Source organism: Protopterus annectens, chromosome 4.part0 (assembly GCF_019279795.1).
Source record: "Protopterus annectens isolate FY-2018-M chromosome 4.part0, PAN1.0, whole genome shotgun sequence".
Lineage (NCBI taxonomy): Eukaryota > Metazoa > Chordata > Ceratodontiformes > Protopteridae > Protopterus > Protopterus annectens.
In genome coordinates, this window is record NC_056733.1 from 1,386,262,539 (window position 1) to 1,386,550,896 (window position 288,358).

Here is a 288,358-nt window from a genome sequence, read left to right on the forward strand (position 1 = left end):
AGTAAGAAATAAAAAAGAATTTGATAAGGAAAAGAGTTAAAGAAAAGAACATTCAACAATATAAGGTTTAGAGAAAATAAGAAAGGCAAGGGGTAAACCTTTTATTATATTAACTGTTCTTAAAAGCTGAAAATATTAGCTTTAAATGTGAACAATATGAACAATCTTAAGTGGAGAATAGGTATATTACAATGTGTGCTGCAGTAGAGGCACCTATTATTGTTTTAGAAGATATAAAGATTATTAACAGAGAAAGAAAGAACACAAGCTGAAAAACTGGGGAATGGTGCTGTAGTTTGGAACATGGGGAAAAAACATGCTTAGGCATATGTATATTATGTCAAGAAAGTATTAAAATATTAGATGTAACCATAGTGGAACTAGAAAGAATTACGGTAATAAATTTGAGATGGAAAAAATATGTTTATAGAATTATAGATTTATATGCATATTTAACAAAAAAATAGAGAGAAAGGATGTTTAAAACTATTCTTGAATATGTTTGTGTAAATATGGACATTATGGTGGTGGGTGATTTTTGTAATTTAAGAAAAAAATAAAAGCAAATGTGGTGTTAAAATGGTTAAAGAAATTATGAGAAGTGAAATGTGTATGGGAGAATAATGACTGGACCTTTAAAAAAAATGAAATTAGGACAGAAATTGGTTATTTTTTAATATCTGATAGTTTAAAAGTTATAAAAAGGAATTAAGTATGCTGGATTTTCAGATCATGTGGCTATATGTGTTAAAGTACAGGAAATAAAGAACACATAACAATAGGAAAAGTAATACATAGAAAGAATGAAACATAATTAGATTTAATAGAGAAAAAAGAACTTAAGGAATTATGGAAAATCATAAGAATATGGAACAGTTTTATGAGAATTGGACTCTTTGGAGGCTTAATTTTAAAGAGAAATATAAAAAAGTGCTTTTAAAATGTATAAGGAAGAAAAGAAGAAAAGGAAACGAGTGATATAAAATATTAAGTCAAGAAACATTTAAAGACTTAGTAGAGACGAAAAAATCCTTTTATGAAAAAGAAAGACAAATATATAAAATTAATCAAATTAAAACTAACAACTTGTTATATAAACAAAAATATTGTTTACAAGGAAAGAAAGAAGAGGCGGCATCATATTTGAGTAAAATGATAAAAGAAGGAAAAATAATAAGAGAATTAAAAAATAAGGAAGGTAACCAAATAAGACAGCAAGAAGGAATATACTAAATAATTAAAGAATATGTATTTGAATTATTTGTTAAAAGATAAGAAAACGTAGAACAAATTTATAAAGGTGAAAATTAAATAATTAAGATAATGAATATTTAGAACAAAAAATAACTAATAAAAGAATTGAATGAAATTCTAAAAGATATTAACATGAATTCTGCAACAGGGTTGGATGGAATTGAATATGGTATGTATAAAAAATGAAAGGGTGGCAAAAATATTTTTATAGAAGTTATGAATGAATGGTTAGAAACTGGAATTAAAGAGAAAGAGATTTAAAAAGGAAATAAAGAGAAGATAAAAAACTGGAGACCTATAACATTTAATAATACAGATTATAAAATTTTTATGAGAATAATGACAAAAAGGTTACAAAAATGGATAGAATATATGATCAAAATGTATTTGCAAGAAAAGAAGAAGGAAATCAAAAGTTATTGTGAATAATTAGGGAAATAGTTGATGATATCATAAATAAAATGTAGATGCAAAGGTTATGATAGGAGATATAAGTAAAGCCTTTGATAATATTCACTATAAATCATTATGGGGAATTTTGCAGGCATGTAATGTAAGCAAAAATGTTACAAGTAATAAAATCTGTTTATGAAAGGAACTATGTGAAACTAAATGTAAATGTCTGGATTGGGGAAGAAATAAAAATAGAAAGTAGAATAAACCAGGGCTGCCCAGCTAATAATGTAATTTTCTCATTAGTTATGAATGCAGTAGTGAAGGAAATTAATAAAATGCCAAGTATTGGTGGATACAAAATGATGAAGGAAGTGGAATTGCCAATAATTAATAATTATGTGGATGATATTATATTAATTGTAAAAAATAAAGTATGCCTGGAAAAAAGTACATGAAAAAATTAAATATAAATTAAAAAAAGTGGTTTAAGTATAAATAAAGAGAAAAGTAAAGGATTTGGCTTTGAAGGTATGATAAGAGATATTGGGTGCAATGAAATATATATATATATATATATATATATATATATATATATATATATATATATATATATATATATATATATATATATATATATATATATATACATATATATATATATATATATATATATATATATATATATATATATATATATATATATATATATATATATATATTCACTTTATAATCCCAAAATCCTGAAATACCGAATCTCAGAATTACCGAAATCCCAAAAGCGTGAATTTTGAAATTGAGAATCCTACACTAACCAGACACCACACACATACACAAACACACACCTTCCCCCAAACACAAACACACAAACCTACACTACATACAAGCAGGAGGGCAAGCATCCCTGCACCCCCCATGTGGGGGCTGCACCCCCTACACCCTCCCTACTTAAATATTCTAATGCCAGGGTCACACTACACAGGCAAACACACAAAAACACCATCACACACTTACATTCCCCTTGCACACACAGTCACAACACACACTGACACACACTAAAGCCTCTAACCAACACCCTTAAACATAGATAGTTACCTGGACTTCCATTCAAACACTGCAACACCAGAAGTGCTACTTCAACATCTCCGAATGTTGGGATTTTAAAATTCGCACTTCTGGGGTTTTGGTATTTAGAACTTTCGGCTTTATGATCTTGGGATTCTGAAATTCGGTATTTCAGAATTTCGAGATTATAAAGTGTTTATATATATATATATATATATCTTGGGAATAATATTTGGAAGGAATGAATATAGACAACAACAATGGGATAATTTATTCAAACAAGTAAAGGATATGAGTAATTTTTGGAAAGCATATAGATTTTCATATAGGAAAAAAGTACACTTGTTGAACACCATGGTAATAGGAAACAATGCTATATTATTTCTATTAAGTATGAAAAGGAACTAATGATGATTATATTTTCTTTTATATGGGGCTCTAGACTGAATCCAGTCAAGAGAGGGATTATATATATGAAAGAAGAGCAAGGAGGCTTGGGTTTAATAACCCCAATAGTACATGCAGCATTTTTAATTTTGTATAAGGTATTAAAAGGAATTATGAAGAAAAATAAAAACATGATAGAAATTATACTATAGTATAAATACAAAGAACTGTGGGAAGGAATGGAAGTTAAAAAAAGAAGTAAAGGTATTGTGAATGAAGAAATGAAAGAGTAGCAAAACAAAATTGTGCTATGGGACATAAAAAAGAATATATATGAGAAAAATAGAAAGGTATGGTACCTCAATATCATGAACACATTTTATTGCATTCATTCATCCATGGAATGATTTAGAAATAGTTAAGAAAAAAGTCTTAATGATGAGATATAATAACTATAAAAAGATTAAAGAATGTAATGATTTTCATGGAGATTGTTAGAAAATTGCTGGTTAAGGCAAATATGCTTTACAAAAAAACAGAAGATAGTATATGTAATAAATGTGGAGTTTGAGACTACTGGGCATGTATTTTTGAAATGTGAAAGAGTTACTTTGTGAAAACAAAAGAAATATGTCAACATAATAGGGTGAAAAGTTTGTTAAAATTTGAGCAAATAAATATGGATATAATAGAATTTGTTTATTATGGTGCACAAAAAGAGGCAGAAGTGAAGAAAATGGACACAATAATATTTTATTTTTCATGGACTATATGGAACGAGGGACTAAATGAAATTAAATACAATGGAAAATGGACTTTGACAAAGATTTTGTAGAAAATATTATTTTGCTTGTGGATAAACAAGTGGGGAGGGAATGCTTAAACTGAAGTTGATAATGTATGGAGATTTGTAAAAAGATTTAACTAATGTAAATATGCAAATATGTAAATAATATGTAATGTATATATCAATAAAAAAACCCTACTCGTAGCATACAGGGATGCTGTGTGTTGTTACAATTCCTGGTTTCATTCCAGGCATCTAGGTGGCTTAGAGAAGCAGAAAGGAATATAGCAATGATGTTTAGCTGAGAAGGAATGAGCAATGAATGAGAGATGATTGAGGATTCTGCAAAGTTAGCGGAGTCCAAACATAATATGTTAATAGAAGAGAATACAATTTGATGTGTAGAGAAGTCAGTGAGAGCAGAGCAGAAGGGTCAATTGAAGGAAAACAATGAAATGGAGGTGGTTGAATCTTTGCAGGACTTGGAATACTTATTTCAGAAGGGTTTGTTCAAAGGAGGCAATGGATCTCAATTGGAGTGTGTAATTACAACCCTCCAGTTGGGAGGATTGTGGGACATTTACTTGAAAGAAATATTGAGTTAGAGTGACCTGAAAGTTAGACGGCAGCATCATTGGGCAAAATTATGGACACAATACAGGAGGATGAGGTGAGAGAGATTGCAGAAAAGAAAAGGTCATGTGCACAGATGGTAAAAGAAGGAGAGAGATGAGTGGAAAGAGGAAGAGAGATGGCAAGAAAAACAATTGTGGAAAGGCTGAGAAGTAAAGAAGAAAAAGAGCTGGAAAAGTATGAGGTTTGGGAAACAGCAATTGGAGCTTTGGGTACTTTACCTAAATAGGTAAGAGCCTTTATACATATAAATAAAGAGACACATTCTGACATTTTGTTTGAGACAGGACAGTATATGGAACAATTCCAAGAGAAATTTTAGAGTAAAAAAGACTACACTCCCTGGAATTTATAAGTAGTGCAAACATTTAATAGAGAGACAAAAAAAGATTTTTGTGTAATTTCGAACTGAAGCTGAGAAAGAAGTGTTACAAGATTATTTAAAAACTGTATGTAAAGAAGGTATGGACACTACAAGAATTTCTGATGATAGAGATTTATGGACTGGGGGATGGGATTGTGGGGGTAACTTTCAAAATGGAAAATAAAAAAAATCATACAAGTTCCAAGTGTGATAAATGTAGAAGGTAACAAAGGTTTTGTTAAATATAGGGGGAACTGAAAACAAGCTGTTTTGTGGAAAACATGATCACTTGATCAGTAATTGTGACAAAAAATGTTTTATCTGTGGAAAGCTGGGGCATGAAGCTAAGAAATGTGGTATGATATCTAAAAAATGTGGGTAAACTGGACATGCATAGATGGATTGTGAAGAAAATACAGAAGTTAAAGAACAAGAACAGATACAAGAATGTGTATTGTATATAATATAGGAAGAAGTATGGAAGAGGAACATGAAGAAAAGATTTGTACACAAGAAAGTAATAAAGATAACATAGTAGATGAAAAAATGAAAATAATGAAGGGGATGAATTGGCACAGGAAACAAGTGAAGATAAATATGTAAGTGTTGAGAGAGAAAAAAAGAATTCTATAGGGAAAAGAGTGAAAGTAAAAGGAAATTTAAAAGTGTAACTGTGAAAGAACATTAAAAGATAAAGGGTAAAGATGGAAGGAGACAATAAACTTAATTAAAAGGAAGACAGATGTTCAAGAATTGGTGTGTTTTGTAATAAAACATAAAAGTTTTAGATTATACTATAGGAGAATTAGGTAGAACTGTGATAGACATAAAGTGGAAAAAAGATGTGCATAGAATTATTGCAATTCATGCATATGTCACAAAGAAAGGAAGAGAGAAATGAAAAGAAATAATGTTATCTATATGGAATAAAACATTGGAGTTATAAAAGAAATGAGATAAAAACAGAAACTGATTATTTTGTGATATCTAATAGTCTGAAAATTGTACAAGAAGGAATAAAGGAAACAGGTTTCTTGGACCATCTAACTATATGGGTTGAAGTACTGGAAAAGGAAGGATTACATAAGACTAGGTAAACGCATTAAGAGATCCTGGTGTACTAGCTGCTGTAGTCAATTTCCCAATGAGTACACCTGCCTAACCCTTCTTAATTGAATCTCCCACCCCTTTGCAGCTTCCTCATGGCAAAAAATACAAGAGTATGTCTTTCTACTGTGGTCTGGTAAGCTGTCTCAAGGTTCCCAGGAGTTCATTTCTGGTCATGCGACCTCTTTCCCCTTTCTTTTACAGCCTGTGTCCCATTGCTACTGTATTTGATTAAATTTCCCTTCATTTCTGCCTCCTACTTGGATTGTATCTGCCCTTTCCCTATGATCAGCTCCCTCTCTGAAGTTACTTATTCTCCCTCAACAACTGGTGCCATTTTCAAACAGCCATTTTATCCTTTTGAAGGGAATTTCCTCTTCTCCCTGAGTAAGTGTGCACACCACTAAACTGTTATATATAAAGCTGTTATGGTTAGATAATTCTGTATTTTTTATTGTCTGTATACTGCTTTTGTTATACTGTGTTTTACTTGGTGCTTTAAACTGTTGAATGTTGCTATAAATTTTTAGTTCGGCACAACACTCTTCTGATGTTGGTGATATCTTCCAGGCTATGGATTTGAGTGAGCATGCTACCAACATACTATTTCCACCTAAGTTTTTCAGTGTTATTTTTCTGGTTGTTATTGTTCTAACTGCTTAAATAAAAATGTACCATGTGGTCTGCCTCTTTCAGATGCAGTTGTGAGGTTCTTTATCATGCAACTGTAACCTCGAGGTTTTTGCAACCCGAATTCCAATTTTCACAACCAGTGTTTAAAGTATTACCTGTATGTTTTTCTGGGCACTACTATAATTGATATACTGCTTTCTATGCAAGTATTTTTGGGGATGGTCTCTATTATATCTGCTTTGTTAGTTACAGCAAATTTACTATAGTTAAGTGAAGAGGACAGTGCAGTTGCTATAAAGTGCATTATGTAAAGTGTTTTTACTTGCTATACAGTTTTCTACTTACTGCCTCATATCTAATTAAGCTGCTTTGTTTGTAGAGCTAATTTTACTTAAGTTAACTGACATGTACTGCGCTGTTGTGCTTTTATTGTTAAATTTGTATACACTCCCTTAAAAGGCTTACAGTAACCAATGTCTATTGATTGCATTTTGTATAATGATTTACTGTATATATTGTGTTCTACTTCTGCCTCATTTCTGATACTTCTGCTGTACTAATCAATCTCCCTTCTTTTAGGGTCTCCTACTTTCCCCTCCGCACCCTCCCCCATCTTTGTTGTTGCTTCGCTCCCTCAAAGCCCTTTTATTAACAACCCTGTCTTCTATCCTCCCTGTCTAGTTCTGCTATTACTACGATGAGACACTTCCTCAGCAATCATATATCTGCTGTCCTACAGCCCTCCTAAAACCCCTGTCCTAACATTTTATTCCTCTTACAGCTGCTGTAGTCAATTTCCCAATGAGCACAGCTGACTAACCCTGCTTAACTGGATCTCCCACCCCTTTGTAGCTTCCTCATGGCAAGAAATACAAGAGTTCATCTCCCCTGCAGGGAAACTATTAATTTCAGTAATCTTCCTGGTGTACTAGGCAAGTTTCTCTACTGAAACACTTTAGTGCTTATTTGACTAGTGGCACGTTCGCTAACTCAAACAAATAGTGTTGGACTCCCCTAACCTTTCCCTTGAACTTTCTTCCTCCATTCTTCTCTCTTTTTAGCTACTGCTAATACCAAGAGCTGCAAAACTGTACAGAACTAATAAAGCAGCATTTGTTAGGTTGTTATTACCTGCATAAGTTTCTTAACTCAAGGAGCTGCCTGCTCTTAACTGCTCCACTGTCTTGAGGCACACATTGCTAACTGATTGCTTCTACTGTGGTCTGGCAAGTTGCCTCAAGGTTTCTGCCTGCACCATCCGTCCTCGCTTCACTTGGGCTCACTCCATTCTCTAATACTCTGCCCCCATTCCCACTCACCCCCACATCAATTACCTTTGTAACTACAAACCATAAACCAAAAAAGACGTGGAAAGCTCTCCAACAAGCACCAACTAAAAACACAACGAGGGCAAAAAGAGCTAGGAGAGTGAAACGAATCATCAGGACAAAAGACTTTATTAATGAACAACCATAAAAACTCTATCATAAACACCTTAAATCCACATGCGTTTTCGTCCTAATCACTGGACTTCATCAGATGTTTAGTTTACAATAATTGATCACCTTTATACAATCCATTAAAGCCACAAACCAATAAAAATAATAAAAACATTAATTTCATTTTGAATAAACTAATCATATTTCACTTGGGCTCATAATTATTAATCAGCATTACTTCATTTCCACTTGGACTTTATCATATTATTTAAAACAAAACATATTTAAGTTACTATTCCGTATTATCTCAATGTCATAGTATCACAATAAAATTCCATTATAAATATAAATAAGTTGATAAAAACTACATAAATTATGTTGTTAAAAAAACTTTTTAAGTTTCATCTATTTTAAAAACCAAATTCCTAATCCTACACTGCCACCTTCTGCTACTTTTAAATATTGCATCATCTTTATTAAACTTTCATAATTTAGCTGCTCTCAACTTCAAAAGTGGAAGCATGGATACATATTCATTTAGACCTGGGGTTTTATTTGCTTCCAAAGTTACTTGCCACCATAATTCCTTATATCCTATTGTGTCCTCCCAAGGGCCACCTCTGATATCACTTTTAATTTGTTCTAAAACAAAAAAGTAAAATTTATAACCCTCACATACATTAGAATGTTTATACAAGGCATTTGTTTCTTTCCCTTTTTTATATCATAGATATGTTCATAAATTCTTCTCTTGAGGGTTATCTTCGTTTTGCCCACATAAAAGGAGTTACATTTTTTACACGTGGCAAGATATACTAAACCCCTAGATTCACAATTAAAAAAACCTTTACTAATTAACCATCTTTCTCTACTTTCTAAATAAATTTTTCCTTCTTTAATAATATATTCACACTGGTTACACTTCCCACATTTATAAGTACCAGTTATTTTTCTTTCACTTAATTTACCAATTTTATTTTAGTCCCTCTTACGTTCTAAAATTTCCTTAATACTACTAGAATTTCTAAAAAACACCTTAGGTGTGCTTTTAGGGAAACCCTCCAAATCTGTAAAAGAAGTAAATATCTCCCATTCTTTCTGGAATATTGCTCTAGTATTATTATTTAATGCATTATATTCCAAAATAAGGGCTTGTTGGTATTCCCCATTAGTATTCCTTCCTTTTGTTCCTACCTCATAATTTTCATTATCTTCTTTCACCCCTAAAATAGGTTTATATCTATCTAGTCTGCCTTTTTCTACTTCGGATCTTATATTTTTAATAAAGTCCTTGGGGTATCCCCTTTCTAAAAACATTCTTTCCAATAGGTCACACTCCATAATAAAATCAACAGAATTACTAGTCATACGAGATCCCCTCACAAATTGCCCTTTCACAATGTTTTTCTTACAATGTGCAGGGTGTGCACTGTTGTAATGCAAGTATGAGTTACAGTAAGTGGGCTTCCTATATACTTTAGTTTCCAATGGTTTATCCAATTTATATAATTCTAAATCCAAATACTGTACTATATTTTCAGAAATGTTATGTGTAAACCTAAGGAAATCAGTGGTCCCATTAATATAATTCATAAATTCTTCAAATTTTTCTATACCCCCTGTCCAAAAAATCACTATATCATCTAAAAATCTCCTATATAAACTCCAACAAGTATTAAAGTTTGAGTTAAGAACATATGCTTCTTCCCAGTTAGCTAATACCAGGTTTGGAAAGGTGGGTGCACAGGCCGCACCCATGGCCACTCCTTGAATTTGTTGAAAAAATTCACCATTGAAAAGCAAAAAATTGTATTTCAAGACCATTTCCATCAAACCTGTGCAAAGCACCTTTTCTCTATGGGTTAAATTTTTATCCTGGAACACTTCATCTTCAAACATTTTCATACCTGTTACATAAGGTATAGAGGAGAAAAGGTCCACAATATCTATTGTGACAAACAGTAGGTCTTCATTATATAAATCTGGTGTAATTTCCCTTAGTAGATCCCAAGAATCTTTTAATATAACTTTTTTACCTACCCAAATATGTTTAGTTTTTATGTCTACATATTTCGTTAAAGGTAAGGTTTTTGAACCATCCGCTGAAACAATAGGCCTCAGTGTGGGGTCCATTATGTCTTTATGGATCTTTGGGATGCCAAATATTACAGGTATTTTTGGCTTTTCAACCTTCAAATAAGAAAATATTTTACCATCTATAGTATTAGATATAGTATAGATTCGTTTCACTCTCCTAGCTCTTTTTGCCCACCTTTGTAACTACCCATCTTAACCCCACCCTCCTTAATCCCCAACTTCCTGTACTCCCCAACCAATCCACATCCTACCCTTCTTAAAATAACCCCTCCCACCTCTCTGGTCTCTGCACCTAAATCCTACCAGCCTTACTCACTACTCTCAAAACCCCTCCAGTAGCTTACTATTATCATACACCTTCCCTCTAACATCTACCCCCTTTCTTATTCTCCTCAACCTCCAGTGTGTTCCTCCTTTTCTTCTTATCCTTTCTTCTTCTTGTCCTAAACAATTTCACTTCCTATTACACCCAGCTAAACTTATTCCCTTCTACTCCAACCTTCTCTCATAACACAACTGACACCAACAGTCACTACACCTCTCCCTTTTCACCCTCACTTTTCTCCTGTACCGAATTCAATCTTCCCAAAATCAAACTGTCTTCAAAATTCCCCTCATTTAACATAGTGAAACAGTAAAAAAAGCAATGGAGATCTTGCTTTCTCCGTTGCTTTTTTTTTAAAACCTGTCTTGCTATGTTAAATGGGTTTATATGAGACAGCTTTAAAATAAGCAACGGAGATCTCCGTTGCTTTTTTTTTAAAACCTGTCTCGCTATGTTAAACCCATTTAACATAGCGAGACAGTGTCTTAAAAGTAGAGTTATACTAATGGAAAAAAGTCCGGGCGACCGGACCTTTTTCCATTAGTATAACTCGATTTACAATGTGCACGCTGGCCAATCAGCGTGCACGTTTTGGGGGGGTCATGGTATAATAGAGAATAACAAAGGAATTGAAGAATAATGAAGGAGAAAGAGTGAATACACAAAAAAATATATTTGAGGTAATGAGGAAGTATATAGAGAATACATTTTAAAAAGAAGGAGATAAAATAGGGGCAAAAATGGAAAGTTAAAAAATTGAGTAAAGAAGATAACAAGAACACTGCTGTGGTGAATCTCTCTTCCCCAGTGAAATTGCTAAAACCTGGAATAGCCTTCCTCCTGAGATCAGGCTACAAACCTGCACTTCCACTTTTAAACAACACCTTAAATTATACCTTCTCAACAACTGGCTATGTTACTGCTATAGTCCACTTTGAACTCTTATTACATTATAAGAGCATCATTTCCTTTTTCTTCTTGTTAATTATAAGCCTAATTTCTGTACTCAACTTATGCTCTTTTCATAGATTCATAGATTCATAGGTTAGTACTAAGCTAACTGCCCTTGCGAGCCATTGTAAGCCTAGCCAATTATCCCTTGTGAGACTCAAACCCTGCACCTTATGCTTGTAAGGCAAACACCTTAACCATTAAGCCACCCTTCCAACCCCCTTTTCCGTATGCTCCTAGTGAATACTAATGTGCTAAGGTCACATACTTTTTATCACTAGCAGTCAACTATTTTTTATCTAATATGTGTTCTGTCCCTAAAGTATTCAATAAGTCCTATACAACTATCTTCCTACTTTCACTTGTTTGATCATCTTAATTTTTTTTTAATCATATTACTCTGTACTTGTAAATCTTTTAATTTCTTGGCAACTGTTAATTTGTTTTGACTTTTGTAACCACAGCTGTTATTATTAACTACTGTTGATTTTGTACTATGTTGAGCTTTTCTCCCTTGGCCTCTCCTGAAAATGGACATTAGTGTTCAGTCCGATTTCTGGGTAAACAAATGTAAAATAAATGCATAAAACTGAATATAGAAAAAGCTAATGGGATGGATGGCATTGAGTATTACATGAATTTTTTACATGGAAGAAAGGCAAAAAGTGTGTTTTGTGGCAGTATTAAATTAATGGTTTGAAAAAGAAATAGTAGAAAAAGAAATATGTACTTAGGTCATGAAATTTATATGGAAAAAAATTGGAAGGAAGGATATAGGAAATTGGAGCATATATATTACAACATGGAAGCTTTAGTTAATCGAATAACTAAAGCTCGATCTTATAATATCGACAGCTAAAATTGGCAAATGGCTGATTCAACCACGGGAAACACTTCCCTTGGCAGAATAAAAAAAAAACTTTACATCCAAAATCAAGTGGGGGCTTCACCCCCACACCCCCCATGTGGGGGTTTGTGCCCCCCACACCCCGTACCTAAATATACCAACTCTGAGATCACTCCAAATTGGAGAAACGGGCATACAATACATAATGGCCAAGGGAAGTGTTTCCCTGGGTTAAAGCAGACGTTTGACAATTTACGGTTTCAATATTACAAGTTCGAGCTTTACTTATTTGATTAAGTAAAGCTTCAGTCTTGTAATATAGAACCAAATTGGAGACCAGCAGGGTTGTATAACATAGATTATAAGATATTTATGAAAATAATAGAAAAAATAGGAAATAGTATAAGTAAATTGTTTGATTATATGATTTTGTTAAGAAAAGAAGAGGAGGTCCTGATCTATTATGAATATTGACAGAAGTGATAGATGGCATTATAAATAAATAGGTGGAAACTAAAGTTATGGTAGGAAATGTGAGTAAAGCATTTGATAGAATACAATATGATGGTTTATGGGATATAGTAAGGCATTATAATATAAATGACAAAATAATAAAAAATAATTATGATGATGTATGAGAATAATAATGTGAGAGTGATATTAAATGAATGGTTAAGTGAAGAAATAAAAATAGAGTGTGGGATAAGGCAGCAATGCCCAGCAAGTAGCATTACTAACAATAAGGAGTGGAAGGTATAAGGAATCAGAAATAAATTAGTATTTTAAGATGCTTGGTTATGTATAAATAAAGACAAAAGGAAAAGGATTGGGTTAATGGGTAATACAGAAGGTATTCAGTTTAATGATAAGGTTATAGACCTTGGGGATAATATTTGGAACAAATATGCAGAAAGAGCAACAATGGGAGGAAATTTTACAGAAATTAAGAGACATGTGTATGTTTTGGAAGTCATATAAACTTTCATATAAGAAAAAAGTATATTTAATAAATTCTATTCTTTTGGGTAAAACGGCTTATTTAGCAAGTGTATATGTGATCCCATTTAAGTATAAAAAAGTTATTGTCTATTGTATTCTCAAAGTCAAGGTTAAGTCCATTTAGAAGAGGGGTTTTATATGCTAAAGAAGAGAAAAGAGGATTAGAGTTAATTATCCAATTGTTCATGCAGCTTCCTTGAACCATTATAAAGCTTTGGTAGGAGTAAGAGAATAAAACAGCAATTTAATAGATGCCATAATGAAAGATAAATATAAGGATTTAGGGAAAAGATGGAAAAATAACATAAATGAAAATATAAAAGAGTATAAGAGTAAAATCTATTAATGGAAATTTAATATAAAAATTTAGGGAAAAACAGAAAAGAATGGTATTACAGCAATAACCGACAACTTGGGTGTGGTATATTGAGGATTTACCAACTGTTGGTGTGCTTTAATCATGAGAGTGAAGCTGGAGTGATTAAACAAAGCCAACCGTGGGTAAATCTTTAATATATCACACCACAGAGTCAGTTATTGCTATTATTTAATTAAAGAATTACTTACTTTTCTTAAATAATGTCTTTGTATGATGGCTCTGTGGTGTTCTTCTGCTTTTGTTGGATATCCTGCTGCTTTTTATGATGTACTGCACGTGTTTACATCTTCCTGAGATATCACCAACTTAAGCAGAGGGGGCTTCAATTTAACATCTCATCTGAAGGACAACACACTCAGAAATGCAGTACATCGTCATTATCAGTATACATGGTGGGATAAAAGAACCCACATCTTTCTGCACCAAAGGCAAGTGTGCTACCTGTTGCACCACTGACACTGCAGGCTAATTATAAGAAAAGTAGAACAGGGGACAAGAGCTAATGTAGGCAGGGAAGGTTGTCTTAATGTCAGCAGGCTTAGTTGCCAAGCAGATTAGCAGCTTTTTCAGGGGAGAAAGGGGAGAGCAAATTATGGTAAAAATCAGTTTTGAGGCTCAAATTTACCAGGACGTGGGAACTGCTGATAGAGGTGGTCATCAAGAAAGAGTGGGAATGCATATTGTGGTAACTGTTAGCACCAAACAGTTGACAGAGGAGATAGTAGAGGTAGTAACATGCATAGCCATGAAAGTGGCAAAGAAAAACCAGGATAGCTGAAGACCGTGTTCATAGATGGGAAACATGTACCAATAGACAGCACACTATGAAAAGAGATGATTAAGTATTATGACTGGCTGCAGCAATGGTCGATAGGAAAAGGCCTTAGAATTGCAGGATGTTGGAGATATACCTCACTGAGGTATCAGCCTTGTGCTGTGGACAGACTGTATGTAAGCCACAAAGGGACAGTAGTTCTCAAAGCTCAATGACTGTACCTTTAAACTAAGATACAAGGTGTAGTCCTTGCCTGAGATATAGAACAGGGAATGGTAATCAGGCAGTAGAAAGTAGAAAAAAAGGAACACACTACAAAGCAAAGGAGTACATGTAAGTTGTTCATTGCATTGCTAGGTGCAATTACTATGCAGCACAATGATTCTGGGTAAGAAGATGTGAGAGATGCAGACAGTGATGCAAGACAGAAGGCTGGACATTCCTGGAATCACATAATTAAGGTCCAAAGACAAGGGATCAAGAAAATTGGTAGTGCCAAATACAAAGGCCCAACATTGAGGACACATTTCAAATATTGCTCCTACTAACTTAGAAAGTTGTTAGAATAACTTTTTTGTATTAGCATGGATTTTTTGAAGGACATGAAGTTTGACATTTAAATGTATGTTATTGTTTACTGATGTCAATCTTCAATGATTTACCAGAAAACTACAAATTTATGAGAAGCAGATAAAAAATATGAAGCAAAAATCCTGGCATTCTGCAAAAATCTGCATCAAGTGATATGGAAGAGAGGGATGCAGGCAGAGTAATGACCTACATAAAGGAGGGCATAAATGTAAGGCCATAGAGACAGAGGAAGAACACTAACACATGAAGGGATCAAAGAAAGAGACAGGCACAGACCCCAGGGACAGTGCTTTATGATACAGAGTATCATCCCCAGGCACATTAAGGAGAAACTAAAGGAGTGAGGTAGGAAGAAAGAGTTATAGTCATGGGAACATTTTCCATAAGTAGACTGGAAGTGTCCAGTCTCCAGCTAGAGAGGGATCAAGAGTTCAGTCAAGTAGACTAATCATGCCTTAATGAACAGAGTGGGTAGAAGGTTAAGAATACACGGATAAAGAGGATTATGTCAGACACTAGGAAAGTGGATTATGATGAACTTGAGAACATAGTTAAAGGTGAGTTTGGGGGGCAGGGAACAGACTGAGGGATGACACAAACTATGCGAATAGCCAAGAATGCATTACCCAGGGCTATGGTCGAGTCAGAGGAAGAGGCAAAAAGTAAAAAGAGGAGAAGACTACTATGTTTTCACGGAAAACTGAGGCTAATGATTATAAAGAGAAGACAAAAAAGAGATGAGAGGAAATGGGTGAGGAGGTGGTAGAGGCACTGTATAGGGAAGGTAAGCAGAAAGACAACAGAAGATAATCAGACAGTAAAAGCTCCAGAAAGAAGGGAGTTGCAGAGGAGGCAACGTTGTTTTTGTTTTGTTTTGTTTTTTTTTTGTGAAGAAAGTGAGGGACAGAAAGAGTAAACACTAGTCTAATTGAAATACAGACTTGCTGTATCCAGGACTGTTTGTAAGCTTCTGAGCCCCCCAAGCCCTTCAGTGTTTATCAGTGGGAGTAGTAAGCACTAGATAGCCTATCTATCACAAGAGGAGTGGTTTCTGACCTAGAAATTGTAGTTTATTGGCTGTTTGGGCAGTTTTTCCTTCTCTTTCAACTTTCTGGTTTAAAAGTCCATGTTTCCCACCTTTCTTGTAACTAGTCTAGTCCAGATACAGATTTGCTGTATCCAGGACTGCTTGTAAGTTTCTGAGTGGTGCCAAAAGCCTGGTCTTCAATTTTTCCTTTAGATCTGCTAGTTCTCTCCTCTCCTGCACTTTTACTAGCTTATTAGTCTAGCACTTTACCAGACTTCTTGTAGCAATTATTGTAGCACACAAAAGTGCTACCAGCACTAAATGTTCTACAAGGAAACAGCTCCAGTACTTATTATTAATGTCCATCCCATCAGGCATGTCTAAAGGTCAGTTCTCTGTGCTTTCTGCTATTAACCTGGTGAACTTGCTCATCCTGAGGCAATGTAACAACTGCCTCATGTACACTGACAACCCTCTCCTCTTACCTCCCAACACTCAAACTTGTGAGAGATGCACTTATATATCCAAATTGGAAGGCACGTACTCTCCAACCAAGACCGGAATAGGTGGTCAAGAGGAGCAGGTCAACACTTGCACCACACCACATGGAACACATAGCCCGCCAGAACACACACACCAGCACTGCCTTCAGATAAAAACACAAACCACACACCCACCTTTGCAGAGGCTCTCAATAAAAATCTACCCAAACAGCAGAGACCTCCAAGGCAGAAATGAACTCGACCACCACAACACAACACAAATCACAAGACACATAACTTTCCTAAACAGTGTGCCACTCAACCAAAGTCCCTAAGGCAAAACAACATGCCCAACACACTAGTCATAGGTGACTCAATAGTGAGGCACACTGATATCCCACTCACTAGGTTTAATAAGGAGAAAGTAACAGTCAGCTGCCTGTCAGGTGCCAGGATCCACCACATAACGCACGCACTCAGGTCCCTCAACAACAGGTACAAATATGACTTTGTCATTGTACATGTGGGTGTGAATGAACTGGGATGTACCTCCCTGGACTATATGAAAAGAGACACGGAGAAGCTCTCAAATTATATAGCCCAGGTGGGTATGATCCTAGCCCTGAGCAACATCCTACCATCACCCAGAATGATACCACAGTACAAGCAGAAAATGATTGATTTCGACAATTGGCTAAGTTTCTGGTGTCATTCTAAGGGGATCCAGTATCTGTCTGCCTGGGAAGACATGATTGACAGACCTCAATGCTTTGCCAGAGATGGCCTGCATCTGTCACCCTTCGGCTTCCGGATACTGGCCAAGGCTCTTGCCACCACTATAGTGCCTTTTTTAGGCAGTGATCCAAAGACCAAATTATCACCGTAACAGCTGCAAACAAATGCAATCTGAGGATCAATGCTAGAAGTCTAAATCTCGAAATGAACTCACTCAAAGCACTCCTTAAAAGGGAGAACATCAACATTTGTGCTGTAACAGAGACCTAGTTCAAGGCAACAGAAAGCACCCCTGCACTACCAGATTATAACTCATTCCACACCTTTTGGCCCCAGAACTTGGACTGAATCTCCAAAGGCAGTGGTGTTTCCATATTCATAAAGGATGCACACACCTCCAGACTGGTAGCCCAATATCATGCATCACAGATACTTCAGGTGCAGCTAACACTGGATAAGACAGCAATTCAGATTGTAGCCTGCTATAGGTCCCCAACTATGTCCCAAGACTCACACACCATGTTCCTAAGCACCCTGGAGAATATTAGGGGACAACGTAACACTCTCATACTAGGCAACTTCAACTACTCCTCCATTAACTGGGAAAACTACTCATGTACCAATATACTTTCAATGTTTCATGGAGTTCATTAATTCCAATGCCCTAGACCAGCTTGTTGTTGCCCCAACTAGAGCAACATTCTTGACCTGGTCATTACTAATATGGGTGACCATTGCTTTACACCAATAGTTGACACCTGTGTGGTTAGATCCAACCACAAACTAATCACCTTGGAAATCCACATCATTCCCACTCCTCCACCCCCCTGCAAAAGTAGCCACAATGAAAAACTTCTCCAAAGCTGATATTGAGCTCCTAAAAACAGAGGTAACTAACTTCATGGCACCCATCAAATGGAGAATAGTTGCATGACTGCCAAATCACACACCAATGCACTGTACAAACATGTACACAAATGCATGGATTTCACCATACCCAATAGAACCAAGATGCTGTCCTCCAAAAAATGGAAGCCAATCTGGTGGCCCCCTGCCATAAACAAATTCTACAACAGAAGGAGGAAACTGATGCGGAATAAGGTGAAGTCCCAAGACTAAAAAAAGTAAAAAAGTACTACCAAGAAACCACAAAACACGGAGCCTAAACACACTCTGTTACACCAGATGACTTGAAGTCACGTACTGCAATAGTTTAAGAACGTTCAGTAATCAAAATTATTTGATTAAGAATAATTTTGATTACTGAACGTTCTTAAACTATTGCAGTACGTGACTTCAAGTCATCTGGTGTAACAGAGTGTGTTCAGGTTCCGTGTTTTGAAGTCCCAAGACTGGAGAAACTCCCTTATGAGCCTCAACAAATAGTTGAGATCCATCATCAAATCCTCTAAAACTAGCTATGAAAACAGAATTGCAGCAGATAGTAAAGACAATCACAAGGCCTTCTATAGTTATATAAAGAATCTCCACGGCAATACCCAGATTTGCTCTGAGTTGCAAAACAATGGTACCTCCTATACAGAGCCAGCAGATATTGCCAGTATATTGGCTGACAGATTCAGTGCCAACTTTACCCCTCTCACCCGCCCCCCCCACAAAGAACCACTGAACACAGAAGGCATTATAACAGATCTGGGAACACAGGTTGACAGCAACCTTTCTTTTGACCACCACATTGCCACTGTGGTCAGAAAGTCCTTCTATGTGGCACATCTCATTACTAACGGTTTTGCATCCAGGAAAAAAGAGGTCATTGTCTCCTTCTACTCTTCCCTCATTAGGCCAGTCATTGAGTACAATGCCCCATTTGGCATGTACCTCATTAGACACCTGCAACAACTGGAGAAGTTGCAAAAGTACCTCACTAAGAGGATCTTAGGCCTTAAACACTTGTCCTATATGGACAGACTCAAAAAACTCCAACTATTCTCTGTCTCATATCGCCTACTTAGAGACGATTTCTGCTTGACTTACAAAGCCATGTCTGACCCAGCTCTGTTATAAATGCTACATCTAAAGAAATCCCAATCCCTCCACACCACATGCTCCAGAGACCTCAACCTCATTATCACAATCAACAGAACATGCTGGAGGTCCAGTTCATAACCCAGAGACTGCCAATGCAATGGAATAGACTTTCCATACATGTCAAACAGAGCACCTCACTGGTCCTCTTCAAGAGAAATCTTGAGTGGATGGGAAATAGAAAATCCACCCTGGGGATCACTCCTAATTCTCCAGTGGCTCTACTCGACAGAGGCACTGGGAACTAAGGTTGGGTGGCATGATGCCAGGGTAATCCTATGGGCTAGGCTTGTAAAGGCTCCAGGGCCATTAGCCTAGTACACACCTATGAAGCTATGAATCTATGAATAGAAGGAGATCCTAGAAAACTGAGACAAAGCAGAGGTATTGAACAAGGGTGCCCGCAGGCAGGTGCAAGGGGGTGCACTTGCACCCCCCTGGAACCGGCTAGCCGAGAAATTAATTTAAATAAAAAAAAAGGTTTTTTTTAAAGGGCGTTCCTCTTTAAGAACGCCCTTTGCATCCCGTGCAGTCGCACAGACACAACAGGTGTTTGCGACCTGTTTTCGTCTTCTGTGTCTGTTTGTGACTGATGGTTTACATCATTTTCTTTCGCGCCTACTGGAGATTTGAATTTGAGGACGTTTGGACTGTGCACATGAATGTAGAAGTGAAAGGTAAGTGTGTCACTCATGCCGATGCCACATGTTAGTATAAATAAGGGTTTCCAAGGGATTAAATATGGATATAGAATGGCTGTTAGCTAATCTCTTTGTGGTGTCAAATGTCACAGACTTTTGTGGTTGGAATTTGTAGCTTCTGTCAGGAGGAGCCAGGTGCGTATGTTATTGAAACCTTCCTTAGTTAGTGAACTCTATTATATTTACGTGAGAAAGGTCTAACAGAGGAAATTGCCACTAAGCTACAATAGAATGAGGCAAAGGAGAGACACTTGTGGTACTTCAGATAAATAGAGCAGATGCATTAATTCTAGTTCACATATTTAATTAGAATCATCTGTCTCGAGATAAGTTGACATCTGCTGTAGAGCAGGGTGGGTGAAACTTACGTAATTCTGTTCCTTTATTATCAAGGCATGCTCAACAGAAACAAAAGCATTTTGCAGGCCAGCAAAAATAGCTATTGTAAGGAGACATTTGTCCTTATTAGTAAAAAAATTGTATTGAGTGCAGTAGAAAGTGCAATGGCAAATCTCATGCTGGGGATCTTTTGGTTAAGGATGTTACTGTTTGTGGATTTGTTTACTACGTTTATCCTCCTCATAAGTACTTTTTGCATAGGGCCTATTGTTAGACATAATACAGACCACAAATAGTGATGCAGCCAATATGAAAATATTAAGGCAATTAATTATTAAGAAAATATAAAGCCGGCCAGACAGCATGAAAGGAGATTCACCGAATCACTTCTACATATCAAGGGTTTATATCCTTAAATTATAAATGTAGAATTATTTTAAGAAGAACAAATGTTGTTTACGATTTAAGAGACACTAAAGCATCACTTGTTTCTAGACTGCCATATGTAAGAACTTCTGACAGACCAAGAAATCCTTTGTATCTTCATTACGTTAAGGCTGGGTTAGTCTGAGTCTGTTACATGTCTTTTTAACTTCCAGTCTGAGTAACTGCTCCAGTGGTACGCAGTGGTAAAGTTCATGCTGAAAGACTTGTTTATAAGAAGACTGACAGTGATGCCTGGGACCCTAAAATTATTTTTAAAACTGTTGCAGAACTAATGGTTGATTATTTTGAAACCTCAATATGTAGAACCTGTAAATCAGATTATAGATGACATAGCTGGAGTTATTCGGTATTCATTAGCCAACAAGCCGAACATTTACACCTAGCCACTTATGCATTTTCATCAGAATCCTTGTAGGAATTCACTGTTGTCTTTCAGTTTAGATCTGTTAACATTAAATTATCAGTTAAATTGTTACACAGACTCTGCCGCACTCTCTCATTGACTTTGTGCATGACCGACATGGCTCTACTTGTTGTGAAGCTACTAGCCCACCATTTAAATTTATCGTTAATATAATAGATAAGTGAAATCAAGTATATAGTGGGACAAAAAGAAAAGTATAAAAAGAATAATGGAACCGAAAAAAAATGATTTAATTAATTATGTTAACTATTTATATGGGTTTTAGTGATTGTGAGTTTTATTCCCAAGAAGACTAGTGAACCAAGGCACTAGGGATTTTTATTGTAACGAACAAAAAAAGTGTTGTCTTCAATAAAAGCAGGACAAGTGTGTTTTGTTCTTTCTGTTTTTGTCCTGGGCTCCTGTGCTAAACATAGCTTATTTCTTTCTCACTCTAAGGTCTCTAATAGAATACTCCTCTCAGTTTTAATGACCTAGGTACCTGCATAATACAAATGTAAATGTGCGCTGTGCCTGAGGCCTGTGCACTTCTAGATTCAGCCCAGCATCTGGTTAGTCTTGGCAGCTGCTGCCCTCTCGTTCTTAATCTGCCAGTGTCTGCAGGATTCTCATTTTATTCCCAAGGCATCTGCAGTTGTTAACCTTTACCTTCCACTCTTTTGGCTTCCTGCTTGAGTTTTTTTCCTCCTCTTACTTACTCTTCCCTCTCTCTTTGCTTCTTCTTCTTCTTTTTCACCTCCCCCTTTGCCTACCTTTGTTATTCAGTATTTCATTGTTTAATGTCTGTAGTGTATATTGTTGTCAATTGCCACTTGCTGAGCATGTAAATTCTATTGCTTTTGTCAAAGCATATTTCTCCACTCATTAGATCATGTGAGCAGATGGTCAATGTATTTGCACAGTACTTTGATATTAATTCAGTCAGTCTTGGATCATTCTATCAAAGCTACACCAAATGGGCTTCAGTTTATAACGTACACCCCAGGTTTGGCAACATCTGATGTAGTTATATTAGTTGTGGAGTAGGAGATGGTGAGATCTAGATAGGCTGTGTGGACCACCTTACCCTCATCTACAGCTTTGGTAACTGCTTCAAAGAAGTCTATCAGGTTTAGGAGACATGACCTACCTTTTACAAATCCAAACTCAGTGGTGTCCAGAGTCTGGAGATTACCAATGTCATTGCTTATAAGTTCCGTGATGATACATTCCATAGCCTTGCAGACCAGGCTCATCAGGCTAATGGGGCAGTAGTTCCAGGGGTCCATGGTGGCTCCCCCTTTGTGGAGTGAGATGACCGTCACTGTGTGCCATTCAGTGGGCACAAAGCCTGAGGTAAGGCTATGATTGAACATGGTACTTGGGTGGGGTGCCAGTTCGTTCTGTAGTTCATGTAGAATGCAGCCTGGGATGTTGTCAGGTCCCATGGATGCTGTGTTCTTAGCTTTGGAGAGTGTGGTTTTTACCTGTGCAGCCATGATTACAGGAACTTTGCATTCTTCCGGTATAGAGATGGGCCCTTTAGGGGGTGAGAGGGGGGTAAAGTTAGCACTGAACCTATCTTCCAGGATATTGTCAATATCAGTTGGTTCTGTACATATAGTGCCATTGTGCTGTAACTCAGAGCAGATCTGAGTGTTGCCATTGAGATTCTTGACATAGCTATAGACTGCTTTGTGGCTGTCTTTAGAATCAGTGGCGATTTTGTTTTCGTAATGAGCTTTGGAGGATTTGATGAGGGATCTCAGCTTTTTCCTGAGGCTGACCACGGAGTTTACTCTTTTTTGCAACAGTTTCTTTCTTCTGTTGTAGAGTTTGTTTATGGCAGGGCACCACCATATTGGCTTTCTTTTTTGGAGGATAGCATCTTGGTTCTGTTAGGAATTGCATGATCCATGCACTCGTGTCAGTGCTTACAAAGTGCATTTGTGTAGGATTCAGCAGTCGTACCTCTATTGTCTGTCTGCATGGGTGCCGTGAAGTTTGCCACTTCTGTCTTAAGAAGAGAGAAGTTGGCTTTGGAGAAATCTTTTATGGTGGTTTACCTAATAGGGGGTGGGGTGGGATGTGGATGTCTAGGGTGATTAGCTTGTGGTCGGATCTGACCAATGATGAACTGACCTCTGGTGTGGAACACGGTTGCCCATGTTGGTAATGACCAGGTCTAGGATATTGCTGCCCCTAGTGGGGGTGTGGATAATTTGATCCAAGGCATTGGAATTTATGAATTCCAGAAAACGTTGAGCAAAATAAGTTGGTACATGAGTAGTTTTCCCAGTTAATGGTGGGGTAGTTGAAATCGCCCATTATTAGGGTGTTATGTTGTGCCCTAATATTTTCCAGTGTATCAAGAAATGAGGAGTGGGAATGCTGGGGCATGGTGGGGGATCTGTAGCAAGCTACAATTTGGATTGCGGTCTTGCCCAAAGTTAGCTGCACTTGGATAATCTCGGATGCATTATGCTGAGCAACTTGTGTGTGGATATCCTTAATGAATATGGACACGCCTCCACCTTTAGTGTTTCGGTCCAGGTCAGGTGGACAAAGGTTGTGGTATGAATTATAGCCTGGTAATGCAGGGGTGCTCTCTGGAGCCTTGTATATGTTTTAACAATTGAAACTAGAACAGAGTTGTGTCCTAGTTGCCTGCTGCACATTTGTGTTGCATGTTCTGAGAGAACGATACTGTCCGTTTTACTTTTTTTTATGGGGCTGTTATCACCCATTAGGGACAGAGTGGCATCTGCATCCATGTTAACTATTGTCTGCCTGGAGGTGGCCTTACCGAAGGTATAACTGCTGTCTGAATTAATTTTGGCCTGTCAGACGTCACCCATTATTTCTGTAGTAGTATGTAGTACTTCTGCTCTGCTCCTGTGTCCACCCCTTGTTAGAGAGCTGTACCACAACAACTATTAACAATTAGTTCCAGCTGGAGTGTTATGATATACACCTGAACTTTTGCGGTCTGCTGAAATACAAGCCTGCACCAGATTGAGTTGTGCTACTGTTTTCTATCTGTGCATATTTCAAATGTTTACATGTAGTTATTAGTATTTTTATTTAAAGTATGTATGCACCCTAAGTTTAAAAGTTTTCAGACACTGTGGGATTGGGAGTGTCTGTAACTTCAATTGTGCTACGTATAAATAATTTGGTTTGAAATATGGAACACTTTTTATTGGACTTTGTCCTGATGTGACAAATTTTAGATTTTATTTTCTTAGAATACCACGCTGTACTCAAGTTTAGAGATGGGTTAGTATTTGTAATAGTAAACTTTCAAAATATGAAATGTGGTGACGTTAGATCTGTTTATTTTATTAAACATAGGGTTTTGTTTATTTAGTAGTTGTTGCCTGATCCTGCTGAAGGTGAAGCTCCAGTAAGTGCATTGTAAAACCCATCTTGGCCAAATAAAGGTATTGATTGCTTCACCTCTGTGTTCCAGCTTCTGCCCATATGCAGATGGTTAAATAGGAAATGGCAAATAGAATATTTTGCAGTACTTATCAGGAGAATTATGTTGTGCTGTTTGCATTGTTGTCACATCTTCAAGGAGTGCTGATTTTTGCTGGTGATCTACCTTAATTGATAAGGAAGCCCCAAACAAATATTTTTTTGGAGAGTAGCTAGCATTACAAATCACAGGACGTCAGACCAAAGGGGGGAGTTGTTGTTGTTGTTGTTATTAACTGTTTTTAATTACTTCTTACTTTGAGGCAGAAATCTGTTTTCTTGGTAGATTAATAGTTATTTTAATGAAGTGTTGTATTGGTCGCATTCAGGATGGATTAACATTGTCTTCTGCAAGTAGTTTTGATTTAAGCATATTGCAAAGTAACTCCCAAAGAGACAGTGTTCTTGTCACTACAGGATGTTTACTAAGGTGAGAGTATGCAAAGAACTACATATATAATGTTATCATGGAGAACATAACATTTACTACAGGTTTAAAAAGACATGGCTTACTAATTTACAAATATGCAGAGAGACATGCACAATATGTTTAACTGTTATGTTCTGGTGTGTATGCATTTTTATTATATGCTGGAATCTTTATTGCTGCTTATCCAGAAAAGCTGTTTTCCAGACTCTAAAGGTTAGAAAGAGGTGTTTTATACACTTCAAGGATTGTGACAAGTTATGAGCAGTTTACAAATCATAAAGCATTATCTTCTTCCCCTGTCATACTGTATTTTTATTTAATTGTTTTATCAGCTAACATTAAGTAATGTGCATTCAGTTACAGAATAGTATAGTAAATTCACAGAGAGCCATTGTTTGGTTTCTGTTACATGATGTACTTTTCTTTTTTTGTGAATCCACATAAAGGTCAGATTTGTTTTTATTTTACATTTGTTTATCGAGGAGGTCTGACTGGACAAAGCTGTCCATTTTCAGCAGAGGCCCAGGGAGAAAAGCTCCAGAACAATTGCTAACATACTATACATAAGATATTTATGTGAGCATTGTGGTTTACACAGTTATAAAATATAGCAGATATATGATTGCATAAGATATTTACATAAGCATAATGGTTTAGACATACAATTAAAAGTATAGTAGGTAGTAACATATGATTGTTCATACAGTATGTTTAGTAGAGATAATGTTGAAGATGTACTAAATATAAGACAAGAAAGGAAAAACTATAAAAACACTAGCCAGATTGTCAAAGCAGGAGAATATAAATAAGTCCATGTGAGGTTCATTGACATTTTAAGGGAAACTGTGAAGACTGTGCATAAAACATATATTCCTATCCATAATTCATACCTCAGTCTCAACCTCTTAGAGCAAAAAATCTGGACAAAGCCTAAAATGATGGGGGAACAACTTGGGACAGATTTTAAATATTGTTCTTACAAACTTAGAAAGTTGATAGAATAATAGGTTTTGCATTACCATGAAATTTCTGAAGGATGTGGACTCTTCAACTCAAATGTTTATCATTATTTAATGACTTCAGTCCTCAGCTATTTGCCAGAAAAGTACAGATTTTAGGAAGAACACAAAAAATTTGAGGCAAAAATCTGGACATTCTGCGAAAATCTGTTCAGTTGACAGGTACAATGGTGCTTACTGCAGTATTACGTTTTCTTTGCATAAACATGTACACAAGCAAAAATCAACTAGTTTTATGTATTTATTTTTTGTTGTTGTCCAGGTTAGCATGATGCACATGTTAATCATTGGTGTAGCTGAAACACATCAGAAAATGTTTTTTTTTTTTATCCTATACCTGACACTTTTTTGTTTGTTTTTGTTCAGTAACATCATTGATAGAAGATCTGCAAGATATTGACTACAAAGGTAGTAGTAGCCCATTGGATTCTTTAGGTTGTCTTATAACTTCAAAGTCAATGCATCAGACAAGAAGCGATCATTCAGATATAGTAGCAATATGATATAGTTCATTACTGACGGCAATTCGTTTTCAGAATTCTTCACGTTGTAGGTTTTGCATCATTTTAAGATGCAGATAAAATAAGTTGAACTGAGCAGTATTAATGGTGGAAAAGCAAGACGTCAGTGAAGAAACTAATGAGTCAAGATAGGGAATAGAAATACTTGTTCTGTAATAACTGTCAAAATCCACACCTACCGTGTTTGCTCGGTGTGTCGACTGCAAATCCTTGGCAACACTAACTCAATACTAAATTTATCTGCTAGTGATCTTGCCTTACTGAGAATGTCATTCCTAAAGTGCCCTTCAGCATGGTTACAGTGCTCCTTGAATATTTCAATGAGTCTGTTGATGTGTTGTTGAGCCTCTACTATATCAAGTTGAACAGACTGAAACATCTGGGCAACAGGCTCAAGAACTGATGAGTAATTTGCAATAATGAAGAGAAAAATAAGAAACGTGCATGAAGAGCAAGCACTGAGTAATATATGTGCATTTTGTCTGGTTTCACCAGCAGTGCTCTTCTGAAGAAAGTCAAATATTTTCTCAAAGTTCTGACTAAACACATGAATGGATTTATATTTCTCGGTCCATCATGTCTCACACAGAAGAGGTATATTTGGTACCAATGCTCATCATTTTGGACTGTCATGGACAAAAGTAATAATCTTGATAACACCAACAGCACTACATATTTCAGGAACATCATTCAGATCATTGACTACAAGGTTTAGTCTGTGAGATGCGCAGTGGATAAAGGCTGTTTTTGGATACTTTTCACAAATCTTTGCCTGACCACCATTCTGGATGCTTGCCATTATGGAGCAGCCATCATAGGTTCATAGGTTCATAGGTTCATACTAGGCTATCTGCCCGAGGGCATTTACAAGCCTAGCCCATAGTTTTGTGGCTTACGCCACCCCTTTAGTATGGGGGAACTATACCCATTATTTTGCTGTGCCTCTGTCGAGCAGTGACACTGAGGTAATCCCTGGGGTATATCTGCGATCTCCCATCCATTGGTCAAGATTTCTCTTGAACAAGGCCAGCGAGGTGCTCTGCCTCACATATACCGGGATTTTATTCCACAGCATAGGGAGTCTTTGGGTGATGAATCTATCCCTCCAGCACGTCGTATTAATAGCCGTGTCGAGGTTTAAGTCTCCCGCCCTTGTGGCTCTGACGGATCTAGATTTTTTGAGGTGCAGCATATTCATTAAATCTGGGTTTGACATGGCCTTGTATGTTAGGCAAAGGTCACCTCTGAGCAAGCGTGGCGACTGAATAGAGCTGGAGTTCTTTCAGTCGGGCAGCATAGGACAGATGTTTGAGACCCTTTATCCTTTTGGTGAGGAAATTTGTGGCCTCTCCAGCTGCTGCAAGTGTCGGGTCAGATACATTCCGAATGGGGCATTGTACTCAATCATTGGTCTGATGAGTGATGAGTATAGGGAGACTATGACCTCCCTTGATCTAGATGAGAATCCCTTCATGATAAGGTGGGCAATGTAGAAGGTCTTCCTAACTACTTTAGCTACATGGGTGTCGAATGACAGACTACTATCAACCTGGGTCCCCAGGTCCCTGATAACTTCTTCTGTGCTCAGTGGATTGCCACCTATTTGGTAGCTAGGGGTAACCTTGTTTTTCCCAAAGGGTATGACTATGCATTTTTTGGCATTTAACTTTAGGCCATGGCTCTGGCACCAGTTATCCGTTTCTGTGAGACCCTTCTGAAGGATATCTGTGTCAGATGTGTTTTCTACTATGGCGCCCAGTTTGCAGTCATCTGCAAACTTTGTCAGCCATAACCCTCCTGTGTTTGCTTGTACTTCGAAAAAGTAGATGCCAAACAAGAGTGGGCCCAGGACTGAGCCCTGTGGTACACCACTTGTGACAGGCTTTGAGTCTGACATGGCGCCAGCAACTCTGACCCTGTGGGTTCTGTCACTCAGCCAGTTTGCAACCCATCTTGTGATGTATGGGTTAACATTTAAGCTGATGAGTTTTTCAATGATACCCGAGTGGGGTATTGTATCGAAGGCCTTTGCCAGATCGAGGTAGGCTGTATGGACTGCCTTTCCCTCATCAATGGCTTTGGTGACTGTTTCGAAAAAGTCAACCAAGTTTAGAAGGCATGATCTGCCTTTGACAAAGCCAAACTGGGATGGATCCAAAGTCTGCAAATTCCCTATCATAGCCTGTCTGAGTAAATTTTCCAGGTCTAGATCACACTTTATGCATTCACTGACAATGACATTTGATACAGACTGTGCATCTCTCACAACAACGGGAACAAAAACCGCAAACTCTTCTCGAATACAATCATCATCAACAAACCAAATGCTCAATGACAACTGCTCAATGTCTAAGATATCTGCAGTTTCATCTGCCAATACACTAAATCCAACTGCCCTGTTTGCTGCACAAACAATCTTCTTTTAAAGTACGTGTTCGTATTCTGCCAACAGCTCATTTGCACCCTATGGGATGTGTACCAAGCATTTCCTGCAGCTGTTTCACTGTGCTGTTCCAGTATTGTCCCACCAGCTTCAATACGAAAATCTAACAAGTAACACAAATTTCCACCAGAGCTTTCTTTTCCACAGAGAGGAATGTCATGGGTTGCACAGTAAATACTGGTAGATACAATTGGTTCCAATTTATTTTGGTTCTTTGCAATTTGTTTTGCTACTGCTGCATCTAGCTGCGGAATAACAGCTGTTTCTGGCTTCTGTCATGTTCGTGTATAAGAAAAATTGAAAGCATCTTCAGTAGAACCTTTGTGCCATGATGATTGCATGTGATTTCTTGCAAGACTCATTGAAGGCATTATGTTTTGTGCACACACTAGTGATGAAGCTGCCTTGCAACCCACGGTGAAGTGATTGAGGAAATAATACACAAGTTAAGCAGAGTGGGCCTTTCAAGAGAGGAGAAAATGCAAGCCACGATGAGTACTGAGACAACCAACTATATCTGAATATAGTTGTTAATAAATAATGACATGCATTTCAGTTTCAGACTTCATATTATTCAGAAAATTCAATTCTAACATAAATCCTTTTATTCTAGCAACTGTCTAATGTGTCCCTAGTTTTGGGTCTTTATCCCCAACATTATAACAGTCTTTGTCCAGATTTCTTGTGTTAACAGATTGAGAGGTATGATGTGTATGTGTGTCTGTATGTATGTATAAGGAGGAGAAAGCATACCCCTCAGCTGTTCAGATTTTTAGAGAATGTCCAGATTTTGCCCCATATTCCTCCTAAAAAGCATTGAAGTTGCTAAATAATGACAGACATTTGAGTTTTAGATGTCATATCCTTTAGAAAAATGCATACCAACATAAATCCTGTTATTCTAGCAATGTTCTAAGTTCATGAGAGCAATATTTATAATCTGCTCCTATTTACTTTAGGCTTTGTCCAGATTTCTTGCACTTGGTTGAGGTGTGTGTTAAAGAGAGTGAAATGTCCTAGAGTTAGCAGGTGGAATTTATTTTCAAGTGCATTTTCAAGGAATTGTGAGCTTCAGGGGAAGAGAGTTTTACTGCTGTTCATGCTAAGCCTACTTAAAATGTGCAACTGTTTTGTTTAGTATCACTATTGTGGTATGGAATTTTTAAAGCAGCACAGCAGGTAGCATACTTGCATCTTGATACAGAGGGCTGTAGGTTCTACTCCCACAACATGTAGATTTGTATTTTAAGGGGGTGTATGTCCTCCTTTGGATGAGATGCCTAATAACTATTAACATGTTTTTCAGCTTGCCACCCATTCCCTATTGCAATATACCAACTTACCATTTTTTTAATATAACATAAGCAATTTATTTTTCAAGGGCTGCAGGCAGTGAATTTGTAGATGAAACACTGAAATATAAAGTTGCTTTCTAGCAACAACCTCTTCACTGGTTTCAGATCTCTTTAATGTGGAATTATTCAGATGAGTTACTTCTGCAAAGATTCTGCATATTGATTGATATTGGTGGATTGTATGACAGAAGTTTGAGTAGAGTGGCCCTTTATGGTTGAAATGTTCTGAATTGGGCAGGTTGTCATTATTGGTTCATATGGTTTCATTGCTTAAAGGAAAAATGTTCAGAACTATAAATTTAAAACACACTCTAACAAGTGGTGCTGTATTGTACAAGGGATATAATTCAATTATTATATAGTATAATTAATACAGTCAGGAAGGTGAATCAAATAACTTTTGAATGGTTATAGAAATGTGTGCAAAGAGTCTATGATTTGAAAACAGCCCAAAGGTAAACTTACCCTGCCACTGGCCAGATGCATTTTCTTTGAATGCGGGTTTCAATGTTGTTTTGGTGAGTGTGGGTTTGAAAGGTAGAGAAGTTTTAATGCTAAGTCTCTTTTCATTGTAAGACTATTGCTTTGTTTAGGTTTAGTAAATGTCTATCAGTGTTTGTGCTATAAAATTTGGAATAAAAGTTGTAAATGAAATCCAAATATCTATAATCATTGTAGAAGTAAAGCATAAAACAGTATGCACGCTGAGAGATTTGAACAGTGTCTATGACAAAGGAGGAAAAATAGCCAAGTATTGGGACACTGGAATGGCTGCGTGGGCAGGGGTGGGGGGTGGGGCTGAGTGGGCGGAGCAGCAGAAGGGGTGGGGCGGCGTGGATGGAGCTTGGGTTTGCACCCCCCTGCAAAAAATCCTGCGGGCTCCCTTGGTATTGAATGTATACTTCAATCTTTACAAAGAAAAGCACAAGAGAATGTTCCATAATTGAAGAAGATAGGTCAGAGTGAGGAAGGAAGTATACAGACACCAGCATAGTGAGGAAGGATGAGAGACAACTCATTTTCTTTAAGGGAAGATAAAGTGTGGCGACCAGATCAGTTGCCACTAAGGGTCCTTAGAAATCTGGACAGTGATGGGACATCCAATTACTGGGATTCCCAACAGATCAATGGCCACTGTAGCATTGTCTTAGTGCTGGAACACAGTAATTGCTGCACCTTAGTACAAGGGGATATATTGTTTAAGAAAAAATGTAGGGAACTACATGCCGTTTAGCCTAAAAACAGTGGCAGGGATACTTATTGAAAGAATCCTGAGAAAATGTTGGCTCCCTCCCCTGAGAGCAGTTTTCAGGAAACCCAACAACAACAACACAGAGCTGGCATACAAACCTTATCAAGGTTTATGATGGTTACAGGAGAATTTAACAAGGTAGTAATGGTAAATGTGGTTTACCTGCAGTTAACAAGGCCTGTGACTCAAAAAGAAGGCTTCCAGAAAAACTGAAGGGATTGGATGCTAGGCTAAGGAAGTGGGTAGTTAATTGTTAGATAGTAGGACACAGAGAGTCATGGTGAGAGGGCCACAGCAACCATGGTGTATTAATTTGGTGGAGTGGAACTGATGGTAAAACAGTAGCAAAATAATCTAAGAATGTTAATGACATATCATCTGGATAGCCAGAACCAGGGTAAGCAGCTAATTCTATCAGCTAGTAGATTGCTAGTGCATATCTTCAGGGCTTAGACTCCAGAAGCAAAGAGGCAATACTTCCACTGTACTGGACCCTGGACCTGGCATATGTCCACAGTTCTGGAGACCATATAAAGAAAAGGATGTCATGCTGAAGACAGGAGTCCAAAGTATGGCCACCCAAAGAGAGCATGGCATGACGAAGAAAGGATATGACCAGAGACTCAAGAAGCTATGACTCTTCTTATTTAGGGACAGAATTGACAAGAGCCCCAGATCTGGGTATAGAGGATCATATCAGGAAGAAGTAAAAAGGTCATTCTGAACAGGAAGGACAGAGAGGGGAAGATGAGGCTCGCTAGTCTTTGGATCTACAAAAGCATTGGGATCCTATGAAGTGGTATGCCAGAATGGGAGTGGAAAGGGAATAAACACAGGCATTCAAAAGGCATAGAAAAACTAAGAAATGCATGAGAGAGAGAAGATAGGAGAGGAAGACAGCTTCAGACTTTAATGTACTAAAAAGGCAGATTAGATGTCTACTGCTATCAAGCAAACATAGGGGAACTGAATATGGATGGATCCCCCTTTGGTTGGCATCTGTTTAGTCAACAAAATTTACCCAGCAGAAATGCTAGTCTGTGATAACATATTAGAACTTATAGATATCTTGGTTTCTGTCTGTACAGCTAAGTAAAGTAACTTCTTAAATTGTGGCAGTTTTGACTTTTTATAATGTTTAAGTAGAACTTATTTTTCATTTGGATGATGGGTATGTCCTCATAAATGGTCTTGTTCACCGCATGCCTGTGATAATTATTGGCTGGATGGGGTGCTTGTACACTGCCACATTTTAAAGGGGAGCCTCTGGATCAATGCATCATCATGAGTCATCATGAGTCTAAATAATGCCATTATTATTATAATGCCAGTGATTTTAAGGCACAGGGAAATAATGGCTCTGCTGGACCGAGGCACAGGGAACTAATCTAAGGGGGGCGGGGAAAGCCAATACATTCTGGCTAGGCTTATAGATGGCCTCAGGCAGATAGCCTAGTATTTACCTATGAACCTATGAACCTATGATACTGAGTCAACAGTGGTATATTACCACAATCTCTTCTCCAGCCTGTCTTAACAAATTTAAATCCCTTATTCTTACTATAATCTCAGCTGCTCACAACCATAAAAACAATGTTATTTAAGATGATTTTAACCTGAAATGACCTAGATGCCTAAGAAATGACATTGCCAAATCCTAGCCAATATCAACCTTATGCAGTTAGTTAATGATGCTTCCTGTCCAAATCTCTGAACCAACAACAACTCCTGTATCTGCTAATGACTAACACCCCTTCCATCATTTCCAATACATACAGTATTAAATCATCCACAAAAAGAAGATGAGAAGTCTTTACAATTTGTTTTCTGGGACCAAAAATGTAGCCATGACCTAATCTGTTAAGTTGACAGCCTTATGGGTTTAGGGCAAGACAAAAGGGCAGCGATGATTAAGAGTCACCCTGGAATATACCCCTTTGATTTTTTATCCCTGGAATAATAATTTGTCCTTTATCATGGCTTAGCTGCAAAGTGGTTTGACACTGTTTTACGGTCACTGTAATGTAATTGATCAGTGTAGGATATATTTTATACATTTGCATGCATTTCTTTATCCATGAAAGAGGGATGCTGACAAATGCTTTTTTAAAGTCTCTCCATGCCATGCTTAGATTCTTCCCCTTTTTACAATTCTCCATTATGACTTTATTTAACAATAAATGATCCATTGTTCCATATGACTTTCTTTTGTTACCCTTTTGTTCTATTGCCATGATTAAGTTTTCTTCTAAATGGCTATAAACTCTATCAGCATCAGTTCCTGTGTATAGTTTATACATTGTTGGAAGGCAAGTTATCGGTCTATAGTTTTTAGGATATCTTGCAGGCTCACTCTTAAGGAGGAGTATTATTTTTCCTGTTGTTAACCAGGTTGGCATCTGTTCGAGGTGCATATATAAAAAATTCTTACCCATGGTTAAATCTTCATGTAAAGACGTTAATACTTTCAGCGAGAAGTTATGTACTGCATCTGGTTTTCCATTTAGGATGTTTTCTTAATTTAACTTCAATTTCTCTGGCTATTACTTCATCCTGTTTCATACCATGTGCATTTGATCTTCTTATTCTTTCTTTTACTTCTTTTATCCATTCAGCAACTTTATGTTCCAAAGGATCTTCATAGATATTTTTCCAAAATGTGTCTATTTCTTCTTTTTTAGTGGCATTTCTATTACTTTTGAGTTGTTTCCCAGTTCTCTATAAAACATTTTTGGGTCATCAATAAATTGCATATTTTGTACTTTTCTTTTAAATTTATCTGCATATCTTCTAAGTTTTTCTGCCTGTGCTGATATCTTTAGTTTATTATTCCCTATACTGTACAATAGATCCTGGTCTGTTTCGACATTGTGCATTGCTTTTATCAAATCTATCTTTCTCAGTATTTTTATTGGTGTTCCCTCTTCTGTACTCTTCTAACAATTACACTTCTTGTCTTATTTGTGTTATAATTTTCTCTATTCAATACTTCCATGATGGCATTTGATTTCTCCCCTTCCTTTCCCTTACTGCCCTGTATTTTTCTGGTAACACTTTAGCTGTTATTAATTTAGCTGCACAATAATATATCCTATTTACTTCTGTTATATCACATGAATATAACATGAACAGTCTTAATTACTGTGTTCATTTGTTTTATCAAACTTCTAACATTTTGGGTTTTATTGACTTCTGTAAACTATTACTTTCAATGATCTTAATATGTCTATCCAGCTCTAGTAAATCAAGCAACTCTTCCCTTAGATCATTTTCTTCTAAACCAAGGGCACATTCTTTGTTGTCCATTTCCTGTGGGCATTCTACAGAAAGTTCCAGAACGTCTTCCTGCACTATATTCTCTTCAGCTTTATCCTGTGTCATCTGTTCATCTTTCATATGGAAACTTACTGGTTTATAACTTTAACTTGCCAACGTTTCCTGTTCTTTCCCTTACTGTTGAACTCCAACTGAACTTTTCTACTGGTTTTCTATGGAAAGCACCAAAATTATCTTCATATGGCAACTTATCAGATGTTTCCTGTTCAACTGGTTTTCCTTAAGTTGGTGAATCATTGTTCAATCATGCTGTGATGCTATCAGAGTTAAATATTCTGTACCAAATCCTTCACTTTGCAGGCAATCCATAACTTCAGTTTCTACTTATTTAGCTTCTCTGTTACTAATGGCCTTTTATACTTTCCCCCGTTTTCTTATTTTTGTATTGCAAAACTTTCCATATCCAGATGCCTTTGCCTGTATTTCTCTTCAAATATCCTTGTGCTGTTTGTTTGTATTGATTAGTTTTGCTTTCTACTTTGCATAAGTATTGTACAATATTAAATCTCCTTTTCTTTCTCGTGCATATTTCTTCTTCAGATATCTCCCGTTCCTCCTGTTTCTCCTTACTTGGTGGACTCTTTGTTCCGTCATGACATAACCTGTGTTAGACTTTTTACACTAAATCCTGCACTTCACAGATAATTCATAATTTCAGTTTGCTATTTTTTTTAACTTCTGCTTTACTAATCTTCTGTTCTGTTTCCCCTTTGTGATTTTATTTTTTGTATTGTGAAATTTTCCATATCTGGGTGCATTTGCCTGTATATCTCTTCAAATATCTTTGGAGCTGCTTTTTTTGTATTTAATAATTTGTTTTTTTCCTTTGCATAAATATTGCATCATATCACATCTCTCATTTTTTCCCATGTCCATATTTCTTTTTTATACCTTTCAAAAATCCCTAGATTCCGTTATTTAGCCTAACCCATTGTCAGATTGTTTCCATGTCTTGAAGATTCTGCACTGTCAGTTTTTCTAGTTCTGGCACAAGTGCACCTACCAGGATTGTGCTTTTTTTGATCCTGGGACTTGTGCACCCAGCTGTCTTTTTTATTTTTTAACCTACTTTTGTCTGTGATGTATGTTATCTAAAATACAGTCTATATATCAGTGTTGTCTTGGTGAGATTTTTTAAAAACAGGGTCCACCTCTTGAAAGTAATTACCAAGACTTGAGGATGAGTTCAGTTCCAGCAATACTACTCTCCTTTGCTTGCTGATTTTATCATCTCTCCAGTCAAACCCATATCTCTCCAGTATAGTATATTATATAGACAGAAACACTGTATTTTCTGCCTCTCACCATGACACTTTGCACCATACCCCTCAATAATATGTAGTTCTCTCAATAATGAAAATGTGAATGCAAATATGAAAATCTGAATCACAAGTAGCAAAGAGTGATTAACACTGCCACCGCAGGACAACCTTGATTAATAATCTTACTGTCATGTTCTTGCTTACACCTTGACCCTTTCTTATGCTGTATGTTATTAATTGCTGGTAACTTAGCACAAAAATGAATGGAAGAGATGAAGTCGATGGGATTGATGAAAGCACTTACTACATTTTATTTTATTTTTCTGTTAAAGCAGGCATTCTAAATGATTTTCTCTGCATCTGCTAGTTTACTAATGCTGGTTAGTGAAATAGCTTGGTAGAAAGAATTTCTGATTCAGAAACAAGGTAAAGCTACATAGTCCAATACCTTATTAATGGCTAATTATCATGTCTGTGACTTAAACACTGTACTGCCAGACTTGACTGTGCTAGTTTTCTCCCTAACAGCCCATACCAAATGTAGACACATACAAAGGCACATGTACACACATAAAGAGGTGCGCGTGTGCACACACACACACACACACACACACACACACACACACACACACACACACACACACACACACACACACACACACAGCCACAGACACTTGCCCATGTGGATTCCCTATATTTACCTCTTGTAGTCTGACCCCCACCTAGACACACCTACATATATCCATTCAGCCACATTCATGGCCTAGAGACTGCACATACAAGTCCACACACATACACACATGCACATGGCTCCCCCATACTTATCTGTACTTGCAGTTTTAGACAAGAGTAGTCCCATTGCAATGAATGGGTGTATGCAGTCAAAGGATGGTGCTCACCTTTTCCTCCCTCTAAAAAAAAATAACTCTGCAGCGCACTTCTCTGAATCATTCTGTTGAGCTAATCTGGAGCAGCCACCATATTCAGGGGAGAACATGTGGCTAATTAGGATTAGTTGCTTCTGTGGACTGCCACATCTGCCTGCAGCTTCCCCAGCATGACCACTCTCCATGCTATGGCCACTGCCGAGGAAAAACATTACGGTAACAGAAGTCTCTGATTCAGTTAATCTTATCATGATATGAAAGCATTCTGAGTTATTGCTTCCACATTGTGGAAAGCCTTTCTAAATGCCAGGGAAATTGTTTTTACTTTATCAAGATGTATTGTTCCATTCATTTTTTTTTTTTACAAGTTATATTTTGTTCTTCATAGTATCATTTGCAATGGTCTAATTTGTGTCCTTTGTTCTTTTTATTAACTGTCAACTCAGTTATTTAAGCTAAGTGATGTCCAAAAATGTTAAGATATCAAAAGGAATGATGGGTGTTAAATGAAAATATATGGAAAAGGCACTACAGGAATGAATTCGTTAAATCAATCTGACAGTGACTGTAATTTGGACACTCATAGAGTGAGGGATAAATAACACACTGGGCAGAAAAAAAAGAGATTTAGTAATTCAAATGTTTCTACTCTGTTATGTAGAAACTGCTCACAAGAATAAGTTAGTTTACAGCAAGCACAAATTGTATGGTCACAGGACAGTAGAGCTAAATCCTGGATCAGTAAAGTACAGATTTTATCATTCAGACATTTTGCAAAGATGTTTATGGATTAATAACTCTCTCAATGTTTTAAAAAATGAAATTAACTTTGTAGCATTTTGTGCTGACAGTGTGTAAATCTCTGTTGACTCTCAAGATCCTGAACTTGTACTTTGCAATAATCCTGGACAACTCTGCTTGGTTTATGCTAGCAGGAAGTATTTGAAAGGCAACTTATTTCTTATAAGACTGTGCAGGATTTTGCTAATAATCCATTTTATCTGCTTGTGTTTTAAATCCTGATCAAAGCTATAGTGATCATTATTACTTATTATATGCTGGAAATGTATAAGCTCAAATACAGTTTGCAAGCTCCCTGCCAGTAGCCATGAATATAATAGTTGAAGCAACATTTAATAATGTGATAGATATTTGCATAAAATGTGCTTGGATTTCATTTTATCTTTGTTGACCGGGTAAGCCTACTGGACAAATTGCCCCTTTTCAGTAGCTTCCTGGGAACACCATCTGGTTAACTGGCTTGCGAAGTCACAGTAGGTAAAGGAGGTTGGAAAGAGTGAAATGCTGCGCAATGGACTAAGTAAGGAAGCAGCTCATTAACAGCTTGCAGCTTTAGTCTGCTACAAGCCAAATAGTTTAGCGAAAATGAACATATGACAAGTGATTTCTTTTCTCATGCAGCTTAAATTGTCAGAATACTTTGCTTGTTTGGGGGATTTGCTTGCCTGTCAAAGTAACCAGCTGCATAAAATGAGACATTTGATATTTTCTGCCTCATTAATGTTGAACATATATCCAAAGTTTACAAATAGGGAGTGCTTGCTAGTTGTGTATATATACGAATTAGTTACACTGGCTAGTTCGTATGGCTTTCTGCTTAATATTTCTTCCCAGAATGATTAGCAACTTTCTCAAGAAGAAAGTATTTGTTATGTTAGTAAAGTTTGATTACTTTTATATGAATGTAAATTTACCTATGTCACAAGTGATAATTCCATAAAGATGTTTGGATAAAAAAGTAGAAGAAAGTAAACAGCATGATGTGTAATCCAAGGCAAATCCAAGCTGAATCCTCTTTGCAATGTGGTCAGCACTGTATTTTTTTAAAAGACTACCACTGAAAAGGAACAGCATTTGATGACAATATTTAAACAAATGCTTAGAATTTATTGGGCAATGAAAGGATAGCAGGCTCAGTTGTTAACCACTGGTGAAATGTTAACAGGTTTACTTGCTTATGACACTAGAGAAAAAGTAGTCCCTTGCTGTGAAAACAAGCAGCATCATAACCAAGGGGAGGTATATTGATGCATCAAGCTAAATCATTATCTTGGATCAGCTCAATGAAAAAAAATGTCACTGAAACTTATTTCAGTCAATATAGGAAAAGATGACTAACACGGGTCCTGCAGAAGGTATAAGTGCATTAATTGTCCTTCTGTAGGTCGACAAACCTCAAAAACACGTGCTAATAGTGGTCCTGTTGGGGGGGTGCAGATATGTGAGCTCTTCTTGTCTGAACTCAAGATGTGTCTCTAGATAAACTGGCTGGTCCGAGTTATGGTTCAGCATACCAGGAACTCAAACAAATGCACGTAATAATACCTGAAAAAATGTTCATAGGCATTCTGGGGCCAAGTGGCACAGGTAAAGGGACCTCACCCCCTCTTGAAGTCTAGTATGGACCAATACCACCCACCCAAGTGGGCATTATTAAACATAGACATTTAAAACATTTTAAAGTATATATTTTATTGGACAGTGAAAGGACAGAAAGCTTAACTGTCACCCATGTAACAGGATTACTTGCTTATGATATGAGAAAAAAAGTAGCCTCTTGCAGTGATTTAAGCAGCACCTTCACCTCCCAAAAATAAGTGGAGTATTTCCATGTCAAACTCACTAAAGAATGGAATTGTGAGCAGCATCACAGACTTATATAGACCAGCCACTTTGGGCATCTACTGTAGTGCACAGTATCAATATAGAACACAAATCACAGACTGCATGCCATGGTAGAGCTAGCCACTCTGTCTAAAATATGGTTGTATTGACTAATATTGCCAAATGCAAATGGATATTTGCCAGTGATAAGTTGGTTGAGGACCTGGCCTACTCCAATCTACGCCAGGGACCCATGCCAACAGTGGGTATATGTCCCTATTGGCCAGTGTGTTCCCAGCATAAAGACCAGTTTCAAAGCTTGGGTTACCTGTCAAACATAAACTAAGAATTGCTACACTGATTGTAGATTCGCTGACAGGATGGAGCTTGGAAGTTGATAAGATGATGGTAAGGAGGAGGCTGGACATCCTATGTATTTGGGAGAAAAGAAGGAAGGGAAGTGCAGCAAAGCTTGGGATCCAGAGTCAACTACTGAGGAGGAGGACAGGGCTGAAATGGTGTGGGAAATGTGGTGAGGTTGAAGCTTCCGAAGACAGTGAGGGATGTCATCAGAATTAGTGACAGACTCATGGCAGTCAGACTCCAGTGTAATGATAGGGCAGTATTCATAATCTCAGCCTGTACCCCACAGCAGGCTTGTAATAGTGAGGAAAAGAGAGCATTCATAAAACAGTTACAGGGCCTACTAGATAAAGCAGGATGACATGAACTGGTGCTGATAATGGGTGACCTGAATGCACATATTGTAACAGACATAAAGGATATGAGGACTGCCTGGGTGCACATGACTGGGACAAAGGAATAAAGAAGGAGGAGAGGGCATTCTAGAGTTCTGTCTGGTGATGAGCACATGGCTCAGTAAGAAACAACAACAGAAACAACAGTTACAAGATCACATACAAGAGTGACCAACATGCAATTCAGGTAGACTTCATTCTAGTAAAGTAAGGGCAGTGGTAAAATTAGCAATTGCAAAGTTATTCCAGTGAAACAGTCAGTGTACAGCATAAACCACTGGTTGCAGCAATCAGTGGAAAGCAGTGGTTAATGAAGGCTCTAGGTAAACAGACACAATTTTGAAGATGTGGAAGCTGACTGGAGAGAAATCACAACAATTCAAGAAATTACTCGGGGCTCTGGGGTAGCTGAAGAAGAATGGCAGATCTTCAAAGCAGCATATGTAGACATTACAGAACAAATATGCAACCAAACCAGGTATGGAAATAAGGAACATCAGGAACATTGGCCGTGGAATGCAGAAGTCCAGAAAGTCATCAAAAAAAAAAGAAGAGGTGCAGGAAAAAGTGGGAGATAGGAAAGACGGACAACACTAAGAAGGAATACTGGCTGGCTAACAAAGAGGCTAAAACAAGAGTTGCAATAGCAAAGAACAAGGCATCAGAGGCAATCTACCATTTTCTGGAATGTCACTCAATAGATGGCACAAAGAAACTATATCAGGTTGCAAGGCAAATACGGAAAGATGAAAGATAAAGAAGATAGTTCAGACAGCCTTCATAAGGGATGCCAGCAACAACCTGCTCATCACTCTACAGGGCATCAAAGGCAGATGGAAGGAGTACTTGCAGCAGCCTCTGAATGAAGAAAACTCCACAAAAGCTGTACTACCCTAGACACAGCCTATGATAAAAGAAGAGGAGGCCCACCCCCCATAGAAAAAGTAACAGCTAAGAACAGCACTAAAGAAAATGAAATCAGGAAATGCACACTCAGATAAGGTGACAGCAGATATGATAAAGATGTTGGGTGAGATGGGGAGAAATGACTCCTGAGGGTACTCATAGCAGTATGGAGGGAAAGGCATATCTCAAATGATTGTAGAATAAGCATACTAGTGCCAGTGTTCAAGATGTAAGGGGGCATTCATGGCTGTGGGCAGTATAGAGGTATCAAAGTGCTATCACTCTGCATGAAGGTTCTGGACATGATAACTGATGATGAAATAGGGAGAGTAGTAGAAAGTAAGATGGGACATGAGCAGTTTGGATTCATATCAGGATGGAACATAACTGAACTGACATTTACAGTAAGACAGATACTTGAGAAGAAGCTAGAGATGAGAAAGGACTCCAACTGGTCATTCCTAAACTTTTAAAAAGCATATGACAAGTCCCAAGAAAGCTGATTTGAGCAGTCTTGAGGTGATTCAAAGTCCCAGAGACATTGGTAGATTTAGTGCAAGCTATGTACAAGGACCCGATGATTCAAGCATGAATAGTGTTTGGTCTCACAGAGGGTTTCCTAGTTGGAGTGGGTGTGCAACACAGTTCAGCTCTGATGCCATTGCTGTTCATATTGGTAATGGACTACATTAGCAAACAGGTCAGAGGGGATAGATCAACAACTTTGCTGTATATGGATGATGTGTCATTACAGGCAGACCCTGAGCAATAATTTCAGCAATGGGTAGGGGAATGAAATGTAAAACTGAAGGCACATGGGATGAAACTGAGTACAGATATGACAGTTGTAATGGCAGCTAATATGGGAAATCAGAAGAATCTGAGAACTGAAATAAAAGGGAAAAAATTGGAACAGGTTAACAGCTTTAACTATCTGGGAAAGGTAGTTGAGGAGAAGGGAAGTCTAAATGAGGAGGTCAAAGCTAGAATTAGAGGGGCTGCAGCCAAATGGCACAGAGTGTCAGGGGTACTGTATGACTGAAGAATGCCAATGAAGCTGAAAAGTAAGGTGTACAGAACAATGGTGTGACTAGCATTACTGCATGGTACAGAAAACTGAGCAGTTGAGGAAGCTAGAGGTGATAAAGATGAAGAGCGTGAGTTGCATGCTAGGATACACACTGTGAGAGAAATAAAGAAATGAGGACATAAGACCAGAAGCCAAAGTAGTTCCAATTGCCGAATAGGTCAAAGAGAACAGATTTGGCATGTACCTCACTAGACACCTGCAACAACAGGAGAGGCTGCAAAAGTACCTCACAAAGAGGATCCTTGGCCTTAAACACTTGTCCTATATGGACAGACTCAAAAAACTTCAACTATTATCTGTCTCATATCGTCTACTTACGATCTTTGCTTGACTTACAAAGCCATGTCTGACCCAGCTCTGTTAGAAATGCTACATCTAAAGAAATCCCAATCCCTCCGCACCACATGCTCCAGAGACCTCAACCTCATTACCACAGTCAAAATGTGCTGGAGGGACAGGTTCATAACCCAGAGACTGCCCATGTTATGGAATAGACTTCCCATACATGTCAAATAGAGCACCTCACTGGCCTTCTTCAAGAGAAATCTTGATGAGTGAATGGGAAATAGAAAATTCACCCCGGGATCACTCCAGTGGCTCTACTCAACAGAGGCACTGGAAACTAAGGTCGGGTGGCATGATGCCAGGGTAACCCTATGGGGTAGGCTTGTAAAGGTTCCAGGGCCATTAGCCTCGTACACACCTATGAACCTATGAACTTATTACAGTGGCCCAGGAACATGTGCAGAAAAGCAGAAAGCAAGCTGGTGAAGAAGATTTGGGATAGACAGAAAGACAGCAAGAGGAAATGAGGGCATCCAGCAAAGATGTGGATGGACTGTGTGTGAGAAGACCTGTGACAGTCAGCCATGAGTGCCAAAGAAGGTAGGAAAGTGGCACTGAATAGAGAAAGTTGGCAACTTTCGAAACAACACCCTGATCCCATGTAGTAAATGTCAAAACGGGGGTTGTTGATGATGATGATGATGATGGAAGCACAGGACATCGTAAGTTTCTTCTGCTCTGCCCTTCTTTTTTCATACACACTTTCTGGTTTACAGGGCTATAAAGTTATGGCATTAAATGCTATGCAGTAAACTTGAAGGCTGTAAAATAGCACTTTATATATATCAAATATCATCTTGTTCCTGTATAAAAAGCATATCTACAATCACAGTCCATTAACTGTCGAGTTGTGGTCTCTCTCTCTCTTTCTTAGTTTGGGGAAAATTATAGGAATGTTTTACATCAGAAATGTGTAATTGTGACTCCAAATCTCAAAATGAAGGATACATTCTACATTGGTGCATAGGGCAGAGGGGCAGTTAGCTTTGGTATTTCAGAGTCTAGTCATGGCATTGTGTTTCCAGCAAATGACATGCAAGTGTCTGCTGCATAAAATGATGCTTAGCTTACTGTGGAATTTATCAATGATTGACATAATTATAAGATCATCGAATACAGCAACGACACACAAACTAGTAAAAGAACAGACCAAACCACGGATACCTTGCTCGAGCAATCCAAAAAGAGTGTGTACAGTTAAACAGAAACAAACTGTTATAAAAACTGTTGTAAAAAGCCAAACGATCACCTTAACACCACTTTATTTAAAAACGTTTTCGCCTTGCTTAATAGCTTGGCTTCATCAGAGGAATGTAGAACCAATTTCAAAGTGCAACTTATAAATACAAAAGGAAGTGATGTCATAAGACAGCATCTTTTTTTAAAACCATATTACATGCCAAAATACATTCTGCTACTAAGTAGGATTGAATAGGTAAATACACATAATACATAAATATTTCATTAATCAAAATTAAATCCTATAAAATAGGAGAGTCATATAAAAAAGTTCATTTGAAAAATGAATAAAGAAACAACTCTACCTATTATTGTATACAAAAGAAAATTTTTCTTAAGCAAAAACACCTAGTTAAAAGCTATCAAGAACTATGTATATATATATATAGGTATGTATAAGAACATAAAGATCCCAATCAGGTTAAATTTAATTAACGAAGATAACTTCTTAATTTTAAAATAGGCATAATATTACAATTGTCATTCAATCCAGGACAGTGAAAAGCATCAGTCCTGAATTGCCACTCCAATTCTTTAATTTCCAAAAGAAGTGTAATAGGACCCCTTCTAATTGATGTATGACAATTGTAATATTATGCCTATTTTAAAATTAAGAAGTTATCTTCGTTAATTAAATTTAACCTGATTGGGATCTTTATGTTCTTATACATACCTATATATATATACATAGTTCTTGATAGCTTTTAACTAGGTGTTTTTGCTTAAGAAAAATTTTCTTTTGTATACAATAATAGGTAGAGTTGTTTCTTTATTCATTTTTCAAATGAACTTTTTTATATGACTCTCCTATTTTATAGGATTTAATTTTGATTAATGAAATATTTATGTATTATGTGTATTTACCTATTCAATCCTACTTAGTAGCAGAATGTATTTTGGCATGTAATATGGTTTTAAAAAAAGATGCTGTCTTATGACATCACTTCCTTTTGTATTTATAAGTTGCACTTTGAAATTGGTTCTACATTCCTCTGATGAAGCCAAGCTATTAAGCAAGGCGAAAACGTTTTTAAATAAAGTGGCGTTAAGGTGATCGTTTGGCTTTTTACAACAGTTTTTATAACAGTTTGTTTCTGTTTAACTGTACACACTCTTTTTGGATTGCTCGAGCAAGGTATCCGTGGTTTGGTCTGTTCTTTTAATAATTATAAGATCATGACATTACCTATGGCATATCTGATCAGACTGGTTTATTACCATGATTTTTAAGAGCCTCAGCTAAGTAACAACAGTTTTAAATACAAATGCCTCTGTTCATAACAGGTTTTCAGTGACTTTGAGGTTTGTGATCAGGAAAAACTGTTTTTTTAAGTACTTTACTTACATGATGTGTACAAAGCATTAATGCAATACACAGAATGAATGTCTTTCAGGACATAGTTTGAATAGTTGAGTTACCTCTTCATTAGTAAATAAGACATACACTTACCATTTTTCTGCCAACAAGTAGATTTAGTGCCAAATTGTCATATTTGTACTTTTTTTCCCTACTGTCAACTAATGGAGCTCTTTGGAATATCTGGCAGAGAATTAGGTTTTACATTTCTTTAAGCTCTTTTTCTAATTGCTTACTAGTGTACAATATTGAACTTTTTAACCTGAAAAACAAAACATCATATATTTATCGTTTGTATACTTGTGAAGGTTTAATAAACTATGCTTTCAAGATCAGAATTCATACTTTGCTTTCATAGTCATGGTAGTTTGAATGGCAATGCACGCACATGCCTTAAACCTTTTTGCAATCTCTCTCTAGATATGTAAAATATATATATACATATATGTATGTATATATATATATATATATATATATATATATACATATATATATATATATATATATATATATATATATATATATATATATATGTATATAGAACTGAATATGGATGAATCCCCCTTTGGTCCACATCTGTTCAGTTAAAAAAAATGTAGTCGATTATGCAGATGGTCAACAGATGTGTGAGATCGACAATCCCTGGATAGGGGAATATTCCCTTTCCCTGGGGAATGTCTGATCTCAGAGTTAGTATATAGATTTAGCAGGTGATGTGGGATGCATGGGGAGTGCTGAGGGGCTTGTCCCCTACAAAAAAAGTTTGACTTTTTTTTTTAATTGTATTGCATGCTTTAAGATTTTTGCTCAGCACATATGTAGTAGTATGAGTCATTCTTTTGTGGTCATTCTGGTGAAAGTTGATATTTGGGTCATTCATTCTTTTTCAGCAGACCTACATACAAATGTATATATATATATATATATATATATATATATATATATATATATATATATATATATATATTGAATAGATATTGACACATATATATATTTATGGTAACCCTTTTTGCTTCCTAAAAATATCTTAATAGCCAGTCATATGTTTGTTTATTTATGTATGCATAAATTATTTTAGCTAGTTAGTTTGTGCACTGTGGATTACTTAGGCAATTCCAAATTTGTAACTAAGGCAGCCTATGACATGAGCTTTAAAATCTTACTCTTAACATGCTAAATTAAAGTCCTGCCCTGGGATTCAATAAAGCGATTTCTCCGTGCCAGAATAGTGCAGCAGCTTCTGCACGGAATTTGGCCACCAAGCGATTCAGTAAACAAGGCTGGGGGTGTGCATGAGCCTGCTAGCACTATTCTGGCACAGACACCACTGAATAATGCTAATCACCTCATTTGCTGGTGAAAAACATGCAAATAAGTTGAATTATCGAGTCATTAAGCAGGCAGGCATCCATGCCAGAACAGTGTCCATTGCAGAAAGGTATTCGGTTACTGCCAGTGTACATTTCTTCTTCTTCATCTTCTTTCAACTGCTCCCATTAGGGGTCACCACAGCAGATCATCTGCTTCCATTTCTTCCTGTCCTCTGCATCTTGCTCTGTCACACCAACCACCTGCATGTCCTCTCTCACCACATCCATAAACCTTATCTTAGGTCTTCCTTTTTTCCTGTTATCTGGCAGCTTCATCCTTAGCATATTTTTCCCAATACACTCTGCATCCCTCCTCAGCACATATCCAAACCAATGTAATCTTGCCTCTCTGTCTTTGTCTCCAAACCTTCCAACCTGGGCTGACCCTCTAATATATTCATTTCTAATCCTGTTCATCCTCGTCACACCCAGTGCAAATCTTAACATCTTTAACTCTGCCACGTCCAGCTCTGACTCCTGCCTTTTTGTCAGTGCCACTGTTTCCATCCCATATAAAATAGCTGGTCTCACTACCCTCTTGTAGACCTTCCCTTTCACTTTTACTGGTACTCATCTGTCACAAATCACTCCTGACACTCTTCTCCACCCACTCCATCCTGCCTGTACTCTCTTCTTCACCTCTCTTCCACACGCACCATTACTCTGAACTGTTGATCGCAAGTATTTAAACTTATCCACCTTCGCCATCTCTACTCCCTGCATCCTCATCATTCCTCTATCCTCCCTCTCATTCACACACATATATTCTATCTTAGTCCTGCTGACCTTCATTCCTCTTCTCTCTATAGCATATCTCCACCTCTCTAGAGTCTCCTCTACCTGTTCCCTACTCTCACTACAGATCACAATGTCATCTGCAAACATTATAGTCCACGGGGACTCCTGTCTGATCTCGTCTGTCAACCTGTCCATCACCATTGCAAATAAGAAAGGGCTCAGAGCTGATCCTTAATGTAATCCCACCTCCACCTTAAAAGCATACATCATTCCCACCGCAGACCTCACCGCTGTCACACTACCCTTGTACATATCCTGTACCACTCTTACATACTTCTCTGACACTCCTGACTTCCTCATACAATACCACCACTCCTCTCTAGACACCCTGTTATATGCTGTCTCTATGTCCACAAAGACACAATGCAACTCCTTCTGACCTTCTCTGTACTTCTCCATCAACACTCTCAGAGCATCCATCACATCTGTAGTGCTCTTTCCTGGCATGAAACCATACTGCTGATCACTAATCATCACCTCCCTTCTTAACCTAGCTTCCACTACACTTTCCTATAACTTTATGCTGTGACTGATCAATTTAATCCCTCTGTAGTCACTACAGTTCTGCACATCACCCTTATTCTTAAAAATTGGTACCAAAACACTTTTTCTCCATTCCTCAGGTATCCTCTCACTTTCCAAGATTTCATTAAACAATCTAGTTAAAAGCTCCACTGCCATTTCACCTAAACACCTCCAAGCTTCCACAGGTATGTCATCTGGACCAACAGCCTTTCCATTCTTCATCCTCTTCATAGCTATCCTTACTTCCTCCTTGCTAATCCACTGCACTCCATGATTCACTATCTGCACATCATCCAACCTTCTCTCCCTCTCATTCTCTTCATTCATTAGCCCCTCAAAGTACTCTTTTCATCTGCTCGACACACTCTCTTCACTTGTGAGTACATTTCCCTCATTATCCTTTATCACCCTTACCTGCTGCACATCTTTACTAGCTCGATCCCTCTGTCTAACCAGTCGGTACAGGTCCTTTTCTCCCTCCTTAGTGTCCAACCTTTCATATAACTCTTCATACGCCTTATCCTTAGTCTTCACCGCCTCTCTCTTTGCCATGAACCTCATCTCCTCATACTCCTGTCTACTTTCTTCATCTCTCTGACAATCCCACTTCATCTTTGTCAACCTCTTTCTCTGTATACTCTCTTGTACTTCCTCATTCCACCATCAGGTCTCCTTGTCCTCCTTCCTCTTTCAAGATGTCACACCAAGCACCTTTCTAGCCATCTCCCTTACTAGCTCTGCTGTAGTTACCCAGCTATTTGGTAGCTCTTCACTGCCACCCAATGCCTGTATTAACTCTTTCCTGAACTCCACCTCACAATAACCCTTTTTCAATTTCCATCATTTGATCCTTGGTGCTGCCCTCACACTCCTCCTCCTCTTCTTGATCACCAGTGTCATCCTACAAACTACCATCCTATGCTGCCTAACTACACTTTCCCCTGCCACCACTTTACAGTCTCTGATCTCCTTCAGACCGGCACTTCTACATAAGATATAATCCACCTGTGTGTATCTTCCTCCACTCTTGTATGTCACCCTATGCTCCTCCCTCTTGTTAAAGTACGTATTCATCACAGCCAGGGTTGGGAGGGTGGCCTAATAGTTAAGGTGTTTGCCTTACAAACACAAGGTACAGGGTTTGAATCTCACAGGGGATAATTGGCTAGGCTTAAAATGACTCACAAGGACAGTTAGCCTAGTACTAACCTATGAACCATGTCCATCCTTTTCGCAAAATCCACTACCATCTGACCTTCTGCATTCCTTTGCTTAACACCATACCTACCCATCACTTCCTCATCCCTTCTGTTCCCTTCATCAACATGACCATTGAAATCTGCTCCAATCACCACTCTCTCACCCTTGGGTACAGTCATCACCTCTTCATCCAACTCACTCCAAAATGTTTCTTTCTCATCCATCGCACACCCAACTTGTGGAGCATATGCATTAACAACATTCATCATTACACCATCAATGTCCAGCTTCATAAACATCACTCTATCTGACACTCTTTTCACCTCCAAAACACTCTTAGTATACTGTTCCTTCAGGATAACCTCTACACCATTTCCCCTCCCATCCACACCATGATAGAACAATTTGAACTCGCCTCCAATACACCTAGCCTTGCTCCCCTTCCATCTGGTCTCTTGCAAAAACAATATATCAACCTTTCTTCTGTCCATCATATCAGCTAGCTCTCTCCCTATACCAGTCATACTGCCAACATTCAAAGTTCCGACCCTCACTACCACAGTCCAAGCCTTTACCTGCCTTCGGGCATGCCTTCCCCCTCTTCTCCACCTTCAGCCAGCAGTAGCCCAATTTCTGCCAGTACCCAGTACCCTTGGTGGCAGTCATTGTTAACCCGGACCTCGACTGATCCGGTATGTATATCTGCACTGTTGTCTGCATGTATGATTTGGCATCGGTGCCCTTCCTGATGCAACCCTCCCCATTTATCCGGGCTTGGGACCGGCACAAAGAAATGCACTGGCTTTTGTATCCCCATGTACATTTCTGCAAAAATCAAAAGAGGGGCATGACAGCTCAAAGTAAAGCATGTATTATAATCATTAGGCATGCCAATGGCCCAAAATATGGCCATTGTCATGGAAAAGAGCTGCAAATTTTTTTTTTTTTTTTTGCTGATTTCGGCCATTTAAGTGTAGCGCAATGGTGAGCAAATGAGATCGGGCAGAAAATAAAAAAAAATGTGAAAAGACAATTTTAAGTGAAATCTGCATTTTGCCATTATAGTGTATAGCATGCAGAATCAAAACAATCACAGGTAACACGGGTTGCTAAGGAGAAAGGCTCTAGTGTAGTGGTGTAACAAGGGACTAAAGCAGTGGGGTATGCAAATGACCAATTTGACTGAATACCAAAATAGGAGACCATTGTCTGGATGCACCTAACCATGTAGGATCTATAAGGTAGTGGTGTAAGCAGGAGAAGCAGCTGTCATGAAAAGGAGGTGTGTCATGCTTGGTGTAAGCACATTGGAGCTCCACAGCTTCCATTTGATCTTAGCTAAGCACAGGTAAGCAAGGGTGTGTGTCTGAGGCTGTATTTACTTATTCCATGAAATGGGGAGTATGTTCACATCCAGGGGAGGGTCATTTCCACTTAAAAGTGTTTAGTTTAGCTAAACGTGTTTGCACTGCATGCACTGGCTCTTAAACAAAAAACAAACAAAAAAACCTTTGGAAATAGCAGAACTGTTTACATTTGGGCAGCAGGCTTAAAAGGGGTGGAAATGGGAAGGGAAAAAATGGGAAATAGCAGAATAAAAGCAATCAAGTACAAATAATATAGCTGGGACGTGGAATGTATCCTAGTCAACCAGTCATACAGGCAACATCTGCAGCACAACAGTATAAACTATGCAAACATCTTTCAGTCTGGTTTTCCCCACAAACTCTGCACCATTGCTGTACACACTCGGGGCAATTTTAACCAACAAAATGTTAGGGTCTGCTGTCACTTTGATACATCAGTATGTGCTAGAAGCTGAGGGTGCTGAGTAGGTTAATGCTGCCAATCGCCCCAGACTGAGGAGGAGGAGGAGGAGTAGAGTGTTCAGACCCAGGGTAACCTACCAGGGGTTACATAATCTGGAGATACTGGAGGGCTACAGGGTGGACAGGGACATACTTCAGCAACTCAATGAGTTGGCCTCACCTTAGACCCAGAGCCAACAGAGAGGAACCCATCCCAGTGGATACCAAGGTATGTGTAGCCTTAAGAATCCTAGCTACAGGTACTTTCCAAAGACCTACTGGGGACATCATGGGGGTCTCACAGCCATTTGCATCCAGGCTTCTCCACCAGTTCCTGGATGCCATGCTGCCACATGCTGGTGAGCACATTTACTTCCCCAGCACCCGTGATGAGAGGACCAGCAATATGCACCTCTTCCACAATATAGCAGACTACCCGGAGGTACTGAGTGCCATAGACTGCATGCACATGCAAATCAAAGCAATGCCAGGTGAACAGGGTGGGGTCTACGTAAACCACAAGGGCTTTCACTCCATCAATTGCCAGGTCATGTGCAATACCCAGGGCATTATCATGAATGTGTGTGCTGGGAGCCCTGGAAGCTAGCATTCCTCACAGCTGTACCATGGATTTTCCAGGGGGACATCCCATATGTCTTTCTGGTGGGGGCTGCTGGCTATGCACTGAAACCATGGATGGTGATACCCATCAGAAATGCACACATACCTACTTAAGAATGCCATAATGAGGCACACACACAAACCAGGATCATTTTAGAGCATGTGTTTGGGATGCTCATGTCATGGTTCTGCTGTCTTGACATATCTGGTAGTGCCCTGCAGTACTCACCAGCCACATGTGCACACATGTTCATAGTATGTGCCATGCTACACAATAAGATCCTGCAGAAACAGCAGCAGCAGGAACAGCACAGGGAAGGGCCACACAGCCCCCCACCATTGCCAAGGTCCCCAAAGGCACAGAGGGACTCAGAGGAGGAACCCCCTGAGCCAGCACATGTAGACAGAGGTATTCCCAGTATGCCCTGGCCTTGGCAAAGAGGCAATGCATAGCACACATACTGAAACTGTAGAGACCCAGGGACTGACACTTCTCTCCAACTTGCACTCACAGTAAAATGGATGCCACACACATCACACTACCTGTACCTCACCGTGTACAGGCAGTGTACTACATGCATCTGACATAGAAAGCCCTCAAGCACCATCCTTACAACTGCTGCAGGCACAAGGTAAGTCAGTCTTCTTAGCAATAAGAGTAGTATGTTCTGATAGCATATATGGTATCACTGCATGAATGCAAGGGAATGGGGTGGCCTACTAGGATAGCGGCAGACAACTGAGAACTATGTGGGACACCATGAAATGTTTACCCAATACTGGCTTTCCCACACTATGCAGTAGTATCCAAGGTGACAAATCCCACTGCAGTACATGTGGGGGACCAACTGACTGGGGGGTCATAGGTCACAGGCATGGATGTCAGTATTGGGGTTCCATACTTACCCCTCAGCCTCAGCCAGCAAGTAAGCCATAGAAAACCATAAAGAGATGTCTGGCAAAGGCCCACAAATGGCAACAATGATGAAATACCCCGCTACAGACTTACACAGTGATAGCACAGCAGGTCTTGCAGTTGCAGTAAGGCTCTGAAGGGTAAGAAGTCTGAAACTCAAATGTATGCCATTAGAATCTGACCTGTGGTCTTTAGTGATACGCCTCTAGTCTCCTAGACAGGGCACAATACTATGCTAAATGGAACCAAAATGTACAGCAAATATCAGCACAGTCTGTGCAAATGTGTACAGTTGACAAGTGTGCCCCTCCACACCCACATTCCCATAGAATTGCAGTAACATGTATGTTTGTAGGGAAATAGCAGCAGAGCAATCATTGCCAGGGCTGTCCCAATCAACATGATAACTTGCTGCATGTCCACAATATACAGGGGTCAATGAGCTACTTATATGTGTTGTCAATACTGTCAGGATGTGGCAAGCACTTACTCCTGGCTGTTGTGTCCTAGTGGCCTAGGTACAGTACTGTGGTTGACAGGGCCATGTTCCAAGAACTGCCGTGCCAACTATTCTGCATGTCAGCTACACCTATCGTAGGAGTTATAGACACTGTCCAGATGACAATATCTGTTAATGCAGGAAAGCTGGACAGGTCATGGACAGGGAGCCACATGTATGGACAGTACACAGCTTGGAGTAACCTACACAGTGCCTGCCATACCTCAGCTGTACAGACCTATTGCAGAATGTCCAGATGTTTGCATCATATTTGTGGTCTGTATATCTTGAAATAGTGGTTGTCTGGCAATTCACTGGCATATCACATAAGACTAAGGTCAGAAAATAATGACAGATTGTAGTGTTAGACTTCATACCCTATAGAAACATGCATGCTCATGCAAAACCTGTTATTGAATCACCTTTCTAGGTTTGTAAGGCCAATACTTACTAATGGTCCCTATATTTAGGCCTCTGTCCCCAATTACTTATGGCTTTGTCCAGATGTCTGGCTCTCAGAAGTTGAGAGGTATGGTGCCTAGTAGGACAGCAGGTACATGAAGGTCAGTGTACTGCCAGTTTATAAAAGGCTGCCACCTTTCTGTGTCAGCACTGACAACATGTCACTGGCCAACAGCCATACCCCTGGAATGACACAGGTTGTCCCAGAAGGAGCACAAGTGTGCCTTGTATATTCATTCTGTTTGTCCTAACATTGCATTTGACTGCCAACTATTTGCAAAACAAGAAAGGGTCATGTCAAAATAGCAATGGTAGACAGTGGGTAAGCAGACGTCTTACCCATAAGAGCAAACAAGCAATTACCAAACCAGTCTGCCAACTGTCTGTGTTTGGCAGAACATTATTAACACCCTGCCCCCTTGTGTGGGCCTGTGTCTGACTATCATGTGTGGGCCTGTCCAGATGCTAGTCTGTGATGGTATGACAGCTAGGCCCACATGTAGCCTCATAATAACATATAGCAACACAAACTGTCTAAGGACCACAGCAAATGGAGTGGTGCAATAATGGGCAACCTGCTAAATAGGCACACTCAGGGGTGTGAAGTCCACAACCTTGTGTGTGATGCAATGGCATGTACCCCGCTCACATCAGAATTACAAGTACATAATAGCAGCAACTGTGGCCAAAGCCTGTGACTGGACTAAAAAATACAAAGAGATACACATAAGGGGAAGGGGAACTACTGGCCAGACAAATGGAGAATATGCACATCAGAACAAATTGTGCAGTAACATATGGCCATGTGGTGTATGGAGTCAGTAAACATCACCTGCAAATACACAACACACACCCATGTAAGTGGAGGTCTGCAACAAAACATAAACCCAAACAATGGACACCTCAGAGGCAAAATCACATGAGAACTCCACACACCTACACACCACAGACCATATAGACTCAACACACCAAGGTCTTGCAAACACTAAGATCTTACTCCAAACCCCAAACACCTACCCTACACAGATAGGCTAACAGCACTGTCCCTCTACCCATTCCATACAGACTCTGCTGAGGTAACCCCTGTCTAGCATACAAAGCAATCCAGACCCTGCCTTGACGGGACTGGTGCAAATCTAAAACTCAAGGTCCACTCCATCAACTTGTATTTGCAGCATCAGCCTGAGCTGTGATATCAGTATGGCTTGTTGGTGTGACAGATATGTGTACCACACCCCCACATCTGTGGAATATACTCCCTGTCAACAGCAAGCCAAGTGCCTCAATACTTCTAGTGATGTGCTGCCTGTATAAGTGCATGGGAAACACAAAATACAGTCCTGTAATTCCACCTGTGTCTCTGCTGGACAGGGGCTCTGTGTGCTGACATGTCGTATCATGGGCTACATTCTAGTCTGTGTGGGTTGTAAGGGCTTCAAGGCCAATACCCTACTAATATCATAGCAACCTATCAACCTAAACAAACTGTCTGTCAGTGGTTCACCACATTACACTGTACTGCTCTACCACTGACATACCTGGAATTCACAGTGCTATGTGGAATATACGGGTTATTATTAAAAGACCGAAGACGCATTATTTTGAATGCATCTTGGTCAAACTTAAAAGACTGAAATGGCAAAATATCGAAGTGGCTTTTAAACAAATTCTTTCCCTGAGAAAGAATTTGCTTGGCCGCTTCGTTACTTTGCCATTTTTGGCACTGTAGTGCAGCCTCAGAGTTAGCATATTTAAGTAGGAGGGTGTGGAGGGGCGAATTCCCCCACTTAATGTAATGTTAAAGTGTTTTGCTTTTTATTTATTTTTTTTGTTGGAACAGCGATTTTTTTCCCTTGGAAAAAAAATCGCTGTTCTGACAGTTCGACATTGTAAGCTTTCACTTACATAGGGTCGATTAATCACGGTTCACTTTTTTAAGCATTCGGTGCTCTAATATAGACCCAGAATATACTAATATACTACACATATAATGAACATTTCTGCACAATAGAATGCACTCTGTACCCACACCCATACCTCCCAACCTCTGATAGCAAGACATCTGGACAAGATCATAAATAAAAGTGGGACAAAGGCCCAATAATAGGCATGTGTTGTAAATATTGCCCTTACATACTGATAAAGTTGGTAGAATAATGGCTTTTGCATTAGCAGGAATTGTCTGAAGGTTGTGAAATCTGAAACACTAATGTCTGTCATTACTTTGTAACATCAGTCTTCAATTATATGCAACTAATTTGCCATAAAAACACAAGTTTATGTAGACTGGATGAAACTACTAGACAAACACCTGGACAATCTGCCAAAAAATGTACAGTTGAGAGGTGTGGCCACACCAGGATATGACTTCTCAGGTAAGAATACCACACAAGCAGGAGATCCCCAGTCACTATATCACCAAGCTGCTGGATTGCTTAAACAGCTTCACCAGTCAACTGGCTGTAGCCAGACCTCTCAACTGGCCTTTCTGGGTAAGAGTGTATATAGTCGGGCTTGTAATATTGGTCTGTGCATCATACATCCTGTATTCCTCTAGTAAAGTACTGTGATGATCTGAGGATGTCTGTCACTAGGTACTGCCACAATACATTCCAGTGTCAGACTTCAGATATGTCAGAAAATGTCTGCTAAAACAAACCCGGTACCTCTAGGAAAGTCCGGTTTACCTTTGAGAGGTATGACTGTAGCACACAAAACCCCAGACTGGAGTACAACTATCTCTGAAATGGAGTCCCACTCTCACTATAGAAGGTCATACTGGGCATATTCCTAAACTTAGAGAATCACAGGCCATGTTAGAACCCACATTGGACTATACAACTGTATTGTGCATATATGTCTTTGTATACAGAGAGCTATGTACACCTTAACTGCCCCTACATATACCCATTGGACAGGGTTACCCTCAGCTAGCTGTAGGGGGCCCATATGTGATTTATCTGCACCTGTTGCATGTGATACACAGACATATATATGGGCAACATATAACAACATGTCAAGCATACACACACACACATAGACATGGGGAAGAGAGAGACAAACAGTGGTTGAGAGAGACACACACAGGGGGGGGGGCACAGAGAGTGAGTCATACACAGGGATACCCTGAATAGCATAGAGTGATGTCCTACTGCAGACAGTGGCATACCAGTTGTAACCAGTTTCACATGCCAGCATGAAGGTGAGCTCCATTGTGTAATAGTACTGAGGTGGGTGTTATAATATCAAGTCACTTGCCTTTGTGTGTGTGCATGTGTGGCTGTAGGTTTAAGTATTAGGAGGCCGTTCCAACTCAGCACACTTCCCACTGCCCTACTTCACACGATCCGCTGTTGTCATTCACATTAGAAGTACCATTGGACACCTGTCAGCCCTATAAGCTCTGCATTACATGTGATAACTGTGTAACACTATAGTACAAATAACAATGTAAGTAGGGGTTCTAGTCTCAGTCCTAGCAAATGTGAGAGTGAGAGTGTGCTTTGTTTGTTTGTAGGTGATACAGTTTTGGTCCATTCCCACCCAGTACACTTCCCAGTGACCTACTTTAGCAGTCCTGCTGATGTCATTCCCCTTAGAAGTACCTTTGCAAAGCTACCACCCTATAACCTCCATGATGCATGCAATAACTATGTAACAGTATAGTATAAATAACTAGTTAGGCAGGGGTTCTTTTCCCAGTTCTAGCAAATATTTGTGTGTGTAAGTATGTATGTTTATAGGATGAAGTATTTTGAGGACTTTACCACACACAACACTCCCCAGTGCCCTACTTTAACAGTCCTGCTAATGTCATTCACCTTAAAAATACCTTTGGGAACTTGTCAGCCCTATAAGCTTTATAGTGTGCTCGATAACTGAGTAACACTATAGTACAAATAACTAGATAGGCAGGAGTTCAAATCCCAGTTCTGGCAAGTGTGCATGTTTGTAGAATGATGTATTTTGAGGACTTTCCCACCCAGTACACTTCCCAGTGCCCTACTTTAGCAGTCCTGCTAATGTCATTCATCTTAGAAGTACCTTTGGGCACTTGTCAGCCCTATAACCTCTGTAGTGCGTGCACTAACTGTCTAACACTATAGTGCAAATAACTAGATAGGTAGGGGTTCTAAACCCAATCCTGGCAAATGTGTGTGTGTGTGTGTGTGTGTGTGTGTGTGTGTGTGTGTGTGTGTGTGTGTGTGTTTCTTCGTAGGTGATACAGTTTTAGGCCATTCCCAAACACTACACTTCCTAGTCCCTTACTTTAGCAGTCCTGCTGATGTCATTGCCCTTAGAAGTACCTTTGGACAGCACTCAGCCCTATAAGCTTCATGGCACATGTAATAACTAAGCAACAATATAGAGCAGATAACTAGATAGGCAGGGGTTCTATTCTCATTTGTGGGAAATGTGTTTGTGTCTGTGTGTGTTTGTGTGTGAAGGTGTTTGTAAGTGTGTATATTTGTAGGGTAATATATTTTGATGCCCTTCCCACCCAGTACATTTCCCATTGCCATACTTTACAAGGGCTCTTGATGTAATCACCTTAGATATACCTTACAACACTGTTAAATCCTGTAAGTGCTGTGGCACATGTAATAACTGCATAACACTGTAGTAGACATAATTAGGCAGATAAGGGTTCTAAACCCAGTACTGGCAACTGTGAAACTATGTGTGTGTGTGTGTGTGTGTGTGTGTGTGTGTGTGTGTGTGTGTGAGAGAGAATCACATTATCCCTGTGTGTATGTTTGGGTGAGAATTGTATCCTCTGGGGGAGTGGGTTATACAATTTTGAGGCATGTACCACCCAGTACACATCCCATTGCCCTACTTTACAAGGTTTGCTGATATAATTTACCTTAGATGCACCTGCATACACTTTTCAGCCCTCTAAACTCTGTGGCATGCGCAATAACTGTGTAATACTATAGTGGAAATAATTAGATAGGTAGGGGGTTCTAATTTCAATACTGACAACTATAGTAGTGTGTGAAGCATATACCCTGTGGCTGTTGTATGTGTAGGTATACCATTTTAAGGCTTATTGACCTCCTGTTTATGACATTACTTTAACTAGCCTGTTAATAGTATTGGCCTCACATGCACCATGTAACACTATACAGCCCATACGAGTCACCTGTACAGATTTACATGGGATATCCACATGTTTGCAACCTATATGTGGTCTGTGTCCCCCTAACAATGAGCATTCCTGTAATATCATTGACAAATATGTCACAGTTACCATAGTGACACATATGCCAGCATCAGACATCGTACCTGACTGACACATCATGCTTATACAAAGTCTGTCACTCTATCACTTGTGCAGGTTTGTAGGAGCAGTAGACGAGACCAATTGCTATGTGTGGTGGGTTATCCCACCATCCATGAAGGCATTCACAAGATTACCTGTTGTAAGAAGCTGTGTGTTATGTTCTAGGCATATAATCTATGTGGAGCATGTCATGTGTACGCAGCACTGTAGTACATACAAGTGGGTATGTAGGGTTACTAATATGTCTACTGGCAACTGTGTATGTGTTTCTATATGCACAGCCCCTGTGGCTGTCTTTTTTTTTTACTTTAATTTTTTTTAATTGAAGAATGATATTTTGTCAAACATTACATGAATTCAAAAATGAAAAACGTGTATACAATTTTTAAACCTATAAATATCAAAACATTAACTATATACATTAGTGTCTATACAGAAAAAGCAACAAATACATTTAATTACATTATTAAGAATGATAAAGCAGTTAATAAATCCTTGTCCATTTTTTCAAATATTTCCAATATTTTCATCCAAGAGTTATAAAGTGATGTAGGTCTGGTTGTTCTGTTCTTCAGTGTTGATATTTCCATATGACCAACTGTTGTAGATCATTTCTTAAACTCCGTAAATGTGGGAGAAGTCGTGTTTTTCCAATATATGGTGATAATTTTGCATGCTACTGCCATCAGTGTCCATAGTAACATGAAATATTTTTTTGGTACACAGTCTGGGATAGGGGTGTTGAATAAAATAATTGATTTTGTTAATTGAAAGTTATCATTGAAGACGATCTGAAAAAATAATTTATATTTTCTAATACAAGGTGAGACATTTACAATCTTAAAAAAATATGTTGCCAGTTGGCACTTACTTTAGTTTGACATCTCCAGCATTTGTCTTCACTAGCAAAAAATTGGCTAATTTATGTGGTTGTGTAGAAACTTCTGTTTAAATATCTCCATGTAAATAATTGCCAATGAACTGACACAGTTGATTGTTTTGATGATTTTAAAATAATCTCTTTCTCCTCTTCATTAGGATGGTGATTGTTTATATGTGTATAATAATCCCAGAGATTATCTACATAGTATACTCTTGTTTTTTTAATAAGTTTATAAATGTTAGTCAGGTAACCATTGCCTTCATAAGTTTTATTTGTAATTATAATAAAAATATTCAACAAATTCTTGGACATTTTGTCTGACTGTTACTTGCATTTGTTCAGTTCTATTTATAAGATATTGACTTAGATTTTGTAAAAGTAGCCATGAATCTTTATTTATGTGATATTTGTTAATTATTTGCTTAGTTAATATTTTGCCTTGCTCTATCAGTTGATGCCAATAAATTATCGTATCTTTCTTAAGTGTATTCATCTTTGGAATTTGAGATGCATCAAGAATAATAGGTGTAAAGGCTATTGGGAAGGTCAGAAAAAAACAAGAATTAATATCTAGGACTGTATTTATATATTTTTAAATGTTGTTAGAGTGATATTTATATATTTTGATGGTAATTTATTGTTTTAAATTTTCCCTATTAAGTGATTTTTTAGTATCCAGACTAGGGGTGATGGTATAATAGTTAAATATTCTTGTAAATGATTTTGGCTAAATTTCATATAAATCTGTTTGTGTATTTGTTTCCAAATAGGTATGCAATGGTTATTTAACCATAAAGTTATATTTTTTGACAACAGATGATGTAATATATGTCTCTATGTCTGGTAGATTAATTCCTCCTTCTTCCCAATTTGGTAGATGTTTATTTAAAGCAAACCGAGGTTTATTTGGGTACCATAAGAAGTTTAGTATTATTTCATTGAATCTTTGGATGATATATTTGGGAGGAGGTAATGATAAGCTTTGTATTAGATGTAATTTGGGAAAATGACTAATTTAATGAGATATAATCTATCTCCCATTGTAAATATATATTTGTTTTAGTTAGATATTGCTTGGTCTATTTTATCTAATGATTTTTTATAGTTAAATATAAATGAGTCTGTTAAGTCTTCAAGCAGATCTATACCCAAGTATGCTATTTTGTTGTCCACTGCTATGAATTCAGAAATGTTATTGATTATACGTTTCTTTTTGGTTTTGCATGACATGATTTTTGTTTTGTTTTCACTGAAGTGTAAACTTGAGACACTTTGAAATTCTTTTATGTCCTTAAATAAAGCCTGTAAATATTTATTACTGTCTGAGATGGTTAGAAGCATGTCATCAGCAAAAAATTGTAATTTAAGATTCAAAGTTTCATTAATATATATTCCTTTAATGTTGTTGTTTGACCTAATTTGATTTGAAAATGGTTCTATTATTAGGGCAAATAGCAGCGGTGATAATGGGCAACCTTGTTTAGTTCCCATTTTAATTTTATATGGCCTGACCTATATGATCCTAATTTAACATATGCTATAGGTTCTTTATATAATGCTTGAATGAGAGAGTTAAAGGTTGTGGGAAATTTATATTCATTTAAAACTAATGTTCGAAAGTTCCAGTTAACCGAATCAAAGGCTTTGTTAATGTCTAGAGAAATTATGTTTAAATCAAAATATATTTGTTTTGAATACTCTATTAATGTTAAAATTCTTTTAAGGTTGTTATATGTATTCCTTCCCTTAACAAAGCCTGTCTGGTCATCATGGATTAACAAGGGAAGAAAATGCTTAATTATGTCTGCATATATTGTCATGAACATTTTATAATCTATGTTTAATAATGATATTGGCCTATATCATGAGCATTGTTTCTCATCTTTGCCTGTTTTAATTATGGGGGATATCAAAGAATATTTCCAAAAGGGTGGAATAATTATATTTTGTTTAACTATGGTATATACTTTCAGAAGTAAGGATATAGCCTGATTAGGTATTAATTTATACATTTTGGATAATATATTATCTGGGCCAGGTGCTTTATTTACTTTTAAGTTTTTTTAATTTGTGATTTCAATTCCGTCATGGTAATTGATTTACTTATAACTTCAATTTACTCTTGTGTTAACCTAGTAAGAATTTTATTTTCAAGATATTGTTCTATATCTTTAGAAGGTATTTCCTGAGTGTTTGAAGAGTTATCAGAGTTGTTTTGCAGTCTGAATGCTTCCAAAATACTATTTAGATCTGTTACTTTTTTCTTAGAATTAGGTGTATATATATATATATATATATATATATATATATATATATATATATATATATATATATAAACACGACAAAACTAGAACCAAACAGGAGTGTACTGCTGAGAAAATAGAGTATGAATACAACAACAAGCAGCACTGAGACCACGGCCAGGGCAGGTTTGTTCCACTACAACTTCTCAACACAAAAGTTTGTTTATTGCAAAACCTACACGTGTTTGCTTACGATTGTACTCCACATGCAAAAAAGTGCAGCAAGACACTTGGTTGAGCAGCCATAAGATAAATGTTTCAAATGTGTTGTCTTCCCAAGCACAACGTATATAATCAGCTCTACTTGAATATCGGCAAGTGTAGTTCACCTTCGTTACCATAAACGACAACTCATTAAAACCATCAAGTATTTATTCACATCGAACAATTACTTAAAAATAAAAATAAAAACAAAAATAAAAAACAAACAGGACAAAGGATAAGCGCTTTCGGGTCTCCTCAATGACCCTTCCTCAGATCCATGTGTACTGTGCAGTTAGTGCCTGTTTAAAAATTGCTCTCTACCAATAGAGTGCTAGATAATGGGTGATGTCACATCTCACACATCTTCTCAAACCACGCCTCTTGAGCACTGGTTTCATGGGAAATGTAGTGTTCAGTCAACTATTATAGTATGCACCCATATAATAAAATTAAAAAAAAGCTTTAATGTCCCCAGCAGTTTGTACCACTGCATTTTGCTGGCAATTCAATAACAAATACAAATTTCAGTATGCCAAATACATCTGTACCAATGAGAGACAAGTTTCTATTTAATTGAAATGTATCTAAGTCATAGGTTTATGTATGTATAAAGGAAGGTTTGAAGTTCATTACTACAATTACATAGTCAGACTTCAAATGCAACACCATTTTGTTTTAGTGTCTGGTGCTTATGCAAATGCAATACAGTCAATGTGTGTGTGATAATGCAGATGTAATGTGTCTTAGGTAATTATCTTTTGTTTTCAAATGTGCATGTTAAATTACATCTTTCATGGTAAAAGAAGAGGTGCTCATACTGAGGAAAGTGACTATCAGCTGCTGAGATGGGGAGATAAAATGAGATTGCTTGCTCATTTCTTAAGTTCCTTTGCAAAACAAGCCAAGTGAGTTTAGTCACTTTTGGTTTAGGCATATAGAATAGCCAAAGGAGTTATACTAATGCCCTGAGAGCATATAAAATGGTAATAGGAGTTATAGTACTGCCCAGGGGAATCAGTTCACCAAAATGTATGTATGTGAGGTGCAAGAAATAGGTCAAAAAATGGAGGTAAGGAAACAAGATCTAACAGACAATCAGTACATATTGATTCCATATCCTGAAATGTGGCAGAGTTTTCTTATCAGATTTTTTTTTTTAGAAGTTAAAATGTTTGAATTTTCAAAAAGCCCTTCTACAGGACACTAAACTAAGGAACAGAAAGGCACAAAAGTTACAAGGACAGAAATTAACATACATGCAAGCTCTGAAACTACTTTAGGCATAAAAGTAGTTTTTTTTTTCTCAATGAAACACTGTCCCTGTGTAAGATAAGGTAGGGTTGACTCACCATAAATGCATGTAACTTGGAAACACCTTTAACAAATGTCAGAGCACTGAGTAAAACAGTTTTCTATATTAAGAATCTCAAATCATCATCTTGATGAGTAAAAACTGGGATTGCATCAACTTTTCAAGCATAACAATAAGATCACATGGAGGAGCTACCTTTTCCCTAAGTGGGCAGATATACAAGACCCCTTTTCAAAACTTGTTTTACATGCACATTCTTGGAAAGGGGATCTATAGGCAGACAAGCAGAGATGTCTAAAAAATGTAAATTTGTAGAACAGTATGATAAACTATTGGACAGCAACTCACACAAATAATCAAGCACCAGAGGAATCTGGGCTAGCCGGACATCTTGGCTGTTAGAGTGGCACCAAGTAGAAAATCTTTCCCACTTACCCTCATATGATTTTCCAGCAGCAGTCTTTCTTACCTCATTAAGTAAAGTAGCTGCTGCATATCCACAGAAAATAGGTGCTTAAAAGGAATCAGAACTGTTATCATCCATGCAGCTAGTTGAAACATTTTCAGATTTGGGAGTATCAAACTCTTCTGTTTTGTGTGAGTAAATCCAGTCTGTGTGGAAGCTTGTGGTAATTGCCCTTGTCCAGATTGAAAAGAAGAGAGAACCACTGCTGCCTTGGACAAAAGGGGGCGGAGTCAGAACAACAATCTTTGGGGAGTCCTTCTGGATTTTTAGAAGAACAGTGGAAAGAGTGGAAAGGCACAAAATAACCCCCCCCCCCCATGGGAATGAAAAGGTATCTGTCTTCCAGGCCTGTCTGCAATGAGTCCTGGAACAGAATTTATTTAGTTGTCTGTCCTGAAAGGAGGCAAACAGATAGGTTCATAGGTTTGTAGATTTACTTGAGATATTCCTCACAGGTATATCAAATCTTGGAAGACCCCATGATTAGGTTTCCATGGCTGGGAGTTTATCCTGCTGCTGCTGAACCTGTCTGCAATAAGGTTTTACTTTGACTGAATGCAAAATGCCTGAAGAGTCAGATTGAGCTAAATTGCTTTTGCTCAGGTTATCATAGCCAATCTGCAAAGATGGTATGATCTGGTATCCCCTTGAGCACTGATGTACCACACTACTGTGATATTGTCTTTGTATATTATCCAAGGTACTGAGGACCAGAGATGATTCAAGACTTTCAAAACATTAATAACAGCCAACATCTCCCTGACATTTATGTGCTTTTGTCTGTCTACAGGATTCCACAGAACTTCCACTTTTATCACTTTTGAAACCGCATCCCATGCCAGATCTGAAAAGTCTGTAGTGACTGGCTGTAACTGAGATAGAAGGGAGAATGGAACTCATGGATTGTAAACTATCTGATCTACCCACCATCCAGTCTCCCTCTTCACAAATCCCAGAACTGTAATCTGAAAAGTCAAAGGATGTAGATGCTGACTTCAGAATGATTTGAGGTAACATTGTATTTCCCTTATGTGAATTCTGGCAAGATGTAATGTTATATGCTATGTACCCAAGAATCCTAAGAAACTCCCTTGCAGATGCTTGGTTTAGATTGGGGAAACTCAGCTAGAACTGCAGGAACATATTTAGTTTGCATAGAGGAAGAAAAAAAATTTTTCTTGGTTGAATCCAACAGACATTCTAGAGATACCATCTTGTATGAAGGAATGAGAGAAGATTTTCTTAGATGGAGTAGACATTCCTGGACAGTTTTGAGAAACTCTTGACAGCTAGAAAAAATTCTGCAAAGAGGAGATAATCATCCAAATATGGGAAGATGTGTATGCCTTTGAGTTTTCAATGAGCTATGACTGGAGCCAAACATTTTGTAAATACCCTTAGTGCAGTGGATAGTCCAAAGGGTAAAACAAAGCTGATAAGTAAGCCAGATATAGCAAGTCTTAAAAAATGCCTGAACTGTTTATCATTAGGAATGCAGTAAGAGACATCATTTAGGTCTAGTTTTCTCATGAAAGCTAGAGATGGAATCAATGGAATAAGGTGCTGATGTAAAAAGATCTTGAACTTGGGAATCCTGACATGGAGATTTAAAGTGAAGAGAAGAGATCCAGTATTGGCCTCCAGGATCCCCTCTGGTTTGAAAAAACAGAAAAAATCCTTGAATAATAGCCTTTGCCTTGAAGACTGAGTAATACTGGCTCCTCTAGGAGTAAACTTGCTGAATTGCCCTCAGAACCCAGTTATCTGGAATTATCTAAAGACAAAAGGGCAGTTAATTTCTGAGATGAATGTACAGATTGCCAGTGTAAGGGAAGGGGCATTTAGAGACAGATAGTAACGCTGACCGGAAAGGTTAGCCATGATTTTTTTCAGGATTTTCACTTTTTTTTTTTTTTAGATGTTTCTTTCAATAGCTTGATTCTTCCATGAGAACTTCCCCTGCTGATTAAACTGCTTGTTGGAGAAGGGGGCTGAGGATGAATTAAAAATGTCATTCTAGAGGGCTGAAAAAGTTGTGTTTCCCTTTGTATTAGTTTCCCTTCTCATTGCACTTCTTAAGTACCTTATGCTGCAATCAAGCCAAAAAGAGTATCTTTATGTAAAGTTGAGTTTAATTTCTCAGATGCAACTTCCTCAGTATGAGTTTGAAACTGAAGTCAAGCAAGCCTTCTCAAAAGTGAACCAGATGAGTGGATGGGAAACCACAAATTTGTCCCAGGGGTTCCACCTTTGTCCCTCATTGACAGGGACAACAGGTGCTGATTGAGGTTTATTTTTTGGGGGATAATCTCTTGGTTAGGCTTGTAAGGGCCCCAGGGCCATTAGCCTAGTAACCTCCTACAATATCAGCCACCATGGAAGGTGAGTTAGAGGTGTCATAAGTATGCTTTAGAATATGCTCAGTCAACTGAATAGCAGCTGTCACAGAAGCATTTACTGAATTTTTAACATCAGAAGAAGGAAGGTTACTTAATAACTTTGTAAATTATCAAAAGACACAAGTAAAAATGTTAACATACGAGCATGAGAACTTAAAATCCTAAAGATAAAGTGCTAAAAGCTTTTATCTTCTTCCCCAACTCATGCAATGCCTTCCCATCTGTATCAAAGGAATGGATGCAGTAACCACTTTGGTAGCAGGTTTAGAAACAGATGTAACCACTGAGGTGGCCTTGGGGTTAGAGTACATGTACTTACACAACAGAGATATCTTATATAACCTATCATTAGCAGCCAAAGCTTGTCTGTCTGGTAAACTGGCAGCAACACAGAAGAGATGGAAGTAGCTTTAGACATCTTTAATCGTATGGAATCACAGTACATTTACTTAGTCTCAGAGACTACACTCACCATTGAAAAACCTCACTCGTATAAGATAAACTCTCTGAAAAGAAGATATCTTTATTAGGGATGAATGATGAATTGCTTTCTTCAGAAACTGAAAACTCAGACTAAATAGAATCCTCAGAAGCATACTTCTGTCCTTGTAAAACTTCACAAGGGGTTGATGGTTGGCATAATGATTAAGGTGTTTACCTCACAATACATAAGATACAGGGTATGATTCTCACTTGCTAGGCCCACTCCTCTTTGGCATCTACTTCTTGGATGTCAAAGCCAGTGTTAAAGGTCTCAGGCTAACCAAATTTACAGATGATTGCAAACTGGGAGCAGTCATTGAATCTCCCCCAAGATAAGAAAACCATTCAAGGCCTAATGCAGACAAAAGTTTGATGCCAAAGACATGGCTTAAAACACAATACCAAGAAATGCATTATAGTACCTTCTGGGAAGTTTGTCACCCCTGGTAACTACATCATCAATAAGACACCCTTAAAATTTGATTCACTAGTCAGGGATCTGGGAACTCATGAAGATAGTAACCTAGCCTTTTACTAACATGTGTCGAAGGTAGTAAAAAAATCCTTCTATGCTGCTTAATTTATAAGCAAGAACATGACATCTAGGTCCAGAGAGGTGATAATACTACTGTACTTGGCCCTCATCAGGCCCATTATTAACTATACTGCCATTTCAGTATATAACTGACCAGACACATGCTGCAACTGTCATGTCCACAAGGGTTCCTTACAAAAAAGATTACAGGGAGTAAACGCAATGTCCTATGCTGATCGCCTCAAGACCCTGTCTCTTTACTCAGTATCGTACAGACTTCTGAGAGGTGATCTTTGTCTGGCATACAAGGCATCCCTGTTCAACTGTTTTGATGAATCTTTTGCACATGTGCAAAAGCAAACAGCATCAGAACTACTAGATTAAAAACCTACATTTTCCTTGTAACATAAATAGGTTGGTTAAACGTATATTTTTCTAAGAGAATTTCCATTCTTTGGAACAGGCTCCCCATCCATGTGAAGTAGAGTTCCCATCTATCCCTATTTCAGTGCAACTTGGACCAATGAATGGGTAATCAGAAATTCACCCCTGGTCTCTATCCTATGTCTCTGATGGACTGCTTTAATCAGTATATCACCCCCATCAATCAAATATAAATCAAAGTTGTGAGTCACATTTCGGTTGCTCACCTAGGCTTTTAAGGGCCCTAGTTGTCACTAGCCTAATATACACCTATGAACCTATGAACCTATGAGGACATGTTTTTCTTTTCCTGCTTGAGGACTGACTGGATGGTATAAAAACAGCTATCAGCTTCTTAGTAAAACCCAATAGATCAGCTCTATCCATAGTGACAGAGACAGGTTGACAGTTTTTCTCACCAAGCACAGTTTTCCTAAGTCTGGTAGACTGGTCCCAGCTTCCATATTGCCCTCCTGGGCAAGAGAAGAGCCTTCACCTGCCCCTTCTCCAATCAGCAACAAATGTGGTTTTCTCTGGCTAGCACTGGGCTTTCTTACAGAAGTACAGGACATAGGTATTCCCCCAGTCTTTGGTGGCTGCAACTGCTACAACCAAGAGGACCAGGGAAAGATGTTGGGTGGTCTGAGGAAAAATGCCCAGCCACAGCAATTTCCCACCAGTGGCTGAGACACTAAAGTAGCTGGGATATCCTGCAATACTCTTTGGATTTTTTTTTTTTTGTGTGTGCACTGGGGCAGGTAATAGTAAGGAGACTAATTTCTACTCCATTGGTAAGTCAGATGGAAGCTTTGAAAGCCAGTAGCCTAGTCTAAATGTTCTGGCAAGTGTACTAGTGAGAGTAAATATATGTCCATAGGAAATTATTACACTGAAATTACTCTATAAGCACAGTACCTTTTTTCAAACATTGTAAACAATGAAATAAAAAAGGTTTCTACTCATAAATTAAACTTTTCCCTCATAAAAGTTCATGCAAGCACTATGAACATATTTAAACAGGTAAACATTTTAAGTGCTTCACTTTGCTTTTGTGAGTACACAGACATGCAAAATATTCTTCTAAAAATGCAAATTTTCCTCAAAAAACTCAGTTCCCTGTGCCTCTGTCCAGCAGGGCCACTGAATTGATCCCCACGATAAACTTTCTGTTTCCCATCCACTCGTCAAGATTTCTTTTGAAGATTGTTAGCGAGGTGCTCTGCCTAATGTAGATTGGGATCTTGTTCCAAAGCATGGGAAGTCTCTGGGACAGGAATCTATCCCTCCAGTACATCCTATTTATTGTTGTGATGAGGTTGAGATCACTAGAGTGTGTGGCTTGTGGGGATAAGGTTTTCTTTAGGTGGAGCATGTCCATTAATTCTGGGTTGGACATGGCCTTGTAAGTCAAGTAGGCGGTATGCAACCGAGTACAGCTGTAATTTCTTCAGTCGAGCTGCATAGGGAATTTGTTTGAGGCCAGTGATCCTCTTGGTGAGGTACTTCTGAGGTCTTTCCAGCTGTTGCAGGTGTCTTGTAAGGTACATCCCAAATGGGGCGTTGTACTCTATGATGGGTCTGATGAGTGATGAGTAGAGGGGCACAATGACCTCTTTTGATCTGGATGCTAACCCTTTTGTGATTAGGTGGGCCACATAGAAGGATTAAATAACCACTTTGGCAATGTGATGATCAAAGGTGAGATTACTGTCTCCTTGGGTCCCCAGATCCGTATTCAGGGGACTACCACCTATGTAGTAGTTTGTGGGTATTTTGTTTTTTTCCAAAGGGGATGAATATGCACTTTTTGGCATTTAGCTTGAGGCCATGATTTTGACACCAGGTATCCGTCTCCGTGAGACCCTTTTGGAGGATGTCTGTGTCAGCCAGAGAGTCAATTATAGCCCCTAGTTTGCAGTCATCTGCAAACTTGGTCAGCCATAGTCCTCCTGTGCTTGCCTGTATCTCTGAGAAGTACATGGCGAACAGGAGTGGTCCTAGGACTGAGCCCTGGGGAACTCCACTTGTAACCAATTTAGAGTCGGACCTAGCTCCCACATCTCTCACCATGTGGGTTCTGTCCATGAGCCAGTTGGCAACCCATTTTGTGACGTAGGGATTTATGTTCAGGCTGGTGAGCTTGTCTATAATACCAGCATGGGAAATGGTGTCGAAGGCCTTTGTGAGGTCTAGGTAAGCTGTGTGTACCACTTTTCCCTCATCTATAGCCTTGGTAACTGTCTCAAAGAAGTCCACCAGGTTTAGGAGGCATGATCTGCCCTTAACAAAGCTGAACTGGGTAGAGTCCAGTGTTTGGAGTTTCCCAATGTCTCTTTTAATGAGTTCCATGATGATGCGCTCCATAGCCTTGCAGACCAAGCTAATCAGGCTTATAGGCGGGCGATAGTTCCCAGGGTCTGTTGTGGCTCCACCTTTGTGAAGCGGAATAACCACTGCTGTGCACCACTCTATGCTTACGTAGCCTGTGGAGAGGCTGAGTTTGAACAGTATGTTTAGGTGAGGGGTTAGTTCGTCTTTGAGCTTGTGTAGGACGCAGCCTGGGACACCGTCCGGTCCCATTGATGCTGTGTTTTTGGCTTTGGAGGGGGCTGTTTTAACCTGAGTGTCTGTGATTTCAGGGACTCTACATTCTTCGGGTATGGTTATGGGCCCTCTTGGGGGTGAGAGGGGGGGTGAAGTTTGCGCTGAACTTGTCTGCCAGGATATTGGTGATATTGGTCAGTTCAGTGTATTTTATGCCATTCTGCACTATCTCCGAGCAGATCTGAGCATTGCCACTTAGATTCTTGACATAGCTAAAGAATGCCTTGTGGTTATCTTTGGAGTCCTTGGCAATTTTTCTTTTAAAGCTCGTCTTGGATGATTTTATGAGGGATCGAAGTTTCTTGCTGATACTGATCAGGGATGTCTTCCCTTCTTGGGATTTTACCCTTTTCTGTACTAATTTCCTCCTTTTATTGTGTAGCTTGTTTATGGCAGGAGTCCACCAGACTAGTTTCCTTTTCTTGGAGGACTGAGTCTTGGCTTTGCTTGGGATGGCATGATCCATGCATTCTTGTAGGTGCTCGTAGAATGCATTAGTGAAGGATTTTGCAGCTTGGACAGTGTTATCCTTCAGCATGGGGGCTTTAAAACTTTCCACCTCGGTCTTAAGTAATGTGAAGTTTGCTTTTGAAAAGTTTTTCACGGTGATTTTTTGTCTGGGGGTGGGGGCGGAATGTGGATATCCAAAGTGATTTGTTTATGGTCAGATCTAACCAGCGAGGGGTTGACCTCCGGTGTGGAACACCGGTTGCCCATGTTGGTGATGACCAGGTCCAATATGTTGTCACCTCTGGTGGGTGTGTTGACCAGTTGAAGTAATTTCTTATTGTGAATTGTGTGTAATCCGTGGTGGTGGAGCGATAGTGTTGTTGCCTCACAGCAAGAGGTTCTCCCATTCAATTCTCGGCTTGGGTTGGGAGTGTCTTCTGTGTGGAGTCTGCATGTTCTCCCCGCGATCGAGTGGGTGTTTGAAAGACATGTGAAGGTTGGGCATTGGGCTGGCAAATCGACACCATAAAAAACAACTGCCAATCATTAGCGGACCGGAGTTCCGCTGTGGCAACCCCTAACTGGGAAAAGCCGAAGACAAACAACAACAACAACATTGTGAATTGTGTGTACCTCCTACCAGCGTTTCTTGCCATAATGTCTTCTGCAGGTGAATCAGAGGAACAGACCTGTCCTTAACTGATATGCTTTGGATTTTCAGTTTACTAGCAGATATAAATAGGGTTTACTAGTTAAATTTTCAAACCCTCCTTCAGAAAATAAAGTGTTATTATATTTTCTTACATAAAGCATATTGGTATATTAACCATTAGCTTATCTCTAAACTTTTTAAATTAATGTGTTTAGGAACTGCCTTAATAAAACAATCATCAGATTGATTAAGGGAAGTAAAGGAATATGACAACAGTGTTACCTAAAAAAAAACCTAACACTCTAAACTTTTAACAAAACAGTATCAAATAATATATAATCAATACAATTGTTTGCTAAGTTGTTCATTGAACATGTTTAAAATTACTGTTAGTTATATTCAGCATTTAAACTCTTGTTAATCTCAGTTGTAAAAATCTAGGAATTAAGTCTATTAACTATTAATTATTTATTTGCTGCATGATACTCTTTTATAATGACAGCATTATTCGCCTAAGAAATATGGACATGTTTACCAGTTAGAAATAGTATCTTAAAAAAATTAATGCAGTTAGAATGACTAAATCACAAGTTTCATTGGTGACCCTATCACAGTATTTTCAGACAAACATAAAGTAAAGATAGGGATAGTTACTTTGCTGATGAGAGACAACACACTGCTGCTGTCTCTTCCTTTTGTAGCATTCTCACCCCATTCAGTTTTCAGATTCTTCATCACCATGGAGCTATTAATATTTAGTTAGAGTGTCAGCATGTGTGAAATTCTGATCAGCGAAGACATTATTCCATACTAGTCTTCATCATTTTTATTTAAAATGAAGATAGATTAAGATATTGAAAATAACTTTAACACAATTATACAAGTAAATATATCATTTTAATCAGAAAATAAATCCTAAATAATAAAAAACTGAACTGCAACAATTACTAGGAGTGCAATATTCCAGAAGAAAATTAAACTTAAAGACAGTAAACGGTTTCAAAATTTCACATCCCTCGACTGGTAACAAGTTAGATAAAAAAGATAAACCAACTGGATTAAACAATTAGTAGCTGGCATTAGAATATGTGCTATCAAAGGCTTTTTCATTTTTTGAAGAAGTAATACCCTTAATGAAACATATATATTCAAATTATTCAACAAATTACCTATATTTTTAAACATCAAATAATAAAATATTTCATTAACCTAATCTATCCTTCCAACACGGTTTAGTCACAATGGACTCCTGTAGTGATCCTGTGAATAGTTGCTGCCATTCACAGAATTTACTAGACAAGTAAGCAACAAAAGTAAATTGTCAGGCCTTTCCTACATCATCCCCGCCAATAAACAGACATGCATACATAGAAACATACAAACACTTACAAACAGTTTAGAGTTACCAATCCACCTACCACAAATCTTTGGGGTATGGGAAAAAACATAGTACCTGGAAGAAAACCCATTTAAACACATGAAGGATATGCATACCATATATAAAAATAAACAGACATTTTCTTCTGGCACTTATTTATTGATTTATTGATTTGGCTTTGTTTACTGGGAAAGCCTGATTGGACAAAGCCCTTATTTAGAGGAGGCCAGGGGCTAGAAAAGCTCCATATACATTTGAATAAGCTACCAGTAAAACTATACAGTAACCGTTAGGAGTCTATGATTTAACAAGCAATGTTACATACACTATATAGTATTTACAGCATATTAAGCTCAGATACAACATGTATAACACACGTGTCAATAGAACTTTCAGCATTTTTATAATGTATGTACACACTCTCACTCTACCATTAGCCTACAGATAGTAGACAAACATATGCATATTTTATTCAGTCAGATTCACTAGAAACACAAAACCAGAGAATCCATGATAGCAAAAGTTTGAGAATTTAGTAATATTTGCTTGATTTATCTACATGATGGGAGGAATTAGTAATGAGGATAATACAAGGGCAGTACTGTTACATTGACAGGTACAGTTTCATTGGGATTGTAACTTATAGACAGGCTAAGATTTGCAGTAAAAAAGGATATTGGCAATTGGGTTGTTACATGCACAGGGCCACTTACTTGAGAGATGCATTTTTAAAGAGATTTTAATTTGTATTCAGCATGAGATATTTCAAAATAAAAGGTGAAAAGGGTAGCACAAGAAAGCTAAAAAGTAACAAACTGAAAGAACCCAGATACACCAGAACCTGCATTGTGCAGTACCTTAAACTTTCTTTGAAGTTGGGCCATGGGAACATTCAGATGACCCCTTAAAGGCATTTAAGTGTTCACCTCTAAGGTTTCTGAATACCTACCAACTTTTTATTGTTTTTACTTTTAAAGAGTTGGGCATTGGTAGAATGTAGTCAGCCTGAGTAATGTACCTCTCTATGTGTGGTCTACAGTTTAGGAGTTAAAAAAATCTCTTTTTTTAACTAAAACCTGAACCCTGTATTGCTCCATGCAGGCAGGGTATAAATTGTAGCAACACTTCGCTACACTTATGTCAAGCAGGTTGCTGAACTTTAAATGATTTTTTAAAATATGTAAATATCTTATGCAATCGTACATTATTATCTCCTATATTTTATAACTGTATGTGTAAACCATAATGCTCATGTAAATATCATATGTATTGTATGTTAACAATTGTTCTGGAGCTTTTCTCCCCGGTCTCCACTGAAAATGGACAGCTCTGTCCAGTTGGAACTCCCCGGTAAACAAATGCAAAATAAATTAAAAAAAATAAAAATAAAATGTGTGGAAGGAGCATTGGATGCAGGGTACAGGAAGAAGACCTGAATGGCTGGTGCAGGAAGGAGGGGGGTATGTGTTGTGCATCTGGCCACCTGGTTGGTGTGCAGCTGTTTTTTTTTTTCTTTTTGCTCATCAGTAGAAGAGGTGTGTGTGTGTGTGTGTGTGTGCGTGCGTGCGTGCGTGTGTGTGTGTGTGTGTGTGTGTGTGTGTGTGTGTGTGTGTGTATCTAACTATAATAAGCTGACCATTATTACAGCAAAGTGTTTTCTCTTCTCTTGAAGACCTCAAGGCATAGGGCACTAGTTCTTGATGCCGTCACAGGATGTTGGTTGAGCCAGATATGCTTTTGGATAATGTCATAGTCAGAAGGCAGTAGTTTTTCATGTTTTGTATGTGATTTAAGCTAGGTTTTTGTTTCTGCAATTTTGTCAGGAGTTATACAAAGATATCTAACTACTAAAATGTGATTGTGTTCCTTCTACTACTGGCATTTGTATGACATATCTTTATACCTGAAGGGTTGCTGCAGAATGGTGCCTTAGCATTGCTCAAGAAACTATTATGCATGTCAGGTTCTGGATTACAGTGAATGTCTTCACATTTTAAAATAATTCTGTGCTTAGATTTCAGCTAGAATTGAGAATGTTGTGAAATTATTTGGGAATATCTGGTTTGTTTAAATGTAGAAATGTTTTTGTTTACAGATATTTTAGAATTAACATGTCAATGGTATTAGATCAGATTATCTGAAGGTTTATTGCTGTAGTGTTAGCCGCCAGTTAACAGGTCAGTGCTGTTAGATAAGATTATCTGGAGGTTTATTGCTGTACTGTTAGCTGCTAGGTAACAGGTCAATGGTGTTAGATCAGCTTATCTGGAGGTTTATTGCTGTACTGTTAGCTGCTTTTAGATTGAATACTTGTGTGGGAGTGTGAAGGTAGTAGTAGTATGATTTAAGTGGAATGTTGAACTTGGTAAGTAAAGTCACGAGATAAAGAAAAGAAAGCAAGACTAGCCCTGGGATTCATGAAAGCAGATTGTGCTCGTTCAGCACAGCAGCGTGCCTTGCATATTCTTGAAGGCACGCTGCTGTATAACCTGCACAAGCACGATCATGAATGAGTGCTGGGCGTGTGCCTGAGCATTGCTTGCACAGTAAACATGCACCCACTTTGAAATCAAAATCACGCGGACACTGTTAGCATACCTCCAACTGAACAGAACTGAACTGAATAGATATCTGCAGAATGTCCAGATTTGTACCTCATATTTCAGGTGTATTCCTCCTACTGTCCTGGCAAAGAGCTGAGGCTTGAAGTCATTAAATAATGACACACATTTGAGTCTAAGACTCCACATCCATGCTAATGCAAAACCTATTATTCATCAACCTTCTAAGTTTATAAGAGCAATATTTAAAATATGTCCTCTTTGCCCCTCCAATCATATTAGGCTTTGTCCATATTGTATGCTGTAAGAGGTGGAGAGGTATGACTGTTAGCTATGTGCACATTCCTAAACTAAGAAAAGTAAAACAAAAAAAAATATTTTTTTCCCATCCCCAATAAAGTTTAAGCATAGCTGAGTGGGTGTGCACGTCACACAGCTGTGTATAGCATAGCTTAAACATCCAAAGGAGCTAAATAGTAATATACAGTCAAAATAGTGAAACTACAATTAGCATAGTGGTTAGAGCTTTCATTTAACATGCAATTATTCACTGGTTGAGCCCCAATGCAGTCCATTCATTTTTATATGTGAAAACAGCACTAAATGTATCTTTTTTATAAATAGGTAGTGAATAATATATATTTGTTAACCAGCGTAGTGTAGCAGGTCCAAATGTGAGGTGTCAGTGTAGTACAGATGTGAAACTCCCATATAAACACAAGTGTCCCATACAGTATAGCCACAAAAGAATAAAATGTAATGAAAGCACATAGGGGGAGGTTATTGAAGGGAAACATACATATCATTAGATGTCATTAAGAAGGAATCAACCCCATAATCCTGATAGTCCATAAAAGCTGAACAATGCTAAATTGTACTCAGCTATGCTTATCCGGTGAAAGCATTGCTTAAATCTGAATGCTTAGCAATAATTAGTGTAGCTAAGTGGATTTGTGCACTGCTAAGCAGTGCTTACCATCTACCCCTTTAAGCAATGCTTATCTGTGCTAAGTGGGTTTGCCCGTCATTTAGCTTAGCATATTTAAAATCATCCAATCATGGCAAAGGCAGGAAATCAGCCCTAGTTAAACCTTGCAGTTGGGAATACAGCCAATAACCAATTGTAGCTGATCACAGCAGGGACTATGGCTGCAGTTGGTGAAGATGTATGCTTTCGGGTGCAGTGTTGGGGCATTCAGGAGTCTAGGGTCATGGTTGGACTCCTTGAAAAAGACCATGAAGGGAGACTGCTGCAGGACCAGTACCAGGGCTCCCAATACAAAGCGGAGGCCTGGGACCGTCTCGCAAGTGACTTCACCAATGCTACTGGTATCCCTTGGACTGCTGAGCAGGTCTGGCACCATTACGCTGAACTGAAGCATAGGAAGATGGATCTCTTGGACCTGTAGATCCAAGAGACACAGGCATGGAATGTCCCTGAAGTGTGTAAGTATCAGTATCAATTAGTGTTCTGCAAAGTCCAGCCTGAGTATGTAATCAATAGGTATGCTTAAATGTTTATTTATCTCCTGTACAGCTGCAGATAAGAGGGCTGCAAATATTGACACACATGCCAGCAGGCTGTTAAGGCTGTGCTAGGAGGATGGCGAGTAAATATCTAGCTTGCATTATTCGTGGTAAATAAATAAAATTAATAGATTGTTAACAACTAGTAGGTAAACTGTGTACTGTGTATAATGAATAAGGGACTGTCATCAGGCGAGTAAAGGTCTCTGTAACACTGAATAAAAATAAAAACCCCAGACTGTTGTGTTACTTTGTCATGTTGTTGTAGGAATATAAATGTGTACAACATCTGCATAGTTATGTGTTTCTGGTAGAAAATAACTGTTTCATGAAACTATTACTGAAAACCTAACATATATCTGTTGTCTGAAAATTGCAGTACAGTTGTCATTACCTAGGGCATTTGTCTAACTACAAGGCCTGTGCAAACCAGAGAGTACTAGGGAGAATAAAGTCAAGCATGAGTTGGCAGTTCCTCAATAGCTCATTGTGAAAAAAATACAACTGTGGTTTACCTTTTTGCACAAACATGCATGGTTTGAATCCTGGCAGTGGTAGTACACTGAATATATATTGTCAAACAAGAATATGTGAATATTTGTATAAACATTTAGGTATTTTAAAATAAATTACCTCCACAGGTCTACAAGGTAAGGAAAAGTTTGTAATAGGTATAAGAAGGCTTTACCAACACAATCTGTGTTCAACATATCCACTGTCCAACCCCAATGCTGTAAATGACAGCAAGATAAGTACATACACCAAGCACTTTGTTCCGATACATGTCCCTCAAGTGTCAGAATGTCAGGGCTAATGGTCACTGCTGATAATAACCAGGGAGACAGATAGAAACCCCTTTGGTGTATGACAGTACCACACCCCCAAGCATGAGTACCGGGCACTCCTGTCAGTGTCACATATGTAACTGTGAAGATGTGAATATGTGTAGAAGCAGTCAGGTAGTGTTAACACATATTTCTTCAACAGGTCTGCCAGGTAAGGAAATGTGTCTATTAGCTGTAAGAAGGCTTATCCAATACACTGTGTACAACAATCCCACTGTCCATACCTAGGCCATACATAGATATACAGTGAGGTCAGCCATGGAGAATAATGAGTAGAGTAATGATCTATACAGTTGTTGAAAATTGAAGCCTAGACAGTTGTTAATTGACCTCTCTTTCTTCCCCCACCTTATCTGCACCAATACTTTATACACATTAAATGGGTATGTTCATCTCCAAACCTAATGTTGGGACATGTTTCCTATTGTTATACATATATTAAACTGTTTGAATTTTAATGTTCTTTATTCAAATGCTATCACTGATGTTCTGTTGCTATCAATGCAACTTGCATGCTGTTATAATGCCTACAGTGGTTCCATATATGCATATCTTCTGTTTGCTATGCAACTGTTTCAATCCTGTTTTATCTGGTCAATGGGAATACCCCTACATGCTCTTATAACTAATCCTGAAATGTGTTGTTCTTGACTAACCACCATATATTTTAAACTGAAACAACATATCACATCTGGGAATGCAGATCCTGGCAGATCCACCTGTCTCCCTGGAGCAGGCACAGAGAGGAGACCAATACCTGTAGTCAGGTCCAGGGATTGGTGTGCAGTGTCCTCTGTTCAGAGTATGGTGATCAGCTGTGTCAGCTTGAGGGCTGCCTGGCGCATCTTGAGGGGAAAGCCTGCTCCTCCTGCACAGACCCCAGCACAGCCACCTTCAGGGCCGTGAAGATGCAATGGTGACTGCCCATGGGTGGTGACCTCAGTCCCATTGTAACCATATGGGGGATCATGTGTGTCTGATTCCCATGCAAGGTGTTTACCCCCTACATGTGTTGTATACCGCCCTTGTCAGCTGTCTTGTCTGTCTTCCTACCCAACTTACCTCTCCAAATGTCTCCAACTATCCTTCCCCAACATCCCACTCTCACCTTATTAAAAAAAAAAAAAAGGGCAATCTGTTCCCCCCCCATAAAAGTCACCCCATACATAGCTGTCCACTTTGCACATGTGTCCACTGGACACATGTTATCTTGTCTAATTGGGTTAACAACACATTACTGTTGTCCTCACCCCTATCAGGGGTTTAAGTGTCCAAATTCACCTCCAAATTCTGTACAAATGCACAGCTGTTGCTGTATCAGAAATGGACAGATATGGACCGTCCCTACAACCATCCTGCACATCCCTAGCTATCTTTCATATTGTTTTTCCCTCTGGATGCCCCCTTTTTCACCACTTTGCTATCACCCCTTTTTTCGTTTCTTTTAAAGAAATTAGTGCAGGGGTAAGTGGGAGTAACCTGCAATAAGCAGCAGTAACTAAGTTTGCATGATGCTAAGTAATGCCTACACAGATTAAGCAGTTTCCCATTTAACCATGTGTTGACATCACTTAAAATCATGCAAACCCATGTAAACCCACTTACAACTGCTTAAAACTGCCTTAATCACCCTGTCTCCATCAGCCACTTTTCTGACCAGCAATAAAATAACCAGCCCTGCCAAGTCTTGAACCCAGGACCCTGTATAACGTTGTCAGAGTACTGTACCACTACACCATCTGAGCTGTAATAATGAATGATATTTTTTCAAATATATCATTCACTACAGGTATAGAATAGTAGGAAACAAGCACTGTGGAATCAGTCATGTTTAGTATATATAAATATACACATATAGATGTGTATGGTGATAGCTAAATATGAAAAAGTATAGTTGCTTGCTACTGAGATTTGTCTGCATACATCAACTGGACATAAGCTGATTTAAGTATATTTCTTGCATTTTATTGTGGTTGTTATAACTTGGACTGATTCCTCAGATCTAGCTCTGTTGAAACTGTCTTGTGTGTGTGTCTGAAGCTCTGCACTAGTTGTTAAACTGCTCTGAAATTCCTTTAAGTGTTAATTAGCTTGGGGGTTTTCTGATAACATTAAAACCTGTGTTGGTTACATCTCTGGTAATCATTTTAAGTAGAGTTGCTTGCTACTGAGATTTGTTGCATACATCAACTGGACATAAGCTGATTTAAGTATATTTCTTGCATTTTATTGTGGTTGTTATAACTTGGACTGATTCCTCAGATCTAGCTCTGTTGAAACTGTCTTGTGTGTGTGTCTGAAGCTCTGCACTAGTTGTTAAACTGCTCTGAAATTCCTTTAAGTGTTAATTAGCTTGGGGGGGGTTTCTGATAACATTAAAACCTGTGTTTGTTACATCTCTGGTAATCATTTTAAGTAGAGTTGCTTGCTACTGAGATTTGTCTGCATACATCAACTGGACATAAGCTGATTTAAGTATATTTCTTGCATTTTATTGTGGTTGTTATAACTTGGACTGATTCCTCAGATCTAGCTCTGTTGAAACTGTCTTCCCCACCCCCCCTCCCTGTTCTTGGATGTAGTTTAAATTTGGTGGCTTTTGCAGTGCCCGCCCCACTGTAGATTTGATCTAGGACACTCCCCCAGTCCCATCTCTTTACCGCATTCTATCTAATAAACCCTTTCTGCACTTGCTTTTAGTCCTTTTTAATTTAATTACATTTTTTCATACTGTGTGTGGACTAATATTGCTACATACTCAAGTGTGCCAGCTTGCACTGCATGTGAATTGTTTTTATAGCATTTACTGTCTGTTGTTCATAGGAAGGAGGGAAGTTTCTTTGCTTACCAGTGGGAGTGGGAAGCACTGAGCGGCCTTTTTGTCCAATTTGGTGAAGTTTCAGCCAGAAACTAGTAGTCCATTGGTCGTTTTGGGCCAATTCCTAGCTCCTTTCAGCCCCCTGCTATAAAACACGCTAAACACGCGTTTTCCAGCTTGTACCAACTCAGCACAGATCCTCGTGGTGGCCTGCAGAGTGATCCAAGCAGCAGAGAGCTAAAAGAGTGACTTTCTACCAGATATAAGTATTTTTTGTGGCTTTCCCACTGTTATTTAGCTAGCGACTGCATTTCGCCTGTTTTACTGCTACTTTAAGTGATTTCTGCATTTTACACTGTTTATTGCACTTTAAGTTACTAATTGTTGCAAATTGTTTCTGTAGGCTACACACTAAAGTGCTAGCCGATTTACAGCATTTATAGCATTTACTGTCTGTTTTTTCCTTGTCTCTGTAAAAACAAACAAAAAAATCTCTTGTTTTCCGCCTTACTGAACTAGAGTAGTCCAGTTTCAGAGTTGCTGATCCCTGGGATTTGTTTTTAGTTCCTGTTACTGATCCATTGCCTTATTAGGGAGGAGGGAAGTTTCTTTGCTTACCAGTGGGAGTGGGAAGCACTGAGCAGCCTTTCTGTCCGATTTGGTGAAGTTTCAGCCAGAAACTAGTAGTCCATTGGTCGTTTTGGGCCAATTCCTAGCTCCTTTCAGCCCCCTGCTATAAAACATGCTAAACACGCATTTTCCAGCTTGTACCAACTCAGCACAGATCCTCGTGGTGGCCTGCAGAGTGATCCAAGCAGCAGAGAGCTAAAAGAGTGACTTTCTACCAGATATAAGTATTTTTGTGGCTTTCCCACAGTTATTAAGCTAGCGACTGCATTTCGCCTGTTTTACTGCTACTTTAAGTGATTTCTGCATTTTACACTGTTTATTGCACTTTAAGTTACTAATTGTTGCAAATTGTTTCTGTAGGCTACACACTAAAGTGCTAGCCGATTTACAGCATTTATAGCATTTACTGTCTGTTTTTCCTTGTCTCTGTAATAAAACAAAATCTCTTGTTTTCCCACCTTACTGAACTAGAGTAGTCCAGTTTCAGAGTTGCTGATCCCTGGGCTTTGTTTTTAGTTCCTGTTACTGATCCATTGCCTTATTAGGGAGGAGGAAGTTTCTTTGCTTACCAGTGGGAGTGGGAAGCACTGAGCAGCCTTTCTGTCCGATTTGGTGAAGTTTCAGCCAGAAACTAGTAGTCCATTGGTCGTTTTGGGCCAATTCTAGCTCCTTTCAGCCCCTGCTATAAAACACGCTAAACACGCATTTTCCAGCTTGTACCAACTCAGCACAGATCCTCGTGGTGGCCTGCAGAGTGATCCAAGCAGCAGAGAGCTAAAAGAGTGACTTTCTACCAGATATAAGTATTTTTGTGGCTTTCCCACTGTTATTTAAGCTAGCGACTGCATTTCGCCTGTTTTACTGCTACTTTAAGTGATTTCTGCATTTTACACTGTTTATTGCACTTTAAGTTACTAATTGTTGCAAATTGTTTCTGTAGGCTACACAATAAAGTGCGCTAGCCGATTTACAGCATTTATAGCATTTACTGTCTGTTTTTTTCCTTGTCTCTGTAATAAAACAAAAAAATATCTCTTGTTTTCCCACCTTACTGAACTAGAGTAGTCCAGTTTCAGAGTTGCTGATCCCTGGGCTTTGTTTTTAGTTCCTGTTACTGATCCATTGCCTTATTAGGAAGGAGGGAAGTTTCTTTGCTTACCAGTGGGAGTGGGAAGCACTGAGTGGCCTTTTTGTCTGATTTGGTGAAGTTTCAGCCAGAAACTAGTAGTCCATTGGTCGTTTTGGGCCAATTCCTAGCTCCCTTCAGCCCCCTGCTATAAAACACGCTAAACGCGCGGAGTTACCACTGTTGCACACAAGAGCAGTGGCGGTTAAACAAGGTTAAACTATTTGGGCCATCTAAATTCCACTCTTCCAATTTTCCCTTAGAACTACCTTCCTCGAGCTGTACTGCTGATCTAACCAGCATATCCTATAACTGAAAAGTTCATCTCTACTTGATTCCCAAGTAGACTATTCTCTATCTGTAAAGCCTAGCACTTACTCCTACAGTACTTGCACCTTGATAAAGCACTCTTATTATAGATAGTACCCCACCAGCCTAAAACCCACTTCCCGAGTCCTTTGAAAGTCTCTTTATCTACTACTTCTAGTATGTCGGGATCAGTTGCTAGTGTCCTCTCCAGCTCAACTGGTGAACCTGGGAATATTGAGGCAATGTTACAATTGCCTCATGTACACAGACAATCCTCTCCTTCTCCCACAAAACACAAATACATGCGAGAGATGCAACTATACGGCCAAACTGGAGGCTGAGCTCTCTCAACATAGGACTGGCAAGACCAGACAGGAGGAGAAGGTAACCAAACACAATACATACCCAGTCACACATGGTACCATCACAACTTCAAATCATACACATACTCACACAAAGACATACTCGGAGGCTCTGATCAAAAATTTACCAAAACAGCAGAGGCCACCAAAGCAGACACCCAAACAACTACCACCTCACGACCCAACACATGCAACACATAGACCACACAGTCAGAGTGTCAAACAGGCACAGCCCTTAAGGCCAAACAAAATGCCAGACACACTTGTCATTGGTGATTCCATAGTCAGACACACTGACGTCCCGCTCACCAGACTGAGTAAAGAGAAGGTCACAGTAAGCTGCCTGTCAGGCGCTAGAATCCGCCACATAATGCAAGCATTCAGGTCTCTCAACAGCAGGTACAAGTACGTCTCAGTCATTGTCCACGCTGGTGTCAACGACCTGAGTTGTACCTCCTTGGACTACATGAAAAGGGACATCGAGGAGCTCTCTGATTATGTAGCCCAGGCAGGTATGACCCTGACCTTGAGCAGTATCCTACCTTCACCTAGAATGATGCCACAATACAGTGATAAGATGATCAGCTTTAATAATTGGCTTGAATTCTGGTGTCATTCAAAGGGGATCCAATGTCTGTCTGCCTGGGATGACATGCTGGACAAGCCACGCTGCTTCACAAGGGACGGCTTGCACCTGTCACCCTGGGCTTCCGGATATTGGCAAAGGCTCTTGCCACCCCCATAGTGCCTTTTTAGGCAAGGCTCAAATTCTAAACCTACCACCCTAGAACACCAAAAGGAAAAACTAAGGGTAATGCTGCTCAATGCCAGAAGTCTCAATCTCAAGATGCACGCACTCGAGGCCCTTCTCAATATGGAGAACATCGATGTCTGTGCTGTGACAGAAACCTGGTTCAAGGCTCCTGAGAGCACCCCAGCACTAACAGGTTTCACCTCATATCATGCTCGCCCCAAAATCCGGACAACACCAAGAAAGGAGGGGGGGTGTCCATATTCATAAAGGACACCCACACCTCAAGGTTGGTGGCAATGCACGATGCATCGGAGACCATCCAGGTGCAATTAACCATAGGCAAGACTGCTCTGCAATTTGTAGCATGTTACAGGCCACCCTCTCAAACTCAGGAACCTCACATGGCCTTAATGAAAACATTGGAGGGGATAAATGTATCTCCAAACACCATCATACTAGGTGACTTCAACTACCCTAATATAGACTGGGAACACTACTCAAGCCTGAACACTCTAACCCAAAGATTCCTGGAGTTCATAAACTCAAATGCCATGGAACAACTAGTCACCATCCCCACAAGAGGAGAAAACATACTTGATCTCATCATCACGAACATGGGATCAAAATGTTCAACACCGGAAGTATACCCCTCACTGGTGAGATCAGATCATAAACTAATCTTGCTGGAGGTCCTCATCCCGCCCCACCTGAAACAAAAAAGACCACAGTGAAAAACTTTTCAAAAGCCGACTTCACACTTCTAAAACTAGTGTGGTCTCCTTTAAGGCCCCTGAGCCAGTGGTAAACATTACTCAAACTGCTGAATCACTTACAAATGCCTTCTACCAGCACCTACAGGACTGCATGGATCAGGCAATCCCAAACAAAACTAAGACTCTCTGTACCAAAGGCAAGCGTCCAGTCTGGTGGACCCCAGCCATAAACAAGCTCTACAACAAAAGGAGGAAGCTACTACAAGATAGAGCAAAATCCTTGAAAGGTAAGACACCTTTGATCATTATAAGTAAAAAACTAAGAGCTCTCATAAAATCATCCAAGGCAAATTTTGAGAGAAAAATCGCCAAGGACTATAAAGAGAATCATAAGGCCTTCTTTAGCTATGTTAGAAACCTAGGAGGAAACTCCAAGATATGCTCAGAATTAGTTCAAAATGATGTGAAAATTACTGAACCTACACACATTGCCAACATACTGGCTGACAGGTTCAGTGCAAACTTCTCCCTCCCCCAAAAGGAGAGATATCTATTCCAGAGGATTGTAGCCCCCCAAACATCTCCAACGCCCAGGTGAGAACTGCCCTCACTAAGGCAAAAAACACAGCATCCATGGGACCGGATGGTGTCCCCGGCTGTGTGCTTCACGAACTCAATGAGGAATTAAACCCACAGTTAGGACAGCTGTTTAATCTTAGCCTCACCTCAGGATACGCACCCAAGGAGTGGCGCACGGCGACTGTGGTCCCACTTCATAAGGGCGGTGCCTCCACAGACCCTGGAAATTACCGCCCCATTAGCTTGACAAGCCTTATCTGCAAAGCCATGGAGAGGATCATAATGGAACTCATAAATAAAGACATAGGGAACTTGCAGACTTTGGATCCAACCCAGTTTGGCTTTGTCAAAGGCAGATCCTGCCTCTTAAACTTGGTTGACTTTTTCGAGACTGTCACCAAGGCCATTGATGAGGGAAAGGCAGTCCATACAGCCTATCTCGACCTGGCAAAGGCCTTCGACACAATACCCCACTCAGGTATCATCGAAAACTCATCAGCTTGAATGTAAACCCATACATCACAAGATGGGTTGCAAACTGGCTAAGTGACAGAACCCACAAGGTCAGAGTTGCTGGAGCCATGTCAGACTCAAAGCCTGTCACAAGTGGTGTCCCACAGGGCTCAGTCCTGGGTCCACTCTTGTTCGGCATCTACTTTTCTGAAGTACAAGCAAACACAGGAGGGTTATGGCTGACAAAGTTTGCAGATGACTGCAAACTGCGCCATAGTCGAAAACACATCTGACACAGATATCCTCCAGAAGGGCCTCACAGAAACGGATAACTGGTGCCAGAGCCATGGCCTGAAGTTAAACGCCAAAAATGCATAGTCATACCCTTCGGGAAAAACAAGGTTACCCCTAGCTACCATATAGGTGGCAATCCACTGAGCACAGAAAAAGTCATCAGGGATCTGGGGACCCAGGTTGACAGTAGCCTTCGTTTGACACTCATGTTGCTAAAGTAGTTAGGAAAACCTTCTATATCGCCCACCTGATCATGAAGGGATTCACATCTAGATCAAGGGAGGTCATCGCCCCTGTACTCATCACTCATTAGACCTATGATTGAGTACAATGCCCGCTCGAATGTATCTGACCAGACACCTGCTGCAGCTTGAAAGGCCCCAAAAGTTCCTCACCAAAAGGATAAAGGGTCTCAAAAATATGTCTTATGCTGCCCGACTGAAAGAACTCCAGCTCTATTCAGTCTCATACAGCTTGCTCAGAGGTGACCTGTGCCTGACATATAAGGCCATGTCAAACCCAGATTTGATGAATATGCTTCACCTCAAAAAATCTAGATCCCTCAGAACCACAAGGGCGGGAGACTTAAACCTTGACATGGTTATAAATAGAATGTGCTGGAGGGATAGATTCATCACCCAGAGACTCCCTATGCTGTGGAACAAAATCCCGGTACATGTGAGGCAGAGCACCTCTCTGGCCTTGTTCAAGAGGAATCTTGACCAATGGATGGGAGATTGCAGATATACCCCAGGGATTACTTCAGTGTCACTGCTTGACAGAGGCACAGCAAAATGATAGGCATAGTTTATATATATATATCTCATTGTAATGAGAAGGGTTAGATCCCTGAAGTGTGTGTCTCTGAGGGATTGGGATTTCTTTAAGTGTATCATGTCCAACAGCTCTGGGTTTGACATTGCCTTGTATGTTAAGCAGAGATCACCTCTGAGTAGATGATATGTGACAGAGTATAGGTAGAGTTTTTTTAGACGGTCAGCATAGGGCATCTGCTTTATGCCTGTGATTCTTTTGTTGAGGTATTTCTGTGGCCTTTCCAGTTGTTGCAGATGTCTTGAGAGGTACATACCAAATGGGGTGTTGTATTCGATAATGGATCTAATGAGGGATGAGTACAGTGGGACAATGACCTCCGTTGTTCTGGATGAAAAGCCCTGAGTAATGAGGTGTGCCACATAGAAGGATTTCCTGACTGTTGTGGCGATGTGGTTTTTGAAGGTGAGACCACTGTCCACCTGTCTCCCTAAGTCTCTTATCACACTTTTGGTGTTTAGTGTACTGCCACCTATGTGGTAATTCATGGGTACATGTTTTTTTTTTCCCCAAAGGGGATAACTATACATTTCTTGGCATTGAGCTTGAGCCCATGGCTCTGTCACCAAGCATCTGTTTCTGTAAGGCCCTTTTGTAAAATATCCACATCATTTTGGGATTCAATAATGGCTCCCACTTTGCAGTCATCTGGGAACTTTGTTAGCCAGAGTCCCTTAGTGTTGGCCTGTATATTAGAGAAATCGATGCCAAACAAGAGTGGTGTCAGGACTGAACCCTGAGGTACTCCACTTGTCTGGAGCTGAATTTGGAGTCAACTACTTTTACAGTGTGTGTTCTATCAATAAGGCAGATGGCAACCCATCAAGTGATGTGGGGATTAATGCCCAGCTTAGTAAGTTTATCTATGATTCCAGAGTGGGGGATGGTGTTGAAGGTCTTGACAAGGTCCAGATAGGCTATGTGGGCTGCCTTACCCTTGTCCATGGCTCTGGAGACTAATTTGAAGAAGGCAATCAGATTCAGGAGACAAGATCGGCCCTTTACAAACCCAAACTGCATGGGGTCCAGTGTTTGAAGTTTGCCAATGTCTTTGTTTATAAGTTCCATGATAATACATTCCATGGGCTTGCAGATCAGGTTTTTCAGACTGATGGGGTGGTAGTTCCCAGGATCCAAGGTGGATCCCCCCTTGTGGAGTGGGATAACTGTAGCTGTGAGCCTTTCACTGGGCACAAAGCCTGAGGTAAAGCTATGATTAAACATGACACTAAGGTGAGGGGACAGTTCATTTGTAGTTCATGTAGTACACAGCCTGGGATGCCATTTGGACCCATGGATGCTTTGGAGAGTGCATTTTTTTACCTGTGTGGCCATTATTACCAGAATGTGGCAATCTTTTGGTATTGAGATGGACCCTTTAGGGGGTGAGAAGGGGTGAAGTTTGTGCTGAATCAATCTGCCAGAATATTGGCAATATCCTTGGGATCAGTATATTTAATGTCATTCTGTTGTAGCTCAGAGCATATCTGAGCATTGACATTTAGATTCTTCACATAGCTATAGAATGCCTTGTGGTTGTCTTTGGAATCTTTGGCAATTTTATTTTTGTAACTATCTTTGAAGGATTTTGTGAGGGATTGCAGCTTCTTACTGAGGCTGGTAAGGGAATTGTTTGCATCCTGAGATTTTCCTCTTTTCTGCAACAGTTTCTTCCATTTGTTGCAGTTTGTTTATGGCAAGGGACCACCAGACTGGCTTCCTTTTTTTGGAGGAGCGCGTCTTGGTTCTATTGGGGATGGCACGATTCATGCACGAGTGGATGTGCTCAGCAATATATCAGTACAGCATGCATTGTTGAGACATAATATTGTTTGAAATTCTTATTTTCCATGTTTACATACCCTGTGCTTGTAGGATTCAGCAGTTGAACTTTCAGTTCCCATCTGTATGGGTGTCATGAAGTTTGTCACTTCTGACTTGAGTAGCATGAAGTTGGATTTGGAGAAGTTTCTTACGGAGGTTTCCTTACTGGGGGCTGAGGGTGGGATGTGGATGTCAAGGGTGATTAGCTTATGGTCACACCTGACCAACACCATAACACTTACATCTACCCCCTTCCTACACAGGCCAAATATTACATTCAGATACACTGCTACACAATCCTGACAGTCTGTCAACAATTGCCAGAAATACACAATCCTCTCAACTGTATACAGTTCTAAAGAACATCCAGGCTTTGTCCTCATGTATAAGGCCTCCAACACATAACATGCCTGGCAGTCTGATACATCACTGGGATGACATCAGGAATGAAGTCAGTATATAATGATATATAATACCTATTCACCTCTTACAGCATGACATTTAGACAAAGCATGACATACCTGGAGGGCAGAGGCCCAAACATACGGGCATTATTAACATATTGCTATTATAAACTGAGAATGTTGCTGGTGTAACAGGGTTGTTGTAATATATTTGTTCTGAGGGATATGAAGTCAGAAACACACATGGGTGTTACCATTTACTGACTGCAATCCTCAGAGTATGCTACTGAATTTCCAAGGCCAAAAATTGTGTGAGTAACACACCAAATATAATGGTGCAAACTCTGACCAGTCTGTGGATAGCCATACTGTTGAGAGTTATGTCAACCACATAACACTATCAGACTTAAATTCACACAGAGTAGCCATATCCACACAAACCCTGTCAAACTAACATTACTTCAACTTTATAACAGCAATGTTCACATTCTGTCCCTATGTCTGGAACATTCTCCCCTAGTTTGTTGGGCTGTCTCTGCAGTGTTTGTTGCAAGAGGTATTTCCAACTACCTTCTGTGATGCTGTTTGTCACACACCTCCATGAAGACTTCCTCACAGGCAAGGAAAAGGGGCAACGCTCACATGAAGTACTCAGTTATAGGAGTGTGTTTCCATGCTATTGGGTATGGGAATGATACCTCAGCTGTTCTACATGCAATTAGCAAGTGGGGGACTCCAGCTGCTCATGAGCATTACCAACAAAAGGCAAGCTGCTGCCTATGCAAAGCAGATGTATATCCTACATCTATTTCAGAGAGAGAGAGAGAGAGAGAAAAACAAATAGACAGACAGAAAGACAGACACACACACTGAAGCTGATGGATTAGCTCAACTGACCTAAAAAAAACACAGGCATGTCAAACAATTAAGCATATAATGGATTGTACTAGGGGGTATGTAAACATGGAAAATAAGAATTTCAAACAATATTATGTCTCAACAATGCATGCTGCACTGATATATTGCTGAGCAGAACCTATGGCCATAGCATCTGTGTCTGTCTGCATTGGCATAGAACACAGCTCAGGGCTCTGAGTCACCCCAGGAAAGGATGGCTCACATATGACCACTACTGGAGTGTGTGTTGCACAATACTGACTGTAACACTGCTAGGCCACACCCACTGCAAATCTTACCATCATTAACTCTGCTATGTCCAGCTCTGACTCATGCCTCTTTTTTCAATGCTAATGTTTCCAACCCATATAACATAACTGGTCTTGCTACCATCTTATAGACATTCCCTATCATTCTTAATGGTATTCGTCTATCACAAATCACACCTGACACTCTTCTCCACCACCCACATCCTGCCCGTACTCTCGTCTTCATCTCTCTCCCAATCTTGCCATTACTCAGAACTGTTGTTTCCAAGTATTTACAACTATCCAACTTTGAAAACTGTACTGCTTGCATTGTCACCATTCCTCTATCCCCCCTTGCATTCACACACATATATTCCATCTTAGTCCTGCTGACCACCATTCTTCTCCTCTCTAGACCATACCTCCACCTCTCCAGGGTCTCCTTAACCTTTTCCCTACTCTCACTACAGACCACAATGTCATCTGCAAAAAGCAAAGTTTAGGGGGACTCCTGTCTGATCATGTCTGTCACCCTGCCCATTGCCACTGCAAATAAGAAAGAGCTCATAGCTGATCCCTGATGTACTCCCACCTCCACCTTAAACACACCTGTCACTCCCAATGCAGAACTCACCACTATCAAACTAGCCTTGTACATATACTGTAGCATTCTTATGGATTTCTCCACCACTCCTGACCACCTCATACAATACCACAACTCCTCTCTAGGCATCCTGTCATATGCTGTCTCTAAGTCCACAAATAAACAATGCAGCTCCTTCCAACCTTCTCTGTATGTTACCAGCAACACTCTCAGAGCAAACATCACATCTGTACTGCTCTTTCCTGGCATGAATCCATGTTGCTGATCAGTCATCCTCACCTCCCTTCTTAACCTAGCTTTCCCCACCCTTTACCATTACCTCATGCTGTGACTGATCAATGTTATCCTTCTGTAGTTGAAAAAAGCACCAAAAACACATTTTATCCACTCCTCATACATCCTCTCAATTTCCAAGATTACAGTAAACAAACCGGTTAAAAAGACCACTGCCATTTGCCCTAAACACCTCTATGCTTCCACAGGCATGTAATCTGGACCAATAGCCTTTCCATTCTTAAACCTCTTCATAGCTATCCTTACTCCCCCCTTGATAATCTGTTGTACATCCTGATTCACCATACCCACATCATCCAGCCTTCTGTCTCTCTCATTCTCTTCATTCAACAGCCCATGAAAGTACTGTTTACACCTGCTTGATACACTCTCCTCACTTGTGAGTACACTTCCACAATTATGCTTTATCAGCCTTATTTACTGCACATCCTTCCTAGCTACATACCTCTGTCAAGCCAATTGGTACAGGTCCTATTCTCAATCCTTGGTGTCCAACCTTACATACAACCCTTCAGATGTACCACCCTAGCCTTTGCCACCACTCTCTTTGGCATGCACCCCATTTCCCTATACACCTTTCTACTTTCTTCATCTCTCTGACAATCCCACTTCTCCTTGGCCAACCTCTTTCTCCTTGTCCTTCTTCCTCTGTGCAGATGCCACACCAAGCCCCATTCTACTCATATCCCTTACCAGCTCAGATGTAATTACCACGATATTTGCTAAGTCTTCACTGCCACCCACTGCCTGTCTTAACTCTTCCTTGAACTCAACCTCACAATCAAGCTTTTTCAGTATCCACCATTTGATCCATGGTGCTGCCCTCATACTCCTCCCCCTCTACTTGATCACCAACGTCATCCCACAGACCACCCTTCCATGCTACCTAACTACACTTTCCCCTGTCACCACTTTACAGTTACTGATCCCCTTCAAACAAGCCCACCCGCATAGGAGATAATCCACCTGTGTGCATCTTCCTCCACTCTTGTAGGTCACCCTATGCCCCACGGTCTTGTAAAACTATATATTCACCACACCCATGTCCAACCTTTGTTGCAAATTCAACCACCATCTCACCTTCTGCATTCCATACCAACCCACCACTTCTGTAGCTCCTCTGTCACCTTCACCAACACGCCCATTGAAATCTGCTCTAATCATGACTATCTCACCCTTGGGTACACTCATCACCACTTCATCCAACCAAACCAAAGTATGTCTGTCTCCTCCATCACACACACAATATGCAGAGAATATGCATTAACAACTGTCATCATTACACCATCAATTCCCAGCTTCCTAAACATCACTCTACCTGACACTCATTTCAACTCCACAAACACTCTTGGCATAATGTTCCTTCAGGTTTACCCCTACACCAGTTCTCCTCCCATACACACCACGATAGAACTATTTGTACCCAAGTCCGATACACACAGCTGTATACCTCTTCCATCTGGTCTCTGACACACACAATATATCCACCTTTCTTCTGTCCAGCATATCAGCTAGCTCTGTCCCCATACCAGTCATACTCACAACATTAACACTTCCTACCCTCACTACCGCACACCTAGCCTTTCTCCTCTCTGCCTGCCATATGAGTGTCAGGCATCCTCCAGGGTATGTCTGTGAATGCAAAGCCTACTGCACTATCAAATGACATTTGTGTGTTACAAGAATATGAAGAAAGTGTCCCTAATTGTGGCCCGTAGCCCACCATGTATGTGCGGTGTCCTCCAGATGTCCTGCCGTAACAGGTTGACATGACTGACTGAGCAGCAAGACTGTAATTGCAGTGTGCCATACTGACATAGAACAGAAATGTATATAGCAGGTATTACCTGTGCATATGTATATTTGGGTAGGTGTACCTGGCTGCCTCATAACAACTGACATGGCATGCAAAATATCAGGTAAATAAGCTGTACATGTTGTACATGTGTGTAACCTTAGCTTCTGTGCATGCAACAGAGTTACACCTCTACAGCTACTGGTTGTGTAATTGTCCTGACACAGACATGGGTAGTATAATATGCATGACTATCACACTGAAATTGTAGAGGTGGCCAAATGCGTTCTGACCCTGTGTCCATGCCTACTACAAACAGATATATGACCACCTGTATAGCTGTATGGCCTCAGCAATACCTTACTTGTAAAACCTGTCTCCACCAAAGTAGACTAAACCCCTTTGCTGGACAGTAGCAATGCACTAAGCACATAATGTGATGCTCAATTGGTTGTACAGGGCAAAGGAGGAGCAGGCACCAACTGGGCAGCATGTCGACCTTTGTCTGAATGAGTATATTAGGTCACAGGTGGATTACTGTAAAGCTAACTATGATTACAAATTGGACACATCCACTAAGGGGAATCACAAGGCCATATTTACATATGTCTGTAGTCTCAGAGGCAGCAACCCAACCCACCCTGTAATGGTGGTTTGTCACAGCACATACACACACACCATAGCTACAGTCAACCTGCTGCAGACAGGTTTAGGGCAAACATCACCCCCATGGATCACCATCAGTATAGGTGGATATGTACAGCACATGCACCCCTCCTCTCATCTTCATGGATCAAGAACAAACTGCCTAATCAAAGTTAACAAAAGCAAGTCCCCTTCGGGCCTGATAAAATTCCTGTCTGCATCCTACATGAACCCAGGCATATACTTTCAGCTTCATTACACACTGTATGCAAGCAAAGCCTGAGCACCATTGACATCCCATCTGCAAGGAACATGGCCACTGTCATCCCTCTACACAAATGTGAATGATGATTGGTGGTTTATGCAATGTACTGGCCCTTATTGGGTGGAATATCACACATCAGGACGAGGAGTACAATGCATGTTCATACAGTGCTGCCAGGTACAGGGGTATGATGTGTTTGTAAGTGGTGGCTAATGATAGTCCATATTCATGTGCTGGCTCTGTAAAGATCTCTGGGCAACATCTGAGGTTCTGTGATGTGTTTCCCTGTTTATGTCTTTTGGGTGCTATGCAGCGGCAACTGCCTTACACTGATGTAGAGACAGCAGCCATCACAGAAGCTATAATCTTAAATTATGCCATCCTTTCTGGCTGCAGTCGGCATATTCTGCAGGAACGGACTGCCCTGTAGGATGCGATCATCCACAGAAGGAACATCTTGGGCCACCATGGACACACATACGATCAGGTCAGGTATAGAGCAACTGACCTGATACTTTGTGCCTGGCAAAGGGCTGCTGCTGCTGTAGTGAGGGACTGTACTGCTACCAGTGGGGGGCCAGCCACACAGACCTACTTACAGCAACAGAGGAGCTCCTTGCCAACCTTGGGGTAGCCCCCACACAAACTCAAACATGGGAAACAGCAGTTGCAGAGGTGGTTGTCACCCAGGAAACAGGTAAGGAGCATCCAAGTAAGGCCAAATTGCACATCAATGTAATGAGGTATCATTTAAACTGTCTTCTACAGAGGCTCTAGATGCAGATGTCAGTGCAAAATGGATTAGTGGGTCGGGTGTAGTAATGCACACAAGTGCACATCTATGGTGAAAGACAGCAAATTGTGTAATATCATAGTGTGTACTATACCTGTGCAAAAACATAGCGTTCATCCTGTACCAATGCCTAATGTGAATCTGCTGACAATACCTCTCCCTCACAACTACACAGCTCCCTCTGGTCTGCACATAGGACAGCAGCTTGACCCCAGTAAGTATGGGGTTTTCCTGCTGTGGCTCACCAGTACCCCAGGCATGCTAAAGGTAAAGCATGTGACCATGCACACAACTGTTACACTCAGCCATTTGGCAATATCTGCATATTCACTTGTGGTGGTGTTTACTGCATTGCATCATGGTGGTCATCACAGGGGCCTAATTTCAGGAAATGTCATATATCTGTAGCAACCTGTCATTGCAGGACATCTGGACAATGACTGACAAAATGTTGGGACCAAGGCCCAAAACTAGGATCATATTGTATAAATTAATGGTATACAGTTAGAATAATAGGTATTTTGATATCCAAAATTGACAGCACAATAGACAAGTGCAAAATGCTGCCAACCTTTCATGTGACCTATAACCTGTACAATTCAATTGTAAAGCAAACAAATCTGTTAAGGGAACAATAATGACCCATAACAATAGTACAACAATCTAGATGCATATGTGTGCACAGGCTGAAGCTAGTACTGTGTTGAGGTAGCTTTCGCTATAACTACAGCAGTACATCTTACTGGGTACACAACTGCCATCAATTACAGAGACTCTTTGATTAACAGCAAATAATGGTCAGCTGTCCTACCAGGATTATCCTAACATATACCGAATTGCCTGCTACAATAACAGCTATGGTTTGCATAGAGCTGACAAAGCTGCTAAGGGACCACATGTTTGAGATGTATCAGCCTGGAGAAGGGTATCAAAACATTTCCACAGCATTGCACATACCATGGAATACAGTGCAGACAGTCATCAAAAGGTGGTAAAAATGTGGGGCTACAGTGACATTGCAGAGTGGACATCCCACCAAAGTCTATGAGGATACAAGACCAAAACTGGCCAAGGAGACTGCCAGAAGCCCTACAGCAACAGTGAAGGAGTAGCTGGAATCTCCAGTAAGTACTGGGTGTGTATTACATGTCACAACAATCTTCCATGTCTTCATATGTCTTGCCTATAGGGTAGGGTTGGAAGATGGCAGAAGTTCCTCACACCAAACAATATCCAGGCCTCCTGAATGTCTCAAAGCAATACATCAGGTCTCCAAAAAGCAAGTGAGAAAATGTGTTATGGTAATATGGGACCACGGTTGAATTCTTTGGCCACAGTTCTGACAGGTGTGTTTGGTGCAATAACACCACTGCACATCACAACAACAACACCCCCACGAGGAAGCATGGTGATGGCAGTGTCCTGTTTTCGGGTTGCTATTCACAAACTGGAACTGGGCTGTAGCCAAGTTAGAGGGGATTATGAACAGCTCCAAACACCAGTCCCTTGTGGCTCCAAAATGTTCTTGTGCCTGCCACATAGCTGTAGATGGTGAATTCCACCTTTCCACACAACAATGGCCCAAATCATACATCCAAATCAACAAAGGGATGGCTTCACCAGAACACAACTGGCCCACACCTATGTCCAATAGGATATATGCAGGGTGACCTGAAGAGGGCAGTGCACAGGGAATGCCCTTGCAATCTGATGTAGTTGGAAGTGTTTTGCAAGGGAGATTGTACAAACACTGGCAAGTCAAGATCTGTCATGCTGATATATACCTTCCCAAGAGGGCTGCATGCTGTGATTAAATCAAAAGGTGCTTTAACAGAATATTACTTTAAGGGTGTGCACACTCATATGCACACTCATGCAACCAGCCTATTGTACCTATTTCAGTTACCAGATGTTACCTGTAACTGATGTGCATGTTCTTCAGTTGGTTTGCACAGGTTATATGTCATATGAAATGATGGCGATGTTATGACCTGATTTCTGAGGTCTTACGTTATATATCACAAAAACCTGGCATTTTAATGGGTGTGTGTACACTTACTATATCCACTGTAAGCTTGGGAAGTTGTTTGAGTAACCAGCTTTGTTTTAACATCCATGTACTGCAGGTTATGCAGTGTGCACCTCAAATTAGGACATTACTTAGTGGCATAAATCCACAGCTCAACCCAGTAATGTATCAGACAAACACAGGAGTTATGAGGAATAGACCAAACATATGAGCCAGACATGTAGACACTCAGCAAAACCCTGTACAGTTGAGAGGTATGTTATGTAGGAGTTGCCACAGTGCTATACAAGTGAACAGCAATAATTTACATGGGTGCAGTGTGTGCTAAGTGAAGGGCCATCACTTACTAACACCACTCATGTATCCCAGATGTGTATATTAGTAGTAACAGTAATTGGAAAGGGCTGCACTGCATGATGCTGATGGTCCATTCAGAGTGTGTATGTTATTGTCTGACTGTGTGTCGTGAATGCCCCCAGCCAGCTAATGTGAGGTCTGTGTAATGCCTTTGAGGCACCTCATCTGTATCTGTGTGTGTGTGTGTGTGTGTGTGTGTGTGTGTGTGTGTGTGTGTGTGTGTGTGTGTGTGTGTGCATGTATCAGCAAACCTTATAGTGCAGGTAGTAATTTACATATGTGGTTTTTCCCTCACAGGTAGACATGGTGGCTGCGGTCCCTGCTGCTCTGATACTAATGTCAGTGTATCTGCAGTATCTGACCATGATGATACTCATATTGAGGCACAGGTGGGGTTGTCAGGGGTTGACTCTGTATCATTGGTTGGCATCCCACTATTGTAAACCCTATCCCTGCCTACAGTCACAATGCCCAAGCATACCCTGTCACCAGTGGCCACAGGTAATGGACAGTTGGTAGGTGGTGCCATGGAACAGGCTACTGTGGTGACTATGGCAAGTGAGAGTGCAGGCACTAGCCATAGCCAGAGTGCAGGTGAGGTCCCACACAGGCAGATGAGCAGGGGTGCTCCAAGGAGGATTTCAGCCCGTCATGCCCCTGTTACAAGTGCCACAGCAGCAGTCACCAGATACATGTTTGGGGCCATCATTGGAGCACAGGCACATAATGAACGTAATACCAGACATATACTCAGGTTCATGGATGAGCATGCCCCTGGTGTCTGGGGCAATATGAACTCACTACAGCCATCTGTGAGCATACTGGGGTCATGGATAGATGGTGGAGGAAGACTTTGCCACTCCTCAACCATGGAATATCTGTGCTTGAGCATTTGGCAGATGCTGGCCAGCAGCCATGTGGCTGTAGGGCAGTACCATGATTGGCTAAGTTCTACGTGGCCATGCACCATCATCTACCCATGCTGGCAGTACCAGCAAACTACTGAAGGGGATGTGCTGTCCATGCCATGATGCAGCAGGCCATAGGCACGTGATCCTGGCCAGTCCCAACAAGGATGCCAATTCATCAGGCATCAGTTGCCACTGGGGAGTAGTACTGCATCTGGACGTGGTCCTGGTGGAGCCAGTGATACCCTTGGCAGGCCCAGTTCCTGTGTCCATGGCCAGAGATGGTGAACTGTAAATCCTGCACAGCTGTCCAAAATACCCCTGTGTAGGGCACTCACATGGCCTAACTGTGTGCATACAAACACACACACATCACCATCAGACAAGTCACCTCCACACACACACACACACACACACACACACACACACACACACACACACGCACACACACGCACGCACACACACACACACACACACACACACACACACACACACACACACACACACCACCCCTGCACAGCCCATTTAATGAACAACCCCAAACACACACATGATGTCAACCGTATGGCCCAGCCTAAGCTTCTGGCAAACCTACACAATATCCTGTGCATATGATGATACCTGTGCCACATCCATGCCATCCATACCATCAATGCAGAGACATGCTAATATGGATCTGATGCACAGGGTGACTATAGTATAGTGAAGCTATTTAATGTTGTGTAAGGTGCTGTCATCTGACATTTGTAATGGCTACACATCAGAGTGTGTGTGCACCTTTTCAGCCATGATGCATTATTGGTGTTAGTAACACTAAGTGAATGTGTTCTCACATGCTGTATTCTGTTTGTGTTCCAGGTGTCTGTGTGTCAGTAGGATGTGGCCATGCAGGCATCACCAATGAGGGGTTTTGGCAGTGTTGTAAAACATTGACCATGTCATTGTCGAGGTACAGCTGTATCTGCACACATTTCCCTGGTCTGTGTAACAGTTTCTGCATGTGACTCACAGCTTATAGGGCTGAGGGGTTGTATCTCAGTCTATGGTGGTTGACAGCAGCTCTAGTATAGTGGACAATGGTAAGGGTGGTGGGTGAAACACACCTCAGATTGCTAATGCCCTCAACCCAGAGGATATTGTGTTGACCTAACATGCAGAGCCTACTGTTCACACACACACACACACACACACACACACACACACACACACACACACACACACACACACTTGCACGTACAGGATCACAGTTGCCAGTATTGGGTTTGGAACCCCTACCTATCAAGTTGTGGTACCACACTAGTATGTGGTTATTGCAGGTGGCACAAGACTACTAGTGTCATGAGTGTTACAAGGTAAAATAAAAATAAAACTGCTAAACCAGTGGATTCAAGTTTATTTTGAGTGATATAGTGCTCCATCATCACTTGTGGTTTTCTTTTTATTTTACCAAAGTTACACAAAGTGTGAGGCAAGTCTTCAGTTTTCTTTGAGTGTTACAAGGTACCCGTAAGGTGAATAACATCATGTGGCCTTGTGGGGTATGGCAATGGTGGCTGTACTGGGTGTGACAGTACTCATAATAGTGTCACATACAAGTCTACACCCTCACAACTACTGCTATACACACCAGTGCACGCACGCACACACGCACACACACACACACACACACACACACACACACACACACACACACACACACACACACTTGCCAGGACTCATATTAGAACCCCTAGCTATGTAGTTATTGCTATTATAGTGTTATGCAGTTACCACACACACACCACAGAGCTTATAAATTGGAAAGTGTCCCAAGGTACCTATATAGTGAATAACATCTACAGCACTTGCGTGGTATGGCATAGGTAGTTGCACTGGGTGAGACAAGCCACCAACTACTTTCACCCACATGTTTACACATTCACAAACACTTTTATACACACTAATGCACACACACACACACACACACACACACACACACACACACACACACACACACACACACACACACACAAACACACACACACACAAACACACACACTTAACAGTACTGAGATCCATAGGTTCAAAGATTCATAGATGTGTACATGGCAAATGGCCATGGAGGCTTTACAAGGCTAGCCCATGGTAATACACTGACATCATCCCACCTGACGATACTCCTCAGTGTGTCTACTGAGTATAGTCACTGGAGTTATCCTCAGGGTGGGTATTCTATTCCCCATCCACTCCTCCTGATTTCTCTTGATGAGGGCCAGTGATGTGCTCTGCTTGACATGAATATGGTGTCTATTCCATACCATGGCCAATCTCTGGATTGTGAACCTGTCCCTCCAACATGTCCTGTTGATTGTGGGGATGGGATTGAGGTATCTGGGGCATGTTGTGTGTACAGATTGGTTTCTTCGGATGTAGCATTCCTGACAGGGTTGGGTTAGACATGGCTGTGTATGTCAGGCAGAGATCGCACCTAAATAGCCAATATGAGGCAGAGATTCATTGCAGTTGTTAGAGTCTGTCCGCATGGGGCAAGTGTGTAGTACCTAAGATCCAGTTTGTAAGGTACATTTGCAGCCTATCTTGCTGTTGCTGGTATCCAGTGGGGTACGTGGCAAATGGGCCATAGTACACATTGATTGGCCTACTGAGGGTTGTCAGGAGAAGTGACAACATGGAAGGACTTTCGGAAGACAGTGGCACTGTGGTGGTCACCATAGAGCTCACTGTCAACCTGTGTTCCCAGTTCCCTTATACCAACATCAGTGTTCAGTGGACTACCATCAATGTATTACTTTATGGAACCCATGTCATACTCAAAGGAGTTGGCGACACATTATCTGGTATTGAGCTTATGTCCATGGTTCTGACAGAAGTCATAGGTCTCAGAGAAGCCTTTGTGAAGGATGTCATCCTCATGTGGGGGTGGTAATAATAGGACCCACCTTGTAGTCATCTGCAAACATTGTCACCCAGGGTACCTTTGTGTCTACAGGTTCCTCTACAGTGGATGACAACTGTGGGCCTTGTAATGTGGACACTGGGACATGTACTGGGTAGGCAACAGCAAAAATTAGCAAAACCCAATCCCCAATCCCCAATGGATATGGTTCTCACACAAACACAGCAACTCCCACATAGGCAGGGTACTGCTTGTACACACACACACACACACACACACACACACACACACACACACACACACACACACACACACACACACACACACACACACACACACACACACACACACACACACACACACACACACACACACACACACACACACACACACACACACACACACACACACTTACCAGGACTGAGATAAGAACCCTATCTATTTATTGCTACTACAGTATTGCATATTTCTTGCACATGCCACTGAACTTATAGGGTGAAGTTTGTCCAAAGGTACTTCTAAGGGGAGGAACATCACCAGTCCTTGTAAAGTATGGCAATGGGTGATGTACTGGGTGAGAGAGGTCAGAAAATACTTTAAACTATACATATACTCACACACATTTTCCAGAATTGGGACTAGAACTCCAACCTAACTAGCTATTTGTACTATAGTGTTACACAGTTATCACACATGCCACAGAGCTTATAGAGCTGAGGCCTGACAAAAGAGACTTCTAAGGTAACCAATATCTGCAGGACTGCTAAAGTAGGGCAATGGGAAGTGTACTGTGCTTGAATGGACCCAAAATTTTTAACCTAACTAGTTATTTGTAATATAGTGTTACGCAGTTATCACATACACCACAGAGCTTATGGGGCTGAGGCCAGAAAAAATGAACTTCTAAGGTGACCTTTATCTGCAGGACTGCTAAAGTAGGGCAATGGGAAGTGTACTGGGTTTAAATGGAGTTGGACCCAAAATCTTTAAATTACACACACACACTTTTACATTTGCCAGGACAGAAATTAGAACTCCTATCTAACTAGTTATTTATACTATAGTGTTACACAGTTATCACATGCACCACAGGGCTTATAGGGCTAAGGATGATGAAAGGGACTTCTAAGTTGACTGATATCTGCAGGCCTGCTAAAGTAGAGAAAGGTGAAGAGTACTGGGTTTGAATGGACCCAAAATATTTCATTTATAGCAACACATACACTTTTACATTTACCAAGACTGAGATTATAACTCCTACCTAACGAGCTATTTGTACTGTAGTGTTACACTTTTATCACACACACCACAGAGCGTATAGGGCTGAGGCTTAATGAAAGACATTTCTAATGTGACTGATATCTACAGACTGCTAAAGTAGGGAAAGGGGAAGTGTACTGGGTTTGAAAAGAACCAAAAGCTTTAACTTATAAACACACACTTTTACATTTTCCAGGACTGAGATTAGAACTCCTATCTAACCAGTTATTTGTGCTATATTATTACACAGTTATTGCACACACCACAGAGCTTATAGGGCACAGATATTACACACACTTTTACATTTGCTGGGACTGAGATTAGTACTCCTATCTAACTATTTATTTGTATTATAGTGTTACACAGTTATCACACATGCCACAGATCTTACAGGGCTGAGGCCTGTCAAAAGGAACTTCTACAGTGACTGTTATCTGCAGGACTGCTAAAGTAGGGCAATGGGAAGTGTGCTGGGTTTAAATTGACCCAAACACTTTACTTTATAAACACACACACACACACACACTTTTACATTTGCCAGGACTGAGATTAGAACTCCTACCTAACTATTTGTACTATAGTGACACAGTTATCACATGCGTCACAGAGCTTATAGGGCTGAGGCCTGATGAAAGGGACTTCTAAGGTGACTGATATCTGCAGGACTGCTAAAGTAGGGAAAGGGGAAGTGAACTGGGTTTGAATTGATCCAAAAGCTTTAACTTATAAACACGCACTTTTACATTTTCCAGGACTGAGATTAGAGTTCCTACCTAACTAGTTATTTATACAATAGTGTTACATAGGTATCACACATGCCACAGAGCTTATAGGGCTGAGGTTTGACGAAAGGGACTTCTAAGGTGACTGTTCTCTGCAGGACTGCTAAATTAGGACAATGGGAAGTGTACTGGGTTAGAATGGACACAACATCTTTAACTTATAAACACACGGACTTTTACATTTGCCAGGACTGAGATTAGAACTCCTATCTAACTAACTATTTGTACTATAGTGTTACACAGTTATTGCACAGGCCACAGAGCTTATAGGACACACACATACACACTTTCATATTTACCAGGACTGAGGTTAGAACTCCTATTTAACACGCACCATAGAGTTTATAGAGCTAACGGCTGACAAAAGGGACTTCTAAGGTGATTGTTATCTGTAGGACTGCTAAAGTAGGGCAATGGGAAGTGTACTGGGTTAGAATGGACCCCAATTTTTTAACTTATAAACACACGCACTTTTACATTTTCCAGGACTGAGATTTGAACTCCTACCAAACTATTTGCTTGTACTATAGTGTTACACAGTTATTGCACATGTCACAAAGCTTATAAGGCTGAGGCCTGATGAAAGGTACTTCTATAATGACAGACATTTTCAGGACTGCTAAAGTAGGGTAATGGGAAGTGCACTGGGTGGGGAAGGCCTGTTAATTCCTTGACCTACCGACAATTCTCTAAGTGTATGAACATGCCCAATGTGACCTTCTATAGTAAATGTGGAACTCCATTCCAGGGATTGTTGCATTCCAGTCTGGTTTGTTTTGTGCTACAGTCATGCCTCTCAACCTGTTGGTGCAGGATATCTGGAGATAGTGTATCAAAATGAGGAGACAGTGGGCCATACGCTGATTGTGACTATTTCTCTCAATAATGTATGGGTTGCTAGGGTTACAGTGTTTGTTTTAGCAGACATCTGCTCTACAAATTGTAGCATGCTACAGGCCACCCTCTCAAACTCAGGAACCCCAAACAGCCTTCCTGAAGACACTGGAGGGTATAAATGTATCTCCAAACACCATCATATTGGGTGACTTCAACTACCCGAATATAGACTGGGAACATTACTCAAGCCCTAACTTTCTAGCCCAACGGTTCCTGGAGTTCATAAATTCAAATGCCATGGAACAGCTAGTCACTGTTCCCACGAGAGGAGAAAATATACTAGATCTCATTGTCACAAACATAGGGACAAAATGCTCCACACCGGAAGTATATCCCTCATTGGTGAGATCTGATCATAAACTAATCTCACTGGAAATCCACATCCCGCCCACCCCAAGCAAAAGACCACAGTGAAGAACTTCTAAAGCAAACTTCACACTACTCAAGACTGGTGTGGTATCCTTCAAGGCCCCTGAGCCAGAGGAAACCACAACCCAAGCTGCGAAGCCCTTACAAATGCCGTCTATGAACACGTCCAGGACTGCATGGATCAGGCAATCCCAAATAAAACCAAGACTCTTTCCACAAAGGGCAAACGTCCAGTCTGGTGGACCCCAGCCATTAACAAACTTTACAATAAGAGGAGAAAGCTATTACATGATAGAACAAAATCCATAAAAGGAAGTCACCCCTGATCATTATTAGTAAAAAAATACGAGCACTCATAAAATCAACTAAGGCCAATTTTGAGAGAAAATTGCCATGGATTCAAAGGACAATCATAAGGCCTTTTTCAGCTATGTTAGGAACCTGGGTGGAAACTCCCAGATATGCTCAGAATTAGTCCAAAATGATACAAAAATCACTGAACCCACAGACATTGCCAACATACTGGCAGACAGGTTCAGTGCAAACTCACCCCTCTCCCCTAAAGGAGAGATAACTATCCCAGCCGAGTGTAGCCTCCCGGACATCTCAAATGCGCAGGTGAAAGCTGCTCTCTCTAAAGCTAAAAACACAGCATCAATGGGACCGGATGGTGTCCCCGGCTGTGTGCTACACGAGCTAAATGAGGAATTAAACCCGCACATAAGGCAGCTGTTTAATCTTAGCCTTACCACAGGATACGTGCCCAAGGAGTGGCGACGGCAACTGTGGTCCCACTCCACAAAGGCGGTGCCTCACGGACCCTGGTAATTACCGCCCCATAAGCTTAACAAGTCTAGTCTGCAAAGCTATGGAGAGGATCATAATGGAGCTCATAAACAAAGATATAGGGACTTGCAGACATTGGACCCAACCCAGTTTGGCTTTGTCAAGGGAAGATCATGCCTTTTGAACTTGGTTGACTTCTTGAAACAGTCACCAAGGCCATTGATGAGGGAAAGGCAGTCCATACAGCCTACCTTGACCTTGCAAGGCTTTGACACAATACCCCACTCGGGTATTGTAGAAAACTTACCAGCTTAAATGTAAACCCATATGTCACAAGATGGGTTGCAAACTGGCTTAAGGACAGAACCCACAGGGTTAGAGTTGCTGGCGCTGTGTCAGACTCCATGCCGGTCACAAGTGGTGTCCCACAGGGCTCGGTCCTTGGCCCCTATTGTTTGGCATCTACTTCTCAGAAGTACAGGCCAACATGGGAGGACTTTGGCTGACAAAGTTTGCAGACGACTGCAAACTGGGCCATAGTGGAAAGTGCATCGGACACGGATATCCTTCAGAAGGGACTCACGGAAACAGATAGCTGGTGCCAGAGCCATGGCCTGAAGTTAAACGCCAAAAATGTATAGTCATACCCTTCGGGAAAAACAAGGTAACCCCAAGCTACCATATAGGTGGCAATCCACTAAGCACAGAAGAGGTTATCAGGGACCTGGGGACCCAGGTTGACAGTGGCCTTTCTTTGACACTCACATTGCTAAAGTGGTTAGAAAGACCTTCTACATTGCCCACCTGATCATGAAGGGATTCACATCCAGATCTAGTGAGGTCATTATTCCCTGTACTCTTCACTTATCAGACCAATGATCGAGTACAATGCCCCATTCGGGATGTATCTCACCCGACATCTGCAGCAATTGGAGAGACCCCAAAAGTTCCTCACCAAAAGGATAAAGGGACTCCAAAATCTGTCATATGCTGCCAGATTGAAGAAACTCCAGCTCTATTCAGTCGCATACCGTCTGCTCAGAGGTGACATGTGCCTGACATACAAGGCCATGTCCAACCCGGAATTAATGGACATGCTCCACCTCAAAAAATCCAAATCCACCAAAACCACTAGAGCAAGCGACTTAAACCTTAGCACGGATATAAATAGGACGTGCTGGAGGGATATATTTATCACTCAGAGACTCCCTATGCTGTGGAATAAAATCCCGGTCCATGTGAGGCAGAGCACCTCGCTGACTCTGTTCAAGAGAAATCTAGACCTGTGGATGGGAGATCATAGGTTTACCTCAGGAATCATCTCTGTGTCACTGCTGGACAGAGGCACAACAAACTAATGGGCACAGTATTTTTTCATATAAGGGGTGGCGTAAGCCACAATAATTTGGGCTAGGCTTATAAATGCCTTAGGGCAGATAGCCTAGTATAAACCTATGAACCTATGAACTTATCTGACATATATGACATTTGACACTGTCATGTATTGTTTCAGTACCTCATGACATACCTCCTCAGATCATCACTGTGATTTACCAATGGAATATGGGATGGATGATGCACACACCACTATTATGGGCCAAATGCTATGCATTCTTGCACAATCCAGCCTGTTGGGAGGTATGCCTTTGACTAATTGACTTCTGGAGCTGTGGAAATGGTCCAGCATCTTGGTGATATATTACAATGGTGGAATCTCTGTGCATTTCTGTTCTGGCATGGTCTGAGTTCCAGTCCATGGTTGGGTAATATAAGTCAGGCAGGATCAGGGAGATAGGCAGACTCCAGTTAAATATGTAGAGGATAAGATATTTGGGGGGTCTCCAGGGTCAGATATGTTGGTATAGCTGCCAGTACTTTGCATAGGGGTCTTCTCAAAGGTTGACTGCACTTGGAGGGTCTTGTGTGTGTCAGACTGTTTGACCAGCCTAGAGGTGTATGTGTGTGTGTGTCTTACATATATGTATGGCCCACTTCATTTTGCTTGGCTGGCCACATTTTAGGGTCAGGATGTTGCATAGGATGAGTGATTAGGGAAAGGTGTGTTACTGCCCATGGCTGTGCGCCAGGGATCTGTGGGTGCAGACATGTCACCATCTTCCAGGGTTAGGACTGCCTGCAATGAGTGCATTTCCATGTTTAGACTCCTAGCCCTGCCTGTCAACTGTACAGAGTATCACAGAATGTCCAGATTCATGGCTCATATATCTTGTTGGTTACCAAAATGAGTGTGGTTTTCAAGGAAAAGTGATTTGCAAGTCACTCAGGGTTGAAGTCAGATATTGCTGACAGTTGACATTGCAGTTTCAGACTTCATACTCTTCAGACATTCCATGCTAATACAATAATTCCATCAACTTTCTAACATTATTAGAGCAGTATTTTAAATGTGTCCTTCTCTTTGGGCCTTTTTTGGCCACATTATTTATGGCTTTGTCCAGATTTCTGGCTATTTGATGCTGGTAGGTTTTCTCCTAGCAGTTAGCAGCATGGCCTTTCCTTGCATTTTTGTAGACTGTGTTATGTTGGTGTTATGGACCCTATGACACTCCCTAACAGGGCACTGTGAGTGAGGCATGGGCATTTGCCAGAGGCCTGTACGCCAGGTGTGACAGATGCAGGCCATCTGTAGCAAGGCAGTGCATTCTGTTGATCATATGTTCCCAGGCTGCTGGCAGTGGACACCCCTGGGATGGTCCCAGTAAGTTGACTGTGGGTGTTACTGACAAATGCTTTCTGTTCATGTTAAGTCATCAATCTATTTGATGGCTGGATGCTGCTTAAGGCTAGGGACATGTTACTATATTTCTATGGAACTATGGGTGATGGGGGTGACACATCTGTACACAATACACATGTGCAGAGACTGTACTGATATCTGCTTAACATTTTGGTCCCATTTAGCATAGTGGTGTGCCCTATCTTTGAGACTACAGGCATAACAGTATCAACCACAGGTCAGATTGTTCTGGCATAAACATTTGTAGTTTCAGATTTCTTACCTTTCACAGCCATATTGCCACTGCCTGACCTGCTGTGATATCACTGTGTAAGTCTGAAGGTGGGGATTTCATGGATGTTGCCATCTGGGAACCCCAGACATTTATGTATGGTTTTCTACAGTTGATCTGCTGTGTGAGGTTGGGGTTGGGTATGGGACCCCACTTTGACAATCCATGCATGTGTCCCATGACCCCCCCAATTATTTTGCTCACCACATATACAGCAGTGTTTTTTATCAACTAGGGTGGTACAGCATAGTGTGAGTAAGCCAGTACTGGGAATACACTTCCTGTTGTCCCACAGAGCTTTCAGTTGTCTGCTGCTATCCCAGTAAGCCACCACATTCCTTTGCATGCTTGCATCAATACCATAGATATGCAATAAGAGCATTCTACCCCATTCATTTATTGTTAAGGAGACTGACTTACCTTATGCCTGAGGCAGTCAGTTCTGAGGACGGTGCTTGAGGGCTGACTATGTCGGATGCATGCAGTACACTGCCTGTACACAGTAAGGTATAGGTGGTATGATGTTTGGCATCCATTTTACTGTGTGTGTGAGTCAGAGAGAGAGATCAGTCCCTCGGGCCCTACAGTGTCAGTGCATGTGCTATGTGTTGCCTCTTTGCCAAGGACAGGGCATACTGGACATGCTTCCATCTGCCTACAGGGGCAGGCTCAGGATGTTCCTCCTCCGAGTCCCTCTGTGCCTGTGGACACCTTGGCAATGGTGGGGGGGGGGCGTGTGGCCGTTCCCAGATTTTGTTCCTACTGCAGCTGTTTCTGCAAGATCATATTGTGTAGCATGGCACATACTATGAACATGTGTGAACATGTGGCTGGAGAGTACTGCAAGGCTCCACCGGATATGTCAAGGCAGCCTAACCATGACTTGAGCATCCCAAACACATGCTCTATAATAATCCTGGTTTGTATGTCTGCCTCATTATGGCATTCTTGTGTGGGTGTGTGTGTGCATTTCTGATGAGTGTCATCATCCAAGGCTCCAGTGCATAGCCAGCATCCCCCACCAAATAGCCATATGGGATGTCTCCACTGGCAAACGCCCAGTACAGCTGTGATGAATGCCAGATGTGGGAGTTGTGATAATTCCCAGGGCTGCCAGCACACACATAATAATAATGCCCTGGGCATCACACATGACCTGGCAGTTGATGGAGTGGAACCCCTTGCAGTTTAGGTAGACCCTATCCTGGTCACCGGGTGGTGCTTTCATGTGGATGTGCGTGCAGTCTATGGCACAAAGTACCTCTGGGTATTCTGCTATATGGTGAAAGAGATACATATTGCTGGTCCTCTCTTCATGGGTGCTGGGAATGTGTGCTCAGTGGCAGCAGCTGAATGGCATCCAGGAACTGGTGGAGTATCCTGGATGCAGGTGCCTGTGAGACCTCCATGATATCCTCAGTAGGTCTTTGGAAAGTACCTGTAGCTAGTATTCTTAAGACTACACATACCTTTGTTTCCACTGGGATGGATTCCCCTCTGTTGGTTCTAGGTCTGAGATGAGGCCGGCATAGCTCAACAAGTTGCTGAAGTATGTCCCTGTCCACCCTGTAGCACTCTACTATCTCCAGATCATGTAGCCCCTGGTAGGTTACTCTGGGTCTGAATACTCTTCTCCTCCTCTTCGGTCTGAGTTGGTTGTCAGCATTATCCTCCTCAGTGCCCTCGGCCTCTTGCACATACTGATAGATCATTGTGACAGTAGCCCCTAACATTTTTTGCTAGTTTTGTCAGTTAAAATTCCCCCATATGTGTACACCTATGGTGCAGAGTTTGTGGGAAATCCAGACTGAAAGGTGTTTGCATAGTTTATAGTGGTGTGCTGCAGATGCTGCCTGTGTGATTGGCTGACTGAGGCATTCCACCTGCCAGCAATTTTACTTGTATTTGAGTGGCTGTATTTTGCTATTTCCCTCGTTTTCTTTTCCCCCTTCCCATCTCTGGCCCTTTTAAGCCTCGAGGCATGGCATGCAAACATGCTGCCTAAATGTAAATAGTGGTGCTATTTCCATTTTTTTGTTTTTGTTTACATCCCAGTGTGCACTGTGCACACCTGTTTAGCTAAGGTAAACACATTTTAGCAGAAATGCCCCCCCCCCCCAGACACAAACACACTCTTCATTTCATAGTTCTTTGGTTCATAGGTAAGTACTAGGCTAATGGCCTTGGAGCTATTGCAAGCCTAGCCCAATAGTGTTCCCAGTCATCTGGCTTACCAGATATTAGTTCCCTGCGCCCTTATCTAGCAATGCAATTGACGTGATCCCCGGGGTGAATTTCCTATTTCCCATCCACTCATCAAGTGAGGTGCTCTGCTTGACGTGCATGGAGAGTTTGTTCCAGATATTGGAAGTCTCTGGGTTAGGAACCTATCCCTCCAGTAGGTTCTGATTAATGTAGTGATAAAGTTGAGGTCTTTGGAATGAGTAGCATGGAGGGATTGGGATTTTTTCAGATGAAGCATGTCTAGCAAAACTGAGTCAGACATGGCTCTGTATTTTAAGCAGAGATCTCGTCTAAGTAGGCGATATGAGATGGAGTAAAGTTTACATTTTTTAAGACTATCTGCATAAGGTACATCTTTGAGTCCTAAGATCCTTTTTATGAGGAACATCTGCAACATTTCCAGTTGTTGGAGGTGTCTAGTGAGGTACATGCCAAATGGGGCAATGTACTCTATAATGGGTCTGATGAGGGCTGAGTAGAGAGAGATAATGACTTATTTTTTCCTGGATGAGAACCCTTTTTTGATGAGATGTGCCATGTAGAAGGACTTCCTAACTACAGTGGTGATGTGGTTGCCAAAGGAGAGATTGCTATGTACCTCTGTCCCTAAATGCCTTATAACTCCTTCAGAGTTAAATGGGTTCCCATCGATATGGTAGTTTGTGTGCACTGTGTTTTTCATAGGTTCATAGGTAGGTACTAGGCTATCTGCCTGAAGGAATTTATAAGCCTAACCATAATGTGTTGGCTTTTGCCACCCCCTTAGATTAGTTTCATGTGGCTCTGTCCAGCAGAGCGATTGAAGTGATCCCTGGGGTTAAAGTGTTGTGTTACCACCATGTATTTCACTGCCAAGTCTTGAACCCAGGACCCTGTATACTACAGTCAGAGCAGCATACCACTATGCCATTCCGGAAGGGAACAATGATGCATTTTTTGGCATTGAGCCTAAGGCCATGGATTTGGCACCAGTCATTGGTTTTCATTAGGCCTTTTTGTAGGATGCCCACATCAGCTTGAGAATCAATAATAGCTCCCAGTTTGCAGTCATCCATGAATTTGGTTAACCAGAGTCCCTTGGTGTTGGCTTGAACTTCAGGGAAGTGGATACCAAACAGGAAAGGACCAAGAACCAATCCCTGTGGGACTCCACTTGTAACTGCCTGGTAGTCAGATTTGGAGTCAGCAACTTTCACCATGTGGGTTCTATCAGTGAGCCAGTTGGCAACCCATCTAGTGATGTACGGGTTAATGCCCAGACTCATGAGCCTATCAATGATTCCAGAGTGTGGGATAGTGTCAAAGGCTTTGGCTAGATCAAGGTAGGCTGTGTGGACAGCCTTGTATCCATCCACCACTCTGGTGACAGCTTCGAAAAAGTCTATCAGATTGAGCAGACATGATCTGCCTTTCACAAACTCAAACTGTGTTGGTTCAGGGTTTGAAGGTGCCATATATCCTTATTTATAAGATCCATAAAATACGTTCCATAGCCGTACAGCTGCAGACACACCTCCTTGCTTAGCTGTGTTTAGCTAAGTGCAAACCCGGGCAATGGTGCTCCAATGTCCTTACTGCAAGCATAACACACCCCTTTTTCATGTTAGCTGCTCTTTCTGCCTACAATCTCCTGTTCTAGCATCTACATGGTTAGGTGCAGTGTGTGGACTTTGAATATTTTGTGATTCAGTAAATTTCCCCTCATTTGCATATCCCACTGCCTTAGTCCATAGTGCTCTGACATGGAGCCTTTCCCCATGACAACCAGTGTTCCCTGGTAATGTTTTGATTCTGCATGCCATTGACTATGATGGCAAAATGCAGATTTCGCCTAAAATTGAGTTTTTACATTTTTTTAATTGTTGACATGATCCCATTTGCATGCCGCTGCCCTGTGCTTAAACGCCCGAGATCGGCCAAAAAAATACTTTGATTTTTTATTAAAGTAAACACTTTCCCATGCCAATGACCAGATATTTGGCCATTGGCATGCCTAAAGTTTATAATACATGTTTTTATTTGAGCTGTCATGCCTCCGTTTTGCTATTTGCAGAAATGTGTTCGGTTAGTAACAAACACATTTCTGCAACTAGCGCTGTTCCTGCACAGATGCCTGCCTGCTTCCTGAATCACTAATTCACCTCATTTGCATGGTTTTCACCAGCAAATGAAGTAATTAGACTTCCATGTGGCTTTCTGTGCAGGAACAGTGTCGGCAGGCTCATGCCCATCAGATCAGCTGTTTGCTGAATTTCTCTGTGGCCGTATTCCGTGCAGGAGCGGCTACAGTGTTCCTGCATGGAATAAAACATTTAATGAATCCCAGGGTAGCTGTTGTGTTATTTTGTATTAATGACAACTAGGTTGTGTTTGTTTTTCAGTCCTAGTGGAGTGGAAGCTACTTGCTTTCGTTAAATACAAAGATATAATGGGGCTCACAGGGTGATAGCAGTGAGTGAGTTTGATTATTATTAGTCAGCTTATTTTTTTATATCAGAAGTCAAATATTTTAATTGTTATTATGGTGTTTTTGGTGTTGTTCACACAAGGAAGGGAAAAGTTAAAATGAACACAATACTGGATATTGTAGGCATTTGCTTGGAATGAATTGAAATGTGTTTGAAAATGTCATACAGCAGTATTGAGGTATAAGAGAAAAAGGTGCATTGATTACTAGAGGTTAAGTAGTAAAGAGCAGTACAGTAGATAAAAGAGAACAACTTAGGAAGAATGTTACTGCATATTGGAAACGAGGGACAAGAGGGCAGTACCACTAATAGTGATTGAGGCAATCGGCAACTGTAAAGGAGGAAGGTATGAGGCAGTGGCTGTTATAAAACTTATATAAAATCTGTAAACAAATATATATATAAAAGCAAATAAAAAATAATTCATACATGAAGCAAAACAATCTACTAAAAGAAATACAAAGACCATTTCCAAAATACAAAAATAACCTTGAGGGTGGAGAATATAGAGAAATAACTGACTTTCTAATGGTGAGGAGGGCCTTCTGTCTATGGCATCAGACCTCAAAAAAAAAAAAAAAAAAAAAAACCATGGGTGGTCCATTATTTCCCTGTAATACACGTAGCTCAGAGGAATAAGGTTATGGACGCATCTGGCAGATTGCCCAGAAGATTAAGGCTATGACATCATCTGGCACTGCAGAGGATTAACACTGTGAGCTGTTGATGAACTACTTCCTGTGGTTAAGATCTCCATTTGTCTGACTGTGAATCTCTGAGAAAGTCATGTAATCAGAGAGTGATCCCAGTCTGTGTCTTCGAAAGTTCAATGTGGGTAACTGATGTGCTGGGCCTTGGTTAACAAATACAAGCAAACATATAAACAAGTAAAACCTGTTAGCATTATTACTTACACAATTAGTATTTAAAAGTATAATTCTACTTTTCTTTTATATACCAATGAATATTGGGCGAAGTACAACACCATGATTCTATGAAGGTAGTATTGTGCTAATCATTTGTTTTTGAAGACAAATCTTCCAAATGACAGTTGATCCTTGACTGGATAATGGATACTGACTGCCACTGCCACTCAATGCTCTCAATCAGGTTGTCTGCCTGATGGTCTTAATGACCATCAACCAACCTTTCTTCTAAGGATCCGTACCCAGCAAAGTTGACCAACCACCTACCACATAATCTGAAACAAAAAAATTTCAACTGTAACAACTTTATCTCATTGCTGAAGTGCTGCAACTGGAATCACTTAAACAACAACCCCTGGAAAAGCTGTTAAGTCTTTCAACACCACCTTTTGAGATATGCTAAACTGCCATGCACCCCGAAAACTATTAGAGTAATAGCCAACTATGCACCTTGGCTACGTAAGGAATGCACATCCCTGCTAATAGTTAGAGATAAAGCTTGGGAGCAGTTTCATAAAAACAAATCCCAGGTCTCAAAACTATCATTCCTACAATTGAGAAACAAAGCAAAAAAATTAGTCAAATTTGACAAAATCAACTACTACCACAATATTCAAACAAAATATCATAACACCCCCCAAACGTTCTGGGCTGCCACTAATAATATTCTGCATCCAGGTAAATCCACCACACCCTCACCAACAACTAGTAACTCGGATAACATATCAGCTCAATTCAATAAATACTTCACAGAAACTATCCTATCGATCTCAAATTCCCAAATCACTCCCACCACCTCCGAGCCTTTCATATGCCAAAATAGCACATACTCCTTTATATAATAACCAGTCTCTGTTAACACCATAAAAAAACTACTTAAAAAACTAAAGCCAACCACACTAGCAGCTGACAAACTCCCCGCAAAGTTCTTTCAAATTGCAGCAGAAGCTATAGCTTATCCATTCTAACCACCCTAAACCTTAGTATTCCCTCTATTACCTGGTTTAAAAGCCACTTATCTGGATGCCAGCAGGCTGTTCAATGGCAAAATGAACTCTCCCCCCTTCTTCCAGTTACATTAGAAGTTCCCCAAGGCTCTATCCTTGGACTTCTATTATTCTCTTTCTTCACAAATAGACTCCACACCTCTACCCCCCACACTATAGTCATACAATATGCAGAAGACTGCACACTAATATGCACAGCCCCCTCTCTACAAAATGTCCAGACCATAAACCGAGATTCTTATCTAGCTGCCAAAACATGGCTCACTAACACCCAACTCATTCTAAATCCTAACAATACCAAGCTCCTCTTCTACCCAACAAGAACTCCTCCATTATACCTGTTATTTAATATCACATCCAAAAATAAAACCATTATCACACCAGTAACCCACACCGAACTTGTAGGTGTTGAAATTGACAACAATTTGCAATTTGATATTCACATCTCTCAAACAATCAAGAAAGTACACAATAAATTAGGTACTTTCTACAGGAAGAAACAGTTCCCGAACGTAAACACAAAAGCTACCATTGCTCATATATACCTCTTGACTACACTCCTATATGCCTCTCCCATTCTAACCAATCTCAGAAAAACTGATCTAGATAAACTAGAATCTTGTTATAATAAAACTGCCAGGTTCGCCATGGACTGTATCTCAGACACATAATTGTACATCTCTAAAGCTACTAACACTACCACAACTACTACTCTTTATTATAAATTAACCTTTGCCCATAAAATCCTGCATCAACCAGAAAAATAAAACATTCCCTCCAGCACCTCATACAACCATATACCAACAATCACTCTCCATTCCAGCAAAAAAACTACTTCTTACTGTCTCTTAAACAAAAGTATGAACCTATGAACCTATGAACTAAGTCTGGGACTCACTGTTCTCAAACTTCATTCCCAAAATATGGAACAAACTACTAGCACCAATAACTTGCAATTGCTCTATAGCTCAAGTCAAAAAAAGTTCTAAAGTCACACTTAACTGAAACTTGGCTCTGCTCTTGCACCTGTCCTGGCTAGTTTCTGGTAACATAGAATCTTAGAAGCCCTCACCTTATCAAAGTCCTACTACATTCTTCTGACTTGCAAATGGAATATATGCCTGTATTTGACATTGTATATATTTGTTTTAACCTTAAAAGATGCATTTCCCACAGACAATTTTAACATGAATCATATGTTATATTTGTATGTTGTATATCTCCTCTGAAATTTGTCTTTCTTTTAAGTACATCAGTTTTCTAATGTTCTTTTGTAGCTTCTCAATCATGTACGTAATCCAATTTTTTTTAAATTTTTTGTACTTAGTACTTTACGCTATTTACGTACCTTTTCTACATTTTTTGTACTTTTTCTACATTTTGTACATTTTTCCTGGGCCTCCACTGAAAAGGACCAGTGTCCATTCAGACTTTCCCAGTAAACAAATGTAAAATAAGTAAATTAATAAATAAAATGTATTTACAGTTTCCAGATGACATAATGGTGGCAATAAAGAATCATATTAAGGGGTATAGAGAATAGCATTAAATTTCATCTGAAGAAACTGAACTTGTAGTTTGAGTACAAAAGCTGAAAGCAAATGCATTGCATTGAAATTAACTTTGCTGTTCATAGCTCAGTTAGATAATGTCATCTATCTTTTAATTTGGGCCTGATCAAGAATTATGGATATCGAAGATGCTACCTTGGTGTTGTCCGCAAACTTTGCCCTCCAGCACATTTTAGTTACCTGCATAGAAAAAGAAAGGATTCTTGAGTTAAACCTTGGGGTATTCTACTGTGTTCATAATATTCATTTGATTGTGCTCCCCCTTATAGAAACACTAGATATGCTTTTAGTGAGCCAGTTTGCTATCTCTCTAGGGGTGCAATTATTAACATTCTGGTCCTGTAATGCTTCTATGATGGTTGCATGTCAAGTAGAATCAAAGGTCTTACAAAGTACTAACTGTACTTTCCACATCAATTGCCGTAGCTATCCCAAAATAAAATGAAATCCGATTAGTCATATATGGTCTTCCTTCAGTCAAACCATGTCAGTCTATATCATCACATTTCAAAACAAATTGGTTGTGAAACAAAACCTTTTCAAAAGCCTTACTTTCTACACTATTCAGGCTTATTGGTTTATAACTTTGTATCAAGCTATAAATGCCTCCCTTCAGAAATAGTATAGCATTGGCCACTTCCCTTTGTGTCCGCTCACAGCTACCACTATGGGATTGCTGAAATAATGCTGTTAAAAGTGTGTACGGGGATTCTTTGATGTTATATAAAACAGGCCAATTATGGCCATCATGACCTTGGCTAAAGCCCTTTTTTAATGTTAGTGCACTCAGCAAGAATTCCTTTGCAATGTTAGATCAGGGGAGAAAACACCACCTTCAGTCCTAGGCATTTGCACTCCTTTATTTGCAGTAATAATTTGAGAGTAAGTTCTAGCAAACATCTCAACTACTTGCACCAATTCATTCACTATATTTACATTTCCCTTTAGATTTATTGGTTTTGTAAACAATTATTTACACTCTCTTATGCATTTATAATTGCTAATCTATGTTCATAGTAGTTTCTTTTCATTACCTTTACAGTCTGCCTAAATTATTTCAATGAACCTATATTCCATTACTGTTTTCAAGAGGCATCACCTTTCATTATGCTGCATTTTTCTTTTATGAACATAGATATGCTAATGAAAACTTTTTCCACTAGGGGTGCCAGTGTCTGGTAGCCAGTTTGCCTTTTCCAGGAGGAACATATTCTTGTTCCATTGTTTATAACTTTCTATAAAATAAATTCCAGCTTTATATTAACGTGATTTGCCTCAAAAAAGTCTCCACGAACCATATTATTTTACCTTAGCATTTATGACCACGTAGTTTACCCTGTAATGATTTTTCCTATCTCCATTAATGTCACTGACTTCTTTGTGCTATGCAGATCTTGAAAGAAATGGTTATATATTCACATTCAACTAAGAGGGGCCCTATAGTAACACCCTTAACAACAATTCCTCCAGTTGACAGAGCTACTAGTGGCAAACTATCTAACTTATTCTGCATCTTCCCAGAACCCCAACAAACAGTGAGAGCTTTTTGATCCCCCACCAACAGTACATCCCCCCTTGACACTATTCTCAAGATCATTTATGAACACATCAAAGTTTTTTAAAATGCTGGACTTCTATAGAGGCCTATCATCCTTGATGGATTTAGATATACCCGGTATTACACCTGAGATTATCCCTGTACTTAGACTAGTGTCATGTACATAAATAGAAATGCTGCCACCGTTTTTATCTTTAAGGTAATTATGATAAGCTACAACTCATCTATGTTCTTGAAGGTTTTTCCTATCATTAAGTAAGGTCTCCATGATCAGAGCAGCATCAGCCTATATTATTACCATTTCTAACTCTTGTACTTTACTATGAAGACTTCTAACATTTCACAACACTTCATGATCATTTTCACCCTCAAATTTACCTGGCTTGTCATAAGTTCTATCCCTTCCAAACCTTTGATCACTTTTGACTCATGTGATCTCCATAGGTTCATAAGTTAGTATTAGGCTAACTGCCCCTATGGGCCATTTTAAGCCTAACAAGTCAATCAATGTGAGAATCAAACCTTGCACCTGGTATCTGTAAGATAAATAGCTTAACCATTATGCCAACCTCCCACAACCCTTGCAAACTATCTACTATTATCAATTATATACTCTCAAATGTACATATAAGTTCATAGGTTCATAGGTATGTACTAGGCTAATGGCCCTGGGGCCTTTACAAGCCTAGCCATAGGACTGTTTTTTTCTTACTGATGTACTCCTAGAAGGCATTCCTTGCTGAAGTGCTAGAGACTTGAGACGCTCTTGTTAATAAAGTGCAAGCCGGTGAATTTTATATTTTTTTACTGTCCTTTTTGTCGTATCTTCATACTTTTGGGATTTTCTTGTATTTTTTTTTCTAGCCATAGGATTACCCTGGCATAGTGCCACCCGACCTTATTGTTTCATCATGAATCTTCTTATCATGCCATTTAATGAACTGACCACCATTTTCAGTCTTTAACACATCTTGGTGTCCACAAAAGTCACTGTAATCCCACCATTAACACACAATTTTATTCTTCTATAATTTTAACTACAGACGAGTGTCCAATTTCATTATGTTGTTCCATGACTACAGGTTTAGAGTATTTATATTTGCCCCTTTGTAACAATTGTATCTCTTTTAGTATTCTGCTTCTTAAACTCATTTTGCAAGGATCTTGTTGTCACCTTGGTGTTAAGTGATCTTTAATGAAGGGAGTGGTGTTACAAATTGATTTTGTCTGGTGCCAGACTATGACTTAATTTCTAGTTCTGCACTCATGTTTATTTGGACTTTGTTTTATTAGTGTTTCTTGCTTTAGTGTGGCTTGTGCTATAGTTTTTTAAGAACTAAAGATATAGCTCATGGTCCATTTGATCCTTTTTGGATTTAACTTCTTGTTTTATTTTTGTATGGCTACTATTTCCCACTGTTTCAGCACTGGCCGTTTACAATTTTATTTTTTCAGACTGGCAGTTTTTGCTTTTATTGTTGCAGTGTTAATTATAGGACTGGTAACTGTACTGTCTGGTTCTGGATTTTTGACCTGAGCCATGCTTTTAGTTCTTATGCATATTGTTTTTCTATTTTGTTTTTAGCATGCATCTAATTTGGGATTGGATATGTTCATTTTTTGGCTGGTTTACCTGACTTGTAATGTATTCCCCTTGTGGTTAGGTCATGTGGTGGCTTACTTTTGTTAACATAGGCATGTGATCTTTTTGTGTCTCTGGCTTACATAATGTCTCTTGGTTTGTCTGCAGTTCAGGACTAACCTCAGTTTTAACCTTTTTTCTTGTGACCCATCCATTTGGGACTGCAAGTTGGCTCTTGTTACATTAGGTTTGCATTTATGATAGCTTCTCATGAATTACTCTTTGGTTTTGCTCATTAATATGTATGAGACTGTTAATCATGATTTATGACCCTTTGTTTTTATTAAGTATATATTGGTTTTCCATGGGTTAAAACTGATCTTGAAAAGTTGATCTAATAAATTCCAGTTGGTGGATGAAAGTACTTATCATAAATAAAAGCTGAGTTATTCATAGGATAGTACTAGGCTAACTGCCCTTGTGGACCATTTTAAGCCTAGCCAGTTACCCTGTGTGAGAATCAAACCCTGCACCTTGTGTCTGTAAGGTAAGGACCTTAACCATTGTGAAGAAGCGTATTAAAATTTATTTCTTCAGTGCATTTATAGAAGGGGAATTAAAATCTAAAGTTTTTGACTGTTTATTACTGTTGCTTATAATTCTAATGTTAGACGTTTTTATTTTCCAATTTTCTTAAATAACAAGGAAGTGAAGGCGGTGCACTACTTTCATACAAGCTATCTCCTCACATCTATGGTTTATGTTATTTTCTTATGTTGGAATGAGGCGACCACTGAGTGATACAACCAAAACATGGTTCTTATTTACTCTTTGTAGACAGTTTGTCATGCCTTTAAGCACAGAGTTATCAACAACTAAAATCCAAGTATTTCCTGAGCTGTTGTTAGTGGAGCTACAAGGCTTATTTACTTTTTCACAGCTGCCTGGTTCTTGGTTAAATCTTCCTCATCAACAGTTTTATCTTCAGTTATATCATTTAAGACTTTGTTCACTTAAACCACATCTCCTAAGGCCCTCCTGTACCTCTTTTGATTGTTTTTCTCTTTCTTTACATTAGTTCTTCCACCTATACCTTCATTTACCTCCGTTTGACTATTTTCCTCATCAGGTAGATCAAAACTTTTCTTCCCTGATTTATTCCTGACAATATTCTGATCTGGAAATACCAGTGCCTTGCCCTTAGTTCACACCTTGTAGCAATGCCCTCCTCAGCCTCCTACATTAGCTAGTGGTAAGAGCATATCTTCCATAAAATCTTAACTTTCAATTCACTAAACCCATCAGTTTGTGTACGAGACTTCTTCATATATTTCAGTGCCATAATTACCTTATCTATTTTTTATTAAATATAAACACTTCTCACACACTGAGCCTTTGATGGAATAGTAATCTGCTATTATTTGCTAGCATTTCACAATAGTAACATTTCTTTAAGAATCCTTTTTCTAGCAAATCCCTGACACAAAAATATTTTAAACTGGTCTATAATAACAAAACCCTTAGAAAGGCAAGCATATTATAAAAGTTAGCTATAAATAGAAATTCAGCATCTTCAGCTGCCCCTTTGCTGCTATAATTAGCTTATTTCTTTGACTCAAACATCTCTTTGCAAATTTGCATTGTGTCTTTTGACTTTTCCCGGTCTTTGTTTTTTCAAAAAAAAAAGAAAAGAAAAAAGACCTCTTTGCAAATCTTCTCACATCCATTCAACGAGGAAGCATATATTTATTTAACATTTGTTAACCGGGCTAGTCCAGCTGGATATATTTCCATTTTCAGCAGAGGCCCGAGGAGAAAAGCTCCAATTGTAAAACATACCACCACCACACCAAAACGTTTAAAATAGACATAAAGGAATTAGCTATAAATTCTAGGAAGACAAAAAGACATACTATACTAGATACATCATACATTTACAGAACATTTTACAGCATGTAAGTCTAGGGCAATCCCAAGACACTATTAGAAAAATACCTTTAAAACTTTGGTAAATCTAGTTTATGCAGACAGTTACATTTCCTAAGGATTATATGCTAGACATATTATTAGAAAAAAAGGAAGTGAGAGAAAAAAAAGGAGGGTATATTATTTAAGAGGCAGGGAATACTACCAACAAGGTACACTGATATCTCAGCAGACAAGGTATCTAATTGTTGTCAAGTAGTAGAGATTACTTAAGTACCTTCTAATTTAGGGGAGACTATAGGAAAGAGAGTAGGAGAGTGGGAGGCCAAGAGATGACAATGAGAAGTCCAGAGGATCAGTCTGGGTAACAGCAAGGGCATAGCCAGTGATTTTTAAGGTATGCCTTAAGACTTTGCTTGAAGAGAGAGAGAGAGGGATGGAAGTGTGGTAAGGTCAGAGGGCAAGAGGTTCCATTGTTTTCCCACGGCATTTGAGAATAGTGAGTCACCAGCTAAGTTGTTTGACTTGGTGGTCCTAGTAAGTAGTTTATTGGAGGAGCGTAAGGACTCAAGATTCCTATAGGGTGATATAAGGTTGTTTAGTACTGGTGTATTATTAGGTTGATAAAAAAATTTATGAGTGATGGTAAGTTGGGAAACTTAATATAAGAAACTCTTCATGATATTTATTATTATTTTATATTTATTAACTTATTATTATTATATGTTATTATTATTATTATTACTAATTAGTTATTAACAACTTATTATTGCCCATAATACCCTTTATCATCCAAGCAATACATTAATACTCATGAGTCTAATCACCCCATAAAAATCTTACAAACCTACGCTCAGCAAATAAACTACTAGTATCTAGACAAAAACCCAACAATAAAGCAGTAGATTCCCTTTTCTCTAACACTGTGGGAAAAATCTAGAACCTACTTCCTGGTGAACTCGCATCTCTTTCTTCAACTCCACTATTCAAAAAGGAACTCAAAATATACCTTACAACCCACTGGCTATGTCCTTGTACCAACACAGACTAAGATTCCTCTTCCTGCTATCCTAGGTTCTCGCACGAAATACTACTCACTTCATTGCTACTTTAAGACCATTATCTTCTACCCCTCTGTTAGTCTGATCAGTTAGCTAACTTGAGACTGTACAAAACCCATTCTTTTCAGATATTATTATAGGTTAGGATGATCATACCCAATAAGGACCTTATGAATGTGTCACTGCCTTATAGATGACTTTAAATAATGTGCCCCTTAAATAATTAAATAATAAGCCTTTTAAATAATGTGTCCCTGCCTTGTAAATAATTACCTGTTCTTCTGTGATGTATATACAACTTTGATTTTGGAATGTCTCACACCCTTTTAAATACATTTTTCTTCTATTATTGTTTGGTCTTAATAAAAAAAATGTGTTTATCCTTCATGATTACCATGTTACCACGTAAACAGCTGTTTTGTCTGACAAGTGAACTGTATCTGTAGTTGCAATATTCTGCTTTGTTTTTATGTGGAGCTTTTCTCCCCAGGCCTCTACTGAAAATGGATATATCCAGTTAGACTAGCCCGGTCAACAAACGTAAAAAAATAAATAAAAATAAAATTACATTAATGCACTCTCGTGTACTGGGTCAGTAGTGATGTTAAGAAAATGTTTAAAATGGATACTTAAACAGTTAAAAATATAAGAAAATGGATTAACCAAGGGCAAGCACCAGAGAAATTGATGTACCATGCATGAGTATTGTGCAAGATGCAAAGTGATTGATATTTCAATAAAGAAGTGTTTTATTTAAAAAAAAAAAAAAAACTAATGAATATGAAAAAGAAAGTCTTATGATGATCCAGGATAGATGTCTAGCTGACACATAACTTTATTTCAAGCTTGCAACACTTGTGGACATAAATATAGGTCGAAATACTGTCCAACTCCTGCAAAAACTGTGCTAGTGAAAGCAATTTATAAACTGGAAGCTTGCTAGTGGAACATCATATACAAATAAAACCTGATGCATTACAAGAGATACATGTTACAACAAGAGTACCTGTAATACTGAAGAGTAAAATAGAAAACAAATGGAAGGAAAAGTATCTCTAGGCTTCATTAAGAAGCAATTAGAGTCAATTGAACATCTCAAGCTAAATATAAGCACAGGTAAAAAAGTTTGGTGAAGAAAAGAGACACATAATCTTATAATGAGACATGTTGCAAGAAAATACAGACTGAAAAAAATTCTTATGGTCAAGAGTTACAAAGGGAAACTACTGAAGCCATGTCTTCTATTGACGTGCAACAGAAGTGTCTCAAAAAGAAGATTTTCCTACGTAAGTTGTTGGGTCTTTCGGCTTTTCTGGGTTAGGGGTCGCCACAGCGGAACTCCGGTCCGGTAATGATTGGCAGTAGATTTTTACGTGCCAAGTTGCCAGCCTTGATGCACAACCTTCAACGAAGGTATGCCCATTCACGCATGTCTCCACATAGAAGACGCTCTAGTTGAGAATCGAACAGAACAACGTCTTACTGTGAGGAGACAATGCTACCGCAGCACCACCACCGCAGTAGCTAAGTTAAATTCTTCAGTTGTGGAAGACCACTGAAGAAACAAAACAGACACATGGATTGTTCTAGAAACAGGAATGATTCTAATTAATGTGAAGTTTCATTATTGCAATGTTGTTTTAAATATGTAAAGTTTGTTTTTTATTAAAAAAAAACAGTGACATGCTTAATATACTTCAAAACCTAATTTACTTTAAGAAGTGTAACACAATACACTCTGTTTCCTTTTTAAATAAGGGGAATGTTAGATATGTGACATGTACCTCTGGAAGTTAATGAGCTAGCTACAGTAATTGCAAAATGATATGGTACAGAGATGTTTCAGAGCCAGATACCATATGTGTCACATGATGTGGTACAGAGATGTTTCAGGGAATTCTTGTAGAATATATGGAGGTTAGACTATAAGTTCTGGATCTTTATACTATTTAATAAGCCTTTAGACATGACATCCATCATAGTTGACTGATTGCCAACAAGACCACATGTTTCTGCTTGTTATGTTTCTTCTTTAAATGCATGATGCAGAGAAAATGTGAGTTTTATTCTTATTCTGCATAAACGTATGAGTAAAAGACAACCTCTTAGAGGTACTCCCTGGCGTTATGCTTAAATTATGTTAGTGATCCTGAAGATAGTATTATGTAAGAGTACAATGTGTCTGGTGGATTTACCTTCAGTTGGTTGACTTACATGGATGTTGACATCCTGAAGGTAAACCAGTCTATGTCAAAAATGGAAACATTGACTTCCTAGTATGCATGCTTCAAAGTTGCTTCATGATATATGTGAATATTCTTTAAAAAAAAAAAAACATAATCAGTATTCTTCCATATGTGGGGCACAGCCCCCTACACCCCCTGCTAATTATGAGATCACACAATCTCAGGGGAAAGGAAATATTCCACTATACTGGGACTGACCACACATAGATGCTGACCAAACTTCCTATCAAGCAAATCAATGTAATCCATCTGATGTATGTAATGATACTGTTTGCTGAGGGATAAAGACTACTAAATCATAACATTAGATTTTATTCCCATATCATATATGATAACATAGAGACAAAATATTTATGAAGCCATCAGACAATATGTCCATTGGCTCAGTGGCATTAGAAAAGTAAATGGTTTCAGAAACACATTTTAAGATTTTGACACAGTAGCTTTCTTCTTTATGCTCCCATGTACTTCTCACAGGCACACCTTTTTCTTATTCCAGATGAGCTTTTCATGTTTATGCAATGTAAATGCCCAAGGCAGTTTTGTTGTTTAATATAACTCACCTATCATCCACGATGAAAGCAATCTCAAAATTCAAATCCTGTGACAATGCAAAATAACCGTCATCCTGCACCTCCCCACCTTTCAGTAATTTAGTAATGTTGTCATGTTTGCTGATGTATATCAGTAGTTATGTAGTGAATGTGGAGGGACATTTATTAGTTGTCTGTCAGTATGTAATGACAATAGTTTATGGCTTTAAAAACTGAAGAAAAAGCATAACCTTGCAAACGCATGCTAGTATAACATACTGAGAGATGGCAGACCTCTTTCAACCTTATTGTATTGAACTATCTTTTACTGCCTTCTTGGAAATTTTCAGAGTCCTATGTTACATTCTCTACATCAAAACTGCATTGGTAATCAATTGTTTTTAGAAGTAAGCTATATCCTTTTGTTTCTTCCTAACTCTCTGAGATACTGCCGTTCATTTTGCTTGTCATTCATAATCTCAACAGTATCAATCACAATTTTCAAGTTTTACAAAAACAACTTGAAAATAAAAATTTCAGCACAACCAAAACAAACAAAAAACACGATTTATCCATTTCTTTCTTTCTTTCTTTCTTTCTTTCTTTCTTTCTTAGTAACTTAAATGAAGTCAAGGTAATAATGGAGATAGTACCTATACCAATACTAATTGAGCACAAGGCAAAGAAACTATTTCTAGATACTTTTGCTAGTCGGTTGCAGGAAGCACTCACATGTTCCAGAGACCTTAAAGGCATTTGTTGGAGTAGTGAAACTACAAGTAAGAATGGAGGAATATATACTACATCAGAGGATGTAGTACCTCAGGATATTCTTCCTACTCTGAGGATCAGAAGTCTTGAGAGTTAGCATATATAAGTAACTGGAGGAGGGAGTTGAGAGGGTGATGCAAAAATGTAGTAATGCTTGTTATCGCTTCTCATTGTGTTTTTTTGGACTTTCAGGCAAAAGCAGCTTAGATCTTATAGTATTAATATGCATCCCGTATATGCACTCACACACTCATCCACACAGAGTTGGAATGCCACACACTAATGTACCGTTTGTGGGACTGCATTTCAACTACAGCATATCTTTGGGATTTGGGAGGAAAATGCAGCATCTGGTGAAAATCTACATTCTATAAGTTGTTGATGCACTGATGACAGTGCTTTTTTCCATTTTATTCATACAAGTGTGTGACTGAAGGATGCCCTAGTAGACCACCTGACTTGCGTACTAAATAAAATAACATAAAAATGGTGAATGGCAGTGGGAAAAACAAAAAAAGGGTGATTTCAGTGTCCGTGGCACAACAGGTAGCACACTTGCTTTTGGTGCAGAAGGCTGTGAGTTCTATTCCCACATGAGATTGATTGCTGCCACTACAGAGCAGTATAAGGGGGCCCTATCCTTCAGATAAGACATTAAACTGAGACTTCATCTACTTGAGTTTGTTGTACCTCATGTGGATAGAAAAGATCCCACAGTTGTTGTTGTGTCTTTTGGCTTGTCCCGGTTAGGGGTCGCCACAGCGGAACTCCGGTCCGCTAATGTTTGGTAGTGGATTTTTACGTGCCGAGTTACCAGCCCTGACGCACAACCTTCAACGAAGGCATGCCCATTCACGCATGCCTCCACACAGAAGATGCTCTAGCTGAGAATCGAACGGGACAACGTTTTGCTGTGATGCAACAACGCTACTGCAGCACCACTACCGCGGGTGTACTTATCAAAAAAGGAAGGATCCTTTATATACAAAAAGAACTCTTAGTTACAACACATTTACATATTTACAAATGAACAACTATATAGAAATACAAAAATATTTACACACGTTCATAATTTTCCTTACAATCATACTAAATATTCAACCTTATTAGATCCCCACTTCTTTTTCCATAACCACCATCTGATTTTCCTTAATATTGTTGTTAAAATCCATTTACCATTAAACATAATTTAATTTACTATTTCATTCCATATAACTGATGCGAGATACAGTAATTTTTTATCTATTATTTCAATGTATTCTTTACTTCTGTTCCTATAATCCATCTGCCCATCCACTACCGCTTTACTTCTATTCTTATAACATTTTTACTCTTTTACATTTACTAACACATTTAGTAGTTTCTTCTTTTTGTCAATGTAAACATATTCTACCACTTTTCTTTTTGTATGGCATATTTCCTTTTACTGGCAATTTATCTATTACTAGTCTCCACAAAAAAAAATGACATTCTTCTTTCTAATTACACCATTTGCTTCTTATTTTTATTGCTTTAATCTTTTTATTTGTTAGATTTTCCCATGGATTTATATAGTAATATTTTATTATTACATTTTATACTATACTTTTCTTCTTTATCTATATAATCAGTTTTTATTTTCCACAAAATATTTTTTCTTGGCAACATTTTATTTCTGCATTTATATACTCTCTTTTACTCTTTTTTTACCATACTTAAAAAAAGTTATCATGCTTATATTTATGCAATTTTCTACTAATTTTTCCACTTTGTCATTTATGCACTTTAACATTTTTACAAATGTAATGAAGCAGCATATTGTTGTAGCATAAAGTTGGGTGTGCAATGGGTGAGAAAGAAAAATTTTGGAGTGAGTTGGATGAAGTAGTGGTGATTGTACCCAAGGGTGAGAGACTGGTGATTGGAGTGGATTTAAATGGGCATGTTGGTGAAAGGAACTGAGGGGATGAGGAAATGATGGGCAGGTATGGTGTTAAGTAGAGGAATGCAGAATGTCAGATGGTAGTGGATTTTGCAAAAAGGATGGACATGGCTGTGGTGAATACATATTTTAAGAAGGAGCATAGAGGGACATACAAGAGTGGAGGAAGATGCACACATGTGGATTATATCCTATACAGGAGGATCAGTCTGAAGGAGACTGGAGACTGTAAAGTGATGACAGGGGAAAGTGTAGTTAGTCAGCATAGAATGGTGGTCTATAGAATGACGTTCGTGATCAGGAAGAGGAGGAAAAGTGTGAGAGCAGTGCCAAGGATCAAATGGTGGAAGTTGAAAAAGAGTGATTGTGAGGTGGAGTTCAGGGAAGAGTTAAAACAGGCACTGGGGGGCAGTGAAGATTTACCAAATAGCTGGGTAACTACAGCAGAGATGGTAAGGGAGACAGCTAGAAAGGTGCTTGGTGTGACATCTGGACAGAGGAAGGAGTACAAGGAGACCTGGTGGTAGAATGAGGAAGTACAGGAGAGTATACAGAGGAAGAGGCTGACGAAGAAGAAGTGGGATTGTCAGAGAGATGAAGAAAATAAACAGGAGTATAAGGAGATGAGGAGCATGGCAAAGCAAGACGTGGCGAAGGCTAAAGATAAGGCATATGGAGAGTTGTATGAAAGGTTGGACACTAAAGAGGGAGAAAAGGACCTGTACCAATTGACTAGAAAGAGGGACCAAGCTGGGAAAGATGTGCAGCAGGTAAGGGTGATAAAGGATAGTGAGGGAAATGTACTCAAAAGTGAGGAGAGTGTGTTGAGCAGACGGAAAGAATACTATGAGGGGCTGAATGAAGAGAATGAGAGAGAGAGAGAATGTTGGATGATGTGGGGATAGTAAATCAGGAAGTGAAACAGATTAGCAAGGAGGACGTATGGACAGCTATGAAGAGGATGAAGAATGGAAAGGCTGTTGGTCAAGATGACATGCCAGTGGAAGCATGGAGGTGCTTAGGAGAAATTGCAGTGGAGTTTTTAACCAGATTGTTTAATGAAATCTTGGAAAGTCAGAGGATGCCTGAGGAGTGGAGAAAAAGTGTTTTGGTACCTATTTTTAAGAATAAGGGTGATGTGCAGAGCTGTAGTAACTACAGAGGGATAAAACAGATCAGTCACAGCTTGAAGTTATGGGAAAGAGTGGTGGAAGCTAGGTTAAGAAGGGAGGTGATGATTAGTGATCAGCAGTATGGTTTCATGTCAGGAAGGAGCACTACAGATGCGATGTTTGAGCTGAGATTGTTGATGGAGAAATATAGAGAAGGTCAGAAGGAGTTGTATTGTGTCTTTGTGGACTTGGAGAAAGCATATGATAGGGTGTCTAGAGAGGAGCTGTGGTATTGTATGAGGAAGTCAGGAGTGGCATAGAAGTATGTGAGAGTGGTACAGGATATGTACGAGGGTAGTATGACAGTGGTGAAGTCTGCAGTAGGAGTGACAGATGCATTTAAGGTGGAGGTGGGATTACATCAAGGATCAGCTCTGAGCCCATTCTTACTTGCAATGGTGATGGACAGGTTGACAGAAGAAATCAGACAGGAGGCACCATGGACTATGATGTTTGCAGATGACATTGTGATCTGTAGTGAGAATAGGGACCAGGTTGAGGAGACCCTGGAGAGGTGAGATATGCTCTAGAGAGGAGAGGAATGAAGGTCAGCAGGACTAAGACAGAATATGTGTGTGTGAATGAGAGGGAGGATAGAGGAATGGTGAGGATGCAGGAAGTAGAGTTGGTGAAGGTGGATGAGTTTAAGTACTTGGGATCAACAGTTCAGAGTAATGGTGAGTGTGGACGAGAGGTGAAGAAGAAAGTACAGGCAGGGTGGAATGGGTGGGGTGTCAGGAGTGATTTGTGACAGACGGGTACTTCCTCTTTATTTACATATGAAACTCCTGTTTTTACTGGGTTTAATCTAGAACCCCATATAAATGAAAAAAATATCTGTGATAATTCATTTTCAAATACTGTTGGAAACGTAAATACAACTGCTACTTTTTCCATCAGTACTGAATTTATCAAATAAGCCTTTTTTTCTAAATGATCATTTATATGTTCTCCAGAAAAGACATGTTTGTTTTATTTCTTCTGTTTTTTCCATTGAATTTTTCCAAATTTTATAACCTAACACAGAAATTTCATTCACTGTAAAATATAAACCCCAATCTTTACATCATCTAAACCTTTACATTTCTGTTTAATTAAAACAATCCCTATAACCTGTAGACACTCATTTGTGCAAATTATTACTTCTTTTATCCAAATTTTGTTTTTTGCAATTATTATAATGTCATCTAGATATGTTATCAGAACTATAATTCTTAACCCTTCAGGTGTTATATACCCCACCTCCTTCATTTTGTAATTTATTTTACATACTATCACATTCATAACTATTGCAAAGAGTATATAACTCAGTGGGCATCCCTGTTTTATACCGCTCTTCATATGCACCTCTTGGCTTAACCAGAAATTTACAAGTAATTTTACTTCATTATTACTACACACTGACATATGTCATTTCCTAACTTTCTCACTTATATTCTTCATTATTACCCATAAGAGTTCATGTCCAATTGCATCAAATGCCTTATTAAGGTATCCTATCATGATTTTTGATTCCTCTTTTCTATTCATAATATTATCCACAATGTCCCTGTCATTAATAGTTATTGACAGCCCTTCACCTTTATACTCTATATACTATTTTCCATAATATTTTCCATTCTAGTTTCAAATCTATTTTGTATTATTTTATAAAGATCTTAAAATCATTATTATTCAATATTAATGGTCTAATTTTTTAATTGCCTTCTATCTTCCTTTTTCCCTAAAAATTTATAGAATTCCACTGCATAATTATTTATGCATTAAATCTTCATTTATCCTCTGATGACCCTTCACTCAACTAGTAATCACACAGCCTCAATCCTCACCACTGGCAACAGTGGGGGATGTTCACTGAGAGAATGACAAGTACACACACAGCATTTCCAGATGCAAATCTCTGCATCAAGTGCAATTTCCCTTAAGAGCACAGAGAGACCACAATCTGTCCTGGGCTGGTTTCTCCCTCTTTCTCCAGATCCCCCAATAAGACTCCTCACTGACGCAGCTATATAGTTGAGATCTCAGCTGAATGACCAATCCAAGACCTCCAGCACTGTCTCTGTCCAACCAGTGCTTCATGTCCCTGCCCAAGTAGCTGAAAGACATACTCTTTGAGGTTTGATTTGCACACACACACACACACACACACACACACACACACACACACACACACACACACATGCACACACACGCACACACACGCACACACACACACACTCTCACACACACACACACACACACACACACACACACACACACACACACACACACACACACACACACACACACACACACACACACACACACACACACACACACACACACACACTCACACACACACGCACATATCTGGGAAAGGCTGCCACAGATTTACTAGCTAGTTCCCCTTCTTCCCAGACTATATGGTAGTTTTCACTGTCACCAGTCAGTCCTCGACAGCTAATTTAAGACCCGTAACAAAGGGTTCCAATCTTACTGTGTAATATTAATACTAATTCAAATGGTAGTTTTACCAAAAGCAAGGCTATTAGGAGTGGTCCGCACAGTATCACAAAATAAATATGTGAAAGTACTCTCAAAGCTTAAATATCTCTACACAGATCAGCCACAATGAAAGCTTTAAATATATTTAATGATAAATAATTAAAGAACAAGACAATAGTATATATATACAAAGTGAACACTTCACCACACAAACCAATAATCACAAAACAGGAAACCAAGGTCAAAATCTACCCAGGCTGTATTTATTGAGTGCTTTTGTCTCTTTTGTAAGCCGGTATTAGATAATCATGAAATTAAAATTGTCTCAGGAAAAATTCTGCTCATCCAGAATATCTGTTTTATCCAGTTCCTCGAATAGAGACCACTGTTGTGGAACTCCAAGCCATCTTTCCCACCAACTCAAAAATGTATTCCAATGTATGGCTTTAAGAATTATGCTCAAGTGAAATGCAACAAAATTGGACTCCAGTCCACTCAAGAAAGGCTTCTGTACAAACACAAGGAGTTTGCACATCTCCCCTGAGAGGTAAAGCAAAAAAGAGAAACTTTATATCCAACTGTGCTGCATTTCACTTGAGCATAATTCTTAAAGCTATACATTGGAATACATCTTTGAGTTGGCGGGAAAGACAGCTTGGAGTTCCAGAATAGTGGTCTCTGTTCGAAGAACTGAATTAAACAGATATTCTGGATATGCAGGTTTTTCCTGAGACAATTTTAGTTTCATGATTATCTAATACTGGCTTCTAAAACAGATGAAAGCACCCAACAAATACAGCCTGGGTGGATTTTGACCTTGGTTTCCTGTTTCATGATTATATATTCAAAGTGACATCAAAGTTCAAAACCACAGGAAATATTTACAATATCATTGCAGTACAGGCTTAATCAAATAAAGAAAAACATCTAAATTAAGCTTTACTATATTCCTGACTGTATCTAAGAGAGTTATAATGTTCCCTAGAAACTTACTTCATTAGAGCAAGGCAGATGAGGTGAATGCTTTTTCTTGGTGTTGTCAGGTCCAAGATAGAATGAAGAATGCTCTGTCTCACTAAGAGACTTCTGAAATTAATATCTAAAATATAACTTCTGGGATAGCTTGCAGAATGACATAATTTCTTATCATCTGACTTCTAATTCCCAGGTAAACCCCTCATTGCTGAAACTGGCAGTATTTAGCATTTACCTATAAGAATGCACAGACAAGAGCTTTTGATCAGATCTTTGGCAGATGGTGGAAGCCATAAAACAATTTCATTCTTTCATTCTTCAAAAGTAGCAATTAGTTCACTCCAAGGACAATACCAAAAGCTTCGTAGTACAGACTTTGTGTCTCTAGCTGCATTGAAAACTTGAGGGATAGCCTCTTTATTGTGTAGCCTATAAAGTAACTTAATTTCAGATATTTTTCTAAAGTTTGCTGAACTGAGGTTAACCTCCTGTATTCCAGTTTCCACTGTTAAAATATATACATTTAAACAGTTACAATATTGCATGTACATTTCTGCTCACTTCCAGTAGGACAAGCTGTGGTTACACTGAAAAAAAGCAACACTTTGCAAATACCTTTTCAACATACATATCTGTACAAGCAGTTTTATATACACATGACATACAATTCTAATATATTTGTAACACAAGCATCTTGTATAAATCATTTTGATATTTACCAATGACATATAATTATTTAAAAAATTCCAGCTAGCTGTGCTGGTAGTATCTTGTCACATATCCATTCATCCAAAATCTTTAACAAATATATATTTTTACCAGTCTCTTAATTTTTTAAACATTTCATACCCTATTCCATCTGGTCCTGCAGCTGAATCTATATTTACTTGCCCAAAATACTTTATCTAGCTCATATAAAGAAATCTCATTTTCAAACTCCTTATTTTCTTATTCTGTTAACTGTTTTTATTTTCCATGTTTTTTCACTACCTTACTTTTTCTTTAAATAATTCTTGTACATATTGTACTACGCTATCCGTAATCTTTTCCTGACTTTTTTCTATATCTCCTTTTACATTTTTTTATTTCTCTGATTACACTACCATCTTTACTAATCTGCTTAAGTAACTGAATACTTCATTTTTTTCTTGTAAAAAATATTTTTGCTTCTATAGCAATTCTTTTTTTATTGATTTCTTTCATATAATGCTTTTTCTTTGTCAAAGTACTTTCTATCATTATGTTCTAAATCTTCCAATGCATCATTATATGTTCTTTAATATTTCCCTTTCTCTACTTTTCTCACATCATACTGCAAATGTATAACACTTTTTTATATTTTTCCTTAAACATCATCCAACATTCAGATACATTTTTATAAAATGTTCTCATAGCAATATGATCTTTCCATAACTGTATTATTAGTCTCTTTCCTTCTTCATTCCAAGCTTTCTCCTTTATTCTTTTTATTCCTTGTTTTTCTTTATCTATTTCCATATTGCAAGATGATCATAAAATTGAGTTTCAGTTACCCTTCTTCTCCTATAACCAAATCTCCTGATACTATAAAATAATCTATATCAGTTCTATACATATCTCTTTTGTAAGTCCGTGAATTTTTGTCCCAGAGTTTTAATTTACCAAATCTTACACCTTCTAATATTTTTCTTATATCACTTCCTTTCGTTTTACACTCGCTTCTTAAACCACAATTGAAGTCTCATGTTATAATATTTATATTTATCACTACATAGTCTAAAACCTGAAGAAATCAATGTTTCCTTTCTGTTTTTACATTTTAAATTAACAATGGTTATATCTCCCCATTTTTACTAAAGTTGCATCTAATATCTTAACTGTATTTCTACAGAATATGATTACTCCAGAACATCTCTCATTTTCCAAATTCCTAATTATATTTCCTCCCCATAGTTTCTCCGTATTCTTTCTCAGTTTGTTAATAATCTGTTTTCTAATATACCCACATCTACATCACACACATTAGCACCACCACAAAAACACCTATTCTTCTTACTATAGTCTTAATACTATTCACATTTACAGAAAACACTCTAAATTTTCAATTTCTCTTTTCCTTAGATTCATGGTTTCATAAGATCATGGCTAATTACTTGTCTAGCTGACATAATGGGCCATTCTAAGCCTAGCCAATTTTCCTCCCAAGGGTGATTTGCAAACACTGTACCTTATGATGGGGAGTGTCTAACACCTCAACCATTATAATAACTCCCTACCATTAGCTGTATGCATTCTTTTTCATCCATTTCCTTTTTTTTGTACTTGTCTCTTTAAATTTTCTTTTTCTGTCTTTTATCCTTTTACCCATAGAATTCTTTTTCTTTTACTATCTCCCAATTTATGTCATCTTCATCACATATTTCAGAGTCCTCTTCTATGTCCACTTTATATTTTCTCATCTATTTTTTCTTCTATTTCTACTTCTAAAATGTGTTCATTTTCTTCTCTTTCTTTGCTTTTATTTTCATTTTTACAACCCATCCATAAATGTCCAATTTAATTATATTTATAATATTTCAATTCACTTGTTTTGCATCATGTCCCATTTCCCCACAGATATAACATTTCTTTTATCACAGTTACTTATCAAATGTTGTTCCTTTCTGCAAAAAAGCCAAAAAAATGCTTTGGTTTGTCCTCAGTATTTTACAACATCCCTATTCCCCCTCCACATTTATTATTCTTGGTAAATGTAGGATTTGTTTTTCTTTTTCTGTTTTTAACACAATATTACAATCCAATCTGCCAATCCATAAATCCATTTTATCATAAATATTTGCAATGTCCAGTACTTCTTTACATAAAGTTTTTAAATGTCCTTTCAAAGTCTCTTTCTTTCCATCTCTGCTCAAAATTGTACATGGATTTTCTTTTTTGTTTTCCTGTTAAATGTTTTTATCACATAAAAATTCCATGGGTTGCAGTCTTTCTTTTTTCGTATTCTCCAAGAAAATTTTCCATTGGAAAAAAAAAGTCGCAGATATAATGCCACAAAATGCCTCTTTGTTAATAAGAATACATGCTCTTACATCATGTACTTTTACACACAAAGAGCTATCACACTTTCCCACACTTGATATCTGCCTATTTAGTTTTGAATCCTTACCACATACTTCCATTTTCTTTTCATTTTCTTCTGCCTGTTTCTTTCTGATACTCCCCTTTTGCTTATTTTACTTTTTCTGTATATGTTTTCTTTTCTATCTCACCGCTATTCCTCAGGATTATCTCTGCATCCTTCTTTTGTATTTTCTCCATAATGTCCTCCCAGGTAATGTCTACTTTATTTTCTGGCTCACTCTGCATCACCATTTCTTTAAGTAAATCAACCTGCAATCATCCTGACTGGAGGGGTGTAATTATACATCCATCGTTTTCCAGCTCATCTTTAGCAAACAGATTTTTTGAAACATCTCCACAGAATCCTGCATGCATTCTCCAGTTTTGTTATTGGCTTTTTCCTCCATTTCTCTCACCACTCGATTATCTCCTTCTCTCTCCATCTGCCTCCCTACTTCTCTGGGCTGCCTCCACTCCTAGAATGGAAACAGGAAGTGCTCATGCAAAATGGGTCCCACTCACAACAGTGATGAGTAAGGGAGTTTTTCTGATACACTGGCCAAATTTCCTCTAATAGCTTGACCTCCACATTGATTCTCCCCTGAATAGAGGGTACTAGCCTAGTGGGACTAACCTGGTCAACAAAAAAATAAATAAATTAAAGGCATAATGCACATTTTTATGACCTCCTAGTTGCAAGAGCATGGCATAACTACTCAGTCCTGGTCCTTTTGGATCTCTCATCAACATTTGATTAGTGGATCATTATATTCTTTTAGACAGAGTACAGCATTATTGTGTCCTTTCTGGTGCTGTCCTGAAATTGTTCATCAGTTACCTGACAGGTTGCACACAGAGGGTTGTGCCTGGTGTGAATTCATCTTCTGCCTTCCCACAGGGGTCTATTCTTGGTCCACTATTGTTTACCATCTATTTGCTGACACTTGGAGACATTTTACATTTAAAAGGTATGTAATACCACCGGTGTGCTGATGACACACAGCTTTACCTCTCATTCAGGACTTAGTGTCATGGCTTAATTTCTTTCCTTTTGACTTGGAACTTATCCATGACTGGATTGTCAGCAACAAGCTTAAACTAAATACTTCTGTAATGGTAACAATGTGTATTTGTGACACCTTGAGGAACTCTTCTCTTCCAGTTTTGATGCCTTGTGTTCAGTACCATGGCAACAATCTGAAATTTGTGTCAAAGGTGCATGATCTTGGAATTCTTGGTGACTGGCCGACATTGAAGGAACATATTTCATCTGCTGTTAAAAACATCCTGTTCCCATCTCTGGGATATCTCCTTGATTAAGAATCTTTTCCCTCTCTATGGCCTTTCTACTGTCATTAATAGTTTGATTTCCTCAAGTCTGGACAAAGTAACTCATTATTTGTTGGTCTTCTTTACTGAAAGCTGGCACGTTTACAACTTGTCCAAACTTTTACTGCATGCCTATTATCTGGTGTTCCAAAACATCAGCATATTGTGCCTATTTTATCTTCCTTGCATTTATTACCTGTCAGAGGGTCATAGGTTCATAGGTGTGTACTAGGCTAATGGCCCTGGAGCCTTTAAAAGCCTAGCCCATAGAGGTTCCCTGGCATCATGCAACCCGATATAAGTTCTCAGTGTCTCTATCAAGTAGAGCCACTGGAGTGATCCCCGAGGTGGCCTTTCTATTACCCATCCATTCATCAAGATTTCTCTTGAAGAGGAGTAGTGAGGTGCTCTACTTGACATGTATGGGAAGTCTATTCCTGAGCATGGGCAGTCTCTGTGTAAGGAACCTGTCCCTCCAGCATGTTCTGTTGATTGTGGTAATGAGGTTGAGGTTTCTGGAGCATGTGGTGTGGAGGGATTGGGATTTCTTTAGATGTAGCATTTCTATCAGAGCTGGGTCAGACATGGCTTTGTAAGTCAAGCAGAGATTGCCTTTCTAAGTAGGTGATATGAGACAGAGAATAGCTGGAGACTTTTGAGTCTGTCAATGTAGACATGTGTTTAATGCCTAGGATCCTCTTTGTGAGGTACTTTTGTGGCCTCTTCAGCTGTTGCAAGTGTCTAGTGAGGTACATGCCAAATGCGGCATTATACTCAATGATTTGTCTAATGAGAGAAGAGTAGAGAAAGATGCTGATCTTTTTCTTCCTGGATGCAAAACCCTTGGTAATGAGATGTGCCACATAGAAGGACTTTCTGACCACAGTGGCAATGTGTTGGCCGAAGGAGAGGTTGCTGTCAACCTGTGTCCCCAGATCTCTTATAATGAATTCAGTGTTCAGTGGGCTCCCATCGATGTGGTAATTAGTGGGAACTGATTTTTTACCAAAGGGGATGATGGCGCATTTTTTGCCATTAAGCTTAAGGCTATGGTTTTGACACCTGTCACTGGTCTCCGTGAAGCATTTCTGTATGATGTCTGCATCACTTGGTTAATAATGGCTCCCAGCTTGCAGTCATCTGTGAACTTGGTCAGACAGAGTCCCTTTGTGTTGGCCTGCACGTCTGAGAAATAGATGCTGAAAAGAAGAGGACCCAGGACTGATCCCTGTGGGACTCCAGGCATGACTGGTCAGCAGTCTGACTTGGAGTACGCTACTTTCACACTGTGTGTTCTATTTGTGAGCCAATTTGCAACCCACCTAGTGATATAGGGGTTGATGCCTAGTTTGGTGAGTTTATCAATAATTCCCGAGTTAGGAATGGTATAAAAGGTCTTGGCCAGATCAAGGTAGGCTGTATGCAGTGCCTTAATTCATCCACAGCCCTGGTGACTGACTCAATGAAGTCAACCAGGTTGAGCAGGCATGATCTCCCTTTCACAAAGTCAAACTGTGTGAGGTCCAGAGTTTGGGGATTTCCTATCTCTTTGTTAATCAGGTCCATGATGATTTGCTTCATAGCTTTACATATCAGATTCTTCAGGCTAATGGGGCAATAATTCCCAAGGTCTGTAGTCAATCCCCTTTTATGGAAAGGGATGACTGTAGCAGTGCACCATTCAGTAGGGACAAAGCCTGATGTGAGGCTGTGACTGAACAGGGCACACAGATGGGGTGCCAGTTCACTTTGTAGTTCATGTAGAACACACCCAGGGATATTATGGGGTCCCATGGAAGCTGTATTCTTGGCCTTGGACAATGCAGCTTTAACCTGTGCTGCAGTAAATCTTGATGCCTGACATTTTTCTGGTATTCTGATTAGTCCTTTGGGGGGGGGGGGGGTAAAGGTGGCACTGAATCTGTTGGCCAGTATGTTGGCAATATCTGTTGGCTCAGTATAGGTGGTACCATTGTGCAGTAGCTCAGAGAAAATCTGGGTATTGCGGTGGAGGTTCTTGATATAACTATAGAAGGCTTTGTGATTGTTTTTAGTGTCTGCCACAATTCTGCCGTCATAGCTGGCTTTAGAGGATTTAATGAGGGATCTTTTGTTGAAGCTAATAAGGGAGTTTTTCCAGTCTTGGGACTTCACTTTCCTTCTGTTGTAGAGTTTATTAATGGCAGGGGATGACAGGATTGGTGTCATTTTTTTGGAGGAGAGTATCTTGGTTCTATTGGGTATGGCTAGTTCCATGCATTTATGTACATGTTCATACAGTGGATTGGTGTATGATTCATCAGTCATGCAGCTATTTTCCATTGGCATGGGTGCCGTGAAGTTATCATTCTCTGTTTTTAGGAGTCCAAAGTCAGCTTTGGAGAAGTTTTTCAAAGTGGTTACCTTTGCGGGGAGTGTGGGTGAGATGTGGATTTCGATAGTGATTAGTTTATGGTTGGATTTGACAAGGAGGGATTGACTATTGGTATAGAGTAGTGGTTGCCCATGTTGGCAATAACTAGGTCAAATATGTTGCTTCCTCTAGTGGGGGTCAGAATGAGCTGGTCCAGGGCATTATAACTGATGAATTTCAGGAAGTGTTGGGCCAGTGTATTGGTGCTTGAGTAGTTTTCCCAGTTAATGGAGGGGTAGTTGAATTCTCCTAGAATGAGAGTGTTGGGTTGGACCTTGATAGATTCCAGGATGCTTAGGAATGTGGAGTGAAAGCCTAGGGACATGGTTGGGGACCTATAGCAGGCTATGACCTCCATCACCATCTTATCCAGTGTTAGTTGCACCTGAAGTATCTCAGATGCATTATGCTGGGCTTCTAGTCTGGAGGTGTGCATATTCTTTATTAATATGGAGACACCACCACCTTTGGAGCTTTGGTCCATGTTTCAGGGCCGAAAGGCATGGAATGAGTTACAGCCTGGTAGCACAGTGGTGCTTTGTGCTGCTTTAAACCAGGTGTCAGTTACATCACAAATGTCGATGTTCTCCATTTTGAGGAGTGCTTCAAGCGAGTGCATCTTGAAATTTAGACTTCTAGCACTGAGCAGCATGACCCTCAAATTGCATTTATTTATAGCTGTTATGGTGGTAATTTCGTCTTTGGAACACTGCCTAAAAAGGCACTATGGGGTGGAAAGAGCCTTAGCCAATACCCAGAAACCAAGGGATGACAGATGCAGGATATTCTGGCAAAGCATCGAGGTCTGTCAGTCATGTCATCCCAAGCAGACAGATACTTGATCCCCTTAGAATGACACCAGAAACTTAGCCAATTGTTGAAGTCAGTCATTTTTTGTTTGTACTGCAGTATCACTCTGGGTGATGGTAGGATACTGCTCATGGCTAGTGTCATACCTGCCTGGGCCACCTAATCCGAGAGCTCCACCATGTCTCTTTTCATGTAGTGCAGGGAGGTGCATCTCAGGTCATTCACATCCACATGGACAATGACAGAGTCATACTTGTACTTGCTGTGGAGTGACCTAAGTGCATGTGTTATGTGTTAGATTCTGGCACATGATCGAAAGCTGACTGTTACCTTCCCCTAATTCAACCTAGTGAGTGGGGCATCTGTGTGGCTCACTATTGAGTCACCTCTGATTAGTGTATTAGGTAAGGTGTTTTGCCTTAGGGGCTTAGATTGAGGGGCACACTGTGGAGGTGCATTATGTGTCCTGTGGTTTGTGCTGTGTTGTGGTGGTTGAGTGCATTTCTGTCTTGGAGGCCTCTGCTGTTTGGGTAAATTTCTCTTGACAGCCTCCGCAAGGGTGGGTGTGTGGTTTGTGTTCTTATGTGAGGGCTGTGATATGTTCTGGAGGACTATGTGTTCCATGTGGTGTACTGCAGGTGTTGACCTTCTCTTCTTGACCAGCTAGTCTGGTCTTGGCTGGAGATTGCATAGCTTCCAGTTTGGTGATATAAGTGCATCTCTCACAAGTCTGAGTGTTGGGAGGTAAGTGGAGAGGGTTGTCTGTGTACAGTTGCTACACTGCCTCAGAATGCCCAAGTACACCAGGTTAATAGGAGAAAGCACAGCGACTGCCCTTTAATCATCCCACAAGGGGTGGTCATAACTATTAAGTACAGGAGCTATTTCCGTGAACAACAAGTGCTGATGGCACTTATGTGTGCTATAATAATTGCTACAAAAACCTGTTGAAGTGCAAAGCGATTAGGCTATTTGAAGTGGAAGAGAGAAAGAACTAGCAAGATCTAAGGGAAAAACTGAAAAGCAGACTTTCTGGCACCAGTAATAGTTTACCTCAGTTCGGTGCCACTGAGCAGAGTTTAAGCAAGTGCAAACCCACGCAAATATGGGCTTTTAAACCAGAAAGTTGAAAGGGATGTAAAAACAGCCCAAATGGCCAATACACTACAATTTCTGGGCCAGAATCCACTCATCTTGTGGTAGATAGGCTACCTAGTGCTTACCACTCCCACTGATAAGCTAGAAAGCTTTCCTCCAACACAGAAAGGCTTGGGGGGGGGGGGCTCAGAAGCTTACAAACAGTCCTGGATACAGCAAATCTGTATCAGGACTAGACTAGTTACAGGAAAGGCAGGAAACAAGCACAGATATATTCTGTACAAGATTCTTTTTATGGTGTATCTTTCTCTCCATAACTGTGGTCCGCCATACTTGAAAGAGCTCTTGCATATTTATGTTCCTTCCTGTTCACTTTAGTCTAGCTCACAAAACTTTTAATTATACAATGACCCTCACTTAATATTCCAAAACGTGCATGCTGATTGGTCAGCATGCACGTTGTAAATCAGAGTTATAGTAATGGAAAAAGGTCCGGTCGACCAGACTTTTTCCATTAGTATAACTGTTTTTTTTTTTACAGCAACGGAGAATGCAAAATCTCCGTTGCTTTATACAACCTGTCTCGCTACGTTAAATGAGTTTAACATAGCGAGACAGCTTAAAAAAAAGTAACGGAGATCTTCCTATCTCCGTTGCTTTTTTTAAAGGTGTCTCACTATGTTAAATGGGTTTAACATAGCGAGACAGCTTTATAAAAAGCAATGGAGATTCTCCGTTGCTTTTTTTAAAGCTGTCTCGCTATGTTAAACTCCTTTAACATAGCAAGACATTTTGTAAAAAGCAACGGAGATCTTGCTTTCTCCATTGCTTTTTTCAAAACTGTCTCGCTATGTTAAATGGGTTTAACATAGAGAGACAGCTTTAAAAAAAGCAACTTAGATTCTCCATTGCTGTCTCGCTATATTAAACTCCTTTAACATAGCGAGACAGTTTGTAAAAAGCAACGGAGATCTTGCTTTCTCCTTTACTTTTGCCCACAGCTCTGATGTACTGCATAAGCATATGCATGCGCAGTACATCATAACTGCCGCAGAATACCAGACAGCTGCAGAAGGGCAGCAAGGAGGCATTATACAATGCCATTATTTAAGAAAAGTAATTATTTTTTTACTTAAATAATGTCATTGTATAATAGCAATAACCCACTTCTGGGTGTGGGTAATGCTGGATTTACCCATGGTTGTCTTTGTTTGTTTATCTAAAGTTGCAGCCTTTAAAAATGCTCTTTAAATACATGTGCTTGATATTGCCTTTTTATAATCGTGTTAATATTTTGTTGTTTATTTATTGTCAATGTGTGTTAATGTTACTAATCATGGCTTGGGCTCAAGCACTTAAACAGACTTGAATTTGAATTTGAATTATATAGCTGTGTCATAACATATCAGTAAAGGTAGTAGGTCACACGAATAAGAAGTGGAATCCACCATCATAATGTCTAATTAACATGGATCTGGTAATCCACTCCAGTTAAGTTTGTGAACCTGTGGGAGGAGTCATTTATTCTCATATGAAATAACATATTAGACGCACACAGCTGTATACAATGACATAAAACACATGAATTGTAACAGCATTAATTTGCTGTCAGCAATATCACGTATAAAATAAAGCAAGACTAAAACAGTGATGGGGTGTTAGAGGCTGCTTCTTCTGGATTGTATGATGATGTTGTGCACACATGATATTCCATTGCAGTGTGCCTGCAAAATAATTTCACCAATAATGTGCTAAAAAGAAACATCTGGTCTACCAGTCTGATGGATAAAATTACAGATGCATCATTGTCATGCTCACTTGAGAAATGATTTTAGTGACATAAAACCCATCAGTTTTGTTTTAAAAAGTAGTATTAAGTCAGCATTATATATATATATATATATATATATATATATATATATATATATATATATATATATATATGTGTAAATATATACATAATAAAACTGGGGGAGGAATTGGTGTAATGGTTAAGGTGTTAACCTCAGAGGTGCAAGGTACAGGATTTGATTCTGACTCTTGTTACTGACTATGCTTGTAATAGTCTGCAGACCGACAGTCTAGTATTTCCTTATGAACCTATAATACTGAAGAATAAAAGGTATGCAACTATTGCTGTCCATGCTTCTCACTTTGGTCAGCAGGAAATACCAAGAAACAATTTGCATTTGTAAGTCAAATAGTACCAGAAATGCAAGGACTAGAGACCTGAATTTTATCAGTAATTTAACGAGAATATGCTGGAGATATGTGTCCCAGAGTCTGCCCATCCTAAGGAACAGGCTTCCCATCCACATGAAGCTGAGTTTGTCCATTAGTGCAACCTAGACCAGTGGATGGGTAATAGAAAATTTACACAGAGCCTTGCACCCATGTCCTTTATGGATAGAGGTAGCTTAAAATGCTTGGCCCTCAATGTCCTATTTGAATACAGGGCATCATTATTCTTTCAGGAAAACATGGATGGGCTTAGAAAGACCTCCCATATTGTTACCCTAGTAACAATGTATGAATCTGTATACCTATGATTAATGGTGAACATGACGAGAAAATATACAAACTTGTAGAATACAGTATATCTGAGTATTTACTCTTACCCCAAGGTACAGCCATTTCAGAGTTAATATGTGAGTATCAAGATATGTGGGAACAACACCCATAATAAAATGTTTCAATGTTATCATTTCATTGGTAGCTGTGATTACCTTTAACTGCAAGATCTGCAAATAGATGTCTTTCAGTTTTGAAAGGTAGCCTAAAATAATACCTAGGCATGGGCTTAAAACCATGCATTTTGTTTCCAGATATGGATTTCTGTGTTTTGGGGGCCCCCATTGAAAAATTTGCACTTGTAATGCTAAGGACTGATGGACCAAAAAAAAAATCTCAAACTCAGAAACAAATCTCAAACATCTCTCTTTTGCTTTAAAGCCCCCCCTGCACTTCCTGATGTGGTGGGCCAAGCCCCCTGGACCCCCTGTACTTAAATATACCAACTCCAAAATTGCCATACCTCAGAGGAAAAGGGAATATGCCAAGAAATGGCCATCTCAGACTTAGTAAATGTCGATTTTGTTGCTGCCATTCGTTCTTTGTGTTTTGGGAAATGCTCTCTTGGGTCCTGACAGTTTAAATGGTTACTGTTTTGGGGTTACCACTGCTTTCCATTATACTCTTTTGCTAATCTGAGGTACAAATGTTTGAGCTTTACATGACTTTGAATCCTTTTATTCTTAATATCATATGAACATTTTGAACAGATGCATTCTTCGATATGCTTGTTAAAATGTCAAGAAGGTGAAGCAGGAATTAGTATTGCTGCCTCAGAGCTCTCGGAACTATAGTTTGTTTCCTACCCTGGATGTCCTTTACACAGAATCAGCTTATCTTTCTTGTGTTCAAGTGGATGTTGCTAGGGGATCTGCTTTCTTTCCACATTCTAAAGGAATGCCCTTGTGCCAAATGACAATGTTTTAGATGGACTATAGGTGTGCATGCAGTGTGGGAATGAATGTGTCTGTGCGTGGGAGTATTTGTGTGTGTGGTGCATGTGTGTGCACGTGTGTGTGTGTGCAAATGCATATGTGCCCATATGTGTGTGTGTGTGCGTGTGTGTGTGTATAGTGGGTTTGAATGGTACCCCACCCAGGTTTATTTCATTGTCTTATTCCCACAGTATGCTGGGATAAGTCTCGGCTGCCCTGTGATCTTGAATAGGATAAAGCAGGTATTGCAGAACTGATGAATGAATGGCATGCTATTTCTGTGTGGCCTGCCTTAAGGTTTCATATATTACATCTACCCACCCCCGAAAGACTCATTTGAAAGATTTGCTTTATAAATGTAGCTTTTATAGGAAAAGCCACGTTAGGCCTCTGCTTGACAAAAGCATGATCTGCATGGCCTTAGGTTGTTGAAAATGAATATGTGGATTCTATCTGTCAGCTGATAAAGTACAATAACCAGTGCAGGGACTAAAATAAGTTGTTCCATTTCAGAGAGTGCTTTCATATAATATAGAGACTTCATACCCATTCTTCAAGTTGACATAGTTAAGTTTCTATAGTAAGTTTTAATCAGTTATATGCATGGTCCACTAATCAATCTCTAGATGGCCCTGCCTAATTTTCTGGCTACTTTTCCCTCACTACTGGGGCACCCAACTATGGTTTTCGGCTATTCATAGGCATGTACTAGGCTAGCTGCCCTTGCATGCTATTTTAAGCCTTGTCATTTTCGCTTCAGTGGGGAAAGTCAAACCTTGTATTTTGTGTTTGTGAGGTAAACACCTTAACCATTATGAAAAATCCCCAACACCCAGCCTTCAACTAATATGCAATATGTACACTATAATGTTTCTTTAAATTCCAAGTGCTGCCTAAGGAATCAATTCAATACTGGGGTCACTAAAAAGTTGTGAAACAGCGGTCAGGGACAGGGTTAGAGGGCCATCACAGCTTTTTTATTCTATGAAATATCACAGCTTTTCTAATAATAAAATAATAATTTTGTAACTCAGTCGTTATTTCTCATTTGCTGCAGCAAAACCCAGTGGGAGACGTAGTTTTTTTCAGACCTGTTATTACTACATAACAGTGCATTAACAAACAAAAGTGCAAGAGTGTACAAGTCTGGTGTATAATAAAAAAGATGCAGATACCTCTCCAAAGTAATTCCTCTCCTGTGGAAATCACACACCATATTTAATAAAGTTGTTCCTTAAGTTTCTTCAAGTGCAACTTAAATGAATGGAACAGTAACTGGAAATACATTCCCGGTTAGGCCCAACACTTCCTACTGGAAAAGGATAGCAAGTAATGGAAATTGAAGTAACTAAGTTTCATATGATCTACCTGATCTGCTGTGTAGTGTGAACCTACAAGATCAGTTATCCATTCTTAAACAGTGCTTGTTTAAAATGTTATTGAGCAATGCACATGATATATATATATATATATATATATATATATATATATATATATATATATATATATATATATATATATATATATATATATATATATACACACACACACACACACACATATCACTCTCCTCACTTATGCTGCATACTATACACTTGTCAACACATAAGAAAGTGTAAATTCATCTGCTCTGAGTTTCAGCTGATATGCACTATGCACAAGAGCGAAACAAAATTCAGGATGTACACAGATGAATAGTGTCTGATTTTATAGCATCTAGCTTGTATTGGACAGCTTAATTTTACTGAGTTACAGTCTCTGCTTGGGAAATACACAATAAAAACAGTTAAAAAGTACTTCAGAGATGTGCACCATTACAATGCAGAAGATCTGACTATATCAGAGTTGGAACGTGCCAGGGGCACTTGAACATAATCTTAAGGGGAGAATATGTACCGGCAGATAAAAAATGTCCTTATCAGAGTGTAGTATTTGATATAGACATTAACCACATTTGATAATGAAATTGTAACTGTTTCAGCCACAAGAATTGGCTGTATCTGATCCAATTAAAATCAGATCTTGCTGAAAAAATAAGCCACTCTGGTGGACCACTAGTATGTACAGGCTATACAACAAGAGAAAGAAACTAATGTTCTAGAACAAGAGGCTCCTGGCTCAGCAGATCTTGTCAAGTCCTCCAAAGCTAATTATGAAGAAAACTAGCCTTCTTACCTAAGGAAAATTACAAAGAATTCTTTAACTGCATCAGAAATTTAAAAGAGAATACCCAGCTACGCGCTGAACTGGTTGTGAATGGCACCAGCCATACTCATCCAGAGGTAATAGCCAACCTGCTAGCTGACAGATTTGGAGAAAACATCACCCCTCCCCTCATCCCTTCCAGTCATCTCCCAAAGCATACCTGCCACCATACCTCTCAACCTGGAAACATCAAAAATCTGGACAGAGGCTCATGAAAAGTAAGTACAACTGGCCAAAAATCAGGACAGTGACTAACCTAAAATTTGCATACATAACCATGTAACCCCACCCACTCCAATGGAATTGTGGGATACCAACATGAAGGTTGAAGTAACTAAATTATAATAAATAATGGCAGACATTTGAATTTCAGACTTCATATCCCTCAGAAAATGCATAACAATGCAAAACTTGTTATTCTTGCAACAATCTGAGTTTACAGGAGCAATATTTAAAATCTGTCCTATTTTGGGTCTTTGTCCCACCATTATTTTTGGCTTTGTCCAGATTTCTGGCTCTTAGAGATAGAGAGGTATGATATTACATTCAGGACAAACACTAGGCTATGCACTGCATGTGCCTTATATTCATGTAGATGTTTTTATAATAAGATTATTTGGGCAAGAGGGAACACTGCATGCTTGCATAATGTTTCTGTTGATGCCTCTCATATCACCTTGATGCAAGAGTATTTTATACAAATATTAAAATTTTATCTTGATATTGTACTATTTATGTTCTGAAGTTATTGCAGCTATCTTTTATGCTCGTCCTATCTTTGCTAAATGACCCAGGCTGGGTCATGGCTGAGAAAGGTCCTTGGATCAGTTCACTTCCAGTCAGATTAACAAATATGTAAAATAAAGAAATTGCCCTCCCCAACTATAAGACGAGTGTGTGTGGATTGCTGTGGTGGTCAGATGCAACAGGACAGTATTGGATGAATGGGATAATTAAAATGCCCTCTCTTGCACCTTGCCTGCATTTATAACAGACTGACAGCAAGACCATGCCAGTTCAGTAACTGATGCATCACCCCAACACACAATGGGGTGCTTGAGGCATGTACATTATCAGTGTTTCTCTCAATAAAATTACAACTTTTCCATCCCATCCAAGTTCCACAGCAGCCGCATCACACAATGCACCCTTAGTGGAAGTATTTTATAATAATAACTTATTAAAAAACACATTTTAGTAATGTTAAAAAAAATAAGGCAACATGCGGAAAGAATGATACAAAACTATCTCAAGTATGGTGAATGCTGCACTAACCTGTAATTATACCTGACATTTTGTACACATGAATATTTTTAATTTGGATTATACTTTAGCACATCTAGAAATATTCAGCATTAAAGTAGAAAAGGCTACAACATGGGTGCTCGGCAGTGCCAGTCCAGCAGCTGTAACACATACCTACTCCACAGAGGTAAAGGTGATTGCTTGGTCAAGAAGTCTGTAGCTAGGTCAGAAAAAAATGATATGCAAGACTTCAGCAATTTATGCAATGTCAAAGTGCAGTGGATTTGTTGCATGCATACTGCATGATGAAACATACCTCTCCACTGTCCAGATTTTCGCAGAACGTCCAGATTTTTGTCTCATATTTTGGGGGTATTCCTCCTAAAATTTGCAATTTGCTGACAAAGCAGTGAGGATTGACTTCATTAAGTAATGACTGACATTTGAGTTCTAGAGTTTTTATCCGTCAAAAATGCATAATAATAACCAAAGCACAAACTCATCGATCCCGAACTAAAAGACAAACCAGTAACAGAGAAAATGTCAGACCACTCTCTAAGGCAAATGAGAGTTTAAAATGAATTCATGTAAAGAACGTTAAATCTAAAAACCAAGGATATCACAGTTAAAAGCACATAACTATAAAGATGAGAAGATAGGCACTTTCACCTCGAGCTATTCGGGACAAAGGTGTTTATCTTCTCATTTTTGTAGTTATTGTGTGCTTTTAACTGTGATAGCCTTGGTTTTTGGATTTAACGTTCTTTATGTGGATTAAATTTAAGCTGTTGTTTGTCTTAGCAAATATGCATGATAACACAAGTCCTTTTATTCTAGCAACTAAGTTTATAAGAGCAATATTTAAAATGTGACTCCACTCCCTCCCTACTTTTGGACGTTTGTCACCCCATTATTTTGTCTTTGACCACATTTCTTGTATTAAAAGGTTGAGCGGTATGGAAAATAATAAAAATGTCATGCTTTTTCTTTTAATGTTACTGTTCATGTACCTATTACCTTTTAAAACATCATGTTTAATAAAAATATTTATAATAATTTACTTCTCAAATGCATAAAAGATAACCAGAGAAGTAATAGTTACCTCAAAATTCATTAGGTCAGCTGGGCTGTGCTACAAACTAAAGGGACAGCAACAAAAATCAGTCAGCCACAACATAATGCAACTGTGCATTGAAACTTGCCCTAACCTGTGATTGTTTCATGGTTACCCAGCAATCACTGAAGCAAACCCTTGGATAGGAAACCCAAATCTGCATTTATTTTTCTTAACACTGTTTAGTTTACCACTTTCTTGAGCAAGTGTTAATTGTAATGCCTGCCTGTAGGATGCCTATACATATTTAATATATTTTTCAAATCATATTCCTTTTTAAGATTTAACTCCTATTTCCATACAGTTACCTCACCTCACACACCTCCGGCTTCCTATGTACATGATGTCATGAAGCTGCTGCTGCTCATAACAATTGGTTCAATGAAGTTTATGGCTCATCCATTGGATGCCTTCCTTTGCTTGGTGTGTCATGGGCTTTGTAGTTCTAGTGGATCAAAGCAGCTCTTCAGTTGCTGTTTGGTTTAGAAGCAACCTAAGGCAGTACAAGTCAGAGTATGGTACTGCAGGAGAATTGCCAAAGGGAAGATGAACTACTGGCCAGGGTGCAAGCGCTTTGTTTTTCACTGATGTCAGCATTATTGAAAACATTGTTAAGAAAGAAAAGAAAGTCATGACTTGAAGATGCCAGTCGGGAATTTGTGGCACCCCATTATTTTAGCCTCAAAACTGGGAAATTCTGAGGAATTCAGTATGGTTGAGAGGTATGCCTGCCACCATTCCTCGGACTATTATCTCAAGGAAAGAAGGTCATCTCTCCCCTCTCCAATGCTAAAAACACTGCATTAATGGGACCAGACAACATCCCAGGTTGTGTTTCAAACAACTTAAAACATGACCTAGGAGACCCACGTGGATCCTTGTTTAAGCACACCCTGCAAACTCGCTATGTTCCACCAGGATGGAGAACAGTAACCCTTAAGGCCTTATAATTCCCTTTGACACAAAGGGGGATAATCAACTGACCCAGGGAATTATAAGGCCATAAGCTTGACTGGCCTCATCTGCAAAGCCATGGAAAGAATCATTTGCACTCTATCAACAAGAACATAGGTAATCTCCAAACTCTAGACCCTACCCAGTTCTGATCGTTAAAGGTAGATCATGCCTGTTAAACATGGTTGACTTCTTCGAGAAAGTCACCAAGGCCATGGATGAGGGAAAGACAGTACATACCACCTATCTTGATCTAGCCAAGGCATTTGACACAATACCTCACTCAGGTATTATAGACACATACTATCAAAGTAGGTGACTTCACCTCTAGCAAAAGATCAGTCACCAGTGGCATACCACAGTGTTCTGTGCTGGGCCACTTACTGTTCAGAATTTATTTCTCAGAAGTCCAGGCAAACTTGGATGGCCTGTGGCTGACCAAGTTCACTGACAATTGCAAATTGGGAGAAATCACTGAGTCCCCCAATAATTTTAATATACTGCAAACAGGGTTAACACAGACAAATGATTGGTGCCGAAACCACAGATTAAAGCAAACTGAAAAAATGCATTATTATTCCCTTTGGGAAAGCTGATGTCCCTGCTAATTACATTATAGACAGCACCCCCCCTAAGTGTAGACCCAATGGTATGTGATCTAGGTTCTCAGGTTGATAGCAATCTGAACTTTGACCACCACCTATCCACAGTAGTAAGGAGATCCTTCTATGTGACATATCTTGTAAGTAAAGGCATCATAGCTAGATATTAGGAAGTTATAATTCCATTATACTCAGCCCTCATTTAACCAGTAATTGAGTACAATATTCCCTTTACCATGCATCTCACCAGACACCTGCAAGAACTGGAGAGACCATAGAGGTTTCTCACCAAAACAAGTCTTATGCAGAAAGACTGAAAGCTCTGTCACTGTATTAAGTCTCGTACATGTTGCTAAGGGATGACCTGTGCCTCGCTTACAGGCAGTCTCTGACCTGGTCCTGATGGAAATGCGACACATTCATAAATCAAACTGCAGAAGGGTCACTAGCTCCAGGGATCTTAACCTAGCCTCTGACATGAACAGGTCATGCTGGAGAGATAGCTACATCTCCCAGAGACTGCCACTTCTCTGGAACAAGCTTCCAATTTATGTGAAGCAGAGCACCTCCTTGACCCTCTTCAAACACAACCTAGATCAATGGATGGATGACAGTAAATTCACTCCTGGGGTGGCACCCATGTCCCTCCTGGACAGAGGAAGTTGGTATTAACTACCATAGACCCTTACCTCTGTGATCTTCTCTCACCTAAACACTGACAATTTGGGAAACATGGGATAAATATAGCTAGGCTTGTAAAGACTCTAGGTGCATTAACCTAATAACCTTCTATGAACCTATGAACATAAGAGATTCTGATGTCAGTTCAATTAAACTTTTTATGGAAGTACCCAATGTGGTAGAATTCAAGGATAGGACATAATGCTGAAAAAATATGTGAGTTATATAATAGATACCAGAATCTGTCACTGAAGGTCCTAATTCAAAAGGGCCTACCTTTTTGCTGGTTTAATTACACACCTACTATCCATGACCATTCAGACTAGCAAAAGAAGACCCCGGTGAAGAATCAGTTTGAGGATATTAAGATAATACATTTTCTCTCTGGATCTTTTTAGAGGAAAAGATATCCATATGAAAAGATGCAGAAACAATCTCTTTGCATCTGTGCAACTGCAGTCTATCATCTACTAGCATATTGTGTTCCAGATTATGTTCCATAGACTAAACTTGAAACTTGAAGAAATACGTACGTATGTCTTGTTCCTTTTAGAAAATATATTGTTAACAGTGCAATATATGAAACCTCATGTGAGATTAAGAAAGCAAACTTTCCAGATTGTTTGCCTTGTTACTCCAAAGATCAGACAGGCACCCTACCACAAACCCTCTACTCTTTAAAATGTTCAATAAAATATTGTCATATATTTCTGTAATCCAAACTTACTGAATGATGTATTACCATTTCTAGAGCTATAGCAAAATGAGTCTGACCATGCATTTTTATTACGAGTGCAAACATTAGAAAATGTTAAACATCTGTAGTTTTTTGAGCTGGTAACAGTAACTTGTATTTTGTACAACAATATGTAACTTATTTATAAAAAAGTCTGTAAGATGAATTTCTTTGTTTATTACTGAGGTAATTAGGCTCCCTAAACCTTTTCAAGTGTGACCTAGGCAGGAAGAAATTGTTATAAAATTGAAGATAATATAAGAAAGTATTTCATTGTTAACTAGCCAACTAGAGAGAAACATACGTAGTTTTTTAAATATCAAAGTTAAGATGGAGGTAATAGCTTAGCAGTTTATTTATAAAGTATGAGTGCTAAGCTAGACAATGGTATATAAAAAAGTATTCATGGTTATACCATAAAAATACTTCAGCATTAAAGAGCAAGCAAATGTTTAAGATTATTTTATTTTAAACAAAAAAAGGAAAAAAAAAAGTTTAACAAGTGGGCCACAGTCATCATTAATGGTTGGAAGCTTTCAGGAATTGACTTAAAAAGTATTTCAGTTTATTGACCACACATGCATAATGCCTAGTCTTTAGTCAAATCACATTATGGAAAGTTATAATTTTAACTTCAGTTGCTTCCTTTAATAAGTCTTTAGCCATTCCATTCACTGAGATTCAGACTGCATTAGTGGGTATACATATCACTTCAATAAACTAGTAGCCATCAAGATACAGCTTCATAATAATTGTTCACTCAAAATAAAACAGTCGACACAGAAAAAAATAAACAGTCCAAATCCATTATACTTTGATCCATCCCTCTAACCCCAGTTACGCAATATAATCAAGTCAGAGTCTGTTGCACCTTAGGCAAAAGGAAAAAAAATCTGCCTTGCACTCATCTGAAATAGAAAGGCATACAATATTGTGCTGCACCTCTGTTTACAATAAGTCAGGCATTCTAGAATAGAGTAACCGTGTGTTGCTGAATAGGTTTTACAGCAGATTTTTTTTTAAAGCATTTAACTTTTGTTAACATAAGGTATGCACCATTAGGGGTCACTTTAGTTTGGTCTGTCAGTTTGCTATACATGAAAGATAAGTATATGACACCAAGATGAATAATAGTTGTTAATGTAGCACAGAGTTAATTCAAGCTAAAATAATTATTCAGTAAATCACTTATAAAAAAAAATCTAAAGACAGACATCATTTCATTTATCAATTAACTTTTGAACTATAATTTTTCAAAGCAAGGATTAAATCTAACATTAAATGCATTTGATAACCAGAAAAGTAAAACATCCAGTAGGAGTCTCATTTTATATTTAAACCAAAACAAGTTCAGTTTCTTTACAATGATCATAGAAATATCATTTATTTTAATTTACATTAGGAATATGACAGGAAAACAGTATGTAAAAATTCTGCAGTCTAAAATTATGGCAGAAAAGAATGATTGATTTTTGCTTTCAGCAATGTGTCTTTTCATAACATGTAATCACAAGCAATACAAATATCAAAGGTAAGCCACAGTACAGAAAGATATGTAAAACCTGGACAGACAGATGATATATCTGTTTTAAGAAAGAAATGAATATTACATTTTTTTTATTTCATTGAAACACTTTTTTCTGAATCTTAAATAATTAATATATTTTTACAGTGATGATGGTCTGCACCTGCCTTAAGAATATACTCTTGAAAAATACATTTTCTAAACCAGTTGTCATTCCCTAATTTCATGTGGGAACTCCCGCCATCACAATAGCTACCACCAATTCAAACTGTGTATGTATTTTTTTTATAAATAATCTCTGACATTTATATGATCGCAGTAAACAGTATCATATCTGTTCTCCCTAGAATGGACGCTCAAAGTATGATCTGCTATGAGATGGAGAATATCTGAACAGACATAAAGAATGTGTGGTCTGCTTGCCTTCTTTGCTGCAAAGATGTGGACAGTCCATATCGCAGAAATGCAGACACTGATGGCAGATAGACAACTAGATCCCCACTTCTTGCTAAACACCATTACATTATTACTGCACATAAGACTTACTTAATGAAAACTAACACCTTCACAACAAAAGAAGAGAAAATAAATAATACGCACTAAAAAAACTCAGGGGATATTATTTCCTGACACTGAAATCACTATCTGTGAATTAGAATTCCATAATCACTATACCCTTCCATTAGTGTACTGCAAAGTGTGCAACTTGAATTTGTTTGACTTTCATCTTGTTTATGAGTTTCTCTTGCAATAAATTTTTAGTTGGTACAGTCTGTGTGTTATCAACAATTCTGGTTAAGAAAAAGCTTCTCATGTTAGTCTTTATCTTAATTTGACCTGTTTTCAACTCCTGCTGCTTGTAATATTTTCCTTTCCAAAAGAAATTCTGTGCTAAAATGTTTTTCAGGACAAATATAAGCAAAATGGCACAGGAAAAGAACTAATTATTGAAAAGGCCACTTTGAAAATGTTGGCTTCACATGTGGGCTTTTCTTCTACCATCAAAATCCCGTACCATATAATTAAGAACCTATGTATAATGTGACTTTTTCCTGCACTGCAGCTCTATCTATGCATCACAGCGTTGGTCAGTAAATAAAGAAGGTTAGACATGTTAGCATCCCTTTTATTATTACTTGGGCTATATTTTGACCAGGACAGCATATGAATTACTTTGCTCAACTAAAGGTAAATTGTGATGAATAGGCATTTCAAAATGATGTAAGTAAGATGAAGAAAACCATGGCCATGTGGTTATATGTATAATTTCACTTTACAGTTTTTCAGTTTTGCATTTTCCACATATTTTGAATTATCCCATGAAAGTAGTTTAGTTCAGATTATTTTCCTTGCAGCTTACAGTACTTACACACCTTTCTTAAAGTTTACATTTATATTTATAGGTAAAATGTAAGCAAATTCAAAGTGCATTTTGTATTTAGTCTATTTAAATGAGTAAAACAAAAAGTAAACAGTGTAACACTGAAAAATAAGCAAAACATTGAACTTTGGAGTATAGTACACCATTGAACGTAACTGCAACATTCTTCAGTTTTATAGAAAAATGAAGAGATTTGCTTTCCCTGTCCTGCTCTGCACAATCACTAGGCACTGTTCTATCTCATGAAAACAATCCTAGTGATACAGTTGGCAGTACTGCCAAAACAACAAGAACATTAGGAACTGAAAACATCGTGTTTTATTAAGCTATAAAACACACTTGGATGCTGAATGCTGAGGTACACAGATCCTATAACTGAAAGTGCAAGGAAGAAATATCAGCTTCCAGGCTACTTTGACTGAAGTTATAAAAGAATGACCACCTAGTCTTTCTGTTGACATTGGAATCTTTCTTTCAAGTATTAGAAAAAAAAACTGCAGTGTAGCAGAAACAAAATTAGGAATGCACACATGCATGTAGTACATATAGGCAGATAGATGCAGATCTCTAAATATACACAAATTGTAGGTAAGTTAGGAATTGTTCAATTAATTGTAAGTTTGAAAATGTTTAATATTTGAAACATCTTTCAACATTTGTTGTTCATCCTGCTTCACTGCTGTAGTCATTCTGTTCATCTCTATGGCATGTTTTAAAGTTTATCAGAGAACCAAATTAACAGTGATGAGTGTGTGTGTGTAAGTGTGTGCGTGTGTGCGTTTGTGTGTGTGTATGCATATGTGTGTGTGTGTGTGTGTGTGTGTGTGTGTGTGTGTGTGTGTGTGTGCGTTTGTGCATGTGTATGCATATGTGTGTGTGTGTGTGTGTGTGTGTGTGTGTGTGTGTGTGTGTGTGTGTGTATGTGTGTGTGTGTGTGTGTGTGTGTGTGTGTGTGTGTGTGTGTGCATGTGAGAGTGTGTGTGCGTATGTGTGTATGTATGTGTGTGTGTATGTGTGTGTATGCATGTGTGTGTGTGTGTGTGTGTGTGTGTGTGTGTGTGTGTGTGTGTGTGTGTGTGTGTGTGTGTGTGTGTGTGTGTGTGTCTGTGTGTGTGTGTGTGTGTGTGTATCTATATGTGCATGTGTGTGTCTGCGTGTGTAGGCATGCACACACGCGCACATGTGTGTGTGTGTGTGTGTGTGTGTGTGTGTGTGTGTGTGTGTGCACGTGCGCGAGCGTGGGCATCTGAGTATTGCATGCATGCATGTGTCTGTATGCAGATATACATAACCTAGGACTGATCAGTCCTTTCCTAAACACATTCATGGAGAATAATTCACAACTACAATGCTAACAATTTCTAGACACATCTGACTGAAAATGATAAAAATGCACTCCTATTTTGTGCTAACTTTGACCTCTTTCAACTATCTGCAACACTGAAACATTCACAATTCACATTTCAGTCTTTTCATTCAAAGCTCTGTGCTCAAAATGCATTTGTTACATTTTATTCTTTTTTTATCTTCGACTTTAGTTAATAAAATAAAGCCTCGTTAACTATCAGCAACACAGCAGCTCTGTACATACCCCCCCCAAAAAAAAAATATAATACATGCCATGATATTACACATTTTGGGATGTAGTAAAGATGTAACTATTAAATTGGAGTTTGAATTTTTAAAAGCACATCAGTGACATTTGTTGTTCTGCTAAGGTTTTTCTGTTATTTTATGTTTTGATAGTTTTTGCACATGTTAACATTAAAATAATACAAACACACACACACACACACACACACACACATACACGCACACACACACACATATATATATATATATATATATATATATATATATATGTATATATATATATATATATATATATATATATATATATATATATATATATATATACATAGTGGTACACATATATAGATATATATTTATTTTTATTTTACATTAGATATATAAATGCTGACATTATTTGTAAAGAATATAAAGAAAAAGTATATTCTTTTTCCTTTCATAGAGACATAGGAAATAATCCACATCCCAATGGTGCTCATTACACGTCTACTTCTTCTTTCAGTATTTGTCGGAATTCAACACACAGTTTAATCCAGATGTCTGAGATTATGAAACCTGTGTTAGATAGTACCGAAGCTTGTGTAAAATGAGAAAGATGAAAACCTGCTATCTAAGTCATCTTTTTAACTTACAGCATTGTTACAATACTAAATATACACAGTCAAATCAATGCACATGTACAGCAATGTCTGCATTTCAAAATGCAGCAAACACACACACACTTATACAAGATGATATATCATTATACATTTGTATAAAAGTATATTTCCTCAGATTTCTAATACCAGATGGTTTGAATTTAGATATTTTTTTCTCTTCTGAGTTCTGACAGCTTAAGTCCATTTCCTGGGATTAGCCACCAGGCAGTCTATTTCAAATGAGACCCTGCAGTATTGCTTTTTTATAGCAGGATGCCTAAAAGGCATGTTAAAATTCCTTTCGGCCTGCAATATGTGTGAGACTACATGTTGCTCATACAGTCAGGACTGAAAGGGGCATAGTTGTGACTGCATTTGAAAGGTATGACCTTTTTTTTCTTCCAGCATCTCACAAGACATATGGTCTGGTTAGATCTCAAGTACAGTGACCATAGAAATGAAATCGGAGTGTTTCATCAGTCAGATTTAGAAGTACTAATAAGAATTTCTGTATTGTAGAATATTCGTGACAACTTTGTATCAACAGTATTTACACACAGTAATGAACTATAAATTGTGCATTAATATTAACTCTAATTTGTTTCTGTAGTAAACAAATACATTTTGATTCAAGTATTTTATATTATTATGTTCACTAATCTCTGAACCTATATAAAATGTTACTTAGAAGCTTCAAAAGTGACTTTGCCATGAGATTGGTAAGCAGATATTTCCAATCCCTCAAGCTTTTGCTGTCATTAGATTTGTAAGTAAACATGTCCAAACCCTATATCTTTTAACAAAGCTGAGTACACATCACATGCATAGACAAAACAAATAAATGAAATAGGAAAGACGTTTATTTTTGCATGTTTCGTGGGTTTCATTAGAACAAGAAAGGAAACATGGTATTGATAAAAATAATACACATTTCTGTGTCATTCTTCATAGCAACACTGATTACCCGTACTATATAAAATTTCAAATGATCTTATACAGTTTTAAGCCTAGAAGAGAAACAATAAATGCTAATCTGTCTCAAAAAATTAGTAATTGAACATATGAACCAAGGGTCCTTATAGCCCATTTGGAAGAGAGAGTCATGAATTTTGTGTATGCTGTGATTGGACTGTTACAACCATAATAAAGGCTGACTCAGGGAAAGAAACAGATTCACTGCATGCTTCAATTATACCTCATTTATACAATAACAGCATGACTGTACACATAAGTATCAAAAAAGCTGTATTACTTAGAAAGAAACAACTAATGGCATATTTTGGCCCCTATCTCCTAGGTAATCACCCTTATAGTCAGTATATATGCAGTGAGGGGTATATATGTAGTAGGGGTGTGGTGGTAATGGGGTATATACCCCTGAAAAGTAAAAAAGCATTAGAGCAGTTAATTCTTTCAGTGGGTAGAGCCATATGTAGATAAATAAATATATATATATATATATATATATATATATATATATGTGTGTGTGTGTGTGTGTGTGTGTGTGTGTACACACATGGAATGATTTATTGGTAAAAAAGTCTACACTTCCCACATATTGATGGAATGAAGTAGAAGAGCATTGTACAATATGCAATTTTTAAGAGTAATATCAGGAAGATACTGGAGATGTAGCTGTTGGTTAGCAGCTGAGATTTTTTTTTTTTGCTAGAGAAAGATATTTACGTGCATTTTCTTTAAACAGCCATAGAGAAGTACCTTTAATGTTAAAAGAAGTAGCAAGTAAAAGCTGCATATATATTAGTTATTATGAGTCATACAACTGCATTGGATTTAATCATTGCTAGTCAGCAATGTTTTATTTTTCCCTAGTAATTCAGGGTAGTTACATCTGCTTATTAAAATGCAGTGCAAGTTGTGTTTAAGTTCATAGATTAGTATTAAGCTAACTGCCTTTGTGGGCCATTTTAAGTCTAGCCAATTACCCGGTGTGAGAATCAAACCCTATAACTTCAGTGTGGATGGTAAACACCCTATTATGCCAACCTCCCACCCTGGGTTATTAGAATGTGCATGCATTTACTCCTAGTGATCAGCCATACTCAAAGGCGTATGGGTAACCATTTTTAGTAATTCAAGTAGATGAAATATTCCTAGTCATGTCATGATATACATTTGTGTTAAGTGGATTCCTCAAAGAAACAAACAAACAAAAAAACAAAAAAAAAAAACAAAATCCAACTGTTAAGTGTTACAGAAGGAATAGCCCTTTAGAAGGACAAAGCTCAACAAATAGTAAGTTTCATTGTAGCAGAATTCATTCAGTACAGTAGTTTAGTTCTGCAACAACAGACTTTTTGATGTGATCTAAGCTTACAAAAATTATAGCTTGGTCTGTGTAAACTGATCTGATATGCACTCTTATTTCTAGTAGATAGATTGTAAAACTGAAAAGAAGTGTAAACATGCTTATTTACATAGTCAAAGCACTTTGAGGGAGGGGCTAAAAAGGAAAGAAAGAAACCCACCAAAGACACGATGCCCCTAGTTGAAACTGCATGCTTTTACAGGCATACACAAAACTACACACACACACACACACACACACACACACACACACACACACACACACACACACACACACTGATTAAAAGAATTACCAATAGACTGTATGAATGCTATCAAGTATGCATTTCCTTAAACTTGTTTTTGATCATAGCAGAATTTCATTTATCTGTGTTCAAGTCAAACCTTTAAAAAATATATCAGTCTGAAAAGTTTCCATTCTATCTGCTATACCTACGTATGTGTACACACACATGGTTTATTATTTTACCAATTATATATTAAATATCCTGATAATGAAACTAAGTCAACCAAGGTGGAGACCCTATGGCTTATTACCTTCCGAGCATGTGACAATATCTGCCAAACTGAGCCATGCCATTTTTCTGTTCATAATCTGTACTAAGGCAGAAAAAATGTAGAAATGTTGTCCTAGTCCCTATACAAACATTCTGGAACAGTGATGTGATGTGATGTGATACCATTTGTTAACGAATAAATAAAATAAAAATAAATAGCTGTATCATATCCATTTATTAATGAATAAACACAATAAAATTAAAGTAAATAACTAAATGGCACACTTCTCAATAGTCTACATTTTCACAGAATGTCTAGATTTTTGTGTCATATTTTTGGTCTTTTCCTCTTAAAATTTGTGGTTGTCTGGAAAATTGTTGAAGATTAAAGTCACTAAATAATGAGGAACACTTGAGTTTCAGACTTAAGACCTGTTATAGGTTAATATGAGCAATATCAAAAATCCCTATTTTGGGATCTGTTTGTGGCCCCGTTATTTTTGGTTTTACAAAGATTTATTGCAATAAGATACTCAGAAGTAAGCTAAATGGTATTACATGTCCTCCATGCTCCAGTGCAAACTTCTGAGTTTATTAATGAACTGATTCAAGTAATAATGCAAACTGATGATTTTTTTTAGCATAGTGGTTTATTCCAGAATGCAGATTGTGTATCTATAAGTTATTCTGAACTGTTATGATATATACTTCTGTTTTAAAGAATGAGTAATGTCTGTAAAAGAAACTGATTAAAAGAAGTATATGATAATTCATGAAAATATATATATATATATATTACTTTACAGTGTTCTCTTTGTAATAACTGAAATGTTACAGGGGCATTTTGAAAAGTTTAGGGTTGAACTAAAAAAGCAAACAGTTCTCTACAACCCCCCACATTTAATTGCTTTGTTCTTTTCTGCGCTACTTATAAAATAACTGCAAAACCTCTTATAGCATATGGATCTGTGTTACAATTCCTTAACATACATTTAGATTATGTACTGATATACACCAGCTGTTAGGATAACCAATACATTTCATAGTACTAAAACAACAATCACAAAAGGCAGAATGCGCCTGCTATGTCCTGCCAAGGTGAAAACATAAAAAATATATTGAAAAATATGGATTGTCATGTAATTATTTCCTGGGTTCTTTATTAAACTCCTTGCTGCAATTGTATTATATGGACTTCAACAGTGCGCTCTTAGTAGCTTTAAGCATTTATGCTGTATGCTTACAAATGCATGCTCAAACAGCTTGAATTGAATAAATATAATAAACAGCATTACAACAGGTATGCATACATAAACATGCATACATTGTGTATATGAGTTTATGCTATTCTTTTTTTTTATATAGTTTGCCATAAACATGATAGAAAACAGTAATTGCAAGCAGAACTACACACTAATAACTTTCCTGTCTTATTTGAATGGAAGCCATGCAAGTTTCTCGTAATAAAGTTTAATGAAGTTATGATTGACTTGGCTCTTAAAATACTGGAATAATAAACCAAAGCAACAAAAAAGTACATAACTATTGGAAATTCATCTTTGGCTTACTACTGAGTGCTGTAAAATTGTCATACACTTCTTTTGCTGATGCTGAGAATGGGAAACTGAAATGAAAACTACAAAGACTGTTACAGTGTCTGTGCTCAGGACATTAGTGTCTTTGTGAAGTAGTCTGCCATTCATATTGCATTACCTTTTATTTTGGTGGAGGGTACCTGACTGCTTTCTTCATTAAAGACCAGCTGCTGCTTCTGCTCTGGTTATGCATGAGAGTTGGCACGCCTTTTTTGTGGGCCATGTTTTTAAGACAAAAGTGTCCTGACTTGTATCTCTCATACATGTGAAAAACAACAAAATGCCACCAAACCCCCACTCCACATCATAACTTGTGCAGTAGGAATCTGATTGTCTCTTTTTCTTGTACGGATTCTTCATCTTGCCAATGGTTTTCCTGCTTTTCTTTTTTGAATGTGCTGTTTTGTTGGCTTCTAGTCCATGCAATGAGCCACAGAACAGAAGTACACTAGACTTGCCAATATATAAAAATCTTTGCCACTCATACATTTAACCTTACTTTGATTAGCAGAAATGTTCTCAGAATTTGCAGTGCATGACTAGTCCTCCTTTCACCAGACAAAGCTTTGTATAAGTAGAGCAAAACTGTTCCTTTTTGCCAACTGATGCATAGCATCTGTATACAGATCTGAATTAGAAGTGCTTCCATCCTTCTGTGTTCTTTACAATTACTTACCGAGAGTGATTCTTCATGATAGAGCAAAACTGTTCACTTTCATTTTCTCCCCAAAAAAATAGTGTTCACTGCTGGAAATCCTCCTCCAGTTTACTAAGCATGGGAGCTACAATATTGATTTCAATTATTCTCAACACTATTTTATTTAAAGTATGCTTTCCTATAACTTTCTTTTATTTCACCCTCCTCGTTTCATTTGTGTCACTGTGCATAACTTTTTATTTACTTTTGCAGATTATGGCTTAATTAGAATTTCATGTGATGTATAACACTCCATACTTTTGGTAGTTTTTCTTTGAACATTTCTATAAAGTTTAATGCTAACAATTATTTTTACAATCTAGTAAAGTTGTATACTGTCATAATTTCTGAACATATATTTTAATCATAAACTTATGCTAAAATGCCATTCATGTTAATATCTCCAAATGTAGATGGTGGCACTTTTGAAAGATGTGATGTTCATGCTAATCCTAATATGCCCTCGACTGAACCTAATAAATAAATATATATTGTCCTATACTGGGTATGAATGCTACAGCTGGGGATAGACTTTCAAATTTTCTTCTACCCATCTCATCAATGCCATATTCTTTTCCATGTTACAAGTGTGGTGCCTGATAATTTCCTATCTGATGTGTATATCTGAGTAATGTATACCTTAGTTTTTAGCTTTTTTGGCACTTGTCTGTCACACACTACCCCTGCCACTCTGTAGCAATTAGTAAGAGCATGCCTGATTCTAGCTTTCGCCTCCTCATACTAACCTCTCTTCTCCTGAACCACCCTTTGCAGATACTTGAAGCAGCTATCCTGTTGCGCTATTTTCCTTTTATCTCAATTTTCAAGTCATTGTAATTTTACCCATTTGTTGCCATGACAACTGTCTTATCTCTACTCACTTTCATCCCATGTGCCTTCCATTTTGCATTCCAATCCCCTGTCATATAAGTTTCTGTTCAGAGGCTTGCTTGTAGTCTGGGATCATCTGCATACAGCTTTGTTTTGTTTTGTTGATTCTCTGCCTCCACATATAGTCCATCACCACCATGAACAGCAATGGACTCAAAACTGTATGCTTACTTGCTCCCACTGAGTAACCCTCTGTGAGTTTGAACAATGGTTGTGCTTGTGTCATTGGGTCCTTGTTGATTGCCTGCACTAAACAGTTGAAGAAGATAGAACGGTGGTCCTGAATCAAGAAAAGTGGTGACAGTTGATGTGACAAAGCAACTAATGTAGAAAAATGGGAAAGGGGGGGTTATAATGATAATGGGGAAAGGGGGGTTATAATAATAATGGGGAAAGGGGGGTTATAATGATAATGATTTGTATCTTCATGTAAGTTTATGTTTCTTATTACTTTTATGCCAACATTGTTTCTTGAGTTCAGTCCATTTGAAATGCTATCGTTCATAGTATCCCCAGTTGCAAACAGACTTTGATTTTGCTAAGGTTCTAGTACATTAGTGATTCACTTATTGAGAATATGTAAGACTGGGGATATGAAAAAGATGTGAACCGTACTTTCTGGGACTGTACCTCCATACCTCCACCCATGTCTCTTCATGTGTGCAATACTCTGAAAGAGCATTAAACTCACTGGAATGCCTTCATGATATGCATAGCAGAGTTCTTGTAGTCTGTACTTTTCTTAACTTAAATTAATGGTCAGATTATGTCGCCTAGATAAACTAGCTGTAACACTCATTAGAAGATCTGTCTGTTTTTCTCTATTTTTCTCCATAAGCTGACCATCGGCTGTCTCCACCACTTCTCCTCATTCACCGGGTCTACTTTCCATTCCTTACACCTCAGGACTTTATCTGATACAAGCTAGGATCAGAGTGAGGCATCCAGGGACAGTGTCATATTGCTGCAATGGGGGGGGGGGGTTCTACTTTTAACTCCATTCCTTTTGCATGCCCAGCAAAGCTCCTGCATTGCATCTGCAATGGGTAATCCATAATAAACTGCCCCTAACTTGTGCAAAAAGGCAGAAGTCAGCAAACCACCCTGTCTATTCATGAAAGAAGTCTGAGGTGGTTTTCTCAGTCTCTTCAAAGAAATCATACCACTTTGTGTGGTTCTGAACACATGATCCTCTCATTCTTCCCCAGGATAGGCTTGCCCTGCCACCCCAAGCAGTGCCTCATTTGCCTGAACACTTGAGCATCTACTCAAATCAAAGGATGTCAAAGATACATACTGAAATAGCTTGCAAATTTCTTCTATGTGGCAGTTACTGCAGAGGGTTTAGGCTGTAGACTATAGTTCCTGTTATACATGGTTTGAGTCTCTCAGATCTCATTTGCCTACTATGTGACCTTGTGCAAGTTACTTAGCCAGGTTTTGCTCCCAGGTCACCCCTAAAAAGGGTTTCTGTCTAGCGGTCCTACTTGGCTAAAAATGGGTGCTGCTATTCTTTCATAGGTTTGCTCTTTGCCTAACTTCCAGGGCTAATTACAAAGATATCAGCCTTATACATTCTGATCAGTTTTGTATATACCTCATAATTAGAGAAGTGCATTGTGGAACACTCATTGATAATGTTAATAACCACTCAGTTATTCTACACTTGGTGAGATAACCTGACAAAATCACCACTTTATCCATTCACTTTTCAGGGAATTTCCTCACTGGAGTGAAAAAAATTGCTAATGCCTAATTGTGATGTGTTGGACAGAAATCCTAGGTATTTATCAGTTTACATATATACCTGCATGTGTACCAGATGAGATATTAAAGTCTTTAACATTAAGCTGATGACTCAGCAAAATATGTTCTTATTGAATTTTGATATATCATCTGTCAATTGAGAAGTAAGAGCTGTTCAACTAGCACACAGATACGTACCAAATATAAGCTCAAAAGAAGTACATGGGTAGTTGAAATTATGAGGAAGCACTTTATGTATGGACCATAAGTTCAGATTAAAGCTGAGGCCAGTATCTCTCAGACAATATAGAAAGAAGCACATACATCATGGAGGTGCCAATCAGAACAGCTAAAAGAATCACTATTTTGTCTTTTTACCTGTAAGTAATAACCCTGCTTACAGGTAGATCTGGAGTAAATCTGAAGTAAATGGAAGGCATCCACTGTGTTCAACAAAAAAATAAGTATATTTAAACTTGCATTCCACTTTTTGAACTGTATTTTGCTTACTTGCTGCTTCATTTTTTGCTGTTTTTACTGCTGAGACTGTTTTTTTCTGCACGTTGAATTTCTAGTATTTCTGTATTTGATAGCATAGACTAGATTCATATTTGCTGAGTCTAGGCTGTTTGGTATTACTTGAACACTAAAATCAGCCATTCTACATTAAGAAGGCCCTCTTGCACCCTTGTGGCACAAGTGCGTAGCCCAGGACACATCTGAGTTGGAGATTGCTGGAAAAGGCTCAGTTCTGGGCTTTCCACGTACACGGAGGTACTCACCAAGAGTTTACAAAAAGACCAGAGACCTCAAAAGTGCAAACAAAATACACATACTGGTACACAAACAGAATCCACCACTGCACATAACAAAACACATATCAGTGTCTCAACAATTAAGCCCCTAAGACAAAACACCTCAAAACCTAATGTTCTGTTCATAGGCGACTCAAAGTGAGACACACAGATATCCCACTCACCAGGCTGAAGAAGGAGAAGGTCATAGTCAGCTGTCTGCCACATGCAGGATCCATCAAATTGTGCATGCACTTAAGTCCCTAAGCAACAAGTATCATTATGATTCTGTCATAGTACATCATGTTGGTGTGAATGACATGAGACGTACCTCTCTGGACTGTATGAGGAGACACATGACCAAACTCTTATTTGTCCCAGGCAAGTATGTCCCTAGCCTTAAACAGCATCCTACCTTTACCTTGGATAATGCCACAATACAGACAAAAATGATTGATTTCAATAATTGGCTTAGCTTCTGGTGTCACTCCATGGAGATTCAGTATCTGTCTGCCTGGGAAGACACGATCAACAGTACAGTCCACATTACTTTGCCAGAGATGGCCTTCACCTGTCTCCTCAAGGCTTTCAGATATTGGCAAGTTGCGTGCCTCCCATATAGTGACTTTTTTAGGCAATGTCCAAACAACAAAACTTCAGATGTAAATAAATCCAAGGCAAACTCAAAGTCATGATACTCAGTGCTATGGGCCTAAACTGTAAACTGCACTCCCTTGAAGCACTCCTCACCTTGGAAGATGCTGACATTTGTGCAGTCACTGAGACTTGGTTCAAGACCGCTGACAGCACCCTGGCAAGGCTACAATGCCTTTCACACATTCAGACCCCAAAACGAGCATGAAAGAACTAGGAGTGGATGTGTATCCATTTTCATTAAATCCAAATACACCTCACGACTGCTGAAACAGTATGACTCTCTTGAGCTACTCCAGGTCCAATTAACTGTAGGTAAAATATCACTCCACATCCTCTCTAGTTACAGGTCCCCCTACCATGAACCAGGAGAAGCACACCACCTACCTGGACTTATCAAAGTGGCTCAGTATAGCCAAATACCTTGGTTATGGGAGATTTCAACTATCCTCCCATTGAATGGTGACTTACACGAGCACAAACATGATCATTATGAGGTTTCTGGACTTTGTTAATTCAAATGCCCTGGAACAATTGATTCACACCCTAACAAGGGGCTCAAATGTCCTGGACCTAGTGCTCACCAACATGGGAGTCACTGCACTACCCCCTGTGTGTTGCCCTCCCTGGTCTCATTTGAAGTAAAGATCAAACCTGACACCCCCACAGAAGTAAAAAAATTGAAAAAATTCTTAAAGCAAACTATTGCCTACTAAGCGATGGTATAAATAGTTTCAAAGCCCCTGCCAACATAGCCAACAATGACTCCTATGCAGAGGAATACACAAATGCCCTATACAGTCACTTAAGCAAATGCATTGACTCAGCTGTACCCAATAGGAACAAAAACAGGTCTTTCCAAAAAAAATCAAGACACCATGGTGGACTGTAAGTATAAATAAACTATACAACAAAAAAAAAAAAGAGAGAGAAACTGATATCTAATAACAAGAGTGAACTTATCCAACAGAGGAAGGAAACTCTCCACAGCTTGGGCAAGCAAATCAGATATGTTGTTAAGTCCTCAACTGCTAGCTATGCGTCTAAATTAGCATCCCTAGCTAAAGACAATCATAAGGCATTCTTTAGCTAGATCTGAAACCTAAAAGGGAATGGTTAGCTGTGTGCCAAACAGTACCACTCGCACTGAACCTTAGGAAAGTGCCAACCTGCTAGGTGACAGATTTGGCAATAACTTCACACCCCTGTCCCCAAAAGACATACCTCAAAGTATTCCTGACAGCAGTTCTCTACTGGGTATCTACAAGGAACAGGCCATGCAAGCACTCTCCAAGGCCAAAAACAAGGCATCTTTGGGACCAGATAACAGCCCAGGCTGCTTACTAAACAATCTAAAACAAGACCTAGCAGAACCACTTGACACTCTTTTTGACCATAGCTTGAGAACTTTCTTTGTTCCAGCAGAGTAAAGAACAACAACAGTAATCTCCTTGCACAAAGGGGGGTCCATCAACTGACCCTAGGAACTATCGACCCATAAGCTTAACCAGCCTTATCTGCAAGGCCATGGAAAGACTCATCATGGGCCTTATCCACAAGGACATAGATAACCTTCAGACCCTTAACCCTACCCAGTTTGTTTTGAAAGGGTAGATTTTGCTTATTAAACCTAGTGGACTTCTTTGAGAATATCACTAAAGCCCTGTATGAGGGAAAAACATAAACATACCATCTATCTTGATTTAGCCAAGACCTTTGACACAATCCCCTATTCAGGTATCATGCAGAAACTCTCTCAGTTGGGGATTAACCCATACATTACTAAATGGGTAGTAAACTGACTCACTGACAGAATGCACACTGTCAAGGTTGGGGAGGCCACCTCCACCAGTAGACCAGTTACCAGTAGGGTACCTCAAGGTTCTGTGCTGGGTCCTCTACTGTTTGGAATCTATTTCTCTAAAGTCCAGGTGAAGTAAATGACCTGTGGCTTACCAAGTTTGCAGATGACTGTAAAGTGGGCGCAATTGTAGAGTCCCTCACTGATGTTAACATATTACAGAAAGGGCTGACACAGACAAATGATTGATGCCAAACTCATGGACTAAAACTTAACACAAAAAAATCCTCATTATCCTCTTTGGCAAAGAAGTAGCCCCTGCTGATTATGATATTGATAGCACCCATCTAAGCTCAAGCTCAGTGGTGTGAGACTTGTGAACACAGGTTGATAGCAATCTAAACATTATCACCATATGTCCTTAGTGGTAAGAAAAACATTCTACATTGGGCATCTCATAAATAAGGGCATCACATCCAAAAGCAGGGAGATTATAGCTCCACTGTACTTGACCCTTATCAGACCACTAGTTGAGTACAATGCTTCCTTCTTATTGTACCTCACCAGACACCTGCAGCAACTGGAGAGACCACAGGGATTTCTAACCAAGAGAATCCTGTGCCTCAAAAACATGACATACATGGAAAGACTGAAAGTCCTGTCACTGTACTCTGTATTATACAGACTACTGAGAGGTAACCCGTGCCTGGTCTACAGAGCAATCTCAGTCCCTGCTCTAATGGAAATGCTGTACATCTGCAAATCAAATGGGACAAGAATAACTCACTCCTGGGATCTCAACCGTGCCTGTGACTTTAACAGAACATGCTGGAGAGACAGATACATCTCTGAGAGATTGCCGTTCTTCTGGAATAAGCTCCCATCCCATGTGAAGCAGAGCTCCTCAATGACCTATTCAGGGGCAACCATGACAACTGGATGAGTGACCATATATTCACCCCAGGGGGTGGCACCTATGTCCTTCATGGAAAGGGGCAGTTGGTGATGATCACAGAATCATTCTGCTAACAACAGCCATCTAACTATGGACACTATTTATTACACAGCTAGGCTTGTAAAGACCCTAGGGCCATTAGCCTCGTAACCTCCTAGGAACCTAGGAACCTATGAACCCTGTGAAAGCTTCATTAAGATAGACACAACTACTATTGAAAACCCATTTACACATGTAACAACTATCTTTCACTTTAAAATAATGTTCTTTTGTCCTGTAAATATGCAACGGTGATGTTCATATATATGGCCAGGAATAAAATGAATACAATAGTTGTACATTCATTTATTTCGTCTATATCCCTGACAGAATTACTGACAATGCAGAGGTCAAAATGTTGGTAAAGGTATAATGCACTTTGACTATAAATTAAAGCTATAGTAGCCTGTACATGGCTTGTTTACTGATTATGCACCATGTAATGCAGATAAAACATGCTGATTGTGTGTTTATCAGCTCATATGCCATTGTTAGACAAATGAACAGGATTAAGACTAGAGAAGTAATTCTCAGTGTCTCTCTGCCTTCCTCACTGTTTTCTTCTCTCTGACTGTTAGATGAGTTAAAGTACAACTGGATGTGCATATCATCTTAGCCACATCACATTCTGTTGCTCTGTGCAGACTGTTCCATCCAAAAGTCATAGCACAAGGCCTTTTATGAACACCTGTATTCATCCCATAATTCAGTCTTAGTTGAAATGATCTGGCAATATGTAAATGATTCAAGTCTAGTCAGAGTTGATGAAAATGATGCATTTTGGCTGGGAATCCCACCCAACCTTGGAAATGTGGAATGAAGCAACTGTGCCTTTATGATTAAAGAAATCCACTAGGCCTAATGCCCTTAATGCAGATCTGTACAAGTTATCATACGATGAAGGTGCTCCCTCAGTTTCTGGAATTTTACAAGCCCCGATAGTTATCAAAATCTAGCTTCCTCAGCTGTTACCCACTGTCATTTCTCTTATGCATAAGGCTGGGGAGGATGTTCATCTTGTGGGCTCTGTTCTGTCTCACTTATTGTAAATTGTGACTATAGGATTATTGAACCATTTTTTTAGAATCTGTATGAGACTGGCTTCCGAACAGGGAGCAAGTGTGTTTATATCTGGCTATGGTATGTCAGGCGATGTTCACATGACCCATTAGAATCTTGAACAGACAAACATTGTGGAGGACTTCTGGGCCATGGTGGGTTTTCATGCTGAAAAGGCCTTTAGTCATTTGAGCTTTCCTTTTGTGCATGCAGCTTTGGAAGCTTGCAGTTTCACAGTGAGTTTAAAAGTTGGGTCCAGATTCTATATTCATTCCTATGTGCCATGGTTAAGGTCAGTTGCTGAAGGTCTTTTCACTCATACTTTCTCAAATTTTGTCCATTTTCACTGATTTAGGGCATAAAATGTGACACTGAAGTAGTATGTTGGCAATATTCTGTTGATCCTGGGGTTTCCTGCTGCTTACATCGGGAGTGTGTTGCATCTGTTGTAGTCCTCCCTAGTTATACGTTAAATAGGAATAAAATATTTGTATGTTCTTTGCATTCTGGTTTTGTGGAAGTGGATCTACCCATCTTGGCCTAACTTGAGTCTTACAGGAGGTCAATACCTGAGTATACAGCAGTATAGTAAGTATCCAGCATTCCAGTGAGCATGCAGAATTATAGTTAGTAAGCAGCAGTATAGTGAGTATAGAGCAGTACAGTGAGTATACAGCAGTACAGTGAATAAGTAGCAGAACAGTGAGTATATAGCAGTAGCAGGATCGACTTTGCGTGATTTTGAGCATAGCGTGGCATCGAGCAGCGCCGCTTATTTGGGTTTGAGCCTTGGAACTGATCTAGTTCTCAAAATAAACACCCTATTCCTACGCTAAAGCCTAGCACTTGCTCACTAAAGCAATTATATAAGTCAGCACTAAAAAATTAAAAGCACTACACCCTCACAAACTCCCCTTGAGTAACTTGTTCTCCATTGGCCCTTTTTTTCAATTATAAAGGAATTCCCAATACTATTCTAGCATGTCCAAAGGTCAGTTGTCAATCTCCTCTCCGGTCCAGCTGGTGAACCTGGGAATCTTGAGGCAATGTTACAACTGCCTAATGTACACAGACAACCCTCTCCTCCTCCAACAAATTCCAACACATGTGAGAGATGCAACCATATAGCCAAACTGGAGGCTAAGCTCTCTCAACTCAGTACTGGTGTAACCAGTCAGGAGGAGAAGGAAACCACACTCACTACAATTCCAGCCTCATATAGACCTACCACGACAGCAAACCAAACACACAAAAACATACTTGGAGGCTCTAAATAAAAATCTGCCTAAGCAGCAGAGACCTTCAAAGCAGACACCCAAGCAACCGCTACCCCAAAACAAAACACGTGCAACACATAGCTCACAAAGCCAGTGTGCCGAACAGTCACAGCCCTTAAGGCTAAACAACACACCTGATACACTTGTAATAGGTGACTCTATCATCAGGCACACTGACGTCCTGCTCACCAGGCTGAACAAGAAGAAGGACACGGTGAGCTGCCTATCGGGCGCTAGGATCCGCCACATAACACAAGCACTCAGGTCACTCCAAGGCAAGTACAAATATGACTCAGTCATTGTCCATGCTGGTGTGAATGACCTGAGACGTACCTCCCTGGACTACATGAAAAGAGACATAGAGGAGCTCTCTGAGCATGTAGCCCAGGCCGGTATGACCCTGACCTTGAGTAGCATCTTACCCTCACCAAGAATGATGCCACAGTATGAAGACAAGATTATCAATTTCAACAATTGGCTTAAGTATTGGTGTCATTCAAAGGGGATCCAATGCCTGTCAGCCTGGGATGACATGCTCGACAAGCCACGATGCTTCGCTAGGGACAGCTTGCACCTGTCACCCCTGGGCTTTTGGATATTGGCAAAGGCTCTTGCTACCCCCATATTGCCTTTTTTAGGCAAGGCTCAAAAGAAAAACCCACCTCCATAGGTATCACAAGGGATAAGAAACTAAGAGTAATGCTACTCAACGCCAGAAGTCTAAACCTCAAGATGCACGCACTCGAAACTCTCCTTAGCATGGAGAACATTGATATCTGTGCAGTAACAGAAACCTGGTTCAAGGGTCTCAAGAGCACCCCAGCACTACCAGGTTATACCTCATACCATGCTTTTTGGCCCCAAAACTTGGACCGAACCACAAAAGGAGGGGGAGTATCAATATTCGTCAAAGATACCCACACCTCCAGGTTGGTGGCACAGCACGAAGCATCAGGGACTATCCATGTGCAACTAACAGTGGGTAAAACTGCCTTCCAGTTTATAGCCTGCTACAGACCACCCTCCCAAACCCAGGAACCCCACTCAGCCTTCCTGAGAACACTGGAAAATATGAAGGGCTCTCCAAACACCATTATATTGGGTGACTTCAACTACCCAACCATAGACTGGGAGCATTACTCTAGCTCCAACACCCTAGCCCAAAGGTTCCTAGAATTTATAAACTCAAATGCTATGGAACAACTTGTTACCACTCCCACAAGAGGGGAAAACATACTGGACCTGATCATCACCAACATGGGGACTCTATGCTCCAGACCAGAAGTGTATCCCTCACTGGTAAGATCAGACCATAAACTAATCTCACTGGATATTCACATCCCAACCCCACCCCATGCCCAGAAAACCACAGTGAAAAACTTCTCTAAAGCAAATTTCACACTCCTCAAAACCGAGGTGGAATCCTTCAAAGCCCCCGGGCCTATGGATAATACGGCCCAGACCACAAAATCCTTTATAAACGCATTCTATGAACACCTTCAGGAATGCATGGATCATGCAATCCCAAATAAAACTAAGACCCAATCCTCCAAAGGCAGACGTCCTGTCTGGTGGACCCCAGCCATAAACTATAAACTATACAGTAGAAGGAGGAAGCTACTACATGACAGAGCAAAATCCCAAAAAGGGAAGGCATCTCTGATCAGTATGAGCAAAAAACTACGGGTACTCATAAAATCGTCTAAGGCCAGCTTCGAGAGAAAAATTGCACAGGACATTAAGGATAATCACAAGGCTTTCTTTAGTTATGTTAGGAACCTGGGTGGGAATTCCCAGATATGCTCAGAATTAGTCCAAAATGACAAAAAATACACCGAACCCACAGACATTGCCAACATCCTAGCTGACAGGTTCAGCGCAAACTTCTTCCCCCCCTCCCCACCAAAAGGGCTAATATGTATCCCAGCAGAGTGCTGCCCCCCTGACATCTTAGATGCTCAGGTAAGACCTGCCCTCTCCAAAGCAAGAAACACAGCATCAATGGGACCAGACGGTGTCCCGGGCTGTGTCCTACATGAACTCCAAGAAGAGCTAAACCCAAACCTAAAACTACTGTTCAATCTCAGCCTTACTACAGGATATGTACCCAAAGAGTGGCGTACAGCAACAGTGGTCCCTCTCCACAAAGGTGGTGCCTCAACAGATCCTGGAAACTATCGCCCCATAAGTCTCACTAGCTTGGTCTGCAAAGCTATGGAAAGGATCATCATGGACCTTATAAATAAAGATATTGGGGACCTACAGACACTGGATCCTACCCAGTTTGGCTTTGTTAAGGGCAGATCCTGCCTCTTAAACCTGGTCGCTTTCTTTGAAACAGTCACCAAGGCCATTAACAAGGGGAAGGTGGTCCACACAGCCTACCTGGACCTTGCAAAAGCCTTCGATACAATACCCCACTCGGGCATTATAGATAAGCTCACCAGCTTAAATATAAACCCCTATGTCACTAGATGGGTTGCAAACTGGCTCAAGGACAGAACCCACATGGTTAGAATAGCTGGAGCCATGTCAGACTCCAAACCAGTTACAAGTGGCATCCCACAAGGCTCAGTCTTGGGACCTCTCTTGTTCGGTATATATTTCTCGGAGGTACAGGCCAACATGGAAGGACATGGAAGGACTGTGGCTGACCAAGTTCACAGATGACTGCAAACTGGGTGCCATAATAGACTCTCCAGCTGACACAAGCATCCTCCAAAAGGGCCTCATAGAAACAGACAACTGGTGCCAGAGCCATGGCCTCAAGCTAAACGCCAAAAAGTGTATAGTCATCCCCTTTGGCAAAAACAAAGTGCCCACTGCTTCGCAAGGGACGGCTTGCACCTGTCACCCCTGGGATTCCGGATATTGGCTAAGGCTCTTGCCACCCCCATAGTGCCTTTTTTAGGCAAGGCTCAAATTCTAAACCTACCACCCTAGAAAACAAAAATGGGAAGAAACTGAGGGTAATGCTGCTCAATGCCAGAAGTCTAAATCTCAAAATGCACGCACTCGAGGCCCTTCTCAGTATGGAGAACATCGATGTCTGTGTTGTAACTGAAACCTGGTTCAAGGCTCCTGAGAGCACCCCGGCACTGTTAGGTTTTACCTCATATCATGCGTTCCGGCCCCAAAACCCGGACCACACCACAAAAGGAGGGGGTGTATCCATATTCATAAAGGATACCCACACCTCCAGGTTGGTGGCAACGCACGAAGCTTCTGAAACCATCCAGGTGCAACTAACCATAGGCAAAACTGCTCTACAAATTGTAGCATGCTACAGGCCACCCTCTCAAACTCAGGAACCCCACACAGCCTTCCTGAAGACACTGGAGGGTATAAATGTATCTCCAAACACCATCATATTGGGTGACTTCAACTACCCGAATATAGACTGGGAACATTACTCAAGCCCTAACTTTCTAGCCCAATGGTTCCTGGAGTTCATAAATTCAAATGCCATGGAACAGCTAGTCACTGTTCCCACGAGAGGAGAAAATATACTAGATCTCATTGTCACAAACATGGGGACAAAATGCTCCACACCGGAAGTATATCCCTCATTGGTGAGATCTGATCATAAACTAATCTCACTGGAAATCTGCATCCCGCCCCCACCCCAAACAAAAAAGACCATAGTGAAGAACTTCTCTAAAGCAAACTTCACACTACTCAAGACTGGTGTGGTATCCTTCAAGGCCCCTGAGCCAGTGGAAACCACAACCCAAGCTCGGAAGCCCTTACAAATGCCTTCTATGAACACCTCCAGGACTGCATGGATCAGGCAATCCCAAATAAAACCAAGACTCTTTCCACAAAGGGCAAACGTCCAGTCTGGTGGACCCCAGCCATTAACAAACTTTACAATAAGAGGAGAAAGCTATTACATGATAGAACAAAATCCATAAAAGGGAAGTCACCCCTGATCATTATTAGTAAAAAAATACGAGCACTCATAAAATCAACTAAGGCCAATTTTGAGAGAAAAATTGCCATGGATTCAAAGGACAATCATAAGGCCTTTTTCAGCTATGTTAGGAACCTGGGTGGAAACTCCCAGATATGCTCAGAATTAGTCCAAAATGATACAAAAATCACTGAACCCACAGACATTGCCAACATACTGGCAGACAGGTTCAGTGCAAACTTCACCCCCCTCTCCCCCCCAAAGGAGAAATAACTATCCCAGCTGAGTGTAGCCTCCCGGACATCTCAAATGCGCAGGTGAAAGCTGCTCTCTCTAAAGCTAAAAACACAGCATCAATGGGACCGGATGGTGTCCCTGGCTGTGTGCTACACGAGCTAAATGAGGAATTAAACCTGCACATAAGGCAGCTGTTTAATCTCAGCCTTACCACAGGATACGTGCCCAAGGAGTGGCGTACGGCAACTGTGGTCCCACTCCACAAATGCGGCGCCTCTACGGATCCTGGTAATTACCGCCCCATAAGCTTAACAAGTCTAGTCTGCAAAGCTATGGAGAGGATCATAATGGAGCTCATAAACAAAGATATAGGGGACTTGCAGACATTGGACCCGACCCAGTTTGGCTTTGTCAAGGGAAGATCATGCCTTTTGAACTTGGTCGACTTCTTTGAAACAGTCACCAAGGCCATTGATGAGGGAAAGGCAGTCCATACAGCCTACCTTGACCTTGCAAAGGCTTTCGACACAATACCCCACTCGGGTATTGTAGAAAAACTTACCAGCTTAAATTTATTTATTTTATTTATTTATTTTACATTTGTTAACCGGGCTAGTCTGGCTGGATACATGTCCATTTTCAGCAGAGGCCCGAGGAGAAAAGCTCCACTATTAGACTAAGACAATACATGAGGAATACTTTACTAAATAGATCAATCTTTTTTAACAAAAGAACAAAAACAAAACAAAACAAAAATGTACAAGGACAAAATACAGTTTGTCTTGACTAACTTAACTAGGTTACAGTAAGATTATAATCAAAGTTCACATCATGTGGCTGAGGAGATAAGCTCAGGCACCAAAATATACAGTTGAGTTAAGGATATCTGAAGTGTAGGTACATAAAATTAATCATTGGTCAGAAGGTAGAGGACAGAATTGGTAATTAACAGAGTGAAAGAAAGCTAGTAGTTAGAAGTGTTAAAAAAAAAAGCAAGTTAGAAGGTAAGGAGGTATATTGGTAGTAAAGTTAAGGGAAAAAAGGGATAGGAGGAAAAAGAAAAGTGTGGGTAGAGTATGTTTAGATAGGGTAATGGTATTTTATCAAGTTAAATGTTAAGAAAGTAAAGTTAAAAAGGAGAGTGAGGTATATAGGCAATGAGATAAGGGAAAAGGGTGAAGGACCAGAGAAGGGGGCTAAAAATGTTAGTCTAGGTAAGAATGGGAGAGTAAAGAATGAAAGTAGCAGACTGTTCAGAGTAATGACCAGTAGTATGCTCAGTCAGGATTAGAGCAGGGGCAAAGCCAGTGGATTAGTAGGTGGTTTTTTATCTGTTTTTTGAAAAGGTGACATGATGTTAGGGAGGTCAGTTCAGTGGGAAGTTTATTCCAGTATGAACCGATAGTGTTTGCAAATAGGGAATCACCTGATTTATTATGAGATTTCAAGGTAGTAACTAATAGCTTGTTGGCTGATCTGAGTGTCTTGAGATTCTTATAAGGTGTGATGACATTATTTAGTATTGGAATGTTGGAAGGGTAATGAAGAATTTTGAAGGTGATGATTAGTTGTTGTAGGAGTATAAGGTTTGGGAGTTCAAGCCAGTTGAGTTTCTTTAAGTTAAGACAGTGGTGAGTTTGGAAAGGTGAGCCAGTGGCAAATCTGGCTATACTGTGGTAGGCAATATTCAGTTTCTGAAGATTACCCTTAGATAAGTTGACAAAGGAGGGGAGGCGAGGTTAGTGTAGAGATAAGGTGAGTTTGGGCTAGGGCTACTCGGGAAGAAGCAGTGAGATAGGGCTTCAGTCTGTATAGGGCACCAATCTTTTATTAACAGTTTTGATAGTTAAATCAATATGACAGTCGAAGTTAAGCTGGTTATCTATGGTGACGCCTAGGAGTTTAGTGCAGTTGTCAGGTTTGATGATAGTGCCATTACAGGATGTTATAGAGAAAGAGATAGGGGTGGATTTAGAGGTAGGGGTAAATAGTAATAGTTTGGTTTTTTTGGGATTCAGGAGGAGACAGATATGTTGAAACCAATTTTCTGCTGCAGTAAAGACTGCTTGGGTAGTGGAGTGGAGTTCTGCTGGGGTAGGGGCGGAGCAGATGAGAGTGGAATCATCTGCATATTGTATGCATGTGGATGTTGGTAGGAATTGGGCAGATTGTTGATGAAGATGGAGAAAAGTAGGGGCCTAGGATAGATCCTTGTGGGACACCAATAGTGACAGGGAGTAGAGTGGATAGATGGCTGTCCCACAGTACAGCTTGTTTCCTATTAGTTAAATAGGAATTGAACCACTGTAAGGCTAGAGAGTCCAGTGATAGAGATTTTAAGGTATCAAGGAGAAGTTGATGGTTGACCATATCAAATGCTTTTGAGAGGTCTAGAAACAGTGCGGAAGAGAATAGGTTTTTATTTCAATTTTTATTTATGGTATCAGAGAAGGAAAGAAGGGCAGTAGTAGTGCTGTGGTAGGGTCTGAAGCCATGTTGAGAGTCTACAAGCAGGTTGTTATTTAAGAGATAGTTTAGGAGTTGATGGTGAATACAGCGTTCCATTATTTTTGATAGAGGCGATAGAAGGGCAATAAGTCTAAAATTGGATAGTTCATTAGAGTTTCCACCTTTGTGGAGTGGAATAATGTGGGAGATTTTCCAGCAGGATGGAATTTTGGATTCTGTTATGGTTCTGTTTATTAAGATGGATACTGGGTATGCTATTTCTTTTGCAGCTAATTGAAGGTATTCAGCTGGAAGTTTGTCAGCCGAGGGTGTACAGGGTTTTAGTTTAGACAGTAGTTTCTGTATATAGGTAGTTGAGACGGTTTCAAGTTTTAGTGTATAGGTATTGCTGGGGATGGGGGTAGTTTGGAGGGAGGTGTGGAGTCATAGTGCTTGCAAGTGAGTTAACAGTTTGAGAGAAGAAATTTTTAAAGGTGTTGGCTATGATGCTAGGTTGTTTTGTGCTAAGCTAGCTGGGGTAGGTGTTTTGGTATTGCCTGGGTGGAGAAGTTTATTAATTCCTGACCAGAATTTTTCGGGTTTTGGTTATGGTTTTGTTGGTGTTGAAAGTTATAGTTTTTTTATCTAGGATGACAAGTTTCTTTGTTTTGTTTCTTAGATGTTTGAAGGTTTGATGGTCAGTGGGGTTTTAGTGGATCTCCATTTTGACCATGATTTATTTCTCGCTCTCATAGTTTGTTTAGTAATAGCAGAGAGCCAAGGAGCTGCTTTGGATCTGATTTTAACTAATCGGGATGGTGCATGTTGGTTTAGAATTTGTAAGAAGGTATTGTTGAAATGCATTACTGCTTCATCTATTGGGAGGTATTTTAGGGTAGACCAGTTATATTCTTTGAGTTCAGTTTGAAAGGATGTGAGATTAAATGCTGTTTTATTATATTTAGTTCGATAAGTAGGTTGTTTAGGGATGTTGCATTTTGTTTAGCGATAAAGGTAAGGAGGTGGTCACTAATATTGTCAGGAGTATACCTGTTTTGTAGGAGGGGATTGTTGTTGGTTAGTATCCAGTCTAGGATTGTTTGTTTGTGGGTGGATTTATTTATTCTAGTAGGGGAGTTAATGGTTTGGTGAAAGTTAAAGAGGTTAAGGTGTGTGGTGGGTTTGGGGGATATGCAGGAGTTCCAGTCGATATTAAAATCACCTAGGATTATGGTTTCCTGGGGAAGGTGCTAGAAATCCAGCAAAGGATATTTTCTAGGGTGTGGATGTTCTTGCCTGGGGGGATGTAGGAACATATTATGTTTATAGATTTGGTTGTGTTAATTTGGAGTTTGGTGGATAGCATTTCAGCATTTCCTGGTGTGGGGGGGAAGGAGTTAATTAAAGTTAGCTGAAGTTGGGATTTAAACAGGAGGGCCACTCCTCCACCTTTTTTATTAGGGCGGTCTAGTCTTAAGGTACTATATCCTGGGGGGGTGAATTCATTGTCTTTTGTACTAGGTTTAAGCCAGGTTTCTGTGAGACATAGGATATCAAAGGCATAGAAATCAATTAAGGCATGGAGTTGAGTGATTTTGTTGTTAATGCTACGGATATTAAGATGAGCAATTGAGGGAGTCTGAGGAAAAGTGTAGGTTAGAGTAGGTGGTACCTTGTTTTAGAGGGCTTAGCTTTTGGGGGGTATTGGGGCCAGGGTTGGGGTGGATATCTCCATATATAAGTAAAGGAGTTTGGGGTGGTTGTAGGGGTTTTGTATATTTGAATGGTATTAGAATGAGTCTCTTGGAGGTAGTGAGTTGGTAGTGGTGGGCTTTATGGTAGAGAGGGAGATAGGGACAGGTTGCTAGTATGTTAATGTGTGATAGTTTGGGTAGGGGAAGTGTAGTTGTAGTATGTTTGGTTGAAGATGGAGTTTGAAGTAGCATGAGATTTTCATAGGAGGTAAGGGTGTAGTAGTAAAGTAGAATGTTTAGGAGAAGAAGAGGAGAGAGAGTTTTTAGGGTTGAGGGCATAGTTATATAGAGTAGGAGGTTAGAGGTAATAGGTTAGTAGGGAAATAGGAGGGAAGGTTTCAAGAGAGGGTGTGGTTAAGGAAGTGAGGAATAAAATGGAGGATGTATTGGAGAGATGTTATAGGTTGGTGGGTACTAGGGGGTGTGTCTAGGGAAGTATAAAGGTAGGACCCCTGGGGGTGGGTGGGAATTGGGGGTAGGGAGGGGAGCGGAGTGAGCGTAGCGAACGGAGCGGGGAACAACAAGACGACCAGTAGCAGAAATGTAAACCTATATGTCACAAGATGGGTTGCAAACTGGCTTAAGGACAGAAGCCACAGGGTTAGAGTTGCTGGCGCTGTGTCAGACTCCAAGCTGGTCACAAGTGGTGTCCCACAGGGCTCGGTCCTTGGCCCCCTATTGTTTGGCATCTACTTCTCAGAAGTACAGGCCAACATGGGAGGACTTTGGCTGACAAAGTTTGCAGACGACTGCAAACTGGGCGCCATAGTGGAAAGTGCATCGGACACGGATATCCTTCAGAAGGGACTCACGGAAACAGATAGCTGGTGCCAGAGCCATGGCCTGAAGTTAAACGCCAAAAAATGTATAGTCATACCCTTGGGAAAAACAAGGTAACCCCAAGCTACCATATAGGTGGCAATCCACTAAGCACAGAAGAGGTTATCAGGGACCTGGGGACCCAGGTTGACAGTGGCCTTTCTTTTGACACTCACGTTGCTAAAGTGGTTAGAAAGACCTTCTACATTGCCCACCTGATCATGAAGGGATTCACATCCAGATCTAGTGAGGTCATTGTTCCCCTGTACTCTTCACTTATCAGACCAATGATTGAGTACAATGCCCCATTAGGGATGTATCTCACCCGACATCTGCAGCAATTGGAGAGACCCCAAAAGTTCCTCAACAAAAGGATAAAGGGACTCCAAAATCTGTCATATGCTGCTAGATTGAAGAAACTCCAGCTCTATTCAGTCGCATACTGTCTGCTCAGAGGTGACATGTGCCTGACATACAAGGCCATGTCCAACCCAGAATTAATGGACATGCTCCACCTCAAAAAATCCAAATCCACCAAAACCACTAGAGCAAGCGACTTAAACCTTAGCACGGATATAAATAGGACGTGCTGGAGGGATAGATTTATCACTCAGAGACTCCCTATGCTGTGGAATAAAATCCCGGTCCATGTGAGGCAGAGCACCTCGCTGACTCTGTTCAAGAGAAATCTAGACCTGTGGATGGGAGATCATAGGTTTACCCCGGGAATCATCTCTGTGTCACTGCTGGACAGAGGCACAACAAACTAATGTGCACAGTATTTTTTCATATAAGGGGTGGCATAAGCCACAAAAATTTGGGCTAGGCTTATAAATGCCTTAGGGCAGATAGCCTAGTATAAACCTATGAACCTATGAACAAATTACCACATAGGCGGTAATCCATTAAGTACAGAAGAAGTAATTAGGGACCTGGGGACCCAAGTTGATAGCAATCTCTCATTTGACAACCATGTGGCCAAAGTGGTTAGAAAAACATTTTATATAGCCCACCTAATCATGAAGGGATTCACATCTAGATCAGGGGAGGTCATCGTGCCTCTTTACTCATCCCTCATCAGGCCCATAATTGAGTACAATGCCCCTTTTGGGATGTACCTAACCAGACACTTGCAGCAACTGGAAAGACCCCAAAAGTACCTCACCAAGAGGATCAAGGGGCTCAAACAGATGCCATATGCTGCCCGGTTAAAGAAACTCCAGCTCTACTCAGTGGCATACTGCCTGCTCAGAGGCGATCTGTGCCTGATGTATAAAGCCATGTCCAACCCAGAATTAATGGACATGCTGCACCTCAGAAAATCCAAGTCCCATCGAGCTACGCGCTCGAGGGACTTAAACCTCAGCACTGAAATAAATAGGACATGCTGGAGGGACAGATTCATAACCCAGAGGCTCCCTTCACACTGGAATAAAATCCCAGTTCAGGTTAGGCACAGAGTCCCTGACTCTCTTCAAGAGGAATCTTGATGAGTGGATGGGAGATCGTAGGTTTACCCCGGGTATCACTTCTGTGTCACTGTTAGATAGAGGCACAGTATACTAACCTCGAAAAAGGGCATAGCAAAAGCCATACATACTCTGGCTAGGCTTATAAATGCCCTAGGGCAGATAGCCTAGTATAAACCTATGAACCTATGAACCTACAGTAAATAAGTAGAAGAACAGTGAGTTTATAGCAGTACAGTGAGTATATAGCAGTACTGTGAGTATATAGCAGTACAGTGAGTATACATTGAGTATACAGCAGTACAGTGAATAAGTAGCAGAACAGTGAGTACATAGCAGTACAGTGAGTATATAGCAGTACAGTAAGTATATAACAGTACAGTGAGTATACAGCAGTACAGTGAATAAGTAGCAGAACAGTGAATATATAGCAGTACAGTGAGTATATAGCAGTACAGTGAGTATACAGCAGTACAGTGAATAAGTAGCAGAACAGTGAGTATATAGCAGTACAGTGAGTATAGAGCAGTACAGTGAGTATACAGCAGTACAGTGAATAAGTAGCAGAACAGTGAGTATATAGCAGTACAGTGAGTATAGAGCAGTACAGTGAGTATACAGCAGTACAGTGAATAAGTAGCAGAACAGTGAGTATATAGCAGTACAGTGAGTATAGAGCAGTACAGTGAGTATATAGCAGTACAGTGAATAAGTAGCAGAACAGTGAGTATATAGCAGTACAGTGAGTATATAGCAGTACAGTGAGTATACAGCAGTACAGTGAATAAGTAGCAGAACAGTGAGTATACAGCAGTACAGTGAATAAGTAGCAGAACAGTGAGTATATAGCAGTACAGTGAGTATAGAGCAGTACAGTGAGTATATAGCAGTACAGTGAATAAGTAGCAAAACAGTGAGTATATAGCAGTACAGTGAGTATATAGCAGTACAGTGAGTATACAGCAGTACAGTGAATAAGTAGCAGAACAGTGAGTATATAGCAGTACAGTGAGTATAGAGCAGTACAGTGAGTATACAGCAGTACAGTGAATAAGTAGCAGAACAGTGAGTATATAGCAGTACAGTGAGTATAGAGCAGTACAGTGAGTATACAGCAGTACAGTGAATAAGTAGCAGAACAGTGAGTATATAGCAGTACAGTGAGTATACAGCAGTACAGTGAATAAGTAGCAGAACAGTGAGTATATAGCAGTACAGTGAGTATACAGCAGTACAGTGATTAAGTAGCAGAACAGTGAGTATGTAGAAGTACAGTGAATAAGTAGCAGAACAGTGAGTATATAGCAGTACAGTGAGTATACAGCAGTACAGTGAATAAGTAGCAGAACAGTGAGTATATAGCAGTACAGTGAGTATACAGCAGTACAGTGAATAAGTAGCAGAACAGTGAGTATATAGAAGTACAGTGAATAAGTAGCAGAACAGTGAGTATATAGAAGTACAGTGAGTATACAGCAGTACAGTGAATAAGTAGCAGAACAGTGAGTATATAGCAGTACAGTGAGTATACAGCAGTACAGTGTATAAGTAGCAGAACAGTGAGTATATAGCAGTACAGTGAGTATAGAGCAGTACAGTGAGTATATAGCAGTACAGTGAATAAGTAGCAGAACAGTGAGTATATAGCAGTACAGTGAGTATAGAGCAGTACAGTGAGTATACAGCAGTACAGTGAATAAGTAGCAGAACAGTGAGTATATAGAAGTACAGTGAGTATACAGCAGTACAGTGAATAAGTAGCAGAACAGTGAGTATATAGAAGTACAGTGAATAAGTAGCAGAACAGTGAGTATATAGCAGTTTAGTGAGTTCCAACAGTTGTGCCACCTTCAGGTAGACACAGTTAGACACAGTTAACAGTATAATCCTCCATAACCTTGATTTTTGTCCACTGTTACCCTCTCAGTTGTTGACATTATTAATGCTGTTAAAATGATAGTAATGCTGGGTCTGGACTACCCACTGCATATGTTACTGAATGGCAGAGATGGAGACAGGCTTGCACCAATTCATAGAAGTGTCTTCTCAGTTATTTGTCAGGGAACCAACCCTGGAATAACTTATAGGGATGTAGATTGCCTAAACCTCAAGTGGGCATAAGGCCTGGAAATCATGAGATGCATTACCTTACTTGTGCCGTAACATGTTTTTTTTTAAATGTTGGTCAAAGATCCCGAGGCATTCCCAGGCAAGCTGAGTAATATAATTTCTCCAAAATGTCCAGGGTCAGCTCCAAAGCCTCCTTTCAATAGGTCATATGTAATACATTTACCAATGGAGGCACCCAAGGGGCATTCTGACAATATGCATATATCAAGTTGCATAAAATGGTGGAAAAACAATTAGTACAAGATTCATATTTGTACTTCAGGCATTCTGTTGCATTCTGGGAAGATAAAAAACAGCAGACAGGGAGGGAATATTTAATTTCCCATTGTTTTCTCTTTGTTCACCTATTTGGTTTTCCATGATTGTGTTCCTTCCCTGTACTTCCTCTCACCAAGTTTATAGTCTTCTTCAAATGCTTCACTGTACTTTACCTTCATCTGTCATCCTTCTTTTTCATTATGTTTGCTTTGCTGTTTCAGAATTCAACTATTCTGCAATCTGCAACTATACATTCATGCCTTTTTATGTGAAAATGTTGATGTACCAATAGCAAAATTCATTTAAAATAAATGAGAACAGTCTCGGGCAAAGGTATTATTAAGACAACATTTCATATGTACAGTTTTTCATGCATACAAAGCTGGTTAATTGTCCTCATAAAAAGGCATCATTTGCCTAGAGTGTAATGTTCTTTTTTTTCTTTCTGTGTTTATTTACTTAACTTTGTTACCTGGCTAAGTGAACTAGTCTAAATACTGTTTACAGCCATGAAAAATGCTGTAACAATTTGTCAAAACAACATTCAGAAACAGATCACCTTTTGAACTACATTTCAAAGCAATATTTACATTCAGGTTACATTATGACCAACATTCACAGTTCAATAAATACTATGCTTGTGCATTGATAAGAATATTAGTTACACAAATCACTGCATTTCTTGCTAGGATACTTGTACTAATACGGCTCATTATCTGCTAAAACTGCATTATATGAATATTTTTTTACTTAGTAAATCACTGCATTTATACACCAGAATAGTCATAATATGTATTTGCAAAATGTGTGTAGCTGTCTCTCTGTATCATTGTGAGAGCGGTAGCTGGCATATTTTGTGTTTGCTGCCACCCCCACCAGGTCCTAATGCCCTCAGCACATGAGAAGTGGAAAAAATATGGATCTGCCATTTACATCTCCACCATAGCAATGCTTCTGCATTACTGCTGTACATTACTGAGCGTAGTGCAATTTTTCTATAAGGCTGCTGCACATTACTGAGAATAGTGCAATGTTTTTATAAGGCTGCTGTATATTACTGAGTGTAGTCTTTTATAAGGCTGCTGTACATTACTGAGCGTAGTGCAATTTTTTATAAGGCTGCTGTATATTACTGAGTGTAGTCTTTTATAAGGCTGCTGTACATTACTGAGCGTAGTGCAATTTTTTATAAGGCTGCTGTACATTACTGAGTGTAGTCTTTTATAAGGCTGCTGTACATTACTGAGCGTAGTGCAATTTTTTATAAGGCTGCTGTACATTACTGAGTGTAGTCTTTTATAAGGCTGCTGTACATTACTGAGCATAGTGCAATTTTTTATAAGGCTGCTGTACATTACTTAGAATAGTGCAATTTTTTATAAGGCTGCTGTACGTTACTGAGTGTAGTCTTTTATAAGGCTGCTGTACATTACTGAGCGTAGTGCAATTTTTTATAAGGCTGCTGTACATTACTGAGTGTAGTCTTTTATAAGGCTGCTGTACATTACTGAGCGTAGTGCAATTTTTTATAAGGCTGCTGTACGTTACTGAGTGTAGTCTTTTATAAGGCTGCTGTACATTACTGAGCGTAGTGCAATTTTTTATAAGGCTGCTGTACGTTACTGAGTGTAGTCTTTTATAAGGCTGCTGTACATTACTGAGCATAGTGCAATTTTTTATAAGGCTGCTGTACGTTACTGAGTGTAGTCTTTTATAAGGCTGCTGTACATTACTGAGCGTAGTGCAATTTTTTATAAGGCTGCTGTACGTTACTGAGTGTAGTCTTTTATAAGGCTGCTGTACATTACTGAGCGTAGTGCAATTTTTTATAAGGCTGCTGTACGTTACTGAGTGTAGTCTTTTATAAGGCTGCTGTACATTACTTAGAATAGTGCAATTTTTTATAAGGCTGCTGTACGTTACTGAGTGTAGTCTTTTATAAGGCTGCTGTACATTACTTAGAATAGTGCAATTTTTTATAAGGTTGCTGTACATTACTGAGAATAGTGCAATTTTTTATAAGGTTGCTGTACATTACTGAGAATAGTGCGGTTTTTTATAAGGCTGCTGTACATTACTGAGCTAGTGTGATTTTTTATGAGGTAGCTCAGGCACCATTTTCCTAGATCTAACCTTTCTTTTTTTCTTTCCTAATGATTTTATGTGGCACTGTAAATTAGTGATAAATGCTTGCAATATTTTATACAAATAAATAGTGGTCAATATGTGAATTTACTTGACTACAAAAGTTAAATAATGTAAACTGGAGTGAACTTCATTTGGATTCTGTTTCTTATTGCACATAATAAAAAAAACAAAATTATGTCTGTTTAATTAAGATGGCTTTGACTGGGTCTCAAACAACAGCCTGATGAAGTACTGTAGATATGAAAGCACTATTACTTTTCTTTTGTGCTGTAAATAGTGGGCTTTCAATAGATCAGACCATGGCCTGTACTACAGTATATGTTATAATGCAAAAAGATCAAAGAAGAGGCCATTTGTAGTAGCTATCTGGGCTGAGTAGCTTCCCATAATTTTAACCTCCAGCTATATTTCCTATATAATTCCTGACTCATTGATATAAATGAAAAGGCAAGAGCAGAAGAGGAATTTAAAGGTTGCATACTGTGACACAGCAAATATAGTGTTTCTTGGTTTCTGTGAAGGCTTCCCCCGTCATCATGCTTTAATGTATGGCATTTAGTGTGAAGATAATCAGTTTGAGACGGTCAGGGTGAATAGCACTGTGATTCCTTAGGCTTTACTAGCTGAGCAAGAGAAGGTTTTTAATTTATTTATTTGTTTATTTATTGGTTTGTTTATTTGTTTGCTTGTTTGTTTCAGAACACTGCAGAACACTGATCCAATGGGACCATTTGAAGTTTCAGCCTGAGTAAAAATGGCATACATCAAATTAAATTATGAAATAAACATGAACGGAAAATACAGCGATATGGAAAGATGGGAGTAAAGTAATTGGGAACGTATAAACATTTACATGGTTATTTCAGCTATACAAAAATACTGCAGAAATAGGTTCCAATCACTTGAACAGGTAGGTATATCTTACTCTGAGCACTAAAGGAACTTATTGTAAACAAATGTGTCCTGCCCTCATCAGTACATGCTTAATTGTGGTAGCTACCTTCTGTTAGCTTCTGCATAAAATGAAGGGAAATTAAATGAAAACTGCCCATAAGTGGAAAAAGTGCACTAACTTAATGCAGCTTAGTATTTAATGAATAATTAATGTCAATATCATATGCCTTACGGTGCTTTCAAAAGTGTAAATAGTGTGAATAATGTCTAAGTTATTTAGAATACCATTTAGACAGTGGGCCCTTTGTACTGTCATTGTCTAGGTAGCAGTGTGTTCCAACTTTATATCATTTTAGAGTTACTGTTATATGGAAGTATCACTACTGAATGCTCCTCAAACTGTTGTTAGCAAGTCAGGATGCAAATACTGCAGATAGTACATTAGCGAGAAAAGAAATGCCACTGTTAACTTCATCATGTCATATCATCAAAACATTTCTCTGCTTTCAGAATCCCATGCCCCACAACTAGTCTTCTCTAATACCTGAATGTTTTATATATATATAAGTTTATATATATATATATATATATATATATATATATATATATATATATATATATATATATATATATATATAGTTTTGGAACACTGCTACCCCAACCTCTATATTTTTAACATAAACCTTACATAAAATTATCTATAAACTTTTTTTTTATAATATTTTCTGCCTTATATAGTTCCTTCCCTTGCCTCCATTTCTTTGGATTTCTAAGCACTAATCAGATGACCTTTTATAGATTAGTACTAGGATAACTACCCTGTGGGCCATTTTAAGCCTAGCCAATTACCCCATGTAAGAATCAAACCTTGCATCTGATGTCCATAAAGCAAACACCTTAACCATTACACCAACCTACCAGGACATTTGTTAACTTTTTGGCAAACCCATTGATACACCTCTTCAAATGGTCAATAGTAAACATAGGTTCATAGGTAGGTATTAGGCTATCGGCCCGAGGACCTACGTAACCCTAGCCAACAGGTTTCCCTGGCTTATGCCACCCAAGAAAGTTATTTTCCTGTGCCACTGTCGAGCAGAGACACAGAAGTGATCCCCGGGGTGTATTTCCTATTTCCCATCCACTCATCAAGATTTTTCTTGAAGAGTGCTAATGAAGAACTTTGCTTGACATAGATGGGTAGCCTGTTCCAGAGTATGGGAAGTCTCTGGGACAGGAATCTATCCCTCCAGCATGTCCTGTTTATTGTGGTGACAAGGTTTATGTCCCTAGAGCGTGTAGCTCGGAGGGATTGGGATTTCTTTAGGTGTAGCATGTTCAACAGCTCTGGGTTTGACATAGCTTTATATGTTAGGCAGAGATCACCTCGGAGTAGGCGATAAGCTACGGAGTAAAGCTGGAGTTTATTGAGATGGTCAGTGTAGGGCATCTGTTTGAGGCCAGTAATCCTTTTTGTGAGGTACTTCTGTGGCCTTTCCAGCTTCTGCAGATGTCTTGTGAGGTGCATTCCAAAAGGGGCGTTGTACTCTATAATGGGTCTAATGAGTGTTGAGTAGAGTGCTACCTAGACAATGACAGTACAAAGGGCCCACTGTCTAAATGGTATTCTAAATAACTTAGACATTATTCACACTATTTCCTGGATGAGAACCCTTTTATGATGAGGTGTGCCATGTAGAAGGACTTCCTGACTACTGTGGCGATGTGACTATCAAAGGACAGACTACTGTACACCTGGGTCCCAAGGTCTCTTATCACACATTCAGTGTTAAGTAGACTGCTGTCTATGTAGTAGTTCATGGGTACAGAGTTTTTACCAAAGGGGATGACAATGCACTTTTTGGCATTGAGCTTGAAGCCATGGCTCTGACACCAGGCATCTGTCTCAGCGAGGCCCTTCTATAGGATTTCCACATCATTTGGGGACTCGACTATGGCTCCTAGTTTGCAGTCATCTGCGAACTTCATTAGCCAGAGGCCTTCTGTGTTAGCCTGTACTTCAGAGAAGTAGATACCAAACAGGAGAGGTACCAGGACTGAACCCTGTGGTACTCCACTTGTCACTGGTTTGAGGTCAGATTTGTAGTGTGCAACTTTTACAGTGTGGGTTCTGTCAGTGAACCAGTTGGCAACCCATCTTGTGACGTAGGGATTTATACCTAGTTTAGTGAGTTTAGCTATAGTTCCAAAATGGGGGATGGTGTCGAAAGCCTTGGCGAGGTCAAGATAGGCTGTGTGAACCACCTTACCCTCATCTATAGCTTTGGTGACTGCCTCAAAGAAGTCAATCATGTTCAGGAGGCATGATCTGCCTTTCACAAACCCGAACTGGGTGAGATCCAGAGTTTGGAGATTACCAATGTCTTTGTTTATGAGTTCCGTGATGATACGTTCCATGGCCTTTCAGACCAGGCTCGTCAAGCTAATAGGGCGAAAGTTCCCGGGATCAGTGGTGGCTCCCCCTTTGTGGAATGGGATAACTGTTGCTGTACGCCATTCAGTGGGCACAAAGCCTGATGTGAGGCTATGATTGAACATGGTGCTTAGGTGGAGAGCCAGTTCATTCTGAAGTTCGTGTAAAATGCAGCCTGGGATGTTGTCTGGTTCTACAGATGCTGTGTTTTTGGCTTTAGAGAGTGCAGCTTTTACCTGCATAGTTGTGATTACCCAGGTAAAAGCTGCACTCTCTAAAGCCAAAAACACAGCATCCATGGGACCGGACAACATCCCAGGCTGCATTTTACATGAATTTCAGAACGAACAGGCTCACCACCTAAGCACCATGTTCTAATAAGTATCTTTTATAGTGTAATAGTTACCTTTATTCCATATGAATGTAATTTCATTGGCAAATGAATGTGTGACTGTTATTGTATATTGCTTAATGTCTGTTTATGCATATTACTGAATGTCTCCCCAGTCCTTCCCTGAAAATGGGTTTTTGACTAAACCCAGTTGGACAAACCTGGTAAACAAAAGCAAAATAAATAAATAAAATAATATAATATCATGTTAGAAAGCCAAGACTTCATATAATTCCACTGTAAACTTGTATTCTCTTTCAAATTAATTACTCCATAAAGTAAAGTTCATTGCAAATAAAGTTGGAAGATGAGACAGCCAGTAGTAGGTCAACTTTTCACTGCACTGGGAGCCATTTTGCTTTTTGAAAGGGATGCAGTCATGCTCATGAGAGGGTGAGTCAGTGATGAAGTCACAGAATTTGTTTTAGATAGTCTGTAGTGCTGAGGAATGTTTCTTGGAGGTTGAAACTATTATGGACAGGCCATATTTGAGTTGGGCCAGAAGGACTGACTCGTCTATAGCTGCTCTGGCTAGTTTGGATAGGGAGGTGAGATTTTCTTGGCCCAGAACAGAAATAGGTTAATAGCTGTCAATATGGCTACGGAGTGTTAGTGGCTGATTTTCCCACAAACTAAGTTATTTGAAGGAGATGTTTTTTTTTCAAATGTTGTGCCACAAAGGGTAGTACAATTGCATGACTCTGGTAATGTTTTACATTTTTGGGATGTGCCAAATTGCATGTTTTTGTTTTTGCAGGATTAAGTGTTAGTTTGTGGTTAGTGAGCCAAGAACTGAGGGAGTTAAGGTCCCTTTTTCCTGCTGTGTTCAGTTGTAGAGTAGTTGTGGCTGGACCTAAAGAGTACTATGTCATCAGCATGGAGGATGATTTGTAGAGTAGGAAGGTCATGAGACAGAGTATTAACAGAAATAGGAAAATAGTAGCTAGGATGGAACTTTGGAGCACTGCCACTGAATGAGATGTGGACAAAGAGAAGGAAGAGTCTAAGTTAACTTTAAGGAATTTATTTCACAAGAAGCCTTGAAACCAGGTGATGGATATGTTACTACTTCCAATGTTTTGAATAGAGACAAATAGGAGTTCATGGCTGATTAGGTCAAAGGTTTTTGTGAGAACAACGAATATTTCTCCTGTCAAGTTATCTTTGTCCATGTTGATGAAAATGTTGTCAGTTAGGCATCAATGTGCCATCATTATACAGCAGCCTGCCCAGAATATATGCTGTTTTAGGGTAAAGAGATGGGAAGCTCAAAGGCAATGCACAACTGTGTGCAGAGCTCATTGCAAATGGAACCACCTATACTGAGCTGGAAAATATAGCACACCTAATGGCTAACAAATTCAGCTCCAACTTTACCCCTCTCTTACCTTAAACCTTCCTTCAGGAAATATTATCAAATATAACTCCCCTTGCTATCACTAGGGAACAGGTCCTTAATGCTCTCACTAAAGCCAAGAATACTGCATCAGTGGGCCCATACTATATCCCAGGATGCCTTCTAAATAGCAGGAATCATAACCTATCAGGCCCTCTGGAATTGCTATTTAACTTGGCCTCCAAACAGGCTTAGTGCCTCATGAATGGGGAACACCAAAAGTCATCTTGTGCACAAAGGTAGGCCATCTACACATCCTGGAAACTGCAGACTCGTAAGTCTCACTAATCCCATATGTAAAGCCATGGAAAGAATTATCATGGAAATTATAAATAATGACATAGTAAACCTCCAGATACTGGACCCAATTCAATCTGGTTTTGTCAAGGGCAAGTCATGCTTACTCAACCTGGTGGACTTCTTTGAGAAGGTCACCAAAGCAATGGATGAGAGCAACATGATTCTCACTGCCTATCTTGACCTGGTCAAAGCATATGACCCTACTCAGGGTACAAACCGTTATGACACCCGTTGGATAGCCAAATGGCTCATAGACAGGACCAAAGAAGTTAGAATCGGGGAGTTTACCTCTACAACGAGGCAAGTCACAAGAGGAGTCCCTCAGGGATCAGTCCTGAGACCACTCCTTTTTGGCTTTTACTTCTGTGAAGTCAAAGCCAATGTCACTGGCATTTGGTTGACTAAATTTGCAGACGATTGCAAATTAGGAGCTGTCATTGAATCCACACTGACACAAATCTTCTCCAGGAAAGGATGACACAGACAGACAACTGGTGTCAGAGCTATGGACTAAAACTAAATGGTAAGAAATGCATAATAGTATCCTTCGGAAAGTCATCCAGTCCTGGTAACTCTCATATTGACAGCACACCCTTAAGAGTTGACACAGTAGTCAGGGACTTGAGGACACACATAGACTGTAATCTAGCCTTTGGCCATCATATGCCTATAGTAGTGAGGAAATCATTCTATGTTGTGCAACTTATAAACAAAGGTATGGCATCTAGATCTAAGGAAGTCATTGTTCCACTGTACTGGGCATTCATCAGACCTGTCATTGAGTACAATGCTTCCTTTGATATTTACCTAACCAAGCATATCCAACAACTGGAATGCCCATGGAGGTTTCTCACTAAAAGAATACAAGGCATAAGTAACGTCCTATGCAGACCGTCTCTAGGCCCTATCACTGTATTCTGTCTCCTGCAGGCTGTTGAGGGAAATCTATGCCTTGCATACAAGGCATTGCCAGACTACACTCTGATGGACTTCCTGCATAGCCACAAAATAAGCAGCACCAGATTTACCCATTCTAAAGATTTAAACCTTGCCTGTGATATAAATAGGACCTGCTGGAGAGATAGGTATGTATCCCAGAGACTACCCTGTCTATGGAACAGACTTTCCATTCATGTGAAGCAGAGTTCCTCCCTCGCTCAATTCAAGTGTAAATTGGACAATGGATGGGGAACAGGAAATTCATCTTTGGTATGTCTCTAATGGACTCAGGCAGCCTGTAAATGGTTCATCTCCCAGACCCCTTCTTGTAAATGTTTCATCTCTAAAACCCTTGATTACACTTTTCAAGGTTACCAAAACTTGTCAGAGATTTGGGATGTATGGCTAAGCTTAAAAAGGCCTTTGTGGTCATTAGTCTAGTAAACACCTATGAACCTACTGGTGAATGTAGCTTGAGAACTGGATATAAATGATTTTTCTAGCACACTGCCAAAAGTCGATAAAATGGATATAGGATGAAAGTGTGAGTTGATTTCAGGTTTACATTTTTTGTGCAAAAGGATAATTAGTGCTATTATCCAAATGTTTGGCATTATATTTTTTGTGTCAAACAAGGTGATAAAGAGGCTGGATTAGAAATTCCCTGTAGTGGTAGATAAAAGAAGGAAATGACATCTGACCATGAGGTGATATGGGTCCTATTGGCAAATCTTCAAGTAGGTTACTGATGTTTTTATGTGAGATTTTTTTTTAAAGTAGAAAAGAGGATGGAAGTAAGGGACTCTGGGAGAGAGGAGAGGAAAGTGGATATCTCTTACCTTGAAAGATTTAACCTGTTTGGTGAGCAATGGATTTGTTCTTGTTTAGTAAGGCGTTTTACCAAGGGGAAGAATATATCCTAGAGGTGGAGGAGTATTTGGATTAGGGTTGTAGTTGCTATGTTAGGGTCTTAAATTCAGCATGGTAGACCAGTTAAATGTTGTCAGATTTTTTTTCAGTTTGGTGATATTTTCTGTGGATTGAGATATGAAGGAGATCACTTTGGGGTGAGATTTTAGAGACAGATTGCTTATCTGAAAGTTGACTACTGAGTAATCAATTAATCTAAGGGGAAAAATGGAAATGTTGAGACAGTTGCTGGTTCGTTAGTAACTAATAGTTCAACAGTTCAGTGGCTGTTGGAGTGTAAATTTAAGCAGGTGGGTTCTCTGATCAGCTGTAAGAGGTCCTTGTTAGGTAGAAATTTAACAATGTAATTTGAGATGGGACTTGAGAAATTAATGTTGAAGTCTCCCAGGATAATCAGATGTTTGTTTTTGCTGCATCGTCCTTTCTTATTGAAGTTGCTGGCTGTGACTATATCAGGGATTAGGGATTTGTATTTAGAAAGAGACGGAGGAGGAGAAAGATATGCTGCTGCATTAAGTAAGTGTGTGTTTTTATGGTTATGGAATTTTATGTGTACCCAGATTGGGTCTGTGCCTGCTTTACTGTTTATTTTGGCTAGGACAGTGGGCATAAGATGTCTTTTATATAATAATAGATAGATCTTTAGCAAGCATCAATAAATAAATCAATAAACTCAACTGCACTATAATATACGCTGTTTTAGGGTAAAAAATTATCATGATCATAGACTGGAATGTTTCAGCCCGGGCCTCCGTTGAAAATTGGTTTTGTTCCAAGACGGATGTTCCCGGTAAACAAATGTTAGATAAATAAATAAATAAATCGTCCCAAAGTGACTGCTGACTGATTTTTGGGTTTTAACAGCCCTCAGCAAACATTTAAACTGTTATATAGTGATGCACTCAAAATGCTAAATTTTCTCTCTTCTGCTTATTTATTTATGTATTTTTGATTTTTGTCCCAGCTGTCAGATGACCATCAAACCCTCTCTCTTGATCAGTCAACATATTTGTTCCCTGACTGGGTGAGTTTATTTATTTATATTATTCTATGTGAGAGGTGGACGTACATTATCAAGGCTGCTCATTTCATGTTTTTTTCATTGGTTAAATTGTCTCTTGAGTGAGACTCAGTGAAATTCTGGGCCTCTGTCTTTGTCTGAAAAGATCTGAAGCCTGCATAAACTAAAGCACTGATGATGATTCCCTGCTGGGTGAGAAAACCTATATTTTTGTCTGTGACATTTTAGAGCTGCTTTCTATACCTGCTCTATTTTGTTTTAAAAAAATCTGCTTGGCCTGGTGCTTTTGTTCTACATGACAGATGGACACAAATTATCTAGACTGCTCATTTCACATGTTTTTTTCGTTGGTTAAATTGTCTCTTGAGTGATATTGAAATACTTTGTAAAATTCTGAGCCTCTGTCTTTGTAGACACAAACACCTTGAAACTCAATGTTTTCCTAGACATCTGTCAGTGGAACCCTCCCAAGCTTCTTTGCTGCTCTATGGGTGCACTGAGCAGTGTTGCCACACTTATCACCCATAGCCTTTAATATAACAAGCACTTTGTTAGGCCTAGCACAAAAACTGGTCAAACTAGCCCGATACCTTCCCTAAAAGTATGTACGGTAAAAACCTGCTATAACAGATGGGTAATTTCCCATCATTTCACCAGCCAGCCTGATTGACACGGACATCCTGAGACAATGTAGTAATTGCCTCCTGTATACTGACAACCACTTACTCTTAAAACAATCAAATAACCTATGTGCGAGATGTAAGTGGAATCAATTCTCTCATGTAAACAACAAACTGGGCATCAATCAGGTTGTTGGCACACACACTTCACCTCTCACACACATTGAGGTCATGACACATAAACCCACATATGTAGAGGTACTGAGTAGAAGCCTACCAAAAGATCAGTGACCTGCCAAATGTAAACCATTTGTACACACTGCTATGCACATAGAAACCGGGTCTATATCACATAGTTGAACTGTCATAAGTTCGACTACGTAAATGTCAAACCCGAAGTTCGAAATGCAATAACTTCGAACACTCAGAACAGTGATTTTTTTTCTCAGAGAAAAAACTCACTGTTCTGGTACAAAACCAAAAAAACACACATATACTTCAGACTGTTCCTAATGTGGGGAGCTTCGCCTTCCACATCCCCCAAACCCCCCAACATCCCCCCCTACTTAAATATACCAACTCCAAGATCATACCACAGTGGAGGAAATAGCAAAGCCGCGGAAACGGCCCACCAAATTTTTTCCCCTGGGAAACAATTCAGTGTTCCGCTGCATTGCTATTTTGACATTTCGAACTTCCCAGTTCGATGTTTCGGCGTTCGGACAATTGTGCGTTCGAACTACTAATACAGACCCATTGAAACCACTACAGATAATAGCACATGCACCAGTGCCTCCAGCAAATAAGACCCGAAGGTAAAACACCTCAAAACCTAATGTATTGGATATAGGCAACTCCATAGTGAGCACACAGATCATACAGATGTCCACCTCACCAGGTTGGACAAGGAAAAGTTCATGTTCAGCTGTCTGTCAGGTGCCAGGATTCAACAAATCACACATGCACTCAAGTCAGTCAACAACAAGTACAGTTATGACTCTATAATAGTCCATGTTAGGGTGAATAACTTGAGATGTGCCTCTCTGGAATATATCAAGAGCGACACGATGAACTCTCAGATTATGACCCTAGCCCAAAGCAGCATTCTTCTTCACTCAGGATGATGCCACAATATAAACAAAAATGATTGATTTCTTTTCTTTTTTCAATATAATGTTTATTTTTTCCTTATTTACAATAATAACACAGGTTACATAGTGTTGAATCAACAATAATAACATTTGAGCACAAACCAATGCTAACAGATTAACATTATGTAATCCTAAAGAGTGTGACAATTACTAAAACTTTTGCTTTGATTACAAAATGTTGCTTGTTTTAGTACTTTATGAGAACAAAGTTGTTGGTAATAAACCCTTTGTTGGGATATCTATTAGTAATACAATAACATATATACACATGGTAAAGGAAGGAATAATTAAACTACACTATATAAACTTTGATGTCACCTTAGATTACCATTTACTCCACTCTGGATTTGTAACATGGAAGAGTTTGTGTGTCATGAAAATAATATTAGGGAGAACAATGAACTTGTTTCTTGCCCATTCCTGGACCTCTCCAAAGCCTTCAACATGGTTTCACACCCTCTACTACTATCCAAGCTGTTTAACCTCAACTTCTGTGCCTCTACTATTAACTGGTTTGCCAACTATCTCACTGATCGACTGCAATGTGTGAAATGGCTGTCTGCTCTCCACCCCCCCCCCTCTATCAGTGAAAATGGGTGTTCCCCAAGGATCCCTTGGCCCATTACCTTTTAATATATTCACTAATCTTCTACATACGGCCTATCCTCTGTCTTCCCTTATTCAATATGCAGATGATTCTACAGTCATCACCATCACAGATTCTCCTGCTGACCTTATCTCTGCTACTCAAGCATCTTTTAACTCAGTAGAATCCTGGCTCTGTGACAACCAGCTTATTCTTAACATTAAAAAAATGAAACTCCTTCTCTTTCTTCCCAAAAACCTCACCTACCTTAAATCAACCTTTTCAGTACTCTCCCTTAATAACACATCATTCAATGTTGAAACCAACACAAAACTAATAGGAGTAACAATAGATGACCATCTTAAATTTGACTTACATATAAATAACTGTATTAAAAAGACGCGTCAAAAATTGGCCTTCTCTATCGAAACAAAAGGTTTCTTATAGATAAAGCAAGAGTTACCCTCTCTCACTCATACCTGCTACCCAGTATATTGTTTAGCTGCCAAATACTCACTAATCTCAACTCTATCCTTCTAGCAAAATTAGAATCCCCCTACAACAAGGTTGCAAGATTCCTTGCCCAACAAACATTTAAATCTCACCACTGTATTTCACTAAGATACTTAAACTGGCCTGAACTACCCCATTCACTCCTTCTCTCTCAACTAAAAATAATCCATACAGTTCTACACCAGCAATCTTTCTGTCCCAGCCTATCCTCTTTAGTCTCTCAATACTCCCCCACCAGGTCCTTACGGAGCTCTGACCAAAACCTATTACAAATATACAAACCTAAAACTAAATATGGACACAATCTCTACAGCTATAATTCTTCTATAGCATGGAATAAACTGCCATTAGAATTCAGGTCCCTTACACAAACTAATCAATTCAAAACTGCAACCAAAGAATACCTAAAAGCCCACTAATCCTGTCCTTGTTATCATCCTCCATAACCTATATTGAGTCCACGTACTAAACACAACCTTGCTGTTCACTCTCAGTTAACCTCTCTTACCTCCTATGATGAACTATAACCCCTGCATACTATTCATCTTTGAGTCTACAGACTTCACTTCCTCTGCAGGTCTCAAATATTTATTCGAAACAGTGACTATTATTTATAATTATTGCTGTTAGTCTCACATTGTATAATCCTTTTTAACTAATTACCTCTGTATTAACTAATATACTTACTATGTAACTACTATAAAATTCTAATGTTTTGTAATGATTTTTATACTGTGGAGCTTTTCTCCCCGGGCCTTCGCTGAAAAAGGGTTATTCAGCTCAGTCAGACCACCCCGGTCAACAAATGTAAAATAAATAAAAAGAAATAAATAAAAAATAAATAATATGCATGTTTCTTTTGACTTTTAGTAATTAATTTGCTTGCAAAGATGTATTTCATAGCTATTTTTTTTAATTCTTCCTATGTGTCTTTGGATCTGTCCAACCAGTTTTTTGCTATATAAAATTTCAATAGAGCACATAGTGTAATTATATTCATATATGTGAGATTCTCTGGGATTATATGTAGTGCTGCAGCTTCCCAAGACAAAGTTGTTTTGTGTAGCCATTTTTCTCCAGTTTAGACCTTAGCAAACACCACAGTTTCAATACATTTTTGCAGCTCCAAAAAATGTGCAGGGTATCTGCTGCCATTGTAGGACTGAATGGGCAATATGGGGAGTGAGTAGGATTTATCTTTAAAAAAAAAAACAGGTGTATGATAAGCATTATTATTTAGCATGATTTGAGTATAAATTAATTTTTTGAAAGGGGTCAGTTTCATGATGTGTTCTATTGCTATTATTTTTTGATTTGGGATAATGCTTTTGTTTTTACTCCTCCCAAAACTTTGAGTACAAAAGTGAGGTTTGATGATTGATTGTTATTATTAACCTGTAGGTGGTTGATAACATTTTGGACTTGAGTAGTAGTGATTTATGAATCAGCTGGGAAATATTAATATCTTGTTCATTCACTTTTATATTTGAGGTTATAAAATTAACTAGGAGAAGTATTTGTCTAATTATTATATTATATTATATTTTTTGGTTACTCCCAAATTATTTCTAATGTTTTCCATTGAAAGGTTTTTTAGTTGATAGAAATCCCAAATAGTGCAGTTTTTTATTAAGGGATATTGATTTAGATCTAGCATGCGGTTGCTTAGCTTTAAGTTTGGATTAAGGTGGATTGGTTGTGAGAGGGTGAGGGTATCTTTAAGTTTTAGGGATGTTATTAGATTCTGGAATGTTAACATTTTGTTTTTAATTACTGGATGGAGTTTAAGTGACTTAGAGATCTTTTGATTAATATAGGGGATAGCTTTAGGATTTATGTTTGTTAAGATTATATGTTGAAAGTATAGTTTTATCCATAATGGGTACCATTCTCTACTAGATGGTATATAATTTATTTGGATAATATGACTAAGACTAGCACTTATGATCTCAAAATATAAATGGAAGTCGGGTAGTCCGAGCCCCCATTATTTCTTTAGGTAGTGTTAATTTACAGTAACTGATTCTAGTGTTTTTTGGATGCCATATAAATTTTGCAAGTTGTGTTTTCATATTATTGAAGGATTTATTTGGAATATTAATAATAATAGCATTTAGTTGGTATAGAATTTTTGGGCAAATGCTCATTTTTACAATTGTTGCTTTAGATAAAGGGGATAGTTTTAAGTGTTTCCATCTGTTAATATCATTTGTAATATTTGACCATGTTTTGTAGAGGTTGTTTCTTAATATGTCCATTTGAGAGTGTTTAAAAATGATACCCAAGTATTTTAAAGAATAGTTAACATTTATTCTTGTCTCTGGAAAGTAAAATTCTTTGTGACAGAGGGGGTTTAATGGGAAAATAACTGATTTGTTTGGATTTATTTCATAATTCGACACCTTGGAGAAGGTATCAATAGAGTCCAGGATTTTATTTATATCAGTATTTGGTAATTCAAACTATATGCTTAAATCATCAGCAAATGCTGTGTATTTTATTTTGGCTTTGGAGATTTACATGAAGTGATGATAGGTTCTCTGGCTTATTTGTAGTAGTAGGGATTCAATATATATAGCGAATAAATAGGAGGAGAGGGGACATCCTTGTATTGTCCCATTAATGATTTTGATTGTTTTTGATTGTTTTTTGTTAATAAAAAGTGTTGTATTTGAATTACTATATAGGGTTTTAACCATATTTATATATTCCTGTGGTATACTGACCTGTTGTAGTAGTTTAAGGAGAAAGTTTAGATTTACTCTATCAAAATCTTTGGATGCATCAACTGACAAGACATATCTAGGGCATCTATCCTTAGCTAAGAGATGAATTAAGGAGTCAGTGGTAAGTGAGTTATCCCAAACCTGTCTGTGACTCATGTAGCTCAATTGCTCTGAAGATATTTTAAAAGGAAGTATTTTTTAGATTTAATTTGCTAGTATTGTTGATAGTATTTTAATATCAATATTAATGAGAGCTATTGGTCTATAGTTGTTTGGGGTCAAGCTATCTGAATTTGGTTTTGCAATGAAAATAGTCTTTGAGTTATTTATGTACAGGTTGGAGATACCAAACTCTATTATACAATCGTACACTCTTATTAGGATACATGCTATTTGTTGTCTAAAATTCTTATAAAATTCTGCCACAAAGCCGTCAGGGCCTGGTGCCTTGCCTGGTTTCAGCATATCAATAGCTAATTTAGTTTCTTCTAATGTTAAAGGGGCTTTTAGAGAGTTGATTTGTACTTCATTTAGATGTGAGAATTTTAAGTCTTTAGTAAACTGTTGATAGAGAAAGTCTTGGGACTGCTCTTGTGGGCCATACAGTTTCTGATAGATCTCTTCAAAACCCTGGATGATATCAATATCTAAGTATGACGTTTTATCTTTGTATTTTATTTCCTTGATCTTGGGAGGGGCGCTTTTTACATTGATGATTCTTGCTTGGATTTTTGAAGGGGTGTGTGCCCATTCCGCATACTTCTATAATGTCTTTAGTTCCATGATAGAGTACTGTTGTGTTTGGAGCTCATATATCTGTATTTGCAGTTTGGACATTGTTTCTTCTAGGTCAAGGGAGTGTTTATGTTGTAGTTCTAGTTCTATTAATTTCAATTTATTTTATTTTTTTTTCATTATTTAGGTTTTATAGTGATGTCTTTTGGATTAATATTTCTCTGATAACAGCTTTGGTTGCTTCCCATTGAACATCATAGGGTATTTTGGTTATTCTGATGCTTTTATCTGACTGAGTGAGGATATTAGAGATTTCTTGTGTGGCATCCTTTTTCGTGATTAAATTTGGATTTAGGGATCAGTTTGATGGAATATGTATGGGATAGCTGGATTTCGATTCTTTTATTATAATACTAATTTTTGATTCATCCGAGATGGTTCTGGGTTCAGATTTGTATAGAATTTCATGTTTTGCTATATATTCCGAGAATAGGAATAGCTCAATTCTGGACCATGATTTATGATATGATGAGTAGTAGGTGTAATTACTGACTCACTTGTCAGATCTGTGGCTATCAAAGTGATCTATCAGGTTAAAATCATCTAGTAGTTCTGCTAGAAGGGAGGTGACTTGGGATGATTGTTTGTTGTTTTTATTTGTTCTATCACTTTCAGGGTTAATTAGCATATTACAATCTCCACCTATTATGAACAAGTGGTCAGGTAGTTTTAATAGTAGGTTGTAAATCTCGTATAGGTAAGGTTGTTGATTCATGCATGGTCCATATACATTTAGAAATACTAATTTTTTTTGTAATGTGGATGAGTGCATGTAAAGTAACACCATCTACCACTACAACCTGTGCAACATTTCAAAATATTTCCTCTAAAGAATTTCTAACTATTATAGCAGTGCTTTTTGAGGCTGTTCTGTCCCCTGCTGCTATAATTTGTTGTATCCATTTTTTTATTTTTATCAATTTCCCATTGATCTTTGGTCATATGTGTTTCTTGTAAGAAAGTTACTCCTGAATTAGCTTGGTAAATCAAGTGCATAACTAGATTTTTCTTATTATTATTTTGAAGGCCTTTTATATTCCATGAATCCATGCTTATCATCCTATAAGGATCTCTTACTTATTAAACTGTTTGTAACATTTAATTTGCAGGATCCAGTTTTGTGGGTTGGTACTCTACATGGAGTTAACTAACAAGACCAGGGTTTTTAAGGTGACATCAAACTCTTTCAGATATCCTGCGTGCCTATCCACATGCATCCTCTGTCTGAAAGAGAAAGGTAAACATAAAAACAATTTATCAAAATAAATACAGTATTCATTATACATTCTGTATCTAAGCCATTGCAAACTATAATGCAATCATCTTTTGCTATTCCAAGTCTCATCAGACTACAAGCTAACATACACTCACCTTACACAGTCTACCTATATATAACAGGTTAACCTGAAATAATACCACCACATGTGTTTAAAGACCATACCTATTTGTGGTGTAGGTATGAGCATGAAAATCATAGCGTTTAGGTTTGGGTTATTTACATATATAAAAGTAGGATTCACTTTATAATCCCGAAATCCTGAAGTACCGAATGTCAGAATTTCAAGACCATAAAGCTGAAAGCTCTAAATCCCAAAATCCCAAAAGTGTGTATTTTGAAATTGCAAATTCTACAATTCCCAGACACCACACACATAAACAAACACATACCTTCCCCCCCACACACAAACACACAAACCTACACTACATACAAGCAGGGGGGCAAGCTCCCATGCACCCCCCCCACACCCCCCTACTTAAATATACTAACTCCAGTGTCGCACTACACAGACAAGCACACGAAAACACCACCACACACCTACATTCCCCTTGCACACACATCACAGTCAATTTGGGGTTTCAGTATTCAGAACTTTCAGCTTCTGACATTCGGTATTTCAGAATTTCGAGATTATAAAGTGTTCCCATAAAAGTAACATATCTTACTTTACACCCATTTAACATGGTTCTAGTTCAAGGTTTCATTTGTGGTGAATAGGTATTACTTGTTTACAATAAGAGATTTCTGTCACCATATTGTTGTTTCCCTTATTTGACACTGAGATTTATTACTCTTATAAGGTTGACAATGTGGAACATGTCATCTTATAAATCTTGATAGTAAGTAAAAGGGGTGTGTTGAAAAATATATTTTTATTATCATTTCAACCCCTGATGTTGTCAACTAGTTCTTACTATATAGTTTAATAACATTTATGTCCGTCCTTTTTTCTTTTTGTTTCTTATACGTGATTTGCCTGTATTTTCTCATCAGCGCATACTTTTTTTTTTTTTTATTATTGCATTCATGTATCTTATATATTGTTGTCTGACACTACGTGCATAGATATAATTTTAAAGTTAGGATTTTGTTCTTTTGCTTTGGCTGTATCTAAAGCTTGCCCACCACAAGGTTAGAAACCCTGCTACAAGTGTACCTCTTTATAAAGGACTTCCCTGGATACTGGTGTTGATTTTATGTATAGTTTCAATGAAATATTTTCCTTTATTTACTCTAACGCACCTTAGTTAACCATCTCCCCCCTTTATCCTATTCCCCCATCACCTCTTTTTCAGCTTCTTTTGTAATTTTGCTCAATTTCCAAATGCTTCAGATTACATATATACTTTTATGGTGTTAAAAATAGAAAAAAAGAGTAAAATTAGCATATCATAAGTTCCTATATGCAAAAATATAACATTTATACTTGTGTAACAGCATTGAAAAAAAGTCATTTTCACTGCTTATAGTCCTTACTACAAGAGAAGTAGTCCAAGTTATTTTTTGGTCTTTAATTTTAAAGTCCATATGGATTAATTATTTACTTGTCAGCAATTACAAGCCTCTTGATTTTTGGGCACTGTTAATATTGATCAACAGTATGAGTATATTTTTAGGCAAATTTACCAGTCACGTATTCTGACTCCTTTTTATTAATTTACTGCCTTCCATGTTGAAAAATGTAATAGCTGCTTTCTCACTTTCAAATTTGCTGGCCAATTTTGCTTCTGTCCTATGGAGGTGATATAAAACGGATTCCAATCCTGTAGAGTCCATAATTCCTGAAAGAGCTGTGTGATGGTAGGGCAAGACACTTGAACTTATGTAGATGCAGGTCTGACCATTAATCTTACGCAGCCCTCATTTCTGAGAATCGTGAACTGTAAAAGGTCACTGTAAAGGTCACAGGTCAAAGTTGCTTATTTGGCTTATTGTTTTTAAGAAGGTTTAGAATGTTATGACAGAAAGGGAGATACATATGCATAAACTGGTAATTAAAATTTTTATTCTTTTGGTTATTGTGAAGGTCCCTGATGGTATTTTTTTGGGTAGCTGACTTAAAGGAACAATTTTGTTTCAAAGTCTATTGGTAGATAGTGAATAGTTCACTTGCTTGGGTTTTCGCTGAAGGCTTTTAGAAAGGCAGCTTTTGCTTCTTCCTTATTCTTGATTTGGTAAGAGTTACCATTGTTTTGAAAACTGAGTGTTGATGGATATTTCATCTGAAATTTGATTTTTTGTTCATTAAGTAAGCGCAGTAAGGAGAGAGTGATTGTCTTTGTTGTTTTATGGATAAAGGCAGGTCTTGCAATATGGTTATTTTGTGGCCCTTCCAAACTATATATTTTTTGCTTCTGGCTGCCTGGATAATTGTATGAGCATGAGAAGCATTCATGATCCTTACATATATTTATCTAGGGGCTTCTAATATTTACAATTTTCTAAGTGCACAATGGATTCTTTCTATGGAGATGGTTTGAACTAGTTCTTTGTTTTCCAGTAGCGTTTCCAAGATTTCTTTAGTTATGGAAGATAATTGGGCTTGCTCAAACTTTTCTGGGATGCCTCTGAAAAGGACATTATTGCTTCTTGATCTTGCTTCCAAATCTATTAGTTTCTGTTGGATCTCTTTCACTGAGTTTTCCATTGTGTTTGCAGACTTCTGGATCTCATCAATTTTTAATTCATTGCATAGGACCTTAGCTTCGTTTTGCTCCAGTCTAGCCCATATTTGTTCCAGATTGTCTCCAAAAGTTGATAATTTCAAAGAGAAGCTTTGGATCTCTGCCTTAAGCAGTAGCAAAGCTGCTTTAAACTCATCTATAAGAAAGGGATGCTCTGGTTTGGTTTTCTGGGCTTGTTTTTGTATTTCAGGTTGCTGTTTTAAGGTTTTCTGCCTTTTTGTGCATATATCCTTTTCTGGAGATGCTATTAATGATAATCTGCTTTTTGACATTTGACCTTCCATTTGTTCCATTACTTTTTACCTTACTTTATTTTCCTTCTTGGTTTTGTAGACTTACATTTTTTTTTTTGAAACTGCTGGGGCCTGGATACACATGGTGGAGTCTCTGAACAGTGCCTTTCAGTCTCAATTGTAAGTAATCAGAGTGAATTTGCTTAAAATAAGAACTTCTCTTTGTTTAAGAGATGCTTATTATTATAGAAATTATTTGGTGGTATTTTCTATTTGAGCACTGACCTTTTGATTTGGTTAGATTAGTATTTGTTTTTAGGAGCTATCTGGAGTGCATGCTATTTAGCTGGTGACCATCTTGGAATCAAAAAAAAAAGTATTGACTTCAACAATTGGCTTAGCTTGTGGTGTCACTCCAGGGGGAGCCAGTATCTGTCAGCCTGGGAAGACATAGTCGACAGGCCATGCTGCTTTGCTAGAGATGGTCTGCACCTGTCTCCACTAGGCTTTTGGATACTGGCAAATGTGCTTGTCCCATAGTGCCTTTTTTAGGAATGTCAAAACAACAACATTTTGATGCAACATAATCCATTCAAGACAAACTCAAGATTCTGCTATTTAATGCTAGGAGTCTAAACAGGAAATTGCACTAACTGGAAGCAGTCCTCACCTTGGAAGATGCTGACATCTTTGCAGTCACTGAGACATGGTTTGAGGCCATGGAGAGCACCCCAGCCATGCAAAGCTACAATGTTTTCCATACGTTCAGACCTCAAAATGAGCAAAAAAGAACCAAAGATGGAATTGTATCCATCTTCATTAAAGCTAAGTACCCCTCAAGACTGGTCAAATAATACAATTCTCTTGAACTACTCCATGTCCAATTAACTATAGGCAAAATACCCTACCATATCATTGCTAGCTATAGGTTTCCCACCATGAACCAAGGAAAGCACAATGACTAACTGGTCTTACTGGAGTCACTCACCATATAGCCCAACACCTTAGTGTGGGAAATTTTAACTATCCTTCCATCAACTGGGTGACCTACGTGAGCATGAACATACTCGCCCAGAGGTTTCTGGATTTTGTGAATACAAATGCTCTGGAACAGATAGTCTGCACCCCACAAGGGGCTCAAATGTCCTAGACACAGTACTCACCAACATGGGGTGGGGTCATTGCACTCCTCCCTGTGTGATACCATCCTTGGTAAGGTCATACCATAAATCAGTTTTGAAGTAACTATTGGACCTCACCACCACAGGAGCAAAAAAGTAAAAAACGTTTCCAAAGCAAACTACAGCCTAAAGTTTTATACCCCTCCCCCAAATCACAGACAACAATGACTCCTATGCAGAGATGTACACAGATGCATTGTATAAACACTTAAGTAATTGTATAGACTTGGCTGTGACTAACTGGATTATAAACAGGTCCTCATGAAAAAACAAGCCAACCTGGTGGACCTTAAGTATAAACAGATTATATAACAAAAGAAGAAACTGATGTCTAAGAACAAGAGGGAACTGAATCAGCAGAAGAAAAATTCCCTCCACAGCTTGAGCAAGCAAATCATAAATCTTGCAAAGTCCTCTAAAGCTAATTATGAAGGTAAATAGCATCCCTAACTAAGCATAATCATAAGGCATTCTTTAACTACATTCAAAATCTAAAAGGGAATGCCCGGCTATGCGCTAAACTGGTATTAGATACCTCAAGGCATACCTGACACCAGTCCTCTGTCTAGTATCTCTAGAGATCAGGTCATATCTACACTCTCCAAGGTCAAGAACATGACCTCAATGGAACCAGATAACATCCCAGGTTGCTTATTAAGCAATCTAAAACAGGACCTAGTGGAGCCACTTGGCATAGTCTTTAACCATAGCCTGAGAACTAACTTTGTTTCAGCAGAGTGAAGAACAGTGACAGTAATCCCCTTGTACAAAGGGGCACCATCAACCGATTCTGGGAAGTATAGACGCATAAGTCTAACCAGCATCATCTGCAAGGCCATAGAAAGTATAATCACGGACCTTATCAAAAAGGACATAGGTGACCTTCAAATTCTACACCCAACCCAGTTTGACTTTATTAAGGGTAGATTATCCTTATTAAACCTAATAGGCTTCTTTCAGAATGTCACCAAAACCCTGGATAAAGGTAAGACAGTGCATACCTCCTATCTTGACCTAGCCAAGGTTTTTGAAACAATCCCCACTCAGGTATCATTGGGAAACACTCTCAGCTGGGATTAACCCTTATGTCACTAGATGGGTAGCCAGTTGGCTCGGTGATTGAACACATACTGTCAGAGATGGTGACTCCACCTCTACCAATAGAACCCATCACCAGTAGGGTACCACAAGCATCTGTGCTGGACCCTTTACTGCTGGAATCTATTTCTTGGAAGTCCTGGCTGAAGTAGACAGCCTTTGGCTTACCAAGTTCACTGATGATTGCAAATTGGGTGCAATCACTGAGTCCTCCAAAAATGTTAACACATTACAGGAGGGGCTAACACAGACAAGAATGGTGCCAAAGCCACTGTCTAAAACTAAACGCAAAAAAGTGCATTATTATCCCCTTTGGCAAAGTGGCATTCCCTGCTAATTACAATATTGACAGCACCCCCTATATTCAAAGCCAGTGGTGTGAGATCTGGGAACACAGGTTTATGGCAATCTGAAGTTTGACCACCAAGTTTCCACAGTGGTGAGGAAAGCCTTCTATGTTGCACATCTCATAAGTAAGGACATTGCATCCAGGTCTAAGGATGCTATAACTCCACTGTACTCGACCATCATCAGACCATTAATAGAGTACAATGCTCCCTTCTGCATGCATCTCACCAAACACCTGCAGCAGCTGGATAGACCACAGAAGGTTCTCACCAAGAAAATACTGGGCCTCCAAACCATGACTTACATGGCTAGACTGAAAGCCCAGTCACTGTATTCGGTATCATATAGGCTGCTGAAATACAACTTGTGCCTGGCCTACAGGGCAGTTTCTGACCCTGCCCTGATGGATATGCTGCACATCCACAAATCAAATTGCACAAGAGTCACTCACTCTTGGGATCTTAACCAAGCCTGCAACATTAACAGAACATGTTGGAGAGACAGATATATCTCCCAGAGTTTGCCGCTACTCTGGAATAAACTTCCAGTTTATGTGAAGCAGAAATCCTCAATGACTCTTTTCAACTACAACCTGGAAAAATGGACAGGATATCCCAAATTCACCTCAGAGGTGGTACCCATGACCCTCATGGACAGGGTAGTTGGTGTTTATCATACATAGTTTCATAGTTTCATAGTTTGGTACTAGGCTATCTGCCCTGGGGCATTTATAAGCCTAGCCATAGTGATGTGGCTTTCACCACCCCATGTAATGGTATAAAAGTGTACAGAATAGATTTAGAATACTGTGTCTCTGTCTAGTAGTGACACAGTGAAGACCCCCTTACATAATAGAATTAGTTTACTGTGCCTCTGTCTAGTAGTGACACAGAGATGACCCCTGGGGTAAACCTACAATCTCCCATCCACTCGTCAAGATTTCTCTTGAAGAGAGTCAGTAAGGGGCTCTGCCTAACATTAACTGGGATTCTGTTCCAGAGTATGGGAAGCCTCTGAGTTATGAATCTGTCCCTCCAGCATGTCCTATTCATATTTGTGCTGAGGTTCAAATCTTTAGCTCTCGTGGTTCTGATGGATTTGGATTTTTTGAGGTGGAGCATGTCCATCAATTCCTGATTGGACATGGCCTTGTACGTCAGGCACAGATCATCTCCGAGTAGGCGGTATGCTACTGAATAGAGTTGGAGTTTCTTTAGTCTGGCAGCATATGACATATGTTGGAGACCCTTGATCCTCTTGGTGAGGTACTTTTGGGGTCTCTCTAGCTGTTGCAAGTGCCGGGTGAGGTACATACCAAATGGGGCATTGTACTCAATCATGGGCCTGATAAGGGAGGAGTACAAGGGCACAATGACCTCCTTTGATCTGGATGTGAATCCCTTCATGATAAGGTGGGCAAGGTAGAAAGTCTTTCTAACCACTTTGGCAATGTGGGTGTCAAATGAGAGGTCACTATCGACTTGGGTCCCCAGGTCTCTGATTACTTTTTCCGTGCTCAGTGGGTTACCGCCTATGTGATAATTTGTGGGCACTTTGTTTTTCCCAAAGGGGATGACTATACATTTTTTGGCATTTAGTTTAAGGCCATGACTCCGGCACCAGTTGTCCATTTCAGTGAGGCCTTTCTGTAGGATGTATGTGTCAGCTGGTGTGTCGACTATAGCGCCTAGTTTGCAGTCATCTGCGAACATTGTCAGCCACAACCCTCCCATGTTTGCTTTCACATCTGAGAAATAAATGCCGAACAAGAGGGGTCCCAGGACAGAGCCCTGTGTGACACCACTTGTCACTGGCTTTGAGTCTGACATGGCTCCAGCGATTTTGACTTTATGGGATCTATCCTTTAGCCAGTTTGCCACCCATCTTGTGACATATGGATTTACATTTAAGCTGTTGAGCTTGTCTATGATGCCAGAGTGGGGTATTGTGTCGAAAGCTTTAGCCAAGTCTAGGTAGGCTGTATGGACAGCTTTGCCCTCGTCAATGGCTCTAGTGACTGTTTCAAAAAAGTCAACCAGGTTCAAAAGGCAGGATCTGCCTTTTACAAAGCTGAACTGGGTGGGATCAAGTGTCTGTAAGTCCCCAATGTCTCTGTTTATTAGTTCCATAATGATTGTTTACATAGCTTTGCAGACCAGGCTGGTTAAGCTTATGGGGAGGTAGTTACCAGAGTCTGTAGAGGTGCCTCCTTTGTGGAGGGGGACTACTGTTGCTGTACGCCAGTTTTCAGGTACATATCCTGTAGTAAGGCTAAGGTTAAATAGCATTTTTATGTGCGGGTTTAGCTCCTCTTGGAGTTCACATAGCACGCAACCCGGGATACTGTCAGGTCCCATTGATGCTGTGTTTTTTGCTTTGCTGAGGGCGGTTCTCACCTGGACATCTGAGATGACAGGGAGGTTACATTCAGCTGGGATAAGTATTTCTTCTTTTGGGGGTGAGGGAGGGGAGACATTTGCACTGAACCTGTCTGCCAGAATGTTGGCAATATCTGTGGGTTCAGTGTATTTTTTGTCATTGTGAACTAACTCTGAACATATCTGCGGGTTTCCATGGGTTTCTAACATAGCTGAAGAAGGCCTTGTGGTTATCTTTAGTGTCCATAGCGATTTTTCTCTCAAAGTTGGCCTTGGATGTTTTTATGAGAGAACGTAGCTTTCTACTAGTGCTGATCAGAGATGCCTTCTCTTTATGGGATTTTGCTCTGTCGTGCATTAGCTTCCTTCTTTTGTTATACAATTTGTTTATGGCTGGGGTCCACCAGACAGGATTCCTGCCCTTGGTTTTATTTGGGATTGCATGATCCATGCATTCTTGGAGATGTCCGTAGAAAGCATTTGTGAAGGATTCTGCATTGTGGGATGTGGTTTCCACTGTCCCAGTGGGCTTAAAGGATACTATCTCAGTTTTAAGAAGTGTAAAGTTGGCTTTTGAGAAGTTTTTCACTGTAGTCTTTTGTGTTGGGGGTGAAGGTGGGATATGTATATCCAGAGTGATTAGTTTGTGGTCAGATCTCACTAGTGAAGTATATACTTCCGGTGTGGAGCACTTTGTCCCCATGTTTGTGATGATCAGGTCTAGTATATTATCTCCCCTTTTGGGAGAGGTGACTAGCTGTTCCATTGCATTTGAATTTATGAATTCCAGGAACTTTTGGGCTAGGGTGTTTGAGCTAGAATAATGCACCCAGTCTATGTTAGGATAGTTGAAGTCTCCCAATATGATGGTGTTTGGTGAGACATTCATATCCTCCAATGTCTTCAGGAAGGCTGAGTGGGGTTCCTGAGATTGGGAGGGTGGTCTGTAACATGCTACCAGTTGTATAGCAGTTTTGCCTATGGTTAGTTGCACCTGGATGGTCTCTGATGCTTCATGTGTTGCCACTAACCTGGAGGTGTGGGTGTCCTTGATGAATATGGACACTCCCCCTCCCTTTTTGGTTTGGCCCGAGTTTTGGGGCCAAAAAGCATGATACGAGGTGTAGCCTGGTAGCACTGGGGTGCTCTCAGGAGCCTTGAACCAGGTTTCAGTTACTGCACAGACATCGATGTCCTCCATACTGAGGAGTGCTTCGAGAGCCTGCATCTTGAGATTTAGACTTCTGGCGTTGAGCAGCATTACCCTTAATTTTTTTCCATTTTTGTTTTTTAAGGAGGTGGGTTTGTCTTTTGAGCCTTGCCTAAAAAAGGCACTATGGGGGAGGCAAGAGGCTTAGCTAATATCCGGAAGCCCAGTGGTGACAGATGCAAGCCGTCCCTTGCGAAGCAGCGTGGCTTGTCCAGCATGTCATCCCAAGCAGACAGACATTGGATCCCCCTAGAATGACACCAGTATTTGAGCCAATTATTAAAGCTGGTCATCTTGTCTTTGTATTGTGGCATCATTCTTGGTGAGGGCAAGATGCTGCTCAGGGTCAGGGTCATACCAGCCTGGGCTACATAATCAGAGAGCTCCTCTATGTCTCTTTTCATGTAGTCCAGGGAGGTACATCTCAGGTCATTCATGCCGGCATGGACAATGACGTAGTCATATTTGTACTTGCTTTGGAGTGACCTGAGTGCGTGTGTTATGTGGCGGATCCTAGCTCCCGATAAGCAGCTCACCGTTACCCTCTCCTTGTTCAGCCTGGTAAGCGGAATGTCAGTGTGTCTGACTATAGAGTCACCTATTACTAGTGTATCAGGCATGGCGTTTGGCCTTAAGGGCTGTGATTGTTTGACACACTGATTTATTGAAGTATGTGATGCATGTGTTATGTTTTGAGGTGGTGGATTTTTGGGTGTCTGCTTTGGGGGCCTCTGTTGTTTTGGTAAGTTTTTTGTTAGAGCCTCCGAGTATGTCTTTGTGTTATTATGTGTTTGGTTTGCAGTTGTGGTAGGTCTATGTGGGACTGGGTTTGGTGTGTGTGTGGTTACCTTCTCCTCCTGTCTGGTCTTGCCAGTCCTGAGTTGAGAGAGTTCAGCCTCCAGTTTGGCTATATAGTTGCATCTCTCACATGTATGACTCACTCTGCAATTTACATCCATCTAACCAAAGACAACTGCAGTAACTCAGGGTTAATATGGCTAGGCTTGTAGAGGCTCTAGGGCTGCTAGCCTAGTAACCTCCCATGAAACAATGACTAAGAGGGTTGCACATCAAGGCAACCATCAGGGGTAGTTTGAACGTTTTATTTTTCTTCCCATGGCCTTACCCATTCTCACTCCTGGTAATGCACTGTGCAGGGTTATGTAATAGGCTGATTGCAAAGTTTGTTCCCTCACTTCTGCAAGATGCCTTTCTTCAAGAAACTCTGCCCCTCCCTCTGCAGCATAAGCAGTGGTCTCTCAGGTCACCATCAGGTGGATTGCACCATCTGCTTTGCTGCAGCGTATATTTACCTGAGATGAACCTCCTAGACTATATGAAGAGAGACATCATGGAGCTCTCGGAATATGTGTCCCAGGCTGGTATGAGCCTAGTATTAAGCAACATTTTGCCTTCTCCAAGGATGATGCCACAATACTAAGAAAAGATGATTGATTTTAATAATTGGCTTATTTTCTTTTGTCATTCAAAGGGGGTGCAATATTTGTCAGCATGGAAGGATATGGTCAACAGACCACACTGCTTTGCCAGGGATGGTCTGCACCTATGTCCTCTAGGCTTTTGAATATTAGCTAAAATATTGTCTTCCTCCATAGTGCCTTTTTTAGGCAATGCCAAACTGAAAGTACTTCCAACATAGCAAATCAAAGCCAAGAAAATCTAAATATATTATTGCTCAACACTAGGAGTCTAAACAAACAAAAAAAAAACCTCCACTCCCTAGAAGCTCTCTTTACCCTAGAGAATGCTGATGTCTGTCCAGGCTCTGAAACATGGTTTAAAGCAGTGAAGACCACACCAATAGAGAAAGATTATAATGCCTTCCACACATTTAGGCCAGCTGCTTCACAGGCAAGCACTAAAGGTGTTGGTATCTCTATTTACATCAAAAATAAATATACTTCAAGGCTGGTCAAACAGGACAATGTACGTGAGCTGCTCCATGTTCAAATAAGCATAGGTAAAATTCAATACCATTTCCTTGCAAGCTATAGGTCATCCTCTATGACCCTGGAACCCCATACCATATATTTAAACTTATTTGAAACACTTACCATTCATCCCAATACCATATTCATGGGTGACTTTAATTACCCCACTATTAACTGGGAATACTATACAACACCAAATGCACATGCAAAGAGATTCCTGTATCTTGTAAACACAAACTCTCTGGACCAGATAGTCAATACACCAACCAAGGGTGCAACCATACTGGATCTGGTCATCACTAATATGGGAGAGTGCTGCACACCCTCTACTGTAATGCCTTCCTTTGTAAGGTCAGACCACAAAATGGTCTCCTTTGAAGTAAAATAAAATCTGGACCCCCCAGCTAAATCTGGAATATTCAGAAACTATTCTACGGCTAACCTCCTGCTATTAAGCGAGAACCTGGCAACATTTCAAGCCTCCATAAAACCTGTGAACACTTCTGCCTATGCAGAATTGTTCACAGAAACCCTGTACAAGCATGTTAATAGCTGCACAGAGGCAGCTGTACCCACCAGTAAGAAGTACAGAACTCACTCAAAAAACAAGTCACACCGGTGGAATCACAAAATCAACTGACTATATAACAGGGCAAAGAAAATCATGGCAAAATTTAGGAGGTGCAGCACCCAGCAGGATAAAAACACTCTCATCAAACTAAACTAATAACTCAGAAAACAAATAAAGTCTACCAAAGCCAAATTTGAGATACGTTTAGCCTCCCAGGCCAAGGACAGCCACAAAGCATTCTTTAGATATGTCCACAACCTCAAAGGCAATACACAACTGTGTGCAGAGCTCACTGTAAATGGAGCCACCTATATTGAGCCAGAAGATATAGCAAACCTCCTGGCTGATAAATTCAGCTCCAACTTTACTCCATTCTTCCCCTCAACCTTCCCTCAGGAACAATCAAATATAACTCCCCCTACTATTACTAGAGAACAGGTCCTTAATGCTCTCTCTAAGACCAGGAACACTGCATCAATGGATCCAGACAATATCCCAGGATGCCTTCTAAATGGCATGAAACATGACTTATCAGGGCCTCTAGAATTACTATTTAATTGTAGCCTCCAAACAGGCTTCGTGTCTTATGAATGGAGAAAGGCAAGAGTCATCCCTCTGCACAAAGGTGGGCCATCTACAGACCCTGGAAATTACAGACCCATAAGTCTCACTAGTCTTATTTGTAAAGCCATGGAAAGAATTATCATGGAGATGATCAATAGAGATTTAGTAAACCTCCAGACACTGGACCCAACCCAGTTTGGTTTCATCAAGGGGAGATCATGTCTACTCAAGCTGGTGTACTTCTTTGAAGAAGGTCACCAAAGCAATGGATGAGAGCAAATTCATTGACATGGCCTACCTTGACCTGGCCAAGCCATTTGACACAATACCCCACTTAGGGATTGTTGACAAACTCAAAAGGTTAGCTACAAACCTATATGTCACCCACTGGGTAGCCAAATGGATCACAGACAGGACCCAGGAAGTTAGAATTAGGGGGTTCACCTCTTCAAAAAGGCCATTCACAAGTGGAGTCCCTCACAGATCAGTCCTTGGACTGTTCCTTTTTGGCATTTACTTCTCAGAAGTCAAGGCCAATGTCAATGGTCTCTGGCTGACTAAATTTGCAGATGATTGCAAATTAGGAGCTGACATTGAATCTCACATTGACACAAATATTCTCCAGGTGGGGCTGACACAGACAAACAACTGGTGCCAGAGCCATGGACTAAAACTAAATGCCAAAAAATGCATAATAGTATCCTTTGGGAAGTCATCCATCCCTGGTAACTATCATATTGACAATACACACCTTAGAGATGACCCAGTAGTCAGGGACTTAAGGACACACATAGTTAGTAATATAGCCTTTGATCATCATGTGTCTACAGTGGTGAGGAAATCATTCTTTGTTGGACAACTTATAAAGTCCAAGGAAATAATTGTTCCACTGTATTTTGCATTCATAGGTTCATAGGTAGGTACTAGGCTATTGGCCCTAGGGCATAATTAAGCCTAGCCAAAATGTTTTGGCTTTCACCTCCCATGAGGCTTAGTTACTTGCGCCTCTGTCGAGCAGGGCCACAGACGTGATTCCTGGGGTGAATTTCCTATTTCCCATCCACTCATCAAGATTCCTCTTGAAGAGCGCTAGTGAGGGGCTCTGCCTCACATATATGGGGACCTTATTCCTGAGGAAAGGGAGTCTCTGGGACACAAATCTGTCCCTCCAACAAGTCCTGTTTATTGTTGCTGTCAGGTTAATGTCCCTTGAGCGTGTAACTCTGGTGGATTGGGTTTTCCTTAGGTGGAGCATTTCCAGCAATTCGGGGTTGGCCATAGCCTTGTATGTTAGGCATAGGTCACCCCTGAGTCGTTAGTACGTGACCGAGTATAGTTTAAGTTTTTTTAGCCTCGTGGCATAGGGCATGTGTTTAAGGTCCATTATCCTCTTTGTGAGGTACTTTTGAGGCCTCTCCAGTTTTTGCAGATGTCTTGTTAGGTACATCCCAAATGGAGCATTGTATGTAATTACGGGTCTAATGAGTGATGAGTAGAGGGGGGCAATAACTTCCTTATTCCCAGATGCAAACCCTTTTGTGATAAGATGGGCCATGTAGAAGGATTTTCTAACCACTTTAGTGATGTGGTTGTCGAAGGAGAGGTTACTATCCATCTGTGTCCCTAGGTCTCTTATCACACTCTCTGTGATAAGTGGGCTGCCACCTATGTTGTAATTCATTGGTACTTAGTTTTTCCCAAAAGGTATGACAATGCACTTTTTGGTATTTAACTTGAGGCTGTGATTTTGGCACCACGTATCTGTATCGGTGAGACCCCTCTGAAGGATGTCTACGTCAGTAGGAGTCTCAATTATGGCACCCAGTTTGCAGTCATCTGCAAACTTTGTTAACTATAATCCCTCCATGTTTGCTTGTACCTCGGAGAAATAGATGCCGAACAGGAGTGGTCCCAATACCGAGCCCTGTGATACTTCACTAGTCACAGGTTTGGAGTCTGATTTAGCGTTCCCTATTCTCACCGAATGGGTTCTATCCATGAGCCAGTTGGCAACCCATCTTGTTATGTAAGGGCTTATGTTTAGGTTAGTGAGTTTGTCTATACTTCCTGAGTGGGGAATGGTATCGAAGGCCTTGGCAAGATCAAGGTATGCTGTGTGGACCACCTTCCCTTCATCTATTGTCTCAGTGACCTTTTCGAAAAAGTCAACCAGATTGAGGAGACATGACCGTTCCTTTAGGAACCCAAATTGGGTAAGGTCTAGAGTTTGTAGGTTCCCAATGTCTTTGTTTATGAGTCCCATGATGATGTGCTCCATGACCTTACAGACTAGGCTCATCAGGCTGATGGGGCAGTAGTTCCTGGGGTCAGTGGCGGCACCTCCTTTGTGGAGTGGGATGACTGTTGCCATGCGCCACTCTGTGGGCACATAGCCTGAGGTGAGGCTGTGGTTAAACATGATATTAAGGTATGGGATTAATTTGTTTTGGAGTTCATGTATCATGCAGCCTGGGATGCTGTTGGGTCCCATGGATGCTGTGTTTTTTGCTTTGGAGAGTGCTGTTTTCACATGGGTGTCTGTGATTTCAGGGGCAGCACAATCATCTGGTATGGATATGAGTCCTCTAGGTGGTGAGGGTGGGGTAAAGTTTGCACTGAACCTATCTGCCAATATATTGGCAATATCAGTTGGTTCCATGACTTTTGACCCATTATGCTGTAGCTCAGAGCAGATCTGAGTGTTGCAGTTTAGGTTCTTGACATAGCTAAAAAATGCCTTGTGGTTGTCTTTGGTGTCTGTTGTGATTTTTCTTTCAAAGTTTGCCTTAGAGGTTTTTATGAGGGTTCTTAGCTTTTTCTTAAGGTTGGTCAGGGATCCCTTCCATTCCTGGGTTTTTACTCTTTTTTTGTAATAATTTCTTCCTTCTGTTGTAGAGCTTATTTATGGCCAGGGTCCACCAGACTGGTTTCCTCTTTTTGGAGGAATGGGTCTTGGTCTTGCTTGGGATAGCACAGTCTATGCACTCGTGTAAGTGCTTGTAGTCTGCTTTTGTGTAGGATACTGCAGATTCAATCATATTTACATTCTGCATGGGAGTAACAAAATTTGCCAGCTCTGTCTTGAGTAGCATTAAGTTTGCTTTGGAGAAGTTTTTTACCGTGGTTTCCCTGGGAGGGCATGAGGGTGGTATGTGTATATGTACGGTGATGAGTTTATGGTCTGATCTGACCAATGAGAAATTTACCACAGGTGTGGAGCATTTATCCCTCATGTTGGTGATAACCAGGTCCAGTATATTGTTACCTCTTGTGGGGGTGCTAATAAGTTGGTCCAGAGCATTTGAGTTTATATATTCAAGGAAGCGCTGCGCAAAGGTATTAGTGCTTCCATAGTTTTTCCAGTTAATGTTTGGGTAACTGATATCACCCAGTATAAGGGTGTTCGGTTGGACCTTCATGTTTTCCAGAATCTCGAGGAACAAGGAATGGGTGTCTTGGGTCAGGGATGGTGATCTGTAGCAAGCTACAATCTGAATTGCAGTTTTGCCAATTGTAAGTTGCACGTGGATGATCTCCGAGGCATCATACTTTGCAACCAGTCTGGAGGTATGATTGCCATTCGCAATGCTCCCTTTGTATCTAACCAGGCATATCCAACAACTGGAACATCTACAGAGGTTCCTCACTAAAATAATACAGGGTGTAAGTAATATGTCCTATGCAGACTGCCTCAAGGGCCTATCCCTGTATTCTGTCTCCTACAGGCTTTTGAGGGGAGATCTATGCCTGGCATGCAGGGCATTGTCAGACCCCACTCTGATGGACCTCCTGCATATTCCCAAAACAAACAACTCCAGAATTACCCATTCTAAAGACTTAAACCTTACCTGTGATATAAATAGGATCTGCTGGGAGATAGGTATGTATCCCAGAGACTACCCAATCTATGGAATAGGCTATCCATCCACGTGAAGCAGAGTTCCTCCCTAACCCAATTCAAGTGCATCTTGGACAATTGGATGGGAAACCAGAAATTCATCCCTGGTTTGGCATCTATGTCTGGAATGGACACAGGTAACCTGTAAATGGTTCATCTCCCAGGCCCATGCTTATACTTAACAAGGGTATCAGAACTTGTCAGAGATTTGGGATACATGGCTGGGCTTAAAAAGGCCCTTGTGGTCATTAGCCTAGCAAACACCACCTAAGAACCTATGTGTGCATTTCCCTCCCTCCAGGAGAGGTGAGTGTATCATTCCCCGTCACACCTCCCCGTCCCAGCCGGGCTCCTCTAGTGCTGGGGCCACTAACTGATTCCCAGTTGCCTTGGTCACAGGCAGGGCTGCATGATGGCAGACTTGTTTGATTCATTTATTGATTTAATGCATATGCTCATAACAAACCCTTGTTTCATGTGGATTAAGCTGATGAAATTGCTGTTAGGAATCCATGAATGCGGTACAGTAGTGCTCTTATGAATAACATCTGGTCAGATACTTATTTCAGACTGTTCCTTGGATATTAGTGCTTAGTTAGGAATTGTATTCCTTCATATATATTTGAGTTAAAATTTTGAAGTTGCTATGTAATGTTTGTTGTAGTTCAAATGCATTTATTTTCCTTTGTCAGTCATTGAACTAAATTTGTTGAATGTTAAGAAGAAAAGAAAGAAAAGAAATGGAAACAATCTTGATTAAAGTTACAGCTTGTAGACCTGGAAATGTGGAGTTGAAAGCCAGGTCTCCAAGTAGCTGTTTAATGAAAAATAGGGCTGTACTAAGTGTGATGACATTATGGTCATTTGGTCTTTTTTTGGTTTTGGAATACTTTTACTGACAAATACTGAAAAAATGACAGATGATTGCCTAGGCCATTACACTGCAGTATATTTTTTGCTTTGCTGAATGTGAAGGATCTTGTAAGACTAATGTTTATTTAAAAGGCACCACTTCTGTTCAGACTTTTGAAAAAGAGGAAAACAAGACTGCTGATGCCTAGCTTTATTTGTGCTACAAAGTGATCAGCCACACCATTCATTTTCCAGGTACTGAACGTATTACAGATAAAAAATTGCATTTGTCCTGGTCAGTTTAGGGTGTAGGAAGCCTACAGAAAATACTACACAGTCCAGATGTGTAACATAAGCCCAGATGTCAAGAATGTCAAGCCATATAGAAGCAACTATGTGGTTTATCAATGTCACACTGACCAACGTCAATACATTTGGAGTCAACTGCTTGTTCTGCAGAGCATTTAAAATTAAACCCAGGAACTGCCAGACTGAGGGGAAGATGAAAGATGGAGTCACCCACTCAGACTTTGATAAGAATAAATTATGGATTCTTTGAAAGTTTTACTACTGGTTACTGCAGTCACATTACATCCGCTAACATTGCTCATTACCATTTTTGTTTTCCAGCAGATTTCATTAGCTGCAGATGTCAATATAAAATGTAAAGTGCAGCATTTCAAAGTAACAAGAAGACACTGCTTTGAGTTTACATCTTTATGTTCTTTTAATTTAAAATTACCCAGAGTTCTCTCCAAGCATAAATCACTCTTGAAATTAACTGGGGTTTTACCCTGGTTAGCAAATTAACTAAATAAATAAAACTAGGTTATTTAATTGGTTACCTATGAAAAACAAAATGAACGTGTTCAAAAATACACATACAGCGTTGTTATCTGATAATAAAGCATTATTGCAAAGAAGGAAAACTACTCAACATATCAATTAAAACTTCAAAAGAAAACCATTTATTTATTTTTAATTGCAACTGCAGACTGATACACTTCGGTATTTTTTTGAAAGTGTGATGAGCAATGTGAACCTTTACTTTCTGAATTAGTCTCTGCTGCTCCACTATTACAAATTTAAAATATATAATATAGAGTAAGCAGGCATGTTTTGTCTATCTGGTGTTCAAACTCAAAAGTGAAACTCTTATCTTGGAAAAGGGTTTTCAACTCCAGGTGGAAATAATCAGGAAAAACTCATTCTTATAAATAAAATGTCAGATCTTATTGGATTAACAGTCTAAATACTACTCAAGCCAGTAAAAAATACCAAAGAAGAACAAAACAAACTGTTAACTATCTCTTTTGCTGAATATTACTGTTAAATCCATTTGTTGACAAGAGTATGACGTTAAAGCTCTACAGTATAATTCAAGGTTGATTTACTGAATGGTAACAAACATAATAAATAACAGTGACATTTGATATATATATATGGTTCCCTATCAGAAGCCTGAAACACTATAAGCCTGAAAATCAAAATCCTGAAAACTATAGACTGAAAGTTCAAAATCCTGAAAGACCAAAATCCTGAAACTCAAAATCCTGAAAAGACAAATAATGCTAATATCTCACTATAAAGACACTAATATCTACCAACTGACCCTGACTCTAACCCTAACCCTAAGATCCGTCACTATCGCACACTCACCTAACCCGCGCCCTAACCCTAACTCACTTAAACCACCCCTAACCCCAATATTTGTCACTATTGCATACATGCCTATCCTGCGCCCTAACCCGAACTCACTTAAACCGCCCCTAACCCTAACATAAAACCAACCGCACACTTACCTGAACCCAACGCATGACCCAACACCACAGGGCTAACAATAGCAAAGCCACAATGACGTCAGTATGTCCATTTTGTGTTTTCAGGATTTTGAGTTTCAGGATTTTGGTCTTTCAGGATTTTGAACTTTCAGTCTATAGTTTTCAGGATTTTGATTTTCAGGCTTATAGTGTTTCAGGCTTCTGATAGGGAACCATATATAAATATATATATATATATATATATATATATATATATATATATATATATATATATATATATATATATGGGTCTACTTTGTTTCACTGAAAGCTCATTTCACTGAATTTTAGTTCACCCTGACCAAATCGCCGAAAGCTCAAATTACTGAAAACTCATTTCACCAAATCTCAGTTTACTGAGGTGAAGTACTGGCATTGTGTAGAGCACTGTAAGGCAAGGAAAATGTATATGCTCTTTTCCTCACTGTGGTGCCATCCTGGAGTCAATATATATAGTTGGGGATGTGTGGGGGACACAGCTGCCCACTTAGTTTGGGTATATATTGTCTTCTGGAAAGAGTTAGTCATTGGTGTTGTAAATATGCATGTCTATGGTTTAAAATATATTGTTTTGAAAATTTCTGTGAAATATAATATAACACCAAACTAGGTGGGGGACTATGCCCCCACATGCCCCAATGTGGGGGGGGGGGTTGTACCCTCCCAACTATATACACTAACTCCAGGATTGCACTACAGTAAAGAAAAGGGCATATACCCTTTACTTGCTTTTCAGTATTCTACACAGTGCCACTGCGTACCTCTCAACTGTACAGGTTTTCACAGAATGCCCAGATTTCTGCCTCATATTTTCAGTCTGTTCCCCCTAATATATTTATTTATTTATTTATTTAAGTTTGATGACTGGGGAAGTCCATTGGGCCAAGAAGAGCCCATTTTCAAAGGAGACCTAGGAAGAAAAGCTCCACAATAATTGCAAGCTACATTTCACATGTTACAAAAGGACATAGTTCATACAGCTAATTAAACATTTACAGATAAACTCCATGATATTTGCAATTGGCTTGTTACAATGTTACAAAAATGAAAAGACATAATTCAATACAGAAATTTCAACATTTACATAAAGTGAATATTTTTGTTATAAACTCAATTGTAGGTTTAACATTTCGAAATATATAGCTAGTGGCCATTAGTAGGTTAAGAAAATATTATGGATGGAGAGGGTAATAATATATTTGAGATTGGAGAGTATAGTACAATAGATATTAGAGAGAAAATTAGTTTTTGGTAGGGGAAGGATTATTATGGGTAGGATGAAGTAATAGTCGAGGTAGTTGGATAAGGCACTGCAAGGACCCTTTCTGGCAAATAGCCAAGAACTGGAGTCATGAAATAATGACAAACATTTGAGTTTAAGACTCCACATCCTTCGGAAAATTCATGTTAATACAAAAACATTTATTCTATCAACTTTCAAAGTTTGTAAAAACAATATTTAAACTCTGTCCCTATTTGTCCCCACATCATTTTAGGCTTTAACTAGATTTTGTGGTCTAAGAGGTTGAGAGGTATGAGCCAGTACTTCACTTCAATGAAATGAGATTCAGTAAAATGAGTTTTCAGTAATTTGAGATTTCAGCGATTTGGTCAGGGTAAATTCAAATTCAGTGAAATGAGCTTTCAATGAAACAAAGTAGACCCATATATATATATATATATATATATATATATATATATATATATATATATATATAATATATACAGTAGCAAGGAAGTGCATTTGCAATGTTTCCCATTCAAGAAGCAACTATGGAAAATAATAGCTTTTGTGGTCAGACATTCACAAAAATCAAGACACAGAAGGTCGAGGAAATTGAGATGAAATAGGAATCAACTAATTAACCCAAATACATGTTGCTTTTTTTTATTGATGGCAACAACACATGCATTTTAATATATAAGGAAAATTTTAAATGAAGTAGAAAATTTGGATGTAGTATATATCACAAAAAACAGAATTTCTTCTAAGAGATTCATGGTCATTATTGATATATATATATATATATATATATATATATATATATATATATATATATATATATATATATATATTAATACATCATTTTATATATATATATATATATATGAAGCCCATCATTTTATATATATATATATATATATATATATATATATATGAAGCCCGCGGTGGTGGTGTTGCGGTAGCGTTGTCGCCTCACAGTAAGATGCTGTCCGGTTTGATTCTTAGCTATAGCGTCTTCTGCGTGGAGACATGCGTGAATGGGTGTACCTTCATTGAAGGTTGTGCACCAGGGCTGGTAACTCGGCACGTAAAATCAACTACCAATCATTAGCGGACCGGAGTTCCACTGTGGCGACCCCTAACCAGGAAAAGCCGAAAGACACAAACATATATATATCTACTTCATAACAATGAAATTTCATAATGTTGAATTTCATAACATTGAAACCAAAACATCTAAATCCCAAAACACTGAAAACCCAAAACACTGAAAACTCAGAACATTGAAAGTGTGCTTCATAACATTGAAAACTACAATGTATATGTAAATAACATCCTCTCTACCTATAACAACACCTAACGAACAAACACTCCTGCAGAAATGTAGTAGAAAGTATATTTGTTAGTTACATGCTGTTGTAGGTGGAGGGGATCTTATTTACTTGTGCAATGTAGTTTTTAATGTTATGAAGCACATTTTGAATTTTCGATGTTATGGTCTCAATGTTATGAAATTCAATGTTATGAAGTAAACCCTTATATATATATCTATATATATCTATATATATCTATATATATATATATATATATATATATATATATATATATATATGTGTGTGTGTGTGTGTGTGTGTGTTTGTGTATATATATATATATATATATATATATATATATATATATATATATATATACATATTGAATACATTCTTCATGGGTAGACATCAAGATAGATAAGGTGACGTAGAATATAATATATTGCAAAAGCTATACCATATTAAGTAAAGACTGTATGACTTTTAGTCATTTTTTCTGTGACGTCATCTTGATATTGAACACTTGCTATAATGTAGCAAACTCAATGAAAATGTTAGAAGATTAAAACAGTCCAAGCACCTCACGTCGACCTCATGTCCAATATCTTGGCAAACTCTTCACCTCAAACATCATGCCTAGTATTTGGAAATCCACTCTAGTTAGACTTCTATTTAAACATCCAGAACATTCCAACATATCGCAATTCCAGCAATATCAGTTCTACCTACTCTATGGAATTTGAAGAAACAAAATCATATATCAGCAACTTTCAAACTACTTACAGCACTCATGCCCCAAAATCAGCATGGGTTTTGGATTGGGAGAAGTACTATGATTAGTCCCTGGACCCTCACAGATATAATACTGCTTAACATGGGCAAAGACAACCTGACATGTGCTCTCTTCAGTGACCTGACATGAACATTTGACCTAAAGGTTCACTGCATACTTTTATTCCAGTTAGACACAACTCATTATCAGATAACTGAGAATGGTTCAAGAATGGCTTGTCTGTGACATCTTTAGAGTAAAAATGTATAATTCCATCTCTACAGAATCCTCTAGAGTCTCTCAAAGCACCATCCTAACACCACTTTTTGTTTTCTGTTATTTTTTTTCAAGGCAGACTTCCCTTCATCTTACATGTAGATGAACTGGTCATCTTTATGCTTTCCTATAAAAGCAGCTCCAAGAAAATATTCTTGCTCTGTCCAGTTGGTTGACTACCAAACAACTTCTGCTTAACTCCATTTAAATCAAATCTATGCTTTTTGGCAATCAGCCAAATCTAGCTAAAATCTGAATACATTAAAAATTGAAGACCAACTTAGCCTTCCATCGGAACAACTTTAACTTTGAAATATCTTCGCATATGTCTAGATCAAACCATAAAAGTTAGCTTTCTATGAAGAAAGCTATAACAAAAATTAACCACTTACTACTCTGGGCTCTCAAAATATCTTACTTCCTATTCCCTCAAGCTAGAGTGGCCATAGACTAAGGTATACTTTTTGCTTAGCTGTAGTAGTCACTTTGTGACCACTGTATCTGTCAAAGGAAAAAACTTCAAAGACCAATACAAGTAAGGTTCAGTTAAGGCATATTTATTTACTTGCCGCAAGGAGACAAAAACATGCAAATACAAGGATTTGTCTAACTACTAACAGGAAGTATGTTTATTCTTATACTGTTTTACAAGACATGGCCTTCTATGGCTGACATAATCAAACACAACTTTCAGTATTGTTCTACAGCAGATGTTACTCAGATTTTCTGCTGACATGACTAGATTTGTGAGAAACTTTTGAGAAAAACAACCTGGCCTTGGTGGGCTCTAATTCGTTTACTGCCTCCATTGTACAGTGTTACATTTCAAGGTACTCATCTAATTCATATACAAGCAAATGCTGATTGCAGTTCATATTTTCAAACAGGCTTTGTCCTAATTATCTATAGCTTCTACAGCTGTGTATTTTCTCACAGCACAAACGGAACTTCCTATCTAAGCTTCATACAAGTAGTATTGTTCTATTCATTATTTTCCTAACATAAGCAGAAATCATCTGCTTCTCAGTAAATTTCCAAGGCACAAGCAAGATTTTAGCTAACAATATAAGGTCAGAAAGCATCTGCAGTTTGTACAGATTTATGCAGTATGAAATAGAATAAATGTGTTAACCCTTTTCAAGCTCTAAATGCACTAAGCATATTACTAATACACACATTAATACATATTTTTCTGACAGTATCCAAGAACTCCACCTTACTTCAAACTCTGTGCAATAAAATATATTTTTTATAATCTATTCCCCAAGGTAGAAACACCACTGATCCCCAGTCATAAAAACAAAATGGCTCCCAGTTAAACAGAGAGCTGACTTCTTACTTTGTTCCACCTTGGTTCCCTCATATTTAAACTGCTTTGTCAAGAAACACTGTCACCCCTCTCTGCTAAATTCATTCTAGTTACTCCCTCATAGAACTTTTGAATCCATTCACAATTGAGACCACAAATGCAACTCCCCCAGAGTAAAACTTGACCATACTGACACAGCTTCTTCATTCTAGCCCCCAAACTCTGGCAAGGGGTCCGGCTTTTGAGACCACAACATCTATATCAAATTCAGACCCCAATGAAAAGCCTTACTGGCTATGCAAAGCCAAATGCAAATATCTTATCTGAGGTGACATGACTTATTTTCTTCTAACATCCTACTAATGTTCTTCAATCACATGGAGTCTGTACTCACAGAATGGTCACTGGCCTATAAATATCTACATATACTTCATTTATTCAATTGCCTCTAAGTATGTACAAATACTTCATTTACTCTATTCTGTACATTTGATGATACATATCATATGCTATATCAATTCAAAACTTTTATTTCACTATGTAAGTATATCATGCCTTTGTACAATTTTTACCGTCTGATTTGCTTCTAGAAACTTATTTTTATCGTGCTATTGCAACCCTGGTTGGACCAGAAAATGGTTAGTTTTATCACTCCCTGGTAGACAAACAAATAAATATTCATGCATATATGCCTAAATAAATAAACAAGCAATTCATTTGAATGAGTTTGAATAACATGATCTGTAATGTAAAAATGAATACAGTGGATTTCTCATGAAAATGACATATGAATATCAGCAAAATGTTCATTTTCTCTATCTATCCAAGGCTTGAGTGAAAATTCATTTGGAGCTGTAGGAAGGTTTTCCACTTAAACACAAATGACTGTCAGTTTGACATTTGTTATGTATTGTTGTTTATAGGACTTCCAGTGCAAGCCCCCATGACCAAAAGGATAATTTTCACTGGACAGACTGATACTGATTGGTAGAATAAACACGGCTGAACAACACCAAATCAAAGTTCGCCAGATTCAACTGCAGCATTTTTTATTGCATGCATTTGTCTTTTTGTTACTGATTCAGTGGCAACATGCCTGGCAAGTACAAGTTGTTGTCAAGAAAAACAAAAGCCTGTAATACACTTGCCATTCACAGTAGAATCCAAAGCAAACAGTTCAAAACACAAAGCTTTGGGATTATTCCTTCCTCAGTGTGATGAAAATGCATTCAAACATATTACTATTTAATTAAAAGTGATGAACACATAATAACAAGGCAGCCAACCGAATAACAGAGCAGTCATTAACTAGAGCAGTAATCCGAATGCTTTGTGTTTTTGAACTGTGCTTTTTAATTGTGTTTTGTAATAAATCTCTTGGACATAACTTTGCCATTTTTCATTTGTTCGCTTTGGATTCTACTGTGAACAGCAAGTGTATTACAGGCTTTTGTTTTTGTTGACTTGGACTTTGTTTTAACAAAGCCTGTAAACATTCTTTTCAAAGAATATCTCAGCCAACCATTGGAAGAACTTCTAATGTTAATAATGGACTGCTATTAAGTGATATCTTAGCTGAAAGAGCTAATAACGCTCCTACAAGGCATGCCAATTGCACCAAATGGTGAGTCTTTGCATTATGTTAGTAATGGAGATATGTGCCTGCAACAAATTAAGAATTTAGAATATAAAGTGCAAGCTTTTGAAAAGCTACAATGGCAGCAACTTAGTTTCTCTGCCTACTTGCACCTAGGTTTGGTTCCTTGTGGACTGCGTGTGTTGAAAATGCCGTCTTACGGCAATAAAAATCCTGAGCTTTTGAAAAGTTGGCAAGAACTAAATATCAAATTAAGGTTATACTATATGACCCTAATGAATCTTTTTTTTTGCTTTTATTGAGAAAAATATGCAAGATGAAATTGAATGTTTGGAAAGTGAACTCTGTGCTTTGCCTACTTTTAACACCAATATCATGACTTATAATAACAAGTTGGAAACATTGACTACTTTGTATAAAAAACTTGAACAACAGAAAAAGAATAAACTAACTTGAGATATTAATGGCTTTCATTCTGGTAATATTTTTTTCCTGGCCTAAAGATGCTACAAAAAAAGAGCCTGCAGTTCGTACACCATGGGGCTCTATGTACAGACAGGATAATTTCTCTGCTCCAACTACTGGCAGTAATGCACTTGATTCTCTAAATATAGATAGTAGTGAATCAGACAATATGGTCATTGGACAAACTACAAATAATAATAAAAATGAGTCTATGTGACAGCTGGGTCATCCAATCAAATGCAGGATTTACGGCGAGCCTCCCCTGCCATCCAATTAAAATTACCGGTAGCAATACCCAATCAGAATCGAGATGTAGCCAGAGGGAGGTCCTTCTCCAGGAAAAGAACAAGAGAAACGAGCACATGCCCACAAACATGGAGCAGAGTATGGAGGTAACAAACCTTGACTGTCCTGTATTTAACTTATATAACGTTAAATTAATTGAAGCATATATTACACTGCTAAGCAAAGGCATGCCATTTATACCCGTCCAAAAAGACACCATTGTAGATGCATTAACAAACTTGAAGCTCTTCACAAGAAATCTTAATTTAAAACTACTGTATAAAGATTCCTACACACACGTACCATCAAAATGTAAGAAAAGCAGCACGTTTATTCCATTTAGCAATCCTGTTGTTACAGCTTTTCAAAATATTTGTGAACAGCAATTGTATAACTTATATACTGAAGATAAATTTAAAAGATTTTATAATTTGTCTGTGGCTAAATTAGAAGCATTGGAAAGATCAGAAAAGAATAATGACATAATTATAAAAGAAGCTGATGAGGGAGGGGGGATTGTTTTAATGAATGTTACTGACTATAACATCTCTCTATGCGAACTTCTCTCTGATTCCTCTGCCTTTAAACAGATTAGATATAGTGAGGTAGCACAATGTATTAGTAGAGTTAATATGTTTCTATTTGAATTACAAATTAACAATGATATCTCTGTTGAATTACTACACTATTTCTCTGTACCTTGTCTTAAGATACCTGTTTTATATGGTCTACCTAAGCTACACAAGTCTCTTACCACCCCTCCCATGAGCTCTATTGTCTTTGGTAGGGTCTGGCTAACAGAATCTATCTCACTTTATCTGCAAACAATATTAAGCCCTCTCTTACCCTGTGTAAAGAGTTACGTCAAAGACACAGGTGATTTTTTAAGTAAACTTTTTATCTGGCAACAGAATGTGAATATAGACTCATGTATCTTTGTGACATTAGACATCAATTTTCCCAATGACTATGGCATTAATGCCATTAAAGACATTTTATGTAAATACAGTGAATACAAGGGCAGACAAATAGAAACACTATGTGAACTACTAGATATTGTATTAAATAACAATATATTTATTTTCAATGATGCCTTCTACTATCAAATTACAGGTATTGCAATGGGGACTCCTGTTGCAAATGCATACGCTAATTTAACCTTAAATGAATGGGCAGAAAAATATGTCTATGAATGTCCTATTGCATTTAAATCTTATATTATGTTTTATAAGCGTTTTGTGAACAATGTGTTTTTTGTTTGGGGAAGTACTCTTGAACTACTGAATGAATTTGTTAGATATTTAAACACCACTACGTCATTCTTAAGATTTAAGATGACTAACTCATCAAATGAAATGCATTTCTTGGATGTACATTTAAGTTCTGTAGATAGAATTTTAACTACACAAATATACAAGAAACTGAGCCATAAAAATAAATATCTGTATAGGAAGAGCATGCATCCTAACCATACATTTAAAGGTATAGTAAAGAGTCAGTATTATAGAGCTAGCAGATTGAATGCTAAAGACAATGTATGTACGGAGCAGTTGCACAATATGATTAATGAGTTTCAACAGAGGGGTTATGACTCTAAGTTATTAATGGAATTAGAGAAAATAGTTCTTGAACAAAGAAAGAACAAAGCTAGACCTTACTTTTCAGCGTTACATAATAGTAATGATGTCTCTAGAAATAATATTAATTATTTGCGATATACCACTACCTATAGTCAATGTACTTCTGAGGTTAGAAAAATAATTTCTAACAGTTGGGGCATTCTAACAGCTCTGCCAGATTTAAATAATATTATTCTATCATGCCCAAAATTTGCATATAAGAATTCCACAAATCTAAAAAGTAAATTATGTTATAAAGATCTTTGACATAAGACATGAAGTGGGTTGAAATTTAATAAAAAAGGCACTTATTTATGTATGAATTGTGTATGTAGTGTTATATGTAAAAACAATGCATTTATTCATCCTGTTACACATAAATTGTATTCTTTTACTTGTACTGCGACCTGCAATATTATTAATATTGTTTATTTAGCCACTTGTGAAAAGTGTCCAATTTTCTATGTTGGAATATCAACTAGAAAACTATGTGAACGTATTATAGAACATAAATCTGACACCAAAAGATGTGTTTTAACAAATGCTAAAAGCTAAACATAACGTAGAATCTGGTAATACACATAACTTTGTATTTAGGGTTATAGATATTTGTTTTACTAGTATGAGAGGGGGGCGATAAAAATAATGATTTAGAGATGAAAGAATATAACTGGATTGTCAAATTACAAGGTGATAGTACCCCTGGTATAAATTCTACAGTATCAATCAAACCTATTTTAAAGTGCAAACAGTTATGCCTTAAGAAATTATTTTTATTATGTCTTAGTACCATTGCCCTTTTATAAAGCATTTTATCCCTTTAAGAAAGATTTTTAAATTAATGTGATTGCTCTAATTAATGACTGTTCTGTTATTTGGTTGGCTGCCTTGTTAGTATGTGTTCATCACTTTTAATTAAATAGTAGTATGTTTGAATGCATTTTCATCACACTGAGGAAGGAGTAATCTGAAAGCTTTGCGTTTTTGAACTGTGCTTTTTAATTGTGTTTTATAATAAATCTCTTGGACGTAACTTTGCCGAAGTACAAGTTGTTCCAACACAGCAAAGATGACTAATGAAGCTGGCTCTGAAACTTAAGGCAAACAAAAACATCTTCATCCAAAGCTGATCAAGGATGGTAATCACTGAGTAGGAAAAAAAAAAACAATGTGCAATCTGTACTGTTGACATGTAGACTAAGGCTGAAAAAAACTAAACAAAAAACTAAAACCAATACTGTTAAGTATGAGGAGTATCATTCACAAAGCTGGCGAGCATGGTAAAAAGTGTGAGGTCATTGACACTGTGTCCACTACAATAAGGATGATGAGTGGTTATTTAAGAATTGTCATTGTCAGTAGAATTCTTGCTGTAACAACATCTGCATATAACCAGGCAGAATTTATTGCTTTCAGAATGCTGGTTAGCAGAATAATTTGACAGCATATTATGAAAACAAGGAAGGTTCTAGACAATGTACCAGTCAATTTACTTAATGCTTCAGGCTACAAATCTGAATTCACTCAGTTTACTTTTCATTTTTCACATTAATGTTTTTTTTTTTTGTTTCCCGTTTCTGTATAAAGTATAATTTTTAATTCTTCCAGGGTTTTAATACTTCTGATGGGTTCGGTTTTGTTGGCAGTTGTACCTCTGAGGGCTGACACACTGAAAAAAAGACCAAAATTGATGGAGACTAGTTACTTTTGAACATCATTCTTCTCCTTTAAACTTGTTTTGTTTTGCAGGGATGTAAGCTCCCTACTCCCCCTTCCAAAGTGAAGGGCAAGCCCCCCCCACAGCCCCCCCCCCAAACATATATATACAAGGTCTAAAACTGCCATACCTTGAGGAAAGGAAATATTTCCAGAAATGGCATCTTGGTATATGCAAGTTCATTGTTTTGCCATTCAACTTCTGTATATCTGGACTCACTTATGCAGGTCCTGACTTTTCAAATGGCTACCTTCCTGATGTGCAATTTAACTTTATTTTGACCCTTCACAACTCTGTAAGTGAACAAGCTTATTTTAATATTATTTATTTTGTAATATCTCTACCTTACTCCTGAGATTAATATTTGCTCTAACTGTTATTAAATCAAAACGATTAGATAGGTGGTCATCTCTTAAAGCATTATAAACAAGTACCTTTTTTTTCTAACATTTTATATTCTAATTTTAAACAGTACAAATATAAATCTTTCATTCTTTTATTATATTTGTGTAGCCATGTAGTTGTCCAACCATGCCATCTTCTCGAATAGATTTCTATTGTTGCTCATTGATTTAAATTGTAAGTGGTCCATGGATGTGATTCTGACACATAGCAAGCTTGACTCAGGGTAACATATCCAAGTAGGACAGGAAAATACTTACCCAGAATTGAGAGAGAAAGTGGAAACATCATGTCCTGATAAGTATGTTACTTTGTCCTACAAGCAATACTGATGCATAGTAGCAAATGTAAATAAAATGATAAACACAAATAGCCAGAGATATGCAATTTGGAAATCAGTACATAATGTTACATATACGGCTATGGACTTACTGCCAAAAAAATTAGTGCAGAAATAATAAATGCAGTCATATGTAACTGCTGTACAGTACAGTGGTACACATGACCATCACTATACCTCTGCATCACTTAGTAAAAGTATATATTTATTATTTAACATTTGTTTACCAGGAAAGTCCGACTTGGAACGAGTCAATTTTCAGCAGAGCCCTGCAGAGAAATGCCCCAGATGCATGTCTTTGTACGGTGGGAGGAAACCTACATGAACACAAGGAAAACATGCAGACTTCACATACAAGGCACCCCAGACGAGAATCAAACCAGAGAACCTCTTCCTGTGAGGTGACAATGCAAACTGTTGCACTACTGCACTGTCCATGAAATCCAGAAATATATTTTTCACAAATATATTCTTATTACTCATCCTCAGCATGTGGATATGTGAATGTATAAACCAAAACATAAATATGCACAAGTGAGACAAAAGTAAAAATAGCAGATTATACAATACTGATAGTCAGTGCTAGAATTATCATTATTCTGACAGTGTATTATTATTTATGATGCAATGGGTGTCAGCAAATTGGCCATGACAGTTTTAGTGGGATTAATTACATGCAGTTTAATTGATGCATGACTAATCACAGTCTAATTGAGTAATTCCCCAGAACATTGCATAATCAAAACAGCTACAATGCATGTGTTGCATAGCAATCTAAACATATTTTGCTGGGGGCCTAGATCACAAACAAGGTATGAGGAGTGACATGCATAGAGAGGAAACACCATAACGAGGGATAGAGCAGGTTATGGAGGGGTTGCTTGACTGATTCAGAAAAGAACCAACCCAGATGACAATCTCCTATGTGGCTGGCATCATGAGTAGGCCCTGCCTCCACTAAGTAGATAGATGGAGTTGGCTGACTGTTCAACTCTGTCACACAAGGCAACAGCATGGGCTGCCAACAAGATGGCTTTACTGCTGCTAGATAACCAATGGAGATTCCTCTATTCCTCTCTCAGAGAAAAAGCCACTGCACCCCTCCCGAGGAGTGGCCACCATGGCATGCAGCCTCAAGGTCACCTTCTGGATGGTGGCTTTTGACTCCCTGCAGAAAGACAGAACTGTGTATCTCTGGTGACCCAGCATCAGGTATGTTGGCTGGTGTAAGCCTTGGTGGCTACTGCTTCACCATATTCTGTACAACAGTCAACCTTGTAGAGAAAGGGAACAAAATACAAAATGAAAAAGAAAAAAAATGCATGCAATGCAATGCATTAATACATATGTCTATAACACATGTATATCAATTTTAAATGATATATGTCTATGTACTACACTTATACCGCTGCCTGGGGAGCCTGTCGCTTCTCTTTAGGCAAGCTTCATGACTTATTGCTATCTCCCCTGGCACTGTAAAGTATGAAACAACCAGTAATCAGTACAACATGTTCATACCAGCAAAAGACAAGGCTAGCAAAAGAGCATACTCAGAAAATACATTGTAAAACCATATATAAGGTGCTTACGTTAAAAGATTAGTAATCTCTGCCTAACCTGTATCTTCTACTGCTGAGAGGTTGGGAAGGCACATCCACAGGTTTTTGTGTCTGTGCCAGCAGTGGTTACCAGAGCAGTTGATGCCAGGCATCAGTTTTGTACATGAGGCCACCATACTGCCCCAGTACTTGCTCCCAGTAATCTTTGTGCATCAGGAAGAGAAAGATATTTGTCTCTTGATTAAACAAATGGAAAACAGGCTGAAACCAGTGCCTGAACAGGTCTTGTCCATTTTGCAGGACAGAATGAGGAGGACAATGGCAGCCCCAAGTGCATGACTAAATATTGTGGGTAGCAGGTGATGTACATCATTGAGCAGTAAAGCTTTCTAATGGAATGGACAACTAGAGTAGCGCTGTGTGCTTTGTTGTGTCTCTACATGGTGCACTATGCACATGACCTTACAGCCTGGGTATGGGCAGAGATGAGCATGGGTCCACTCTCTGTGGCTGATAAAGCATCATTACTGATCATGCCAAAGCACCTTGATAACATAATCATTGTGCTATGAGACCTATTTATGCTTGATAAAAAGTGCAGTTGCCATATTGCAAAAGACGATATTTTGATAAGCAATGTGGGAATTATTAATTAATGAATAAAAGTTTGTACTGCCATAAAGGCATACTGACAGCAGACAAGACAAATGGTAATGAACCTCAGGACTGAAAGATGGACACAGAAGTGCATGGAGGCAATATTAACAGATACTGAGCAGTGCAGTGTTTTGGGTGACATATTATTATTACCCCCTACAGAAACTTAGCATCCCTCCGCTCATTCAACAGAATGCTAGTACAACCTACCAAAGCCAACAACTCAGCTGAAGATTCCTTATTCTCTCCAACTCTGCTGGAAAAGAATGGAACTCATTTCCTGCTGAACTAACCACCACATGGTCCTTGCCCCAATTCAAAATATTCCTAAAGATGTACATGAACAGTGACTGGCTATGTCCATGTCTAAACACTGACTAACCCAAACAATAATCAGAAGGGGTAAGATAAACAATAGCCATGCCCATGTCTAAACCCAAACTAACCCGACTTATACCAAGACAAAAGTAAGCCAAACATAGCTCACAGAGGTGATTACCCTTTTATTTTCTTCCCAAACCCTCACTATATACATTTCTCTACACCATTAGAATTCTCTTATTCCATTATCAGGAAGAGAACTTATTATTCTGCCCATACTAAATAAATTCCTTTGTACCTAACCACCTTCCTCTTAACTATCATCCTTATCTTCTACCTGAAAATCCTTTTTCTTTTATACACACTTCTGATATGTGATTGTAATCTCTGTATACTTATTCCGTTAACCAACAATGTTTTATTCTTATCTAAATGTAACCTTGACTTTAATTTGTCACTGATTTTGTTAAATGTTTTTAGATTTCTCTGTAACCTCAACTTTAAGTGTCACTTAATTTCAATGTGGAGCTTTTCTCCCTGGGCCTCCGCTGAAAATGCATATGTATCCAGTCGGACTTTCCCGGTTAATAAGTGTAAAATAAAAATAAAATAAAAATATTATAAGGTCATGGCAGGTTACTTTACTGCAGTGGTTGGGCTTTTCCTGACAAGGAACAGATCAGAAAGGCATGACAGATGACTCTCTTTATGTAGGGAGGGGCTTGTATTGATAGGGAAAAGAGCACAATGGTGTGATAGGTTACTGATTTGATGTGTATAGAGATAACATTATACCATATGCACTCAGACTGCAAGACAAACTATGGGGATTATGACGCCTTCTATGTACATATGCCACACCATATGCCGTCAACATAGATAGTGGTAACATGCCCATTGTTGCTGTCAGTATGACACAGGATGTGAATGGTGATAGTAAGAAGGGAGACAGTGCTGAAACTCTGGTGTTTGCCAAGGGCAGTCATGTATACATACACTGATCCACATGGGTAATCCACAGGAGTGCTTGCCATTTATTTATTTATTTATTTGCAGTTGGTTAACCAGAATAGTCCATTGGGCCAATAAGAACCCGTTTTCAATGGAGTCCTGGGGAGAAAAGCTCTAAAACAAAGGTTGCAAAAAAATTACAGCAGTTTACAATTTCAGTCATTTGTGGGTTCAAGACAAAACAAAGATTAAGCAGTTACAATGCAATTTTTAGGTTTCATTTTGTAGAAAACCAAGATTTAAGCAGGTGCAATAAAAATTTTTAGGTTAAATTTTGTAGAAAAACAAAGCATTGCTGTAGTAAATATATAGTTTCTTGAGTGGAATAGTAGGATTAGAGAATTAGAGGAGGTTATTTACAGTTGGCTTATTATTTGGTGTCTGGTAATATATGATATAGTTGCCTGTAGGAAGTGGAGAATAGGCTATGAGGGATGGGAGCAGGAGCATTCCCATGAGGATTTTAGATGTGAGTGCAGTGATTTTTTTTAAAAGCAGGGAGGTTGGTGTTGATACGGATGGAGGGAGTTCCATAGGCATGCCAGGGCAAAGGACAGGAGGTTTTGTCCTGGAGAGTGAAGGGGTTTGTACAGCTCTATTAGGTTTTGGTTGTTAGATCTTAGGAGTCTTTGTGGCAGGTGCATTTTAAAGGTAGAGCTGAGGGAGGGACAGAGGGAGGGATGAAAAATGAGTTTGTGAGCAAAAGTGAGCTGAGTATAGGAGAGATAGTTGGGAAGCTCTAGCCAGTTAAGTTTGTGGAGAAAAGCACAGTGATGGGTAGATGATTTGTGGCTAGTGGCAAATTTGGCAATTTTATTATAACAAGAGGATAGTTTTGTTTTGAGAGATGATTGTAGGTTTGTTAGGAGAGGGGCACCATAAAGGAGGGAAGCAATGAGAAATGTAGTAGCGAGAGTGAGCTTAGTAGATGTAGTGAGGAATCGATTGTGTCAGTAGAGCATGCCAAGTTTTTGGTGTTTTTTTTATGTTTAGTTGTAGGTGGCTATTGAATTTAAGCTGGTCATCAATCTGGACTCCTAGTAGTTTGGTTTCAGATACCAGTTCAAGAGGTGTGTTATTCTGGCTAGTGATGGAGAATAGTTTTCTATCAATGGCGTTGGTTTTTGAGGGGGTAAATACCATAAGTTTGTTTTTTGATGCATTGAGTGCTAGATGATTGTGAAGAAAATGGCAATGACTAGAAATGCTCATGGCACCAGAGACAGAGGTGCTATTGTAGGTCTCTGGTACACATAGCATGAGCAACTCTAAGAAATGCAAAACAGACAAGGCTTTCCAGGACCAGGGGTGGCACAGAGTGGTCTAGATTACATCAATGTTGTGGAAGCCCAGGAGTTAATAGGTAAATACTAGGCTGTCAGTCTGCTGCCTATTACAAGCTTAGCCGATATCCAGATGTCAGAATCAAACCCTGTATCTGTGAAGTAAAGACCTCAACCATTATGCCAACTCCATCCTTAATAAGTCAATGGCACCAGTACATTGCAGGGTGACCGATATGCCATTGTCAACTGACATGGAAGCATTTCATAGACATGAAGGACTTCCTAGTAATTCTGGACAAGGTAGATGAGAAACCTTTATATGTGGTGGTGACTTTGATGTTAGATCCATGCTGGTGATGGTTGTCTGGGTGTCTGTAGGAGGTGCACCAGCTTAGTAATATTGCGTTTCATTACTGTTATACAATAACCCACTAGTTTGAATGGGTTATTCAGCAGAATACCTATGGTTATCAGTTCTTTTGATATATCAGGGCTACAGCCACAACAATCTGCACCGTAAAGTATGTTTGTGTCCATACAATGCACAAATAACTGGCATGTCATAGGAGGTGTGCCATGTTTTAGTGGGAGTAACACTCCAGCATTATCACAGGTATGCTACATTTACGCTTTCAGAGGTGTAGGATCCTGCACAACAGGTAGCTAGCTGCATGCTTGATGTCAGTGGGCCACCTGTGGACAGTGATGACATCATGCACATGGTACAGTCTGATGACAGAAAAGCACTGTCAGTTAGCATGCACACATCCCATCCAGATGAAAGACAGTCTAATCCTACAATTGTAATTACAAAACACTTTATTAAAACAACAAACAACAGAGTTTCACTATTAAAACAACAAACGACAGAGTTGGATCAGAGTGTGTCTGCACCAGTGTGTTTTTGGGCAGCACTATAATATTCCCATGTTTTAACTGCTTTTGTTACACCATACAGTATACTATGGGACAGACTATGAATACCTTACTATGGGTGTCCGGTGTATACTCCAGTGCAATACCAGATGTATCCAAGCATCAGAAGTGAATCTTCATAAGTTTGAGCACACGTTTAACAATGTTCCATGGCTGTGACAGTATGGTGTTGTAAGCCATCTCCATCAAGGTCTAGGGTATTTGGAGTTCATCAACCACAGTTCTAAGGCATAACCTGCATCACCTGCAGCATACAACAGTGGGTAGCATTATGAGCGGCCTGCTGCCTATGCCCATGGGAATAGTATATTCAGGAGTATTTATTTATTTAACACTTGTTAAGCAGGAAAGTCTGACTTGGAACAATGCCAATTTTCAGTGGCAGCCAAGGGAGAAATGCTCCAGACGCATGTCTTTGTAATGTGGGAGGAAACTACGAATGCAGGGAGGACATGCAGACTCCGCACAGAAGGCACTCCAGCCAAGAATCAAACAGGAGAAACTCTTGCTGTGAGGTGACAATGCTACCACTGCATGACTGCGCCATCCAGTGACTAAAGATCTATGCACCTACCAAAGGAACGACCTTGTGGAATGTCAGATCCATGAAGCACCACTATAGGCTGAACTTGTGAACAAAAGGCACTCTAGAGATAGCAGTCACAGGAACATGGATACTTCAGAAATATTCAGTTATATTCACATATAAAGCCAGAGTTAAACAACTGACTATAGGAATGCACAGTTCCCTAAACATAACAACGTACTCACAGGGAATACTGCAATTTAATAATGTAGAACTACTTATATCACACCTCAGAATTAATAATAGGAAAACAATTTGTTTAGCAGTCATATTTATCTGACCAAGTAAAAATATTAGCATTGTGGAAAAATCTTTTACTGGATATCCCACCATATAAAACATGAAAAGATAATAGTGGGTGACCTGAATATAGACTGGCAACTTATCAATATCAACACCCCATCTGATTCCATAAACCTATACAGTTTTACACAATTACATCAGTTGGTATAATCTACAAAAGCAGTAATAGGCAATCAGCCTTAGACTGGTCTCTTACTAATAGATCCAACAAAATTAAGGTAGCTGGTAGCTTTCCAGACAGCCTAAGTGACCAACTCCTTACGTATAGCTTCAGAATTTACAATATCCAAGATAAACATGTAATTTATAGCCAAGTTTGTAACTCAAAAAACTTTGATAAGGGCACTTTTATCAAATCTTTAACAGAATATAACTGGAAAATGTAAAAAAGTAAAATTTGTACATATATTTAATATTTAATTTAATAGTATTTTAGCATATACTACTGGAATTAATTTTAAGCTTTTGAGTCATACAAAAATATAGCTATATTAATGCATTTTAAAAGAATTGCACAGCTTCAAAAGCTTGCCAATTGATTTAAATCCTGTAGTTTTTACATATAAATATAAATAAATATATAGAGTGGTTACACTTTACAACACACCTTAGAACTAAGAAATGTCAGTATGGCTTTTGATGAACTATTGAATATATCTGCATTTATAGCTTTATATTTCTGTTTAAGAGTTAGTTATTATGCTGCAATGTTTCTTTGAAACAAGTTTTCCCTGAAGCTTTACGTAAAAAATATATGCTACTATCTCTATTTATTAAACTTTTATTTATTAAACTTATATGTATTTTTAATCTTGACATGAACTCTTTGACATATACATGATGTTTCATTCTGATTATTTTTAATTACTGAGTCACTCAGTTTATAAATGCAGCTTCCATTTTAAATATTGAATGTCTCAGCCCAGTTTTTAAATGTGTTTAAATGTGTTTCTTCTGTGGCTAATTGATTAATTTTATTCATCTGCTGATAGGCTAAGCCTCCCTATAAATCTATTGATGTTAACATCTTTAAATTGTCTGATGAAGTGTATGGTAGCATACGCGAAAGCGCTTACCTTCTGTTCTATTTTAACAATAAAAAGTCAAAAATTGTTATGTGGCAGAGTCGGAAGTTTATATTATTTATTTAATAACTGGAAAATGCTAAAATCTATGCCCTTAGCATCTGCTGGTCAAACACTTCAATGAGATATTGCTAGAAATTCTCAATAGCCTTGTCCCAGTACATACCAAAAGGGTTAAATCCAATCCTGCATGATGGCTAACAAAGGAAACTGAGAAACTAATGCTACAGCATGACAAAGCTTACAAAGAGTGTCTCAAAAATAGAACACAAAATACATTTCAACTTTTCGGGTAAATGAAGAATAGAACAAAATACCAAATAAAACATTACAAGCAAACCTATTAAATCGTCTTCCAAAGCAAACAGCAAAGCAACCCAAAACTCTTCTGGACATCCATAAATAAACTTTCAAATTTTGTCCAAACTACCAACCCCACCACTACATCCAGCAATACTACTGATTCACTTCTTACACAGTTTAGAACTATTTTATACAGACTATATCATCCCTCACACATATTAATACTTCTACTACCCTCTCATTACTTGCAGTCTCTGCTAAATATCTTCAGCTACTTGACTTCAGGCTAGTACCTACTTCCACCATTAAAAAAAACTCCTACATAAGCTAAAAGCAATGACTTTAACTATTGACCAACTCCTCTCAGACTAGTTAAAAATGACTGCAGATTCAGTTGCTTTACCAGTCTTGATATTGGTGAATAGCTCTATATCTGAAAAAAATATGTTCCTTCCATCTTGAAAAAATCCTTTATTATACCTTTATACAAAGGTGGCACATCTACAGAGTTTAATAATTACAGGCTCACTGCTATCATGTGCAGTTTCTACATTACCTAAATTCAAATGATCTGCTCTCTGTAAATACAGAACCCACCACAGCACAACCACTGCCCTTCTTCACTTCATCAGCACTATAAACCAGCATAGGAACAATGTTAACTGTGACTTATCCAAGGTGTTTGACCCTATATCACACCAGCATTTAATCACTGAACTTTCTTCTATACATATCTCTCAGTCCTTCCTTACATGGTTCCTTATGTATCTATCTGGAAGGTAACAAGCAATCGAATGGCAACAGGATCTCTCCTCCTCTCTTCCACTTACCACAGGTGTTCTGCAGGGCTCTGTACTAGGACTCCTTCTCTTCCATATTTTTATAAACAATATTTACACTGCCATAGACCAAGCAAATACAGAACAATATGCAGATGATTCGACTTTGATATGTACAGCCTTCACAATATCAAGACTCCAAAAAAATAACTCAAATTTCCCTCTCTTCAATTGAAACCTGGCTGACATCTGCAAATGATACTAAAATTGAGTTAGCGCCACATATTTAAGTACTGGGCATTGTAATATATGACAATCATTAATTTGATCAACATATTCTTCAAAAATTAAAAAGGCCAAAATGGTAAAACAAAAAAAAAAAAAAAAGCCCTAGCCTCATCTCACTTGCTTCCAACCCTTTATATGCCTCTCCGATCTTTACAAACCTAAGCTCTACACTAAAATTCAAACTAGCCACATCTTACAACAAAGTAGCTAAATTTGCTACCAAAATTGCACACAAAACTAACTACTGCCAAGCCTGAAAACAGCTAAACTGGTTAGAGCTTAACAACTGCCTTGCATATTCTCAGCTGGTTATGGCATGCACACTGTTATATTATCCTGAAAAATGTCCTGCATTAAAAAATTAGTATTGCCCTGCACCCCTACAGGGGACCTATGCTCTGGTGATAAATTTCTACCAAGCACTAGTAAAGCAAATAATTCATCAAGGTATTCCCTATACTCCTGGTAGATCTCCAAACCCTAAACACAATCCCTCAACCAGTAAAAATGACTAACAAACTCCCAAGCTATAAAATCCAGCTCAGTGAATACCTTACCCATTCTTGGTCATGTTCATTCTCATCACCATGTTGAAACCTCTAGTGAATTACTTATTGCTAACTTTTTTGCCCTGTTGCACATGAATCAATACACCCCTCCTTGTCCCCCTCTTAAACAACACTTCTCATTTTGGTCTTTTTCTAACTGCCCCCATCCACTACTCTATCCCTCTCATGCATTTCCTGTATTCCTAAGTTATAAACATTCCAGATATACTAATCTGGAACAGGCAGCCTAGATATAACTAATCTTATACCCTGATCTCTCACTCAAATGCTATTAGCACTGTCTGCCTGTACAACACTATCATCTCCTCTTCTACATAATTTTATAACGTTATTATATTTCTTGAACTCTTTACAAACCTATACAATAATACAATATCTCCTCCTAAATAATAACTTACTTCATTATGTCTCTTAAACTCTTTGTAAACCTTTCTGTACTGAAATGTAAGAACACTAATCTTCTTTAGAATGTTTGCCCTTCTACAGTATAAATCAGTTTATTTCCTACAAGATTTTAGAACTACCAGAATTGTATAGTCTTATAATTGTTGATGTAAACACTTTATTCTAGTAACCAGCACACAAAAAAAAAGACTGAAGTAATACCATACAGACGCCATCGCCAAGACCACAAGCAGCACAAACAAGTAGTAATAAAATTTTTTAATCTAATGTTAAGTGCTTTTGTCCTTCTAATCACAGGACTTCATCAGAACAACGACAGAGAACTGAAACAAACTTTTAAAAAGTACCTCCTCATCACATGCATTTGATTCATCCAATAAGAATTGTAATCTTGTTAAAAAGTTAGTCTACTCTCTGTTTAAGTAACATTATCACTAATAAACAGTATTGGCAAAAAGTAAATTGCATCAAAGTAAAACATAGTAAATTCTTGTTACCATCCATTCATCATGTTACTACAGTATAAAAAAAGAACAACATACACATCAAGTAACATGATTTAAGTCTTAAGATACTAGCTATAGATGTGGATTCATTAAGTCCTGGCTAATTGTAAGCATTCATTCTAAGCTCCCTATATTCAAATAAGTCTTTCCAGGGATGTCCCCTTGGAATTTTTTCAATTGTATCTAGTACCATAAAAAACAAAAAATGTGTAAGGTCAATCTGAATGTGTTTGTATTTATTGTAAATATGTACATGTCTTGCAATTGTTTGTTTGTTTCTGAGAAATGCAGCTGTTAACTGTTTGAAATTCACTAATATAAATATGCTGTGATAAAACTTTTCTCCCTGGGCCTCCATTGAAAATGGACTCCGTCCAGTCAGGCTTTCACCTATGAGAAACGACAACTAACTAACTAACTAACTAACTAACTAACTAACTAACTAACTAACTAACTAACTAACTAAATAAAACAGTTCTTTAAAATACAAAATTTAGTATAAACACCACTTCAGGTCTCCCACTGAAAAACAGGCCACTAGCTTAGTGGGACTAACCTGGTCAACAAAGAGTACACAAACAAGCAAACAAACAAACAAACAAATAAATAAAATGTAAAACATTCATGCATAGTGCTTTTTTAATGTATTGACAAAGTGCTGTTGTGAAAACTTTGCATTTTCATATTTAATTGTTTTATACTGGCTCTGTTTGTGGATATCATTAAATATTTCTGAAGTCTCCTTGTTTCTGTGCCAGTCTTTTTTTTTTTTTTGCTTTTTTTAGATAGCACACACATGTCAGATATGAAAATCATTGGAAATGAATGGTACAGAGACACACTGTATAATACCCTGTGTCCTGCAAACTACCTTGTCACTGATAGAGCAGATGTTTTTCCAGTTGAAACACCAGATGCTAAGAGAAGTGGATGAGACCTTGATGTTAATGTGTGTATGCAGTCAATGGCCCCAAGATATTAAGGAGATGAGCTATGTCATAGAATGCCTATGTAGTGGTGGTTCTCTACACTGATGTGCATGTAAATGTGTATCAACCTCCATATAATGCAGCATCACATCAAGAAACTGGGGTAGGATTCTCATAGTCATTGCCTGTGAATCTCTTGGTGTCCCCTGCTAAATGCTGAAAAGTCCCCATGGAAAGGATGATTAACGTTGTGCAAGCATTCATGTCCACTTTAATTTCATATAAGAGCAACATGCCTCCTAACTCCTTTATGATATCTCTGTCCAAATGGTAGCAAACGAGAATGTCCTCGTAATGTAAGTGATGGTATCTTAGGCTAGCCACTGGTGCACCCATCTGTGATGAATAGAGTGAGGACACAAAACATCATGGAAATGGCTCAGAAGGAGGCCACTCTCACATGAGGCATTGCTAATGCTGATGCCACTTATCACATCATAATGCAAAAAAAGCTCACGTACACCAGAAAATCCTGGCATTTACATGATCGAGAAAACTCGTTGCCTTATTTCGTAAACTTCAGAATCACTCCACCATGTTTGATTTAATCATTTGCATACCTGATAGCTCTCATTAGCATAGTGACACTTTTTTGCCTGTCATTATGTAGTTATTTGTATTTGACGTATACCACACTGTTTCTCCAACTATTGTAGTCATGCAAGATTTCTCTCTGAATCTCCCCAGAGTACTGTGAAACTGTCTTCATTTTTAAACAATATATATTATTTATTCATTAATTTTTTTATCATTGAAGATGCTTGTGCTTTATAAAATAATATATTCCTTCTCAAAATTTTAATTGCTTTATGATTTTTAATGGTTTGACACTTAAGGAAGAACCAGCCATTTGCTGTCCTTTCAAAGAATAGTAATTATATTATGTAACTGTTTCCAAGCTCATTGCATTTCTGCTGCAGATTTCAGTCCTTTTCTATTAGTGTTACATTTGCAAGTAATAGATTCCATTCTCTTGTCTTAAAAACAACTACACTCATATTATGGTTGCTACTATAATACACTGTTAATGTTTTAATTTGTTTAATTTTACAGAAAATGTCTAATCTATTTTACTCATCGATGGGTTACATATTATCTAAAAAAATATGCTTTTGGTTCACAAATAAAAAACATTGTTGTGATGTTGCTTAGACTTTTTGTATTACAGTTTATTTAGGACACAGTGAAATCTTCAGTTATGATGCTTTTATCCTTAACATAATGTAAATTGCACAGAAAAGTTGCCAGAATGTCACTGTTTAATACCTACTGCTTGTGTGATCTATAAAGTATTTCCCAGTTTATAAATAACTGCTATAGCTTCTGTATCAGTTACAGCATCTGTGTTATTTCCTTTTGTTGCTGGTCTATGTCTATTTTTGATGGAATTCCTTTAACTTGAAAATGACTAACAGTTGTCTCTACAAAAATCCTAGCATTCATTTAACAGGACTCAGTAGTTAACACAAGCTAGTTGTCATATTTTAGCAAAAAAAAAAAAAGTGTAGCACTAACCTTCTTTCTTCAAGTATGCATATTTGTTAGCAAGAGTTTTACATCTGTTATTTCTGTAATGTTTCCAAACACGCGGTCCTTTATTAAAATGTTTTATATTTATATATGTGCTTATCTTGAATCTGTAATTCAATATCTGTTTGTGGGGACTTATCTGGCTTATCTTAAGGTTCTCTCTGAAAATGGACTTCCCCATAGGGCCATCACAGTCAACAAAAAATAAATAAATATATTTGTTCATTTTACATCTGCATCTATATAAAGTTATATCAACTGAATTTCCTTTAACTAACATTTCTCCAAATGCCTTAATTATGCTGAACCATTTCTGTTATATTATTTTCTTCCCTCTATTAGCTCTTAAAAATATCCAGTTTCCATTATTTACTTTTTCCCTTCTTCATATTTCTATCCACTATAATTTCTTTCTGGATTATTCTTGGAACCTCTTGTTCCCTGCCTTCAGACTTTTCAGATGTTGTGACATGTTCCATTTTATTTGTTTTAATTGTTTTTCAGCTATTTCATGCACTGTTTAGGGTTAATGACAAGTATTTATTGTGATAACTAGGCATTTAGCAGTAGCAAGAATGCACTTATTTATAGAGTAAAGGCAAGTGCACTGGTCTTGAATATACACGCCAAATTCTATGTTTTTTTGTTTGTTTCACAGGCGTTGGAAATAGATGTTCTGTCGTTTGATGGGCAAAGTTATACTGTAACCTGAACCAAGTCCTTGTTTATGTCAGGCTAGAAATTATATGGGATGATTTTTTTTCCTATATATATATATATATATATATATATATATATATATATATATATATATATATATATATATATATACATTTTAACTGACCATCAGCTGCTCTGTGTTGCTCCGGTTGTTCCTAAATTAGTGTTCCTAGTACTATCCCCCTCAGGTCTGGGACTACAACTATTGACATGTTGGGAATAGGAAATAGAAACATGAAGTGTAGGAAAGTGCCAGTGTCCCATATACCCACATTTGCATGGTTTTGCATGCCGGGCAGTGCCAATTAGCTAGGGTATACCTATTCCCGGCTTCACAAAGTCTACTCTTCAATTCTTCCTTTGGAACTAGACAAACTTTCAACTTAAGCACTCAAAGCATTCACTTCTCATCCCGGCACTTGCCCACAACTCATAGCAAGCACTAATAAACTTTAGCACTAGACCCCCCCCCCTATACTGTAGAGAAGGACAAGGCTCTCTATTTGACCTTACCAGCCAATCAGTAAAACAGTTCACTGTACCTATCCAGGCATGTCCAAAGGGCAGTTTCAGGTGTACTCTCTAGTCCAACTCGTAAATCTGGGCATTTTGAGGCAATGTTACAATTGCCTCATGTACACAGAAAACCCTCTCCTCCTTCCATCAAACACTAATACATGCGAGAGATGCAATTATACAGCCAAACTGAAGGCTAAGCTCTCTCAACCCAAGATTGGACCAGGCAGTCAATAGGAGAAGGGAATTACTTGCATCACACCACCAGTCTCACATAGACCTATGAAACCAGCACCAGCAAAAAACTCACATAAATACACGAAAACATACTCGGAGGCTCTAAATAAAAATCTGCAAAAGCAACAGAATCCTCCAACGCAGACATCCAAGCAAACTCCACCCCCCAACACAAACTATGAAATACATACTTCACAAAACCAATGTGCCACACAATCACAGCCCTTAAGGCAAAATAACATACCCAACCCACTAATAATAGGTGACTCTATAGTCAAGCACATTGATGTCCCACTCACTAGGCTGAACAAGGAGAAGGTTACTGCTAGTTGCCTGTCGGGTGCCAGGATCCGCCATGTAACACAAGCACTCAGGTCACTCCAGAACAAGTACAAATATGACTCTGTCATTGTCCATGTTGGTGTGAATGACCTGAGCCGTACCTCCCTGGACTACATGAAAAGAGACATGGAGGAGCTCTCTGATCACGTAGCCCAGGCCGGTAGGACCCTGACCTGAGTAGCATCCTGCCTTCACCAAGAATGATACAATGGAATAGAGAAAAAAACATCAATTTCAACAACTGACTAAGCTTCTGGTGTCATTCAAAGGGGATCCAGTGTCTGTCAGCCTGGGATGACATGCTCGACAAGCCACACTGCTTTGCTAGAGATGGCTTGCACCTGTCACCCTTAGGCTTTCAAATACTGGCCAAGGCTTTGCCACCCCCATAGTGCCTTTTTTAGGCAAGGCTCAAAAGACAAACCCACCGCCGTAAATAGCACAAGTAACAAAAAACTGAGGGTAATGCTGTTCAATGCCAGAAGTCTAAACCTCAAAATGCATGCACTCAAGGCACTCCTCAGTATGGAGAAAATTGATATATGTGCAGTAATAAAAACCTGGTTTAAGGCTCCAGAGAGCACCCCAGCACTACCATGCTACAACTCATACCATACATTTCGGCCATAAAATCTGGACCAAAATGCAAAAGGCGGGGAAGTATCCATATTTATCAAGGATACCCACACCTCCAGGTTAGTGGCACAGCACGATGCTTCAGAGATCATCCACGTGCAACTAACAAAACTGCTATTCAAATTATAGCTTACTACAGGTCACCCACCATGTCCCAGAAACCCCACTCCACATTCCTGGAAACATTGGGAAACATAAAGGTCTTACCAAACACCCTGATATTGGGTGATTTCAATTACCCAAACATTAACTGGGAGAACTACTCAAGTACAAACTCCCTTGCCCAACATTTCCTAGAATTTATAAAGTCAAACACCCTGTATCAACTGGTCAATACCCCCACCAGAGGTGACAACATATTGGACCTGGTCATCACCAACATGGGTGACCGGAGTTCTACACTGGAGATCAACCCCTTGCTGGTTTGATCTGACCATAAACTAATCACTCTAGATATCCACATTCTGCCACCAGCCCCAGTCAAAGAAACCACTGTGAAAAACTTTTCAAAAGCAAACTTCATGTTACTTAAGACCAAGGTGGGAAGTTTCATAGCCCCCATGCTAAAGGATAATGCTGTCCAAGCTGCAAAATCCTTTACTAATGCACTCTTGGGCACCTACAAGAATGCATGGATTGTGCTATCCCAAACAAAACCAAGACTCACTACTCCAAGAAAAGGAAACCAGTCTGGTGGACCCCTGCCATAAACAAGCTATACAACAGAAGGAGGAAACTAGTACAGAAAAGAGTAAAATCCCAAGAAGGGAAGACATCCCTGATCAGTATCAGCAAGAAACTACATTCCCTCATAAAATCATCCAAGTCTAGCTTCGAAAGAAAAATTGCCATGGACTCCAAAGATAACCACAAGGCATTATTTAGCTATGTCAAGAATCTAAGTGGCAATTCTCAGATCTGCTTGGAGTTAGTGCAGAATGGCAAAAAATACACTAAACTGACCGATATAGCCAACTTCACCCCCCCCTCTCATCCCCAAAACAGTCCATAACTATACCAGAAGAATGTAGTGCCCCTGAAATCACAGACACTCAGGTTAAAACAGCCCTCTCCACAGCCAAAAACACAACATCAATGGGACCGGACGGTGTCCCAGGCTGCGTCCTACACGAGCTCAAAGATGAACTAACCTCTCACCTAAACACATTGTTTAAACTCAAGCCTCTCCACAGGCTACATGCCCACAGAGTGGCGCATAGCAATGGTTATTCCACTCCACAAAGGTGGAGCCACAATGGACCCCAGAAACTATCACCCTATAAGCCTGACTAGCTTGGTCTGCAAAGCTATGGAGTGCATCATCATGGATCTCATTAACAGAGACATTGGAAACCTCCAAAGACTGAACCCTACCCAGTTTGGCTTTGTTAAGGGCAGATCATGCCTCCTAAACCTGGTGGACTTCTTTGAGACAGTTACCAAGGCTCTAGACAAGGGAAAGGTGGTCCACACAGCCTACTTAGCCCTTGCAAAGGCCTTCGACACCATTCCCCACTCAGGTATTATAGACAAGCTCACCAGCCTGAACATAAACCCCTACATCACAAGATGGGCTGCCAACTGGCTCACGGACAGAACCCATCTGACTCTAAACTGGTTGCAAGTGGCATTCCACAGGACTCAGTCCTAGGACCCCTCCTGTTTGGCATATACTTCTCAGAGGTACAGGCAAGCAAAGGAGGGCTATGGCTGACCAAGTTCGCAGACGACTGCAAACTAGAGGCTATAATTGACTCTCTGGCTGACACAGACATCCTCCAAAAGGGTCTCACTGAGACAGATACCTGGTGTCAAAACCATGGTCATCCCCTTTGGAAAAAACAAAGTACCCACAAACTACCACACAGGTGGTAGTCCTCTAAATACGGAAGATGTAATAAGGGATCTGGGGACCCAAGTAGATAGTAACCTCTCCTTTGATAATCAAATTGCCAAAGTGGTTAGAAAATCCTTCTATGTGGCCCACCTAATCACAAAAGGGTTTGCATCCAGATCGAAAGAGGTCATTGGGCCCCTCTATGCATCACTCATCAGACCCTTCATAGAGTACAATGCCCCATTTGGGATGTACCTTACAAGACACCTGCAACAACTGGAAAGACCACAGAAGTTCCTCACCAAGAGGATCACTGCCTCAAGCAGATGCCTTATGCAGCTCAACTGAAGAAACTCCAGCTGTACTCGATTGCATATCGCCTACTCAGAGGTGATCTCTGCCTGACATACAAGGCCATATCCAACCCAGAATTGATGGACATGCTCCACCTAAAGAAAACCATATCCCCTCGAGCCACATGCTCCTGGGATCTAAACCTCACCACAACAATAAATAGGACATGCTGGAGGGATAGATTCCTGTCCCAGAGACTTTCCATGCTCTGGAACAAGATTCCAATCTACATTAGGCAGAGGTCTTCACTAACCCTCTTCAAGAGAAACCTTGACGAGTGGATGTGAAACAGAATGTTTACCCCAAGGATCACTTCAATGGCTCTGCTAGACAGAGGCACAGGGAACTAATCTAAGGAGGCGACGAAAGCCAACACATTCCAGCCAGGCTTATAAATGCCTTTGGGTAGATAGCCTAGTACCTACCTATGGACCTATGAACCTATGAACCTATACTGCCATCTTACACCTGGGATTTTTTTGTTATGCCCTAGGTTGGGGGAGTTGCATTATTTTACATGTATCAGCACACATAGCTTCAGTTAGATCTAGCCCCCCACATGTCTAATTTAATGTCTGTCTGCAATGTGATTACAGCATTAACCCCATCAATGGCAGAGTGCTAGATCACAGGCAGAATCCTAACCAGCTCTCATGCAATGGATGAGATGATGATTGTTGGTCCTCTACATCACTACCCACCTGGTTTCTCCAGCAACCAAGCTCTTATTCAAACTCTGATCATTTGAATTATAATATGGGTTCATCCTTTTATGACATGTAACTGGGGAAAAATTGTGGTCACATGCAAACTTTAAAAAGGAGAGAGACAGGAAGTGGCTTGATTCAAAAATTAGAAAGGCTAGCTAATCTACGTGTAGATGAGTGTCTTCTGCTAAAGCACTGACCTTGAAATTTTGTGTTCCAGAAAGTACACCGTCACTAAGCAGGGAGATGCCAGACGTTCATCAGGTCCTGGGGGGGGGGGGGGGACTATCCCAGGGCAGGAAATGGGATTAAATTCAAAACAGGTAATTGGAGACATATTCCAGTCAGGGATCATTGCCATAGGATTTGTTGAAATGAACAGGTTACATTTTCCCACAAATAACAATTACCCTCCCCCTTTCTCTAACCTTTCATCCCCCTACAATACTCTTAATTTTTTCACACTCAGTGCCCAGAGTCTCAACAACAAAGCACATCAGTTTCAAGCATGGCTAATTCATAACCAACCAGACATTGTAGCCATCTCTGAAACTTGGCTCAAATCCCACATCTCTGACTCTGAAATCCTACCCTCTGGAGTTCACACTCTTAGATGTAACTGCCCAAAGAAAAAAAGGCTGAGGCATTGCATTACTCTATTCCAATCTACTTACCTTAATTCCTCTACCAAACCCCATTCCTAAATTCACCAAAGCAGAACTAAGAGTCTATTAAAAATGAATAATCACAAACGCCTTTTTTTTATCATTGCCCTTTATGTCCCACCTGGAAATAATGTCTCAACCCTTGAAGACATACTCCAATGGGCCTCAGCTGAAATTAACCTTGAAACTTACATACTAGGCAATGTAAACATCGACTGGAATAAAATCAACAGTCCCATGCCCTCCCTGTCCATTAACCTCTTTAACTTTACTCAAGTAACCCACTCCATCACCAGACCCAATAAAACAAATCTTCCAGGATCCACTCTTGACTGGATCTTAGTCACCCATCCAAATAAAATTACCAACTCAGGCATCATCCCTGACTCTATTAGTGACCACATCCCAGCCTTCATTCACCGTGCAGCCACCTCCCATCCGCACTAACATCAATATATTCAGACCCGCAACCTTAGTAAATTTGACCCCAAAACATTCTCCAACTATCTCAAACAAATGAATTGGAACAGTCTAAAAACCCTTCCACTCGATAAAGCCGTAGACCACTTTAATTCTACTTTCCTAGATGCTCTAAATTCCCTAGCTCCACCAAGGAAAAAAAGAATAAAAACTGTAACTGCCCCTTGGCTCCCTATCTCCACCAAGGAAAAAAAGAATAAAAACTGTAACTGCCCCTTGGCTAACCAAAGAAACAAAGCAAATTATGCATCAGAGACAAATCCTGGAAGCTTTACCAAAAGAATACACTTCCCAAAACCCTTCTCCAATATAGACAGCTCCATAACTTTGCAAAAAAACAAATCTTCAAAGACAAAAAATCCTACTATGCTAAGCTCCAGTCCAACCATCCCCAAAACCGTAGGCTTTTTTGGAACTCCATAAACTCACTCCTCAATCCAGGCTCCAAAATTAACCCCTGTCCAGGCCCAAGTAAATCTGACCTCAAATTAGCCTCACTATTCAACTCATTCTTTATAGAGTCAATATCCAACCTAATGAAAACTTTTCCCAACAATGACTCCTCTCTCCTACATTCCACCTCATCTAAGTCCCCAAATAATTTCCCCCCTATGTTTGAGCTTAAATCTGTCTCCACTAACTACATAAAAAGACTTCTATCCAAACTTAAACCCTGCTCCAATGCATCTGACAACATCCCGTCTTCCTTTATAAAGTCTGCTGCCGAAAGTATAGCACTCCCAATTAGTATCCTAATTAATAGATCCATAAAGGAATCACATGTCTCTAAACTCTGGCATTCCACCTTTATTCTTCCTCTCCACAAGGAAGGCAAAAACACTAACATTTCAAACTTCCACCCTATAGCTTTTTCCTCTCCAATCTCCAAAATCCTAGAAAAATGCATCCATCTCCAACTTATGCCTTTTATGACTAAAAAACAACTTCTTACCCCTACCCAACATGCCTTCTGACCAGGACATAGCACTATAACAGCTCTACTCTCATTCTTAGAAACTGTCAGTCAAGCCCAAGATTCTGGGAACTTATTATCCACAGTGCTCCTAGATCTCTCTAAAGCATTTGATACTGTTTCCCATAAGCATTTTCTAAGTCACTGCTCAAACCTAAATCTCTCCCAAAACACTCTTTCCTGGTTCTCAAGCTATCTGTCAGATAGATCTCAGGCTGTGAAATGGAAAAAAAGCACCTCACCTTTCTTATCCACCCCTACCGGAGTGCCACAGGGGTCCATCCTTGGACCAATACTGTTTAATATCTTTATCAATAACATTCACTTTGCTATTCCTAATGCCAAAGTCATCCAATATGCAGATGACTCTACACTTGTCTGCTCTGCCTCTAACCTCCCTGAACTCCTATCTAAAACTCAGACTGCCTTCTCAACTACTGAGATCTGGATGTACCAGAATCACCTTTCTCTCAGTGCTAAAAATCTAAAATACTATTCACACCCTCAAAATCTTTCTCTTTTGATAAAAATTCTTTCCAAGTCCTTAACCAAAGCACCTCTCTGATTGATGTTGTTCCCTTTGCCAAACTACTCGGTGAAACTATAAATGAACACAAGTTCGATATCCATATTCAGCAAAATATAAAAAAAAAAAAAAACCCACCAAAAACTAGGTATGCTATACAGGAACAACCACTTCCTCTCTACTTCTACCAGGCATACTCTGGCCTCGTCTTACCTCCTTCCCTCCCTTCTGTACAGCGCCCCACTACTAACTAATCTATCCTGTTCCATCCCTTCCAAACTTTAAAGCTGTTATAACAAACCTTCTAAATTTGCCACCATAGCCAAACATTCCACACATCACTCTGTTACCAATCCCTCAACTGGTTAGAATTCACAAATTACCTGGACTTCCTCCAGCTCACTACAGTACATAGACTAATATTTAATCTAACTATACGCCCCACTCTAACTAACATCCTTCCTACATACACCCCAAATAGAACTCTCAGATACGAACACCAAAACTTAATTACTGTCCACAAGCCTAAATGTCCTGCTGGACAACTTCTCCTCTCCTTCTCCTTAGGTAAGAAATGGCACTCTCTCCCTTCCACACTAAGGACAATGTCAAACACAAACAATTTCAAAACTCAGCTTTACACCTAACTCTCCTCCAAATGTAAATGTAAATGCATTCTCCCTATCTAGAACTCTTTAACAAAAGCTCCTGGGAGGGTATCTACCTGAGTTTCTAAGCACCATATAGCTGGCTATAAACGTCTATAGCTATTTCCCATACAATCTTTCACACTCTGCAAATATTGCAAATAGCCTTTGACTTTTGACTTTGTGTGAATTTGTTAAAATGTATCGGCATGATATTTTTCCACTATGGGCAATATTGCTCATGCTTTGTATTATTTGATATGTATTTGTACTTGTACTTTTATTTATATTGCACTGCTATCTTTACTGTAATCTGTTTCATGGAGCTTTTCTTCCCGGGCCTCCACTGTCAATGGGCTCTCTAGACCCAGTAGACTTCTCCGGTAATTAAACTGGAAATAAATAAATAAATAATAAATAAATAAATTTTCAGACCTATGTGCTTCTACCATGACCTAAAGAAGTGCTGCACTGGCAGAATTTGTACAGGCTTCAAGCCTTTTATGTTGCAGCAGAAGGAGCTTCAAATGGTGACATCTCAACACCCTGCTCCTACAGGAGGAAGTACTTTTAGCTGCTTAGCATTTTAGAGCTGTCACTGCTGTTTTCTTGTATCATACATTTCTGTCTTTATAAAGAGATGTCCAAACCTATTATATGCAACACCAATTCTAACTAGAAATCCAAAAATATATTTACGCAATCTCAGAGTTACAACAAAACTGCTACGTGTAGTCAACCTGCCAGCCAACACCGCTGTAAACTTCTGCAAAATCTTATTAGCTAGAAAGTTAACACATCCATTCCTTCTGTCAACTTAAGACTATCAACAACATTTTATATATAAACCTAGCAAATATCTGACAATTGTTAGTTTTGTGCAAAGATACAACCCAACTAGAAAACTTAGATTTGAAAACAAAAAATGAAATATTCAATAATAAAATAAATAGTCACTATGGGTTTTCTTGTTAATCACAACAAATTACTTTTAGAAAAAAAATAAAGAAATGCCTAACATCTACCTGGAACTTCATATGCATCGAATGCTAAAATAATTTTTCTAATCAGCTTACGAAAACAAAAGCTATGCTATGCATATTCTCAGTATATTTGATAGTAAAAATATCTTACTTCAGCACTGCATTTTGTTTCTTTTCTTTAACTTCCTTTATTCCTCTCTAATTTGCTTACTGTACTTTAATCCATTGCACAACTAACAAGCGATGGGTTCAAGTTCCTTTTCTTTCCAGGAAACAACACTGGTATATGCGTACATAACAGTGCCCATTTTCAGGGGTGACCACTGAACACTAAGGGTAAGTTACTTTCATAGAGTTACATAGTGACAGATGCAGACAGAGTCAAACCTGTACCCTTGATTGCAGGATGCAGCTCATTAACAGCTCAGAGCCTTAATCTGTTGCACTAACTGCCAGACTGATTCTGGGTAAAATGAATCAAACATTCTGTATTAGTATGATTGCCAAAAAGTCCTTTAGAATATTACATTTGACTTTTCTTAATCTAGATCTATGCATATAGATAATCTTCATCCTTATTTTCTACCCCTTCATAAGCAGGGCACTGATACCCACCCATAATAAATACTTTCCTTATCACCGTCAACAGACAAAGGCAAACCAGCCAGAGCAGTTTTTGTTTGTCTAAGAAGGCCTTTTTACACTTTAAATCATTTATGTTTCTTAAATCAGCTGCACGTACTTGACCTTCTTATGAAAGGCTATCACAAAACAGCAACAAAACTTTTATACATTCAGAATTCGCCAGACAACTTCTATCATTTCCAGTCCAAATACAAAAGGCAACTCCTACTAAAGTAATCTAACAGTAGGCATTCCCGAAGTCTAAGGCCCTGGACTCTTACTGTCACACAGTTATTAACTTCCTATCTCTAAAATAAAACAATTATTTTATATTTTGATTGCTTGGTCTTTTTATTAATAAATGAACTCTGACTCTCGGCATATATTTTCATGTAGAAGATGTTTAATAAGGCTTGCACATTTATGTTTAGTAATTTCCCACCAGCTACTCCAACAAAATAGGAAGCTTAGGGGGGACCATATCAGAAGGAAACCTATGCTGTTCCATCTCACTGTGACTCTGCCTTGATTTAGGTTTATTTCATTTAATTGCTTATTCTGTGTTTGTTAATCTTATAGATAAGTCCAAAATGATTCTTTTGTTAAGCAATGACTTCTGCCCAAAGCAAATGGAGCCGCACATAACCCTTTAAGGCAATAAATATAATATACACATAAAACATGGTTATGTGAAGTACAACTAATTATTAGCGCACACAAAGAACATAACAGGATATAGATTAGCTAATGGTCTTTTTATTCAATGGACAAAAGTTAAAGAGCACTGCTAAAGACGTAATGCCAAAAGACTGAATGCAGAAAGATCAAAGTCAAAAGTGAAATGTTGAAAACCTGGCAGCATATAAGCTGAAATGATAGAACTCTACATCATTAGTCTGTTACCTTGTAGCACTATAAAAATTGACAGCTTGAGGTTGTAACCTTTCTTAGCTTCTCTACCTTTGGTCATATGTACCACAGGATCCCGTCTTCGAAAGACTTAATCTGTAACAGTGAGATTTCATTACAAAACTTGTATCTACTAATAACAAGGTTGTTGAGCTATAAAACTTACCCAAGACTGCAGTTCATACCTCCATTGCATTGTGCCTCTGAATTTGACACAACAGATTTATCCACTTGAAATGATGACAACTGAAAAATATGCACTTCTCTGGCTAAATAAAAAGGATTTTTACTTCTTCTGTCATAATTAAAACTTAGTACTTAGTACACATGTATTATAGAGATTAGTTTTTACCTGGACTTTTTTGCAGAGGTCAAATACATCCCAGGTTAAAACCAAGCATAGTGCCAGACTGTAACAAAAAACAAAACAAAAAAAAAAAAAACAAAAAAAAAAACCTCTAGACACTCTGAATTTACTATCTGTATATAAAAGAGTCCATATGTCAGTTCTGTGAAGGCAGTTCACAATAAAAAATCCTGGGACTTCTAGTATGATACTTGAGTAAAAAAGATATATAATGACCCAGTGGAACGTATTCCTTCTGATATGGTATATTATCTTTGACTGTGAAGGAATTTCATAAATATAATTGCCATGGTGCTTTTAAAAATATACTGTCTGCCTAAGTGATCCTGTAACTCCTACTTGCTTTCATACATCACTTGCTACCAAAAAAATTATATCTACATTGTCAATACTGAGAGGAAATAAAAAAACATGGCATCCAGAGTAATACAGCTCCACTTGCTGTTATAATACACTCCCACTCTCATGTCCATTGCCATAAAAATTAAATAATAAATAAATAAATGCAAATGTTTTGTGCTGTGGGTAGTTTGCATTGTTACACCTGGAATCAGTTCAGCCAGTCTCAAACAGAGTTAATGAGGCGGCATCAAGGCCAGTTGTTCCATCAACACGTGATATACTGGCTGCATCTCTTTCTTTTTTCCTCCACGGTCCCCTTCCCATAGATCGAGAAGGCAGGAAGAGTCATTCCTGGAGCTGGTTGAAGAGAGGGTGGCTACGATCTCTGAACCAAATGGACTCTGGGATGGTAACTAGGAACAAACATTGAATCAATTGATTTTTTAACATCTCATCTTATGAGCTCACTATTGATCAGATCAGCATGTTGAATAAAGATCTTTCCTGTATACCTGTTGCAAGATCTGATGTTACAGAGATTATTTTAGACCTTAACTTATTTGCTAGAAATGCCACCTTGACCTCTACAGCATGTTTCCACACTCTGATACATATGACCCTGATATTTTCAAAAAACCTAACTCTTTTCACCTAAGCCTCATCCATTCGTTGATGTATTTACTACGTTATGTGAGAATGATTAACATAAGGAAATGGCAGATAAGTGGAAAACATCTTTTTATAACTTGACTACTGGTGAATATGAGGCCCTCAGGACCTTGTGAGAGATCCCCTATATTGAGATTTGTCCTGCTGATAAAGGGGACTGTATTGTAGTGATGGATAAACTGGCCTAGGTTTTCAAGATGTGCACCATGTTACAAGATGGTACTACCTATAAATGGTTACGTAAGTTCCAAGTGAATGGCTTAATTAGCAGAGCTGATTTTTATATCACATGACAGGTCTCATTTGTTTGGACCCTTGCAATTATTTTTCTGTTCAATATCGAGTAGTACCAGTTATTTATGGTTTACCTAAAATGCATAAGATTTTGATGGATCTCCCAATGCCTCCGATTGTCTCCAATATGGGATGGATCACTGAACTACTCTCAATATTTGTTGAGAAATCACTTTGCCTTATACTAGATGGTATCCAAAGCATTCTTAAAGTTACCAATAATTTTCTTTCTGATTTGTATTCATGGTCTAGTATGCTAGTTGATAAAGAGGATTTACTTTTTGTGACCTTGGACATCAATTCTTTGTTTACAGTTATACTTAATGAGACAGGTGTAGATAAAGTGAGAGCCTTTTTGACCACCTGTAGTGATTTCTCTAACAATGAGACTATGCTCATTTCTTCTCTCCTTGAGCTCACTCTGGAAATAATGTATTTGTTTTCAGTGACATTAACTATCTCCAATTGACTGGTGTGGCTATGGGTACTGTTTGTGTAAACTCATATGCCAACTTAGTTCTTGCACAATGGGAGCAGGAATCAGTATATGCCAACAATCCATTTATTGACAATATCAGCATTTTGTTGATGACACCTTTATTGTTTGGAAAGGCACTGAGTATGATTTGTCCTGCTTCATTGATTATTTACACGATACCCCTGACTTTTTAAAGATTTACTCTTAAGGGCACTGAGGAAAACCTGCAAGAAGAATAATATCCTGCACCAAATGAACATGCATCCTAGACACATTCCTAGGAGTGTGTTGAAAGGACAATGCCTTAGGACTATGAGACTGCATAATAGAGATGATATAGCTGTGGAGACTTTTCATGAGACATTTAAGGAATTCATTAACAGAGGTTACCCTTTCACTGAAGTTGTAGAAGTTATCAATGAAGTCCATGCACTTAGAAACACTATTGCTAAACCATATTTTGCTGATAGGTTCATAGGTTCATAGATTCATACTAAGCTAACTGCCCTTGCGAGCCATTTAAAGCCTAGCCAGTTATCCCTTGTGAGACTCAAACCCTGCAACTTGTGTTTGCAAAGCAAACATCTTAACCATTAGGCCACCCTCCCAAAGGTTGCTCCTCCCCAAGGAGACACACACACACACACACACACACACACACACACACACACACACACACACACACACACACACACACACAGTTGGTAAGTGCAGTATTCAAACCCCTACCTAACTACATTATGATACTACAGCAGTACGCATTTACATGAAGTGCTATACACATTACTTGAAGGATCAGTTGACAACATACATTCTCCTTCTATGGGACAAGTGAGAAGGAATACACGCATAGTGTTTACATATTATTGGGACTGTGTGTGAAATGGTTAAAAGGAATTGGCATATTCTTATGTCACACCAGCATTTAAAGGAAGTTCTGGGTGTGGAACCACAATTTTCTTTTCACAATAATCAGCCACTTAAACATGTTTTGTGTTACAGGACTTTCCATGAACCTTATTTGTCTTGTTCCAATCAGCTAGGCATGCTTCCATGCCATTCCTGTGAAGCCTGCAAGTATATACTTGTCACTAGTACTATCAGACTTTCTGCCTGTAATTCTCATATAGACATTGGTTTCTATGCCGACTGCAAGAGTGCCAACATTGTTTATTTAGCTTTGTGTCAAGCATGTGACTCTTACTATGTTGGCAAAATGAACAGGATGCTGAAGGACAGGATTTTGGAGCATGTAGGGAATATCACGAATAATAGGATGGCTAATGCTTTAGCAAAACATTGCGTGGAATATGGTGCTGCTCATTGTTTTAAATTTGCTATCCTTGAAATGTTAACTGAGGATTTACAGGGTGATGATATTGCAAATAAGATAGAGTGCAGAGAGCTACACTGGATTATTAAACTGTGAGCCAATGTTAAACCTGGTTTAAATGACAATATTTCTTTAAGGCCAGTGCTTTGTAAGCATGGCCTATTTCATTGAGTTGATTAATTCAGCATCTTTGTTTTATTAATGAGCAGCAAATGTCACTACTGATGTCATATTTAAGTTAGGTGTCTGCTATATCTGTTCTTATGGGTTAATTTTTAGATTTATGTGTGTTGATTGGTGTAGCTCTCTTGATAAGGGCTGTGGTTTGTTGTTTTGCATTAAGTTCTGAGAAAGAAGTTTCTCGCAAATGCACTCACCTTTTTGTTATTAAAATTCTTGTTTTATTTCTAGTTTAGTTTGTTTTTATTACACTGCTTTTTGCTGCTCATTACCGTGGTGGTGAAAGTCCTCTTTTTTTGAATTGTTGCCACTGCTCATAGACCTAACTAGTATTCTGCTAGAAAAAGTGAAAGAACAACAAATCATAGTAATGAACTTCAGCTTGGAGCTTTCAGACAGTAAGCTTTGTCCCAACACCAGTAAGCCACAGTAATGACCACTTTATTGTGAGTGATCCGCATCAGTCTCCCATATGCTTTCTTGTATTATTTCTTGACAGCACACAGTTTCCAATTTTTATGTATTTATTTTATTTATTTATTTATTGCATTTTAAAGCTGTATTTTTGTTGATTTTTGCAGTTTTAATAAAATATCCCTCTTCTCTTTGATAAATAGTATATTGTCTTTCAGCTTTCACCTAAGCTACCCACAACTCTGCAGAGGAGACCTCAGTTTAACATTCCATCTGAAAACAGCATTTAAGAAGTTCAGCAACCCCACTCAAGGGCATTGCACTGTCAGCAAAGTAACATGGACACATTGTCAATCTCAGTGCATAAAAAGTAACATCTTTATGTCATCAAGAGTAAGTTTAATACCTACTAGGCATTTGACATGAAGAAATTATCAGAGTCAGAAAGCTGGGATCTAAGATGAAACATGGCAAAGGCAAATCTATCTTCCAGTAGTGAGAAATCAAAGCTGTGTGACTCAATCTATCTCTTTTTTGCTTTTTCACAAATTGCCTAGACATTCTTATAGGTTTGCAAGTTCCTAGGTACATTCTAAACTACTGATCTGTAATAATCTTAAAGGAAAACTCTGGTCTCTCTTACAGTTTAACTCAATCCTTAGGTCACTTTTTCCCTACAATATTGCTCCATTATTGTGTAGGTATCAGAAAACTGCTTCTACGTTATAAAACTTTCATTTACTTGCCTTGGAATCAAAGGAAGGGAAAGTCTACCAATTTTTCTTTTAAACTTAACCTCTTGCGTACTTTGCAGAGGAATTTATCTCTTCCAGCATGGCATACTATAGACACACTGAAATCTGTAATTTACCCTTTCAGATACTGCTGTCAATCTTCAATGGGCAATTAATTCTGCTGATGTCAGGAAAACAGTAGCTGTTATAAAAAATGATAGAAAGCTGTGGAACTGTTTTCCACTGTCTTTTTTGCAGACAGGAGAAAAACCTAGCACTCCTTTTCAAGGCAAAACAAATCAATTTATATCAGTCATGGGTTTAAAGGCAATTGTCACCTCTTCTGACAAATTTACATAAGTAACTTTACAGTATTGAAATGCTACGTTTTAAATGTTGGTTATTTATAATAGTTTATATATTAAGATAACTTAAAGATAGTATCAGAGATGTCTGCAACATTTAGAGAAAAGTCGGAAAATATTTTATCTTGCAAAGTATCAACACATTTACAATTTTCAAGCCCCCCCCCCATACAGAACTTAAAAAGAAAGGCAGGTGGCAACCCTATCCACTAGGTGCACTGATATTGTTTATAAAAAGGTGGTTAATGCTTTTTTGTGACATCCTTCCAGAAGAGGATGCATATCAGTACACAGATGGGAAGAGACTCCCACTGACTTTGAGCCAGTCCTTACAGTGGTAGAGTGCATAAGCATTTTCAAATCAACAAAGGAAATATGACCATGGTAACCATAATATACAAAAGAATTTACCTTAACAGGCATTTGCTATATTCCCTTGTATTAAAAAACATCAAAGGGACAATCTCAAAATCTAAAATACAGACTGAAAGAAACTTGTCCTGATGCCTCCCAGTTGTCACCACTCAGTTACCATGTCATCATCAACCCAACTCCTGGTTTCAATTTCCTTTATGCAGCCCTCTTTTCATTGCCTCTGGTGAACACAATTAACAATATTCAGTTCCTGTCAAAGCTTTCAGTCCCTGATTACTAGGGAACAGTATGTTTGTGTGTGTTTGTGGTGGGGGTGTTTAGGCAAGACTCAGTGTTTACGTTATATGAACTCAGCAAAAAAGCTTATCTTAATTGTGCAGCTCTTTATTTCCTTTATTTATTCTGCATAGCATAACTGCAATATAGTCAAAAGAGTACAGTTTAATGAATTCATAATAAATCTTAGCAGTCTCTTGATGTATTCCCCTTACCCCATAGTAAGCAATCTCAGAATTTGTATGCAAAACTACCACAGACTGCCATACTGTAGAGCTCCATTGTGACAGTAAGTCTTGGACTTCATTGTTTAAAATGAATCAGTTGCCTGCATCACACACATTTTTACAGCAGGTCAGAAAACCATTATACTTGGCTGGTATTCTGGGATCAAAAAACAAAACTTGAAAAAAAAAAAAAAATCAGATGAATGCTTCTACTACTGTTCAAAACCTACAGCATTCTGATGCTTTCTACAGAACATGTGGCAGTCATGGATAATATCGGGTCTGTATTAGAACTGCAAAAGTCCTATTCAGTGAATACGTAATCATCGACACATATTACCCGAACTGTGAATACACCGAATGCCCTAAACTGCAAAACTCAAAATCTCGAACCGTCATAGTTGTCCAACCCCACTGTGCGCTACATACTACCTACCCAAACAAAATAAATAAACCACATACATACACTAATCAAAACCCTACTTCTAACCCTACACTAAACCTTACATACATTACTATCTATGCACTTACCTTAATCCGCACCCTAACCCTAAGGTCCGTAACTATCGCACACTTACCTTACGGAGCTATACCGCAGAAGGGCCAACCACGACGATTCGACATTTTGGATTTCGCTCTTCAGGACGATCGGTGTTTTCACTGTTCAACGTATATGTGTCGACGTTTCTGTATTCGGGTAAGTGGACCTTCGCGATTTTAATAGGGAACCATAATATCATTGCTCATAGCTAGCATTCAGAAATCCGTACAAAATAAAATGTGAAAAGAACAGTAAACTCTTGTGTACTAATGTTTTAGCTTTGCACTGTTCATATGCTTTCCTGCAAGGTAGTAGCAAGTTAAGTCATAAAATTCATGAAAGGCTACTTTTCTCTCAGGATAAAAAGCACAGGTGAAACTAATGAATGGCTTGGCAAGAGCTGTTGTGAGCACAACTGCAATTTGAGATGGAATATGACTAAGACCACTGAAACTTCCTGTAAGTATCCCTCCCCCAAGACCCACAGCCAAAGCTGGGACATACTTAGAAAGCCAGACTGAAAATGTAAACAAAGACCAGAAACAAAACAAACAAACTCTCTGGGACTTTAAGAAAAGGAAATCAGAAGTATTGTAACTATGTAAAAATGCATGTGTCTGACTGTGTCTATCTTTGTGTATGTGTACATGTGTGCATATATGTGTATGTATATATATATATATATATATATATATATATATATATATATATATATATGTATTTAGTATCACTTCACTGAAAGACCATTTCACTGACACCCATTTCACTGAGACCAAATCACCTAAAGTTCATTTCACTGAATGTTCATTTCACCTAAAACTCATTTCACTGACAAGTAGTACTGTAAGGCAAGTCAAAGGTATATGTCCTTTTCCCCACTGTAGTGTGATCCTGGTGTTAGTCTATATAGTTAGGGGGGTGTGGGGGGCACATATATATATATATGTATATGTTTATACTTTATAATCTCGAAATTCTGAAATGTCGAATTTCAGTATTTCCAGACTATAAAGTCGAAAGTGCAGTTACAGGAAACTGCATAATAGCAAATGTGGAAATGTTGCATTCGCCATTATGTGTTTGCGTACATGAAGTGCGGTGTGGTTTGTGGATTTAGCTGGGGTTTGAGGTAAGTGGCGTTTTTGTAAAAGTACTAGGTAGGGATTGTAGTGTGTGTGTGTGTGTGTGTGTGTGTGTGTGTGTGTGTGTGTGTGTGTGTGTGTGTGTGAGTGTGTGTAGTGGTGAGTTTTATGTGTTTGTGTGTTAAGTGCGACCTTGGAGTTAGTATATATAAGTAGGGGGGGTGTGGGGGGTGCAGGGGTGCTTGCCCCCCTACTTTTACCAAGATTGTTTGTGTGTGTGGTTTGTTGTGTTTGTGTGTGTTGGTTTGTTTTTTTTTATAGTGTCGGCAGGTAGGTGTATTTGTGTTTGTGTGGTGCAGTGTTTTTTTTTGTGTTGCATTCGTGGTTTGAAAGTTTGCGGTTTTAAAGTTTCAGGTTTTTGATTTTTCGGCTTTATAGTCTCGAGATACTGAAATTCAATATTTCAGTATTTCAAGATTATAAAGTGAATCTATATATATATATATATTTATATATATACATATATATAAATATATATATATATATATATATATATATATATATATATATATATATATATGTGTGTGTGTGTGTGTGTGTGTGTGTGTGTGTGGTATGTGTATGTGTATGTGTGCATGTTTGTGTATTTTATATAAATATATATATATATATATATATATATGTACACACATATGTGTAGCACACATCTTACAGGTATATACAAAAACATATGAATGTGTGTGTGTGTGTGTGTGTGTGTGTGTGTGTGTGTGTGTGTGTGTGTGTGTGTAACAGAGAAATAGACTATGTCTGTGTGTGTACTTCATATCCTTTAAATAAGAATAAATCAAAATGGAAAGTTTGTGTAACTGTATGCATGTGTATATATACACACACATATATACATATATATATATATATATATATATATATATATATATATATATATATAAATATATATATATATCTACATGTATGTCTGTATAAAATGCATATATGTAGCATATATAATACTATATGTGGGATGCAGTACAGAGTGAATACATCCAGAAAGAAATATGCAATAAATATTCTTGTAAATAGTCACGCAGACACTGACACATGGATGGACGTGTGTGTGTGTGTGTGTGTGTGTGTGTGTGTGTGTGTGTGTGTGTGTGTGTACATAACATACAAATATACAGATGCATGCAAATATATATGCACACACAGACGAAGAGTGTGCATGTATGTGTGCATTATGTAATTGTCATCATCCTAATCAACCTCCTTTTTCCTACTTTCTACATGTCCCAAATCTTTTTCACCATACGTATTAGTAGGTTCCACTGTAATGGTTATTCCACTACAAATTTTGTAGGTTTGGTATGTTTTCATACTATCTTAGAACATCAGAAGTGATGCAAATATAATTATCCCCCACCCATTTCTTTTGTGAAATCATAAAATATTCAGTTGCTGATACCTAGTCAGTTAGAGAACAGTAAGTAACATCTTGGAGCGCTATGAGTTGTGCAATATGTTTGCATATGATTTGTTATTCATAATAATGTTAACATGGTATAATTAGACATTACCAGTGTGCACAATCTTGTAAATGTTGTTTAATGTTTTACTTAATTCACTGTCACACCTTGGCTATGTCTTGTACATGCAATCATTGTCAAATGTTTTATGGCAGTATTTTATTTTCTTTGTATTGCTATGTTCATTTATTACTTATTATCTTCGCAAATGCAGCCTGGGTCATGGATGAAAAAGTTCTTGGGATGAGTTCACTATTTTTAAAAAAAGTATAAATAAATGCAAAATAGAAAAAAAAGGTTGGCATGAATATGACAGAAATAATTGTGGAACTAGTAAAGCAGTTTTTAATTATGTATTATTCATGAGCGAGAGAAGGAAAAAAATTCACACTGAAGTCATTGTGAAGTAGCAGACATACTTACTTTGGAGTCCTTTACAGGTCTGCCAATTCCTTTAGAACTACAAAAGAATCCCTTTACAAAAGCCTGCTATTTACTTAATTTATTTAACTTGAAGTAGATAACAGCTATTTATAGCATAGAACAAGCTCTGACAGACACATAAATGAGGCTAACTCAAGGAAACATAGTTACAGCTCTGTTACAGAAGGTGTATTAGATGGCAATGCTTTACACTCCTGCCATTCTGTCTTAATGGCACGAAAAAACAACACCCCTTCCTTATGTCTAGCATTCCTAATATAAAGAGGACTTGAAATGCATTCTGGGAAGAAAGAATGAAAGCAAGAAAACAAAATCTTGTTACTAAGGCAGGCTCTATCAGCTGCCATTTTTGTTGGGAACTTATTAAAATTATAAAATAAGCACTTGAAGGTATTTTGAGGTATTAAAATAGCTCAGAAAACAAAGACACAATGAAAAAAAGATTTTTTTTTTAGTTCTAAGGTGATTTTTTCCCTTTAAGAAGCCTAGCCTTACAACCCCATGGTATTTTTTTAGCTCTTATATCTAGCATATGAATAACCCATAGAACAAGGATATGTTGGGACATTCACTTGTTTCCCATACCCATGAAAGACAGGGGTGAGTGTGAAGTACAACTGTATTTGCCCCTTGCTTGTACGTTGGGCCAGTTTTTAATATCCTGCTTTTGATGAATTTCTGAACTTCAGAACCAAGTCAACACATGAGTAGATTTTTTAACAAAACAGATTGTGAATACAGGGACACTAAAACAGCTTGGACATTACTATAATCATCCATTTTGTTGATTTTTAAGTCAAGTGTCCTCTGTGCTATTAAGTAAAAATACTATATATAGACAGTTTTGTATTTGTGTGTAAAAATGATGGGTTTACTTTTTCTATCTCACTGATGTCCAGTGTGCTGATACATACTTAAGCAATGTCCACAGTTTGAAATTGCATGTGCTTATAATCAGCAAACACTGACATTTCTGAATCAAAACATGATCTGTAATAGAATAATACAAAGCAACAAACATTCACTTAAATCAAACCATGCAAATAGACATACTAAAATTCATGCATATCTACACTATGAGTGATATCATAGTATATATATGCAGACACCCTGCCCTTGCCATGTGTCATCCTCCCACATGCTTCATTATATTCCATGTACGAACTTCAAAATCACACAACAATGGAGCAATTACAAACACTGTGAAAGCTGGCAGTGTCTTCCCGCATCAATGTGCAGTTAAACTTTGTAAATTCAAACTGTAGTTACAGTTCAACCCCCTCCACAAAGCAACATTCAGTAAAATCAAGTCATACACGATCACATTTAAAGTATATTTTCCCCATACAGAAAAATATCAATAAACTTCTTAAGTAAACCGAAAACACAAATTTCAGGTTCTATTTCCAGCCAAACTCAGGGTATAATTTTAACTCTGATGACAGAGATTCTCAAAATTGCATCACTGATAAACAAGAATCTGATATTAGTAGAGCTGAAGAAATGCATACTCTCATCAGACAATTGGAAATGCATTCCATTTAGCATAATATAATGTCACAAATTAAGCAATATAAAAGCAGAATCTTTACATGGAGATAAGTCACCCTGCACTTATCTCAGTGCACAATTATTCTGACTTGGAGACCACACAACCACAGACAAAGAAAGTGTGGTGCTCTAGTAGACTGCGCACTGCTTTCCTTTTTATGAGATCATGCATCCTTTAAATTAGAAGAATTTGGAAGTGAAGTTAAGGAGTGCAGGAAGTGTTAGATTTTTATAAAAAAAATAAAACAGAGCGAGTTTATCCCTTACCATCCCAAAGTATAGAGGAGATGTGCTTTACTCTAAATTCCCAGTTACTACCAGGCACTGTCTAATTAAATTATTTTTTCAAGGTAACACAACAGGCAAATAAGAACTCAGGGAATCAAACCCTGTAGCACAGGAACTACAACTTACAATATCAATTACTTAACTTGTGGCTGGGCCATCTTTTAATATCCTGTTTTTGCTGTGATTTGTGGTGATGTTCCAGAAATGTTAATTCTGTCAGTTTGAGATTTTCTTAGCTTGTGATCAGTGAATGGAGTTACAGCAGAGTTAAGTGAACAAAAAAATAAACAAGCCCAGCCATGATATACTAAATTGTTTGTCTATAATGAATTAATTCACGGTGACACAATATGCAAGTCATATTGGTGATCTAACTGGACTACTAGTTTTCTGTCCAGGCAGGTAATGATGGGAGGTAGAAGAATCTGTATTTTGTTGTCAGGCTAAGTATTGGGGCATATTTGAGTGTAACAGAACAATCAGTAACTCTGTTGAATCATAAGTCTCTGTCATACATGCTAATTAGCTGAAGAGCAATTCAAATAAAAATACATGTTGCTGAAATTGATAATGCTCTGCTGTTTACAAATATATTTTGTTGTGCATAAACATTTATGTTAGGTCCACATATATCAGCAGCATTCTGAAAGAGTTAGGACTCTTGTTTTGTAACAACTATGAATAGAAAGAGAAAAAACTCACTGTTGCTTAGTGCCTTGTTGTACATATCCTTTAGGAGACCACTTGACATTGTAGGTGGTCAGTAATACTTTTGAATATATCATTGGGTGGCGGTAGTGCATTCCTGCAATTTACTTTAAAAGAATATCCAGTACATAAATTTGTTTCTGGTGTTTAATATAGTAGCACTTCTGTTGTGTTTTATGCATTCAGTATGCAACACCTGACAAACACATCTGAGGAAAACTTGTCCATCACATGTGGGTGATAGCAGAAATGACAATATTTGTGTAGCTAGTAATCAGTTCCTGCTAGACTTGTGCCTTTCATAATAATGTTCCCCTTAATTAGGCATCCACTAAATTACATTGCAGACTCTTCAGTTTATTTGCTACTCCTTCAGAGAAAACACATTAATTTCTACTGATACGTTTGGACCTTCAGTCAGAAAGTCATGGACCTGTCTATCTCTCCTCCTTTTCTTTTTTAAATGTATTTCATCAGTTCACCCTTTATTACCCTATTTACCCTTATCATGCCCCTTCTTTCCTTTCTTTTACCTACACACCTACTTACTGTGAAGTCACTGAGGACTGAAGTCACTAACTAAAGACATGTATTTGAATTTCAAGTTTCATATACTTCAGAAAATGCATGCTGACACAAATGTTGTTATTTTAGCAGTTTTCTGCATTTGTAAGATATCTAAACTCTATCCCTATTCTCAGACCTTTGCCTCCCTATTATTTTAGGTTTTCTCCAGATTCCTTGTGCTAAGAGGTTGTGAAGTATGTTTAAAGAATCTTTGAAATAATAGAAAGTAGTTCATAAGCTCATCTATAGTAAGATAAACCACTTGGACATTGGGAATATAGTTAATATTCTAGGTGATTAATTCAACTCCAACTTTTCTTTCCCAAATTTCCCAGTACAAAGTATCCAATCCATACTCCACCACCCCACCCCAAAAATAAATAAATAAATAAATAAATAAATAAATAAACAGATAAATAAATAAATAAAATAAAAAACACCTTGCAATAGATACTAAAAATACTCCCCAGGACTAGAAACACCAGCTGTGTGGATCGGGACAATATACTGTAACGTTTCGTGATCAGTTAAAGGGTTTAATTCTCACCATTGGTCACTATCTAGTTATTGGCTAGGTGTATAATATTCTGCCAACTGATTGCCTAGTATTTACTTTAAAACCCTTAAAAACTCATAAAGTAACCACCTCCTCCTTAAAGTACCTAATCCCATCCTTACTACTGGATATGTACCAGAAGCTTGGAGAACAGCAGTTTTGATGGCCACTCATTACTATATATTTTCGAAGACAAACAAAGCCCAGGATATGTATTCCATAAGTATGCTATATTATCTTTATTTTAAAATTTACTAAAGATTTTATTTTTGCTTTTTCAGTTACATTGATACTGCAAATGTCATGATCAGTATTTTGTTTCACAAATTCACTCCTTTGTTTTCATCTGAAATGTTCCATCAGCTCTGCCTTGTTTTAGGATGTAGTCTAGCTTCTTGCCTGGGCATCAGAGGATGCCCCTCCCAGGTTAGTGACTGAGATTTCACTACAGTATATACGCCATATACGTAACATAGCCTGGCAATATTACGGAGCTTTAAATCAGGAGTCATATTGCTTAATTCTCTGTGTCAACAATAATTATAGCAGGGTATTGTTTTGTCATTGTGATGTAAAATGTCACAGTATATATCTGTTGCCAAATATTTGCAGTACATCCACATTTCTTGTGCAGTATAATTAGTTTATATAATAGATTTAGACTCATTAAAGTGTATTAGCCCTACATGTATAAAAATGTATTCTATATACTGTTACTACAGGTTTGCTGTTACTAGACAGTCATAGAAATCTACTGTTCAACTGCATGTTACAGCATCAATAAATGTGTTCATTCTACTTAGGTGACATTTAAATGACACTTACATCACTTTAGTGTGCATTCTCATTATCCTAATATGCGTGACCACTATGTTACTTCTTTCTTCCACATCTTTGGATGATACTGCTTGTAAAAAGTAATTACTTCTTAATGTAATATTTCCATAATAGTATTCATGTGGTAAATATTTCTTAGATCTTGCTTCCCTCCTTTCCTGTGGCAGGTCTTGTCCAGATATGGATTTGCTGTGTCCAGGACTGTTTGTGAGCTCCTAAGCCCCCCCCCCCCCACTTAACTGGGATTAAACTATTCCTGGTGCCATAAAGTCTGCTCTTCAAACTTCCCCTTGCAACTAGCCTGCTTTTTAGTTTTAGCACTCAAATCTTGTTTCTTTGAGCTCAGCAGTTGTTCAGAACTCATTGTAAGCACTAAATAAGTTACAAATTACTACAGCACTCAACTTTCCTCACTTGTCTAGAGGAAAACAGTTTTTAGTACTTAATAAATAAGCACCTATTCAGGCATGTCTAAATGTCAGCTCCCGGTGTTTTCTCCTGTCTACTTGATGAATCTGGGCATCTTGGGACAATGCAGCAATTGCCTCATGTACACAGACAACCCACTCCTCCTACCACCCAACACTATGACCTGTGAGAGATGCACTTATATAGCCAAACTGGAAGCAAAGCTCTCTTCACCGAAGACTGGACTAAACTCTCAGGAGGAGAAGGTAAACACTTGCACCGTACCACACTGATCACATAGTCTTTCAAAACCTATACCACCAAAACACACACACAGAAGCACAAAACACACACCTACATTCGTGGAGGCTCTCAGTAAAAATCTGCCAAAACAACCGAGACCTCCAAAGCAGAAATGCAAGCAACCTCCACCCCCCCGACACAACCCAAATGACACATAGCCCACATACTCAGTGTGCCACTCAACTACAGCCTATAAGGCATAACGTACTCAACACTCTAGTCATAGGTAACTCTATAGTCAGGCACACTGATGTTCCACTCACCAGGCTAAACAAGGAAAAAGTTACTGTCAGCTGCCTGTCATGTACCAGGATCTGCCACATAATGCATGCACTCAAGTCACTCCACAACAAGTACAAATATGACTCTGTCATTGCCCATGTTGGTGTGAATGACCTGAGATGTACCTCCCTGGACTACATGAAAAGAGACATGGAGGAGCTCTCCAATCTTGTAGCCCAGGCAGGTATGACCCTAGCCCTAAGTAGCATCCTGCCATCACCCAGAATGATACCACAGTACAAGGACAAAATGATTGACTTCAACAATTGGCTAAGCTTCTGGTGTCATTCTAAGGGAATCCAGTATCTGTCTGCCTGGGATGACATGACTGACAGACCACACTGCTTTGCCAGAGATGGCCTGCACCTGTCGCCCTTGGGATTCTGCATACTGGCAAAGGCTCTTGTCACCCCTATAGTGCCTTTTTTTAGGCAAGGTTCAAATGACAAATTCATCACCATAACAGGTACAAGAAAGCAAAATCTGAGGGTAATGCTACTCAATGCTAGAAGTCTAAACCTCAAAATGCACTCACTTGAGGCACTCCTTAAAATGGAGAACATTGACATCTGTGCACTGACAGAGACCTGGTTCAAAGCTCCAGAGAGTACCCCTGCATTACCAGGCTATAAATCATACCACACCTTTCGGCCACCAAACCCAGACCAAAACAATAAAGGTGGAGGCGTGTCCATATTCATTAAGGATATCCACACCTCCAAGCTAGTTTCTCAGCATAATGCATCCGAGATTATCCAAGCTCAACTAACTCTGGGCAAAACCACAACCCAGATTGTAGCTTGCTACAGATCCCCCACCATGCCCCAGGATTCCCACTCCTCTTTTCTTGATACACTGGAAAATATTAAGGTACAACCCAACACTCTAATAATGGGTGTTTTCAACTACCCTACCATTAACTGAAAAAACTAATCATGTACCAACTGTTTTGCTCAACGTTTTCTAGAAATCATCAATTCCAATGCCTTGGATCAATTTATCCACACCCCCACCAGGGGCAGCAATATCCTAGACCTGGTCATCACCAACATGGGCGACCGGTGTTCCACACTAGAGGTCAGCTCTTCGTTGGTCAGATCCGACCACAAGCTAATCACCCTAGACAGCCACATCCCGCTCCCACCCCCCATTAGGAAAACTACCATAAAAATTTTCTCCAAAGCCAACTTCACACTTCTTAAGATAGAAGTTGCAAACTTCACGACACCCATGCAGATGGACAATAGAGGTACAACTGCTGAATCCTACACAAATGTACTTTATAAGCACTTACATGAGTGCATGGATCATGCTATCCCTAACAGAACCAAGATGCTATCCTCCAAAAAAAGGAAGTCAATCTGGTGGTCTTCTGCCATAAACAAACTCTACAACAGAAGAAAGAAACTGTTGCAAAAAGAGTAAAATCCCATAATTGGAGGAACTCCCTGGTCAGCCTCAGTAAGAAGCTGAGATCCCTCATAAAATCCTCCAAAGCTAGTTATGAAAACAAAATCACCACTGATTCTAAACACAACCACAAAGCATTCTATAGCTATGTCAAGAATCTCAATGGCAACACTCAGATCTGCTCTGAGTTACAGCACAATGACACTAAATATACAGAACCACCTGATATTGCCAACATCCTGGCAGATAGGTTCAGTACTAACCTTACCCCCCCTCTCACCCCCTAAAGGGCCCATCTTTATACCAGAAGAATGCAAAGTTCCTGTAATCACGGATGCACAGGTAAAAACCTCACTCTCCATATCCATGAACACAGCATCCATGGGACTTGACAACATCCCAGGCTGCCTTCTACATGAACTACAGAATGAACTGGCACCCCACCTAAGTACCATGTTCAGTCATAGCCTCACCTCAGGCTTTGTGCCCATTGAATGGCACACCGCTAAGGTTATCCCACTCCACAAAGGGGGGGCCACAACAGACCCCGGGAACTACTGACCCATTAGCCTGATGAGCCTGGTCTGCAAGGCCATGGAACGTATCATCATGGAACTCGTAAACAAACATATTGGAGATCTCCAAACTATGGACCCCACACAGTTTGGTTTGTAAAAGGCAGATCATAGCTCCTAAACCTGATAGACTTTTTTGAAGTAGTCACCAAAGCCCTAGATGAGGGGAAATTGGTTCACACAGCCTATCTAGATCTCGCCAAGGCACTCAACACCATCCCCCATGCTGGAATTATAGATAATCTCACTAAACTAGGTATAAATCCCTATGTCACAAGATGGGTTGCCAACTGGCTTACTGACAGAACCCACATTGTGAAAGTAGCAGACTACAAATCAGACTTCAGACTAGTGACAAGTGTAATACCACAAGGTTCAGTCCTGGGTCCTCTCCTGTTTGGTATCTACTTCTCTGAAGTACAGGCTAACACAGAAGGTCTTTGGCTAACTAATTTCGCAGTTGACTGCAAACTAGGAGCCATAATCGGAACTCCTAATGATGTGAACATCCTACAAAAGGGCCTCACTGAGACAGATGCCTGGTGTCAAAGCCATGGTCTCAAGCTCAATGCCAAAAAGTGCATTGTCATCCCCTTTAGTAAAAACTCTGTACCCATGAACTACCACATAGGCAGCAGTCTACTTAACACCAAAAGTGTGATAAGAGACCTTGGGACACAAGTGGACAGTAGTCTCTCCTTTGATAATCACATCACCACAGTGGTCAGAAAATCCTTCTACGTGGCACACCTCATCACAAAAGGTTTCTCATCCAGAAGAAAAGAGGTCATTGTTCCCCTCTGCTCATCACTCATTAGACCCATTATAGAGTACAATGCCCCTTTTGGTATGTACCTCCCAAGACATTTACAACAACTGGAAAGGCTGCAAAAATACCTCACAAAGAGGATTACTGGCCTCAAACAGATGCCTTATGCAGACCGACTCAAAAAACTCCAGTTTTACTCCGTCACATATCGCCTACTCAGAGGCGATCTCTGCCTAACATACAAAGCTATATCAAACCCAGAGCTGTTGGACATGCTCCACTTAAAGAAATCCCAATCCCTCTGAGCTACACACTCTAGGGACCTAAACCTTGTCACCACAATAAACAGAACATGCTGGAGGGATAGATTCATGTCCCAGAGACTTCTCATACTCTGGAACAGACTACCTATCTATGTTAAACAGAGCTCCTCATTAGAACTCTTCAAGAAAAATCTTGATGGTTGGATGGGTAATAGGAAATTCACCCCGGGGATCACTTCTGTGGTTCTGCTTGACAGGGGCACAGGAAAATAATTTTCTTGGGTGGCGTAAGCCAGGTAACCTTGTTGGCTAGGCTTACTTAGACCCTTGGGCCGATAGCCTAGTACTTACCTATGAACCTATGAACATATAAAGTCTCAGAAGAATATAAATACTGTTAGAGTCCAAGCATATTCATGAAGGTCTGTCAGGTTGTAAATATATGGGTCTGTTGTTTAATAAAAATGTGCTATAAGCTAGGGAAAAGACAATTTCCATACTATAATATGTCTTTAGTTTTGAGCCTTTTCCTCTCAATTAGGCATAGTGTAACATTCTGTCACTATCTGAATGAAATGGATAAACCATAGGAACCATTTGTAACTTAAATGACAGTGGCTGTTCCAGCTTTCTGAGAATTCACCTGTGCAAATATCAGTGAAGGGTTAAACAAATGTTCTTCATTCTTAGACACTAAGCTTTTAGTGAGTACATTTGAGCTAAATCATGCTGTGCTATACATTCTCTAACAATAGGTACAACAGAAATGCAAAACACTATTGAATAAAATTAGGTCTATGTGCTTAAGTTGTGCAATGACAGATCATTTATAATGGTCATAAACAAGTCTTTTTCTGTCAGAATGTAAGCTCTGTTTTTTTGGTACTTTTCATTTCCAAATGTTGTGTAGTTTTTCTTGCAGTTCCTCCCCCCAAAAATGACATATATGATTATTTGGCATTACTGACAAGGTCTGTAAAGAATTCTATTTTATAATTTTATATAACAGTTTACTCATATGTATGTTGGGGCAAAAGGTGTTCATAAGTAGTAACTTTTGCATATGTTCTAAGTTGCACAGGCTAAAATGAAAGAAAGTCTTGGAACTCAATTTATAGCACATTACAAAATTTTGGAAATTATTCCAGGAATTCTGAAATTAGCTGCTATGTAATTATTTTATAATTATTGTAACAGGCATAAAACAAGCAAAACAATAATAAACAAATCAAGAATATGAAAAAATCAAAACAACCACTAGATAAACAATTCTAGCAACTTGTTGTTCTGATATAGTTTAACATACCAAATTTACATTTGTTGGTAATGTAAAGGTTTCAATGAAAAAGCAACTCTGATACTATTCTTTGTTAGCAAACTTAAAATCTTTTGTCGTCTCACAGAACTATTCTTATGTCTTAAAACAAGGCAGCATCCATGAGGTTGCATTTCTGGTTGTACATGTCATTAACCTGTGGATAGGGAACCTCCATTCACTGATAATTTTCTTTCCAATTTACAGCCTATATACCCTTGAGTAGCTCAGCAGAGGAAAACAGTGACCTTTTCAGTGAGGGTCCAGCTTGTTGTTTGTATCAGTCCAGCTAGAGTTCGATAAAAGTAAAGAAGCTATATTTCATACTGGAAGGATCCATGCTATAGATGCTTAGTCCAAGAAATTTTAATCGATGCTAAGGTTAGAAATGCTAAACAGCATTAATATATGACATCTCTGACTGTGTGGAACAAGAATGTTGCATAGTGGAATTTAATGCAATCTAATTACACATATTGCACCATGGTAGGCAGTGTCTGATTATACACAGTGCACCATGGTAGGCAGTGTCTGATAATACACAGTGCACCATGGTAGACAGGACTGCAGTGGAGTCTGATTATATATAATGCACCATGGTAGTCAGTGTCTAATTATACATAGTGCACCATGGCAGACAGGACTGCAGTGGAGTCTGATTATATATAATGCACCATGGTAGGCAGTGTCTAATTATACATAGTGCACCATGGCAGACATGACTGCAATGCAGTCTGATTATACATAGTGCAGCATGGTAGACAGGACTGCAGTGCAGTCTGATTATACATAGTGTACCATGGAAGTCAGGATTGCAGTGTAGTCTGATTATACATAGTGCAGCATGGTAGACAGGACTGCAGTGCAGTCTGATTATACATAGTGCAGCATGGTAAACAGGACTGCAGTGCAGTCTGATTATACATAGTGCACCATAGTAGACAGGACAGCAGTGCTGTCTGATTATACATAGTGCACCATGGTAGACAGGACTGCAGTGCAGTCTGATTCTACATAGTGCACCGTGGTAGGCAGGACTGCAATGCAGTCTGATTATACATAGTGCAGCATGGTAGACAGGACTGCAGTGCAGTCTGATTATACATAGTGTACCATGGTAGACAGGACTGCAGTGTAGTCTGATTATACACAGTGCAGCATGGTAGACAGGACTGCAGTGTAGTCTGATTATATATAATGCACCATGGTAGACAGGACAGCAGTGCTGTCTGATTATACATAGTGCACCATGGTAGACAGGACTGCAGTGCAGTCTGATTATACATAGTGCACCATGGTAGACAGGACTGCAATGCAGTCTGATTATACATAGTGCAGCATGGTAGACAGGACTGCAGTGCAGCCTGATTATACATAGTGCAGCATGGTAGACAAGACTGCAGTGTAGTCTGATTGTACATAGTGCAGCATGGTAGACAGGACTGCAGTGGAGTCTGATTATATATAATGCACCATGGTAGGCAGTGTCTAATTATACATAGTGCACCATGGCAGACAGGACTGCAGTGGAGTCTGATTATATATAATGCACCATGGTAGGCAGTGTCTAATTATACATAGTGCACCATGGCAGGCAGGACTGCAGAGCAGTCTGATTATACATAGTGTACAATGGAAGTCAGGATTGCAGTGTAGTCTGATTATACATAGTGCAGCATGGTAGACAGGACTGCAGTGCAGTCTGATTATACATAGTGCAGCATGGTAAACAGGACTGCAGTGCAGTATGATTATACATAGTGCACCATAGTAGACAGGACAGCAGTGCTGTCTGATTATACATAGTGCACCATGGTAGACAGGACTGCAGTGCAGTCTGATTCTACATAGTGCACCGTGGTAGGCAGGACTGCAATGCAGTCTGATTATACATAGTGCAGCATGGTAGACAGGACTGCAGTGCAGTCTGATTATACATAGTGTACCATGGTAGACAGGACTGCAGTGTAGTCTGATTATACACAGTGCAGCATGGTAGACAGGACTGCAGTGTAGTCTGATTGTACATAGTGCAGCATGGTAGACAGGACTGCAGTGCAGTCTGATTATACATAGTGCACCATGGTAGACAGGACAGCAGTGCTGTCTGATTATGCATAGTGCACCATAGTAGACAGGACTGCAGTGCAATCTGATTATACATAGTGCACCATGGTAGACAGTGCTGCAGTGCTGTCTGATTATACATAGTGTACCATGTGAGACAGGACTGCAGTGTGATTTGAATATACATAGTGCACCATGACAGACAGTGATGCAGAGCAGTTTTATTATACACAGTGCACCATGGTAGACAGGACTGCAGTGCAGTCTGATTATGCATAGTACATAGGTTCATAGGTTCATAGATTAGTACTAAGCTAACTGCCCTTACTTGCCATTTTAAGCCTCGCCAATTATCCCTTGTGAGACTCAAACTCTGCACCTTGTGTTTGTAAGGCAAACACCTTAACCATTAGGCCACCCTCCCAACCCCTCATGGTAGAAAAAACTGCAGTGCAGTCTGATTACACACAGTGCACCATTGTAGGCAGTGTCTGGTTATACATAATGTACCATTGTAGACAGGACTACAGTGCAGTTTGATTATACATAGTGCACCATGGCAGGCAGGACTGCAGTGCAGTCTGATTATACAGAATACACCATTATAGACAGGACTGTAGTGCTGTCTGATTACACATAGTGTACCAAGTGAAACAGGACTGCAGTGTGATTTGAATATACATAGTGCACCATGGTAGACAGGACTGTAGTGCTGTCTGGTTATACATAGTGTACCAAGTGAGACAGGACTGCAGTATGATTTTAATATACATGGTGCATCATGATCGACAGGAATGCAGAGCAGTTTTATTATACATAGTACACCACTGTAAACAGGACTGCTGTGTATTCTGATTATACATAGCACACCATGGTAGACAGGACTGCAGTGCAGTATGATTATACATAGTATACCATGGTAGACAGGACTAGTGCACCATGACAGACAGAAATGCAGTGCAGTTTTATTATACACACTGCATCATGGGACAGGACCTTAGTGTATTCTGATTATCTGTAATCATGGTAGACAGGACTGCAGTGTAGTCTGATCATACATAGTGCACCATGGTGTACAGGACTGCAATGAAGCCTGGCTATACATAGTGCAGAATGGTAGATGCCACTGCAGTAGAGTCTCATTAAATGCAATGCACTATGGCAGACAGGATTGCAGTGAAGTTTGATTATACATAGTACAGGACTGTAGCGCAGTCTAATTGCACATAGAGCACCATGGCAGACAGGACTGCATTATAGCTTGATTGCACTTAACAGCTGAGTATGTGTGTGTGTGTGTGTGTGTGTGTGTGTGTGTGTGTGTGTGTGTGTGTGTGTGTGTGTGTGTATGTATATATATATATATATATATATATATATGGGTCTACCTGAGATGGTCGACAAGCCATTTGATGAACTTTCATTTGGTCGACAATTCATTTGGTCGACAGGCAGATGTGCCCCCCTCCCCAATGTTGTGCAACCCTGGAGTTGATATATATAGTTGGGGGGTGTGGGGTGCACAGCCCCTCACATTGGGGGGTGTGGGGGGCAAAGCCCCTCTACATAAAACTGCTTGTCGACCAAATGAACTGTCAACAAAATGAAAGTCGATCATATGGCCTGTCGACCATGTGATAGGGATCCAAATGTGAACATCTTTACATTGCTGTGTGCTTGTACATACATATACTAAAATGTGGCATTCAGTTTTAATGGTTGCATAGCTGGCCTTAGGCATAGGCCAACTAGTTGGCCACCTAGGGCGCAGTTCCTGCAGGGGCACTTTTCCAGTAATCTGAATGATATAGGTAGACCAGGATGAGGGCATCCGCTGGTGTGGGGGTGAGTGGGTGCTGTGGAGCCCTTTTGCCTAGAGCCCCAGTTGAACAAAGGCCGCCACTGAATGGTTGAATACCTTACAGAGTAATTTAGCCCTAAGGAGCTTTCATGCCATTCCTCTGCTATAACTGCATGCAACTGCACTTGTGCACCAGCTTGTCATTTCAATATTACATTCAGCAAATGTGGGAAAAACACTGATGTTCACAGATAAGCAATCAAAAATGAATCCATATAAGGATACTGATAAATAGTCATACAACTACTGACATGTTGGTGCACCTTTGCAGTGCATTTCCAAGTGACGACATGTAAAAGTATAAATCAAGGTTTTCAACCAGGGTAGTAACCATGATTTTCATTGATGGAATGGAGTTGACAAAGTGGTCTGGGATGCATGCTGAAGTGCTCTAGAAATAGCAGACAATAAACTATTAATGTGTTCCAGATCATTTGCATAATGTGCTAGTAACTTGTGTGGTGTATAATAACTTAGCAGCTGAAGTGCAGTATGAAGTAAGTGTCTCTCCATCATGCGTAGTCGTTCACTCAATATATCTGCTTTGCATAGTACCCACCATGCATCTTATCTTATAAATGCTGCTTCTCTACCTGCAAAATGCACAACATTATCAGCAGATACAGTTAGACTGTATAAAATGCATGCAGTACATAGACCTAAATTCATAAAGTATACAACAGAGGAATATTCATTTTGTAATGGTGCTAACATAGCTGAATGTTAGAAGACTTCGATAATATAGACACTATGTAACTTCAACAATGCTGCAATATTAATAGTCTCATTTCAACTTTAGCAAGGTCTGTATATCCTGTACCTTGCTAACTAATCCAAAGATGCCATCATTAAGTTGACCATAATGTAACATTTTTTGTGTACTAGGTGGTGCTAATATTAAAGTAGCTGCAAAGAGCTAAATAACTAAATTACATGAATGCAAAATGCTCTCTCTAGATGTGCCACATATTAATCACATGCTTGTTAAAGTGGAGCATGTATTTACTTACTTGTCTATTTCCTCATTTATTAATTTCATAGCCAGTTCAGTGGTGTGTACCCTTTTCAGCTATGCTTACATGTGAAAGTGCAACTGAGAATGTAAACTTTGAGACTCTGTGAAAAGTGTATTTATGCTTTTAAAAATCCAATAACTATCTAGCTATAAATCCAATAATTTCCCACAAGCTCTTTTCTGACAACATAGTTTCTCATATGTTTGACCTAAGTGAGCGGCCTGGCTGTCTGAAATGACTATCACATGTTAGATCATAACAGCCTGCATTTAATGTTTTAATCCATATTTATGATTACATTAATATTTTATTTTACTCATTAACTTTAATTAACAAATCATTTCCGAGATGCAGTCAAAATTATTTTTTTTGCTTACTAATCCAAAATATTTGTCAGATTTTACATCAAATATAACAAATTTTAAATGTTTTTCACAGACAGTAGATGGGATTCAACACCAGGTTGTATTGCATGCAGTGTGAACTTACATGGCTAGCAGCCATGTGCATGGTGGTAGTAATTCATAGAAGTATGCTGTGTGAGCCTGCAGTAAGCAATGAAGCACATCATGTAATGCCATGTTTACAGATGTCAGGATGATGACATGTAACTGAAGGTGTTACCCAAATGATGCAGTAATGATATGCAAATGTATACAATGAAGCAGTGCCATGATTTATAATCCTTTTCTGAAGGAACTTGGGCACTGCCATGCACAATTTGCCATGCACAACTCTTCTAAATACCAAAGTATGTGGGAATTACCTGCACTGCAGAGAATAAACAGGCGTTGAGTCCTGGAGACCATTAAGAAGCCTACTCCAAATTCTCGGTTACCACCAGGCAATGTCTAACCATCTGGCACTAAATGCAAATAAAACCAAACTAATGTTTTTTCCCCTACCAAAAACTCAATTGACAAATCCACATTCACCATACAGAGCCAAAACAACACCATCCTTGAAATTGTTCACAACACCAACCTTCTTGACATCATTATTGATGAAGAACTAAAATTTGACACCCACATCCACTCCACAATCAAGAAAATCCACCATAAGTTAGGTCTCCTCTACAGGTACAACCACTTTCTTATCCCCTCTACCCGACAAACTCTTGCATCCATCTTCCTACTCCCCTCCCTTATGCATGGTGCCCCTCTTTTTACCAATCTCCATCTTGGCCTTTGGTCCAAACTTGAATCCTGCTACCACAAGATCTCTAAATTTGCAACCAATTCAAAAAACTCATCCCACCACTGCCACTCCCTCTTCACCCTCATCTGGCTTGAACTACCCAACTACCTCAGTTACCTACAACTCACCATTGCCCACAAGCTCGTCTTTAAACCTGCCAATTGCCCAACTCTCACTACTTCCTTAAAACCTTACAATCCCAACCGCTCATTCAGATCCAAAAAACAAAATCTCCTTCAGGTCCACAAACCTGCACGACCGCCTGGCCATCTACTGCTGTCCCACTCCTTAGCTAAACAGTGGAACTCTCTTCCCACACACCTACGCAAACTACCTAACTATACAAATTTCTTCCAAATGGGAATGGCCTTGCCACGCTCCAACTTAAACCCCCCCCCTCATTTCACCTTGCACTGACTCATTCAACTGCCTCTACTATTACTTCATCCTACCCAAAACAATTCCTCCCCTACTAAAAACTAATTTTCTCTCTAATATCTATTGTACTGTACTCTCCAATCTCAAATATACTATTACCCTCTCCATGCATAATATTTTCCTAACCTACTAATGGCTAGTAGCTATATATTTTGAAATGTTAAACCTATAATTGAGTTTATAAGAAAAATATTCACTTTATGCAAATGTTGAAATGCCTGTATTGAATTATGTCTTTTCATTTTCGTAACATTGTGACAAGCTAGTTGCAAATATCATGGAGCTTATCTGTAAATGTTTAATTAGCTGCACAAACTATGTCCATTTCCTAGGTTCCTAGGTTCCTAGGTTCATACTAGGCTATCTGCCTGAGGGCATTTATAAGCCTAGCCCATTGTTTTGTGGCTTACGCCACCCCTTTAGTATGGGGAACTATACCCATTATTTTGCTGTGCCTCTGTCGAGCAGTGACACTGAGGTAATTCCTGGGGTATATCTGCGATCTCCCATCCATTGGTCAAGATTTCTCTTGAACAAGGCCAGCGAGGTGCTCTGCCTCACATGTACCGGGATTTTGTTCCACAGCATAGGGAGTCTTTGGGTGATGAATCTATCCCTCCAGCACATCCTATTAATAGCCGTGTCGAGGTTTAAGTCTCCCGCCCTTGTGGCTCTGATGGATCTAGATTTTTGAGGTGAAGCATATTCATCAAATCTGGGTTTGACATGGCCTTGTATGTTAGGCAAAGGTCACCTCTGAGCAAGCGTGGCGACTGAATAGAGCTGGAGTTCTTTCAGTCGGGCAGCATAGGACAGATTTTTGAGACCCTTTATCCTTTTGGTGAGGAACTTTTGTGGCCTCTCCAGCTGCTGCAAGTGTCGGGTCAGATACATTCCGAATGGGGCATTGTACTCAATCATTGGTCTGATGAGTGATGAGTAAAGGGAGACTATGACCTCCCTTGATCTAGATGAGAATCCCTTCATGATAAGGTGGGCAATGTAGAAGGACTTCCTAACTACTTTAGCTACATGGGTGTCGAATGACAGACTACTATCAACCTGGGTCCCCAGGTCCCTGATAACTTCTTCTGTGCTCAGTGGATTGCCACCTATTTGGTAGCTAGGGGTAACCTTGTTTTTCCCGTAGGGTATGACTATGCATTTTTTGGCATTTAACTTTAGGCCGTGGCTCTGGCACCAGTTATCCGTTTCTGTGAGACCCTTCTGAAGGATATCTGTGTCAGATGTGTTTTCTACTATGGCGCCCAGTTTGCAGTCATCTGCAAACTTTGTCAGCCATAACCCTCCTGTGTTTGCTTGTACTTCGGAAAAGTAGATGCCAAACAAGAGTGGGCCCAGGACTGAGCCCTGTGGGACACCACTTGTGACAGGCTTTGAGTCTGACATGGCGCCAGCAACTCTGACCCTGTGGGTTCTGTCACTCAGCCAGTTTGCAACCCATCTTGTGATGTATGGGTTAACATTTAAGCTGATGAGTTTTTCAATGATACCCGAGTGTGGTATTGTATCGAAGGCCTTAGCCAGATCGAGGTAGGCTGTATGGACTGCCTTTCCTCATCAATGGCTTTGGTGACTGTTTGAAAAAGTCAACCAAGTTTAAAAGGCATGATCTGCCTTTGACAAAGCCAAACTGGGTTGGATCCAAAGTCTGCAAATTCCCTATGTCTTTATTTATGAGGTCCATTATGATCCTCTCCATGGCTTTGCAGATAAGGCTTGTCAAGCTAATGGGCGGTAATTTCCAGGGTCTGTGGAGGCACCGCCTTTGTGAAGTGGGACCACAGTTGCAGTGCGCCACTCCTGGGTACGTATCCAGAGGTAAGACTTTGATTAAACAGCTGTCCTAGCTGTGGGTTTAATTCCTCATTGAGTTCGTGGAGCACACAGCCGGGGACACCATCGGGTCCCATGGATGCTGTGGTTTTTGCTTTGGAGAGAGCAGTTCTCACTTGGGTGCTGGAGATGTTTGGGGGCTGCACTCATTTGGTATAGATATCTCTCCTTTTGGGGGAGAAGTTTGCACTGAACCTGTCAGCCAGTATGTTGGCAATGTCTGTAGGATCAGTAATCTTCACATCATTTTGAACTAGTTCTGAGCATATCTGGGAGTTTCCTCCTAGGTTTCTAACATAGCTAAAGAAGGCCTTATGATTGTCTTTTGAGTCTTTAGCTATTTTTCTCTCGAAATTTGCTTTGGATGATTTTATGAGAGCTCTTAGTTTTTACTTATAGTGATCAAGGGTGTCTTACCTTTTAAGGATTTTGCTCTATCTTGTAGTAGCTTCCTCCTTTTGTTGTAGAGTTTGTTTATGGCTGGGGTCCACCAGACTGGACGCTTGCCTTTGGTACAAAGAGTCTTTGTTTTGCTTGGGATTGCCTTATCCATGCAGTCCTGCAGGTGCTGGTAGAAGGCATTTGTAAGTGATTCAGCGGCTTGAGTATTGTTTTCCGCCGGCTCGGAGGCCTGAAAGGAGACCACACTAGTCTTTAGAAGTGTGAAGTCGGCTTTTGAGAAGTTCTTTACTGTGGTCTTTTTATTTCAGGTGGGGTGGGATGAGGACCTCCAGCGAGATTAGTTTGTGATCTGATCTCACCAGTGAGGGGTATACTTCCGGTGTTGAACATTGTGCTCCCATGTTCGTGATGATGAGATCAAGTATGTTATCTCCTCTTGTGGGGATGGTGACTAGTTGTTCCATGGCATTTGAGTTTATGAATTCCAGGAACTTTTGGGCTAGGGTGTTTGGGCTTGAGTAGTGTTCCCAGTCTATATTAGGGTAATTGAAGTCACCTAGTATGATGGTGTTTGGTGATACATTTATCCCCTCTAGTGTTTTCAGGAAGGCCATGTGAGTTTCCTGAGTTTGTGAGGGTGGCCTGTAACATGCTACAATTTGCAGAGCAGTCTTGCCTATGGTTAATTGCACCTGGATGGTCTCCGATGCATCGTGCGTTGCCACCAGTCTTGAGGTGTGGGTGTCCTTGATGAATATGGATACCCCCTCCTTTCTTGGTATTGTCCGGATTTTGGGGCGGAACGCATGATATGAGGTAAAACCTGATAGCGCTGGGGTGCTCTCAGGAGCCTTGAACCAGGTTTCTGTCACAGCACAGACATCGATGTTCTCCATACTGAGAAGGGCCTCGAGTGCGTGCATTTTGAGATTTAGACTTCTGGCATTGAGCAGCATTACCCTTAGTTTTTTCCTTTTTGTGTTCTAGGGTGGTAGGTTTAGAATTTGAGCCTTGCCTAAAAAGGCACTATGGGGTGGCAAGAGCCTTTGCCAATATCCGGAATCCCAGGGTGACAGGTGCAAGCCGTCCCTTGCGAAGCAGCGTGGCTTGTCCAGCATGTCATCCCAGGCAGACAGATACTGGATCCCCTTTGAATGACACCAGTGTTTAAGCCAATTGTTAAAGCTGATCATCTTATCTCTGTATTGTGGCATCATTCTTGGTGAAGGTAGGATACTGCTCAAGGTCAGGGTCATACCTGCCTGGGCTACATAATCAGAGAGCTCCTCAATGTCTCTTTTCATGTAGTCCAAGGAGGTGCGTCTCAGGTCGTTTACACCAGCGTGGACAATGACTGAGTCATATTTGTACCTGCTGTTGAGAGACCTGAGTGCTTGCGTTATGTGGCGGATTCTAGCGCCCGACAGGCAGCTTACTGTGACCTTCTCCTTACTCAGTCTGGTGAGCGGGACATCAGTGTGTCTGACTATGGAGTCACCAATGACTAGTGTGTCTGGCATTGTGTTTGGCCTTAAGGGCTGTGACTGTTTGACACTCTGACTGTGAGGTCTATGTGTTGTGGGTGTTGTGTTCTGAGGTGGTGGTTGTTTGGGTGTCTGCTTTGGTGGCCTCTGCTGTTTTGGTAGATTTTTGATCAGAGCCTCCGAGTATGTCTTTGTGTGTTTATGTGTATGATTTGAGGTTGTAATGGTACTATGTGAGACTGGGTCTATAGTGTGTGTGGTAACCTTCTCCTCCTGACTGGTCTTGCCAGTCCTATGTTGAGAGAGCTCAGCCTCCAGTTTGGCCGTATAGTTGCATCTCTCGCATGTATTTGTGTTTTGTGGGAGGAGGAAAGGGTTGTAATGTGAAATGTAACTTGCAATTAGTGTGGAGCTTTTCTCCCAGGGCCTCTACTGAACATGGGCTCTTCTTGGCCCAGTGGACTTCCCCAGTCATCAAACTTAAATAAATAAATAAATAAATAAATAATTTGCTCAAGGTAACACTATAGGCAAATAAGAACTCATGGAATTAAACCCTGTACCACAGGAATTACAGCTCACAGGCTCATAGTAGGATTTGCTCAGGAGCATCTTTTATTTTATTTTATTTATCCTTTGTTGACCAGGTTAATCCCACTAACCAGTCAACAAAGGATCTCCCTTACAGTAGAGCAAATGTGGTGGATAGCAGCAAAGAAGGCACTATGGACAGTGGATAGCTAACTCTGCCCACCAGGAGATAGTTTATAACTTCTATACTATACGAGACATTGAATCGATCCTTTTGGACATGTGCTGTCCACATGCCCAATCTGCAAAAATACATGGGCTTCCTATTCCTGTAGTGGCAAGAATATGTGGACCACTTAGTACACTAGTAATAGGAACATTTCAGAGGCCAAGGTGTGATGCATTAGGTATAGCACATGCATTAGCTTCAAGAATACTTAACCATTTCTTCGACTTTATTCTTATACCTGTGCTCAGGTACATCAGGATTCTCATGACACCATGCATCACTTCCTCAGCATCGGGGTCCTTCTGAGGTACTGACTGTACATATGTGGCACTAAGGGCTACATCTAGTATGTAGACACAGGGATATGTCAAAACAGTAGGCTGCCATTCCCTGATTTGCCAGTTAGTGTGCAAAGCAGAGAGTATTATTGCTAATTTATCTGTGCCGCATTCAGGTATTTATTTATTTATTTATTTAATGTTTGTTAACTGGGAAAGTCCAACTAGGACAGAGCCTATTTTCAGTGGAGGCCCATGGAGAAACACTCCAGATGCATGTCTTTGGAATTAGTAGTTATCATGAATC